The 288,358-nt window shown below is 41.6% G+C and overlaps 5 protein-coding genes across 9 annotated transcripts; 3 read left to right on the forward strand and 2 right to left on the reverse strand.

Annotated features, from left to right (window-relative positions):
- Nucleotides 1-2,072: 2,072 nt before the first annotated feature.
- Nucleotides 2,073-141,952, forward strand: PDE7A (phosphodiesterase 7A). Of its 2 annotated transcripts, XM_074944303.1 has the most exons (13): nucleotides 2,073-2,936; nucleotides 73,996-74,056; nucleotides 99,783-99,866; nucleotides 117,067-117,218; nucleotides 118,639-118,702; nucleotides 125,424-125,519; nucleotides 130,404-130,504; nucleotides 133,098-133,229; nucleotides 133,506-133,597; nucleotides 134,247-134,391; nucleotides 137,092-137,188; nucleotides 139,345-139,425; nucleotides 141,079-141,952. In XM_074944303.1, the coding sequence occupies exons 1-13, from the start codon at nucleotides 2,799-2,801 to the stop codon at nucleotides 141,288-141,290; spliced, it is 1,455 nt and encodes a 484-aa protein (XP_074800404.1). In that variant the 5' UTR covers nucleotides 2,073-2,798; the 3' UTR covers nucleotides 141,291-141,952. The 2 variants fall into 2 exon arrangements, with proteins under 2 accessions (XP_074800404.1, XP_074800405.1); XM_074944304.1 differs by lacking the exon at nucleotides 99,783-99,866.
- On the reverse strand, nucleotides 27,190-27,823 carry LOC141981390 (large ribosomal subunit protein uL13-like). Its single transcript, XM_074943067.1, has one exon. The coding sequence runs from the start codon at nucleotides 27,821-27,823 to the stop codon at nucleotides 27,209-27,211; it is 615 nt and encodes a 204-aa protein (XP_074799168.1). The 3' UTR covers nucleotides 27,190-27,208.
- Nucleotides 141,953-151,236: 9,284 nt separating the features above from the next.
- On the reverse strand, nucleotides 151,237-189,131 carry MTFR1 (mitochondrial fission regulator 1). 4 transcript variants are annotated; one of them, XM_074944306.1, is made up of 8 exons: nucleotides 175,496-175,621; nucleotides 174,066-174,121; nucleotides 172,000-172,098; nucleotides 163,681-163,799; nucleotides 158,470-158,711; nucleotides 155,083-155,320; nucleotides 154,729-154,897; nucleotides 151,237-153,272 (listed from the first exon to the last, which is right to left on the reverse strand). In XM_074944306.1, the coding sequence occupies exons 2-8, from the start codon at nucleotides 174,111-174,113 to the stop codon at nucleotides 153,213-153,215; spliced, it is 975 nt and encodes a 324-aa protein (XP_074800407.1). In that variant the 5' UTR covers nucleotides 174,114-174,121; nucleotides 175,496-175,621; the 3' UTR covers nucleotides 151,237-153,212. The 4 variants fall into 4 exon arrangements, with proteins under 4 accessions (XP_074800407.1, XP_074800406.1, XP_074800409.1 ...); XM_074944305.1 differs by lacking the exon at nucleotides 174,066-174,121 and adding an exon at nucleotides 189,010-189,131 and having other exon boundaries at nucleotides 151,238-153,272; nucleotides 175,496-175,639; XM_074944308.1 differs by lacking the exon at nucleotides 174,066-174,121 and adding an exon at nucleotides 169,890-169,929 and having other exon boundaries at nucleotides 151,239-153,272; nucleotides 175,496-175,536.
- A 5,018-nt stretch (nucleotides 189,132-194,149) lies between these two features.
- Nucleotides 194,150-243,119, forward strand: ARMC1 (armadillo repeat containing 1). The gene is made up of 7 exons (XM_074944309.1): nucleotides 194,150-194,276; nucleotides 199,927-200,116; nucleotides 206,028-206,119; nucleotides 235,623-235,812; nucleotides 240,067-240,183; nucleotides 240,288-240,362; nucleotides 240,929-243,119. Exons 2-7 carry the CDS (start codon nucleotides 199,943-199,945, stop codon nucleotides 241,118-241,120), a joined length of 840 nt encoding a protein of 279 aa, XP_074800410.1. The 5' UTR covers nucleotides 194,150-194,276; nucleotides 199,927-199,942; the 3' UTR covers nucleotides 241,121-243,119.
- On the forward strand, nucleotides 227,413-229,443 carry LOC141983470 (uncharacterized). Its single transcript, XM_074946680.1, has 2 exons — nucleotides 227,413-228,328; nucleotides 228,908-229,443. Exons 1-2 carry the CDS (start codon nucleotides 227,746-227,748, stop codon nucleotides 229,441-229,443), a joined length of 1,119 nt encoding a protein of 372 aa, XP_074802781.1. The 5' UTR covers nucleotides 227,413-227,745.
- Nucleotides 243,120-288,358: the final 45,239 nt, after the last annotated feature.

The following is a 288,358-nucleotide window of genomic DNA, read 5'->3' on the forward strand; positions in this document are numbered from 1 at the left end:
TTGTGCGACTGTATCCATGACGAGAGAGTTCGATTGTGGGTGAGAAATAGGAAGTCAGCATCCTTAGCAGTAACATAGTATTTACGTTCGGCCTTTCTGCAGGTAGGTAATAAAGAAGCTGGAGTTTGCCAGAGTGTCAGCTGGTTCCAGGAGTGCTTCATTTATAGGGAGCACGATCTTTGAAGGTGCAGAGGGTTGAAGGATTCTGAGAAGTTTGTGTTGTGTCTCCTGAAGCCCTTCTAGGGGGATGTCTTGACTGAGTGCCACGCTCTTGAAAAGCTCTTGAAATTGTTTACAGTTGTCCACGTTCTGTGGAGGTGTGGGGGAGAGGGCTCCATCTGGAGCAGATGGAGAATTAGGGGTCGGTGAGTCAGGATATGGTTCATAGCTCACGGTCTCAGGAGGTGGTTCAGGTACTCTAGAAGTGGACGGAGCTGCAGATCGAGGCACAGAAGCAGGTAGTGGTTTCATGGAAGAGGTCTGAGGATGAGTGGTAGGAGGATGGGGCCAAGGGTACCACTGGGGCCAAGGCATAGGGTAGGAGAACCCAGGTGCCGTCCACGGGAGGGCGAAGTTGGGAAACTGAGACTGGTGGCTGAGGACCATAGCCTGAGGTGGAAGAGGGTCCGGTGGAGGAGGAGAGGCAGATGGGGAGAACTCCACCTGCTGCTGTATATTGGGTTCGCTGTCAGTGAAGGTAGCCAGTTGAGGTGGTGAGAGCGGCTGTTCGAAGAGTGAGCCCTGTGTATCCAGGAATGGAGAGTTAAGCTCAGGTGGTACTGATAGGTCACATTTAGTGAGGAACTGTTGCTCCTGCTCCCTGGGCTGCGCTCCCCACTGGTTTGGATCTGGCCGGGGACCATGTAGGAGCGGCTGCAGGGATTTTTCCATCAGAGGCATTTTAAGCCGCAGGTTCCTGTCACGCCGAGCCCCTGACTTGAGGTTCGTACAGTGGGAATGTAGGTTTCCCCGAGGCACTTCACACAATGTGAGCGCCCATCGGACCGTGGCATGGAGTCCTGACAGGAAACACACTTTTTGAATCCTGAAGCCCCTGGCATTGTGAACTAGAAATGGCAGGGGAAAGTGTCTCAGAAGGAGGGAAGTTTTTTTTTTTTTAAACTAAGTAACTACACTAAAGGAAGGGAAACAACTGGGATGTAACTAATAACTATTTCTATATTCTTTGATACTTTTTTCCCCACAGAGACCAGGGAAGAGAAGCAGCACTGCCTCAAGTCCCATCTTCAGCCGAGGACGGTTGAGAAGGAACTGAGGGGGGTGCAGGCGCTCAGGAAGAGTCCAACGAGACGGGAGATACCAACTGAGTGTGTGCGTCCCGACCAGGCACTGCTACCGAAAATCTCCCATCAACAGCCCTGTGACGCACCGACACCTAGAGTGGAGCACCCACAGGGACAGGACTCGAAGAAGAAGAAAGGGTATTCACATCACAACAGTATTCGGGGATGAGTTTTGTGAACCGGGGACTCTTCTGGGGACATTGTTTGCCTAGGGATACAGTGCCTCAGACAGGGACTGTCCCCAGAAAACATGGACCTATGGTCACCTGCCAGAGCAGGACCCGCAGCTTCTGCTCCGAGCTCAGCAGGTTGCTGTTTCCCGCTGGAATCAGGCAGGCTTGAGACGCTGCTGAACACAGCTGTCCCCAGAGCTGCTGCCCAGTATCTGCCCGGCAGCCCTGATGCCCCCCTGGAAGAGGGACTAACGTGCGGCGCCGCTGCCCATGTTACCGTCACACCCCCGGACTCGGGCTGGGCCACACACAGCGAGCAGCCGCGTGGCTGGGCTGAGATTACGCGGGAAACGTTCTTAGTGTGCTTTTCTCTTTCCCCTCCCTCACCTCCCGTTCACCAATGGGGCAGCGGCCCAGACGCTGCGCTCGGGCGGGGCTAGGCGCGCGCTCCACTTGCAACCCTCTCTAACACGGCAGAAAGATTCCAAGCCGCGAAAATACCGCGCATGCGCAAAAGAGAGTCGAACTGGCCCGAACCGCACCTCGCCACTTGTCTCCAAAACATCCCCCCCTCGCCGTTACGTGATGACGATTTGCGTGGAGCCGGCCGGGCTCGCGCGTCGCGTACATACACACACGCACAGAGTCCGTTCGGCTCGTGCCTCTTCCTGGGCGATTGCGCTTGGGGCTGTTCTCAGTGCGGGCGGCCCGGGCGCAGCATCCCTCCTTCCCGCGGGCTCCCCCCGCCCACTGGCTCGCTCGGGACCGCAGCGCCCCGGCCCCTCCCGCCCGGAGCGCGCGCCGCCTCCTCCTCGTGCCGGACAATAGCAGTGCCGAGTGTGTCTCACCCAAAGCGGACCCCCGGGCACCAGCGCCCGCCTCCATGAGCGGCGCCCGGACGGCCCGGCTGCGGGGCTAACAGCGGCAGCGGCTCCCTCCAGCAGCAGCAGAGACAGCGGGAGGCAGCGGCCGCGCTGCGGGGCTCGGCCCGGGACTCGCCGCCTCCTTCCTTGACAGCGCTCAGCTGCCGGCCCCGCTTCCCGCCCCCCTGCGGCGGCTGCGGCTCAAAGACGCCTGCGGGCTCCGGGGAGGAACCAGCCCGCCCAGACGCGACTCTTGGGGCGGAGGAGGGAGGAGCCCGGTACCCGTCCAGACCCGGGGGCGGGGGTGAGGCGGAGCCGGGCCCGTCTGTGTTTTAATTGCTGGTTTTATCCCTTCTGGCACGTTTGCCGCCCCGCCCCCGTTGCGCTGCGGCGATTCCCGGTGCAGGCAGGTGCGGCGGCCGGTGCCCTGGCGCTGCTCGGAGCGCAGAGGCTCTTCAATGGAAGTATGTTACCAGCTGCCGGTGCTGCCCCTGGACAGGCCGGTCCCGCAGCATGTCCTCAGCCGCAGAGGGGCCATCAGTTTCAGCTCCAGCTCCGCGCTCTTCGGTTGCCCCAACCCCAGGCAGCTCTCTCAGGTAAGGCCCCCGCCGCCCTCCTAGAGCCGGCTCGGTGCCCACCCGCGTCAGCCAGTCACGGTTTACACCCTTAACGCCATTTCCTTCCCTTGCCCCCCCCCCCCCCCCCATCAGGCTCGGGCAGTCACTGGGCTGCGCGCTTCCCTCGCCCCCGGGCTGGCTCGGGAGGTCACTGGGCTGCACACAGTGTCACACACCCCTTTTCTCTCGCAAGACCTCCCACAACCGGTTTACTCAGTCGTGGGGCTACACTCCGTGCTCCACCACCAAGATATCTCAGTCACCTAGGCTCCTTCTCTCAATCCCTTCCTTTGCATGGAGACTTGTATATTTGTAGTTGAATATGTTGCTTCTTGCAACGATATCTGCTACCATTTAGAAAAAGTGATGCCTGCAAGTTGATAAAATTCACGTTTGTGCCCAGTTTTGGTTGACATTACAAATGTGCAGCCAAGCTTGGAAGCCTCCGTGCGCTTTTTAAGGTTTGATGGCAACAAACTACCTTACCCCATCAGTAGCATATTAATTTATCACTTCAAATTCCTCTGGTGGTGAAAAGAAAATACTACTGTACCTATATTTTGTCTTTCCTGTTGCTAGTTACCGCTGATATTATCTTTTCCTAATTTCAAAGTTTGCAGTAAATTCTTATCTAAGTGGCTTCCAGAGTCAGTAAGCCTTTTGCTTTCTTTAGTTATTTTCAAACTAGGTATGAAAGGATAACTTTTTCTTCCCTCAAAAAGCCAAAAGCTTTTGGTTACGCTTACGCTGCTCAATATAATATGGGAAAAACCATGTATGTTCAGAGTAAAACATTGCTGTAATAGTGAGCATTTCTCCTTTTTTTTTTTTTTTTTTTCTTTTTTTTCCCCCTGTAAGATTCAAGCCTTAGAGGTCTAGTTGCAGTAAGATGAGCTTTGGCTTTTTAATTCTCAGCATCTTCCCTCTGCATATTAAAGGGTTCACAAGATGAATAACAATCAGAGGTAAAAAACAATGTTGAAGAGGATTTGTTTATAAAAACATATTCAATACAGGTTATATGAGAAAACAGGTTTTCCTTTCTAGTGCTCTTTTTGTTTCTATCAATGTGCTGGTGAAGCTTTCCTGCAAATTGTGATAAACAGACCTTTGCATTTTCAAAAGAACTTCAGAGTGGAATTATAATAGAAAAGGTAAATATGTTTTAGTTGCTGACATCTTAGAGTTCTGTTTAACATTTTGATCAGGATGTTTAGGTAACTTACTGATTGTTTCTTTCCCTCCCCTCCCCCTCCCCCACTGAAAACACTGTCACTTGTTTGCATCTTCATGTATTAAAAGAAAACTGAAAGTTGCTTTCTTGTCCCATACCAAGACAGCACTAGTTTGTGCAAGTGCTTATGGAGAGTAGAGTTGCTGGTCTCATTTTGTGTAATAGCAATTACGGCTGTCAAGCCATTAAAAAAATTAAATTGTGATGAAACAATAATAGAATACCATTTATTTAAATATTTTTGGATTTTCAAATATATTTCAAATACATTTTCAAATATATTTATTTCAGTTACAACGCAAAATAAAAAGTGTACAGTGCTCACTTTATATTTTTTATTACAAATATTTACACTGTAAAAAACAAAAGAAATAGTATTTTTCAATTCACCTAGTATAAGTACTGTAGTGCAATCTCTTTATCATGAAAGTGCAACTTACAAATGTAGATTTATGTACAAAAACCCTCTTGCATTCAAAAATAAAACAGTGTAAAACTTTAGAGCCTACAAGTCCACTCAGTCCTACTTCTTGTTCAGCCAATTGCTTAAACAATCAAGTTTGTTTACATTTGCAGAAGATAATGCTGCCTGCTTCTTGTTTACAATGTCACCGGAAAGTGAGAACAGGCATTTGCATGGCACCGTTGTAGCCGGCATTGCAAGATATTTACATGCCAGATGCGCAAAAGATTCATATGTCCCTTAATGCTTCAACCACCATTCCAGAGGACATGTGTCCATGCTGATGACGGGGTTCTGCTTAATAACGATCCAAAGCAGTGTGGACTGACGCATGTTCATTTTCATCATCTGAGTCAGATGCCACCAGAAAAAGGTTGATTTTCTTTTTGGTGGTTTGGGTTCTGTGGTTTCCGGATTGAAGTGTTGGTCTTTTAAGACTTCTGAAAGCATGCTTCACACCTCATTCCTCTCAGATTTTGGAAGGCACTTCAGATTCTTAAACCTTGGGTCGAGTGCAGTAGCTATCTTTAGAAATATCACATTGATATCTTCTTTGCATTTTGTCATATTTGCAGGGAAAGTGTTCTTAAAATGAACAACATGTGCTGGATCATCATCCGAGACAGCTATAACATAAAATATATGGCAGAATGCATGTAAAAACAGAGCAGGAGACATGAAGTTCTTCCCCAAGGAGTTCAGTCACAAATTTAATTAACGCTTTTTTATTTTTTTTACAAGCGTCATCAGCATGGAAGCATGTCCTCTGGAACGATGGCTGAAGCATGAAGAGGCATATGAATCTTTAGCACATCTAGCACGTAAATATCTTGCAACGCCAGCTACAACAGTGCCATGCAAATGTCTGTTCTCACTTTCAGGTGACATTGTAATTAAGAAGTGGGTTGTCTGAGCGATTGGCTGAACAAGAAGTAGGACTGAGTGGACTTGTAGGCTCTAAAGTTTTACGTTGTTTTGTTTTTGAGTACAGTTGTGTAACAAAAATACATTTGTATGTTGCACTTTCATAATAAAGAGATTGCAATTGCAGTATTTGCATGAGGTGAATTGAAAAATACTATTTTTTTTACAGTGCAAATATTTGTAATAAAAAATATAAAGTGAGCACTGTACGCTTATTTTGTGTTTAATGGAAATAAATATATTTGAAAATGTAGAAAACATCCAAAATATTTAATAAATTTCAGTTTGTATTCTATTATTTAACAGTGTGATAATCGCGATTATTTTTTTTTGAGTTGATCGCGTGAGTTAACTGCGATTAATTGACAGCCCTAAAAGCAATGCATTATTTTTTTTTGTGTGTGGGAATGGTGGCGGTGGTGGGATGAAAGGAATACACAATTTAAGAATTATGGGGAATTAAACCGAAAGAGAATAGCTGTAAGGAAACAAAGTAGGTCATTGTTTGGTATAATGTTGATTGCATCCATTATGCATGCAGCTTAAAGAAATGCAAATTTCTTGTTTGTATGAAAAATTACTTTTTTCATTGTAATTCTTCCATCAACTGCTTTTTCCATAATCTCAGTAATAACTGTTTTGTCACTAATGGAGTTGGCACCTTCAAGGAGTAGAGACTGAGAATATTGTTAGATTTATTTGTATTGCAGTAACTGCCGAAGTCTTCAACTTCAGTGCCCTGTAATGCTATGTATGCCTTGTGCAAATATAGAATGAGTCTCTTGCCTGAACAGCAGGAGTGGTTTTAGCTGGGGTCAGTGAGTACAGTCACACCTACAGAAATCAAGCCTGGATCAGTCAATGCACATTTGCACAGGATCCCCTTTTCAGTTTGGTGAAGCCACCCCTCTGTTATGACTTGATGAGGGGGAATCCTTTCCAGTCAGTCCCCTCTAGAGCAGTAGTGGACAACCTGTGGTCAGGGTAATCCGCTGGCAGGCTGCGAGACAGTTGGTTTATATTGACCGTCTACAGGCACAGCCGCCTGCAGCTCCCACTGGTCGTGGTTCGTCGTTCCCAGCCAATGGGAGCTGCGGGAATGTAAACCAAGTGTCTTGCGGCCTGCCAGTGGATTACCCTGATGGGCCGCAGGTTGCCCAGCAGTGCTCTAGAGCAATTTGGGACCCTCGTACATCATGTTCATTGGGACCCCGCCCCCTCCTATTTCACTTTATTTATTCAGACATCAGAAATGTTGCCTGCCTCCCTGAGCATGGGGCCCTGGTGCTGTTGGCCCTTTTTCCCCCCAGCCCTGCCTCCAGGAATACAACTTCCCACTTAGGGTACTAAACACTGGTAAGCTCCATGTGGGCTGGGAAAGATAACCCCCAGAAGTGTTGTCAGTCTACAGAAGCACCACAGCTTGCCCAGTAAGCACCATTTGCAGAAGTAGGAAAAAGGGTGAGGCACATCCACATCCCAGTTTGCAGACTACCTTTTACGGTTTGAATTTTGGGCGTAATTATCTGTTGACTAGCTGCATGCTCCTGACTTCTCTCCTTCAACCTCCACTGTCATTTTTTGCTTTCCATCCTTCCCTCTTCCTCCCTTATGTTTATTAACTCCTCTTTTATTAATGCTATTCTTCTCACCCCTCATCTGTCCCCATATTTTTTTAAAAATTGAAATAATGAAGGATTTGGAATCAAGTTGTCCAAGTTTCTTATCTGTGGGATGACATCTTATTACTGCTACCCAGGTCTTTCCACACATCCTCTTCCTCCTCTTTGTTGCACCCACTTCTTAAATGTCAAATTAGTTACAGACTCATAGACTTTGAGGTCAGAAGGGACCATTATGATCATCTAGTCTGACCTCCTGCACAATGCGGGCCACAGAATCTCACCGACCCACTCCTGTAACAAACCCCTGACCTATGTCTGAGCTACTGAAGTCCTCAACTCGTGGTTTAAAGACTTCAGGGTGCAGAGAATCCTCCAGTTAAGTGCTTTGAGGCAGAGACTGTCTTCATAAGATTTTATACAGTGCCAAGCAAAATGGGGACCAATCCTGATTGAGGCCTTTGTGTGTTATGATAATAATAAAGTGGCTATATGACATTCTTCAAATTTCCTAATTTTAAGTCTAAATCATTTGTGCATATGTCTCAAAATTCTGGTATCAGGCAACACTTGAGATCTTGGTATTTGCTATTCTTTGTAAGGCTCATGATTACTTGTTTCATGGACCTAATTGTTCTCATTGCCTGCATAAAATCTGAGTGGCTAGACTAGTAGGTTAAAATCTTCATTAATTTCAGTGCAATTTGGCTACAGTCACCAAAAACCAATTCTGCTGTATGTCTTCATTACCTTTTTGTCATGGGTGTAGACAGTAATACCAGGTTTGGTGCCATGTTTCAAAGGAAACTCGTTTAAAAAAACAAAACCAAACTCTTAGTTTGTAAAGTAATCTGTTTCAACCCTAAAACAAGTCTGTAGTGAAACAAAATTTTAAGTCATTTCAATTTGATGTATTGGTCTTGAATAGTCAAAATTGCTCAAATTAACTGAAATTAGTGATATTTTATAATTGGGGTGAGTAAAAGATGATAAATTGAACAGTCTTCTTCCTTATGCCAGGTAGAATTCAGAAAAAAATTGTTACTCGGCATTTATGACTGTTTCAAAAACTTTTTTCGTTTTTCTTAAAACAAAACGACCTTCTCTATTAAGTAACAGAGTAGTCCTTTTCAGATGACATTTGAGAGAAAGGAAATGAAGACAAGTCGGCAAGTTGGGTAACAAATGTTCAAAAAGTCAGTACGGTAAAATGCTTAGTCTGCTAAAGAAATTAGGTGACTTTTTACAGTGTCTCAAACAGGCACCTTAGTTTGTTCTCCCATGGTGCCCATCAGGCACGGGAGGAGCTCCCAACAGACATCTGCAAAGTCACTTCATTGTTTTCCTTCAGATTTCTTCTTAAAACTCTCCTTTGCTGTGATGCCTTCCAAACATAAACAGACAAAAACCACCCCAGTTTGGCAGTGGTATAGTGATTTGGGGAACCTACATACAATTTATGAATTACGGTTGATACTATGAAAATTTCTGTATCACTGAATGCCCTTGTGTAAATGTGGAATGTCTTCCCCAGCCCAGGGCCAGTGGAGAGTTGTCAACTTTAATGGCTACACTCTGACAACACAATAGTTGCATTAAGGAGTGTGCCTGAGCTGGGAAATCAATTTGGCTAAATTGGTCTGCAGGAAGGAGGTTTGGAACAGTGAAAAGTTATCAAAGACAGAACAAAGAAGCCTGGTGTAGAAGAGGGGCATATAAACCCCGAGATACAGGAAGGTTGGGTAGGACAGGGAAGGGAATGTATTGGCCAAGGTTAGAGGAGGCCAACTGGAGAGAAGGCTCTGTGTTTCAGAGCCCAAGCCATGCACTACAACAGAAGGACTTTGCATGACCCCAGATGACACTGACCACAGCCCAAATAATGCCCAAAGAGCAGCGAGGAAACTGAAGCAGTGAAATGTGTATAGGGCTTATTATTTTTGTATAGATCTGTGTATTTCTCATGCTATTAAAGAACAGTGCTGTGTATGAGTCCTGTACAAAGTCTGTATGTGTTACGCTACACCGTATCGCATACCCCACTGAGCTAGTTAAACTGTAACCCAATTTCGGCACTGGTTCCAGAGTACTGGGCAGTGGGCCATGTGTCCTAAACTCTTAGGATGGAGTGTAGATAGAGGATCTGCACCCTGAATGTGTGTGTAGGGACCCCAAACCAGGGGCAAGTGATTCTGTTCAGACTCTGGGATCCAGCATATGGATCCCCTCATAGTGGTCTGGAAAGTGCCCAGCAGAGGGAGCTTATCAGGGCCTTGACATATGATTAGGAAGTTGGTATGCTGACACTGCTGTCCATCGTGCTGACCAGCATTCTTTCATTGTTTCCTTGTGCTCCCCCATCTGTCTGTATCTGAATACTCTCTTGTCCTATATTTAAAGTGTAAGCTTTGTTGGACTGGGACTCTTCTTGTGTGTGCAGTGCCTAGCTCAGTGGGATGCTGGCCCATGACTGGGCTTCCTGGGTAGTACTGCAATATATATAATGTCTTTTATGGCAAAAAGAAAAGGAGTACTTGTGGCACCTTAGAGACTAACCAGTTTATTTGAGCATGAGCTTTCGGGAGCTACAGCTCACTTCATCGGATGCATATCAATTTTATGGCAAATGCTCCTAACATCTTCTGGACTAGATGAAATCCATCGTAACTGTATAGTCTTCTCTCGTCCTTTCCCCGAAGTCATTACATGTGCAAATGTGGCAGCTAAAATTTGAAATGTCTCCAGCTCATAAATGAGCGACACTTATTTAATTCAGTTCTGTATTACACAAGCTCTTTGTAACTTCATAGCATCAGAATTCATTATCTGAAATGCTAGTAGAGGCCATCATAATATCTGAGCACCTCAGATGTTAATGAATGTATCTTCTCGACACCCTGTGAGGTAGGAGAGCATTATCCCTGGGATGGGTTCAGTCACAGAGACCCCCTTGAGGCTGTCGCCTGATGTACTGGAATTACCTCTGAGCCCATTTTCTACTGCCAGCTTGGGATTCCAGAACCCTGGCTTGTTGAGCCAGACATGCTAGTCTGCTGCAACACAGACCCAGGTCTGGTCCACGCCCACAAAGCTTCAGACTTTAACCAAAAACTGCTCAGCAAGTCAGTTGTCTCCAGCACCCAGACACCCAGCTCCCAATGGGATCCAAACCCCAAATAAATCCATTTTACTCTGTATAAAGCTTATACAGAGTAAACTCATAAATTGTCTGTCCTCTATAACACTGATACAGAGATATGCACAGCTATTTGCTCCGCCAGGTTTTAGTCACTTACTCTGGGTTTATTAATAAACAAAAGTGATTTTATTAAGTTTAAACAGTAGGATTGAAGTGGTGTCAAGTAATAACAGACAGAACAAAGTAAGTTACCAAGCAAAATAAAACACGCAAGTCTAAGCCTAATACATTTAAGAAACTGAATAAAGGTAAATCTCACCCTCAGAGATGTTCCAGTGAGCTGCTTTCACAGACTAGACTCCTTCTTAGTCTGGGCCCAATCTTTTCCCCTAGTATGTTCTTGTTAGTTCCAGCTCAGGTGGTAACTAAGGGTTTTCTCATGACTGCAGCCCCTTTGTTCTCTTCCACCCCCTTTTATAGCTTTGGCACAAGGCGGGAATCTTTTGTCTCTCTGGGTCCCCACCCCTCCTTCTAAATGGCAAAGCACCAGGTTTAAGATGGATTCCAGTACCAGGTGACATGGTCACATGTCCTGTGAGGCCCCAAGCCTCCATTTTTTCCGGCCTCACCTACATGAACACAGGTTTCAGAGTAGCAGCCGTGTTAGTCTGTATCCGCAAAAAGAAAAGGAGTACTTGTGGCACCTTAGAGACTAACAAATTTATTTGAGCATAAGCTTTTGTTAGCTACAGCTCACTTCATCGGATGCATGCAGTGGAAAATACAGTGGGGAGATTTATATACACAGAGAACATGAAACAATGGGTGTTACTATACACATTGTAACAAGAGTGAACAGGTAAGGTGAGCTATTACCAGCAAGAGAGGAAAAAAAACCTTTTGTAGTGATAATCAAGGTGGGCCATTTCCAGCAGTTGACAACGTGTGAGGAACAGTGGGGGTGGGAGGGGGGAATAAATATGGGGAAATAGTTTTACTTTGTGTAATGACACATGCACTCCCAGTCTTTATTCAAGTCTAAGTTAATTGTATCCAGTTTGCAAATTAATTCCAATTCAGCAGTCTCTTGTTCTTGAAGTTTTTTTGTTGAAGAATTGCAACTTTTAGGTCTGTAATGAAGTGACCAAAGAGATTGAAGTGTTCTCCGACTGGTTTTTGAATGTTATAATTCTTGATGTCTGATTTGTGTCCATTTATTTTTTTACTTAGAGACTGTCCAGTTTGGTCAATGTACATGGCAGAGGGCCATTGCTGGCACATATCACATTGGTAGATGTGCAGGTGAACGAGCCTCTGATAGTGTGGCTGATGTGATTAGGCCCTATGATGGTGTCCCCTGAATAGATATATGGACAGAGTTGGCAACGGGCTTTGTTGCAAGGATAGGTTCCTGGGTTAGTGTTTTTGTTGTGTGGTTGCTGGTGAGTATTTGCTTCAGGTTGGGGGGCTGTTTGTAAGCAAGGACTGGCCTGTCTCCCAAGATCTGTGAGAGTGATGGGTCGTCCTTCAGGATAGGTCGTAGATCCTTGATGATGCATTGGAGAGGTTTTAGTTGGGGGCTGACGGTGATGGCTAGTGGCTTTCTGTTATTTTCTTTGTTGGGCCTGTCCTGTAGTAGGTAACTTCTGGATACTCTTCTGGCTCTGTCAATCTGTTTCTTCACTTCTGCAGGTGGGTATTGTAGTTGTAAGAACGCTTGATAGAGATCTTGTAGGTGTTTGTCTCTGTCTGAGGGGTTGGAGCAAATGCGGTTGTATCGCAGAGCTTGGCTGTAGACGATGGATCCTGTGGTGCGGTCTGGATAAAAGCTGGAGGCATGTAGGTAGGAATAGCGGTCAGTAGGTTTCCGGTATAGGGTGGTGTTTATGTGACAATCGCTTATTAGCACCATAGTGTCCAGGAAGTGGATCTCTTGGGTGGACTGCTCTACGCTGAGGTTGATGTTGGGATGGAAATTGTTGCAATCATGGTAGAATTCCTCAAGGGCTTCTTTTCCATGGGTCCAGATGATGAAGTTGTCGTCAGTGTAGCACAAGTAGAGTAGGGGCATTCGGGGAAGAGAGCTGAGGAAGTGTTGTTCTAAGTCAGCCATAAAAATGCTGGCATACTGTGGGGCCATGCAGGTACCCATAGTAGTGCTGCTGATTTGAAGGTATACATTGTCCCCAAATGTGAAATAGTTCTGGGTAAGGACAAAGTCACAAAGTTCAGCCACCAGGTTTGCTGTGACATTATCAGGGATACTGGACAGTCTCTACATAAAAGAATGAATGGACACAAATCAGATGTCAAGAATTATAACATACAAAAACCAGTCAGAGAACACTTCAATCTCTTTGGTCACTCGATTACAGACCTGAAAGTTGCAGTAGCTCAGTGGTTTGAGCATTGGCCTGCTAAACCCAGGGTTGTGAGTTCAGTCCTTGAGGGGGCCATTTAGGGATCTGGGGCAAAAAAAAAAATTGGGAATCATGCCTGCTTTGAGCAGGGGGTTAGATTAGATGATCTCCTGAGGTCCCTTCCAACTCTGATATTCTATTATCTATGAATTCTTCAACAAAAAAACTTCAAAAACAGACTCCAGCAAGAGACTGCTGAATTAGAATTAATTTGCAAACTGGATATAGTTAACTTAGTTTTACTTTGTGTAATGACACATCCACCCCCAGTCTTTATTCAAGCCTATATCCCCATGCTTATTCCCCCCCACCCCCACTGTTCCTCACACGTTCTTGTCAACTGCTGGAAATGGCCCACCTTGATTATCAGTACTAAAGGTCCCCCCCGTGTGGCCCCCCCCCCCCAGCTCTCCTTCTGGTAATAGCTCACCTTACCTGATCATTCTTGTTACAGTGTGTATGGTAACACCCATTGTTTCATGTTCTCTGTGTATATTAAAATCTCCCCACTGTATTTTCCACTGCATGCATCCAATGAAGTGAGCTGTAGCTCATGAAAGCTTATGCTCAAATAAATTTGTTAGTCTCTAAGGTGCCACAAGTACTCCTTTTCTTTTTACATGAAGACAGAAAGGCTTACAAGTAAACAGAGCCATTTACAACCAACTGTCCTGGTCAATGGGAGCCATCAAGATTCTAAACCACCATTAATGGCCCATACTTTGCATAATTACAATAGGACTTCAGAGTAATACTTCATATTTCTTCAGCTATAGCTTCAGATACAAGAATGATACATTCATACAAATAGGATGAACACACTCGGTAGCTTATAAGCTTTGTAATGATACCTTACAAGAGATCTTTTGCACGAAGTGTATTCCAGTTACATCATATTCACACTTATAAACATATTTCCATAAAACATATGGAGTGCAACATCACAATCCCTATTTTACAGATGAGGCTTGAGTCACAGAGAGATTAAGGGCTTTAAGGGTTTAGCCTTTGTTTTTTGAAATGCTGAATACTGTTTGTCCTTGATCTGCACTTACAGTTAACCCATATTCAATAGCATTACATCTGCACTCATTGTTGAGAATGGGAAACTTGTAGTCTATGCAAGGCTTGAGTGAATTGTGCAAAATCATACAGGAAGCCTACGTCAGAGCCAGGAAATTGAACCCAAACTTCTCAAATTCCAATCCAGAATTATGCACAAAAATCCTTATAGCAGAATTTAGAAGTGTAGTTTATTAGACCAGGGGTCTCAAACACGAGGCCCGCGGAGTTATTTGCTGCGGCCTGCCAAGCTTCCCCCTCCCCCCGGAATTATTTCCTGCAGCCGTCAAGCTCCCTTCACCTGCCGCCGCCCTTCCTCCTCCCAGTGCGCCACGTCCCTGCTCCTCTGCCTACTTCCAGGTGCTTCCCGCTGACAAACAGCTGTTTGGCGGTGCTTAGCGCTTTCCAGGAGGGAAGGGGGAGGAGCGGGGAGCTGTATGCTCAGGGGAGGAGGTGGAGAATAGGTGGGGCAGGGGCAGGGATTTGGGGAAGGGGTTGGAATAGGGACAGGGAAGGGGTGGAATTGGGGTGGGGACTTTGGGGAAGGGGTTGGAATGAGGGAAGGGGCGGGGCCTTATGGAAGGGGTGGAGTGGAGGTGGGGCTGGGGGCAGAGGTGGGGGCTTTTGTATCTTTATATGAAAAGGTGTCAGTGATGCGGCCCTCGGGCCAGTGTACTAGTCCTCATGTGGCCCTCGTGGTGCTTTGAGTTTGAGATCCCTGCATTAGACTGAGAACGTGAAGTTTTCAGCGTTGTTCTGCTTATGACAGTAATAACAGCAATATAAGCAAGCACCGAAGGTAACTCAACAAACCTCCATGCCAAAGACAATGTTTGATATCAAAAAGTTAATTACAAAAGTATTGGAGTTATCATTTCAGATACATGATTCCTATCTGATACTTAATTGCATTATAAAATGTAGTAGATCTTAACTGCAGGAAACTTGCAGACCAACATTTTGGTTCATATCTGGTCCAAAAATTGCTTCTGTGGTTGCTGCCTCGTTTTTCAAGAGTATATTGATGTCTCTCCTGCAATCTTAGAATGACTCCAAAACTGACCCTCCCCCTCTTCTGAGAGTGAGACACACACACACATGCAACTACCATTGCACATATGGCAATCTAGCTTATGGGAATGAGATCAGGAAGAGGATGATATAATTAATCAGACTCAGGTCCCCTCTTTGTATTAATGAAGAGGAAGAGTCTTTTACCTGACTCTTTTTAGTTATCCAAAAAGGAAGTTTACAGGGGCCACAGCCTGAAATAGGTTCTCCCTGGCTAAGCTCCAGATAACTACCTGTTACAGTCAGAAAGATGGTCACGTAGTCCACAGAATTATATTTCTACTCCTTTTCCCACCAAAAATGATTTGTGGGGGGAGGGAGGAAACTTCCTCTCCACCAATAGAATTCCCCTTGTTGCAGACCAAGCTGGGGGAACTCCACTGCCAAAAGCTGAAACCTAATTGCAAAGAGTAAAAAATTCATACCCCACTTAAGATCAAGGAGGGAGAAGAACGCAAAGAAGCTGCTCCAACACTAAGAGGAAGGAAACAAGATTGTTTAGGGTAGACTCTTACAGATGAGAAGTTGGGTGGTGACTCTGTTCCTGTAGAAGAAGCTTGTGTATATGCAATCTCGTTCCCAAGAAGTTTTGGGAACAATTTATCCTTTCTTCAGAATAGAACACAATAAGAAGATAGCTAGATATAAACAAATTACTTCTCAAAGAATTCCCCTATATTTAATATGCAGAATAACTTTACTCATTTTGCAATTGTTAAATTACAAAGTTTTTTACTTAGTGTATACTTTACAGTGTTTGCAGTCTGGGCAAGGACCGTGATTTTCATGATGACAGTGGTACTGTTTCGAGTTGTTTCTGGCTTTAGGCATGCAGCTAGATAAATTCTAGATCGTATTGTTAGGCTTGAAGGCATGAGGGTAGAGATTTCAAGCTTGTCATGTGCAAACTATTGTTTCCTTTGTTTTTTAGGTCACTGTGCTGATGGATGAGGTTATCAACATTTGGGAGGGCATGATGTTAACATCTTTTAAAATTAGCCCCTGGTGCAGGAATCTTGTCAACTATTACCTTGTCTTAACTCCATTTTTGGGACGGATGAGAGGTTTGCAGCAGAGCAACTTTCGCAATATCAAGACACCTTAGATTTCCTGGAGCAACGTCACTAGAGTTCCATGTCTGAATATGGTATGAATAGTGCAGTGATCACACTAGTTTAGCTCTTTCTAGTGTGGACAAAAATCTAGTATCCATGCAGGCTGTTCTGCATTCCTAGTTTTTGAAAATGTGAACTATGGGGTATTGTTGACATCTACGAGCCCTTGTAATGACAGACAGTTTTCCTTAGGTGGTTTGGGTCTTGCTTGTCAGCACAGATCTAGAGGGTAGTTTTGATCAATTTCTCATTTATACCAAGAGTGCTCTCCTGTAGAATACTGCAAAGTTCTGTACTGGCACTCCTGTTCAACTTGTGTTACAGAGCCATTGGGGAGATAGTAGGACCTTGTGACTTAAGCTACACTACTTTCAGTGTGATGAATGACAGTATCATTTTTCACTGGGCCTAGACCAGTGGTGGGCAACCTGCGGCCCGCCAGGCCAATACGCTGGCAGGCCGTGAGACAGTTTGTTTACATTGACCGTCTGCAGGCACAGCCATCCGCAGCTCCCATTGGCTGGGAACGGTGAACCGTGGCCACTGGGAGCTGCGGGCAGCTGTGCCTGCGGATGGTCATTGTAAACAAACTGTCCTGCAGCCTGCCAGCGGATTAACCTGATGGGCTGCAGGTTGCCCACCACTGGCCTAGACAGTGCATTTAATCAATTTTCCTGAACAGAGACAGCAGTTTGGAGTGAAGCTCAGTCCAGATAAAACAGGTTATCAGTTGGATTGGAAGTGCAGGGAAAGCACCAGTAGAAGTAGTCAAATTTATATCTGTTTCCCGAACTGAAGGAGATACTAGCAAAGTTACTCTTGGGGGAATTCTGTCACCTGTGCATGTGCAGAATTCACATCCGCTGCAGATTTTTTTCTCTGCAGAAAATACATTCTGCCAGCAAGGCACTGCAGTTATGCCTTTTGCCCACCAGGGGCTGCTGTGGTGCCAGAGCAGAGGGCAGCTGGCTCATGGGTCATAGCAGTCAGCAGCTGATAGGGAGGAAGAGAAGAGAGGCTGCATTCCTCACAGTACCCTTCCCATGTGTCTGGCCAGGTGAGGAGGCACTGGATATGGTGGGGACAGATAGAGCGGGCTGCACTGGGTTACTGGGGAGTCACATAGACTGGGATTCAGAAAGGCTAGTTGGGGGGACTGACTGGGGTGGGGGCTGAATGGGTGTGCAGGGCCACATGGGGACAGGAGATGGCTGAGTGTGGGTGCAGGGACAATGGGGGTGGAGGTGCATGGGGGCTGGGGGTGACTGGGGGTACAGGGACACATGAGGATGGAGAAGGGTGGTGCATGGGGACAGAGGGAAGGTGGGGTACAGGGACACGGGGACAGGGGTAGATGTGCCTGACTGAATAGGAGAGTCTAGGTTTGCATGGGGGAGACTCTCCAAATCCCTAACAGTCAGGTGTCCTCTTCCACCCCCCACCTCCGCCCTCCCAAAAAAGCCCTGTTCCATACTTCTCACACAAACACCCAACGACCCTCCACGTTCACTACCAGGCTCCTTCCCAGCAATTACGTCCCTTTTCCTCAGCTCCTCTGTTACCTCTGACTCCCTCAAGCTTCTGTCCTGCTTCTGAGGGGTGTGGGAAATATGTTTCTGTATTGTAGTTTACATAAAAATGGCCCTACTGGGTCAGACCAAAGGTCCATCTAGCCCCATATCCTGTTTTCTGACAGTGGCCAGTGCCAGGTGCCCCAGAGGGAATGAATAGAACAGGTAATCATCAAGTGATCCATCCCCTGTTGTTCATTCCCAGCTTCTGGCAAACAGAGGCCAGGGACACCATTCCTGCCCATCCTGGCTAATAGCCATTGATGGACTTATCGTCCGTGAATTTATCTAGTTCTTTTTTGAACCCTGTTATCGTCTTGGTCTTCACAACATCCTCTGGCAAGGAGTTCCACAGGTTGTCTGTGCAGAGTGTGAAGAAATACTTCCTTTTATTTGTTTTAAACCTGCTGCCTATTAATTTCATTTGGTGACCCCTAGTTCTTGTGTTATGAGAAGTAGTAAACAACACTTCCTTATCTACTTGTAGTAGATAGTTTATATGTATTATTACTTAAAGTTCTGTATTAATATGCCTAGTAAGGAATGTATTTGTCTAAAAACATTTCCTGAATCTTTTTTGTTGTCTGTATTGTTACAGACATACTTGTTAACAGGTATTTTGAAATAAATTACCAAAATAATTGAAATTGGCATGATTATATAGTGTTATTGACAAAATATGTAGAATTTTGTAGAATTTTTAATTTTTTGGCACACAATTTCCCCAGGAGTACAAAGTGTACTTAGGTTTGTGTGTTGGGTCATCTTGGATATTGAGATGTACAGGCAGTCCACATAACAGGAGTGCCCAACAGCTTTACTCCTCATAAGAACGGCCACACTGGGTCAGACCAAAGGTCCACCAAGCCCAGTATCCTGTCCTCTGACAGTGGCTACTGTCAGGTGCCCCGAAGGGAATGAACAGACAGGTTATCATCAAAAAGAAAAGGAGTACTTGTGGCACCTTAGAGACTAACCAATTTATTTGAGCATAAGCTTTCGTGAGCTACAGCTCACTTCATCGGATGCATTCCATCAAGTGATCCATGCCCTGTCACCCAATCCCAGCTTCTGGCAAACAGAGGCTAGGGACACCATCCCTGCCCATTCTGGCTAATAGCCATCTGGCTATCTTCCATGAATCTGTTTAGCTCCCTTCTGAATCCTCATCTGTATTTAATGATAAGGTTATAACTTTCTCTCTAGATGAGAGGGAGGAAAAATGGTCCCGTGGTTAGGACACTAGCCTAGGGCTTGGATGATAGGGTTCAATTCCTTGCCCTGCCCCAGATTTCTGTGTAACCTTGGGCAAATCACTTAGGCTATGTCTACACTGCAGACCTTATAGCGGCACAGCTCTACTGCAGAAGCTGTGCCTCTGTAAGGTCTCCCATGTAGCCACTCTATGCTGGCAGAAGAGAGCTTTCTTGTTGGCATAATTAAACCACCCCAATGAACAGCAGTAGCTATATCGTTGGGAGAGCGTCTCCCGGTGACATAGTGCTGTCCACACCAGTGCTTTTGTTGGTTGGGGGTGTTTGGTTTTTTTCCACACCTCTGACCAACAAAAGTTGGGCCAACAAAAATGCCAGTGCAGACAAAGTCTTTGCCTCTCTGTGCCTTAGTTCCCCATCTGTAAAGTGAGGATAATACTTGCCTACCTCACAGGGGTGTTGTGAGCATAAATACATAAAAGATTGTGAAGTGCTTTGAGATTTACTGATGAAAAAGGGCTGTGAGAGCTGGTATTATATGATTTATTATGATCACTACTGTTGTTCACACCTCTGTCACATCAGAATAGATTATCGTAATGAATTCTGCTCTGTAAGATAACTGAAGACCAGAAATTCCAGTTAGCACAGAGTGCAGTTACCAGCTGCTTTAATAGTGTCTTGCAAGGATCACATTGCACCTGTGCTCATTGGTTTGAACTTGCTTTTCAGTTTTCCAGGTGCATTTGAAGTGTTGGTTTTAGCTTACAGAGGCTAAGATGTTTGGGCTCTAGCAGCCTTGATGCTCACTCTCTTCTTGCAGTACTATGACAATTTGAGATCACTAATGCTCTCAAGCTAAAAGCTTACACATGAAGGGAGCTTGTGTGGTTTTTTAATGATGTGGCCCTTGATTCAAATTTATTTTCATCTTATCAAAACTAGTTTGAGCCAAGAGGTCTTCATTTGTGTTCATTTGCCTATCCACTGAGTAAAGCAGAGGTCTTGTGAAAATAATATGTGATCATGTAATAAAAAACGGTCATAATGCCGAATTTCTTAGTTCTGACTTAAAATGTAAGCACACAAGGAAGCTGAATTAAGGTTGCATGACATTTCGCAATGTCTGAGTGTTTGTTTGAATTTATACCCATAACATTCTTTTAACATAGTCTTTGAATGTAATATGGCATGAAGAAGTGAAACGCCAACACAAACATTCTGTTTCTTGTCCTATCTTTGGTGCAAAATGTCACTGTGCTCGGATAATGTTTGTTGAGAGCTCCAGCTCTTTATTAATTTTCTCTAAATGATTTCAAAGGTTAAATAAATATCAGAATTCTGAAATGAGTGTATGTTACTGAAAAATCCCTCGGCTCCTTAAACTGAGGTAAAACTCACAATTCAGTATCATTTTGAGACCCCGTAACAACCAGGTTTTGTTCCTTCTCCACAGTGATGTTTTCCAGTGGAATGGTATGCTGCTTCTTCCACTACATAAATGATGTTCAGGCTATGATCGTCTCTTCTTGCTCTTCTTTCTCATTCTCTTGCTGTGGTTACCACTGCTTATCTTTCCAATCATTTATTTTTCCCCAAGAAGGAGCAGTAATATATGAGCTAACTTTTTTCTTTTGTTCTGAAAAACCAACTTATATTTCAGACCAGAGCAATCACATGTTCATATTCTGTTTCTACCTTATGTCTCTTTTCAGTTTTCTTAATTTTTTCTTCTTATGCTCCTTCCCACCCTTCCTTCTTGCTTGGTTGTCTGTTATGTAACTCCATTTTACTGATTTCTTTTATTCTTTGTATTCTGTGAGCTGCTAAATGTAACTTGTCAAAATCGTGAGCACAACTGAGCAATGTAGGAGTGAGGTGTGGAAAACTGCTTTGGGTGGGGGTGGGAATCAGCACAGGAGAGTTGGAACGTGTAGGGATGGAGGGGCATGCATGGACTATGATATGTAGGAAAGTCGGGGTAGCTGAGACAAAAAATATCAGCACAACTGAGTTTGTTACTCTGCAGGTCACAAACTAAAAAAAAAAAATTTAATAAAAAAATTATACTGTACAGGTACATCTGTTAATTTTGAGCCATAAACAGGGTGCCATATTAACTCAGAATTTTTTTAAAGATGATTTTTATTTTCTCTTGCAATGTTCCTTGACAATTTGTTTCCAGTTACAGCTTGTTTATAGTATAGGTTTCAGTGAGCTGATATTTAAGAATCTGTAACAGAACACTCCAATTTCTTTACTTCACGAGAGATTTTTTCCCCCACAAGAAACAAAGTGATGGCATTTTGATTAGAGCCCTAATTGATTGCCTTTTGCTACAGAAGTTATCCTGTTGTAGAGTTGCTGAATGTCTCCAAACACGTATGCTCTTTGCTATAAGGTTGTTACACTGTTGGACTTCCAGTGTTTACACTGAGGTGGAAGCTAAAAGATGTTTAAATTAGATTTTCTGTTGGGCATTCTTTGGAAGACCATAGAATAGATTAGGTATAGAAAGGAAAAAAATAGTGGTACTCTCCGTAGGTTGGACCACGATGTCATTTATAAGAACCGCCATACCGAGTCGGACCAGTGGTCCATCTAGCCCAGTATTTTGTCTTCCAACAGGTTTCAGAGTAAGAGCCGTGTTAGTCTGTATTTGCAAAAAGAAAAGGAGTACTTGTGGCACCTTAGAGACTAACCAATTTATTTGAGCATAAGCTTTCATGAGCTACAGCTCACTTCATCGGATGCATACTGTGGAAAGTACAGAAGACGTTTTTATACACACAAACCATGAAAAAATGGGTGATTATCACTACAAAAGGTTTTCTCTCCCCCCACCCCACTCTCCGGTTGGTAATAGCTTATCTAGAGTGATCACTCTCCTTACAATGTGTATGATGATCGAGGTGGGCCATTTCTAGCACAAATCCAGGGTTTAACAAGAACGTCTAGGAAGGGGGGGGGGCGGGATAGGAAAAAACAAGGGGCAATAGGTTACCTTGCATAATGACTTAGCCACTCCCAGTCTCTATTCAAGCCTAAGTTAATTGTATCCAATTTGCAAATGAATTCCAATTCAGCAGTCTCTCACTGGAGTCTGGATTTGAAGTTTTTCTGTTGTAATATCGCAACTTTCATGTCTGTAATCGCGTGACCAGAGAGATTGAAGTGTTCTCCAATTGGTTTATGAATGTTATAATTCTTGACATCGGATTTGTGTCCATTTATTCTTTTACGTAGAGACTGTCCAGTTTGACCAATGTACATGGCAGAGGGGCATTGCTGGCACATGATGGCATATATCACATTGGTAGATGTGCAGGTGAACGAGCCTCTGATAGTGTGGCTGATGTTATTAGGCCCTGTGATGGTGTCCCCTGAATAGATATGTGGGCACAGTTGGCAACGGGCTTTGTTGCAAGGATAGGTTCCGAGCAGCCTCTTGTTCATATTCCGACCTATTCATGATGACAACAGCACCTCCTTTGTCAGCCTTTTTGATTATGATGTCAGAGTTGTTACTGAGGCTGTGGATGGCATTGTGTTCTGCACGGCTGAGGTTGTGAGGCAAGTGATGCTGCTTTTCCACTATTTCAGCCCGTGCTGTTGTCATCATGAATAGGTCAGAATATGAACAAGAGGCTGCTCGGCAGCTCTCCAACACCACTTTCTACAAGCCATTACCCTCTGATCCCACTGAGCGTTATCAAAAGAAACTACAGCATTTGCTCAAGAAACTCCCTGAAAAAGCTTAAGATCAAATCCGCACAGACACACCCCTGGAACCCTGACCTGGGATATTCTATCTACTACCCAAGATCCATAAACCTGGAAATCCTGGGCGCCCCATCATCTCAGGCATTGGCACCCTGACAGCAGGATTGTCTGGCTATGTAGACTCCCTCCTCAGGCCCTACGCTACCAGCACTCCCAGCTACCTTCGAGACACCACTGACTTCCTCAGGAAACTACAGTCCATCGGTGATCTTCCTGATAACACCATCCTGGCCACTATGGATGTAGAAGCCCTCTATACCAACATTCCACACAAGGATGGATTACAAGCCATCAAGAACACTATCCCCGATAATGTCACGGCTAACCTGGTGGCTGAACTTTGTGACTTTGTCCTTACCCATAACTATTTTACATTTGGGGACAATGTATACCTTCAAATCAGCGGCACTGCTATGGATACCAGCATGGCCCCACAGTATGCCAACATTTTTATGGCTGACTTAGAACAACGCTTCCTCAGCTCTCGTCCCCGAATGCCCCTACTCTACTTGCGGTATATTGATGACATCTTCATCATCTGGACCCATGGAAAAGAAGCCCTTGAGGAATTCCACCATGATTTCAACAGTTTCCATCCCACCATCAACCTCAGCCTGGTCCAGTCCACACAAGAGATCCACTTCCTGGACACTACAGTGCTAATAAACGATGGTCACATAAACACCACCCTATACCGGAAACCTACTGACCGCTATTCCTACCTACATGCCTCCAGCGTTCACCCTGACCACACCACACGATCCATCGTCTACAGCCAAGCTCTGCGATACAACCACATTTGCTCCAACCCCTCAGACAGAGACAAACACCTACAAGATCTCTATCAAGCATTCTTACAACTACAATACCCACCTGCAGAAGTGAAGAAACAGATTGATAGAGCCAGAAGAGTTCCCAGAAGTCACCTACTACAGGACAGGCCTAACAAAGAAAATAACAGAACACCATTAGCCGTCACCTTCAGCCCCCAACTAAAACCCCTCCAACGCATTATTAGGGATCTACAACCTGTCCTGAAGGATGACCCAACACTCTCACAAATCTTGGGAGACAGGCCAGTCCTTGCCTACAGACAGCCCCCCAACCTGAAGCGAATACTCACCAGCAACCACATACCACACAACAGAACCACTAACCCAGGAACCTATCCTTGCAACAAAGCCCGTTGCCAACTGTGCCCACATATCTATTCAGGGGACACCATCACAGGGCCTAATCACATCAGCCACACTATCAGAGGCTCGTTCACCTGCACATCCACCAATGTGATATATGCCATCATGTGCCAGCAATGCCCCTCTGCCATGTACATTGGTCAAACTGGACAGTCTCTACGTAAAAGAATAAATGGACACAAATCCGATGTCAAGAATTATAACATTCATAAACCAATTGGAGAACACTTCAATCTCTCTGGTCACGCGATTACAGACATGAAAGTTGCGATATTACAACAGAAACACTTCAAATCCAGACTCCAGTGAGAGACTGCTGAACTGGAATTCATTTGCAAATTGGATACAATTAACTTAGGCTTGAATAGAGACTGGGAGTGGCTAAGTCATTATGCAAGGTAACCTCTTGCCCCTTGTTTTTTCCTACCTCCCCCCCTTCCTCAGACGTTCTTGTTAAACCCTGGATTTGTGCTGGAAATGGCCCACCTTGATTATCATGCACATTGTAAGGAGAGTGATCACTTTCGATAAGCTATTACCAACCGGAGAGTGGGGTGGGGGGAGAGAAAACCTTTTGTAGTGATAATCACCCATTTTTTCATGGTTTGTGTGTATAAAAACGTCTTCTGTACTTTCCACAGTATGCATCTGATGAAGTGAGCTGTAGCTCATGAAAGCTTATGCTCAAATAAATTGGTTAGTCTCTAAGGTGCCACAAGTACTCCTTTTCTTTTTGTCTTCCAACAGTGGCCAGTGCCAGGTGCCCCAGAGGGAATGAACAGAACAGGTAATCATCAAGTGATCCTTTCCCACTTCTGGCAAGCAGAGGCTAGGGACACTTCAGAGCATAGTTTTGCATCCCTAATAGCCATTGATGGACCTATCCTCCATGAACTTATCTAGTTCTTTTTTGAACCCTGTTATAGTCTTGGCCTTCACAACATCCTCTGGCAAAGAGTTCCACAGGTTAAATGTGAATTGTGTGAAGAAATACTTCTTCACGCATAGTTTTTGTGTTATGAGAGAGTAAATAACACTTCCTTATTTACTTTCTCCAAACCAGTCATGATTTTATAGACTTCTGTCATATCCCTCCATTAGTTGTATCTTTTCCAAGCTGAAAAGTCCTAGTCTTATTAATCTCTCTTCATATGGAAGCTGTTCCATACCCCTAATAATGTTTGTTAGCCTTTTCTGTACTTTTTCCAATTCTTCTTCTTCTTGCTTCTTTCCTTTATGCCACTTTTCCTGGTGAGGGTCTCAGCAGCAGCACGAAGAGTTGGGAGAACCAGATCTCCCTTTCCTCTGCAACAGATTCCAGCTCTTCCTGGGGGATTCTCAAACATTCCCAGGCCAGCCGGGAGATACCTCTACAGCTTCTCCTGGGTCAGCCTTGAGGCCTCTTCCCAGTGAGATATGCCTGGTAGAGTTTCAAAGGAAGCCTCCCGGGGGAATCTTTTATCAGGTGCTCAAACCACCTCAATTCCAGTACATCTGTTTTTTTTTTATGTGGGGCAACTACATCTGCACACAGTATTCAAGATGTGGGGTACCATGGATTTATATAGAAGCAATATGATATTTTCCATCTTACCACCTCTCCCTTTCCTAATAATTCCCAACATTCTGTTAGCTTTTTTGACTGCTGCTGCTACACATTGGGTGGATGTTTTTAGAGAGCTATCCACGATGATTCCAAGACCTCTTTCTTGAGTGGTAACAGCCAATTTAGACCCCATCATTTTATATGTATAGTTAGGATTATGTTTTCCAACTCTGCATTTATCAAATAAATAATTATATTTAAATAGGGTCAGGATCATGGTATTGAAAGGAATCCACAGGGTAAGATTGGTATTCTGTCTGGGTCTGTGGTAAACAGTGTATATTTAACTAATACATTGCTTCTTCTTTTCTGATAACAGTGCATTTGCTGTTTAGTTTTTTGAAGGCTTTTTTTGCTTTTCGTGTGCACAAAGTCTTTTGTGTGTCAGTATTTTTCTATAAGTCCTCCACCACATTGTAATTCCACCTTTATTTTTGCTTTAGTTTAGTGATATCCTAAGTTTTTCATACTTTCATATCTATTATATCATTTAACCTTTCTCTGCTTCTTTATTTGCTATTAACGTTGAATAACTTTACAGTAAACTCATCAACCCACTCCTTGTTTGTTTTGTTGTGTGTTTTGGTTGTTTTTTGTTTTGGCAGAAAACTTGTCAGAGATCTCATCCACTGTGTGTTGTGGATTGAAAATATAACACGTTCTCAGGCTGTGATATTTCTTACGTCTAGACCAGGGATTGGCAACCTTTGGCTTGCAGCCCACCAGGGTAAGCCCCTGCGGTAAGCTTTGCGGAGGCCCCTGTGGCATGGGGCCTCAGACAATTGCCCTGCTTGCTACTCCTTAATGCTGGCTCTGGCTTTTATATGCAGAAAACCAGTTGTTGTGGCACAGGTGGGCCATGGAGTTTTTATAGCATGGGGGCAGAGGGCTTGGAAAGAAAAAGGTTGAGAACCCCTGTTCTAGAGTGTAAGTCTCTGAGCATTTAGCCACTAATGCCATGAGGCAATGTGCCTCAATTTCCCCTTCCACACAGCACGTTAGATGTGTAATGTCTTTTCTCCTGTGTACTCCAAGGCTAGTTACAGGCACTAACTGAAAAACATTAGTATCACAAGGCCTTTTAACATGAAGTGTGTTGTCATGTAATGAAATAGTATAACCATAAAGGCTTTTAGCACATAATGAGTTCTTATGTATCACTCCCAACATGTTCAAGGGTTTTTCCAAAAGATCATGCATCTTGTACATTTTTACATTTAGCAACAAATTAGCAACAAACTAGTCACAAGAGTTAACATTAGCATTAATATTAACATAAAATCAATTACAAGTGTACCTTTACAATCATTTTTTGTCATGCCTTTGGCTCAATACCATTGGGGTTTTGGCATTTTTGGGGTTAACCTGTGGCTTCCATTTGTAGGGTAAAATTTCTCTCTTCCTTCCTGTTCTGTAGGGTCAAATTCTGAGCTCACTTGCTTAACAGAATCCATTGGCTAGTTAGGTGCGTCCTCCCTGCTGACAGCTACAGGCAAGTCGTTCTCTCCCCTGTCAGGTAATTTGCATCAACACAGACACTAGCTTGTTTACCAGTTTTCAGATTCTTAACCATTTCCAATTCCAAGGCTGGACTCTGTCTTAAAGAGATACCATTCATTTTTACTAGCATGTTAGACTCAAGGTTTTTTTGTCTTCCATTACCAACCTCTGCTTCCATATGGAATCAGATGTCAAGTGCACTAAGATTACAAGACATATCCAAAGTGTCTAGAGATGGAAATATGCCTGCCATCCCCTGTGTTCTCTAGAGATTAATTGCACAACTGTCCTTTTTTGAAGTGGAGGGGCTGGTTTTATTGAGGTTCAAGGCTCAGACAAAGATACCGTATTGCTTCAGCACGTCAGTGTATCTGGCGATCTTGCCTTCCACGTTCTTCTCCGCCTGCTTCTGCAGTTTCATCAGCTGCTTCTTCTTGTTGTAATGCAGCTTGGCTTTCTCCTTGTGTTTCTCCTCAAGGGTCGAGGTGATGGCTTGGTACTTCCAGCCAACGTCATGGGCCAGGCGCCCCAGGAAGGCGAACTTGCGCGTCAGCTTCAGGCATACGACTTTCAGAGCAGTGGGTACCACCATCCATTTCCTCTTGTCGTATGGGGGTGGAATCCCATCAGAGACCTTCAGTCTCTCCCGGGCGACCTGGCCTTGCTTGGTCTTGTGGGGCAGCATCCCTCGGACCGTGTGCCAGAAGATGTGGCTGAGGGCGCGGAAGTGGTAGGGCCCGCAGGACGGGTTGGTGTTCATGTGTTTGTGGAGAAAGGCCAGGTACTTCAGTTTGTTGCGGTAGAAGTTCCCGGAGATGTTGATGCCCTCGCATCTCACCACCACCACCACCTTGCGCCCCAGCAGGACCTGCTTGGCCACCATGGCTGCCAGGTGCCCCAAAAGGTGGCCGCGTCCATCGATGAGCAGAACCTTGAACTCTGCCATGCTCGTGGCAGATTCAGCTACCCAGCCTTCCCTCTGAACCTGAGACACAGACTGTTCACTTAGAGAATACATTTATGTTCCAATAACATTGTCTCCCCAACAAGCTGGTCAAGCTTATAGGGCTGTTCAAATTCCCTAACAATTTTCATTCCATCTAAAACCTTTTTAAAGCTATCCATACTGGGTCTTTCTAAAGCTGTGTCAGTGGATCCATTTTCAACAGAAAAATTCTGGCTGTTAGGAACTGAAACAAATCTCTCATAAAATAAACTGTTGCCTTCTACGGACAGAAAATCATCTTTATCTACCCCAATTCACTTTCACACCCTTCAGTTACAGCAAATTGCTTGCAAAAACTGCCATGAGGTTTCTTCTCTTAGGAGCTTCTTTAAGCAACAATTCACCTTTGTCTTGCTCCACAGAAGCATTGCTCTGCTGAGCCACTGCCAACTCCTGAGTTTCACTTACACCCAGAATCCTCTCTGGCCCATTAGGAGGATTTTTACACAACCTTCTTTCAGGTAAGCTGCTAGTGGTAATACCCACAAGGTATTTAGCCTGCACATCTTGGAGGGACTATTCAAGTTAAGTAGTCCATCAAAAGAACACTTACAATGGAAGGTGCCCATCTACACTGAATGGACTTTCCTGTGAAAGTTCCATCTGAAATATAGGTAATGGCCTCTGTTATGACTAAGCAAAATCATGCATGGACATGTGACTTACCCATGTGACTCCAAACACCATCTTGTTCCCTATAATTTTCGACTAGCTGTGCTGAGGGCTTTGTTTGAAACAATGGATTTCCCTTTGCGTGGCAGAAGCTATAAAAGGCCCTGGAAACATCTCCAGTTTGCCTCTTTCCTGCTCAAATATCTGGACAATGAACTTATACCATAGGGAGCATTCTAACAAAGGGACTGAAGACCTAGAAGCAACCAGAGACTTAACAAGCCAGCAGTTTATTCCATCACTACTACAAGTCTGAACCAAGAACTTTGCAATTGTTGTATGTATTTGATTTCTTTAACCAATTTTAACTCTCTCCTTTCTTTCTTTTTATAAATAAACCTTTTAGATTTTAGATACTAAAGGACTGGCAACAGCGTGATTATTGGGCAAGATCTGAGTTATATATTGACCTGGGTGTGTGGCTGGTCCTTTGGGATCAGAAGAACCTTTTTGTTTGATGAATTTGGTTTTAAAGAACCACCCGTCTGTAAGTCTAGTGTTTTTGGTGGTGATACAAGGCCTGGAATACCTAAGGAAACTGCTTACCTGATTTCTTGTTAGCAATTGTGGTGAAACCAATTTTTTTTTTTGTAGCTGGTTTGATTTATCTTATGGGAGAATAATGACTAGTTTTGGGGTGTGTCTGCCTTATTTCTTAGCAGTTTGTCCTGAATTTGGTATTCTCAGTTGTGACCCATGGAGGCATGGTGACAGACATGTTCACTCCAAAGCATGACACAAAATGCACAAATATCTGCTTCACGGGAGCATGAATCTGGGGTCACCACCAGTTTTTTCTGTTCGATTTTTTGTCTTTTTTTTGGTGGTCTTAAGGACTTCTATATGCCTTCCCACCAGTTCTTTTGATCCTTGGGATATCAAATATCAGACAGGACAAGGCTGTGGTCATCGTGATAGCCACTTCATGGCTGAGACACTTTTTTGGACCTATTGCAGATGTCCAATTAGCCTCCTGTACACCTCCCAATCTGCCTGGACATAAGATCTCAGAACTGTGGTCAGATACTGCACTCAGACCCCATAGTCATCACACTTGAAGGCCTGGATGTTGGCTAGTTGAGCATTACTGATGGAGTGCTCCTTACAGGTTCAGGAAGTTCTACACAGCAGAAAACCTTCCATCAGGATGACTTACTCCCTGAAATGGAAAAGATGGGGAGCCCAAAGCAATATGGACCCAGTAGTAGTCCCAATACCAAGGATCCTTGACACTATGTTGCTCCTGAATCAGGCAGGACTGGTATTTAATTCTCTCAAGGTCCACCTGGCAGCAATATTGGCATGTCATGCTCTGGTATTTTTTCTCTTATCTGATGGTATGGAAAATTCCTCAAAAAACCTCCTTCACAGTTATCTTCTGGTTAGGGGTCTGACCCACAAGTGGGATCTCAACATCCTCCTCCTAAAACTTGTGGAATCACTCCTTTTGAATCACTGTTGGAGTGCTCATTAGACCCCTTTTGTCATCAAGATAGTCTTCCTGGTTGCCATCACCTCAGCACGGAGAGTCAGTGTGTGCCAAGACTGCCTTACATATCCTACCTAAGGGATAAGATGGTGTTGAGACTACATCCCAAGTTCAGCCTGAAGATGGTCTTGGACTTTCATTTTAACTAATCATTTTCCCAGTCTTCTCGAAGTCATGCACTATGCTGGAAGAGCAAAAACTATACTTTGGACAAGCCTAGAGCTTTGCTCTAATACCTTACTAAGGCTAGGCCTTTCCAGCTGTCCCCTTGCTTCTTTGTGGCCATTTTCCTGCTCATCTAAAAGCCAAGCCATCTTGGCTTTTACAGCGAATCTCCAAGTGAATAACATGGTGCGTTTCCACTTGCTATCACCTGGCTGGTGAACGTCTTCCTCCAAACATCAAGAAATGCTCTATCAGGGTGTAGGCAGCATCTTCTACCTGCTTCAGGAACATTTCAATCTGAGATCTGCAATTTGGAGCAACCCACTGACATTTGTCAAACATGTCCTTGACATAATGGCAGCCAGGTCAGATGTCAATGTCAGGAAAAACAGCATTGCATTAATTTTTTTGACTGATACAGCTGAAACTCTACACTCCCACCATCCAGCCAAGGAGAATACTGTTTGCCAGTCCACTAGAGTGGGACCCAATTCTGACACACATTTGAAGAAAGGTCAGTTACCCTAAAGTAACTGTGTTTCTTCAAGATGTTGGTGCGGATCCCACATCCTGCCCTCCATCCCTGCTTTCTGGAGTTCTGGAGTCTCAGCCAGCCTGGCTTTGAATTGTTGCAAACAACCCATCATTTATACCCTTGTATTGGAACATGAAGAGGCACGGAGCACATGCATAGTCATAATGGACATGTGTTTATCCAAATAAACAAAAACCCTCCAGTCTCATATGCATAGGGTGCCTGTTTATCTATAGTGGGATCCACAAAGACTGCAGCATCTCAAAGAACCACACTTAAGTTAGGCTAAAGAACCTAAGCATTTTCATTACTGGACATATTTCAAACTCACCTTTCAGACTGAAATTTTCCAGATCTGGTCTCAGAGTGAATTTAAAAAAAAAATTAGCAAAAATGAGTCTGCAGTTTGGGTGTGGTGAATCCTAGGCAAGCACTCCATTGTGACCACTCAGACCTCTGTGAGAGGAATTAAAGCATCTGGATCAGCAGGTGTTTTTAAGATTCCCTGAATCTTCAACATTGCAGCCGTGTTTCCTCCCTTGGCCTCTCTGGCATGCTTCTTAGAGCACTGACTCTGTCTGCTAGCCCTTCACAGAAATGGAGTCCCTCAACTCACCTAATTTAGGCCCTAAGGACCAGTGCTGACTTCCCCAAGATACCTCAGTAATCTAAACATGCCCTATCCTAGAATCTCAGATGAGATCTTCTGGATTACAGTTAAACTTTTTCGGGAGACACATGACAGTTGTGAAGAACTAGTCCTGGGGGGAATTCACACATGCAGAATTCATGTGCCCCAAAGAGTCTCACCCCCCCCCGCCACCACAGAAAATGGATTCTGCTGGAGAGATGCTGCAGTTACACCTTTCAGCCACCCAAGGGCTGCTGTGGCATCAGAACAGAGAGCAATCGGCTTATGGGCCAGAGCAGTCAGCCACAGATAGGGAGTGGGCACCCTGCCCCTGAGTCCAGGTGCAGCCACATGGGATATGTGGGGGATGGACAGTGCAGAGTATGCGGGGCTGCTGGGGATCACATAGACTGGGGTTCAGAAAGGCTAGTGGTGGGAGTAGGGGCAGCCAGCCAGGAGCTAGTGGGGTGACAGTATTGAGCCAGGGGCTGAATGGGAGTGTGGGTTCAGGGCAACATGGGGATTGGGGGGGGGGGGTGGCTGAGTGGGGGTGCAGGGACACATGGGGATGGGACAGAAGTGCCTGACTGGGGGAGGCTAGGGGTTAGCAGGGTCTGCAGGGGGAGGCTCCCTAACTATCCCCTTCATCCACCCCCACCCCCTCTTCCATACTTCTGCCACCCACACCCAACAATCCTCCACGTTCACTTCCAGTCTCCTTCCCAGCATTTACTTCCTTCTCCCTCAGCTCCTCCATTACCCGACTCCCCCAAGCTTTTGCACTGCTTCTGAGGGGTGTGGGAAATACGTTTCTGTATTGTAGTTTAAATGCATTATTATTCAGAGCTCTGTTTTAATATGCCTGGTAAGGAATCTGTTTGTCAAAAAACATCTCCTGAATCTTTTTTTGTTGTCTGTATTGTTATAGACGTACTTGCTGACAGTATTTTTGAAATAAATTACCAAAATAATTGAAACTGGCTTGATTATATTGTTACCTTGGCAAATAAAATTTCTGCAAAATTTTACATACTCCCCCAGAAGTAAAGAATATAATACACAGAAGCATAGCACAGATTCCAACACCATTGTTCTTTTATGTTTAACAGATAGATAGAGCACAAACATACAGATCATCAAGAACACAAACATCCTTTCCCCCTCCCCAGCTCATACATACAAAGGTTTTCCATGATACTGTGAAGTTACCATGAAATTGCTGTATCAGCCAGAATTAATAATACAGATCCAGATTAATACAGATACTTCACAAATCGTCGTGGGGGGCGAGTGCTCTCTTGCCACCATAAAAACCTGGGACAAATCTTTCAGGGAAGATGTTTACCTTACTGAATATTATTTCTACAGCACTCCTAGATATATTATTATTTGAGGTAGTTTTCTTGGGCACTGCATTGCATTCAACAATCTGAAAGGATGGGAGTAAAGATCCCACTAATCTCCACACCATACTTTAACACCATATTGGCCAGGATCTCCATAATACCTATACTGATATGTTGGAGCAAATAAAGGTCTCGGGATGAATTCAGGTCATCTCAGTCTTCTTGGTCTTAAGACTGTCAGAAAGACTTCTCAAGTTCTTTATTTAAAAATGCAGAAACTCACATTTTATTGATCAGAGCACAGTTAATCTACTAATGCTTTGGATCCTTGTTTCTTTCTCAAATTAAACTGGAGCCCTGAAGGCTGGGTTGTTGTAAATCTGAATAACTAACTGAAATACATGATATTCCTATGAAGTGAAACATATTGCATACTAGGTGACTTACTTAAGCATATTTATTCTTCAAATACCAAAGAGCTCACCTCTCTAAAATCAATAGTTTACAGTTAAATAAGTAAAAAACAAGAACACAGAATTCCATGTTAACTAGTTAAATCTACAGTTCTTTTGTTTGTGCAGTATGCTTACCAATTTTGTTTTTGCCACACTTCAAAAAAACAGTTTGTGCTAAAAATTAGGGCTGTCAAGTGATTAAAAAAATTAATTGTGATTAATCGTGCTGTTAAACAATAACAGAATACCATTTATTTAAATATTTTTGTATATTTGCTACGTTTTCAAATATATTGATTTCAGTTACAACACAGTAAGAATACAAAGTACTAACTTTATATTTATTTTTTATTACAAATATTTGCACTGTAAAAAACAAATAGTAAGTTTTAATTCCCTAATACAGGTACTGTAGTGCAATCTCTTTATCATGAAAAGAAAAAAGAAAAGGAGTACTTGTGGCACCTTAGAGACTAACCAGTTTATTTGAGCATGAGCTTTCGTGAGCTACAGCTCACTTCATCGGATGCATAGCATATTGTGGAAACTGCAGAAGACATTATATACACACAGAGACCATGAAACAAAACTTCCTCCCACCCCACTGTCCTGCTCGTAACAGCTTATCTAAAGTGATCATCAAGGAGGGCCATTTCCAGCACAAATCCAGGTTTTCTCACTCTTCCCCCCCCCCCAACAGACACACATACAAACTCACTCTCCTGCTGGTAATAGCCCATCCCTCTTTGAAACCTCTCTTTATAATGCGCATGATAATCAAGGTGGGTCATTTCCAGCACTAATCCAGGTTTTTTCACCACCACCCCTCCCTCCCCCCCCCCACACACACCCCCCTCCAAAAACCACACACACAAACTCACTCTCCTGCTGGCAATAGCTCATCTTACAATGTGCACAGCAATAATCCAAGTTTAACCAGAACGTCTTGGGGGGGGGGGGGGGGTTTGTAGGAAAAAAAACAAGGGGAGATAGGCTACCTTGCATAATGACTTAGCCACTCCCAATCTCCCCTTGTTTTTTTTCCTACAACCCCCCCCCCCCCCCCAAGACGTTCTGGTTAAACTTGGATTATTGCTGTGCACATTGTAAGAAGAGCTATTGCCAGCAGGAGAGTGAGTTTGTGTGTGTGGTTTTTGGAGGGGGGTGTGTGTGTGTGGGGGGAGGGGGTGGTGGTGGTGAGAAAACCTGGATTAGTGCTGGAAATGACCCACCTTGATTATCATGCGCATTATAAAGAGAGGTTTCAAAGAGGGATGGGCTATTACCAGCAGGAGAGTGAGTTTGTATGTGTGTCTGTTGGGGGGGGGGGAGAGGGAAGGGTGAGAAAACCTGGATTTGTGCTGGAAATGGCCCTCCTTGATGATCACTTTAGATAAGCTGTTACGAGCAGGACAGTGGGGTGGGAGGAAGTTTTGTTTCATGGTCTCTGTGTGTATATAATGTCTTCTGCAGTTTCCACAATATGCTATGCATCCGATGAAGTGAGCTGTAGCTCACGAAAGCTCATGCTCAAATAAACTGGTTAGTCTCTAAGGTGCCACAAGTACTCCTTTTCTTTTTTCTTTTTACGAATACAGACTAACACGGCTGTTACTCTGAAATTTATCATGAAAGTTGAACTTACAAATGTAGAATTATAAACAAAAAAACTGCATTCAGAAATAAAACAATATAAAACTTTAGAGCCTACAAGTCCACGCAGTCCTCCTACTTGTTCAGCCAATCGCTCAGACAAACAAGTTTGTTTACATTTGCAGGAGATAATGCCGCCTCCTTCTTGTTCACAGTGTCACCTGAAAGTGAGAACAGGTATTCGCATGGCATTGTAGTAGCCTGTGTCGCAAGATGTTTATGTGCCAGATGCGCTAAAGATTCCTATGTCCTTTCATGCTTCAGCCACCATTCTGTAGGACGTGTCCATGCTGGGTTCTGCTCGATAATAATCCGAAGTAGTACAGCCTGATGCATGTTCGTTTTCGTCATCTGAGTCAGATGCCACCGCAGAAGGTTGAATTTCTTTTTTGTTGGTTTGGGTTCTATAGCTTCCACACTAAAGTGTTGCTCTTTTAAGACTTCTGAAAGCATGCTCCACACCTTGTCACTCTCAGATTTTGGAAGGCACTTCAGATTCTTAAACCTTGGGTTGAGTGCTGCAGGTATCTTTAGAAATCTCACATTGGTATCTTTTTTGTGTTTTATCAGATCTGCAGTGAAATTTTTCTTTAAATAAACAATATAGCAGGAAATATATGGCAGAATGTGGGTAAAACAGAGCAGGAGACATACAATTCTCCCCCCAAGTAGTTCAGTCACAAATTTAATTAATGCATTATTTTTTCAGCAAGAGTCATCAGCATGGAATCATGTCCTCTGGAATAGTGGCTGAAGCATGAAGGGGCATACAAATGTTTAGTATATCTGGCATATAAATACCTTGCAATGCCAGCTACAAAAGTGCCATGTGAATGCCTGTTCTCACTTTCAGGTGACGTAAATAAGAAGCATTATCTCCCGTAAATGTGAACAAACTTGTTTGTCTTAGTGATCGGCTGAAGAAGTAAGACTGAGTAGACTTGTAGGCTCTAAAGTTTTACATTGGTTTTTTTTTTTTTTTTTTTTTGAGTTGTGTTACAAAATAAAAATCTATATTTGTAAGTTGCACTTCCATGAGAGAGATTGTACTACAGTACTTGTATGAGGAGAACTGAAAAATTCTGTTTATTTTGTTTATCATTTTTACAGTGCAAATATTTGTAGTCAAGAATAATATAAAGTGAGTACTGTACACTTTGTATTCTGTTATAATTAAAATGAATATATTTGAAAATGTAGAAAAACATCCAAAATATTTAATACATTTCAATTGGTATTCTATTGTTTATCAGTGCATTTAAAACTGCAATTAATCATGATTAAGTTTTTTGAGTTAATCGCATGAGTTAACTGCGGTTAATCGACAGTCCTACTAAAAATATACTTTATTTGATGCTGTAATGGCTAGACAGGAGTTACATGTCTTAAAAATTAACAATTCTGAATTCACATGTCTGTCTTCCCTTATTCCACCCATTAATCATGCCTGTTCCTCCAGTCATCAGTGTGTGCACCTGTGTTCCCTGTAAGCTGCATGCTTGAGTGGCAGCACAGCAGAGAATTAAGTGCTGCCCAGCTGATTAGGATGGCAGCATGTGGTCAGGTGCCCCTCCCCCCACGTTGCTCCCTCCTGCTGCCTGTGCAGAGCAGGGGCGGGAGAGGAGGGTGCTGATGTCAAGGTGTCCCCCTCTCCCAGCCCCTGTATCCCATCTCCGCAGAGCAGGGCAGAGGGGACACAGCCTAACTCAGGACTCCGAGCTGCTGTGGGGAAGGGTGAGTGACGTTCTTAAAGAGACACTGCACTGTTTCTGAGATTTCCCTAGCTGTAGCGGTCTGTCTCTCTCCCCCCTCATCCCCCCATGTGCCCCATCTCCGCAGAGCAGGGGAGACGAGACAGAAGGGCTCAGGACAGAGCAGGAGAGCTTTCAGTGAGTGTCTTAAAGAGACAGCATAGGGCATCTTTCAGAAATGTTCCCAGCAGACAGCACACACTTTGTGTGTGTATGTGTGTCTGTCACACACACACACTGACTCTGTCACACACTCAGTGTCTCACACACACACACACACACACACACACACACACACACACACACACACAGCATGAGGAAGTTCTCTCATGTTTTTGTGTTAGAGAAGATGTAAGGTCTCTATCTCCTTCTGTCTTGAGCTTGTTCCTAAATTTGTTGAGGACTTAAGTTTCCCTAGCCTCCATAGTATTTCTGTATATATGAAATTTGATCTGTGGCTGTTTGCCTCAAATATCTCATTCCATAACAGCCACCAGCCCAACTCACAGGTGATAGTGTCTTCGTTTCTTCATCAGCGGATCATTCTCTGCACAAAATACTCACATGTGGCTCGTCTCCCAAAAGCCTATGATGACATTTTATTTCAGAAGACAAAGTACTCACATTCTCTTATCTCAAAGATTGGCTGATGAAGATTTAGATATCACAGAGCGTGCAATCTGTCTTGCAAAAACTTACACCCTATTTGAATCCTTAGACCAAAGGATAAACTAAGAGAAATTTACCTTTTTCATAATCAGAAGATAGTTTATTGATTCAACTACAGATTAAATGATAGGAAACGTGAAGTTGACTCCAGAAAGATTTCAAGAACTGTTCAGTCAACACAACACCCTTAAGACCTAGCTCAGATGTTCTTTATGGCTACTGGACATAGTGAATCCTCATAATCCCATTTGATTATCCCATTTTGTTCAATATCTTCATAAATAATCTGGAGGATGGTGTGGATTGCACCCTCAGCAAGTTTGCAGATGACACTAAACTGGGAGGAGAGGTAGATACGCTGGAGGGTAGGGATAGGATACAGCGGGACCTAGACAAATTGGAGGATTGGGCCAAAAGAAATCTGATGAGGTTCAACAACAACAAGTGCAGAGTCCTGCACTTAGGACGGAAGAATCCAATGCACCGCTACAGACTAGGGACCGAATGGCTCAGCAGCAGTTCTGCAGAAAAGGACCTAGGGGTTACAGTGGACAAGAAGTTGGATATGAGTCAACAGTGTGCCCTTGTTGCCAAGAAGGCCAGTGGCATTTTGGGCTGTATAAGTAGGGGCATTGCCAGCAGATCGAGGGACGTGATCGTTCCCCTCTATTCGACATTGGTGTGGCCTCATCTGGAGTACTGTGTCCAGTTTTGGGCCCCACACTACAAGAAGGATGTGGAAAAATTGGAAAGAGTCCAGCGGAGGGCAACAAAAATGATTAGGGGACTGGAACACATGACTTAGGAGGAGAGGCTGAGGGAACTGGGGATGTTTAGTCTTCAGAAGAGAAGAATGAGGGGGGATTTGATAGCTGCTTTCAACTACCTGAAAGGGGGTTCCAAAGGGGATGGCTCTAGACTGTTCTCAGTGGTAGCAAATGACAGAACAAGGAGTAATGGTCTCAAGTTGCAGGGGGGAGATTTAGGTTGGATATTAGGAAAAACTTTTTCACTATGAGGGTGGTGAAACACTGGAATGCGTTACCTAGGGAGGTGGTGGAATCTCCTTCCCTAGAAGTTTTTAAGGTCAGGCTTGACAAAGCCGTGGCTGGGATGATTTAGTCGGGGATGGGTCCTGCTTTGAGCAGGGGTTGGACTAGATGACCTCCTGAGGTCCCTTCCAACCCTGATATTCTATGATTCTATGATAGGTTGAGAATGAGGCATCATTTGTAACCAAAGACTTTCTGCCTTTCACAACTTAGACACTATGGTGTGTTTCTCAAGATGACCTGCAGAGCTTAATGTGGTGGACAAACACTGAGGGGGTCTACTTCAAATTGCTAGTCCTTTCTATAGTCTTTGTGATTATCTCCAAGAAAGGGTGGATGATATATTGAACTGGCTGACAGTTCAAAGCATTTGAACGATACAGAGACCAGATTACACAAGATGTGTTGGGTTTTGTCAATTCCTTCCACGCATTGAAGGGAAGGTATTGCTGTTGTACTGTAAATTGCCTGAGTGGGACTCTTGTCCAGTCTTCTGTGTTGATGCTTCTTTGAGATGGTGTTTGCCATCTTATCACATGTGTGATATTACACCCATCCAGGCAAGGGGAACATGGTTATGGACACTGTCACTCTTTGGAAGACAGGATACTTGGTATTCTGTAATGTGGAGAAAAAACACCTCTGCAGTCTTGCTTCAGAGGGTGACAGCTTCCTTCTCACTGAACAGAGACCTACATTATTTGCATGTGTATTCTCTGATATGAACGTCTAGGGTAATCAAGAAAATCAAGTATAAAGGTTCAAATTCTACTGATAGTTGTTACATGGAATTCATAAACAATGCGGTGCCTAGAACATCTCCTTACTAGAGCTCCAGAAAGTTTGACTCTGATGCAGTATGCAGACATGTCCCGAGAGACTGTATATACTGACAATATACTTAAAAAATTTCAGTTCGAAGAGAGAGACTTTTAATCTCATATTTCCCAAGTTTATATAAAGTATACACATTTTCTTCAAAAATTATTTAACCATTATATAATGCATAGCTGTGGTGAGGTGGACTAGGCCCAAAGGCCCCCTGCTGGAGGCAGGATGGTTCTGCCACACCCATCTCAGGAAAGGAGCAGTGGAGAGGTTCTCCAAGCAGCCTAGAGTGATTGTGAGGAAGCAACTAATCAGAGGGGCTGCCGTTATGGCCAATCAGGCCAGGAGGGCCTTATAAAAAGGAGCTACAGACCAGAGCAGTGGTTGGTTGCTGCTTAGAGCTGGAGAAGAAAGGACTGCGTGCCTGGGTGGAAGAGCAGCGGGACTATGGACAGCTAAGTCTGCTGGCAGGGACCAGGGGAGCCTGGCTGGCTGCTAGGACTGAGCCAAAGACAGTCTTCTTGCAGGGACCGGGGGAGCAAGAAGTGTTCCTGGCTGGCTGATATGACTAAGCCAAAGAGAGAGTTTGCTAGCAGGGATGCAGGGAGCAATGAAGGAGTTCCTGGATGGTTGTGGGGACTGAGTAGGGACGGAGCCTGGGGAAGGCCATAGGATGATAGTGCCTCCAGGGAAGAAGTCCTGGGGATACAGCCCCATACCAGAGCTGGATAGGTTTAAAGACTGCAGACGCACCCAATCAGAGGGGGAGCTCACGAGAGGTGGGTGCCAACCCTGTTACAATTGCATTAATTATAATTTGCATGATTTGAGTACAAAATACCTTGTGTGTCAATGCAAATTAAAAATTACTTTTGCATCCTTGTTCTTTTCTTTCAAATACAATAGGTGAAGCATCATAATTACAGCTGTTAGAATACATACATCTTTTGTTCTGTGGTTCTTAAACGTTACTGGAGGGTATTCAAATTAAGGAACACAAGAGGCCGTTCTCTTATTAATTTAGTGGTAACTAAGTGAAAATTTCAGGTTTATGTTTCTAGTAAGCCTAACTTATCTTAAAATCGAGTCTGCGGTATTTCTGGAGCAAATTAATTTGGTTGCCCCTTTTTCTAACTTAATCTATTAATAGAAAAAATGTGGGAAGGAAAACTCTTTAGTTACAAATTACTTTATAAATATAGGGTGATGCAGCACATACTTAAATTTCCTCCACAAAAATAGACATTGGAGGATAAAGTTTAAAAATAGTCGTATCTTAAATATTTGAGCTTCCTGGAATAGATTTTGAAATTAATTTGATTTATTTCCCAACATCTAACATCACAAAATCATAATAACTTCACTGGTTAATAATAAGCTTCATTGGTTGTGCACTGTATGTATTATCTTCATTCAGTTGCCTTGAAATATGGGACTGCTCTGATATAACTCATCTCTAATCTGTAAGGAAAAATTCTGAAAGTTTCTCAAGTTATGAGAAGCATGGAAAGAGTTACTGTTTAAAAATGTTGGAAAAACAACAATTCTCTCTTCCCAGGGTTGTGGATGGGGAAATTACATATGCTTGGATTTTACTGTATTCTGTGTCTGTAAAAGGTATATTACACTTTTTTGTGTGTGTATTTTCATTTTGTTGGGCTTGTACCCCATTTGGCATTCAGTCAGGTGAATTTCTCGACAGTAAAACAGATCTGTCTGGTGGAGCAATGACTCTTGTGTCATCAGAAGACCATTTTTTACTCCAGGTTCTTTGCTGTGATTAAAAAGTTCCGCAGGTGCTGATCTGACTCTGGACTTGTGCATTCTCATTCATACACAGAACTTATTTCAGGATAGAGTCTTGACTTCGTCGACGGATTAGAAGAGATGAAGTGCTTTTACGGTGAATCTGTCTATATAGGGGAATCTTGGAAAGGACTCAGAAAATTGACAATCCACTTAAAGAGGGTTTCTATAAGATCACAGGGCACTTAATCAAGATACTGAAGGCATAATTGTACGCTTTGCCAAGGATGAAGTTATTTTGTGGTTCGAGAGTGACAAGACCCCTTTTATGTTTTCCAGACGTCTGCTTGGAGGTCCACACACGTCTTTCATGAATAATTACAAAATTGATTTGCTCTTTTTCATAAAAAGCTGCTTTTGGATATAGCTGAACAGTTTATGCTGCATGCTCGTAAAGTCTCTTGCAACCTTCCATCTCTACTACTTGGTTTAATATTTTGTATCCACTTACACACATTATTCTGGAATGGACAGTGGGTTTTTTTAGTGCTTGCTACTTTTTAGTTGCTCATTTGTCTGAGGCTTGGGACTGTCACTTAGAATATAATTGAACACAAGGAGACATATTATTTTTGCATGTTTCACCAGAGCTACATGTGTGTGATCTGAGTGTACAAATGGCTTATCTTGCAAATCAGTTTTCAGTTAAGGGGACACTCAACGTGAAATTAGTTGGCTTGCCCCCCAACCCTTCTTGGAATTTGTTTTTAAATTTCAAACCAGGTTTGTCTTTCTCCCCAGTTGCTGTGTAAATTACCCACAAAAATAGGATGTCACATGCACAGGAGAGGTGTCAGGAGCTCAGATCCTTCTACTGGATATGCATGTTAAGGAGGAAGCTGGAGGAAAAGGATGGCCCTGCTGCTCTTGGCTCCTGCTTTCTGTGGAGGGAGACAAGAATAAGGGATCTTAGCTTGGCTACTTTTCTACTCCCTGCCCCTGTGAACTGAAATGGGGAAACCCCCGATGAATCTGTTTTGATTCAACTTCTTTTTCCAACTCCTGTCTAAAGAAAGCTAATTGGGTGTCTCTTCTATTCCTTCAATATCTCCACCTCTCTTGTGAGGATAGTGTTCCCCTAAGTGAAGACTCAGACCTGTGTGTGGGAGATGACCTCTCTCTAGAAGAGCAAGCTATCCTTGATCATTCTTGGATCTTTGGGATGGCTGGGGCTTCTCCATTCATTCCTTCCTAGGTTCACCTGGTTTTTCTAATCCCTACTTTGCTCTTAGGTCCTGAAGATGGCTGCGTGGGTTGTTTCTTCCAGCCTCTGCTAAAAGCTTTTGGGGCACCATTTCAAGGTCCAGCGATTGAAGGAGTCTCCCCCAGTCTCCTACTCAGGTTTCTTGTCCTGAGTAGGTGTCTGGGGAGTGAATAAGAATATCTAGCCTCCCAGTGCTCTTTAGTCAGTTGCAGGGGTCCAGACAAGAGGTGATTCTCCAGCATGAAACTACAAAGAGCAGGAGTAGCTCTGTTTGGCTTACCAAATAACATCACCTTGCAGAGTACAAAGAGCATGCATATGAGCACCTTCTACAGTCCTGCTTAAGGGTTATGTCTTTCTTGCTAATGCATAAGGCAGGAAGTGAAACAGTCAGTAAAACAGTGAAACTGACTGTACACAAAATGCTGTCAAATGCATATTATAAAACTGGAAAAAGAGAACTTTGATTTTAAGTTAACCATATTTACTACTTGTAAGAAGTATGCAAAAATCTTTAGAGAAAAAAATATAATTTCAGGCTGGTGTCCCTTTAAAAAAAAAAATTAGGTGGTAAGGAGAAATGCTTCTTTTGTTGAAACCTAATGTTATATTTTTAGTTTCAGCCAGGACGCACTAGAGGTGGTTTCAGTTTAATACCTGCAGGTTTTCCCCCATCTTTGCTTTTCATTTGCAAAAGCTAAATACTGTGTGTTCACCAAGCAACCACACCTTCTCTTACTTAAATCTCTATTTAAGCCTCTTCTGTGGTACTCACAAGAAGCTAATTTGACAGGGTTAAGATAAAACAAAACCAAATACCTGTGTTGCATCTCCCTGGCTTCCTAACATGTCCTGTGTTTACGCTGCAAAATGTACAGAAAATATTTGACCACGATCCTCTTGTCAAGTACAAAACACATCATTGGTGTTGAACAAAAATGTTAGAGGTACCTGTGTGTGTGGACAATTCAGATAGTGATTTATCTAAAAGCCTCTACTGCAGTTGGCCAGTAACTGAATTTGGAACATTAATTTAAACAAAGCTAAATGACTTCTGACATAGTCAGTCTTAAACTCTTCTAGTTTATGTACCTGTTGCTTTAAGTCTTACTAAGTTTAGAGAATCTTTCTGGTACTGGTGTAAAGACCGAAATAACACATCAGTCATTCTGTCCTCTGTGCAGGAAGAATAAATAGTGTATGAGGAAGAAGTAACCTAGATTGACGTTCATATTGCAGGATGAGGGCTGCCATTTTTCTTAAAATAAAAAAAATAAAATAAAAAAATCCTAACTTCTTTTTACGTGTAAATTAAACACAAAACTGGAATACAACACCATTTTAAATCACTTTTCAGACGACACCACATTTCAGCACGTTAAATGAAAAAACTTCCTGTAAGAGCACATTCAGTTAAATACAACTCTCTTGTACGTTAGTAGGTTAGTTCCTAGACCCTCCCAAAGAGCCAAATCTTAGTGTCTAATGTAAAGATGGCCCCATCTTTGAGCCTTGGAGAGCTGAGATACTTGACTTAATAGCTGTTTCACCAAGGCATAACAGGCAACCCCTGTCACTACTGAGAGCCAATAGCTTGGATCTTGCTCTCCTCTGAAGCAACCCTGCTCTGTCCTGCACACTGTGGCCTACAGCCTCTGTGTCTCATAGCATTTCTAAGCAGGCAGTAAATAAAGGCGTACCTGCCACCTTAGTGCCAGGCAAATATCTGACTTTTTCTGCTGGGGTAGGGAGGGCCACAGAGTTTGTGCGTGAGTGGCAGCAAAATGTGGCCAGGAAGATCCCTTGTACCCCACCAACAGGTGCCTCTTAATCATACCAGCTCGCTTAGTCAAAACAAGGGAAATATTCTGCCAAAAACACTTTTTAGCAAAGTTAATTCCAGAATGTCAAGTGGCACTATATTTAAACGTCTCAGAAGGATAAAATACAGTTGAGCTAAAACTAATGTAAACCTGTGAAAGCTGGGAAACGCATCATGACACACATCAGCCCTGCATTGCAACCTTAACTTTGCTCTCATTGAGCAACACTCCAACTTGCCCCTGACAGATGACACAGTACTCTTCCCTTTCAGATGATATGGAGCACTGCAGGGACAGAGTATGTGAAGAACAGTCCTGCAGCATGAATCACTGTCCGTTGTGCGTTGCCCAAGCATGATCCAGTTTTTAAAACGAACTTGAGTAGCTTAAACATTGTTTCTCTGAAGTGGCAGTAGGTGCTGGACTTTAGCAGAGTGCAGTCATGATGGATGTCATTTGGGGCAGATCAGTATGATAGCCTAGGTTGCTCCAGAAAAGTCGTAAGACCCAGGAAATATTAGTGTTCCTCTCAGAAAAAGGATCTGTCAATGTCTTGTAAAGCCTTGACCAGATGACTCCAAATCTGTACCACTAAACTTGCCCTCAGGTCCTGACAAACCGTAGCAGTTTTTCGAGACAATCTGAGTAAACGTGGATTTTAGAGCCCTTGAAAAAATTAGCTATTAAACAGGAAACTCATTCCAAACTTAACAATAGTGTTGCTACATTCCCACGATAATTACAGTTTCAGGTTTTAGCAAGTTCCCAGGCTTTCTGCTGGGCCTTTCTGGCTAGTGTGCTCAGATGTAACATGTTCCAGGGTTTTAGTAGTAAAGGCTCTTGAGAATTCACTGCACACTTGATTTACTTAGGACAGTCAACTGACTGCCCTATGTGGCGAGACTATTGGCTGAGGCCCTGGCCACACTTGGGCTCAAGTGGAGTGCTGAACTGTAACTGTTAAAACTTTCAGAGTAACAGCCGTGTTAGTCTGTATTCACAAAAAGAAGAGGAGTACTTGTGGCCCCTTAGAGACTAACCAATTTATTTGAGCATAAGCTTTCGTGAGCTACAGCTCACTTCATCGGATGCATACTGTGGAAAGTGTAGAAGATCTTTTTATATACACACAAAGCATGAAAAAATACCTCCTCCCACCCCACTCTCCTGCTGGTAATAGCTTATCTAAAGTGACCACTCTCCTTACAATGTGTATGATAATCAAGGTGGGCCATTTCCAGCACAAATCCAGGGTTTAACACGAACGTGTGGGGGGGGGGGTAGGAAAAAACAAGGGGAAATAGGTTACCTTGCATAATGACTTAGGCTTGAATAGAGACTGGGAGTGGCTAAGTTAATTGTATCCAATTTGCAAATGAATTCCAATTTAACAGTTTCTCGCTGGAGTCTGGATTTGAAGGTTTTTTGTTTTAATATTGCGACCTTTAGGTCTGAGATTGAGTGACCAGAGAGATTGAAGTGTTCTCCGACTGGTTTATGAATGTTATAATTCTTGACATTTGATTTGTGTCCATTTATTCTTTTACGTAGAGACTGTCCAGTTTGACCAATGTACATGGCAGAGGGGCATTGCTGGCACATGATGGCATATATCACATTGGTGGATGTGCAGCTGAACGAGCCTCTGATAGTGTGGCTGATGTTATTAGGCCCTGTGATGGTGTCCCCTGAATAGATATGTGGGCACAGTTGGCAACGGGCTTTGTTGCAAGGATAGGTTCCTGGGTTAGTGGTTCTGTTGTGTGGTATGTGGTTGCTGGTGAGTATTTGCTGCAGGTTGGGGGGCTGTCTGTAGGCAAGGACTGGCCTGTCTCCCAAGATCTGTGAGAGTGTTGGGTCATCCTTCAGGATAGGTTTTAGATCCCTAATAATGTGTTGGAGGGGTTTTAGTTGGGGGCTGAAGGTGACGCTAGTGGCGTTCTGTTATTTTCTTTGTTAGGCCTGTCCTGTAGTAGGTGACTTCTGGGAATTCTTCTGGCTCTATCAATCTGTTTGTTCACTTCTGCAGGTGGGTATTGTAGTTGTAAGAATGCTTGATAGAGATCTTGTAGGTGTTTGTCTCTGTCTGAGGGGTTGGAGCAAATGTGGTTGTATCGCAGAGCTTGGCTGTAGACAATGGATCGTGTGGTGTGGTCAGGGTGAACGCTGGAGGCATGTAGGTAGGAATAGCGGTCAGTAGGTTTCCGGTATAGGGTGGTGGTTATGTGACCATCGTTTATTAACACGGTAGTGTCCAGGAAGTGGATCTCTTGTGTGGACTGGACCAGGCTGAGGTTGATGGTGGGATGGAAATTGTTGAAATCATGGTGGAATTCCTCAAGGGCTTCTTTTCCATGGGTCCAGATGATGAAGATGTCATCAATATAGCGCAAGTAGAGTAGGGGCATTCGGGGACGAGAGCTGAGGAAGCGTTGTTCTAAGTCAGCCATAAAAATGTTGGCATACTGTGGGGCCATGCGGGTACCCATAGCAGTGCCGCTGATCTGAAGGTATACATTGTCCCCAAATGTAAAATAGTTCTGGGTAAGGACAAAGTCACAAAGTTCAGCCACCAGGTTAGCCATGACATTATCGGGGATAGTGTTCTTGACGGCTTGTAGTCCATCTTTGTGTGGAATGTTGGTGTAGAGGGCTTCTGCATCCATAGTGGCCAGGATGGTGTTATCAGGAAGATCACCGATGGATTGTAGTTTCCTGAGGAAGTCAGTGGTGTCTCGAAGGTAGCTGGGAGTGCTGGTAGCGTAGGGCCTGAGGAGGGAGTCTACATAGCCAGACAATCCTGCTGTCAGGGTGCCAATGCGTGAGATGATGGGGCGCCCAGGATTTCCAGGTTTATGGATCTTGGGTAGTAGATAGAATATCTCAGGTCGGGGTTCTAGGGGTGTGTCTGTGCGGATTTGATCTTGTGCTTTTTCAGGGAGTTTCTTGAGCAAATGCTGTAGTTTCTTTTGGTAACTCTCAATGGGATCAGGGCCAAATAACATCAGCCACACTATCAGAGGCTCGTTCACCTGCACATACACCAATGTGATATATGCCATCATGTGCCAGCAATGCCCCTCTGCCATGTACATTGGTCAAACTGGACAATCTCTACGTAAAAGAATAAATGGACACAAATCAAATGTCAAGAATTATAACATTCATAAACCAGTCGGAGAACACTTCAATCTCTCTGGTCACTCGATCTCAGACCTAAAGGTCGCAATATTAAAACAAAAAACCTTCAAATCCAGACTCCAGCGAGAAACTGTTAAATTGGAATTCATTTGCAAATTGGATACAATTAACTTAGCCACTCCCAGTCTCTATTCAAGCCTAAGTCATTATGCAAGGTAACCTATTTCCCCTTGTTTTTTCCTACCCCCCCCCCCCACACACATTCGTGTTAAACCCTGGATTTGTGCTGGAAATGGCCCACCTTGATTATCATACACATTGTAAGGAGAGTGGTCACTTTAGATAAGCTATTACCAGCAGGAGAGTGGGGTGGGAGGAGGTATTTTTTCATGCTTTGTGTGTATATAAAAAGATCTTCTACACTTTCCACAGTATGCATCCGATGAAGTGAGCTGTAGCTCACGAAAGCTTATGCTCAAATAAATTGGTTAGTCTCTAAGGTGCCACAAGTACTCCTTTTCTTTTTGTTAAAACTTTGGCATGTTACGTGGATAGGACCAAACTATTTAAACAGATTTAGAAAAAGCTAAGTGTTCTAAAGCCTTATTGGTCTGCTTGGGGTAGGGAGTTGAAGAAAGAAATAAGTCCAATTGGTTTGGTGAGGTAGGTGTAATGAAGAAAGATTTGGTCTGTTTGGAGAGAAGTACATGTAACTTAAGGCATGTCTGCACTGCCTCGCAGTCCATACTACTAGGGTCTGAATTTCATTGTGCACCAAGTGCTGTGCTGTATCTCCTCTGTGTGGATGCTGCAGGTGTGGACTAAAAAGTTCCTAGTTTGTATTAAAGTAGTCCTCTTCAAAAAGGACCATGTTAAGATGAAGTAGGAACCTTTTAGTTTGTACCCAGAGCATCCACAAAGGGAAGTTTAACAGCAGCATTTTAGTGTTCACTGCTATTTACACCCCCATAATTTGAACTGTGGGGAAGTGTAGGCAGGCCCTTAGGCTAGGGAGCAGGGAAGAGCCATGAAAGCTTGAAACTCTGAAAAAACATTATCTTCAGAAACAAATGGCCTCTGGAGTTCATTTTATGTATGCTTTCATCATTTCAAAGGCACATGTTTAATGGTTAGGCTCATTGTTACCACCTTGGTGAATATCCCACACTGGAAATTTTTAACTTTTGGAGTTTGTTTCTTTTCAAACTTTCACCGGTTATAGTAATTTTTTAAAAGGTATGAGTGCTGGAGAGGATATTGTATATAAACAGTCTGCTCTGAAGGAGAGACTTTCCAGATGTGTTGGAAACAAAACAGATTAAATTTGAGGCTTAAAATGTTCAACCATTGTTTCCTTTAATTAGTCAAGTATATTATTTGTATTGTGTGACTGAAATTAAATTAAATACATGTATTAGGGCTTTAGACTTCTGTAGCCAAAAATAAATGTAAAAGTGAAATACTCATCTGAAATAATACATTGTCATTTTTGTATTAATGCAGCATCTAATTTGGTTTTTTTAATGGTTCTTTAGTAACATAGCAGTTGATTGACGTTGGGGCCCTTCTCAGTTTGTTTCTAAATGACACTGGCATATGATTCAGTCTTTGAAATGTGAGGAATTTGTGTGCCAAAAATAATATATTATATTCAGCATAATTAGGAATGAAGATGTGTTGGGCCAGAAGTTTTTCCAAAACTGTAAGTTTTCTTGATGTCATGGTTGTTACGTCCAGGTTCTAGATGTCGCACTTCTGCCATGATATTCTTTTCCTAGTTATTTTTTGACCTTTAGGGTTAGTGACAGAAGGAATTGCACTATTTTCTCCTTTTTAGTATTATTCTGTGAAGAGGATAAAGGTGCTTGATGCCAAACATGCAAACATGTTTGAACCCTACTGCAGCAGATAACTTGTGCATCCATCTGTGGTCAGTGGTAACCATTGCTTGCTCTTGCAGCCACTGAAACAGCAGTGATATTTCTCTTACCATAGGCTACCGTGCTTCGCCTGAACCAAGCTTTGAAAGAATGTCAGCCCCAGATGTTGCTTTGGCCAGGATAAGGATAAGTTTAGATTAATACTTGGAGACAGAATCTTTTGCTCCTGTCCTAAGGCAAGCCGTACTTTTGTTACTGTTTCCTATTTGTGCTTCCCATAACACTTTTGTCATTTATCTGTACTGTGAAGTGTCTTAGCACAATTCAAGAACGGTAAAAATAATGAAGCTTTTAATTTCTTAATATTTCTTAAATGGAAGCAACAGTGACTTATAGTAATGAAAATATAATTGCATATAACAGACTCTGCTTGGGGTTAAATAGTCTGAAAGTCATGATCTTGTGCCTGTGAAGAGTTGTTATAAGGACCTGGTTTCAATTGGAGTTTATAAACAATTATATCCAAGTGGAAGAGAAACTATGGTGGTTGCATTTAGAGTAGTTTAAAAATATTGTAACTTGTTCTATAAAGGTTGATTAGAAAGTTGTCCTCTATGTAAGTTTTTGTGTGGACTCTTTTTGAATAGGAAGTTTTAAAAACAAGTAACTACTTACATATCTGGAAATTAAAGGAAACATCAAGGTTTGGTCAATATTATAGGCAGGGCGGTAGTGTGGCCTATTAAGGTTGCCCAACACTTCCCATTATAAGACATTCTATTCAATATCTTATACCTTTGTCAAAATCTAACTGTGTTGGCAGAAATTTTCCATGCAGGGTTTCTGCCTCAGGCTGAACTTTCGGGAAGATTTCAGCCAAAATGGTTCAGCCATTTCTGAGAACAAGGCTAAAGAAAAACACCTCAGCAAAACCAATGTTAAATTCTTGAGTCCTTATTTTAGTGCCCCCATGCTTTGGAGTAGCCACTTGAAATTTGGCAGGGAGGTGGCCTTTGGGCCAGGAATGTGCCTTGTACCATCCCCCTGAAAATCTACCCAAATTTGGCCAAGTTATAAGCCTTTGAAAAATCAAACTGTGCATGCTTAGTCAATAAGTTGCTAAAACTGAAGATAAAATCTCAGAAGATTCTTCCCTTGCTGAGTGTGCTCAACTGTCTCACAGCTCCTAGTGCAGATCAGACTGTGTATACAGCATCCCCTGAGCACAGGGGTGGCAGGTTTGTAGAAATTTTGGTGGTGCCCAGAACCCGCCCACCCAAACTCCGTCCACCACCTGCCTAAGGCTCTGGGAGGGAGTTTGGGTGGGGGGAGGAGGTCTGGGATGCAGGCCCTGGGCTGGGGCAGGGGATTGGGGTGCAGGAAGGGTGCAGGCTCTGGAAGGGAGTTTGGGTGCAAAAGGGGTGAGAGGTTGGGCTCTGGGAGGAAGTTTGGGTGGGGGAGGGGGTCTGGGGTGCAGGCTCTGGGATGGAGTTTGAGTGCTGGGTGCAGGTTCTGGGCTGGGGCAGGGGGTGGGAGTGCAGGAGGGGGTGAGGGGTGCAGGCTCTGGGACGGAGTTTGGGGATGGGGGAGTACGGCGGGAGGGGGTGCAGGGATGAGGGCTGTAGGGTGGGGCTGAGGATGAGGGGTTTGGGAGGGGACACAGGGCTAGGGCAGAGGGTTGGGGTGAGGGCTGTGGGGTGGGGTTCATGATGCAGGAGGGGGCTCAAGGCTGGGGCAGAGGGTTAGGGTGCCAGGGGGTGAGGGCTCTTTCTGGGGCTGGGGATGAAGGGTTTGGGGTGTTGGAGAGGCTCTGGATTAGGGCAGAGGGTTGGGGTGCAGGAGGGGGTGAGGTGTGCAGGCCCTGGGACAGAGTTTGGGTGCAGGCTCTGGGAGGGAGTGCGGAGGGCTTGGTGCAGGCTCTGGGAGGGAGTTTGGGTGCAGGAGGGGGTGTGTGGGAAGGGGGTGGGGGTACAGGCTCTGGGATGGAGTTTGGGTGCTGGGTGCGGGCTCCGGGCTGGGGCACAGGGTGGGGGTCTAGGATGGGTGGAGGGGTGCAGTCTCTGGGAGGGAGTTTGGGGGCAGGAGAGGGTGTGTGGTAAGAGGTGGGGGTGCTGGGATAAAAAGAAGCTACAATGTGCCAGCGCTACAAGATTACAAGGGTCAATTAAAAGTGGAAAGTCAGAAGCAGCACTTGCCTGCTTCAGTATATTATATTTTGTTGTACCTGTTGTGACGAAGTGGGAATGTTCTTAATGTTTTCTCTGAATACTGTGTGGGTGCCTCAGTTTCCCCTATGCATTTCTTAAGGATCTAGGTGGTAGGATAAGGGTGTGTGATTGTTGTAGAGCCCTAGAGGGTCAAGAGAAGAAGAAGTGCATCTGAAGAAGTAAGGTTTTTACCCACGAAAGCTTATGCTCAAATAAATCTGTTAGTAGTTAAGGTGCCAGCAGACTCCTTGTTGTTTTTGTGGGTACAGACTAACACAGCTACCCCCTGATACTAGAGGGTCAGTGTGATGCTGTCTGCCGCACCGTGCGCTTCCCGCAGCAAGTCTGCCCGGGCGGGGCTCCTGGGGAAGCTAGAGGGCCTTGCACCCCAACTCTGCAGTCAGATGTGACTCTCAGCCAGCCGGTAAAACAGAAGGAACACAGTCTAAAACAGAGCTTGTAGGTACAGAAAACAGGACCCCTCAGTCAGGTCCATCTTGCGGGGTGGGGAGCCCAGACCCAAGTTCTGGGCCTCTCCTGTTTCATAAGAACATAAGAATGGCCATACTGGGTCAGACCAAAGGTCCATCCAGCCCAGTATCCTGTCTACCGACAGTGGCCAATGCCAGTGCCCCAGAGTGAGTGAACTTAACAGGTAATGATTAAGTGATCCTCCTGCCATTCATCCCCACCCTCTGACAAACAGAGGCTAGGGACACCATTCCTTATCCATCCTGGCTAGTAGCCATTAATGGACTTAATCTCCATGAATTTATCCAGTTCTCTTTTAAACCCTGTTATAGTCCTAGCCTTCACAACCTCCTCAGGCAAGGCGTTCCACAGGTTGGCTGTGCGCTGTGTGAAGAATTTCCTTTTATTTGTTTTAAACCTGCTGTCCATTAATTTCATTTGGTGGCCCCTAGTTCTTATATTATGGGAACAAGTAAATAACTTTTCCTTATTCACTTTCTCCACACCACTCATGATTTTATATACCTCTATCCTATCCCCCCTTAGTCTCCTCTTTTCCGATCTGAAAAATCCTAGCCTCTTTAATCTCTCCTCATATGGGACCTGATCCAAACCCCTAATCATTTTAGTTGTCCCTTTTCTGGACCTTTTCTAATGCCAGTATATCTTTTTTTGAGATGAGGAGACCACATCTGTACGAAGTATTCAGGATGTGAGCATACCATGGATTTATATAAAGGCAATAAGATATTCTCCATCTTATTCTCTATCCCTTTTTTAATGATTCCTAACATCCCGTTTTCTTTTTTGACTGCCGCTGCACACTGCGTGGATGTCTTCAGAGAACCACCCACGATGACTATTATTATTAGGGAGGTGGTGGAATCTCCTTCCTTAGATATTTTTAAGGTCAGGCTTGGCAAAGCCCTGGCTGGTATGATTTAGTTGGGGATTGGTCCTGCTTTGAGCAGGGGGTTGGACTAGATGACCTCCTGAGGTCCCTTCCAGCCCTGATATTCTATGATTCTATGACTCCAAGATCTTTTTCCTCATTAGTTGTAGCTAAATTAGCCCCCATCATATTGTATGTATAGTTGGGGTTATTTTTTCCAATGTGCATTACTTTACATTTATCCACATTACATTTTATTTGCCATTTTGTTGCCCAATCACTTAGTTTTATGAGATCTTTTTGAAGTTCTTCTGCTTTGGTCTTAATTATCTTGAGCAGTTTAGTATCCCCAGCCAGCTCTAAACTGACACTCCCTCCAGCCCCTCTTCTGGCCTTTGTCTCTTTTCTGGACAAGGAGGCCACCTGATCTCTTTGTTCTCCAACACCTTCAGTTGGCATCTTGCAGGGGAGGGGCCCAGGCCATCAGTTGCCAGGAGACAGGGTATCAGCCATTCTCTATGCAGACAGCATCACACTGGCCCTCTAGGGCTCTACAACAATCACACACCCTTGTCCCACCACCTAGATCCTTAAGAAATGCATAGGGGAAACTGAGGCACTCAGACAGTATTCAGAGAAAACATTAAGAACATTCCGACTTCATAACACCTGTATACAACTAATTATGTACTTTGAAGCATGTAAAATAATCAAGTATTGTGCTAAACACGATCATACCCCAAACTGACCGCCACATTTAAGTTGCATGTTTTTCCCCTCAGGTGAGGGCTCTGGGGTGGGGCTGGGGATGAGCGGTTCACAGTGCAGGAGGGGGCTCAGGGCTGGGGCTCAGGGTTGGGGGGCTGGGGGTGCAGGCTCTGGGGTGGGGTGGGGTAGGGCCGGGGATGAGGAGCTTGGGGTGCAGACAGGCTGCCCCAGGACTAGGGTCAGAGAGGACTCCTCCCCCTCTCCCTGCTGGCAGCAGCGAGCTCTGGGTGAGGGACCCCTCTTCTCCCTTGCTGCCCCTCACTGTAGTCTCACTGGGGGTGGGGGATGGGCCTGCCCCTTGCCCAGCGTGGGGCAGGAGTGGTGGCTGCGGGATGTGGGGGGGAGGGCAGGGTGTCACAAAATTCACCCAAGCCCCAGCTGCTCAGGTCCAGGAAGCCCCCCCACCCCGTCTTCCCTGCAGTGGGTGAGTGGGTGCTGGGGTGGGGAGGGGACTGCCGTCACTTGTGGCTTCCTTCCTCCCCTACTGCCCCTCACCATAGCCTCACTGGGGGTGGGGGATAGGGCTGCCCCTTGCCCAGCGTGGGGCAGGAGTGGTGGCTGCAGGGGGGAGGATCATGGGGTCAAACACTCACCGAAGCCCCAGCAGCTGCTCAGGTGAGTGAGGTCCCCTCAGGATGATCATGTCTCCCGGAAGCCCCCTCTGCATCTCCTCCTGGTGGGTGCTAGGGGAGGGGAGGGGAGGGCTGGCAAGCACATGTGTGCCTCCCCCCCCTCCCCCTCCTGAGGTGCAGCAGCCTGCTGCCTCAGTGCATCTCTTGTGCTGTTGCCATAGGCACCAACAGCAGCAGCACCCGGAAGTGCAGGCAGACAAGGGAGAGAGCCCTGCGGTGCTTTCATTCAGGCAGGGATGGTCCGGGGCAGGGAGGGGCGCAGGGTGCTCTGGGGCTGAGGGGAGTGGCAGGGGGACCGGGGCCTGCTCCAGGCAGGGCCCGGGGAGAGCCCTAGCTATAAATATTGGTGGAGCAGGGCCCCCAGCCCTGAATATTCCTGAAGCCCGGGCACCAGGAGAGAATATAACTCGCTCCACACGCCTGAGCATGCTCCATCCCTTCATTGCTCCTTCTTGGGACTGAAAAGGGGCAATAAGACAGGCCTGACAAGGACCTAAGAAATTACACAAAGCACTAAGATTAAAAGTAGTGAGATTGCAAAGTCAAGCATTCAAAAGTTGGAAAATGCCAGGATTAAGTTGGCTGTGTGCAACCTTAATTTGGCACCCACGTGTGTGTGCATTATGATATACGTTTTAAGTAAATGAGCACATACTACTTTTTCCACAGGACCCTTATTCTTTGCAAAGGAAGGACACGCTCTGGGGATGAATTGGGGTTGTATAATGATATCCATAGGACCCTTACTTAATTTTGTTACAGAAATTGGAAGGTATGTAGTGAACGAGGCAGGGATTGTAGGCACAGAGGGGACTGTCTGGTGGTTAAGGTAGACGAATGCTTCCATGGAGAACTGAATTCTGTTCCTGCCTGTGCCACAGCTTTCCTCTGTGGTAAGCAAGTCACTTAAATTGAACTTTTCTCAGGAAGGTACTAATTGTATGTGTTTTATTTTCTGGGTGCCCAGCTTGAGACTCTGGGGTCTGGTTTTCAGAAGTGCTGAGCACTCATGGCTGCATTGAAGTCATTGGGAGTTGTGCTTTGAACATATAAAGTCCTCCCCTGTAAAATAGGGGTAATACCACTCCCTTACCTCCCAGAGGATCTATAAAGGTAAATTAATGTTTGTGAAGTACTCAAATTCAATGATGAATGTCATAGAAAAGCTCAGGCAGAAATTAATAATTTGTCTTCAGAGCAGGGCTTGAATTGTATATAGTAATAAAGCCTAAGGCCATATGCAGAGCCGTCCCTTGGGTAGGGCAAATGGGGCGACCGCACCTGGCTCCGCGTTCTGGGGGGCCCTGCGATTCGATAAAATCGTGACGGTCATGATATTTAGCTCTTTGTCCTGTGTCCCGACCAATGTACGATTGGGACACCATTTGTCCCGATATTCGGTTGAGGACGTGGGTGGATAGGTGAGGAGGTGAATGGAGAGGCAAGTAGCAGGAGGGAGGAGGGTGAGGAGATGGGTGGATGGCGAGGAGGACAGCGGCGGGCGGGCGGTTGGGGGGCGTGCCAGATGGATGGCAAGGAGACTTGCAGGGAGGCGGGTGAGGAGGCGAGGGGCAGGCGGGAGGCGGTGAGGAGGCGGGCGGGTGGCGAGGAGAGCAGTGGTCAGGCGGACGCGGGGTGGTGGCTCGCCAGATGGACAGCGAGGAGACTAGTGGGGTTGCAGGCGCCAGGCAGATGACGAGGAGATTAGCGGGGAGGCTGATTTGTCCCAGGCCCTGCACCCCCCTAGGGACAGCTCTGTCCATATGTTGAACAATGAGGATAAAACAGGATATTGAATAGCTGCTCACTAACTGAACACCATCTATCACAGGGGTTGGCAACCTTTGAGAAGTGGTGTGCCAAGTCTTCATTACTTTAAGGTTTTGCGTGCCAGTAATAAATTTTACATTTACAGGTGCCCCCGACAGAACCCCAGACTGGCAGTGGGCTGAGTGGGGCCAGTGGCCAGGACCCTGACTGGCAAGGGGCCAGCAGCCGGAACCCCAGACCGTCAGCGGGCTGATCATGGTGGTGGACAGAACCCAGACCGGCAGCAGCTCACCCGCTGCCAGTCTGGGGTTCCACTGGCTCCTGCCAGCCTGCGTCCCAGCCGCCAGCCCCGCTGAGCCCACTGCTGGCTGGGGATTCTGTTCACCCAGGCAGGCAGCAGGCTGAGTTGGGCCAGCGGCCGAGACCCCGGCTGGCAAGGGGCTGGCGGCTGGAACTCTAGACTGTCAGAGGGCTTAGCGGGCCGGCAGACAGAACCCCAGACCAGCAGCCTGGCGCCAGTCTGGGGTTCCGTCTGCCGGCTCCTGCCAGCCGGAGTCCCGGCCACTGTCCCCACTCAGCCTGCTGCCAGCCAGGGATTCTGTTCACCGAGGCCAGCAGCGGGCTGAGCGGGGCCGGCGGCTGGGACCCCGGCTGGCTGCAGTGTGCCAGTAAAAATCGGCTCGCTTGCCGCCTTTGGCACACATGCTGCAGGTTGCCGACCCGTGATCTATCATGTGCATTGAATGAGGGAGGGGTTCTGTGGAAAAAAAATTAGTGTGTGACCATGTAGCTAAAGCCTCTATCATAATGCATATGCACAAGAGAGCCAAATTAAGGTTGCACAGGCAACCTTATTTCTGACATTTCCTAAATTTTGAATAGCTGACTTTGCAAACTTTATGTTCTTTTAATGTAGTTTCTCATGTGAATTTAGAACATGAGGAGTAAAAAAGGATGTAAAATCTTACAATATTACCCAGGATGACTTCCTGTCAGGGATATTGTCAGGAATAATTTCCACTATAGAAGGGAGTGGGTAATACTTAAGAAAACATTTTTGGGAGGGAAGGCTTAAACAAAATTACTGCCCAACACTTCTGTGGTTAAGGATGTTGGAAACTTCATTAAAGAAATATATCAGTAAGTGAGACAATATCCAATTGATTTTTAAAACTTGATGGACCAAATGAGGGTGGTTTGACAAACTTACCAGTCACCTTCCTATCCATGGAAAGATACAAAACACAAGGAGGAGTTATTTCATTAGTGAATTCCGGAAGTAATGCCCTGGTGAGAAACCCAGGTGCATCACTAACCTACAAGTCCTGGGACTTTCCTGGACCCTGCTTAGGGCTCCATCAGACTCGGACTAGTAGATATTTGAAAAATTAAAAGTTTAACTATGTTGACTAAAGAATCTTTATTTCTTCCTCCCCCTCTTCTAAACCCTGATTGCTGCATGTGGTGGGAGCAGGGATATGTCTACTCCCCAGAGCTCCTTGGCTGCTGGAGGAGGAGGAAGGTCTGTTCCCTTCTCTAAACCAATTTTGGGGTGAATAAATCCAGTGCCTGATCACAGCTGTTGCTAATAGTATTCACAAATAGCTGTGGAAGGCTAATGCAGTACAAGCTACTATTTGGAAACTATGAACAGTAGAGGCATGAGAGCTTCTTATTCAGAAAAACAATGCATCTGTTTGCATTTTTTTCACATTTTTATAACAGTAGGGCTATAATTTATTTTTCAAAAGAGAGCTTAAACCACCATTCTTACCAGAATTTAGGTCCCTGCACTTTCAAAGCTTGCTAAACAACCAGTGGGGCCACTGAATGATCGAGGTGCTAAAGGTGCACTCAAGGATGACAAGGCCATTGCGGAGAAACTAAATGAATTCTTTGCATCAGTCTTCACGGTTGAGGGAGATTCCCAAACCTGAGCCATTCCTTTTAGGTGACAAATCTGAGGAACTGTCCCAGATTGAGGTGTCATTAGAAGAGGTTTTGGAACAAATTGATAAACTAAACAGTAATAGGTCATCAGGACCAGATGGTATTCATCCAAAAGTTCTGAAGGAACTCAAATGTGAAATTGCAGAACTACTAACTGTTCCCACGGGCCGGGAGACACGACAGGGCTGAGGACCGAGGGAGCTTGCTGGCAGCAACTGCTGTGTCAACTTGCTGATCTACTTAAAAAGGCAGTGTACTTAAAGGGGCATTGTGCGTCTCTCGCTCTCTCTCTCACACACTGTGTGTGTGTGTGTCTCTGTCTCTCTCTGCCATGCTGTGTCTCCTCCCTCCATTCGTGCTGCCTTGTAGAGTGTGAGGCTCCATTAACAGCAATGTGTTAACTTTTGAGCGCTCAGCAGAGTGCTAGTTCATCATTTTGCAGTAAGGCATTCCCTGGGAAATATCCCACCCTCTTCCATCCTCTGACTCCACCACCTCAACCAAGCTTCACAATCATCATTGCTGTGTACAGTATTAAATTGTTTGTTTAAAATTTATAGTGTGTGAGTATGTATGTATGTGTGTGTGTATATATGTGTGTATAATATATATAGTCTTTTGTCTGGTGGAAAAAATTTCCCTGGAACCTAAACCCCACCCCGCCCTTACATTAATACTTATGGAGAAATTGGATTTGCTTAACATTGTTTGTTTCACTTAAAATAGAATTTTTCAGGAACATAAGTACAACGTTAAGCGAGGAGTTACTGTACTGGGATTGGAAAAGGTTCAGAAAAGGCAACAAAAATTATTAGGGATATGGAACAGCTGCCATATGAGAAGAGATTAATTAGACTGGGAGTTTTCAGTCTGGAAAAGAGACAACTAAGGGGGGATATAATTGAGATCTAAAATCATGACTGGCATGGAGAAAGTAAATAAGGAAGTGTTATTTACTCCTCATAATACAAGAACTAGAGGTCACCAAATGAAATTAATAGGCAGCAGATTTAAAACAAATAAAAATATTTTTTCACACAACACAGTCAGCCTGTGGCATGCCTTTCCAGAGGATGTTGTGAAGGCCAAGACTATAACAGGGTTAAAAAAAGAACTAGATAAGTTCATGGAGGATAGGTCCATCAATGGCTATTAGCCAGGATGGATAGGGATGGTGTCCCTAGTCTCTGTTTGCCAGAAGCTGGGAATGAGCGACAGGGGTTGAGCAGTGAGCACCCTCCGGCACATTTGAAAGTTGGCACCTGTAGCTCCAGCTCCGGAGTTGGTGCCTATACAAGGAGCCACATATTAACTTCTGAAGAGCCACATGTGGCTCCGGAGCCACAGGTTGGCAACCGCTGCTCTACATGCTTGCCTATTTTTCCCTATTCCTGGGAGCCAGGGAAGGCCACAGTTCTTTTCAAACACTGCTGCAGGACTTTCTTTATCTCAGTCTGTTCTCACTTGGAACAGTAAGGGCTTTTTGGCTGTTTATAACCCCTTTGATCTCTAGGCTCCCATCCTGGCAAAACCTCTGTCACTTTGGTCCTGGAGCCTGGGAGTATGCATTGCCCTGTAATTGCACATCAGGTGTTTGCTTTATCTAGATCCATCATGTTGTTTTCCTGCTTGTCTTTCCAACAGCCTCCCTTATTAAGACAGAACAATATATTCACAGTAGAAAGTCTTAACTCAATATATAATTTTCTCTCACTGACCAGGTCACATATGGTATTAGAATAGTTTTGCTATCTCAATATTCTTAGATTATTATCTCGCCCTGCATCAGTCACAGTAGGTTCAATACATTGAATAATGAGTATAGTAATTTTAAATTGCTTATGGAATCCTTGAATATGATTAAAGTGATAGCTGAATATGGAGCCCTACTCTTGAAAGCTGTAATGAAAACATATATTGTTTATTATATGGCCGTGGTGTTTAATACTTTAATATGTAGTGAGAAATTGAATTTGTTCATTCTCAATCCAGAGAAGCTGGTCATAAGTACAGATACCAGACCCCCATGCAGGGGTGGGGGAACATATCTGGACTTTTGTATGATTCAAGGGGACAGGGCTGGGGGTGGTAATGTAGCTCAAGGACACATGGAGTATAACCTATGTGCTATGGACCACCAAGCTCACCTCTCCATTTCCAGCCCATGATTCTTCAGAACCATGTTAACTGCTAAGAAGGCAGAAAACCTTCAGCATTACTTACGGAAGTAGCTTTGTTCATGTACTGGATGGAAGCTTTTGCTTTATTCCTCAGAGTTCTATCCCAAGAAGGAAAGTAATGGTCAGCTGGCTTATCAAGACACCCTAAAAATCAAGAGAATGCAGTCTAGACCATCTAACTTTTCAGAGCATCACAGTGTGATGGTGCCGCCTGGACCTGGGGTACCACTGAGCCCGCCTGACCCACCAGCCTGGGTTCCCTTTACACTGTACTGCTGTGCACTGTGCCAAGCCCTATCCCAGGCTTCAGACTGAACTTTACCAGCACACATACAGGACACACTCAACTGCAGAAACACACATGCTGAAATCAGCTCTGCATGGGAAGGCTCAGCTAAGGAATTGCCCAGTACTCAAGTGCACACCCCTGTCTAGAGAGTAAATCCAACATTATACCGTCTTGTGCAGCACGAAGATCTGTACAGCGTAAGCTCATGAAATTCGCCTCCTCCCTCAATGTGGAGGAAGATATACAACTGCTCCCTCCCCCTCCTCCCCCGTAATGTTTTCCACACACTGGTCTCAGACAAAACAAAACAAGTTTATTAACTACAAAAGGTATGTTTTAAGTGAGTGTAAGGGAAAGAAACAGATCAAAGCAGATTACCTAGCAAATAAAACAAACACGCAATCTAAGCTTAATATACTAAAGAAATTGGATATATGTTGTTTTAGGCAGATTGTAGTGATTCTTGAAGGTAAGCTGCACTTGCTTGCAGCTTAAAACTCCAGTTATTCCTTTCACAAACTAAACAACCCTCTAGCCTGGGTTCAGCCATTCTCCCCTAGTTCAGTCTTTTTTTTCTTAGGTGTTTCCAGCAGTCTTCTTTCTTGGGGGCGGGGGAAAGAGAGGAGTCAGTGAAGAATGAATGACAATGATGTCACTCCCCTGCTTTAAATAGCTTTAATATATAGTGGGAACCCTTTGTCTCCCAGTTTAATTCCCAGACCCGGTTAGTGGAAAAACACTAGTATTATCATGGAGTTCAGTACTAGGTGACTTGATCACATGTCCCAATAGGGCCACTGCAGCCATGACTCAGAGGCTGTTTCCAGCATCCCCAGGAAGGCTCCCCAGTGGGAGATTAGCATCTTCTGAGACCTATTATTCTCCCTAATGGCCCTTCCCAACCAGCCATCTAGACTTACTGCATTCTGCCTGGTGGGCGTTCGCCAGATGTAAACACATTTGTAATAGATGCGTAGACAATATTCCTAACTCAAAATACAAAAATGATACATCCATACAAATAGGATAATCATATTCAGTAAATCATAACCTTTTCAACAATATGTCACGTGACCTATCTTGTATAAAATACATCACAGTTATGCCATAATCACATCATAACAATATCTCTATGAAGATTATGGAGTGTTATGCCACACTCAAGCCAAATTGGAAGCATTTGAACCTATTTTATCCAAGATTACTTGGAAAATCAAAAAAGGTACCATGTGAGGAAGAGATACTCAAAAGTGGAGGCCATGGGCCCCTTATCTCTGAAGTGAGCTGAAAGGCCTCCTTTGCGCCTTTCCTCTCCTCAGCCACTAAGAGTAAATATAATAAAGATTGTGTAGGAACAGGCCAGTGATTATAATCACCTTCTCATTAACCGTCATATCTTGGTTCTCAGAGTAGATTTAAATATAACTGGAACTTCCTTTCACACTCCCAACACACACACACACACACACACACCACCACCACCACCACCCCCCCGCCCCCAGTGGAACATGGATCTGTCTTTTAGCCAAAATTCAGTGCTGGCCAGCCCAACAGGTGCAAAGCTGAAAGGAAGGACTACAGTCATTTAATCAAAGGTAGTGAACACCTTCCTAGTATCTCAGGAGAAATTCTTAAATGTTATCCAGGTATCACTTGTGGTTTAGATATTGGTATTACAGGGGATACGCATCTGGACAAAGGGAAATGACATTCTAACATTTTTACAAGATGCTATGTACATTGGGCATAAGGCCAACACTTTTTGGAAAGAGAAGTCAACAACTGCAAGTATATTGCACTGTAAGAAACCGATGAGACTCTTGTTAGTCGCTTAACAGATACATGAGGGACCATCAGTCTTTTAATCCTCTGCCAATCTGCATATTCCTGTCATGTTCTTGCTCTTTGTATTATAAGTCCTATTAAAACCACCTTTCAGCTTCACAGTTAGTAGGTGTATTCCTCTTCTCATTGAAAGCATCTTGCCGACTCACCATCTGTTTGTCTGATTAAATTTCAGAGGTTGCCATGCTGTCAGTGAAACCTCAGTTACATGATCTGTCAATCTTCCCCACAGTCTTCATATAATAGGAAGTGGTGGTATTGTCCTGGATTAATCCAAATATCTGAAGGGAGGAAATGCATAAGTTAGATGTGAACAGAGGTTTCAGAGAATAAAGGTATATATATAATAGTTTCAGGTGTAATTCCTCTCATGACCATATGCTCTGTGAAAAGAGCAGTGACTTTGTGGGTGTAAAGATAACATGTCTTCTGAGGTCTGCAATATTACTATGGGGCCTTCTGTTCATGCTCTCAAGCACTATAGAGTCACCATCCTTACCCTTGCTGGTAGAAGCCCAGTAACTCTTAAATTCCTTTTAAATCTTACATGCTTAAACTGAATTCTCCATCCCTCTTTATGGATGACTTACTGCTCTTTTACATCCCACTGTGAAGCCTGCTTGATGTGGAGGGGGTTGAGAGGGAAAATTCTGTCTTACCTGTTAGTTTTCATTCTAGAACTCATCATGTCAGACAGTATGACCCCTCCCTCAGAGGACTGCATTATGTCCAGGTTTTTTTCTGGCTAATGCTCACTTGTTTAAGTAGCTTGAAAAAGAACATAGATCCCTCAGGAGATCCCTAAACTTCATCTCAAGGCTTTACTGCAAATAGTTTGAGTTGAATAATACTCTTAAACTTTTACATAGTTAATATTTTTCTGTGTTGTAAGATATTGTTCTGGGGAGTTCTTCCAGAGTGGTGTCCTAACTCGATTTCAGAGTAAAGATCTGGTTGTGATGGGTTTGGTCACAGAGACCTTCTTGGGACTGTCACCTGATGTACTGAGACTCCAAGCCACCATTAATGGCCCACACTTGGCATAGTTATAGTAGGAGTTCAGAGTAACACTTCATATTTCTAGCTTCAGATACTAGAATGATACATTCATACAAATAGGATCAATACACTCAGTAGATTATAAGCTTTGTAGTGATACCTTACAAGAGACCTTTTGCATAAAGCATATTCCAGTTTTGCTTATGAATGTAAATATAATGTATTTCCATAAACATATGGAGTTCAATGTCACACTGGTCTGCCCCAAGTTGCCAGGGCATGACCCACTGTGAAGACTGTCTGACAAGGTGAGTTTTAGACCAGGTCTACACTTCAGACCTATATCGACATAACTACATCGCTCAGGGGTGTGAAAAATCCAAATCCCTGAACAAGTAGTTTTACTAACTTAACCCCCTAGTTGAGCTTCTCCTGTTGACATAGCTAGTGCTTCTTGCGGAGGTGGATTAACTATGCTGACAGGACAAGGTCTCCCGTTGGCAGAGGAGTGTCTTCAACTAAAACACCAGCGTTTTAAGAGTAGATATTTCCTTTAAATGAAAAGTGACAAGTAAGACAGAATTTTCCCTTTTGAAATCCTGCAGCAAGCTACATATTCCCTACTCTATTGGCCTGTTTGAAGCTGTGCACTTAACCACTTTTGCTCTTGTCTTTCTCTGTCTCCTGTATTTAAACGACAGTAGCTGTAAACTTTATCCCCCAGCTGATTCACAGCATTAATTTCCCAGACCTGCAGCCTTAAAGAACAAAAACTTCACAACAAATCTAAAGCAGTTACTCTTGCTCTGCACCATTTTACATCTCAGCCAAAGGTCTTCACTGAGCTGCCAATTTGTTTAGGATTTCTGAAACTATCACAGCTCCAATTGCGATGTTCGTCCAGAAGATACTAGGACTATCAAAAAACCTGCACCTTTCCTTGGAATCTGGATCTAAAAGCAGAAACTTGCTGTATTACTTCCATAACCCTTTTTCTCCTACAAATTTTCTTTCTACCATTTACAAAGTTTGAAAGTTTTGTCCCACCTTGTTTCATTGCTATGAATATTCCATTATGAGGCTTGGTGGATGATGTTATGTAAACTTTGTGGTGCTCTGTGCTATAGTGATTGGTGCATTGGACATGTTATCAGTAATATAATGTTTTGAAAATACTTTCCCACAATTAATTTTTATTATGTATGTCTGACACATACTACGATTTGTGTTTTACCTGCAGCTGCCTGCCATTGTAGAATGTAATAAGATAGTTATATGTGAATGAAGGCACTGACTAAAACATCCAAGGTTGAGCTTTTGTAACTTTTAAATCTAAGATGAATTCTGGATAGATCACTATTGCTGGTTAGCATCACTTGCTTGCAATTACATTTATTTTCTTTTGATAGATGTGGTATTAATCTGACCAATTTCCATTAATATTTGACTTTAAAAGTTAGTTATTGAACTAGTTAATAGCAAATACTAGGACTGTTTTGCAGTGGCTTGTTACATTTTATAGATGATACATAAATCATTACATATTTAAACTCCTTGTGTGTGCTTTATAGTAACCTTTTCTAGTACTTCCATTAAAACTAAATTGATCACAAATTAAAATATTTTGGGACCTCTCATGCATTCGTAGGATTTTAAATTTTATCTTTATTAAGTCATTTTTGCTAGATTTCAATTGCCATACCAGTGTAAATCTGGAATAACTATTGACTTCATTGGAGTTAATTGTAGATTAATCATAATATGATCTGTTACACTAAAGTAAGTCAATATATTTTCAACAGAAAATAATTTCTGCTTTTTCTTTGAGGAAAGTGAATACAACCTCTGTTCTGAACAATTAACCTCACTAAAATATACTTGCTTTCTATACCAAATATTTAGTTAAAATACTGTTCCATTTTATTTTTAATTATTATTTCAATCATTAGTTTTTCTTGTTAGCTAATAAAATATCTAATATGTTGAAGTCCGGTCACTAAATCGTATTTAATTTCTCTTCCCAGGAATAATAAACATTATAATAATAATTATAAGCATTTCTTAGACAAGATATTTTAGGTTGTTGATTGGTTCTTGTTCTGTTTCAAACTTGTAACCTTGAAAATCTCCATAGTATTGTAATGCCTCTAAATTTAAGCTCATTTGTCTTTAGTTGACCTATGCTAGCATAGTTATAAGTGGAGCCTAGTATGGCCATGTTGGAAAGTCATGAGAGGCAACATCTCAACAGTATCCATTCACTGGAGCAGGTGAGAATGTTGTCAAGGATTGATTTTTTTCATTTTTGTTACGAAGGGTGCAATTATTACTGTAATACAGTGTGCAGTGTTGTAAAGATTTGGACCCAGATCCTCTGGTATGATATTGCTGCCCTAAACTGCACTATCAGTGGATCATGGCCCTAAACCTGGGGCAACTACCTGGTGTAGCCTGTAGGCTGTTCTAAATTATGTGGAGGGACTAGCCTGGAACAAAGCAAGTTCATAAATGAATGAGCACCAAGGCTGTTCTTGCATCTGACTGTCCTCACCTGCACTTAGTGCACTCCAGTGCAAATATAGTTGTCTGATTCATATATAAATGTAATGCTGCCTAGGGATATCTTAGCCAGCAAGTGGCAGTATTTCAGAACTAAAATTCAAACCTTAGAGCTTCAGGATGAATTAGAAAAACTCAATTCTCTGAAGTTGTTTAAAAAATAGTCTTAAAGCTAATTATAGAAATCTCAAAATTTGAGGAAAAATTGTTTTCATTAACCTGTTCAAGAAAAAATTACAGATTGGTCTTCATGACTGAGTAGTAGTCACTTGATCCTGAAAGTAAATTCTGTTACAATCATAGCTAAAATAAATTCTAATTAAGGTTACTTTATATTGAATTATATTTAATTGATCCTGAAATGTCACTTGATCCTGAAAGTAAATTCTGTTACAATCATAGCTAAAATAAGTTCTAATTAAGGTTACTTTATATTGAATTACATTTAAATTTTTAACGATAATTCTTGAAATGAAACATTGGAATCTATGGATTTCAAATGTCAGCAAATTTAACATTAAACTTTTTAACAAGTTATTTTCTTTCTTAGAAATCACTTTCATCTGGGCATGGTATCGCTGTTTGTGTGTGTTGTTGGGGTTTGCATTGTAGAAGTGTTCAAAGCTCTAATCAGGATTGGATCCTCATTGTGCTAAGTGCTGTATAAACCCATATTGGGGAATATGTCTCTACCTGAGTTTATAGTTTTCCAAGGAAAAACAAAATTAAAGTTAAGCTAGACACCCAGCACGTAAGGACTGCATGGCATATTTTCCTTCTAGGCATTCTTTAAAATATTTAGCGTTATTGGAACCTAACCATGATTTGGGGGTCTCTGGGCACTACTATAATAAAGATAAAATGTGCTTCTGGGGAAATCCTTTTCTGACCTGAAAATGAAAGGAATAAGTTTGTTTTTCACTTGAAAAAGAAGGCAAGTTAAATTCAATAAATATAAACTCTGGCCTTGGAGTCTAACAATTCAATGATGCAAGTGGAGAAAGTAAACAAACTTGATCCTACTGGTAAACATAATTATATTATTAGACTTTTGGTCTTCCCATATTTGCAATAAATAAGACTGTTAGTTAGAACAGAGGTAATTTTTTCCCTTTTCCAATTTAACAGATTATTCCTTTGATTTTTTTTTAAGGTTCCTATTATGGTAGTTAAATACAGATTTACACATACACCACCCACACACAGTAAGAACTGCTGATATTGCCTCCAGAAATGTTGGTTTGATATATGTTTGCATAGTGCCAGCAATGTTGGCATTGAGGCAGGTGAGAAGACAAAGACCCTGCCTGAAGAGTTTGTCTCATTGGATTGTAATGTACAAATGTTTGATGGGATGTAGAGAAAAGCATTGATTGAATAGCACAACTAATGCATGGGTCTTGCTTTAGGACGGTCTTCAGTCTACATCGTTAACATATCTGTAGGGGGAGGGGCTAGTGTTTTATATTCCTTTTGGCAGAAGTACTGGTAAAGGAATGACTTGGCGGACTGGGTATTGTCAACCCTAAATATTACAAGTGGTTTGAAAAAGTCAAGATTTGTTTTAAAGTGTTTTGCATGCTTTCTGGTATCTTTATACTTCCAGGGGAAGAACTACCTACCTCCAGTTTGTGTAATCTGTCAAAATTGAACCTTAAATGTATGGGTGTATAGGTGTAGGCTTCACTGTTCCAAGTTTGGAGGAAACTTGTCTTACTGCCTGCAGTCCCCTAGGGTACGGGAAGCTGCCATCCTGTTCCTTTTTTTACACCTCCCTAAGAAGATAGATTAGCAGTATTGGAAACCTGAAGAGATCAAGAATTGTGAGTCAGAGCCCCTCAATAGAGCAAAAAACCGTACGTCAAACCCTCAAAAATTAAGATTGGCCCCTAAAGTCATGAGTTAAAAAGAAAAAATTAAATCACGGGTTTAGTCTATCTTTTGACTTTTTAACTCCCCTTCATTCCTTTGGCAATGTGTATGTGATAATTTCAGGTTGAAAAGTCAACCCCTAAATGAACAGCTCTCTCTGGCTATTCAGATGGAGACTCCACTTACCCTCTTCTCTCTGCTGAGATAGGGGAACTCCCATATATTTCCTTTTACTGTTTTGACTCAGCAGCTATACTTTTGGAGCAGTGGGAGGCAGATGTCTTCTCTACCTGGGGCACAGCAGTACCAGTTCCCAGTTTTCCCCCTTCCTTGCCTCCTGCTGCCCCAGTACCCTCCCTCTCTCTGATAAAGGGCCATACACAAAGACAGATCAAGTCTATATCCTCAGCCCCATGCCTCTGTCTGCTGCACCTCAGTTTCCTAACCCATTTCCTAGCACTATGCTGCCTTGGTTGTGCTGCTTGTCATCTCATCCTAGTCATATCCCCGTCTTATGGTTGCTGCTGGCCCTCATATGGTAAGGAGACACCATCTTCCCTGAGGACAGTCAGACTTCAGTGAATGATGGTATCCATCTATGCTGGGGCAGCCTCACTCTCATCTGCAAAAGGTAAAGGGAGAGGACAGCCTGAGGCTTCGGTTTCATTGATAGTAAAGGAAGATTCTAAGCATTGTGGACAAGGGAAAACATATTCTTGAATGAAGAAATCAGAAATTCATGAGAACTCTTTAAATACCAAAAATTGTAAGAGCTGGCAGTACTAGGAACACATAACAAAAAAGGCCCAGGAATGAGAATTGGCAAAACACCTGAAAGGCACAGAGGGAGGAGCAAAAAGAGTAGAGAAGTAGGCAGGAGCTAGATTCTGAAGAACATTGAAATCTACAACATTTAAATTTGATGTTGAAGGTAAGGGGAAGAGTGAAGGGATTTGAATAAGGGCTAGAATTGTTTACAATGCCCACGAGGTAAGTGGTTCTTAGGGCTGCGTCTTGTACAGATTGAAAGGTGTGAGGGTGATAGAGGAGGAGGCTGCAGTAATGGAGATGAAAAAATAATCAGACACCCTCTTTTTCCTTTAAAAGTTTTGAGACAGCAAAGTATTGATTACTTCATTGTATTTCCATTGCAAGAGTTTCTTTCTGCATAATACCAAATATTTCTAAGTATCATTCAGCTTTTGAGATGCCTCATGCCTAAAAAGGCTAGTCTGCACTGTTATGAATGAGTCTGGTTTGTAACTAACGTTTCAGTTTAAGAAAAACATTGTGTAGTAATCTTGACCCTTATGATACTGGATAGATTTTTCCCATACAGTATGCTGTAGATTTTCTTAAACCTTTGTTGCCTAGTTTTGGCAAAAAAATTCAATTTATTGTTAGTATCAGTCTGCATCTGGCAGATAAGTACTGCATACAGGATGGTCCATAGTGCTTAGTGTGGCAACATTTCCTGCTGCTTTGGTTGTATGATTGCAAAAATACTATCTTAATATTTGGTTATTATGGGACAAGTCCAGTATAACTGCAGGAAGATTCCTTAGGGCTGGCCTCCACTATGGGGAGATCACTGCTGCTGCAATCGATGCAGCAGGGATCGATTTAGTGGGTCTAGTGAAGACCTGCTAAATCTATGGTAGAGCGCTCTCCAGTCAACTCTGGCACTCCAACTTTCTGAGAAGAGAAAGGGAAGTCGACCAGAGAGCGTCTCCTGTCAACTCAGCACCGTGAAAACACCAGAGTATGTGAATAATGTAGCTGGAGTAGCGTAACTTAGGTTGACTTATCCCCATAGTGAAGACAAGCCCTGAGTATCAAGGCATGCAGTATGAAATAAGTTTATGGGGTAAGAAGTACAGCCTGCTCTGAGTCTTTGAATGTCCTGAGGAAGTAATCATTTTGATAGCTCATAAATGACAGTTCATATGTGGTGGTGCAGGTCTCGTTCCTGTGATTTAAAATATCTTTATGCAATATTTTTTTGTTTCACTGGTCTCTATGAGCAAATAAAGAAAAATGTGGTATGAAGGGTGCAGGTGATCCATAGTGCCCTGTACTTCTTATATCCTTTCAGAATGTGAATTTAATCCTCTGGACTTTGGCATTACAAACCCAGGAAATATGTAATTAAAAATATCCTCCTTAGAAATTTCTGGAACAAATAGAGCTGGGCAGAATTTTTCAGGCAAGACATTTTTGATAAAAAAAAAAAATTGCAGATTCAGCCATGTATAAACATTTTGTGAATTGTGTTAGCTTTGCAGAATTGTTCATTTGGGGACAAAACACAATATTCTAAAAAATTGAAACTTTTTTGACATTTTCTAAATAAAACATTTTGATTTTTTGTTTTGTTTTTTGGTATAAAATGACTTTTCATTTTGAAATTACCTTTAATTTTGCATTTAAAAAATCAGGAAATTGAAATGAAATGTTTAGTGTTGGGTTGAACAGAATATTTTGTTTGACCCATAATGATGTTTTTCTTTGATTTGCTGAAAATTTCACACTTTAATTTTCTGCCTGGCCCAAAATGATTTTTTTTAAACTTTTCAGAATTGCAGTGAACTTAAAAATCTGTTATTTGCCTCTAGTTACAAGAAAAATAGAAAAGCAGGAAGTGCAAATGTTTGTTCTGTGAACTAAGCTTTAACATTCTAGATGAGTATGAGGAGCACAGGCCACTGCTGAGGTATCTGCAGCCTGTAACTCCACATAACCAAAGTTTTGCATGTGTCAATTTTTCCTTATTTTTGTTGTACTAGTGGGGAGGGAGGGCATAGATTCATAGATATTAAGGTCAGAAGGGACCATTATGATCATCTAGTCTGACCTCTGCACAACGCAGGCCACAGAATCTCACCGACCCATTCCTGCGAAAAACCTCTCACCTATGTCTAAGCTTTTGAAGTCCTCCAATTGTGGTTTAAAGACTTCAAGGAGCAGAGAATCCTCCAGCAAGTGACCCGTGCCCCATGCTACAGAGGAAGGCGAAAAACCTCCAGGGCCGCTTCCAATTTGCCTTGGAGGAAAATTCCTTCCCGGCCCCAAATATGGCCATCAGCTAAACCCTGAGCATATGGACAAGATTCACCAGCCAGATACCCAGGAAAGAATTCTCTGTAGTAACTCAGATCCCACCCCATCTAACCTCACATCACAGGCCATTGGGCCTATTTACCATTAATATTTAAAGATTAATTAATTGCCAAAATCATGTTATCCCATCATACCATCTCCTCCATAAACTTAAACTCCATAAACCGAGTTTAATCTTAAAGTCAGATAGGTCTTTTGCCCCCACTGCTTCCCTTGGAAGGCTATTCCAAAACTTCACTCCTCTGATGGTTAGAAACCTTCGTCTAATTTCAAGTCTAAACTTCCCAATGACCAGTTTATATCCGTTTGTTCTTGTGTCCACACTGGTAGTGAGCTTAAATAATTCCTCTCCCTCTCCGGTATTTATCCCCCTGATATATTTATAGAGAGCAATCATATCTCCCCTCAACCTTCTTTTAGTTGGGCTAAACAAGCCAAGCTCCTTGAGTCTCCTTTCATAAGACAGGTTTTCCATTCCTTGGATCATCCTAGTAGCCCTTCTCTGTACCTGTTCCAGTTTGAATTCATCCTCTTAAACATGGGAGACCAGAACTGCACACAGTATTCCAGGTGAGGTCTCACCAGTGCCTTGTATAACGGTACTAAAACCTCCTTATCTCTACTGGAAATACCTCGCCTGATGCATCCCAAGACCGCATTAGCTTTTTTCACAGCCATATCACATTGGCAGCTCATAGTCATCCTCTGATCAACCGATACTCCAAGTTTCAGAGTAGCAGCCGTGTTAGTCTGTATTCTCAAAAAGAAAAGGAGTACTTGTGGCACCTTAGAGACTAACAAATAGAAATGCTCAAATAAATTTGTTAGTTTCTAAGGTGCCACAATACTCCAAGGTCCTTCTCCTCCTCCGTTACTTCTAATTGATGCGTCCCCAGCTTATAACTAAAATTCTTGTTATTAATCCCTAAATGCATAACCTTACACTTCTCACTATTAAATTTCATCCTATTACTATTACTCCAGTTTACAAGGTCATCCAAATCTTCCTGTATGATATCTCGGTCTCTCTCTAAATTGGCAATACCTCCCAGCTTTGTATCATCCGCAGACTTTATTAGCACACTCCCACTTTTTGTGCCGAGATCAGTAATGAAAAGATTAAATAAAATTGGTCCCAAAACTGATCCCTGAGGAACTCCACTGGTAACCTCCCTCCAGCTTGACAGTTCACCTTTCAGTAGGACTCATTGTAGTCTCCCTGTTAACCATTTCCTTATCCACCTTTCAATTTTCATATTGATCCCCATCTTTTCCAATTTAACTAATAATTCCCCATGTGGCACGGTATCAAACGCCTTACTGAAATCTAGGTAAATTAGATCCACTGCGTTTCCTTTGTCTAAAAAATCGGTTACTTTCTCAAAGAAGGAGATCAGGTTGGTTTGGCACGATCTACCTTTTGTAAAACCATGTTGTATTTTGTCCCATTTACCATTAACCTCAATGTCCTTAACTACTTTCTCCTTCAAAATTTTTTCCAAGACCTTGCATACTACAGATGTCAAACTAACAGGCCTGTAGTTACCCGGATCACTTTTTTTTCCTTTCTTAAAAATAGGAACTATGTTAGGAATTCTCCAATCATACGGTACAACCCCTGAGTTTACAGATTCATTAAAAATTCTTGCTAATGGGCTTGCAATTTCTTGTGCCAATTCCTTTAATATTCTTGGATGAAGATTATCTGGGCCCCCCGATTTAGTCCCATTAAGCTGTTCGAGTTTCGCTTCTGCCTCAGATATGGTAATATCTACCTCCATATCCTCATTCTCATTTGTCATGCTACCATTATCCCTCAGATCCTCTTTAGCCTTATTAAAGACTGAGGCAAAGTATTTGTTTAGATATTCGGCCATGCCTAGATTATCCTTGACCTCCACTCCATCCTCAGTGTTTAGCAGTCCCACTTCTTCTTTCTTTGTTTTCTTCTTATTTATATGACTATAGAACTTTTTACTATTGGTTTTAATTCCCTTTGCAAGGTCCAACTCTATTTGACTTTTAGCCTGTCTCACTTTATCCCTGCATGTTCTGACCTCAGTAAGGTAGCTTTCCTTGCTGATCCCTCCCATCTTCCACTCCCTGTATGCTTTCTGCTTTTTCTTAATCACCTCTCCGAGATGCTTGCTCATCCAGCTTGGTCTACAACTCCTGCCTATTCATTTTTTCCCCTTTCTTGGGATGCAGGCTTCCGATAGCTTCTGCAGCTTTGATTTAAAGTAATCCCAGGCCTCCTCTGCCTATAGATCCATAAGTTCTTCAGTCCAATCCACTTCCCTAACTAATTTCATTAATTTTTGAAAGTCAGCCCTTTTGAAATCAAAAACCCTACGTGCAGATTTATTTTTGTTAATCCTTCCGTTCAGTTTGAACTGAATTAGCTCATGATCACTTGAACCAAGATTGTCTCCTACAACCATTTCTTCTATGGAGGTCCTCACTACTCACCAAAACCAAATCTAAAATGGCATCCCCGCTAGTCGGTTCAGCAACTACTTGATGAAGGAATCCATCAGCTATTGAATCTAGGTAAATCTGAGCCCTATTATTATTACTAGCACTCGTCTTCCAGTCTATATCTGGGAAGTTAAAGTCTCCCATGGTCACGCAGTTTCCATTAGTATTTACTTTATTAAAAACATTAAAGAGGGCTCTATCCATATCCAAATTAGATCCCGGCGGTCTATAGCACACCCCAAGCACTGTCCCAGGGGAGGCTCTAGTATTTTCTTCCCCGGTGTAATTTTTGCCCAGACGGACTCTGTCTTATCCATTCCATCGCTTCTTATTTCTTTACATTCTACCTCATCACTGATATACAATGCTACATGATTTTGTGAGGCAGCTGGAGAAGGAGTGGGGGGGGGGGCGGAAATTGAGCACCCCTCATAGACCAATGCTTCGCAAACTGTGGGGTGCATCCCCTTAAGGAGGGATGTGGAGGAAGGTTCGGGCAGTTCAGTGGGGCCCAGGCCAGTCTCCATAGGGGCTGGTGGGAAGGGAGCGTCACCTAGCCCCTCCCCATTCCAAGCTCTGCTCCATCCCTACATATGGCCATGTCTCTGCACGCAGCCATGGCCCTGGCTGCCAGCTTGAGCGTGACTCTGTTTGTGACTTCCAACAGTGGCTCACGGGAGGGGCAGGGCGGAGGTGCAGATGGGGGGTGTGACGTGAAAAGTTTGGGGACCACTGTATAAGACCCTTTGCTAGCAGTTCTCCTTTCCTGGCTTCTCTGTTACTAGTTCTCTCCTTCTCTTGGCACTTCTCTGCTCTTGCCAGGATAAAATTAGGATGCACTGTCAAAAACTGAATTTTTTTTTAAATTAGTCAATTTTAAAAGATTAAGTTGACCATGGCTCTTCAAAAGAGATGCAACTTAAGGGTCAGACTAATTAATATCCATAAAATAGATTGATGTTTGTCTTTATTTTTTACAGAGACGTGGAGCAATTTCCTATGACAGCTCTGATCAAACTGCATTGTACATTCGTATGCTAGGTAAGCATGGCAACTTCTGTAAAGCAGCACTGATCTATTTTTGTGAGTGTTTGCTTTAAAATGGTTGTGGTGAACTGTAGCATAATTTATAAATATTTTAAAACTTTTCAGTTACTCCTTTTTTCCGCTGTCACTATTTTAGTCAATTTATTTTGCCATTTACTAACTACTGCAAAAAGATTATTCCATCCAAATATTGTATTTGGGATTGAGGCCCCATTGTGCAAAATGCTGTAAAGATATATATATATATAGATATATATATAAGGAAACCATGGTTACTGTCACAAAATGTATTAAGATACCAAAGGCAGTGATTCCTCATTAGTTTTGGATTTAAGGAAAAATATTGAACAGGAGAGGAATCTTACAGGTTTGCATGGGTGTATGTTCTTCTTCGAGTGATTGCTCATGTGTATTCCACAGTAGGTGTGTGTGCTCGCCATGTGCACCAGTGTCGGAAGTTTTTCCCCCAGCAGTACCCGTAGAGGAGCGCCCCAGCAACCCCTGGAGTGACGCCTCCATGGCGCAGCATAAGGGGCACTGCGTGCTTCCCCCAACCCTCAGTTCCTTCTTGTCGCGAGTGAAGGTGCTTCGGAACTGCTCTGCTCCAGCTTTGCTGCAGCTTGTCCCCAGAACTCTTGTTCGTTCAGTGTATGGTACGTGTAGTTAGTAGTTTGATTAGTTTTAGTTTAGTTTAGTTCAGGGGTCTCAAACTTAAATGACCACAAGGGCCGCATGAGGACTAGTACATTGGCCTGAGGGCCACACCGCTGACCCCCCCCCCATGCTGCCCCAGCCCCGTCCCCACTCCATGCCTTCCAGGAGGCCCCACCTCTTCCCACCCCTTCCCTGCCCCCATTCCAACCTCTTCCCCGAGAGAGACATTAGGCTCCGGGCCATCCTGCTGGAGTCGGCGTTGACCCCGACTCCAGTGCGCCGCTCCGAGTTGCCATCGGGTATCACGGTGTCAGCGCACGGCAACTCCCCACCTCCCTGTCCGTGGGGCACGCCAAGAAGGCTAAGAAGAGGCCTTCGCCGCCGCGGCACCAGAGCAAGACTGGCGGAGAGGCTAGACAAATGTTGGGCAGTCCTCAGTCCCCATCGGCTTCTAGGCCTTCAACTCAGGTCAAGCGGAGTAGCCCGGCCCATTAGGAGCAGGCTTCCCTGGATGTCCGGATGCCCTCCACGCCAGAGGCCCTGCAAGCTGCCCGGGATGTTATGTCCCATGCCGGTACTAGGAGCACCGCCAATGTTGGCCCCGCGGTCCAGAGGCAAGCCGCCACTGGGATCTCCGCAGTCGCCCCCGACTTGGTACCGCTCTCGGTCGAGGGAATGTTCCCATCGCCGTTCAGAGACCATCCTGCGCGTAGTCCACCCAGGTCGCCATCGACCCCCACCAGGTTTTCTGGCTGGGTTCCGTCTGACACAGACTCCAGACCCCGCTCCACCTCCAGGAGCAGATAATGATGGGACCCAGGCAGACGTCACTGAAGGTCCTCGTCTCAGAAGGGCTATCGTAGCCAGTTGCGACGTGAACTTCGATGCCGTTCTTGTTCGTTGTCTCGCTCCAGGACCCCACCACGGCACCGCTCCTGCAGCCCTGGGCGTTGATCGCTGGCCCCTCGCCGGCGCGGATCTGCCTGCTGGAGCCGATCACGGAGCAGCTGCGACCGGTGGTACCATTCCTCCACGTCGGGGTCGCGATCTCGTGGTCGGCACTGCTCGGGGCGCTGCCACTCCTCCCGGTCCAGGGACAGCGGCAGGTCGGACGTCAGCCCGGCCTCCCTTCATAGTTGTCCATAGATGGGTTGGGTCAGGCCAGCCAGGCTGAACAGCCTGCTCTGCCGGTGCCACAGCAGGTGCAATGGCACCGGGCCCCGTGGCCAGCACAGTGGTACCAGTGGGCACCGTGGCCCCGGATGCAGCCCCCGGTGGGGGCTCGCTCCATGGCCGGAGCTTCGGAATGGCTGTCGGCCTCCCTCTCCCGACCTCCGAGGAAGGAGTCGGTGGCACATGCATCTTCGGCGCCGTGCCCGGAGAGCAACCAGGGGATGGATCCTCCGGTGCTGGTGAATGCGCAGAGTACTGCGCCTGCCTCCTCGCCCTTCCCTGATAAGGCGATTATGGCCCCTCTGTCCCGCAGGAGGACTCAAAAGCCCACCAGGAGCTATTGAAAAGGGTGGCATCAAATATCAAGCTTCAGGCAGAGGAGGTGGAGGAGTCTTCGGACTCCCTTTTTAACGTCCCGTCTGCCTCAGAACTGGGCAGGGTGGCCTTGCCACTCCATGAAGGGGTGGCGAAAATTTCAAATGCCTTGTGGCAAACCCTGGCCTCATTGGCCCCCATCTCTAAGAGAGCAGAACGCAAGTATTTTATGCCCACCAAAGGACATGAATACCTTTACACCCATCCTGCTCCTAACTCCCTGGTGGTTGAGTCGGTCAACCACAGGGAACGGCAGGGCCAACCAGCCCCTACTGTGAAAAATAAAGATTCAGGGAGGCTGGATTCATTTGGGAGAAAAATGTATTCGTCCTCGAGCTTCCAGTTACAGGTGGCGAACCATCAGGCTCTCCTGGGCCGGTATGAGTTCAATCTATGGGGCTCTCTGCCCAAGTTCGACGACTTCCTCCAGGAGCACGACAGGAAGGAGTTCAAAGCTCTGGTGGAGGAGGGTACAGCAGCTGCCAGGGCAACCTTGCATGCAGCGTTGAATGTAGCAGACACGCCGGCGCAGTCCATGGTCTCTGTGGTGTCCACGAGAAGGGCGTCGTGGCTCCTGCTGTCCGGGCTGTCCAGTGAGGCACAGAGCTCCTTGCAGGACCTCCTGTTTGATGGCAAGGCTCTGTTTGAGGAACAGAGGGACATAAAACTGCATGGCCTGAAGGACTCCCGCACTACGCTTAAGACTCTTGGCCTCTTTGTTCTGGCTCCGGCAAGACCTAAGTGTAAGTTGCAGCAGGCTCCCACCCAGGCCACCCACTCTAAAAATGAGCCCCATTATAAAAAGTCGCAGGACTATAAGAAACGGCCGCAGAGACAGTCTCGGTCTGCCCCCCAGCCTGGGTCCTCCAAGGGCAAACAGGCAGGGAAACAGCAGTTTTGATGGGACGCCTGGGGGCAACCTACCAGTTCTCATCAGGGATCCACCCTCAATAAAGCTTCCCTTCTCCAACCGGTTGTGTGCTTTTCTCCCGGAATGGTCGCGGCTGACCTCGGACTGTTGGGTCCTCAGCACCATCTCTCAGGACTACACTCTCCAGTTTACCTCTACCCTGCCCAACCACCCTCCATCCCCGTCCCTCCTGGAAGACCCCTCTCACGAGGCCCTGCTTGAGCAGGAGGTGGGGCAGCTCCTTGGCCTAGGAGCGATGGAAGTGGTGCCAGCGGAGTTCAAACGCAAGGGGTACTACTTCCGCTATTTCCTTATCCCGAAGGCCAAAGGCAGGCTCCTGGACCTGGACCTGCGAGGTCTGAACCAGTACATGTTAAAACTCAAGTTTCACATGGTCTTTCTGGCTTCCATCATCCCCTCCCTAGATCCCGGGACTGGTACGCCGCTCTTGATCTGGAGAATGCGTACTTCCACATCCACATGTTCGAGGGGCACAGGCGCTTTCTCCATTTCACAGTTGGGCAGGAGCACTACCAATTTATGGTCCTCCCATTTGGCCTGTCCACTGCTCTGAGAGTATTCACAAAATGCATGTCTGTGGTGGTGGCCTACTTCAGATGTCGTGGCGTCCAGATCTTCCCCTATCTGGATGACTGGCTGGTCAAGGGCAGCTCCTGGTCGCAGGTGCGGGACCATGTAGTGCTCCTTTTGTCCACGTGCACCACTCTGGGCCTGTTGGTAAATGACACCAAGTCCACATTAGTCCTGGTACAATGCATAGTTTATCGGGGCGGTCCTGGAATCCATGTCGGCCATAGACTCCCTCCCACCAGACAGGTTTGAGACCCTGAAAGGGCTAATTGTCACAATCACAAGGTTTCCAGTGACAACAGCGAGAGCGTGTCTCCAGCTCTTAGGTCACATGTTGGTGTGTATATACGTGGTTCATCACGCCAGATTCAGGATGAGGCCCCTCCAACTCTGGTTGGCCTCGGTGTTCTCCCAGGCCAGAGACAGGATAGACAAGGTCCTCACTGTGCCCGAACCGGTGATCGTCTCCCTTCGATGGTGGTACTCTCCGGGGAACATACTCCACGGGGTCCCCATCGCTGGAACTGGTGTCCGACTCATCGGACCTAGGGTGGAGAGCACATGTGGGAGATGTTCAGACCCAAGGTCTGTGGTCTGTACAGGACCTGGCCCTCCACATAAACATCAAAGAGCTCAGGGCGGTCTGACTGGCGTGCATAGCCTTCTGCTTGCACCTGGAGGGCAGAGTGGTCAGGGTTCTCACGGACAACATGGCCTCGATGTTTTACATCAACAGGCAAGGAAGGGCCCGATCCTCTGCCCGGAAGCCCTCAGGCTGTGGGACTTCTGTATAGCCCACGACATTTGCCTACAGGCCTACTGCCTACCACCTACCGGGTGTCCGGAACTTGTGGGCGGACCGCTTGAGCAGGGACTTCTCCTCTCAACATGAGTGGTCTCTTCACCCAGAGGTGGTGCTCAGACTTTTCCAAGAGTGGGGAACTCCCCAGGTGACCCTGTTCACGACTCTGCAGAACTGTCGCTGTCCCCGGTTCTGCTCCGGGGGGCGGGGGGGAGAGCTGGGACAGAGCGCTATCTCCGATGCCTTCCTCCTGTCCTGGTCAGGCCAGTTTCTCTATGCCTTCCCCACGTTCCCGCTGATCGGCAGGGTCCTGGAAAAGATAAAGATGGACATGGTCTGGGTCCTCCTGATTACCCCAGCATGGCCCAGGCAGCATTGGTAGGGGATCCTCACGAGCCTGGCGGTCGCCCTGCTGTGGTCGTTACCATTCCACCTGGACCTGCTCTCCCAGGACCAGAGCCACCTCCTCTTCCCCAACCTAGCGGCACTCCACCTCACAGCGTGGCTGCTCAATGGTTAGGCCGGGAGGAAAGGACGTGCTTGGAAGGGGTTCAGCACATCCTCTTGGAAAGCAGACAACCCTCCACATGCCGAGCCTACTTGGCAAAGTGATCTTGGTTTTCCCGATGGGCAGCTGAGTGGGGTGTTCCCCCATGACTGCCTCGATTCAGATCATTTTGGACTACCTCCTTCACCTTAGAGCCCAGGGCCTGGAGCCCTCGTCTGTCAAGGTGCACTTAGCAGCCATATTGGCCTTCCACCCTCCGGTGCAGGAGCATACGGTGTTCTCCCATGCCATGACTGGCCGATTTCTTAAGGGATTGGATTGTCTCTTCCCATAAATTAGGCCCCCTGTCCCACAGTGGGATCTGAACTTGGTGCTGGCCCTGCTGATGGGCCCCCTATTTGAGTCGCTAGCTACGTGCTCCTGGTCATGCCTCTCGTGGAAAGTAGCCTTCCTGGTAGTGAACACGTGGGCTGGGTGGGTCTCGGAACTCAGGCCCTGACCTCCGAGCCCCGGTACACGGTGTTCCATAAGGATAAGGTCCAGCTCAACCCACATTCTTCGTTCCTCCTGAAGGTGGCCTCCGCCTACCACATGGGTCAGGACATTTTCCTGCCAGTCCTCTGCCCCAAGCCCCATGTGTCCAATGAGGAGCACCGCCTCCACACGCTGGATGTGAGACGGGCTCTGGCCTTTTACCTGGAGTGGTCTAAGCCTTTCAGGAAATCCTCGCAGCTATTCATTGCCTCGGCTGAACGCATGGTGGCTTGGCCGATCTCCACTCAGCGGCTCTCCAACTGGATCACCTTGTGTATCCATACCTGTTATGACCTGGTGGAAATCCCTCCGCCATCAATTGTGAGGCGCACTCGACTAGGGCACAAGTCTCGTTGGCTGCGTTTTTGGCCCATGTCCCCATTCAGGACATTTGCAGGTCTGTCATATGGTCTTCAGTTCACACATTCACCTCGCATTATGTGATGGTCTCCCAGACCAGGGAAGACGCTGGGTTCGGCAGGGCTGTGCTCCGTCCCATGAGTTTGTGAACTCCTACCCACCTCCAATAGATATAGCTTGGAATCACCTATTGTGGAATACACATGAGCAATCACTCGAAGAAGAAAGGACAGTTACCTTTTCCGTAACTAGTGTTCTTTGAGTTGTGCTGCTCATGTCTATTCCACATCCTGCCCTCCTTCCCCTCTGTTAGAGTTCTCTGGCAAGAAGGAACTGAGGGTGGGGGGAGCGTACAGCGCTCCATATGCCGTGCCGTGGAGGCACCACTCCCGGGGTCGCTATGGGCGCTCCTCTACGGGTACTGCTGGGGGGAAAACTTCCGACACCAGTGCACGTGGTGAGCACACACACCTATTGTGAAATAGACATGAGCAACACATCTCGAAGAACACCAGTTATGGAAAAGGTAACTGTCTTTTTTGTGTACCTCAGTTAAATCTGTAGAAAAAATAGATTTAATGGGTGGCAATTACCTGTGTATGTTCATTTTTAAACAATATTATGTAAAGTCTATTTGCATTGCATACTTTTTATTGTCCCTGATTCAGTATGCATATAGCAGAACATTTTAGCACCTGTCATTTTTTGTTCTAATTAAAATTGAGTGGTTTATTACAGAGTAAATATTTGCATATAAGAATAGTTTTGTCTTACACTTGTAAAATTCATTATAGAAACTGTCTTAAATCTCAATCTTGAAATAATGATGTGAATTAAAATGGAGTAACTGAAGCAGGACTTCTCTGCTCTTCTGCATGTGCTCCCTGGGCTTAGGATGGGAAGAGCACCCCATGGAGCTGGGAAAGTGCTGAGGGTGCTAGCTTGATGGGTAACTCTTTCCCATCCTGTTCCTCTGTTCAGCCCTAAGGAGGTGAAGGGGTGGGGTGGTGAAAGTATCCCGGGATTGTCTTCCTCTTATTCAACCTTCTGGGAGTCAGCCCCAGCTTGACTTCACTCTCCTAGAACTTGACAGGGGCAGCATCCAGGGAAATGGCAGGGCCAGCAGCCAGTTAGGGGGGCCGGAGACTGTATAAACAGGTGGGAGCTGGATGGGGCAGTGCCTATAGAAAGTACAGTAAGATTGGTGTTAGTACCTACTAGAGAGGGCTACAGGGTGTAGGGCACAGGATGAAGAGGGAGCTGAGATCGGTGCCTGGGGAAGGGATGATACTGAAGTGTCCTACGTATCAACCAGGAGTAAAAGGAAGAGGACGTTTCCCAGATTGTGCATTTCAGGACTTTTTTCTGAAATGCTCATACACAAAGGGGAAATTTCCCCCTAAGAATTCAAAAGTGAGGTACCAGACCAAAAAAGTAATATAACTCGCTTAAAAATCGTGAGGATTTTCTTTTTTTTGGTATCATGATTCTTCTTTGAGTGATGATCCCTATGTGTATCCATATGTGGGATATGCATGTGCATCATGCGCCTGTGTCCAGAATTTCTTGCAGGCATTGTCCATTGGCTTGCACACATGCAGTAGCTCTCCTTATGTTCCCAACCAAGGTCATAAAGGGCGATGTGGGCCAAAGCCTTTCCAGTTTCTTCCTACCACCACATGGTTTGCATCAGAATTTTTGGTGTTCTCAGCTCCTTATTATTGCGTCACTCCTATAAGAATGCTATATAGTTAGTTTTTTAGTTTTAATAGTATAGTGCAGCATAGAAAGATAGCATTTTTTCCCCCCTGAGAAGCCGGGGATTATGCCCAGGGTTCAAAAACTGTTTCCTTCTCTAGCTCCTTTTCTGTGAACAATAAACATCAACACTCCCTCTACGGCCTGGGTGAGGGTCACATTTCTGCCAAGTCCAGCATCTCATTCCTTTCCCTCCAGAACTCATGAGGGTCGAGACTCAGAAAACACCTCATGGAGAAGGCATTGAAGCCTCGGTCAGATTTTGGCTGGGGCCCCACCATGTACATCAGCCTCAAAAAGCAAGTAGCACCCCTCCGAGCACAAGGTCGGGAATGGAGGCTAGGTCTGTTAAGCCTAAAGAGAACGCTTCACACTAGAGTAAGGGGCACTCTCTTAGATGGAAAGGCAAGTCATCTATGTCTAAAACTATCCTGAAAAGAAGGGATCACTTCCTGACCCCATCAAAGTTCAGAGAGCCAGCATGCATGGGCACTAAAGTCTTAGGCCTGACTAAATCTTCTCAACAAGAGAAAGAGGCATGTGAGGACATGGATCTGATGGTGGTGAAGATGGAGGATAGACAGTTCCTGGTGCCTCCATCCACTGCGGGAACCCAGAGGGTACCAATAACGATAATAGCCCCAGAGTGAGCCGATAGCCATGGTAACCAGAGAGGCTCCAGCTCTACCCATGGACTCTCCTCATTCTTCAGGATGGATGGAGACATGTTTCCCCAGAAGACGTCTTTGCTCTCTCCGTCTGAGTTCACCAGTCTATCGGGTCCATCTATATTCTGGGATGTTGTTACAACGGAGGAGGAGTCTGTCACAAGGAGATGGAGTTGTTCTCCCATTCTCCCTGACAGTCTTGAAGCACAACCATCATTACTGTTGGTGCCACTGTTGATCAGGAATCTGGCCTTCTCTTCCAATGAGTCTGTAGGAAACTTTGTGGCACTGAGGACAGGCAGCCCCAGACAGAACCCCTAGAAGTTCAGGGTTCTGATCTTCCACAAGACCTGATTGGCAAGGGACAGGTGGTACCCTCTTCCATGGGGTTCCTTTCCACTGATGGATCCATCTATTGGCGATACTGGGATCGTAGGAGCCCTATCCCAGATACTTCGGATCTGTCCATGAGTCCTCCTTGCTATCACCCAGCTATATGCAATTGGCCCTGACAGGGTATTCGGAGGAGTAAGGTGAACTAGATCTGATGGCTCCAAGAGCAATCTCATCATTGTCATTGGGTGAGGTGGTCACCCCATCTTCTCCTTCTCCCCTGGATGACTTTAAACAATACCAAGAGCTCATGCACAGGATAGTGGCAGAGCTACAAATCCAGCTGAAGGAAATTCAGGAGCCTCAGCACAGCCTACTAGACATTCTTCAGCCCTCTGGACACAGCAGAGTGGCCCTTCCCATCAACTAGGTCATCATGGAACCAGCAAATATGGTTTGGCACACCCTTACTACTTGTGTTCCCACCTCCAAGAATGCTGAGAAGCACTACTTTGTCCCATCCAAGGGGTGAGAGTTCTTTTTCTCTTACTATCCGCCAAACAATCTGTAGAGCAGGCAGCCACAGAGTGGTCCAGGCATCAGCACCCAAAGGCGCCTTCCTGTGAAAAGGGACATAAGAGGCTCGACCTTTTCGGAAGAAAGGTATTCTCTTCCATCTCTCTCCAGTTCAGGATCTCTAATTATTAGGCCTCCTTGGCCAAACATGATTTTATCAATTATGCTAGATTTCTAGAGTTAAGGACAAGCTCTCTGAGGAGAATAGAGCCTGCTTTTAGGCCTTAGTGGATGAGGGCAAATTGGTGGCCAAAATTTCACTCTAAGCTGTGGTGGACGTGGCAGATACCACATCCAGGGGGATGCCTATGGCCACTGTCATGAGGACAGAACCGTGGTTACCATCCATGAGGCTTGTGAGGAATCCATTAGCCTTGCTACCTACCACCATCAGAACTGGTTTGATGACAACAACGTTGTGGTCACAGCCCTCTGAACCTGAAGAGAAAAGCTTTCTGTGACTCGCAAAACTATGCATCTTCCTGTCAGAAGCAGAGCTCTTTCCATCAGCTCAAAGCAGAAGTTCAAAGGAGGATCCAAGAAATCAAAAACAGATGGTGGGAGGATAAAGTAAAAGAAATCCAAGCATTTGCTGACAGACATGATATGTGGAGCTTCTTTTGTGAGACAATGACCCTGTATGAACCAGCCTCATATGGCCTCACACTGTTGAGATCCGAAAATGGTAGTATCCTTCTTAAAGATAACTAATCTATCAAAGAGCGCTGGAAGGAACATTACCAAAAGTTTCTAAATTGAGGCTCGACTGTGATTGATGACACCATTGACTCCATCTCTCAGCACCCAATCTGGAACCCAACCCACCAACACCTGAGGAAGTCCTCAAAGCAATTAAGCAAATAAAGAACAATAAAGCACCAGGTCCTGATGGCATACCAGCTGAAGTACTAAAAGTGTGGGGAGAAACACTGACTAACAAGCTTCATTTGCTGCTCCTCAAAATCTGGTGCACTAAAGAAATCCCCGCTGAATTACATAACGCTAACATTGTTAACATTTTCAAAAAGGGAGATAGGGCCGACTGTGGCAACTATCGAGGCATTTCCCTTCTCTACATCGCAGGGAAAATTCTTGCTAGAATTTTACTGAATCACCTGCTCCCTCTTGCAGAGGAAGTACTTCCAGAGTATCAGTGTGGCTTCAGACCATCACAAGGCACCATCCACATGATTTTCTCAGCCAGGCAGATCCAGGAAAGATGTCAAGAACAACACCAGGAGCTGATTATGGCCTTTATTGATCTGACCAAAGCCTTTAACTCTGTCAACCGTTAGGCTATGTGGAAAATCATGTCAAAGCTTAGCTGCCCAAGCAAATTTATCACCATTGTAAGACTCCTCCATGACCAGATGACTGTGTCCATCCTGTGCAGTGATTCTACCTGTGAGCCCTTTCTCATCTGAACTGGGGTAAAACAAGGTTGTGTACTGGCCCCCCGCCCCTTTTCTCCATTTTCTTAGCAGCTACGAAAACATTAACCCAAGACTGTCTACCACATGGCATTGGCATCCAATATCGGACTGACGGCAACCTCTTCAACCTTTATCGTCTCCATGCCAGAACTAAAGTGATATCAGCAACAGTCACCAAACTCCAGTACGAAGATGATTGTGTTGTACTTGCACACTCAAAGGAGGATCTACAAACAGTCCATAATTGCTTCTCTGAAACTTACAAAAGCCTAGGGCTGACTCTGAACATCGTCAAAACAAAAGTTCTCCACCAGCCAGTTCCTGGTCAATTATCAGACGCAGCAAGGAAGATCTATACTGACAGAGAAGAAGTGGAAAATGTAGAATACTTTGCCTATCTTGGCAGCCATTTCTCACAGAACCCAGACATAGACCTTGAGATTCAGCACAGAATCCACTGTGCCAGCCTTGCCTTTGGCAGACTGTCTCACCAGGTGTTCAACAATCACGACATCAGAACACACACTAGACTTTTAGTTTATAAAGCGATGGTAATCCCAACTCTCCTCTATGGCTGTGAGACTTGGATGACCTATAGAAAACACCTGAAAAACCTAGAACATCAGCACCAGCACTTTCTTAGGAAGATCCTCAACATAAAGTGGGAGGATCACCACACTAATGTCAGTGTCCTCACAGAGGCCAACATCTTTTGTGTTGAGGCCCTGATTATCAAGCACCAGCTGAGGTGGAGCAGGTACTGTGTGTGCATGCCTGATGTACACTAACCAAAACAATTGCTGTACGCCTAAGGAGAAAGGAAAGGGGGAAGCCAAAAGAAACACTTTAAAGACATCCTCAAGATAAACATCAAGAGATGTGGCAACAATACCGCACACTGGGAGACAGTAGTCCAGGATAGGGATAGCTGGCGAAGACTTGTCAGAGAAGGAACCTCCACTTTTGAGGAAAATCGTCTTGCCCTGGTAGCAGAAAAATGCCAGAAAATAAAGGACAGACAGCTGTCACGCAATGATCATAGCCCAACCCTGACTTCCAACACCACCTGCAACGTCTACCAATGGGTCTGCGGCTCAAGGATTGGACTCCTCAGTCACCAAAGGACCCATAAAAAATAAAACCTGTGAAAGAGATCATCCTCGACTTCGAGGGATCAACGATGACAACAATCCTCAGGTTTCCCTAGAGAGAGGCAGAGTTCCATCCAAGATCTGCCCTTTGACACTGTTAACCTGCTCCATGAGAAAATGGATGAAGTTGCTCCACTCTCTCAAAGATGCAAGAACAATTCTTCACCAGCTAGGCATTTATACCCCTGTCCCCAAGAGGAAGCATCATAAATAGGGATATAGGGCAAGACCCACCTCTTCAGCCCTTTTATCATCAGTGTTCTCAGGAGCCACAATGTGAGAGAGTGAGCAGGAACCCACCCTCTGCAACGTCCACCACCATGTCATATTCTAACCTCTGGCAAAGAGTTTGTTTCATCCACATCCCTTTATTGCTGCTTCTTCATTCCCCTATTCATATGTTTGAAGGCTGCTTTACCCAATTTGTCAAAAACTGGAGTGCCCTAGCTACAGACAAATGGGTATTAAAGAGTACCGATGGGGGCTTTCTAAATGAGTTTCTGACTACTCCTTCAAACACCCTCCCCGATTGCTCTTCAGGAACCTCTCCTCTTATGAGGTGATTTTATGAAAAGAGGTGTGAACTCCCTGCTCCTCAGGGGAACCATAGAAAAGGTTCCACCTCAACACCCTGGAAAGGGAGTCTCTATTCTCCTTACTTCTTGATCTATGTCAGTTAAACCAGCTTATCAAAAAACTAAAATTCCACAATATCCTTGGCATCAGTAATTCTCGTGTTAGAGAATGGCACATGGTTCATGGCTCTCAAAATGAAAGATGCATATTTTTATACAGATATCCATTCAGCCCACAGGCGACGCCTTAGGTTCCTCTTTGACCAAAACCATTACCAACTCAGAGTCCTCCCCTTTAGTTTGTCCACAGCACCCATGGTTTTTTCAGTGGTGGCTGCTTGGACAAGAAGAGGATTTACAGTTTTCCCATACCTCAGTGACTGGCTTCTCACAGGAAACTCTTATAAGGAGGTCCACATCATGACCCATATTCTGCTAAACCTTTTACCTTTCCCCTTTCCAAAATATCTATGTCAATCATGAAAAATCCACATTTTCACGACTTCTGGGGGAATTCTGTGCATGCACAGAATTTATGTCCACCACAGATTTCTTTGTTTCCCCGCAGAGAAATGACTTTCTGATGGGGAAGCACAGGGAAGTCACAAGAGCAGTCATGCAGCCCTCCCCCGCAGTATGTTTCGGGTGCCAGGGCAGCTGGCAGAGACATAAATTACTGTGGGGAGGAGGTGGGACTGGGGAAGACCCGGCTGGTGGCTTCTACCCTGTGCTATGCTCAGCTCCTAGTCCTGACTGGGCTGGGGAGGACGGGACTTCCTCTTCCCCGCTTGGCATCCGGGGCTGGGTCAGACCCACCCTGATTTCTCCCCCAGCTGCAGGAAGCTCTGCAAACTCCCCCTTGCCCCCCACTTCCTGCACCCATCACTCCTGAACTGCACGGGGAGGGATCCCTTAACAGGGAGCTGCATCCGCATCTGCCCAACCCCCGTACATCCAGACTCCCTCGTACCCAGACCCTCCTGCTGAGCCTCACCCCCCGCACTCAGAACTCCTCCCTGATGAGCCCCACTCACAGGTGAGCAGGAAGCTTCCCTGGTACTTCTTTAGAGCAAGGGTTCTCAAACTTCATTGCACCACAACCCCCTTCTGACCACAAAAATTACTTCATGACCCCAGGAGGGACCGAAGCCTGAGCCCGCCCAAACCCCACTTTCCTGGGTGGGGGGGCCAAAGCTGAAGCTCAAGGGCCTCCATTCCCTCTGCTGTGGATTCATTACACTGTGATAAGAATGGGAATCTGGAGAGGCATTGGCCTGCACCACCCTTTATGCACTTGGTTGGGAGCTCTTGGAGAGAGAGCTACGGTGCCTGTGTGAGCCAATGGACACTGCTTGCAACTAATTCCAGACTCAGGTGCATGGTGAGCATGCATATCCCACTTGTGGAATACAGATAGGGACCCTGCATCTTGAAGAACTTCCAGTTATAGGTAAGTAACCTCTATCTTTTGGACTTACGAATTTGTAATATACTGTGATACTGGTGTCTGCTTCCAAAGGCTCAGGTTTCTAAGACTGGGAAAGCACAGAGCAAATACTTCAGAGAGCTCTTGAGTGGAAAAAAAGATGCTTATTTTTAAAAGCTTTTTGAAAATGACTGATTTGTTTTCTAGTTCTGTTACTCATATGTTGGAATGTTTTTCCTTATTTTGTTTTTAGGACTAAAACTCTATACTCATACTTTTTTGCAGCAGGCATTGCAGGGTTCTCCAAAGTGCCAGTTATCTTACTGTATATAGTTTGTGTTCCTCTACTTAGGTACAAGAAAGTAAATTCAGGTCTGAGTTTCTGTAATATGAATTTTCTCACTTTGGGGATTTTTGTCCCTTAACATTAATTTTACTTAATTTTTGTGATTTAATTGTGATGTGTCACTTAGTGCCTCTTCTTTTCAATTAGCAAAGTGAAATTTACTGTTTCAAAAACATAAAAATGAATAGCTTATTCCCTAAAATGGGAATGATAATATGTATCCAGCTTTTTAAAGTGCTCTGAGATGCAAGAAGATTGAGGTACCATAGATTCTATTCTAATGGGGATAAGGATTTGGTTTCTGGTTTTCTTACTGGTTTCTGGAATTTTATGGAAAAATATGGAATTGTATCAAGAGGATAGAAGTGGTGTGGTGATGCACCATAATGCAGTTTTGGAACACAAAAGATGACTCATTACTGCCATTTGAATACTGTACAATCAACTTGAAGGCAATATCTAACTTCCTATGATATGTTTATTATTTTTCTTTTGAAAGGGCAAAACTGAAATAGAATTAGAGCTATAAAAACATTCAATATTGTATTCTTAATTTTAATTTTGTACATATTTTGAATTAATTTGCATGTTGTGGAACACCTGAAACAGACTTGCTATGATGAGCATAACTCCCTTGCCTGTAATTTATTGTATTTGATTGCTAACTTGTCAAATGAACTAAGTCCTTAAAAGAGGAGTTGCCCTGTTTTACTCTTAGTGTACTCTGAATCTTGCTGCCTGGATACTTGTATCACTATTATAATACACATTGCTACTTTCTCATTGGTTGGTGGTCATTCTGTATTCCCAAATGTTAAGCTCACTTTATTTGTACAAATTAGTAACTATTTTTTTCATTAGTGTTGTCTTATGAACAGACCTGGGAGAAACCAATTAAGGTTGCATTAAACTTTCTATAGAATAGTTGTAGATTCTAGCTGTGATTCAGATAAAACTCAAATTTTGATTTAATTTTAAATTGGGAATGGGTAAGAAAAAGATAATATAGTGGCTTCCTTTCAGGAATACAAATATTGTTAGGCAGTCTTCTGCACACCTTTGCATTGTACATCATACAAATAAGTCTACAATCACAGAACTGCTTGGCTTAAGTGTAATTCCTTAGCAACAGAGGTAAAAAACATAGTAATATGGTTTACCTTTAATTTGATTAATAAGTTGATACTCCAAATGAACCATATATAACAATTGAATGTAACTAAATAACATAATTTTGGGGGATGTTAAAATAGTAGGGCTGTCAAGCGATTAAAAAAATTAATTGTGATTAATCGCAGAATTAAAAAAATTAATCGCGATTAATCGCACTGTTAATAATAGAATACCATTTATTTAAATATTTGTGGGTGTTCTCTACATTTTCAAATGTATTGATTTCAATTACAACACAGGATATCAAGTGCATAGTGCTCACTTTATATTTATTTTTGATTACAAGTATTTGCACTATAAAAAAACAAAAGAAGTAGTATTTTTCAGTTCACCTAACACAAGTACTGTAGTGCAATCTCTTTATCATGAAAGTCGAACTTACAAATGTAGAATTATATATAAAAACACTGCATTCAAAAATAAAACAACATGAAATTTTAGAGCCTGCAAGTCCACTCAGTCCTACTTCTTATTCAGCCAATCGCGCAGACCAACAAGTTTGTTTACATTTGTGGGAGATAATGCTGCCCGCTCCTTGTTTACAATGTCACCTGAAAGTGAGAACAGGCATTCTCATGGCACTGTTGTAGCCAGTGTTGCAAGATATTTACTTGCCAGATGCACTACAGATTCATATGTCCCTTCATGCTTCAACCACCATTCCAGAGGATATGCGTCCATGCTGATGACTGGTTCTGCTTGATAACAATCCAAAGCAGTGCAGACCAACACATGTTCATTTTCATTATCTGAGTCAGATGCCACCAGCAGAAGTGTGATTTTCTTTTTTGTGTGGTTCGGGTTCTATAGTTTCCACGTTGGAGTGTTGCTCTTTTAAGACTTCTGAAAGCATGCTCCACACAGCGTCCCTCTCGGTTTGGAAGGCACTTCAGATTCTTAAACCTTGGGTTGAGTGTTGTAGCTATCTTTAGAAATCTCACATTGGTATCTTCTTTACGTTTTGTGCAATCTGCAGGGAAAGTGTTCTTAAAATGGACAACATGTGCTGGGTCATCATCCAGACTGCTATAACATGAAATATGTGGCAGAATGTGGGTAAAACAGAGCTGGGGACATACAATTCTCCCCCAAGGAGTTCAGTCACAAATTTAATTAACACATTATATTATTAATGAGCATCATCAGCATGGAAACATGACCTCTGGAATGGTGGCGAAGCATGAAGGCGCATACGAATGTTTAGCGTGTCTGGCACATAAATACTTTGCAATGCCGGCTTCAGTAGTGTCCTGCAAATGCTTGTTCTCACTTTCTGGTGACATTGTAAATAAGAAGAGGGCAGCATTATCTCCTGTAAATGTAAACAAACTTGTTTGTCTTAACGATTGGCTGAACAAAAAGTAGGACTGAGTAAACTTGTAGGATCTGAAGTATTACATTGTTTTGTGTTTGAGTGCAGTTATGTAACAAAAAGAAATCTACATTTGTAAGTTGCACTTTCATGACAGAGATTGTACTACAGTACTTGTATGAAGTGAATTGAAAAATAGTATTTCTTTTGTTTATCATTTTTACAGTTTTCAGAGTAACAGCCGTGTTAGTCTGTATTCGCAAAAAGAAAAGGAGTACTTGTGGCACCTTAGAGACTAACCAATTTATTTGAGCATAAGCTTTCGTGAGCTACAGCTCACTTCATCGGATGCATACTGTGGAAAGTGTAGAAGATCTTTTATACAAACAAAGCATGAAAAAATACCTCCCCCCACCCCACTCTCCTGCTGGCAATAGCTTATCTAAAGTGATCACTCTCCTTACAATGTGTATGATAATCAAGTTGGGCCATTTCCAGCACAAATCCAGGTTTTCTCACCCCCCCCCCCCACACACAAACCCACTCTCCTGCTGGTAATAGCTTATCTAAAGTGACCACTCTCCTTACAATGTGTATGATAATCAAGGTGGGCCATTTCCAGCACAAATCCAGGGTTTAACAAGAATGTCTGGGGGGGCGGGGGGGAATTAGGAAAAAACAAGGGGAAATAGGTTACCTTGCATAATGACTTAGCCACTCCCAGTCTCTATTCAAGCCTAAGTTAATTGTATCCAATTTGCAAATGAATTCCAATTCAACAGTTTCTCGCTGGAGTCTGGATTTGAAGTTTTTTTGTTGAAGAATTGCAACTTTCATGTCTGTAATCGCGTGACCAGAGAGATTGAAGTGTTCTCCGACTGGTTTATGAACGTTATAATTCTTGACATCTGATTTGTGTCCATTTATTCTTTTACGTAGAGACTGTCCAGTTTGACCAATGTACATGGCAGAGGGGCATTGCTGGCACATGATGGCATATATCACATCGGTAGATGTGCAGGTGAACGAGCCTCTGATAGTGTGGCTGATGTTATTAGGCCCTGTGATGGTGTCCTCTGAATAGGTATGTGGGCACAGTTGGCAACGGGCTTTGTTGCAAGGATAGGTTCCTGGGTTAGTGGTTCTGTTATGTGGTATGTGGTTGCTGGTGAGTATTTGCTTCAGGTTGGGGGGCTGTCTGTAGGCAAGGACTGGCCTGTCTCCCAAGATCTGTGAGAGTGTTGGGTCATCCTTCAGGATAGGTTGTAGATCCTTAATAATGCGTTGGAGGGGTTTTAGTTGGGGGCTGAAGGTGACGGCTAGTGGCGTTCTGTTATTTTCTTTGTTAGGCCTGTCCTGTAGTAGGTGACTTCTGGGAACTCTTCTGGCTCTATCAATCTGTTTCTTCACTTCGGCAGGTGGGTATTGTAGTTGTAAGAATGCTTGATAGAGATCTTGTAGGTGTTTGTCTCTGTCTGAGGGGTTGGAGCAAATGCGGTTGTATCGCAGAGCTTGGCTGTAGATGATGGATCGTGTGGTGTGGTCAGGGTGAAAGCTGGAGGCATATAGGTAGGAATAGCGGTCAGTAGGTTTCCGGTATAGGGTGGTGTTTATGTGACCATCGTTTATTAGCACTGTAGTGTCCGGGAAGTGGATCTCTTGTGTGGACTGGACCAGGCTGAGGTTGATGGTGGGATGGAAATTGTTGAAATCATGGTGGAATTCCTCAAGGGCTTCTTTTCCATGGGTCCAGATGATGAAGATGTCATCAATATAGCGCAAGTAGAGTAGGGGCATTCGGGGACGAGAGCTGAGGAAGCGTTGTTCTAAGTCAGCCATAAAAATGTTGGCATACTGTGGGGCCATGCGGGTACCCATAGCAGTGCCGCTGATTTGAAGGTATACATTGTCCCCAAATGTAAAATAGTTCTGGGTAAGGACAAAGTCACAAAGTTCAGCCACCAGGTTAGCCGTGACATTATCGGGGATAGTGTTCTTGACGGCTTGTAGTCCATCTTTGTGTGGAATGTTGGTGTAGAGGGCTTCTGCATCCATAGTGGCCAGGATGGTGTTATCAGGAAGATCACCGATGGATTGTAGTTTCCTGAGGAAGTCAGTGGTGTCTCGAAGGTAGCTGGGAGTGCTGGTAGCGTAGGGCCTGAGGAGGGAGTCTACATAGCCAGACAGTCCTGCTGTCAGGGTGCCAATGCGTGAGATGATGGGGCGCCCAGGATTTCCAGGTTTATGGATCTTGGGTAGTAGATAGAATATCCCAGGTCGGGGTTCCAGGGGTGTGTCTGTGTGGATTTGATCTTGTGCTTTTTCAGGGAGTTTCTTGAGCAAATGCTGTAGTTTCTTTTGGTAACTCTCAGTGGGATCAGAGGGTAATGGTTTGTAGAAAGTGGTGTTGGAGAGCTGCCGAGCAGCCTCTTGTTCATATTCCGACCTATTCATGATGACAACAGCACCTCCTTTGTCAGCCTTTTCAATTCTTCAACAAAAAAACTTCAAATCCAGACTCCAGCGAGAAACTGTTGAATTGGAATTCATTTGCAAATTGGATACAATTAACTTAGGCTTGAATAGAGACTGGGAGTGGCTAAGTCATTATGCAAGGTAACCTATTTCCTCTTGTTTTTTCCTAACCCCCCCCCCCCCCCCCCCAGACGTTCTTGTTAAACCCTGGATTTGTGCTGGAAATGGCCCACCTTGATTATCATACACATTGTAAGGAGAGTGGTCACTTTAGATAAGCTATTACCAGCAGGAGAGTGGGTTTGTGTGTGTGTGAGGGGGGGTGGGGGTGAGAAAACCTGGATTTGTGCTGGAAATGGCCCAACTTGATTATCATACACATTGTAAGGTGATCACTTTAGATAAGCTATTGCCAGCAGGAGAGTGGAGTGGGGGGAGGTGTTTTTTCATGCTTTGTGTGTATATAAAAAGATCTTCTACACTTCCCACAGTATGCATCCGATGAAGTGAGCTGTAGCTCACAAAAGCTTATGCTCATTTTTACAGTGAAAATATTTGTAATAAAAATAATATACAGCTTGATTTCAGTTACAACACAGTACAGTATATATGAAAATGTAGAAAAACATCCAAAATATTTATTAAATTTCAATTCGTATTCTATTGCTTAACAATGCAATTAAAACGGCAATTAATCCCAATTTTTTAATCACAATTAATTTTTTGGAGTTAAACACGTGACTTAACTATGATTAATTGACAACCCTATAAAATTAACAGAAAGACTACTTAGAACTTATCCTATTGGCTTTGTTTGGCTGTAATGACTGTGAAATTGCTTTCCCTAAAGTTTGCAGGCTGTTGGAATCCAAGTCTTGAAGAGAGGTTCAAGTGATCCCAATTGGAGTGATGTTACTGTGGTACAGCAGTATTTCCAAATCCTACCTAAAACATAACCTTATGGATACCTAAATCAGCAATTCTCAACCAGGGGCCTGGGACCCCCTGGGGGGGGCCGCAAGCAGCTTTCAGAGGGTCCGCCAAAATAAACCAGACAGAAGGGCCAGTGTTAGGCTCACTCTCGGTAGGGTCCAGGGCAGAAAATCGAAGCCAGAGCCTGGCCGCCCAGGACTCAAGCCAAAGCCCAAGCAACTTAGCTTTGTGGGGCCCTGGGCAATCGCCCTGCTTGCTACCCTCGAACATCAACCCTGGCTTTTAATCTACTGGATATGCAGAAAACCAGTTGTGGCCAAGGTGGGCTCTGGAATTTTTATTGTATGTTGGGTGGGACCTCAGAAAGAAAAAGATTAAAAATCCCTGAAAATAACGGGAAAACCTTAACTGACTCAATCAGTGGCAGTACAACTGAACGTTGTCAGCTTGAGATGGCTACTCTCTCCTTCTCCACTCCAAAAAATATATTCAGCCACTCTGGCATTCTCCAAAAGCATTTTTCAGTCCAGATTCAGACCTTGGATAATGGTTCATCTTCTAAAAATAGAAATACAGCACTGTAGAACTCTTCAGCTGTTTGCGCTGGTATCTTGTAAGCGTGATCCAGCTATATTGGCCCCAGTCAGCTGTTTTTGTCTATAGCTACAGGGTAGCTTTCCTCAATGTTCTTCCTCAGGCTCCTGTAGATTTTCTGGATTTCCTTCTGTTCTTACTGTGTTTTGGCTTTTCTGCTCTTCTCTGCTGCCTCCAAGATCCATTATGGGGAGCCCTGGCCAATATAGGGTTTGGAAGTTATGGGGCATTGAGTGGCCTACTCTAAACTGTCTGCTTTGGTGATAAGGCACCTCTCTCAGCTGGATCTGGACTACTTACCCTATACAATCCCCACTTGCATAGTGTAACCCACACACCTCCTGGGTGTGGTGCTCTGTCCCCTCTAGTGGCACCGAGACCACTTAGATATTAACGAGTCTGCCTCAGCCTTAGCTAAGGGCCATGTGGCTTTTGACTCATGCAGTAGAGGCTCATGCATTTAGCTCGAGGTGCCAGGTTCGATCCTGTTTGCTGTGACCGGGGTCTGTCGGTGTTACAATAGCTCATCATCACTATGGGGGAAGAAAAAGCCAAAAAGCCAACAAAGGTAGAAAATTAGCAACCTCCGCTCAGCAACAGTTATCCCCTGATTCCTTTTGTCTTACTTCTAATATATGCAGGCTATTCTCTCTTTTCCATTTAAACTCTGAGCCTGATCCTCTTCCCCTAAACTGGGGCATTCCTCTGGCTATCCTGCCCTGTGCAATTTCAACTAGTTAGCCAAGGGAGCACTCTCTTCCTTCCCTTCCTGTTCTTTCACCATCATCTTTTTCAAGCTAGTTTCTCCCTTTGCTGGTACCTTGATGTCTTTTGTCACAGACTGCAAATCATCCAAGTTCTCCAACTATGCTAGAAATGAAACGGAGTTTAGTACCCTGAGCCAACAAAAATAGCTAAGAATGTGCATACATGCACACTAAATCGGAGACTTCAACGAAGAAGATTTTTCCTTCTTTCTCCTTTGAAGAGGTTGAAGTTTCTTCTTTATCTTTTTGGTCCTCTTTGAATTGGTGGATTTTTAAAAAATCACTTTTAAATGAGTGCAGTGGTGATTAGGGACTACCATTCAGCAGTCACTAGAGATGTGTGTTGACTTACTCTGAAAAGAGTAGTTTCATTAGGGTTTGTCATGAATTTCAGAAAGAAGCATGGGAAGACAGAGAAGATGTTTAAGCTAATCCCCCTGAAGAGGATGATTGCATTTCTCAGTTAATAAAGACTCTTGTTCTTGTAGTCTGGGCAGCTGCTTCCAAAAATCTAGCCAATAAGCAAATAGAACATTACTGGAAAAAAGATTATGAAGCTTTTGTAACAGACTTAAAGGATTTTGTAGTGATTGTTACCATAGTTCAGATATCCCCTTGATGAAACTTTTTAAAAGGCTAAAGCCAATCTTTAACAGAATGAAATAAAAGGATGAAAGAATTTCATTTGCAGTACTCTTTGTAATATCATTCGTTTCTCTTACTGGAGGTGTGACTTTGCTTTAGTTCCCAGAAGAATTATTTGTCTTTGATACTGGACATTTTTCAGGGTCTTAAAGATTCATGGAGGCTCCCTTTGTTCTGAAGAAAGCTGCTCTGAAAAAATCAATGAAGATGTTTCAGTTTTAAAGAAAGTGTGAATTGCACAAGATGCTAAACTCATTCCATTCGTAAATATCTGGGTGACTCCCAGTTGTAATGGAAACAGCCTATTTGTCCCACCAGGGCCAAAAGATATTTATCATTTCTGGTTTTCTGTGTATTGGGAGCAGTCTTCCCCTAAAATGAGGTCCAAGAAGTGACAGTGAAGGCTTGTCATCCCAAGAGGACTGCTTGTAAAAGGCAAGCATTGCTGTTTCTTCTAAGAATGGGACTGAACTATTACGGACAGATGGTCTCTATAGATTATACAGTCTGCTGGCTTCCAGGGTTCCTCTATACTCCCCTCCATTCTAAATAAAGTCCTCCCTTCCTTCCAATTCAGCCAGGAGATGGTCTTTTTGTTTTGAGCTACCGTTCAGAACCTTTAGGCGCCTTGCAGCACTCCACTTTTTCCAATATTTCTGAGGCAAATGCTTTAGGTATTTTAATGTATTAAAAAAAAAAACAGGAGGTTTTTGATGGGTACTAGATCTTTACCTTTCAACTGCTCAGTGAAAATATCTCTTTTCCACAGACTCTTTTCAGCTTTTTTGGTAAATTTCTTCTCTGTACTGTAAATATAAAAGCATTCCTTCCTACCCCTGTACTATCTCAATACAGTTACCTCTGTTTCATTATTGTCCATATGCATCACTAGTATGTTGCTCTTTCTTTTCCGCTACCCACCCCATCATGTGTGTTTCATTCTTTCAGTCAGAAACAGTGCCTTTTTTTGTAAACCTATTGCTGTGTTTCACTTGGTGAACTTGCAAAACAAAATTGCTCTCAAGCAAATAACTTGAAGAGCCCTTTGTCATCAACATCTTTGCCACTGTGGGATTTTCTTTGCCACTGTGGGATTTTGTGGCTGGTGAAATATGTTGCATAGATTCAGTGAAGGGAAATGGTCATCAGGCAAGTATCCTTTGCTATAATCCTTTAACCTTGATGATCAGTTTAATAGTTAAACTATTCCTTCCTCTATATCTAGCCCATTTTGGTAGAATACAACAATGGAACCTGTAGGTTACTGAAATCTTCAAAGGAAAATTAAAAGTGACCTCCCCGGTATGAAGTCTTCAAAATTTTCTACCATTCAAAGGCCATGGCTTCATAATGTTTGGGAGAAATATGGGCAATTGAATAGACTGGCTCAGCTGTCAAACTCCAGACCCTGGCAAGTGGGAACTCAAAACACAGTAGAAAATATTTTTTTAGGTTTCGCTGAGGCATGATACCCATTAGTTTCTGTTATTAACAGGAAACTCCCAAGGAAGTCTTCAGGTGGTGTTTCTCTTGGAGCTCCTCCTACTATTTTCCTTTGCTTTCCCTTTTATTCTTGACGTGTTTTTTGGTACATGATGATGTGACTCAAGTTTGGCAGCTGTACTCTGCCTGAGAATGGGGGACAGCACTGTCCTATTTGCCAGTTTCATATGAAAATATCAATGTACAATCTGAGTTCCCTCCCTCTTCTCCATCTTTTGACTTTTTCTCTCTAAAGTTTTTCTTTTACTAGACTTTTTTTAGAAGTATTTCCTAAGGTCACATTACTTATCCAACGAATCACCAGTTCATGTGCCTCGCAGAAGAGTTTTGCAGTGCTGCCTCTGTATCTTCTAGAGAGTGGAATGAACCACTCTTTTAGCTGAACATCTTGGAGAGTCTTATAATTTGACATTGTCTTTGTTAGCCTGAGAGGTGAATATTGCTGCATGGGTGGTGGTGAGGTGAGCTTTCCTTTTGCTGAAACCTTCTACTAGCAGTTTCACAAAGGATTTTCAGACCTTTAAAAACATATACAAGGAAAGAATAACTGAAAACATTCCATACCCCTCAAGACTGTGTGAATATATAAATACTTCATTATAATACACAACTTGGATCCTCCTCATCTTTGTGGTACTCACACATTGTACCTCTCAAGATACTACTTATATAAAGTGCATTATTATATGTATTGCCAAACAGTAGTGTTTAAATATATAAAATTTCTGCAAAACTATCCATCATACATACTGTTGTATTACTATTCACAATGTTTTTGTATCTTCAGCTATAATGCTAATCTTAGTAAAGTGGTTTGCTACTTGGTTTAATAATGTGTTTAATTTAGTTCTGTGAATAAATTAGTTGGAGAAGCAGAGAGGGAGAGATGAAACAATTTCAACACAGTGGAATGGTGGCAGTTACTGGAATTTAAGTTCCTACAGATTTTTCTTTAGTGCTCACAATTTTTTAAAATATAGTCTTTGTCGTCCCCATTAAATCCCTAATTATGACTTATATGAAAACTGCTTTCTTTGGAGAGAGGACTGTTATATACATTCAGGATTTCATTAATAGAAATAGAGCAATTTTGAGAATGTTCTAATGTTTTAACATTGAGTTAGACTTGAGACAAACATAATATTAAATTGATCTCATTTTTAAGAGCTAAAGGGATTTTTTAATTCAGGTGAATTCTCTTGTCTCAATGAATGAATTAATTACTTACACTGATCAGCTTTCAATTGGTAAAACACAAATGCAGAAATCAACTAATATGTTAAGAAGTACAGTATAGTGTATTAAGTATAAACTTAATTGTTTAAGTTGCAGTAGCAAATATCTAGAAACATACTGATGCTTTAAAATTTTAATACTGCGTTTTGGTATTTGAATAGGCTCTTTTGTAATGTTCAAACAGCTGAGCACAAGTAAGTAAATGCTAGCGGGAAAATGTTCTGTTATTTAATATGAGAACAGAGGGTAACTAGTTTATTTGCTAAAAGCTACAATTTCTCGAAGTTGAATCTTTTGAACTATACAAATATTCCTGCTTCATGTGTTAACTGAGGGACAAATCAACTTTTAACATTCTTGTTTCCTGTCACATTAAGACGCATTTTTTTATCATAATGGTGTAGCCAAATGTTTTTAATTTCATCTGAATGCTTTTGGCCACATATGTTTAGGCAGGAAAGAAGTTGAGAAAAAGCATGCAGTTGCATGTTTAACAAATCTTCACACTTTGTTTTACTTGTGGCACCTTAGAGACTAACCAGTTTATTTGAGCATGAGCTTTCGTGAGCTACAGCTCACTTCATCGGATGCATATGCATCCGATGAAGTGAGCTGTAGCTCACGAAAGCTCATGCTCAAATAAACTGGTTAGTCTCTAAGGTGCCACAAGTACTCCTTTTCTTTTTTCTTTTTACGAATACAGACTAACACGGCTGTTACTCTGAAACCTGACACTTTGTTTTGAAACTTCACCTCTAAAACAAAAAGCTTTGAGTAGGTTTATTGTATAAATAACCCTACACCATTAAGTACATGACTTTTTATCCCTTGTTCAATTGCAGCTATGTTCAATTGCATTTTATCTCTGCTGCTCTTCCACTCTTATTTCACTCTTGACCCTATTTCTAGGAGATGTGCGAGTAAGAAGTCGGGCAGGATTTGAAACAGAAAGAAGAGGTTCTCATCCATACATTGATTTCCGTATTTTTCACTGTAAGTATTTGAAAGCAGATAAATGACAAATACCTGAAGGCTTCCATTAATTCTAACTTCTGGGCCTCTAAAAATTAATGCTATAAGCTGCTTATGTAACAAGAAACTATTCTTGAACTTTTCAGAAAAATCTTTCCACCACTTCATCCTTGTTATCCCAAAAATAGCACAGAAGAATCCCAATGCTCAATATTACTTTATATTCTGAAAAGTATAGTTTAAATTACGAACACATCGAGACTAGACATAGATTTTTGAATGAAGTGAGGTATCATCTTGTATCCAGCAATGGATGCACTTATTATTTGCTTGGAAGAAACAAGAAGAGTACTTTTCCAGCTTTTACAAAGAGTTAGATGGTTCTGGAAGCGGAGACCTTACACGTTGGATTAAAATGGAAAAGATCTGCAGTAGGTTTCGGTGTCCCTGAAGAGATCTTAATCTTCTGAAAGGCTCCATTAATTTAGCACATGCAGATAATGCTGAAAATGTGGATGGGAGGGAATCAAACCTAAAGTGAAACTTAAAGCAGCATAAGAAAATAATGAGCTTAAACAATTTGTTTAATTGGACATGTGTTAGGAAACATAATTAATCTTTTAAAAAAAAGTACTGTAAACTTCAGTCAGAATTTGACTTTTTTTTTTTCATTTTTCTTATGACTAAACATGCCAGCACTATGGTACAAAAGGTGCAGTATCCACAAGATAGTCCAATGGTTAGAGCAGTGACCTAGGATGTGGGAGACCTAGGTTCAATTTGCTGCTCTGCCATAGACTTCCTGTATGACCTTGGGCAAGCCATTTAGCTTCTCTGTGTCTCAGTTCTCTTTGTGTAAAATAGGGATGATAATGATTCCCTATCTCATAGGGGTATTGTGAGGGTAATATGTTGAAAGATTATGAAGCATTTTGGGATCTACTGATAAAAACAGCTGTATAAGAAATAGTCATTATTATTTATTTTTATTCACTATGACATGAACATTCAGTGAATATGCAGGTAATTTAAATTTTAATTCTTTAAAAATCACTAATAAATTAAATGTACAAATATGAAAGGTATTTTAAATGTCTTGTTACAAGGTATCCATGTACATTAGTGTGACAGATATCAGTACAGCTCTGTGAATATATTTAAGTGCAATGGGAGAAGGTGGAAAAAATCTTCTGTTGGCTCTAATTAAAATGTGGCTGTTATAATGACTTAAATGAGAGTGGCAGAAAAGAAAACCCCAAACCTGTTCCAGTTATTCCCTCCATTCCACTAACTTATTTTTAAAGTAGGTCTAATTGGTGGTCTAAAACCCTTAAAACTAGTTATTAAAGTTACACAAAACAAGTGAGAAAACAAAGTCTGAAGAGTATGAGGTACTGAATTCTCCAGTGAAGGGGAATTTAGACTTTGTCACAAAAGCATTTCTTTTAAAAATTGGTAATCCTCCCGATGTTCAGCAAAATAAGACATTGCAGAAATAATATGCAATTTATTAATGTTAAATTTTAAAATACATTTTATGAATGCAAGTCATTGACATTCTTCACATTCTTATTGACAAATTGATACAAGGGGGGTACAGTTAAAAAAAACAACACTTCTGTCTGGCATTGCTATCTAGATTTATGTACGGTGCTTATCACTGTGTCATCAGTCTAATATTTGTCCATCAGACAAGTCATGCCTCTGTTCACGCAGGCTGAGAACCCAACTTTTAGTAGCATTAAACTTGGTACCAAGAAATGTCTTGGCTACAACTTTTTCTTGAGCCAACTGTTGTGAGGTTTGTGTGTGCACAATTCCCCAGCCCTTCCTAGGAATGCAGGTGTGAGGCCAAAATGGGAAGGTGTACCTTGTTTCAGGCCCTGATCCCATGGAACAATTTTTTTTCCCTATAATTCCCCTGCAAATGGGTGGATTCCAGCCCAGTTTTTCTTCACTTGTAATTCTGCCATGTATCAATTGAAAGTAAATCCTTCCTTCTTTCCTCTCTGCAGTTCTGTTCAGGGTTTTTTCCCCACTCAGCCTCTTCAAGCAAAGGTGCACTGTACCTTACTACCAATTCAGTCTCTGGGGGAGACTAACTTTGACCTCTTCTTCTTAGCCCCTTCATTTTCTTTCTCTGGTGATTCCAGGAGGATTTTGTAGGAAGAATATCTGTATTTAGTGTCACATGACAAAAACCCTGAAAAATTTCCCCAATTGAATATAAACTACCATTCAAGAGGAGAAGGCAAGCTTGCCATCTTTTTGCCTTGGGCAAATTTGAAGAGAATCCTTCCAGTCCATTCTTCTGTAATAAAGATGTTTGAAAACAGGCTGTATTCTCTCTCCATCTGTTGCCATTAGGTGCCTTTATCACCCTCCTGAGAAGTTTCCTTCCATCCCCCCAAATCTGCATGTTTGATTTGACCTTTCATGGCCGAAGATGGACTTGGGTTCACATCCCGCTCAAAAACAGCCAATCTTTCCTTTAAAGAGACTATCCTGTTTTTAGCATCAATCTTCTGAGTCTGCTTAAACTGCAAGAATAAGTAGTGAGAAGAGCTTTTGACTTGGAAAGTACTCACATATATGGAATATAAGAGTTGCCAGACCTTTTCTAAAAGAGGATTTAGCAGAAGTAGAATTGAAGATTTCAGGTTAGGGCATAACATAGATTTCTGTATAGGCATCATAACAGTTCACAATTATTTTCCTTGTCATTCTTTATCCATCCAAATGTTTTTAGTTTCCTTTTTTCACAACTTCTGAATGTTGAGCTATCCACAATCACATTCAGGTCTTTTTCCTGAATAGTTAATCAGTTTAGAACGCAGCAATGTGTATGACCGAATTATTCTTTCAAGGTTGTATTTGTCAACATTGAATTTGAACTGTCAGTTTGAGTTGCTGATTCAACTAGCTGCATTAGGCCTCTCTGAAGTTCCTCATCTTCTCTTGCATTAACTAACCTACATTTTGTCATCTGCAAATTTTGCCATTATCATTACTTACTTATTTTTTCCATATCATATTAAATAATTACACTGGTCCTAGTCCAGAATTTTGGATCATCCCACTCTTAATCCTTTGCCATAAAGGCCTTTTATTGCTGCTTTGTTTTTTCTCTTAACCAGTTTGTTCTGTGACAGTACTTCCTGTGATAACTTATGTTCCTTTGGTAGTCTTTTGTGAAAAATTTTATTTGAACTTCAAAACAAGCCTTTTAACAAATTGTCAACTTGTTCTTTTACCTGTTCTTTTCTTGACAGGTTCAAAGAATTCAAACAGTTTTAGAGGCACAATTTTCCTGTAGCAAATTTGCTGCGGTTTACCCCATCAGAACATAATCATGTTTTATAATTCAACAGTTTATAATTGTTAGCATTTCAACAAGTTTGACCTGGTACTAAGGTAAAATTTATTGGCTGTAATTCTTGGGATCGCCTCTAGTTCCTCTTAAGAACAAGGAATAATAATAATAATAAAAAAAAGTACCACACTTGCTACTGATTGCACATTTTTCTTAGGAACTTAAAGAATGAAGTGGTGGAGATGCTAATTGATACACATGCCTATTACACCTGTACCTCTGCTGACATAAGAAACCCAGTCAGAAAAAGCCATCTGCAAGAACGTGTCAAAGTGCTTGGTGGAAGTTAATTTGTATGACATGTTCCAGGATTTTATTTCCTTAAGGCCAGTTTATTAAGATCCTGCATTCTGACACACACTACCCTATGGATTTTGCTTTGGTGTCCTGGTGACATTTTTTGAAGATCACTCATATGTTACCTTTTCGGGTCCCGAATTCCTAGAAAAGATCCTTGTTTAGGACACCAGGTCTTGGGAAAGAGAACATCTCACTCTACCTTAGCTGCTGCTTCTTCATCTAGGCAAGAAGCCAGCTTTCTATCATGACCCTCTGGAATCTGAGTTGAATGAGGTGAAACTAGCTTGATGTGACTATCCATCCCTAAAATGGATTTTCAGTGTCTGATAGATCTAATAGTTCCTGCATTGATTGCCCTTTGTCCATAACCATTAAGAGGCTTTCTGGGCACCCAGACAACCTTAATTCTGTCCTTTAGCGACACCCTCCAGTAACAGTATATATATATTTTTTTACTTTAGTCTGTGTGCTCCTAGGTTAGATTAAACTTGCTTTTAAAGATACATTAGATTTTACCTTCTTTTTCCTCATGTTGTCACTGTAGGACCAAGTTAAGTTTGTTTGGATGCCCTAACTGTGCATTTCCATACCTTAATGTGTTGGGATTTCTTTTACACTTCACTCTTAAATTTCTGGTTTTATAATGACGATATTTACACTATCCCAGTAATGTATTTTACGCTGTCAGCATTAACTCATCAGTTAAGCTGGGCTCTAGATCATGTGTGGCTGGAAGCGTAGGCACAGGCACAACCACCCGTTAAAAGCTGGAAGTTGCGGGGAGGAGAAGAGAACAGCAAAAGGACTGCCTATCTTTCTGGAAAGTAGTCTTTTCCTTTAGTGTGCCTCATACGCTAAACCAGGGGCTCCCAAATTTTTTATTAAGGTAACCACCAACTGAATTTTGTTGTTGTGTAGTGCCCTTATGTATATGCACACTCTGTCCCTGCACTGCAAACCTAATATTTGCCCGGTGTGGAAGAGTAGATCCTGGGGTGGGAGCGGAGAATAGGAGGCTTGGAGAGCGAGTTCCCCCTGCATTGGAAGCTACTATCCCACAGGACTGGGCCCATCTTCCCACTCCATGTGTTGCCACCTGGTGCTTCGGGCCGCAGTGCCACTCAATTTGGCCTGGCTGCCCCACTGTCATGACTTTGCTTGACAGTCTTACAGAGCTACTAACTCTCTTTTTTGGTAAGAAGAAAGTCAGTTAAGATGGTCTTCAGAGGTTGTTATTGAAGTATTACTCTCTTCCCTTTAAGTAAAAACAAGACACTAAAACATGAAGGGAGGAAGAAAATAGTATTCTCTCTTGCTTTCTTGCTTGCAAAATAGCTGCTGAAAAATTGCAAGGCATAGCATGTGGCTGTATCAGGCACTCAGACATCTGGCGAACTCTGTTTAAGGCATTGTTTTTAGTTTTCCTTTCTGGTCATAGGTTCATAGCAGAGTTGCAAAAGGCAGATTTGTCTTGGACAGCTAAAACAGATTTCTTCAGAGTCAGAAGGCATAAAAAGAAGATGGGAAAGAGGAGAAACAAGGTGGTAAAGGAAAATGGAGCATGAGGGAGGAGGTGACAACAGTAACACAAGGTTCACATCTTTGGTATTTGATCAGGATTTAGTCAAACCTGATGGAGGTGACGGTGTAATCTGGCTCATTCTCTTTGCCCTGGTCTGATGAAGGCATCTTTCAGGATCAGGATGATGAAGGCCCAATGGTTTGATGGCAGATTCTGACGATGCAGCAGATACAGGACGTGTCTCCAGCCATGATGGTGAAGCCGAACTCCTTTCGGTCCACCTGCTGAGCTGTACCCCCAGATAAGCAATGCCCAGAAAGGGGTGGCAACATCATTCTATTAAAAATTAAGCAATCTAAACTCACCTTTAGTGTTTTCAATTATAAACATCACCTGTCTTTTCTAAACTCTTAGTTTATGTCAATCTGTGTTGTTACTAGGAGCCTTGAAGACTTTTTAAACTTTATAAAAGTAAGCAAATGGGAAGAAAAACTGGTACAAACAGATAGGCCTTTGCACAACATGCCCCAATTAATCTCTCCTATCCTCAAAGATGAGATAAGGTGCATCAAACACAGATAAGAGAACCTTGGAACCCCTCTTTATTGGAGAAAATGGAAGAGTGAATGAGCCAGACCTTTTAGGAATAGGTCAACTTGCATGTAGGTGCCCCATTAAGAAGTTAGGGTAAAATTCACAGTGTGGTCACACAGGAAGATCTCTGAGTGATCAAAGGTTATGCTAACGTTTTATTTTCCCAATAAAAGTACTGAAAGGGTGCAGAAGAGTAAAAATCTTGCATTCAAGAGACTTTGTAGGTAACTGTCTTTTGTTGAAAGAGCCAGTCGGGTTGTGTCCCATACAGTAATCCAGAACTGGATTATGAAGATTTGAAATAAATAAGGTAAAGTTCACGTTCCCTCTTCTAAGGGAAGATTTCTTGACTCTTGCTCCATGGAGCTTGAGGATGGAGTGATACATGTCATAAAACCTAATTAATCTTCTAAGTTTTGAACACCACCTCTGCACAGTCCTATCCTAAAGAAGCCAGCAAAAATAGTTAGAACTAATATAATATCCCTGACGTAGTTAATTGGCAGCTTCTACCCTGAGATCTTTTTTAGAACATAAAACTTTTTTGAGATTCTTCTAATGTCAGATATTCTGCTCCTTTTGCTGGGTATCTTCCTAGGAACCTGTTTTGGAATGCAAAAAGAAAAGGAGTACTTGTGGCACCTTAGAGACTAACCAATTTATTTGAGCATAAGCTTTCGTGAGCTACAGCTCACTTCATCGGATGCATTTTGGAATGGGTCTCCTTCTTTCCACGTGTTCCCCCCCCCCCCCCAAAAAAAAAAAAGTGAGCATATATGCTCTTCAGCAGAGCCTATACTTTGTTAGACTTTTTATTATAAGACCTAGAGTTAGTTCTGTGGGCCTATCATTGAAGTTAATTAAACTGGCTCTTCTAGTAGAGGATATGCCCACAATCTAACTTCATTTTCTTTCCTTTGAACCTTTGAGATCTCTTCCTCATTGCTGATTTACTCTGAAAGCCATTTTCCTGATGGCCTTCACTGTGGCTGTAAGCATGGTTTTTCTCACCTCCTACTCCTTAGTTGGTGTTTCATAATGAGAAGTTTATGCAGTTATTAAGACCATGTCCTCCTTCCCTGTCAACTATGATATGGACCTTAGTTCTGTTGCCATCTGCAAAAAACAACAACAACAAAAGGCAAAATAAAGGACTTGTGTTATCTTCAGGGCTCTATAGTTCTACTTTTATAGGACTAAAAAGTTCCAGGACACTCAGGAACTTTTCTCTGAACTTTTGCCAAGAAAAAGCCTTCCAGACCATTGTCCAGTGCATCGGGAAAAGAAGCTTGCCTGGCCAGAGGGCTTGCCCAACCTGTGTGTTTGTCTTTTGTTTGACTAAAGCAGCTGTATCCTCTGGGTATAGTGGGGAGAGGCTCCAGCTGCTGACATTTAGGACAGCCCCCTTGGTTGGTCTTATGCTTTCTGGTTGTATTAATCCAAAATTAACGTTTCAGCTGCAGTTGCTTCCATGTATCTAGTTCTCAGAATGCTATATTGGTCTAGACTTTTGCCTTGTTTAGTGGATGGAGGTATGTCTGGGAAGATACACTGTTATAGGATTGCTAGTTAGATCTTATGTTGTGAATTGTTGCACTGAAGGTTGATTCTAACTTTCATTTCTTCAGTTTTATATCTGTCTTGGTCTCTTTGGCATAAATAAACAGGTGGAGCAGTCAGAGTTTAGAAGATATCACTATGGTAAGGATAGGGTCATCTAGAGAACTTTTTATTCAGTTACTGTTTCAACCAACTTTGTTAATGTATTACGTGTCTAGCACACTTTGGGTTGGTATACAATCAATTCCCGTTGGAGAGTTGGCATTTAATTTACAGTGAAGAGGTACAGTCCCTATGTTGTGAATCAGTTACCTTGTGCAACCCTTACTTGTTTTATCCTCCTGTTACCTCTTATCGTATACTTAGCTTGTATGCTCTTTGGGGTAGAGGGCCATCCTTTTGTGTTGCTGGTACTTAACAGTGATCCTTGAATTGGGACCTCTCAGCACTACCTCTGTATAAACAGTTATACCGAGATGTAGGAAATCAACGTTGGTAAATATTTATTTTTTCTTTTTGATCCAGGTCAAACCGCACAAACCCATGTTAGTCATATTAGTACTTCATCTGTGACAGAACAATTTTCCGCATTGTTCACTTTTTAAAAAAAGAACATTTCTATCCTTTCAGTTTCTGTGCTGTAAACAAAAGTGAACATCAAAAGTGGGATGGCAGGTGAAGGTCTTTTTATAGTCATATCAGTACAGCTAAAAATATTAAAGATAGTGGTAATCCTTTATCTTTTAATCTTTTAGCAATAATGTTAAAAATGTTATTTGTTCTTTAAGTAATGTGAAAAAATTCCAATGTGACATTTACATATTGAACATATATAAAAATATATTTAAAAGTGCTCTGTGCGCCAGTATAATCAAAAAGGCAATTTTGGGTTTCCAGGAATTGCTAAATAACAAAGCATATTTTAATCCTTTACTATGTTTGGTTTTGAGATGGTAATGATGAATTTCCTAATGTCTTTGATCAGACTGGATTGGTGATCGGGATATGTTGATAACAGAAATCTGTCTAGTCGACTATAGTAAAATGGTAAACTCTTATATTTAAATTCTGGTAATAGAATTGTAAAGTTACCTTTATTCCAAAACACTTTCTAAAGAAGTTTGAAATTCGCCTATGAAACAGTGTGCTCTTTTCAAATATGATATCTGTGTATTAATCAGAAAGTTTGTGGTGTTCTCCTGAGTTTTATAATAGTGGTGGAGGGGTGTGTGTGTGAGAGAGAGAGAGAGAGAATTCATTCTTTCAAAAAATGAGTGGGGAGAGCACAGGTGTAGTTAAGGGCAGTGTTTGCTGTTCACTATAAACCCTACATTTAAGAAATTAATACTTCTACCCCCAAAAAATCTTTCCAGTCTCCTTGATAGGATTTCCTTTGCAGATCCCGACTGTAGAAGCTGCAAGGTATTCTTTATAGGTCTTGGAATAACTTAAAGATAACTCTCGATGGCTACATGCTCTGATCCACGAATATGAACATTCCAGCTGTTCCTCTGTCTGTTGGTGACAACAGTCTCTGTAAGTTTTCAAGTTAAGCATTTAATTTTAGGATTTTATTTTATAGTCTGGGAGCAACATGTACAAGCTAGTGATAGAAAGGTCAGGGAGGTGTCATTTGATTTGTGAAAATCTACAGAATCATAATTGAAATGATGTCACCCGCTGTGGCGTGACAGTGAGGACTCGCTTCTCCCTTGCTGCTCCAGTTCCAGGTCCTCCGATTGGTGGAAATCTTGACTGTACAGTGTCATCGGAACAGTTTAGTTTGGTATCTGTCGAAAGTCCTTTCTCTTGTGAACACAACGGTATCAAACATGACAAAGCTAGGATCATTATGTAGGTACATATTCAAGAAAATGTTTAAAAATCAATGTTTTTAAATTCTACTTTAACACAGGGGTGCACTGCTTACATAAAAGACATCGATCTTTGGTAATCTTAAGGAATTGAGCCTTGACATGTGGGACTGAAAACATTTATTAATCAATGTCATCATCAGTATCCTCTCCATCTAGGGCACCAATACTAAGACACATTGTCATACTGATCCTCATCCACATCGTACTCTCATATATCCATCCAAGGCTGGCTGCTGTTCAAATGTTTGCAGGGTGGTGAGCATCTGGTCTTTGCATATGAGCATTTAATTAGCTGAAGGATTGATTCGAGAGCACGTGGTATTTCACACATAACTGGTGTGATCAGTCCATCCTCCAAGATCTGTTCATACTTGATAGGGGAGGGTAGTTTTGGATTTGCTAAATCATCTAGAGCCATTCCATTGCTTGATAATTTGCCCTCTTGATAGCCGGTATATATACACCCTTTGTTACTGGCAATTTTTCTCTTTTTTTATCTGCTTCTTGGAAAACCCCTACCAATGTAACTCTGCAAGTGCCATAATGTTGGTCTTCAGATGGTAAACTCTTTATGTGAATGCCTCCAGGGCATTTATGATCTCATCAGTGATGGTGTCAGACATTCGGAGCACCTTCAGAGTGAGAGAGTCTTTGGAGGCTGAATCAAATACCTTCCAGTAAGATAATTTGGTCTTTCCAGCCAACCTTTCAGTAGGGTCACGCTCTGAGAGAGCTTGGAAACCTGGCAATGTGGTGACTAATGGTCCCAGTGACAGGAACACATTCCTGAGAGATAAACAGCTATTCTATTCCCAGCAGCAGGCACAAAACCAGAATTTTGCAGATGTCTTTGGTAGTGTCTCACAGAGGGCATTGGAACATCTGTGTCTTGTGCAAAAATCTGGAGTTTAGTAGCATCTCTGTGCCATTGATGGCATGCAAGATAATTTTAGGGCTTGTCTATACTTGCAGCTAAATTGGCACTGCTGCTATCTGTGCAGTGGTATAGATTTAGCGGGTCTGGTGAAGACCTGCTAAGTTGATGGGAGAGCGCACTCTCTTCGATGTCTGTATTCCACCTTCCCGAGAGGCGGAAGGTAAGTCGGCAGGAGAGCATCTCCTATCGACACAGTGTGGTGTTGACACTGCTTTAAGTCGACCTAAAGTATGTCGACTTCAGTTACGTAATTTACATAACTGAAGTAGAGTAGCTTAGGTTGATATGAAGCTTTAGTGTAGACCAGCCCTTAGTGTCAGCCTTATCTTGGGAACTACAAAGAAACTCTGCCAAACAGTGTGAAGCAGCAACTTCATTGTGCCACGTGATGAAATTCTTAAAGCAATTCTCCACATACTGGAGCATTTTTTCCAGAAGGTATGTGATTAACTTGTCCTTTGTGCGAGTATGAGACAGTAGCTTCTTCACTGGGACATCAACACGTTCTTCCGCTTTTTAGAACACCTTGTCTTTTTCAGCTTTTAAGGTATGCTCTGTTATTCATTTTTGTGGATAAATTGCTAAAAACAGTGTCCATATTTCATTTCGTCTTCCATAAGTGCTCTGAGCCTTTCTGCTAAGCATTTGTTCCTTTTCAATTCCATTTAAAGCACATATCTCTCTGTACTTAGCCTCTGCATCAGTCATTGCCGTCACTTTCCTATCCATTAGCACCTCTGAAAGGCAATTTATGAACTCCAGCTGAGTTGCAGTAGTAAAATCAGTATTAGTTTCTGTTGCTTTTTCCTTTTGATGCAACTCATCACATACATTCTTGGTGCATCTCTCAATGTGATATGTGGTGTTGTATGCATAGGTGTCTTTTGGGTCAATGCACCCACTTTACTTTCCATACAGTTCTCTCTAAGAGTGACTGCGTCATGCAGTTTTTCACTTGTCTGATGTGTTGAAACTGCACTTTATGGATGCCTTCAGGCTTCCGGCTTACCACAGAAGAAGCAGATGTTCTCTAAATGCATGCCATGGGACCTACTGTAAGGCGAGTCTCTACCCCGGCTGGCCCTTGTCCCAGCATCTTCAGCTTTTTCCTGATGCTCATGTATTTCCTCTCCAATCTTGCCAAATTCAGTTTATGGGTGCACTTCTTATAGCATGTAAGGTGCCACTAGGCATTGTGTTTAACCAACTCCTCCATGGTGGTATTCTGAAAAGATTCAACTGCTAGCTGGTACTTTTTGTCTCCCCATTGATGCCTAAAAATTGTCAAGACAAAAGTAAAAATAAGGATTTTGTAATAATTACAAGTCCAAAGTATTTTATGTATGTTTTATATAACTATGTGCACACCATTTGCAGATGGATTCCAGTAATTTCTGCTGACATCTTAACCAGTGCCTCATTACAACTCTTGGCATAATAAACAAAGCTGATAATCAGTCCCACTGAACTGCTTCTTTTTTGCTGATGATGACAAATCAACTTGAAGCGCTCCTTCCATTCATATTAATCTGTAACGCTTAAAAAAAAATTAATTGGGTATCATGTTCTGAGCATTAACTGATAGCACAGTACTGTCAGTCGAGGGCCACAATTTAACCTTGTGAAGGCTACATTGTTGACATGCCTGTGTTAAAGTATAATTTGAAAAGTTGATTTTTAAACATTTTCTCTAATACATATTTATATAATTGGTCTAGGTTTGTTGTGTTTAGTACCATTGTGTTCATGGGAGAAAAGGCTTTTGAATTATACCCAACTCGACCCATTTCTGACAACATTGTATTATCAAAATTTCTACCAACTGGAGGACCTGGAGCTGTGAGCTTGGGCAGCAAATCTCTGCTGGCATGCCACAGAAGGTGATACCACTGAAATTATAGTTTGGTAGATTTTTATGAATCAACTGACACCTCCCTTACCTATCATTAACTTGCCCACAGAATTACACAAGTTCCCAGGTTGTTAATACTTTATTTTGATATTACCACTAAGTAACTTTTGATATAGCATTAACTTCTTCCCTCCTACGGTCCATAAATGCATCTCTTATTTTGTTATGGTAGTTGGTGGCGGTATAGGAGCCTGGATAAATAAATAGGTCCCAAAAGCACCTGGGTTTGATGGAGCAGCACAATGTGAGTAACAAACTAGAATGTAAAGTTATTTTAAAATATCTCGAAAACTTAAAGGTGTTCAGTTCCTGTGGTTTTGGTTCCCTGAGCAAGAGGTCAACAGGACACAAAAATTAAGGTAATCTTGGTTTCCTTGTCTGGTCAGTGTTTGACATCTGAGGGCTCTGAAACAATACATCCGACAGTAGGACCCACTTCTTTCTTTAAAGACAACCAGGTTCAATATTTGTAAAAAATTATTTCCTCATGTAAAACACTGTTTAATACATTTTTAATGCAGTCATAAGGGAGCTTAAAGCAATGCACCCCTAAAGATACTGATATTCAAAAATGCTGAAACTGAAGACATGGGTATTGTGGATTGGATATATTAAATTGTGATTGTGCAGATGCTTTGATCTGAACATCTTGTCTAATGTATCCCTTCATGTTCAGTACCTGAAATTTTAACAAGAGGAAAAGAATAATATTTCGATGTCCCAACAAAGACAAATTTGTGGACATATGTCCAGAATACCAAAATGCTGACTTTCTTCTAGCTCTTTGCATCATCTAATGTAGATACTTCTGTTTAACAAAAGGGTGTGTGTACGTACATACTAAAATTTAATTGAGCAGAGCAGTATTTTTTTGAAAGAAGTCTTTCTCCCTTCCCTGTTGATATTGCTCCCATTAAGATGTTTATGAAACAAAAGTAAGTGAAGTATTGAATATCTCAAAGAAAACAGTGAACAGGGAACAATCTTGAAATATGATCAACCTTGGATATAAGACTTCTTTAATAAAAGTAACTGTGAGGGGAAGACCTAAGTAGACAGGAAGAAACGTGGCATACTGACAAATTCACCAGTACATGGAACAAAGGCCCACAACCTGGGAGTCATTTCTGACACTTTCCTCTCCCTTGCTCCGCACATCCAGGCCATTTCCAATCCTGTAGCCTTTTTCTTTCCACATCTCCAAGACCCATTCTTTTCCTTCCATTCAGACATCTAAATCTCTCATTCAGTGCCTCATACCTGCCTTGATTAATGCTCTATCCTCCTCTGTGGCCTCCGTGGCATATGCAGTGCTCTCATTTAGTGCATACAAAATTTTGCTTTTTAAACTCCTGTTCCTTGTCTACTGGTTTGATCATGTAACTCCCTTCCTTGAATTTCTCCTTTTGGCAGCACATCCAATATTGTATTAAGTTTAAGCTTCTTGTCACCCCCTTCAAACCTGCTATTCTGTCCCTCCCTTCTTATCCATCTTTGCCAAGCATTGTATTGCCCCAGTCACCTCCAGCATTGCTACCAAGCTCACCTACCACTTTGCCAGACTTTTCACACAATCATCTCCTGGCTTTCCTCAAAGCCCTCTGTGTATTGTACAACCTCTTTGAGTTCATCCTGAAGGCCCCTAGTTTGCCCTCATTTAAGTCCTTTTTGGGGTATGTCAGTAAGCCTGGGCTTTGACTCAGGTTTGAGTCCAGGTCCCCGTTCTAGCTACAAACAAATCAATTCAACCCGGGTCAGCAAACACTCAGGACTCTGGTCCTAGGAACCTGTTAGGGGGCGGTGTGTAAGATCCTGAGTCCTGCTGTGACTTGCGTCCAAACCCTGTCATTTTGCAGTGTGGATGGAGGTCAGGCCGCAGATCTGCATCAGTGTCTGTAGCACAGCATGGATACGTTAGTACAGGTGTGAGACTCAGGTCCAGCAATTGTAAACATGGGCATACAGTGCACTGTGGTTTCTTAAGCCCAGGCTTGCAAACAGAATCCATGGGCCAGGGTCCAACAGACCTGGATTTACAATGCAGTGTACAATACCCCCAAAGACCCATTTCTGCTGTGCTATCTTTAAATGAATCAAGTTATATGGAATTTAAAGGGTAGTACCTCATTTCCCTTACAGATAGCCAAATTGGCTTATGGTATGACAAGTATCTTTGTTAACTGTAAATTCTGTAGCCAGAACTATGTATGTTGATTAGGAATAATGTTTGAATTACTATACGTGATCTGAATTCTCAGATTTTTGATGCATAGTTTATGTTCTTTTACCAAGGACTATCCTGAAATTCCTGGATTTCGTATTTGAATTTGAGTACTTTTAAGATGGTTATTCTGTGTATATTGCATTCAAGTAAAAGTTGGAGAATTGGTGTTATGATAGGAGGAGGACGAAGAAGGAGGGGAAAATTTCCCTTATCTGGAAGCTACCTTCCAATAATGGTAAAGGAGGTTTATTCCTCATGCACTAGCATTGCTTCAAGAGATGGGTTACAGGTCTGAGACACAAAATGTGGTGACAGGAAATTTGATTATTAGAAATATTGATAGGTTTATATGTGGTGACAAAGCCAACTGATGACTTACCTACTGGATATGAAGATATTGGACATCTCTGCAAGCTTCTAGTGAATCCTGGGCAGCAAGTTGAGTAGTTGCAATATGTAGTGACTTAGGGGGATGTAGAAGGGAGGACCTGGAGTCTAAATTTACATTACTAGAAAAAAAAGTTTAGGTTCAAGGTTCTGCGGTAGCTATCTGAAATATTTCCAGTTCCATGTGCAGAAGTAGCTTTGAGGAATTCAAGTGTCTTGGTCGTAGTCTGGACTACAAAATTTTACCATGTCTGAAGAAGTTTTCCGACTTTGGAAGTTTAATCACAGTTACTTGATGCAATGATGAATGTCCTTAAACCTTCAGTTTTGTGTGTTATCATGATTGTTAGCAACTGTTCAAATGTAATATTTTAGTGTAAAGCAGGCCTAAGTGCATTGATAAGATGATGTAAAGAGGAAAGACATTGTGAAACTTATTGGAGAAGGGAGATCTGATACAAAAGCAATGGGCTCCCCCTTTTCCAAGACGGAACCAAACTGCTGAAACATAAAATTAATGAGGTTTAAAACTTAGATGGGAAGGAAGAAACTTCCCCATGCACAATTACGGAATAATCTATCTATTTGGAGGTTTCTTGTGCTTTCCTCTGAAACATCTAGTACAGTAAGACATGGTACTGTACTTGATAGATGACTAGTCTAAATCAGTATGGTACCTCCTATATTCTTAAACAGCATAATTTTAAAAAAATAAAAGTAAAACAAGAAAAAGCTGTATTTTAAAAACCCCAAATGTATCATCTTTAAGGCCTTCATAATCAGAAGAAACAACACAGCTCAGTTGTGTTTTTTCCCTGCATGTCTTTAAAATCTCTGTTCTAGAATGTAAGGTGAAAAGAATGTTAGGTTCTGAATATCTGTTGGTCTGCTCACTCTCCTCTGCATCATGACAACTTTAAGAGGTGAAAAGATTTGATTCTCAGACAAATGTGTCTAAAGAGACAAATTACTTTTTAAAAAAGAGGAGCCAAAGATAGAGGATTGAAAGACATGTTTCACTGAGATCATATTTTTGTTTGGGAAAATATGTAGCTTTTTTGTAATTTAAAATTCTTTATACTGTTTTGATTCTTAAAAAGTATTTACAAGGATCTGGCATTGGGTTTCAAAGCCACCATAACATATTTGATAAATCAAACTAAACAAGGGTGTATATGATCTTGTAACTTTCTTGGGCTTTAGTAGATTAATAAAATTGACTTTTTAAAGGGCCAGCTTCTACCTTCATTTACAAAATATTGTTAGAATGTTTGATTTTTTAAGAACAAATATTAATCTGCATTGTATCAGTGGTTTCTGAAATTAATCTGTCCACCCTTTGGCAAAGACAAAGGTATAGATTGTAAATTTTGGTTCTTGCTGCTTTGAGGCCTATGTATTTTGGGAATAGGAGTATTAACCCTGAGCTTCTTAAACATGTAATCATTTTATTGATCACTTCTCTGAGAAAAATGACAGTTTCAGTATAAGAATAGTCAACTTTTTCTTAATAGATGAAGCTGCCTGTAGAGGTTTTGTACAAAAGAAACTGAAGGCAGAATTTGACCTTTAAGGTTTAAGGATGAAAATATATAAATCATTTTAGAGAACTTAAGCCATACTTTGATCTTGAAGTTCCTGAAATAAACCACCTGATATCCCTTTTTGGTACATTACACAGTGTAACTGCGGTTGAGGATGAGCAAAAATCAGTTGCTTTACTAAAAGTTATGTTCTAAAAAAGGTGGAGTAGAATTCTTGGGCAGTATTTTGGATTGTTCTCTGAAAACAGGCTAAGAATGGTCTCTCTATAGGTTTCATTGTGTTCTGATATGGTACTTTGTTCATATTTTCACTGAGAACATCCCAGGAATAAGTAGAAATTTGGGTGCTTGTTTGGAAAAATTATTTGTTCTGGGTAACATTTCTCAAAAGCACCTAAGTCGCAGAGGCTTTTGAAAAATTAACACAATTTCTAATTATAGGGTCAGAAAGTCTCAAGGTTTTAGTTCTTGTTGTATGTTATTTTTGGACACTCATGGCTTCTTCATATAATGTCATTGAAATCATATCCCACTACATGGCTGTTTACATAGTTCAGTTCCTAGTGTGCAAGTATCTTATAAATGGTTGGTGGCAGTCATTACGTATTTGCACTTGTTGTTTTTGGAAAACATTGTCATTTGCAACACTGTTTTGTGATGGTCCATTTTCAATAGGTCTGCTGTCTAACCTGTCAGTGCTGGTGCAACATGTGGTTATTCTTCAGTGTTCCTTAGAATACATTGTATTTTTAGTTAAAAGACATATGACCAGCATAGAGATTATAGATCTATTTCTCTTTACAGTAAGCTTAAATAGGAAACATTTGGTCTGAAACATAGCTCGGGGACTACTTAGTTAATGAGGATGTAGCTATTCTAGATGCAACTGTACTTCATGTAATACCAATCACTGGTAAAATATAGTTATAATATTTTTTACACAGATTTTTCTCTTATTTTAAGAAAGACTTTATTTTCTTGTATTTTCTAGCAAATTCTGAAATTGAAGTGTCTGTGTCTGCAAGGAATATCCGAAGATTACTTAGTTTCCAGCGGTACTTGAGGTCGTCTCGTTTCTTCCGTGGTATTACTGTTCCAAATTCCTCAAACATTTTAGATGATGATTATAATGGACAAGCAAAGGTGTGTTTTTAAAAATTGTTCCTAATTTTTTATAAGGAAAATTTGAATGCTTTATAACAATACAAATATCTTCCATACTGTAACAGTATATAAACAGATATGTGCAAGTAAATGTGAGCTTATACTGTGTACTGTGTCCAAAAAAACCACAACCCAAATAATTTTGCTTCAGGATTATGCAATTTAGCCTGTAAGACCAAAACCAAACCAACCAACCAAAAGAAAGAACGAAAAAAAACAACAGCATGGTAGATGAATCATAGGCAGTGAGGAAGAACAACCTCTGTGCTGGGAGATGCTAGTTTTTGAATATCCACATCTTATGAGGCATTTAATTTTTTGAGAACGACATCTGTTAATTCTCTGTTTATAAAAGCAGCAGATCATATCAAATGTGATTGAAATAACAATGGAGGTGGCTAAACTTTAATAGTGTCTTTTGTCAGATACGGTGTTCCAGACAAATACTTTTATGAAACAAACTAGATGCACGTCTGCATACAATGCATATTTATTATATACACAGCCTCTTAATCTATTGAGGTGAATGGAAACCCTTTTTATGTATTCTTTTATCATTAATGCAGTTTTTTTCATATTGACCTTTTTTCTGAAGTTAAGAACAAAAATGTTACTTGCGATGAAATGACTATTTTAACAAAATATCTTAGATTTCTGTTTTCTCTGTGCTACTTTAATGGGGGCTTTTTGCCTCTGAGAGTAATCATTTGGAGAGCTTTGTGTGGCTAATAATTTCTGCAGTGCAACTTTGTTGTCCCAAATCTGGATATATTGGAACCAATTCTGTCAGATTGCTCCTTTTGTCAAGCCCTTTTAAACATCAATAGTATTTATTTAATGTTGTCATCTTAAAAAAATAGAGCAGTAATTCTGATTCAGTGTGAAACTGGACTGCTCATTGGTTACCAAATAAAAGCTTATTATTCACATGTTGTAAATGAAATGAGCATAAGTTCTCTGTGTTAGGATTCATTTTAGAATTCACTCCAGTTTTGTTTGGGGAGGGACAGGAAAACTCTTGGATTATGCATTTTGGCTCAGATATGTACTGAAGTATCAATCTTGTGACCACTCTTCTTTTAAAACATTTTTCTCTCCCTTGTTTGACCGAAAGGGGAAAGAGCAAAGGTGACTGCCCAGTTCTGTCAAAAAGATATCTAATATTTGAGTTACAGTGATTTTATTTGTAACATTGACAAGTGTTAAACAGTTTGAAACAATATTAGCTAGAAAAACATTCAGACCAAAATGTGGTTTACAAGTGGTAAACCTTTAATCTGTTTTCAATAATAGATGTTAAAATCCACAGCTGGCTTAGAAAGCAATAGCTTTTTTTGTGGGCTATAATTTGATGCTAATCACGTACTGAATGCAAATGTTTGTTTTTATTTGCTTTCAGTGTATGCTGGAGAAAGTTGGAAAATGGAATTTTGATATGTTTCTTTTTGATAGGCTAACAAATGGTAAGTTCACTTTTACTGCAGATATTCTTTTAAGCATGCTGTGCTGTTCTTAGGTAGGTTTCTTTTTACCATAAACTATCCATTAACATTTCACTTCATTTTCTGTGGGGAGGAATCGTACTTCTTGATTATACTTTAAAAAGTACAAATTTATTATCCTAGTGTTGTGACTAATAAAAGGCTTTTGGATAGTTGGCACTTTTAGTTTGAAAGCCTAGACTATGTGACCTGAAATCTAGTCTTAGTTACATTGCAGTAGTATTACTACTTACATCACCATATCCTTGAGTTGGTGTAATAGACCCCCTCAAGTATTTGCTTCATAGCGTAATTATTCTTTTTCTTTATCAAAGATCTTTTAAAACGTTTGAAACTCAACACCTAAAATCTGTGCTGCTTAGTTATAGAAAGCCATTAGTGTATATGGATTATGTCCAATAGGTGAATTATGCCAAATATGTCTTTTCCCCTGAGGAATTTAGTGTAAAGTCAGAATAGTTACAGTATAATAGAATACAGTATAAAAAGCAGAACTGTGCATTATAGTCAGGAAACTTTATAGAAGAGATGGGGCTTTGGAAGGTTTTGAAGGAGAGTAGGATTTAGGCATCCATAAAGTGGGAGGCTGCTCTAGGTATAGGGGCACCATAGAAGAAAGAAATAAATCAACAGTGGGCAAAGGAAATGGTTGGAATAGGTGAGTATACAGACTTCAGAGAGCAGAGAGGGTTGGTGGGGGACTGTAGAAAGAGTTGATGGCAGAGAAGAGGTATATTGAAGTTATGGATAGCTTGGTAATTGGAGAGTAGACATGGAGCTTGATGCAAAAGTAGTAAAGCCAATGTAAGGAATCAGGTGGAGATAGGGTAGAGGTAGGGTAAGTTGTCAGTAGATTGGAGGAAAGCGAGATGGGCATGTGAGAAACCAGCAAGTAGGAGATTATGGTAGACAATCAAATGAAATTGTTAGAGCATGGCTTAACATCTTGTTATACAAATGGAGAGAAAGGGATGAATTTTTAAAATATTGGAAAGGAATTGGTGGTGAGGGAATAGTTGGGGGAAAGAAGGATTGAAGATGACACAAGCTTTCATGTCTGGGAAATAGAAGGAAGGATAGTTGTGATGGTAACAATGATGAAGTAAAGGAGAAGAGGAGAAAGTTTTGGGGGAAAGATGAGCTCTTTCTTAATAATATTTTGTTGTGCTGGGACACCCTAGAGAAATGTGGAACTGTGTTGAAGAGGAATGGCTGGTAGTATATGGAACCACCAAAGAGAAATAGAAGAAAAAAAAGGCCATGGGCAGCAATCTAAGGGACCTTGTCAGAGGGGTAGACCTTGAAAAGAAACATTAAAGAATCAACCCAGCAAGGTCAGGGGCAACCCCCAAAGAATAGGATTCTGTCTTTCTTTTGTTGAAGGAAAGGTCTCGGCATCATATTTTATATTTGCATCTTGTGGAAGAAAATCAGTTTACTTTTTATCCATTCTTGTTATGGTTTCATTTGTCTCAAAAGTGAGTCTCATTAAGATAAGGAGCATGAGAGCTTTTTTACATGAGAAAGTTGCATGGGTGTAATTTAAGATGTGAATTTAAATAGATACAGTAACTCCTCACTTAACATTGTAGTTATGTTCCTGAAAAATGCTACTTTAAGCGAAACGATGTTAAGCAAATCTAATTTCCCCATGAGAATTAATGTAAATGGGGGGGGTCAGGTTCCATGGAATTTTTTTTTGCCAGACAAAAGACTATATTTTAAATATATATATATATATATACACACACACACATATATACACAGTGTAAGTTTTAATTAAACAATTTAATACACAGCAATGATGATTGTGAAGCTTGGCTGAGGTGGTGAAGTTGGAGGGTGGAAGAGGGTGGGATATTTCCCAGGCAATGCCTTGCTGCTAAATGATGAACTCACACTTGGCTGAGCCCTCAGTGTGGCTCATTGTTGTTGTTAATGTAGCCTCACACTCTACAAGGCAGCATGAATGGAGAGAGGGAGAGACACACACTGTGTGTGTGTGTGTGTGTGTGTGTGTGTGTGTGTGTGTCTGAGAGAGAGAGAGAGAGAGACATGCATTGCCCCTTTAAGTACGCTGAACCCACTCTAAGTACATTGCCTTTTTAAGTACATCGGCAAGTTGAGACTCCCTCCGTCCTGAGCCCTGTGGTGTCCCGTCCCCCCCAGCTCTGTGGAGATGGGGGTACAGGAGTGGAGGGAGGGGGACACCTGACATTAGCAACCCTCTTTCCCCCTCCTCCCTCCTTGCACAGCAAGCAGGAGGCTCCCAGGAGCAGCTCCAAGGCAGAGGGCAGGAGCAGCACATGGTAGTGGGGGGAGGGACAGATGAACTGCCGGCAATTGATAGCCTGCTGGGCGGCTTCTGCACAGGGAACTTAGGGGAGTGGGGAGCTGACGGGGGGCTGCTGGTCCACGCTGGTTCCAAGCCCCCACCAGCTAGCTCCAGCGGGCTGCTTTTTCTGTAAGAAGTGGACAAAGCAGGTGGCTGCCAAACAACGTTATAAGGGAACATTGTGCAACTTTAAACGAGCATGTTCTCTAATTGATCAGCAACATAACAACGAAACATTAACTGGGACGACTTTAAGTGAGGAGTTACTGTATGGTTAATGTGGTGCAAAAAGCTGTGGCTGAGTCTGCACTTGAGTTAGGTCAACATGGCTATATTGGTCAGAGGTGTGAAAAAACCACGTCCCTGACTGACATAGCTATGTCAACCTAACCCCCAATGTAGATGCAGCTGTATTGAGAGAAGAATGCTTCCATCAACATAGCTAACTTTGGGGACGTGCTATTCTTACACTGATGGAAAAAACACTTCCTTTGATATAGGCCAGGTATACATGCAAAAGTTAAATCAGCCCAGCTATATCACTCAGGGGTGTGAAAAATCCACATCCCTGAGTGATGTAGTTAAGCCAACCTAACCCCCAGTGAGGACAGTGATAGTGGACAAAAGAATTCTTATATCAACCTAGCTACTCCCTCTTGGGGAGGTGGATTAATTACAGCAATGGGAGAATCCCTCCCATCGCTGTAGTGTCTACAATGAAGCACTACAGCAGCCCAGCTGCAGCTGTGCCAGTGTTAGTTTGAGGTGTAGACTAGTCAATAGACTATGGGGTTCTGTCAGCGTAGCTACACAGACATAGCTATGCTGATATGTAGATGCACACTATGTGATACTCTTACTTTGCTATAAGAATGGCTTACAGCATCTTAGCTCAGAGGTGGGCAAACTACGGTGGCCCATGGGACCGTCCTGCCCAGCCCCTGAGCTCCTAGCCCGGGAGGCTCGCCCCCGGCCCCTCCCGTGCTGTTCCCTCCCCCGCAGCCTCAACTTACTGTGCCCCGGTGCAATGCTCTGGGTGGCGGGGCTGCGAGCTCCTGGGGAAGCACAGCTGCAGAGCCCGGCCTGACCTGGTGTTCTGTGCTGAGCGGTGGCTTGGCTGATTTAAATAACTGATTTTTAGTTTTCACTTAAATTAGCAAACAGGAAACCTTGATTTAAATAGTCAGTTTTAACCTATTTTTTGCATTTGTACTTGTTAGTTATTTTTCTAAATTGGTATAATTTGTTACTACTTTTTGCTAACCATTAGGATGGTTATATCTACATATATTTGTCTAAGCAATTAGGGAGCTTAACATACAGTTATTCAGTCTTAATTTTTACATTTTATTACATTAGAAAATGGTGAATGATGTTATTTAATAGAAGTTTCATTTTTCACTTGTGATTTTGTGTCAAGCTGCATTTGGGTGGAAATTGGAAATCAATTAAAAATGCACAAAATAGCATTTTAGAATTGTTTTATTGAACTAATACAAACAATCAAATGGGCTGGATAAATTAGGAAAAAAGTAAGCTTATCAAAACATGTTTTTGTATTTAAAACTGATTAATTAAACAAAGGAAATGTTATCTGCAGTTAGTGAATTTAAATTATTGTTTCTGATGACCATGTCCTTAAGGGTTTTAGATCTAGTATATCTTACCTACTCACACCTAGTTCTTATTCATAGATTAGAAGAGGAAACCAAGCTTTTGTGGTTTTTCAACTCCCAATTAGTTTCTCAGCTTCAAATGAACTAGTTATTGAACTGAGTTGAATAACCTGAAATGAAGGAAATATTCTCTTTGCGCCTGCAAAAGAGGCTACTGCTATGAAAAGCTGGTTTAACACATCAATAAACTCTGGTTCTTCTTCTAGTGCTCGTTCATGTCCATGCCATTGTAGATGTGTGTACTTGCTACATGCTCTGGTGCTGGAAGTTTTTCCCTCGGGGGTATCCATAGGGGACCGGCTCTGGCGCCCTCTGGAATGGCACCAGCATAAGGGGCGCCACAGGCTCCCCTCTCCCTAGTTCTTTCTTACTGCCAGTGATGATGCTGAAACATCTCCTTGCCTCGGCAAGCATTCCTTCTCAACTGTGTCTAGTTGTGATTCTCTGTATATAGTTCTTAGGAAGTTTGTATAGTTTATTAGTACCCTTAGTGCATAAGTTAGAAATAGTTAGTTAGTCCCCTATGAGACTTAGCCTAGGGATGGGGCATGCCCCGATCCCCAGACTTCAAGCCTTACTTTGGAGCCCCCATACACGATATTCTACAACAACAATGACCAGCTGCGGCCCTATCCAGCTGTCCTGCCAAAGATGGTGTTGCACTTCCTTGTTAACCAGGATATCTTCCTCCTGGTGTTCTGTCTAGGGCTTAGGGGTCTTCAGCTGCCTTCCTGGTGCATGTTTCTATTCAGGACATCTGCAGGGCTGCAATGTGGTCTTCGGTACACACGTTCACGATGCCATCACCCAGCAAGTCAGAGATGACGCTGGATTTGGCAGAGCTATGCTGCAATCGACACGTCCATAAATTCCTACCCACCTCGTGGTGCTGCTTGGGAGTCACCTACAATGGAATGAACATAAGCAAGCACTTGAAGAAGAAAAGACAATTATCTTTCGTAACTGTTGTTCTTCGAGATGTGTTGCTCATGTCCATTCCATGATCCACCCTCCTTCCCCTCTGTCGCAGTTCCGGGAATAAGAAACTTGGGAGAGCAGGGGGGAAGCCGGCGGCACCCCTTATACCAGTGCATACGTGCATCTCTCCAGACGATGCCAGAGCTGGTCCCCTACGATACCACTAAGGGAAAAATTTCCGGCACCAGTCCATGTGGTGAGCACACATACCTACTATGGAATGGTCATGAGCAACACATTTCAAAGAACTCCCTTTACGAAATGTAACCGTCTTTTCCATGTGCTTTCACCATTTTATTGTTGTTACTTTCTTTAAACTTTTGGCAGCAAACATTTACTGCTTGAATATATTACTTATTAAATTTTTGTAGACTCTATTAAAATCATTTAAGTTTAGGCCTTAACATAGGTCGTCAAATTTCAAATTGAGTATTAAATAGGTTTATTTTTAAAATGAAAAGTATATCTAATAAATAAAAATCTGATTTAAAAAAAATAATTGATTTTTATCCACCCTGGATATGGTGCATTCCCATTCTGTCATCCTGGAAGTCATTTTAGATTAGCTGTCCAGTTCTTTGAAGCTGTATGGGGAGAGTGTTGCACATACATCTTTCGGTGATTTTTCCCATACAAACTGAATACAGCAGAGTACTTCTAGATAATGCCTCTTAAAGGAATAGACTTCAAAAGAACATCTTGTCCTAGTGTTGGGAATAACAGCTTTTTGGGGAAGTGGTACCAAAATGACATGCACACATGTGGTGAAGCATGACAATAAGTTATACGGGGTAGGGAACTTTGTGCTTCTGAGTAGAGCACCTAGCACACTGAGTGGCTGTGTAACTGGTTGTTAAAATGACACTGTCAAAGTAATGACAGGTTTCAGAGTAACAGCTGTGTTAGTCTGTATTCGCAAAAAGAAAAGGAGTACTTGTGGCACCTTAGAGACTAACCAATTTATTTGAGCATAAGCTTTCGTGAGCTTGTAGCTCACGAAAGCTTATGCTCAAATAAATTGGTTAGTCTCTAAGGTGTCAAAGTAAATATGCCAAAAACTGATCTCGTTGTCAGTGTTATGTGTGTTTAATTTGCAAGCCTTCCTTACTGACTCTGAAATTTAAAAAAAAAAGAAATCAAATGTATGATAAGGAATATTTCAGCTCCTAGTAAACAAATGATCATAGCAGTTGCTTTGTAGTATTACAAATTTCATAGCAAATGGCACATTTGTATTTTCTTTGATTTCTGGTTTCAGCGCGGATTACTTTTGCAAAAAAACACGTTGGAATAACTAAATGTAAGGTGTTCAACTTGGGGCAGTTGCCAACACTGATTATTTTTTTGCCTTAATTACCTCTGTGTTCCTTTTCTAAGCAATAAACCTACTTCGGTGGATTGCAGTTTAATTGTTTTTAAAGGTACAGTGCTACTGAAAATGGACTTTTTAATTTTTTTTTAATATTAAGTGAGACTCCTCATTGCACAGTTTATTGCTGATAGTGGATATATTGAGAATCACTAGGGGAAATTGTTAATGGACTAGACCAATTACTGCTTACAGAATTCTTATACTTTTCAATCTGTTTGCATAACTTTTGAATACAAAAACTTTTAAATAATTTTTCCCTTGTGATGGAAGCGCTAGTTTCATCTTTTTTTAAATGAATTAATATTTGTATTTTATTTTTAGGAAACAGTCTAGTCAGCTTAACCTTCCACCTGTTTAATCTTCATGGACTGATAGAACACTTCCACTTAGATATGATGAAACTTCGTAGATTTTTAGGTAAATATATTATAGTCTTTTGTTAAAGTGAACATTACTCCTTAACTCCATTTTAAAAGATACCATTTGAAGTACTGCTTACAGTTTAGCAAGAAAGTTTGAACAGTGCTGATTTGAAGCTGGTTCCTATAATGGTAGTATTGTCATACTGTGTGCACTTACAAATTTTGGAAATAGCTTAATTTTAATAATAGAATTAGGGAGGTGAAGGAAAAAAATTTCTGCAAAAATCAGTTACATTAATTTTGGCAGAAAAAATTGATTTTGCCCAAGAATGTGTGAATTTCATGATGCGTCACAGTTGTATGCAACGGATTAGGAAGGCTGAATTTCACATCACAAATGAGGGAAGAGGAGATAGTGAGAATATTATTGAAATATAATGTTGGTTTTGACCTTGGTTTCTGAAAAGAAACATAGTTTGTCTTTATCTAACCTGTAGTCATCGCCAGTTCAGAAGTACCAGTTGCTGAACCCATTTCTGCTCAGGTCTTTTTAGTAGTATAGAAAAGGATCCCGTCTTGCTCCACTGATGTAGGAATTAATGCTACTTTCTTAAAGTTGTACAGGGATGTTTGGGACCTTCATGAGGTGATGCTGTATTGTGTATCCTTGGAGAAAGGTGTAAATTAATGTTACTTTTATTTGACAATGGGAGAGCAGATCTGTTTAATTGTTTATGGACTTGTATTTCTGTATCCTAATGTCCTTGGCACAGACCCTGGAATGAGATGGTTCCTTCTTGTTTTCGCACAAGAGTCACCGTGTGGTGCAACATCTCACTTGTCAGTGATGTCCTGGGATGCCTTTACCACGACTTGTTGCACCAAGACCAAAGACCCTCACATTGGCTGTTTTCCCCTATATCCTCCAACTCAGTCTGAAGGGAAGTCTAATTCTTGATTGAGCCAGGAGAAGCAGCTCTCTGTTCCCTTTGGGAGGTTTTCTCAGGAGGCTCGATCTGTTTGATACAAAGCATGTTTTTGTGGTTATGAAGTTTGAAAAAGCAAGGATAAATGGGACTCAGAGGATTTCTCCCCTCCCCCAGACAGAAAGGACAGGAAGGAGTCCAGTCTGTTCATCAGTCTGTTCAAATTAAATCTCTGCTTTACAAGTTCCCTAGCAGTTTCTCCTAATAAATGACTGATTTCTCCTTAAGTGGATTCAGGGTCTGTGGTCGAAACAAACACATCACCTGTCCTCAAAAACCTGTAGACTGGAAAGTGAAGAGAGTGTCTAGGCGAACGTCTGATTTTAGGCTGTCCAGTTCGTCACTGTGACAAACTGTTTGTCTTGTCTCCTTGGTCATCCCCTGGTTATCTGAGGTTCAGCTAGGGAGGGGGCTTTATTTCATTTTTAAAATCAGTTTGGAATAACCTATCTAAATGTCTTCAGGTAATCAGTAACCTCAGCCACATAGTCCAAGATTCTCTTGGGTCATCTGCCAACATATTCAACAGCTCCATAGTTGTCAGGAGGGCTGTCTGAGTTAGGCTGTTTTTGGGGAGAAAGACAAGTTTTCATTCTAGCATGGAATGGCTCCCCTCCCTTCCAAGGATATTCCCACTTTTCAGAGTCTTCCTTAATTCTATCCTAGCATATCTGGATAGTAAGAAAATATTCTAATTATAGCTGCTGACATGATGAACCAAATCCAGTCTTGGATGCAGCTTCCAGGAAGAAGCCTTCCTCTTCTGGCTGTTCCCTAGGCCAATTTCCAGAATGTTGCAATTTTTTTAGAAACCAAAAGACCGTTCAGATTGTTTCAGTCCTCTCCCAAGATCATTTCTGATTACTTGAGGTCACTCCAAGGTTTTACCTCCAGTGTCCATTTTTTCAGTCCCACTGGGCTCTCAGCATTTCAGGCATATGGGTGCTCTCTGTGGTACCTAGAAACTACTTTGAGATCTTCTGTCTCCCCCATTCTCCTGTTTGCAAATTCATCTCCAGACTCTAGCTTCATCAGTCAGAGAAGACTCATATCAAATGTGTTGTCAGACCACTGTTTCTCCGGAAATGGAACCATGACCCTGGTTTTTTCAAATAACAAGTGTGTTACCCTAGGATCGTTGCAATAATCAGTAAGTTGAGGTGAGTGGGGGAGGATTTGAGACTTCAAGTGGCTGAACCAGTTTATGAAGCAGCAGAAATTCTGGATGGAGACATTCTGAACTGCCCTCTCATCCATGGAGATGGGGTATAGGTGGCCATCTAAATGGGAGCATTGTGTTGTCTTGCTAGATAAGAGTAACAGAAATAAACATTTTTGTCTCCTATGTGAGGTGTTAGTTTGTGCAAAACAGTCATAACCTGTATTTGCGTCCAATCTTTTGACATTACATAAGCCCTGAGGACTTCACCAGTCGTGGTACTAGTTACAACTGCATTCAGGCAACAGGACTTGATGATAGGACACTGGATGATCCTGGCAGGTACCAGGGAAAGGCAGTGGGATTTCTGCATCAACAAGTCAATCCACTTCAAAGCCTCTCACCTCCCGTGTGTTCAGAATGCTCTGAGAAACCGCTTAAGTAGATTGTTCAGCAGTCGCCTTGAGTGGTCTCTTTGTCCAGATATGGCCAGGTTCATTTTCCAGTGGTGGAATAGACCACTGATAGACCAGTTTGCTACAAAAATCAATAGGAAGTGTCACCAGTTTTGTTTTCAAGCAGGTCACAGCCCTAGGTCTCTGATGGATGTTTCTCTCTGCCTTAGTCAGACAGACTCCTGTATGCATTTCCTCCAGGTCCACTCAACTTAAGCTGACAGCTCTGCCGTGTCTGTGGCAACATTGGTTTTCCACTCTGCTAACTCTTTCACACAGAGCTCATCTGACACTGCCTGATCTCCAAGAACATGATTGCCTCCTCCACCCCAATCTGCAGGGCCTTACACCCGAGAACCTTGAAGCTCCATGGTGAACTCGAAGAAATTTGTTTAAAGGAGGTCCACGATGTGCTTTTAAGTAATGGAAAACCTTCTATGAGGTATAGTTACTAGCAAAGTGGAAGAGATTCTCCATCTGGTTACAGCAGAAAGGCATTTCCTTGGTCCAGGCTCTGATCCATCATGTGTTGGACATCTGTTTTACCTGAAGCAACAAGGTCTTGCCATTAGTTCTGTCAAAGTCCATTTGGCAGATGTCTTGGAGTTCTACCCACCAGTTGACAACCACCCTAATGGATCCTCGTTTGAATCATTGGCAACTTGTTCATTACTTCATCTCTCCATGAAGGTGGCATTTTTGGTCTCAGTCTCCTCATCCAGGAGAGCTCTGGTTTCTGAACCTCCATATACGGTCTTCTACAAGGACAAGGTTTATCTGTGTCCTCATCTGAAGTGAGTCACCAATGTGGTGTCTCACTTTCATATGAATCAGGCTCTATATTTACCAACTTTCTTCCCTAAACCTCATAATCATAGTGATGAGGAGACACTGCACACACTGTACTTCAGAAGAGCATTAAGCTTTTTACCTGGCCAAAACTAAACAATTTAGGTCGTTGTCACAGCTGTGGCAATTGTGGACAGAATGAAGAGCTTTCCAGTCTATTGTCAGAGGATTTTGTTGTGGCTTTCCACTTGCATTTGTTTGTGTTCTGACTTGGCTAGTATAACTCCACAGAGTAGGATGTTAACACATGCAACAAGATCTCGTGCAGCCTTTGGGGCCCAGGTGACTATTCTGGACATTTGCAAAGTAGTGATTTGGTCTTCAGTACACACCTTTGCTTCACATCATGTCATCTTTCAGTGTTCTAGAGATTATGCCACTTTTGGGCATGTGGTCCTGCAATCCTTATCCTGGTAGACTCTGATCCCACTGCCAGATCAAACAGCTTCTGAATGAAATGGAATGGACATGTTGCAATCACTTGAAGAGAAAACGGTTACTAGCCTATTCTGTAATGGTTGTTCCTTGAGATGTGTTACATATGTCCATTCTACAACCCACTCTCCTTTCTATTTCTATCAGACTCTGTCTGGTGAGAGGGACTGAGGAGGTGGCTCTTTATACCTTCATGTGATGGCACGAGGTAACAGAGGGCTGGTGCTGCCCCAGTGGGTTACCGTTAAGGGGAAAATCTCCAACAGGTGCGTGCGCACCCAGTGCACAGTTGAAGTGAAATTATAGAATAGATTACTAACCATTTTTTTTTGTTTGTTTGTTTGTTTGCTAAAAACTAGTTCCCTTGTACTGATTCCACTCAAGTAACCTTCCACATATTGTAATTGCAGTGCTTAAGGAAAGCAAGAAGGACTTGGAAAGGCAAGCGAAGACAACAGTCTGGTTCTTATGGGGCTAGTGGCTGGACGGTGGTCAGGAAGGAAAGACTTCGTCACATGTACTGAAACTAAAAGCAGTACAGCTAGCTCTTCTGTCCCTGATGGGTTGCTGTAGGGTACCATTTTCTGATCAAGGCCCACCAGTGTGATGCGTGGATTGCCTAAATTATCTATGAGGGACACAAAAGATTAGCAGAGGTGTCAGCCCTGCTGTTCTGATTAATAGAGTCACCTTCCATCTGTGTGTTCCAAGTTGCCTCAACGTTCAAGCAGACTGGCTTAGCAGAGAGAGAGACTCCTGCTAAGGAGGTGGTTGCTCAGTAAGATCATAATATTCCAGATCATAACATTGTGATCAGAGTTGAATAACTTGATCTCCAGGATGACTTTATACTAAATCTTGTGTTAGCTTAAAAAATATTGTGTGACCACATAAAACCTTTGTGTGAGAGTACTGGAGATGGTTCTACTTAAAACAAATTTGATATGTGAACTTTATATGTGTCTTATCAAAAATGTCAATTTGTGATATTTATATTGTTTTCTTTTTTAAATTGCCATTTTAATTAAACCCAGATGTTTGTTTTCTTTATATAGTTATGGTTCAAGAAGATTATCATAGTCAAAACCCTTATCATAATGCAGTTCATGCTGCTGATGTGACTCAGGCCATGCACTGTTATTTAAAAGAACCTAAGGTAGGATATAAAAATTTGTTTTACATAACGTGTAAAGGTACAAATATAATGTTTGTATTTTCTTAATGTTCCTTAAAACCATAAAGATTTTAAGCTACTGGGAAAAAAAACCTCTGCTCCAAGAATTATGCACGTCATTGAGTCAGAAGCTGGCAGTAGAGACCCAAATAACTCAGTTTTTCAAAAGCTGATATATCACTTATGCTTAGTTCACCTTGGATACTAATGAACAAAGCTCCTCTGCCAGATGCAGGTTGTAGCAGTGTACAAGAGTTGTCTGTCCTTTCTTCTTTTGGAAATGGCCATTGTGAAAGGGAAATACCTAGCAGAGAGAGTTCTACATAAGGAGCTGAGCAAAGCTAACAATTGTCAGAGGTAACTTTAATTGCTGGTACTCTGGTATAGGCTACACACTAGACAGGAAACTTCAGGGAAAAATGCTACTTTCTGATTAGATTAGAGAAGACCCATGGTGTACTGTAGCCAGTTGGAAACCAGCTATCTAGTTCAACACTGATTTTTTTTTTATCGGTTTGGTTTATTCTTGTAGAGTGGTAGTGGTCTACACTACTCTTGCATAGTGTCTCGTCTAAGATCTCAAAGAACTTACAAATATTAATTAAATAAAGTTTGTAATGTTCTGGGAGGTAGGTAAGTATTTTATTTCTATTTTTGTCATGCCTAGAGATCTCAATTAAGAGTGGGGCCCTGTTGTACTAGGGTGCTATATGATCACATAGTAGGAAACAGTACCTACCCTGATTAGCTAAACTGTCTGAAGCTTCAAGGTGGCAATCATTTGCCTGCATGCTATCTATAGCATTGCATTAAGGTTGGTGGGGCTCCGTACAAGATTGGGGACGCATATGAGACAAGATGCAACACATGACTTGACAACCAAAAGGAGGGAGGAAGATGAGGGTCATGAAAATAAGATCATGCAGTTATATATTTAGCCATTCACAGCTAGGTGCTTTATGGAGGTAACAAATTTTATTTTACAAAGGATTCAGGTGTTATCCCCTTCTGTAGGTGACCATATTTTCAAAATAAAAAAGTGAAATCCTTTTGTGGTGACACTTTCTATGGTTGTGAAATATTCATACAACACTGCACTTTTGTGGGATGGTGGGGAGGGCAGGGAAGAGGGTGTTCTTGAGTCATTACTCCCAACTTCTGATTCAACAATGACGTGCATATTTCTTGAAGTGGAGGATTTTTCCAGCAGGTCAGTGTTCTAAAATACCTCATCATGAAACACTGGACAAGCGTCATAAGCACTGAGCAAAAGAAAAGCTTTGATAATGTCCACATTATGACTTTTCACTCCTCCAAATGCTATTTATCACCCCAAACACTTATTCCCCTGAACTATTTGTTAGTGGTAAAAAGAGAAAATTCTATTTGGTTCAGAAATATATCTCTGTCATTTAGCAAAATGAAAAAAAAAATCAGCTATCCCAGAAATTTCCAGGGACACCCCGGGCAGCGTAAAAAAAAATTTAATTGCCATGGCCACAGAAATCTTTCCTTACTCAAACTGCCAACCCCAGTTAACAGTCACTGATGGTATCACAGATTCCTGGGCTGGTCAATAAACTAGCATCTGAATTTTTTGTTGGTCTTCCAGCAGTTAGGTGGCTTGGCACAGGTTTTTCTTTTTGGTATAGTGGTAAATAAGTATTATTAATGCATGGTTATCAAGTGATGCATTACCACTATTGATGATTTGAGTTCAAACAGCTTTATTCCAGGGTACATTGGTAGCTTATCATTGGTCTGCCCATATATGCACTTTGTCATCTCTTTTCTACCCTGTTCCTTCTTTTTTGTTTTCCCTGTGAAAAGCTCTTTGTTGCGGGACTCTGAAATTTGAGAGCTTACTGGGTGCCGTCCTCTATTTCCCTACCCTTCTCCCCTTTTTTTCCCAATAGGGGTAGGAAATGGGATTGTGATACAAGATGGAAACTACCCAGTGAACAGTTCTGACAATATCTGAGGCATATAGAGCCTTAACTTGCTTAAATAAAAAACATCTTATGTTGAAATGATATTATCTGCATTAAAACTAGAGGAGAAATAGCAGGACCTTTTGCTGACCGTGTACACATTAAGATCGGCTCGGAAGATGAGTTGGACAACTAACTTGAAGATATAACCTCTTTCAAGGATTTTTAATTTAAACAGGGATTTTGAAATACTCTCTGGTTGATAATGGAGTAGCTAACAATTTGAGCGACAGTTCTAGCTATCATAAATATTTAAATAGTTATTGCGTCTTTCTAGATATTATCGACGAGGTCGGATGAAATTGATTTGAGCCTTTAACTCCTGTAGGGTAATTACTCCTGGATTGCCTTGTACAATGGCTGCTATTAAACTTTTTTTAAATGTTCTACTAGTACCCTCACCTGCTTCTCTGCATTCACCTTTCTCGTATGGTGCTCTTCCTTCAAAGCACTATGTGAAAGATGAAATTGAATGGTCATTTTTGGGACCTTTTTCCAGGGACTGAATGCTAGCTATGAAAAGCCAATCAGAATTTTTTCACCTGTGAATGTTCCCATGAATAATACTGTTACATTTATTACAGCTTTCCAAATCTCTCACTCCATGGGATGTTCTGCTCAGTTTAATTGCAGCTGCCACACATGATTTGGATCATCCAGGTGTTAATCAGCCTTTCCTTATTAAAACAAACCATTACTTAGCAACTTTATATAAGGTAAGTGAAAATATCATACTTATCAGAACCAGGTTTGAGTATCTTTTCAGTATAGAATTATATTAACAGTGAAATTGCTAATGTACTCACTTAATAGTAGACTTGAACCTGGGATTTTTGTTCCATTGAGTGAAAACAATAAATACAAGCTATTAATGTAATAGAAGTATTAAAAAGTTTGAAAATCATGAACCTTTTTAAGAGGCATATAGACTGTAGTGTAAAACTAATAAAATCTTTTAAAGTGACACCAGTAATTTTGTTTCTGTTTTGCAGAATATCTCAGTATTAGAAAACCACCACTGGAGATCAGCAGTAGGGTTGTTGAGAGAGTCTGGTTTATTTGCACATATGTCATTAGAAAACAGGTATGTATTTTTTATACAGAGAGTGTACACTATATATGAAGTTACACACAATGTATTATCCATGGCATCAGACAACTTTGTAAACAAGTGTTCTGTTAAAATATTACATAGCAATTCATAATCCTAGCTGAATATTCAGATCAATTTGAAGATTTAAGGGTGGTATGAGCCTTGCAGGAACAGTTGTTTATTCAGTATACAACTTGGAAACTAGTATTTATTGTGAACACTGTGTGATGGAAGTGTATTCATTATACAAACATTTGATTAGATTGAAAGAAAATATTGACTGACTAGTAAGAGATAATTGTATTCTGTGACCTAAACGGTAACTCATGATCTGTATTTTTAAATTGCAGCTCTTTTCATCTTCTTTAACAATAGCTAGAATTTAGCTTAAAAATATATGCAGTAAGTTTCTCTCTTCCTGAGAGCTACCTGTGAAATGTCAGAGTATTTTTATAAATATTGTAGTTTTTAAAAATTTTATATAAACATTTGAAAGTGCTGCACTTACAGCCATCGTGGCTTACAGTTTATGTATACATTCATATACAGTTGCTGCATTCAACTTAAACGTGTAAATATGATGCTTTAATTTTTTTCCTCGTATTTTGTGCCTTTGGGTGTTTTATATCACTAATTTCAGGCAGCTGATGGAAAGCCAGATAGGTGCTCTCATTCTTGCTACAGACATAAGTCGGCAAAATGAATACCTGTCCCTGTTTAGAACCCATTTGGACAGAGGAGACCTATGTTTAGAGGAGGCAAGCCATCGCCACTTCATTTTACAGGTGACTGTTTTGAAAGTTCCATACTATTCAGAAGTAAATTGCTTCAAATATACTTTTTTTTCCTCCCAGGAAAATGGTCTTCAGCTGCCGTGGGTGACCAGTGAAGAGGGGATGTTTTTTTCTTTAGTTGTTTAGATCTTGTAAAATGTCAGGTTGACAGCACTGGAAATTAAGCTCTTATGTTTGTTTACAGAAGAGGTGCAGCACAAGTGACCAATATTTTCCTTATTCTGTTCTGCCAGTGCATATCACCTTCTTCTGGAGGGACCATCTTCAGGGTCAAGAGGGTATTTCTGTCTTGATGCATCATCTTCAATTCTTTCTCTCTGCAGAGAGACTGCCAAGAAGGGCACCGACTGAGATGTTAACTTTCAAAGTAGAAAATGTTGCTGTGCTAGAACAGAAAGTTACTGACCTCACTCTTTCGACCTATTTGAAGCACCTTATTTTCACGGATAATTTAAAAAACCTCGGTAGGCAGTAACACACCATAGGTGGTTCCTCCTTCGCTGCCATACAGTCTGGATGACAACCGATCAAAATTCAGGATTTCTGCCTCTAAACAAGAAGGCAGCAGGAAGGCGACCTCTGCAACTGCTTTCTGGTTGCCATTTTGATGAGTTTTTACTACAGGCTTACAGAGGATCCATGAACCACTGAGAATGTTAAAGACAAAACTTTAGGAAAAAATACCACTTCTTTGTTAGCAGTCAGTTGACATAATTTATGCTTAGTGTGTGCAAGGCCTGCTTACACAATGAAATGGAGTACCAGCAAGTCCTGCTGAGGCACCCCAAGATCCTAACTCTGTAGAGGGCAAAACCAGCCCTTTCTGCCTGCACGTTAGAGAGGAGCTTGCTCAATGAGCAGAGGGAGGCGCAGATGAATCAGAAACAGAGGAGGGGGAATTAGAAATGGAGGTAAAGGTTTTCAGTCTGTCACTGATCCCAGCAGTCAGAAACTGGGTTAACAAATCTTTCAATGAGGTTCAAGTTTTTTGCTCCTCCCTCTAAAGAAAATCCCTAAGAGACTGGTTAAGACTGTTTTATAGTTAGCTTTGGGTCCCTTAGGCAATACTCTAAAGTATATTGTGGGGTTTTGCTGTGCTGTTATGAACCCTTGGTTTGTGCTGTCAGATGCTTCTCGATAGGGAGGTGTACAGAAGGCTAAAACACTTCCTTTGAGAAAGAGGGACATTAAACTGGAGGGAGGACCCTCTTAAAGAATGCAGAAATCCTGTAATTTCAGATTGGTCATCCTGTCTACAAAAGTACGAACCCAGGGTTTGAACTGTCCCAACCAAGTCATAAACAATACATTTTCTGTTAAGTGGGGATTTATATTTTGTTTTTCAAAAATAAGTAATGCAAGGAAGTAAACTGAACTATACTAACTCAATCCTGCTAGGATCTCTGGCATTGAAACTATGCTATCAGTTAATTCTTTAAAATGTCTTATTGCAGTTATAAAATGGGGAGCAGGGATGTTAACTGCCTTTGAAATAGTGTTTTCCTAACAGCTAACTTAATTTTTGGTTAGAGTTAATTAAAATAAATACCGTTTTGTCATTTTATTTCGTATATCAATGTCTTTGTATTGAATGCTCTGTATACAGTGCCTTTGAGAGGTACTTTGTATTTAACTCTCATTCACTTTGTCCAGGATAGAAGTCTGTTTGCCTTCAGTTTTACTTCGCTCTGTTCATGACCTCTTATAAGTCTCAAAGTAGCATTCTGTTAGCTAAGGCTAAGATTTTGTCACTGATCTTATTAGCAAAAGTCACGGACAGGTCACGGGCCAAACAGAAAAAGTCACAGAAGCCGTAACCTGTCCCTAACTTTTACTAAAAATATCTCTGACAAAACGTGGATCTGCGGATCCTCACACTACTTCAAGTGGGGAAGCTGCAGGGACTAGGAGCTGCCTGTAGCAGCTAGGATTCCCTGCCACCCATGGGGGCCAGGAGCTTGGGCTCCTCCTTAGCAGCCCGGAGCTGTCCGGCACCCCCAGGAGCTCAGGGGTTTCCCCACTGCTGCCCACTGGGAGCTCGGGGTTCCCCTACAGTGCCACCCTGGGCGTGAGGGAGCTGGAGGTTCCCCCGCCGCCACCTACTGGGAGCTGGGGGTTCCCCGCCACCACCCACCATGAGTTGGGGGTGGGTGCCCCACCACCCCCAGTGGCAGAGAGCTCAGGGGTTTCCCCGGCAGCGGCAGGGAGCTCGGGGGGTCCCCCGCCACTGCCCTCCTGGGGCTCGGGGGGGTTCCCCGCTGCCCCTGGCGGCAGGGAGCTGCAGGGAATTCCCCCACCGCCCCCGGCAGCAGGGAGCTGTGGGGGTTTCCCCGCTGGCAGGGAGCTGCAGGGGCCACCAGAGGCGGCAGGGGTACCCCACAGCTTCCTGCCCCAGCAGGCAGCGGGGGACCCTGCAGCTCCGGACCACCGCAGGCTGAAGTCACGGAAGTCGCTGGAATTCATGGATTCTGTGACTCCGGTGACTTCTGTGACTAAATTGCAGCCTTAACTATGGTATATAATTTTAGAGTGAAATGCAAGTGGTTGGGTTTGTTACGCTGATTATAAAAATGCATGAGACGTTATGGAATACAGTAGTTACTCTAGAAATTATGCTGCTTTTTTGTATTCATGTTTTTGCATGTAGAAAAAAATTAAAAGTAGTGTAACACAGTATATGTAATTCACTAGATGGCTTTGAAGTGTGCTGATATTTGTAATCCATGCCGGACCTGGGAACTGAGCAAGCAGTGGAGTGAAAAAGTAACAGAGGAATTCTTCCATCAAGGCAAGTAAAAGAATAGAAATATTCTAATCTCATACCAATGAATGTGTAAATGTATCATAAGATGAATATCTGAGAGTCATAGTGACTTTGTGAGATGAAGGGCTATATAAGTTTAGGACTAAAGGAGGGTTAAAATACTTTTTTTTTTTTTGTGTGGCTACATTCTTGAAACAGGCTTCTTCTGCTACTAACAGCTGATGAAGAATCTGCTTTAACTCAATACACCCCAAAGTTTCAGATTCTAGCTGAAATGTATTCCTCACTAGAAAAGATACTTCAAATGAAGGATTGTCTTATAGGGCTGTCAAGCAATTAAAAAAATTAATCACGATTTATCACATGATTAATCATGCTGTTAAACAATAATGAAATACCATTTATATAAATATTTTTTGATGTTTTCCGCATTTTCAAATATATTGATTTCAATTACAACACAGAATATAAAAGTGTATAGTGCTCACTTTATATTTATTTTTAAATATAAATATTTGCCCTGTAAAAATAAAAGAAATAGTATTTTTAATTCACTTAATACAAGTACCATTGTGTAATCTCTTTATCATGAAAGTTTAACTTACAAATATAGAATTATGTACAAAAAATAACTTCATTCAAAAATAAAACAATGTAAAACTTCAGAGTCTAGAAGTCCACTCAGTCCTACTTCTTGTTCAGCCAATGGCTCAGAGAAACAAGTTCGTTTATATTTGCAGGAGATAATGCTGCCCGCTCCTTGTTTACAATGTCACCTGAAAGTGCGAACAGGCGTTCTCATGGCATTGTTGTAGCTGGCGTTGCAAGATATTTACATGCCAGATGCGCTAAAGATTTGTATGTCCCTTCATGCTTTAACCACCATTCCAGAGGACATGCATCCATGCTGATGACTGGTTCTGTTCAATAACAATCCAAAGCAGAGCGGAGTGATACATGTTCATTTTCATCTGAGTCAGACGGCACCATCAGAAGGTTGATTTTATTCTTTGGTGGTTCGGGTTCTGTAGTTTCCGCATCGGAGTGTTGCTTTTTTAAGACTTCTGAAAGCATGCTCCACACCTTGTCCCTCTCAGATTTTGGAAGGCACTTCAGATTCTTAAACCTTGGTCAAGTGCTGTAGCTATCTTTAGAAATCTCACATTGACTCCTTCTTTATGTTTTGTCAAATCTGCAGTGAAAGTGTTCTTAAAATGAACAACATGTTCTGGGTCATCATCCGAGACACCTATAACATGAAATATATGGCAGAATGCAGGTAAAACATAGAGCAGTAGACATACAATTCTCCCCCAAGGAGTTCAGTCACAAATTTAATTAACGCATTATTTTTTTAACAAGTGTCATCAGCATGGAAACATGTCCTCTGGAATGGTGGCTAAAGCATGAAGGGGCATAAGAATGTTTAGCATATCTGGCACATAAATACCTTGGAATGCCAGCTACAAAAGTGCCATGCGAACGTCTGTTCTCACTTTCAGGTGACGCTGTAAACAAAAAGCAGGCAGCATTATCTCCCATAAATGTAAACAAATTTGTTTGTCTTGGTGATTGGCTGAATAAGAAGTAGGACTGAGTGGACTGTATGCTCTAAAGTTTTGATTTGTTTTGTTTTTGAGTGCAGTAATGTAACAGAAAAAATCTACATTTGTAAGCTGTGCTTTCACGATAAAGAGATTGCATTTATGGTACTTGTATGAAGTGAATTGAAAAATACTGTTTCTTTTGTTAATCATTTTTACAGTGCAAATATTTGTAATAAAAATAAAATAAAGTGAGCACTGTACACTTTGTATGCTGTATTGTAACTGAAATCAATCTATTTGAAAATGTAGAAAAACATCCAAAATATTTAATTGTTTAACAGTGCAATTAAAACTGCGATTAATCACGATTAATTTTTTTGAGTTAATCGCGTGAGTTAACTGTGATTAATCAACAGCCCTAATATTTATCTGCTCTTATATTGGGTTATATTTTTGCAGAATGCATTTTAAAAGTAAGGATACAGCTGTAATACATAGAAACTGTTCTCTCAAGGTGACTTGCCTTCCTTGAATGGTTGCCTAAAACAAATTTGGTTATGTATATTATGAATTAACAATTCCAGAATGCTTACGGTTAAAAATTACTTTTCTAAGTAATTGTTCTCTCTTTAGGAGATGTTGAAAAAAAATATCACTTGGGTGTGAGTCCGCTGTGTGATCGACAGTCAGAAACCATTGCCAACATCCAGATTGGTAACTACAAATATATGTCTTTGAACAGTTTAAAATCTTTCAGTGGTTCCCTTTAATGACAATTTTTAGAGGAAGGAAAGCTATCTTTGCCTATAAATCTTAGAATTTGCCCTTTGTCTTTTTTTTGTGTTAATTTGGCAATGCTCCTTCACCACAAGCAATTTTTTCTTTGCTTTAAAATTTCTCCTTTGAATTTAGTAATCGTGAAAGGTGCTCGATTGATAGTCCTGGAGACTGAAGTCCTGTATCCATAGAACAGGTATAGCATGGGCAGTAGCAATGTAGCCTTTCCCATATTACTACTCCAATGTGCCTTAATCCTAACCTGGAATGACAAGCTCCAGAGTTAGAGGACATTTCATTCACCTACCCATTCAGTCCTTGGTGCCTCTAGTGAAGCTGCCAGTTGACTTAGCCTTTTGGAATGTGGACACCTATTCACTGGGAACTGGTTTAAAGATAGTCTTAAAGCATAGAAATTTCATGTAGGCCAATGGATAGCTGGTAGATGATTTTTGATCACTGCCAACCTGGGCTAGATTTATACCAGGGACAGAAGTGAAAGGATTTTCCCATTAATAAACATTGACTTTTTTTTTTAAGTATATTTTCATATAGATTGAATGGGATTGAATGAAAAAATATGTTCTACTATATTAAGCAGATTAATAAATTTTAACCCTAGACATAATTTGAATTTTTTTTCTCATATAAAATTGGAAATGTAAAAAAAATTGTGACTTTGGTTCTCACAAATTATACTAAATTACATCAATTATAACCAGTAGATTGTTGAATAGCTGACCATAATTTTGATTTTTTTTAAAATAAACTTTTTTTTTAAATAAGGCAAAAGTACATTTCTGGCAACCTTATCTTTAAATTTTTGTTTGCATATATATAGCCAGATTTTTAAAGCTATTCAGGCATTTCACAGCCATTGAAATCAGTGAGAGTTAGGCACCTGAATACTTTTAAAAATCTTAGACATAGACAAAATACTTTTGTGTGTGTGTGTGTGTGTATGTGTGTATGTATGTATGTGTATAGAGGGCAGTCAGCTATTTCAAGATGTCTCATTTGCTGCACAACACTGGGAGCCCTTTAATTTGTGCAGGCCATTAGTCATCTTTGCCTTGAATGAGACACAAGTTTGCCTGGTCATACTTCAATACACTTAACTGGTCTAGTGATGCCGAGGGAACTTGAATGTATATTTCCTTTGTAACACAATTCAGCTTGTTTGTGGGATGATTTATTATATATGAGCTTGTTTCTGCTAGACTTTTAGGCTTTTTAGTCTAGTTTGTGTAGTTTAATTCAAATCTGATGATTGGTGTCCTCCTTTCTCCTCTCCAGTAGTTTTTTTCCCTTTATTTCTCCACTGCCCCAAAAGGGAACAAATGAGATTCATCAGTTCCTTCTTAATACAATATAATGCTATTTCTTTTGACTGTCAAACCTGTAATATTTCTATAGATTACACTTCTATATTTTAATAAAGTGCCACAGTGTTAGAAATATTGAAAGATGACCATTTTAAGTTGGAGATGAGTTGCTAATGCATTGTTAATCTTTTATATCACTTCCTAAATGCTTTAAAACCTTTACCTATTCTTTCCTGTTTTTAATCTAAAGCTTTCTTCTTTAAAGGTTTTATGACCTACTTAGTGGAGCCATTATTTACAGAGTGGGCCCGGTTTTCAAATACCAGGTTATCACAGACGATGCTTGGTCATCTGGGACTGAATAAAGCTAGTTGGAAGGGACTGCAAAGAGAACAGTCAAGCAGTGGTGATGATACTGATCCTGCATTTGAGGAAATGGACTCAGACGTATTACCTCAGGAAACTCGATTGTCCTGACTCCAGAATCCGTATGACAAAATTGCCTCTGCAATTGTATCTGCACAATGGGGTTTGAGGAGAAACTTGTTATAACTGCTCAAGGTTCAGTGTAAACGATGCCAGCATTATTTATTTCCAAGTTTTCCTTTACAGATCACTTGAACCCAATTTTTAATTACAAGATTGGAACATAGAGCAATATGCATATGCCTCAGTTTGCTTTTGTTTGGAACCTTGAATATGCAAAGCACAGCAGTGACTGAATCTTGAAGGAACAATACAAGAAGTTTCATCATGGTGCCACGTGGGTTTTTTAAAAAAAGTTTGAAATAAGGTCTTCAAAACTAAGACTTGATATGAACTATTCCATTTTCTTGGGATTTAGCAAGTCTTGCATAAACATGTTCAAAGCATACCTTCCACTCAGTCCTTGTTTAAAATATGGAAATGTGAAGTGCCCGTCCTCTGCTGCCTCTGGCAAGACTTGATGTTTACAAATGTACTCTGAAACTATTGGTTCTAGACTTATCTTTACGCATGGCTGTGAAAGAACCACTAACTTTGGTTTTCTTTTAGAAAAAAAGAAAAAGAAAAAAGGTCAAATCTGAGACTAAAGCTCTTTTTCCTTTGGATGCCAGAAAAGACTCCATTTGTCATTATTTTGTTTGTGCACTGGGAACTGAGCGTTCACCATAGAGCACAGCCAAGCTTTTCTCCAGTGCTGTATGGGAATGCAATTTTTGAAAATGCTTCTGAATTTGCAGAGTGGGGGGTGGGTGGGTGAGGGGGGGGAACATGGTCCCTAACCGTGTTGCAGTTCTGCATTGAAAACGTTGCATGTTGTTTTCACTATTGTACATTTGAACTTGCATATGCAAGACAAAGGCAGAATGTCTATAAACACCACATTCAACTCAGGGTATTTGCCAATCTGAAATAAAGTGGGATGGGAACTGTGTCCTTCCGACCAAGGGTACAAATGCCCCTTTCGCTGCAGTGTGTATGTATGTGTGGGTGCGAGAGTGTTCGGGGTTATGTGGGGGAGGGAGTGGGAAGGGTTTCAACTGCAACATTTTTATTTATTCTTTTAGAATGTGACAGTGTAATGAACAGCCACATTGGGGGGAAACTGTAACAGATTGCTACAGATGCCTTAAACTATGCACAAAGCTAAGTGACCAAATTCGTTTTTGATTGAAAAAAGTGCATTGTTTACTTATTCCTCCCTCTCCTGAAACATTACCCATTTACGGGTTTTTGATGTGAAACGGAGAAATGTTTTTAAGGACAAAATTTAAGGACTAATTTTAAACTTCAAACATTCCATTTTTGTAATTTGTTTTACACTGTTTTAAGTACAGTAAGCACAACTGTTACAGAATTTAAGAGAAACCGGTGCTTTCTTTTAGTTCATTTGTATTTCCCGTGTTATTTCTGTAAAAGACTGTTTATTAATTCTGTTTACAGTTCGTTGCAACAGCCATTTTTGGGAGAGAGATTCAGTGTAAAGCCATTTGTAAAGGCTTTACCATACTCATTTTAATATGTGCTTGTTGCTCTTAACTTTTGATGAATAAAAAATACCTTTTCACAATTATGCTCTTGTATGTTTAAGTTACATAACTGAGTCTATTATTAGCGAAGTAGTTAAGCTTGCAATTAACTTCTATTATAAAACCTTATTTTAACCCCATTATATGGGGTTTAAATGTTTGTCCTGCAAATTGTCAAACTTCCTCACTTCTGCAACTTTTGCCTGCAGTTAGAATTAGAGCTCACTTAAAAATGATCCTGACTTATGTGTTTGTTTCCCTCTAGGTTAAAAGTGGCTTGTTATCCCTTCAAATTCTCCACATTGTTACATTTTCCTAAACTCACTGTCCATTTGTATGCTCCCTTGGTCTGGAGAAGAACATGCACAGGTCTTGAATTCTAGAACCACCATTTCTAATGTAAAGCCTTAACAAATCTTCCTGCCAGATCCCACACCACCACTCTTACAGGAGTTGATTACAGTATCATCCACTAAGGTATGTGGGACATGCTACTGATAGCATTTAACTAAATTGTTAACGACTGCTTTCCTTTTGTCTAAGTAACAAACCCACTATAGACACCACCACCCCATCTCTCTCTCACACACACACAAACACAAACTTCTTGTTAGTGGCACTTTTTCCATTTTCCCCAGTTGCTACTCAAAATGTTGTTGATTTAAATCAGTGGTCACTAACCAGATGATTGCGATCGACTGGTCAATCCTAAAGGAGCTCCCAGTCGATCGTGATCTCCAGAGGCGCAAAGACAGGCTCTCTGCCTGCCCAGGCCCCACGCTGCTTCTCGAAGCAGCCAGCGTGCCCTGAGCCGGGGGTCTCCCTCCGCGCGCTGCTCCTGCCTGCAAGCACCGCCTGCATAGCTCCCATTGGCCAGGAACAGGAGCTGTGGTCAATGGGAGCTGTGGGGGCGGTGCTTGCAGAGAGGGGCAGCGCGTGGAGCTATGTGCTGCCTGCCCCACCCCAGGGGCCGCAGGGGCGCATTGGCCCCTTCCAGGAGCAGCGTGGGGCCTGGGTAGGCAGGGAGCCTGCTTTAGCCTTGCGGAGCTGCCGGAGGTAAGCGCTGCCCAGCAGGAGGCTGCACCCTAGCCCTGAGTCCCCACCCCCTCCTGCACCCCAATCCCCTGCCCCAGCCTGGAACCCCCTCCTGAACCCAAACTCCCGCCCAGAGCTTGCACCCCTCACCTCCTCCTGGACCCCAACCCCTGTCCAAGGCTCAACCCAGAGCCCCCTCCCACACTGCAAATCCCTCGGCCCCAGCCAAGAGCCCGCACCCACTTCCCAACCCCATACCTCAGCCCGCTGAAAGTGAGTGAGGGTGGGGGAGAGCAAGTGACAGAGAGAGGGGGGGATGGAGCGAGTGGAGCAGGGCTTTGGGGAAGGGACAGGGCAACATTTGGGTTGCCCTTACATTCAAAAAGTGATCTTGGGCATAAAAAGGTTGGAGACCACTGATTTAAATTTTGTAAACGGGAAGCAAAATGAACTGTGGCTTGTGTTCAGCAACAATCCAGATAAGAATTACCAGGAACTTCAGATGTACTTCAGATAGGTTAAAGTTGGGCCATGGAATTTAGTTCAGTGGCACATACCAAAATATATTACCACATCATTTACGACATATTCAATCGTTTCTTGTAATTTGAGTAATGTGAAAGACATAATGGCTGATTCATCATGTTCGTTTGTGATGTGCTGTCTAAAAACCAGAGATGTTTAGAAAGGACGTTATAATTAGAGCTGGTCAGGAACTTTTTGAAATGTTTTTAGTTGGAAAATGATGACTTGTCTAAATGAACATTTCCACAAAATTCACTTTAAATGAACCTTCCATTGGGAAGGTTTCTTGGGTTCACAGTGGAATTTCTGATCAATACCAGAATGAGTATATTCCTGCCCCAGCATATCCAATAACCCAGTGGTTAGGGTGCTTACCAGGGATATGTGGGAGGCTCAGGTTTAAGTTCCTGCTCTGCCTGATTTAGATTAGGGACTTGAATGTGGGTCGCCCACATCTCCGCTGAGTGCTCTAACCACTAGGCTATGGTTATTAGTGGATGGGGGAAGGGGGTCTCTGTTTTTCAGTGAAAAACCTCAAAGGGCCTTAGTTTTATTCTGCATCTGACTGAAGAAAAATGTCAAAACCAAGTCTTTTGCAAAATGGATTTTTGTTTTCTGGCCACCCTTAGTTGTAATTGAACATTTTAGGTTTCCTTAGGCATTTATTTTACTATAGATTCCAGAAATACTTCAGTTAAGCCTATTAGGCTTGAAGTAAATGTGCACTAAGAGAAATTTGCATGTGTTACTTCAAATACCAATTTTTAAGCAGGTGGTATATGAACCAATAAAGTTTGGGAACCACTGATTTTCAACATTAAGTGACCTGAAAAGAATTTTTTTATGGCATTGCTGTTACTTCATGATTAAAAAAGGGAATGGAGAGAGTATATTTTTTAACCTAAGGAAGGTCTTTTTTTCCTGGAGATCTCTGAAAATGTGAACTGAAATCTTGCCTTCATATTGTTTCTGCCCACTGTTGATTTAGTCATTAGAGTTAAAAGGTGCTTGCAAAAAAGCTATTTGAAAGTGAGACATAACACTGAGCAATCCAAAGGAAGAAAAGGTTACTGACCTTACAGTAACTTGATTTCTTCAAGATGTTTTGTCCTTATGGATGCTCCACCATAGCATGCATGCACACCCATGTACTCTCTACCGGAGAATGCAGAGCAGTTTCTGCGGGCCTGCAGACACAACAGCACCTTGTGCCTTCAATGAGGGCATGTAAGGAGGCACATGGACCCACCACCACTCAGTTCCTTTTTGACCACAAAGTAGAGCCTCCACAGAAAGGGGAAAGAGGGCAGGGAGGTGGAACACCCATAGGGACAAAACACCTCAAAGAACTCAAATTACTGTAAGGCAAGTAACCTCTCTGAGTATATGTTCCTATGGGTGCTCCACTGTAGGAGACTCCCAGGCAGTAACTCAATGAGGAGGTTCGACTGTTCAAAGGACTGCCAGAAGTAGTATCATCCCTGGAAACAGGTAAGATGGCGTAATGCTTGGCAAAGGTATGGATGAAAGACCACGTTGCAGTCCTACAGATTTCTGTTATGGGATTGTATTTCAGTAGAGCTATGGATATGGACAGGGCTCTAATGGAGTGCACTATGAGGGCTATATCCCAGCAGATTTGTAGCAGGGTAAAATGCAACCCAAAACCCACTTTAACAGTCTTTGAGTGGAAGTGGGTTGTCCCTTCATCCTCTTCAAATGATACAGATAATCTAGGAGAGGCCTGGAAGGTCTTAGTTCTGTCAAGGTACATAGTGAGAGTCCTTCTGATATCTAGTGTATGTAGGCTGGCCTCCTCTCTGGAGGCGTGAGGCTTTGAGTAAAGCACTTGTAGATGGATCTCTTGATTTAATATGGAATTATAAAGAGACCTTAGGGAGGAAGTGAGGATGGGGACACAGTGTAATCTTGTCTTTATAGAAGGTAGTTAATGGCAGATCTTCCATAAGAGCAGAGTCTGTCACTTTTCAAGCTGAAGTGATAGCCGTATGGAACCAAGTCTAAGGGAGAAGTGGAGGAGAAAACAGGCAGTCATCGGTTCAAATGGAGGTTTCCTCAGGCCATTGAAAATCAAATTAAGGTCCCACTGGGTGGCCAAGGGCTATACAGGGGAAACAAGTTGTGTAAGCCCTCAAGGAATCTGGTGCTAGTGGGATGTGCAAAAACTGAGATGCTTCGATAGGCGAGTGGAAGACTGTGATAGCAGCCAAATGTACTCTGAATGAGCTCATTGATAGACCTAGTCTTCAATTCAACAGGCAAGTCTAGGGTTCTGGAGAGCAGAATGTCTGATGCTTGAGAATAGTGAAGAGAACACCAGAAATTGAAGAGTTTCCGCTTTTGAAGGTAAGTTTTGCAAGTACTAAGTTTCCTGATAGAACTGACTAGACCTTATCCAAACAGGTTAGCACCATCCTCGAGAATCATCTAGGAACTGTGCTCTCAGTTTCAGGAAAAAGGGGTTGGAATGGATCAGGGTCTCAGAGTTCTGTGACAGGAGATCCTTCCTGAGATGAACTCAAGAGAGGCACTGCCAGAGGGAGGTGAAGGAGGTTTGAGTGTACACTTGTCTTGGCCAGGATGGTGCTATGAGGATAATCATTGTTCTTACTTGTCACAGTTTGAGTAAGATTTTGAGAATCAGAGGTAGAGGTGGGTAAGCATATAGCAGGATACGGGGCTATGGTGTTATCAGGGCATCTCTCAATGAATTGTGACTGTTTCCTCCCTTGGAGCAGAAAAAACAACATTTTGCATTGGATGGAGTAGCAAAGAGGAGGTGGTGCACTCTGCCTTAACTTTTATCACAGTGGTTAATATGCTAAGAGGCTGGAGCCTGAGATTCAAATTCTCACTGTCTGCTGTGGCATAAGGGCAGTCTCCTGGAAGGTCGGAGACCCAACTACTGGGATCTGGGGTATTCTGGGGCTGGTTTCTGTGTCTCCTGTTGGAGGTGTCCCTCTGCATATACTTTGGTCTCTGGCCCAATGAATATTCAGAGTAACTAGTGGTTAGGGCGCTCAGCTGAGACACCCCTCCCCCCGGGTTCAATGAATAGTTATTTATATACAGTGGAATGGTTTCATTGACCAATGTGATCCCAGAATACCTTATTGTCCAGTGGGTAGGGTACTTGGCAGGGAAGCGGGAGACCTAAGTTCTAATCCGTTCTCTATGGTGCACGGGGGGGGGGGGGGGGACTTCAACCTGGGTCTCCCACATGGTGAGTGAGTGAAGGATGGGGACAGTTTATATACTTAACTCCCATAGAGAGTTCATGGCTCTGAATACCAACTGGAGGGAGGTGGCTCCCTATGGCCAAGACTTATGCTCCTAAATCTCTTTGAGTGATGGGTCTTAGGGTATGTCTACACTATGAAATTAGGTCAAATTTATAGAAGTCGGTTTTTTAGAAATCGGTTTTATATATTCGAGTGTGTGTGTCCCCACAGAAAATGCTCTAAGTGCATTAACTCGGTGGAGTGCTTCCACAGTACCAAGGCTAGCATCGACTTCTGGAGTGTTGCACTGTGGGTAGCTATCCCCCAGTTCCCGCAGTCTCCGCTGCCCATTGGAATTCTGGGTTGAGATCCCAATGCCTGATGGGGCTAAAACATTGTCGCGGATGGTTCTGGATACATGTCCCTCCCTCCCTCTGTGAAAGCAAGGGCAGACAATCGTTTTGCGCCTTTTTTCCTGGGTTACCCGTGCAGACGCCATACCACGGCAAGCATGGAGCCCGTTCAGCTCACCGTCACTGTATGTCTCCTGGGTGCTGGCAGACGTGGTACTGCATTGCTACACAGCAGCAGCAACCCATTGCCTTATGGCAGCAGACGGTACAGTAGGACTGGCAGCCGTCATCATCATGTCCGAGGTGCTCCTGGTCGCCTCTGTGAGGTTGATCAGGAGCGCCTGGGCAGACATGGGCACAGGGACTAAATTTGGAGTAACTTGATCAGGTCATTCTCTTTAGTCCTGCAGTCAGTCCTATTGAACCATCTTATGGTGAGCAGGCAGGCAATACGGATTGCTAGCAGTCCTCTTGTACCATCTTCTGCCGGGCAGGCAAGAGATGAGGATGGCTAGCAGTCCTCTTGTACCATCTTCTGCTGAGCAGCCATGAGATGTGGATGGCATGCAGTCCTTCTGCACCGTCTGCTGCCAGCCAAAGATGTAAAAGATAGATGGAGTGGATCAAAACAAGAAATAGACCAGATTTGTTTTGTACTCATTTGCATCCCAGCCCCCCGTCTAGGGGACTCATTCCTCTAGGTCACACTGCAGTCACTCACAGAGAAGGTGCAGCGAGGTAAATCTAGCCATGTATCAATCAGAGTCCAGACCAACCTGCTTGTTCCAATAAGAACAATAACTTAGGTGCACCATTTCTTATTGGAACCCTCCGTGAAGTCCTGCCTGAAATACTCCTTGATGTAAAGCCACCCCCTTTGTTGATTTTAACTCCCTGTAAGCCATGTCATCAGTCACCCCTCCCTGCGTCAGAGCAATGGCAGACAATCATGCATCTGAGTTGAGAGTGCTGTCCAGAGCAGTCACAATGGAGCACTCTGGGATAGCTCCCGGAGGCCAATACCATCGAATTGTGTCCACAGTTCCCCAAATTCGACCCGGCAAGGCTGATTTAAGCGCTAATCCACTTGTCAGGGGTGGAGTAAGGAAATTGATTTTAAGAGCCCTTTAAGTCGAAATAAAGGGCTTCATCGTGTGGACGGGTGCAGGTTTACATCGATTTAACGCTGCTAAATTCAACCTAAAGTCCTAGTGTAGACCAGGGCTTAGGCTACACCCATCTCCTTGGCATTTCCTAGTATTTGGCTTAGGCAGCTCCTTGCTCAGCAGACTGGTTTTTGTGAACCCCATTCTTAGCAGAATTTTAGGCTGGGATTTTCAGTTATAGCCCTCAGTTAACTAATCTAAACAAACAAGTTAGCTGACTTGTTTGGTGGAAGGGAAGGTTCAGAGTTCAGTTTTGACTCCTAAGCCATGTCTCTGTGCATTATGAGTGCAAAACATTTAAATGCCCTTTTGTAAACTACTCATTGTGTTACTAAGTTACATGTGCTACAGGTCTGATAAATTAGGATTACAACTGAAATATCTCATTTGACAATTTGACTCATGGGCTATGAAATTAGTAAGGTGGGGACCATGTTACAAACCTTAAGATACTGTTTCTATAGGCAGTGTAATATGAAGGTAAATATTAACCTGATTTTGGAGGGTGTGAGGAAGCAAAATGCAAGGTTAACAATATGGACTAGCTTCATAATGAGATATAGGCATTACAGTGCCTAACTTGTAGGCACCTAGAAAAACACTGGGATTTCTAAAGTCTAGGTAAGCCACCACAATAGGCAGCTGCCTGCCTAAACTAATCAATGGGAGATGCTGACTAGAGCCATGTTTCCTAAGCCCTGCCCCTCTCCTGGAGTCAGGCACTTTTTTTTTTTTTTTTTTTTTTTTGGAGGGGGGCAGAAATGAGGATTGCTGTCCACCTTAATTTAACCTAGTTGTCAAAGCACTGCCTCTGTATGTGCAAGACCTGGGTTGATTTCTGCCTGCAGGGGGAGAAAAAATTTGAGCAGGTGTCTTTCACCTCTCAGTGCTCTAACCATTTGAGAATGACCTATTCTGCAGTGGGTCTTCCTCTAATCTCTGGTTGAAGCTGTTCCACTGTATATAAATACATACTCACTGGAACAGGGGAACTGGCTCCTGGGTCTCCCACCTGGGAGTGTCCTAACCACCAGCATTACTCATTCTCTTCTCTCTCTGGCCCTATGACTTTATACACCCTGGATAGTTTCAACAGGAGAGCATGAGAAAGACCTATATCAGAATAGCCCAATCATTTGCACACTTTCTGGAGCTGGAGTTGGAGATGACTGTTCAAATCTTTCTTTTCACCATAGTCCCCACCAATCAGGCAGAGGGGGAAATTAAACCTGGAGCTATATAATCCTGCAGGAGTGATCAAACTACTGGGCTAATAAGCACCTCCTTACAGAGTTTGAATGGGCCCTGAACTGCTAGGTGGCCTCAGCTCCTGCCTACTGGATTGGGCCCTGCAGATGAATGCTTATCTTCCCCTGCTTTGTGTATCATGCCAGGGCATAAGTGTCTGGCTGCCTAGAATGAGGCACCAGTGTACATGCCCAGAGACAAAAACTTAAGCACTTAAGAACTTTTTCAGCAAAAATTTAGGTACTGATTTTAGGTGCCTACAGAGGTAGGAGGAAACAACACAGGTGTTTTGTGAGTGCCAAGGGCACTTAAAGTGCTGGATGAAAGTGGAGATAGAATGATCCACTGAAAAGGTTCCTTGGATTGTGTAGCATTGGGTGGAACCTGCTGATTTGCAAACCTCTACATGTGTCAAGCCAAGAAAACAGGCTAACCCACCTGAAAGCATGCTTACTGAGGAGTCTGGGAGAAAAAAAAGTCTTGTGGAGGAGGGGAAGGAAATGCTAATCAGTGTTATTGAGGAATGGATCTCTGAACTCCTCTACATGACTAAGAGGAAGGAAGTCTGGAAGAATCCATACTTAGGCAGCAAAAGTAAAAAGGAAGTGGCCTTTGCTCACTTGCCTCCATAGAACAAGCAGCTGCAATTTAAATTCAAATACCCACACTGCTTTTCCCAGCCTGTTTCCACCATGCTGCTGTGCAGGAGTAGCAGGTTTTCATAGCATACACTCTAATCCGGTGACATAGGAGTAAAGTGCCATACTGGAGCTGGATACTTTTAATATCTTAGGAGGATGCAACTAGACTCCCTTCAGAGCTCTACCACTTCTGAATTTGTTTTCAGACTGACCATTTCTCCCCGCAAAGCCAGCCAACTAATGCACATATGATCAAGACAGAGAGTGCCTAAGTCAAGTCAGCATTTTATTTTTTCTATTTTGTACATCTCAGTGTAGCACTAAATACAAAACACTCTTTGGAGACCAAGTAATGGGACTTTGCTCTTCTAAATGCTTTGAACAATATTTTTTCCAAAGTAAGAGGAATTTTTAGTTAAAACTTTTTTTTTTTTCACTTTTAAACAGCTTTGTAAATACAACACTTTCAAGTATTATATCAGAAATAAAGCCCTTGTTGATCATACTATTTAAATCTCAATTTGTTAATACTGACTAGCATGTAGGTGGATGGAAAATGCTGCACTTTTCTAGTAGTTGGAGGGAGATGAGGGGGGGAGGAAGTTTCAAGAACAAGCACTCACATCACAACTCCAGTAGCCAGCTGTTCCTTTAAAATGAGATTGCTGACTCACCTTCTCTACCTGTATTTATCCACATTCAAAAGAAACTTGCTGTCAGTTTACTTGATATATATAGCCAAGCTAGATCTGTTGTGTTCCTGCTTGTTAGTCCTGTGAATGCCAGAATGTTTTCTACCCAATTTTTCAATACTTGAGAAAACTGGATTGCATTTGTGTACAGAAAGCCTCAGATTGTTTTCCCCTGATGATCCAAGCTCGGTGCTGATCAGGAGAACAAAGCTGCCATACAGCAGGTGCCTAGAGGATTTCCCCAGGTGGGCCTCAGGTGACCCACACCAATGCTTTCCTGGAACTAGTGCAGGGATCATAGTCAAGATATCCCTGACTGCTGAAATATTATCTTGGGGCCATGGGCAGTTATCACAAATAAGGGTAGCCTTCAGTCTCTTCTGCTTTATGCTAAGGGACTAACCCAGCACAAGACCTCCCCATTAACTGTGTAGAGGGTAAAAACATCTCTCCTGTGTGTCAAGCACTCCCCAGCTGCAACAGAGATCAGGGCCTCTGAAAGCAGTAAGATTTTACTGACAAACACCCTATAGTTCATTTTATAAGCACTCCATTTCTTCTCATCTCTACTACTTTGTGACTTCCACATTTGCTCACTCAGACACATACCCTGACATTCTGTCTGAAGTATTTTAATCTACACTGCTATTCTACCCTATTTCACACACATTGGTCTACCTTTTGACAGAGGACTGAACCTGAAGCTAGCTGTGGCCAGTTGCTCAAGATCAAATTCACCTTTAAGGCACTATATGTATTGGAGGGAAAAAACAGAACATTCTGCATTGAGAGAAGGGCAGTCTCATTTGAGAAATCTTGCTATTTTTGAAATGCTCTATTCCATACCACTCAGCTTTGTAACAAGTAAAATCAATGAAGCTTATCAGAGATTATCTGTTTCTCCTTCATTATTAACTGAACAGTTTGATACCCTTGCATGAGCTGTTTATGCTTTTTAGGCTAAAAACAGCAAAAGCTGTCTTAAACTAATGAGATCTCATTTGGAACTGAAGTTGCTAGTCTCAAACTAAATTCTGCAGTGCAAGAAACTTGTTACATCAGCTATTACATGAGAGATAAAATGACTGACAGTACTTCATTCCCATTATTATCATTTACACAAACTGTCTGAAGACTGTCACGTATATAAAAACATTTGTACAGATAAATTAGTGTTAAAATAAAACCACCACAGAAAAGTCTTAGTATTTTAGGTATTGAAAGCTAGATTTTAAAGTTTACTTTATAGGTTTAAAAAAAAACTTGTACTGTCTCTCAACTCAACCCTCTTGTTAAAAAAGTCACATAAGGACAAGTACCTCTAGACTTCAAAATGTAAGACAAAGGCACTATGTTTTTATAATTTTATATCAGTATTTTTTTTGGTTTGTTTTGTAGGAGGGCACTAAATACCAAGAGACACTTACTACATAACACTGATTTCTAATAAAAGCAGCTGAATAGTCTCTTGTGATATAAAAGTAGTTAAGATTTTTCAATTAAAGTCTTCATTTTTCCTGTAGGCTTCAGCATGTGTGGTCCAAACTGAAAAGGGAAAAACAAGTACATTACAATATGTACAGATCCTGGAAATTGTAGCATCATTTTATAATCCAAATTCATAAGTGACCCTAGAATTCAAGCAGAGGCCACCCATCATTTGTCCACTTTGCCTTGCTGCCATAGATGCAAATGGGATTTGATTTAGATGCATTTTACCCACAAAGTTAACTAGAAATTGTCTCACAGGGGAAATGCATATCAGGAACCAAGTGAAGTTACTCAGATCAACCAGATGACTCTGCTCCCAGAACAAGTCTGCTGACAGATTTTTTCCTGCACCTGTTGCAAGTCCTCTGTAAATCACGTATAATGAAATGTGAGGACCAGACTGGGGGGGGGGCGGGGGGCGAGAAGAAGGCTGCCTAAGGGCCACTCCCAGTAACTGATAAGGTTAAAAATGTTACTAGACCACAATTAGTGTTGGTCACCACCACAATATTCTCTGTCAAAGGCTTCCAGCCGGTTCCATTAGCCTCTGATGTTTACCATCCAATCCCTTGCCCCAACAAAAGATGGATCACAATCTCAGAGTGGAAATAGTAATGAACATTCCATGCCACAAGTCAAATATTAATTGCATGTTCTCTCAAGTCTTGTGACATTTGTGCTCTTAAAATTCCCAGCTCCTGGAGGCAAGTAATCAAGTAATAATAGCCCTTGTTACAAAAAATTATAGCCCTCATGGTTGTAGAGAAGAAATGTGACCTGAATGTACACCAGATTATCCAACCTTTATTATTTTAAGTCTCCTGATTTTTGAGTGCTTATGGTTGGTAATCTAGTTCTTCCTCAATCAGGCCCAGAACACAACCAGCTGTATGAGTAAGGTTATTAGGCTTTCTACCTCTTTTGTTGTTTGCTTTCACTTTTGTTTTCCAAGCTGAGTGAAGGGCAAGAGATTAATCTGATCATTTATTTGTTCTCCCTTTCTAGCCCCCAATGCTCAATGACTGCTTACCAGACTGCAAGCAAAGTTTACTGCCCAGCAAAACTGGATTTCACTAGAAATGCGGAGAGATGCATTGCAGGCACTACTTGAAAGAATTTCTGAACACTTACCATTGGAGTTTCACTTCAATTTCAGTCTTTTTAAAACACAATTTAATGAGTTTTCCCAGCACCATGATTAATGTATTTATTTTTAAAAAATGGAACCCAGTTGTCTTTTAAGGTCTTAGTGATGCAATAAAACCTCTCTACCTGCTCATGGTTTACCTGGTCAGCACAAGCCCGAGATAAAGTTGCCCCCTGCAGTGCTTTGAATGGCCGTCTCTCCACTCCCCAGCACTGCTGATGCACAAGCCAAGCTTTCTGGATTTTCACTGGGGTTCTGTGGAGCTGGTCTGAGAGCCAGCTAAGGTTTTTGAAGAGAGATTTACCTCAGCTTTAATGTATGTAGGACCGAATCCCAGGATGTGTCCAGAATCTCAATACTCACCAGCATCATTTCAGGCTTTGCCTTTGTTTCAGACTCTGGAATCTGTTTTTCCGTTTCACTTTGGTTATCACTTCTGTATCGATAAGCAAATTTCTTTTTGAGAGCTTCAGCTATTAGTGCTACAGGATCAGTCGGGTCAGGTGATTTGCATGTTGTGCCTTCTGCTGGTCTTCAAAGGGAAAGGGAAATTAACAATCACAGCAAGTCTTTAGAATGTAGTTAGAGCATCTTTGCATTTCCGTGCTGCCTTTCAAATGTTAGATCAGCAACAGTCCAAAATTCAAATGTTTCTCCATGAAAACTACTGAGTAAGACTTTGCATTAATAAAATTACACAACTTATTGTGTACTCACCTTTTCACTGCACGCAGTTTGACACTGTTCATGTCTTTGAGGATCTCTAGCATATTTGGTATTTCAGGCTTCTTTGGACCATTATCTATCAAAGTCTGTCCCGCGTTTATTTTCTTGCCTTTCCGCTCTTTAATGAGATCAATAGCAGACATACTCCGATGTACCCCAGAAGGTGGAGGAGGCGGTGGTGGAGGAGGAGGTGGTGGTGCAGGAGCTGATGCAGTAGGACTTAATCCAGCTAAAACACACCAAGACATTCATTCCCCGTAAGAACTAAATGCCCTTTTAAAGAAAGCTTGATACATCAAGTATTTTGAAAAGGAACAGATTTGCTGCATATCAATGTTGTCCTCAAAGGGTTGTCTTGTCACAAGACTACTGGCCCGGTTTAAGTCCTAAACCGCCTAAAAATGACAGCATTAAAACAATCACCTCAGCTAATTACTGTTCCAAAAGGATGTTCAGTTCCCAGCTCAGAAACTAACAGTAGATGCACATCCATGTCAGACCTGCAAAACTTGTTCAACACCAGGACCTGTTTCCACCAACTCTGCCCCCTGTTGGGGTCTATCAGTATTTAATGATGCTTGAAGAGAGTTTGAAAGGCAATGCAAAGTTATATTCTTAAGGCAGCCACTGTGCCTGGAAGAAATCACTGTTTAGAAATAATTTTACACATTAATAACAGTTTGGCCGGACAACAGCAATGAATGCATCCCAAGTAAAAATTCCAGTTATACTTGTCATTTGCCAAGACAAGATTCTAAATGAAACTGTTTATTGACTGTAATCACAATCCCTAGATAAGCAGTAGTTATTCGTGCTAACTATTTTCAGAAAGGAAGGACATCTCATGTGAGATTCTTAAACCTGAATGGCAGAGGTCAGAAACTTGTGTGAAGCCCAGTTAAAAAGTCTTCACCTTGTTTCTGTTACCGCCCATGTTTTTCTTTAAGTTTTTTGAATGTCTTCCTAAGATTCAAGAGGAGAGATCTGGCAACTGACTGAACCAATTAGGTTGTAACAAAAATCTAAAATTAAAGCTTCTTGCACCACTTTAGGTGAATATTAAGTCAGTGTTACAGGAGTCACCAAAGATATTACACAGGTCTTGGCAGAGAGAGAGAACTTCCCAAGTGTTTTATTTCTAAAAGACGTCTATGGAATTTAAGTCACTGACTCTGCTCATGCAAATTGGGACCTTATTTTTATTTAACAAAAATCTTCACCCCACCCACCCTTAATTAATCTTAAAAGTGAACCAAACCAACTATCTGGGACAGACAGATCTATAATGTTAACATATTTAAAGCAGTTGCCATATTCTACCAGAAGAGGGAGGTAAAGGAAAATGTTATTTAAATTGAAATCTAGATTGAAAGCCTTCTACTGAACAGAAGGAAAAAAAAAAATCACACCTAGAAAAAGTATTAACCAAGGGCATGTGTCATTTAGGTGATTATTAGCATTTTAGCAATTTGGTATGTTTAGAAGTGTGTTAATTTCAAGCTACTGTTGCTTTCAAAAGGAGGAATGGAACTGAATTATCTTTCAAACTATTTCAGTGCAATGAGTTAATTGCACATATAGTGGTCACATTATTTCCCTATTCGCTCCCAGATTTGGATACTGAACTCTAATATCTTGTCAGGAGAGCCAGCATTCATGATCTAATGGCTAAAGCCCAGGAAAGAATCAGTATACCTATTCCCAGCTTTCCCACACACCTGCTAGGTGACTGTGGCCAAGCCACTTAAGGGTGAGAAACTGCGTCAGAGGTTCATTCCTATCTGTAATGGGTACAGAATAGGCCCTACTATCCTTGTGAGCTGCAACAATTCAAGTTTGTAAAGCATGCCAAGTATCTCAGTGGAAGGTGCTATATAATACAAAGTATTGTTGGGGTTCGGAGGGATGCTGACTATGGGACTGAGGTTAGGACATTCATATCAGGGGCCCTGTATGATTTTTAGCTTCCATCTGAACAGAAATTGGCACTCAAGAGCCCTCAGACCAACATCTGATCCCAAGAATGGCTCCTGTAGCAATTCAACCCTTTCCTCCTGCCCCAAAGCCCTTGTGTGTTATTGCACTGACTTATATGAGCCCATTTTCATGGGGAGGATTTAACTTGTGAACTTCTGCCCCAGAGACAAGTGAGTCAATGATATTAGAAACCAATACTAAGGAATAAGCAGCCATTGTAACAAGTTACAATTCTCTGAAGAGTACTAGGTCTGTTATAAGCTGTGAGAAGATATCACAAGTACTGTGCTTACTTATTCTTAGTCATGTAATAAGCACTGAAGTTCGTTAGAGATTTCTGCTGTCCTTGAACATTTCTAGCAACATGTCACTGTTTCGTAAGCCATTTGAAATATGTATTATATTCCAAAAGCATAGTATCTCAGTGACACTAGACCTCATGACATTACTGATACTCTGTGGGACTTAAGTATCCTAATGATACTTAGCAGCTATATTATGCCTTTGGTTTCATTCATATTTGCGCCAAGCTTTGTTCTAGAAATCCTATTAAATGCTAATTATCTGCAGAATTCAGAACTCAAGACACTCTGCACAAATATTTGAAGAAATGATTTTTAAAAGTACGAAATATAAGAATCTGGAGGTGTTGGTCCCCCTCTACCACTGGAGAAACATCTGTGTGGTCCTGTTAGTATACTGTACCCACTCTCTTGAATGTGTTAAGTGAAAATAACGTGAAGTCCAGGCAGAAGGAGGAGTTAATACTAAACCTGATCTGCAGAAGGTTAGGATAGTGAATATCTGAAGTCTCATGTATTTGATATTTAATAGATAAATTTTGACCACCAGTCAGGCAGGTTTTTGGGAGTTGCCATCACACCACTACACGCATGTCTATCAGCTACGACTCGGTGGTGAAAAACACCATTTGCTCTTTACAATGGAAGTCAGATAACATGACTACGGCTCACGGTCAATCAAGTTTTAGGTTTCCACGGCAGTTCACTACTGCATATGAATAAACCCATTCATGTACAACTGGGCTAGTAAAGGGCACACACTGTTTTCCTCTCACAGGTTTCAATTTCCATCCCACAACTCCAGATGGAATTTTAAAAAAAAGAGCCTTTTACCCATCACCTGCAAGTTTACTTTGTACTGTAGTTTCACAGTAAGACAGCACAGATATCCTGGAATCGAGCCTCAGTGAGGCTCTGTACAACCACTATAAATGAAATTTGGTGCTAGCACTTCTTACAACCCTACAAACTTCACTATCAATCCTGCAATATCTCACAAAAATGACTTCATTATACTTACATGTATCGGTCAATCAGTTTTAAAGGAGCAGATTCCTTTTTAGCTAATTTGATATGAAAGTGAGACAGAGTTTAATACCTGCTGGCAGATTCTGCTGTTCTTGCAAGATTACAATTTTGGCTATTTGTGCCCTTAAACTGGCAAGTTCATTTTCTAGAGCACTAATCTTCTGCAGAGCTTCATCATTCTTGGTCACCACACCCTTGGGGGCTGGCTCTTCTTGTAATAGGTTTGGTAAGGATACATGTCTACTTGGTGGTCTTCCAGAGCAATATGGTTCATGTGGAAGAGGTGGAGCCGATTTTGACCAGACTTCTGATCTGTAACAAAGCAACAATTGTCACACGGGGCTGGTCTGTAGTAAGTGCTTCTACCAAACTGCTAAGAGGAGAGAGCAAAACAGTTAAGTGTAAGCACTGAGCCAAACATTAAGATTGGACCTTCAAACCAAACTACTTACTTTTGGCCTTTTAAGGAGGAATCAAAAAACCCTCAGGTAAACATCTTCTCACCTGCTTTCAGAAGTTTTTATATCCCTCTTTCTACAATGAAATACTTGCAAGTAACGTCTGGCAGAATCTGACTCATAGATCCCTAAAAACTAAAGTTGAAGTGGCATTGGTTTTAAGTTTTTGTTGTTTGTTTGTGTGTGTTTTTTTGGAGGGCGGAGCGGATGGAATGCTGCCTCAGAAACACTGAGAGCCTAGTAGTGCTACAGACATTTACTAGTAATTATGATATACAAGTTATATAAGCAACAAAGATCTTGATATGAACACATTCCACCTTTGTTCTAATAGTGTGAATAAGAGAACACAAATTTAAGCTAAGGCAAGATTCAGGCTAGATATCAGGAAGGGCTTATAATCAAAGTAATTAGTATGTGAATCGGCCTAACAAAATAGTAAATACTACTACTAAAAGGGACACTATCAAGTTAAGTTAGGCCCAAAATTAAGGTTTGGTAAAAGTAAACTTTTATTACTAAACGAAGAGAGACCTGTTTATAAAAGCTTTTTGTGATTAAAAAGCTTTCCAATGGAATTTACACGTTCCCCTGCAGTGTTCACAACCTGATATTGCAGCACTAATGTACTGCACAATAACTTAAGTGTCATTTCATTGCCCAAGATGAAAAAGCATACTTGGAATACTTTCAGTTAAATTTGAAGTGTTAAATTACAAGCAAGACAATAAATTTTAGCAGCCCCATGGGTTACACTAAAAAGTTAGAGATAATAGGGTTTTTGACATTCAGTGAATAAAATAGTCTCATCTAGTCTATTACTCAGCTCTTGGCAGGGCAATCTGAAACTCTAAGTATAAATACTAATTTTTCTAGCTCCAATCTGTTTTTCCTCTGAATGCCTTGTGTGAACAGTTACTTCTAAGTTTTCACAGTTGTTTGCTTTGCTGTTGGAATGAAGCTTCTTTAAAAACTTGCCCTAAAAATCACTGACAATTTTAGATTTTTTCTACCTGAGAATTTTTTTGTATGCAATTTGTTCCTTTTGAGATGGAATAGCTTTCCATGTTCTACAAAGTCCACTTTCCACCTATACTGTCCCGCTGCACAGACAACCCTAGTTTGATAGGATTCCTCAGATTCTTGTTCTCAGAATTGTCAAGGGGCATGAAGCTTTGTGGCAAGGTTTAATGTTACAAAAGCTGTTTAGTAGGAGAATAATGCATCGTAAGAAGAACAGGGGAGAAGAGAAGCCTCATGCACTAAAAAATTCTTTTTATGAGTCCCTCCCTTCATGGTATGTAACCAGTAAAGGAATGAAAACATAGGCTGTGTTTGCTGCTTCCCTTCTTATACCTGTCAAAGAAACCCAGAATATTTTAACACTCTGATATTAAAATATAGGAAGTTTCCTGCTTATTTGATAACTTCAGATCTTGAAAGCTAGATACCAAGGTACCAGAAATATTGTTCAAGGCAATAGTACAACTAATGCTCATTACTAAGATAGAGGATTACAAGAATGAACTAAGATACTGTAGCTGCAGAAGAAAAGCCCATATATTTAATTAACTCCCACTTGAATTCTTACAATTCCTCAAGCATATCAGGATCTTGGGTTTCTGTGGCACTGCTTGGTCAAACACTGGGGAAAGAATTCTGAATAGAAATAGGACTTTTTGAAATACCTCATCTGCAGATTTCAGAGTAGCAGCCGTGTTAGTCTGTATTCGCAATAAGAAAAGGAGGACTTATGGCACCTTAGAGACTAACACATTTATTTGAGCATAAGCTTTTGTGAGCTACAGCTCACTTCATCGGATGCATCCAATGAAGTGAAAGCTTATGCTCAAATAAATGTGTTAGTCTCTAAGGTGCCACAAGTGCTCATCTGCAGAATGTGCTTTAAGTTACACAGTTCATGGCCCTGGTTTAATCAGAGTTTCAGTTGTACTCTTATAGTAGTATTGGCTGCCCGGCCAATATATTTGTAGCGCTTGCTCCTGTTTAAATGGAGACAGCCCATACAGGAGATTTTAGGGTCTTTTAAGGCTAAAAGGGACACATTAGGATCTTACTTCCTGCCTAACACGGGCCATAGAACTTAACCCAGGGATAACAGACAAACAAGTAAGGTGGACGTTGCAGGCTTTGCAGCTAGTCCATCCTTCATAGAAAAGTAAATTAACTGCAGACAAAAGAATCCCCAATTGCTGTTTATTGCGGTATCTGTAATTCATACTCTATTGGTATGTTTATCACTGTTGAGAAGTGCTGAATTGACAGCAATGGAAACAATATCCACAGAATACATACTGCCTAGACAGGAGCAGGTACAGTTTTTTTGTATTCTTGGATGTCTGTCCACCCAGAGCTGTACTAAGACAAAACACTCCTCCTTTCACTCAACATCTGAACTGGTGACCTAGAGGTGGGAGGTTTCAAATCCTATTAGCAGCTATCTGCAACACCCAGGTCCTGCCTATTTAATATTATTACTTTGACTTTTGAACTGGGGACCACTACTTTACAGATTGCACATTTATCTCTAATAGTTTTAGGACTGTTCTTATTCTTAAGGTAATGCAAAATTAAAATAAAGAAATAAATAAAATAAAATAAAAAGTTGTATCCTCCCAGGACAGAATGCAGGATTTTCATAGGGTTCCTGGAACCATAAATCCTGGGTAGCATCTTGGATTTACTCCAGAGGACCTTGTCCCCTTGGTTCCCCCGACAGCTTTTAAAGCTTCATTTTGTATTGAAAAAGAAGAGCTGAACACTAGCTATGTACAACTGGAATGTGAAGTATTTATTCAACATAATTAATCCATACCGATAAAATATCTGCTTAAGAGTCAACATTTCAGTGTGCGTAGGTGATGAATTTCATTGTCTGGCCTGGGGCTATTATTGCCAAGTTATTTTTACTTCCTTCAGTGCTGACTTAAATCATGCCACTGAATTTTTGAATTAACAGCACTTTATTCACACAGATTAAATGAAAGACATTCAATAATACTTCAAATTGATTTGATTTTTTAAAAACCTTATTTAAATACTGTAGTAAAGGGACTTTATATAATAAGGTACTTTGATGCACAGTAAGTTTATTGAAATATATTTGTTTCAGTAGAACATTTGGAATTTACCACTTGAAAAATATATGTCTGAAATGTGACTATAGCATTCAGTGTACAGGGGGACAAAATGATGTGCAGTTTAGTTCTGCAAGGCTGTTAATAGATCTGTTTTTGACAGTGTAGAGAAAGTGGATCTCATCCTCTGTAAGCCGGTATATATATTGACATAGGGACATAAGCCTTCATAGTGAACTACTTGTTAAGCATTTTATGGGAAGTAGATATTGCAAATACATATCTTTATATTTATGTGGGCTTCTTGGACCAGGGATTGCCCTTCTAGAGAGTGTTTGAAAGCACCTACTGAACATTACTGTAATTAATGTTAAATATTTCACATGTACAAGTAACAAGCCAAATTTAAGACCCCGCCTAACGAAGTAATTTTTAGAGCTACCCCGTAAACTCACCGTTTGCTGTCCAACTGTCAACTTTTGAGTTCAAGGATAAGATCACTTTACACAATGTTCCTTAGCGAGTTCTCCCCAAATAGCAATTTCAATTAACAATACCCAAGTTCCACAACAATCTGTAGGTGCTTCCTTGAAGCAAAGAGCTGCTCTTCCCATTGATACTATAAAGCTGAATGACTGTACAAGTCAGCTCTTACACAAGAGCCCAGGAGTTGAACAGCCATTCCTTGTGCTGAAATGTACCTATCAAAGGGATTTATCTCTGAAAAGTCAAGTTGATGGATTTCTGCTACTCCCTTTGGAGTTATTGACATCAACAGTGGCTTGCAGCCATATTCCTATTATGCAATATTTCACTATAGCAAGTTGTGTTGGAGGGCACTGAAGTCATCACTAAATGCATGCTTTTAAAACAGGTGTCCTTTGGAGGAAGCTACTACATCTGTGAATACCAAAGCCATCAATCAGGGCCCTCAGATGCTCCTTATTTAAAGTAAACAGAAACCTGGTCTACTCTAGAAAGCCTATGCCACTGAAGCCTGCACCAGCATGACTGAACCAGTGAAACCTGTAATAATACAGTGTCCACAATAGCCATCTCATTCCAGGTGTATACAGAGCACTATACCCATAAAAACACTCCCTGCCCACTGCAGTAGTACCTGTCCTACAGCTATGGGCGAGGCTCCCTAGTCACTGCCTGTCCATTTTCATGCTTATAAAAATTAAGTACAAAATGCAAGTGTGTGTGTGTTTTTACAAGCACAAGTGTCTCTGCTCTGCAGTGCAGAGCCTTAACCAGAGAGGTCAGTAGAGGCAGGTCAGATATTGTGCAATTGGTCTTTCTGGTGGTGTCCCACAAGTGTAGCTGAATCCCCATTGCTTGTTTAGCACTGCAATCCCACAGAAGCAAGATTCAGGACCAGCAGCAATAACCCCTGCTCAAAACAAGTGCAGCAACAACAAAAACGAGAGAGCGTTGACAATGGTCCCATATCATAGAGAGCATGTGTGTGGGGACAACACAGTGATATGGGTGCCTGCAATGCTAGAATTATCTAGTGCATAGCCTGTCTTTCCTGGATCAAAGCCCCATGTCTGCTCAAGTTGTGGTCCTTCCATTCATAAACCTGACTTCAGTTTCTTCCCTCCTTGCTCCCCACAATACTGAAATGCTTGCACACCTATAGTGTTAAGTATACTAGATAGCAAGTGCTACGATTTGAGGGGAACCTATGATGAAATCGAGGAGATTTAACAAACATACCTGAGCCTTGTAGAGACTTCACCTTCTTCTTGCGCAACCCATCCCACATCTGCAAAAGAGGCTACCGTGTCTTCTCTGAGCTGTTTAGAGTGGTTTCTTTCTGTAGAGTGAGAGGTAACCTAGAATTTTCAAGACAAAAGTTCATTTTTTAAAGTTAATAAGGGATTGTTCCTTTTGAAAGCATTCTCCAACCCATTTTACAGTTGCATTTGAAGGAGTACAAGAGCTTGATACTGTATGTAGCTATCAAGAATACACACAAGACACCAGGGATCTTAGCATACTTGGCACTAAGATAGTATCCAAAGCCCTAAGATAGTATCCAAAGCCCACTGCAGTTAAGGACTTCCACAAGCATTGGATCAGGCCCCTTGTTTTTACTGAGATTATTTTTGCTATTTAAAAGGTCATGGCAAGTTTCCTAGGCTATACCAGCTTATTTAGCACTATAAAGCCAATGCAAGTTATTTGTTATATAGGAGATAAGCAACAAAGTACTTCACTGGCACAGGCAGGCAAAGTATTCCAAGTCTACAAACAGTCACCACTCAATTATATTATATTAAATCATACGTTTTAATAGTCAATTTAATAGGGTCACTAGAACTTCCTATTTTGATCAGATTTATTTAATGTCATTTATTTTGAAAGTGAAATATTTTAGGTGGTACTCGACCCTTCCCTCCTTCAAAACTGATGTTCTCTCTGCAAATGTCAGGGCTTGAAAGAAGTTAGTATTTACATGACCACTGCAGAAATCAGAAAACTGAAAAAAACTGACACAAGTGAGCAAGTTATTGAAACTTCCCAGTCCAACCATTACAAGTCTTTTCATGTGCAAGAAGGAGGGAAGAGATGGGAGGGAATGGGGACACGACACTAAGGTTTTAACGAATTGTCTGTCCCTGTGAGCCCCGTACCAAACAAACTCAAACTGCTTTTAAAATGGGATCTGTTGTATTTGTTTAAAAACTTTGCAGTCATGGGGCAGACAAAGCTCCAGAGACTGGAACTGTTTGTACAACTGATTTAAACCTGCTTTCACAGGGTTTAACTAATAGATGAGAATTATTTTGGCCACCAAAACAGTCTACAGCAGCAGCTCAGACTGGCTTTAAGACCAGTTTGAAAGGCTGGAAGAGTTTCCGCAGTGAAGGCAAAGCCACGTAGTTTGAACCTGTATACCCACCCCAGATGATCACTATTACCCTCAGTACACTAGCAAACTGAAATAAAGTTGAAAGTGGTTTTCAGCAACAGTTCATCCCGACCGAACCAACAATGAAAAATGGTTTCAGTGTTATATAGGCCAGGTAAAACCTGTTCATATTTCAGAAAGCGGGCTGGCTGCGTCTATACTTCTGAACTTCATGCCTGTAACTCACCCCTGTGCAGCTCTACCATTGCTAACACCAGGAGAAGCTGCAGCATAGATGGGGTGCTTTTACTACCTGCCGAACTAGCATACCATATCAGCTGTGGGTGAACACTTTTCACAAAGCAATCACTCTGTATCTGACTTCAGTCCTCATCCTCAAAGGAAACCTGCACAAACACTTTCAAGACATGAGCCTGGGAGCTCATAAGTTTGCTATATACTAAAACTCATGGACTCAATAGAGACACGAGATTTATGGCTTATTACAACAATCTACACTACACTAACCACCGCAGCTGCCTTCCCCCTCCTTCCTTACTTCTCGGAGACTTCTGTGCCACTGCTCAATGCAGAATTTGCGCTGAATTAATGTTCCGCACAAATTTCATTTTTCCCCCCACAGAATTGGTGCTGCAGAGCTGCTGGCCCCCACTTGAGACCACTGGGCCCAGTAAATAAAATACAGGACACTGCTGGAGGGGCAGAGGAGGGGGAGCTGGAGGGTTCTGGGCAGCTGTGGTTACCAACATATCCTGAAGGAAGGAGGTAGAGTTCAGGAAACTATACAAGCCCAGGATCCAGCATAAGACTGTTTTTTCCTCTGGAGCCCTGGGCTCTGGGACAAGGGAGTGTGGGTGTCTGGGCTTGAGGGGGGGCACCCTGTGGCTGGGCTCTGGGACGAGGGTGTGCGGGTGTCTGAGACCAGAAGGGTAGAGTTTTCCCCCCCCCAAGATGTGCCAAGCTGACACGTATGACAAACCCAGACTGAGGTGCCCAAACAAAAGCATAACAGAGAAACAGGAACTGGGTTGTTGTAGAGGTTTCTTTAACTCTTTGCTACTGGGGGAATCTTTTTTGTGATCTGTATTGTTACAGACACACTTACGAACAGGTATTTTGACAAATAAAATCTGCAGAATTTTGCAGTTTTTGAAATTTTTTGGTGCAGAATTCCCCCAGGGGTACATCCCTTTCCTCCCTATGACTGGAGGAGTGTTAACCGGCCACTTACCTTGAATGTTTAGCATAAGTAAACATCTCAAGGGATCAATCTGTCTCATCTTGTACTTAGCTGTGACACTGGGTTCCCAGACCTGAAGAGCAGCTCTATATATTCTGGAAAGCTTGTCTCCCTCGCTAACAGAAGTTGGTCCAATAAAAGACATCACCTCACCCACCTTGTCTCTCTAGCGGCATGGCTACACTTGCAGATGTAGAGCGCTTCACAGAGCACAGTATGGAAAGTGCTGCAGTCTGTCCACACCAACAGCTGATAACGCACTGGCGTGGCTACATTTGCAGCGGCATTGGGAGTGGTGCATTATGGGCAGCTATCCCAGCATGCAAGTGACTGCAACATGCTTTTCAAATCGGGGGTGGGGTGGGATGGAGTGTGACAGGGAGTGTGTTGTGTGTATGTGGGGGAAGAGAGAGTGGGTTTTGGGGGTGCTGAGTGTGTGTCAGCATGCTGTCTTGTAAGTTCAGACTCCCCTGCCTCTCTCTCACTCACTCAAGCAAACAGTAAATGTTTGCTTTTTCTCCGAGCTGTAAGCAGCCGGCTTCTCTGAAACGGAGCTTTGAAAGGGCATTTCTGCATTCCTACAGCCGATTTTACAACAATGACAAGAGTGGCCACTTGACTTAAGGGGATTATGGGATGTTTCCAGAGGCTGATCAGAGCGCAGTAATGCAACACCTCGTTCACACTAGCACCGCGGCGAGGGCGCAGCAACCGTTATTCCACTCGCTGAGGTGGAGTTCCGGCAGCGCCATAGCCGCAGAGTCAGTGTGCTCTACATGCCTTGCCAGTGTGGACGTGGAGTGAGCTAGGGTGCCCGGGGCTCCATTACTGCGCTGTAACTCGCAAGTGTAGACAAGCCCTAATATCCTGGGACCAACACAGCTACAACTCTGCATACAAACTAGCACTTACGTTATCAGTAGTACTGGAGACGCTGCACCTGTAGCCGATGATGATTGAGTTCAGTAGACAAGGCTAGTAATCCTACTTACAACTCTATTAACATTGCTTCGTCTGCTTTGTAGGTAGCAGACGGGGTGGTCAGCCCAAATTTGAATACGTGTTGTCGCAACCGTATGTACCAGGTTGCAATGGGTGGAGCAGGGACCTGGACCCAGGCCCAGGCCCAGCCCCATGGCACAAGAACCACCGCTGAGGGGTAAGCGTGGGGAGAACTCGCTCTCCAACCCCTCCCCTGGGGCTTCTTTTCTGCACCCGGCCAGGAGCAGTGTGCTTGCCTAGGGCCCCACAACCCATCAGAGGGTCGGGATTTACCGATTGGGAAACACTAGCATAGAGTACTGCATTACAACTCTCACTGCTCCATTGGAGGTGTCTTTTGGTTAAAAGAACCAAAAGAAGTTATGACCAGATATGACACCTGTATTCACATTAAGGGTGATAAATAGAATATCACAATTAAAATACTTCTAGCCATTTAATCCGTGTTGTCAACACAGATTTTTCTTGTGATATTGGACACACCAGAGCTATCACCATGACAGGATTAATAGTTAAGATTCAAATAACAGAGACAATTTGCTCTTACCTCAGGAACTGTGCTTTAGAAAAGAGATTAAATTCTATAAATCACATTTACGAAGTCAAGTTACCTAAACATCAGTGGTGATTGAAAGCTGAATCCCACATATTTAGAAACAAGTTTTGCTGGTATATTGAGAGTTTTTTGTACTTGCCCCCCTCCCCCCTTTATTTTTTTTAAACTCTAAGGAGGTTTGTACGAAAATAGAATCTTTGCTGCTTGTGTGCTCTCTCTCGTTCATATATATCTTATTTCTGACCACCTTAAGATCTCCATAATAGCTAACTGCAACATCATAGATGATTTGGATGTCTAGAAAAGAAAAAAATTGCAACATGAGCTTGCTCTCTATAATTGAAGTTTTCCAAAAAGCTTTGTATGAAGCGTGAGCAAGTCTTTAAATGAAAGATTTAAAATAATGCATAATCCACCTCCAAGAATCTTTATTTTATCCTCTATTACATCAGATTTCAATACATTTTCAAGTCATATACTACTTCACCAGCCCCCTCTGTGGCTTCCTGACCAAAGATAGAGTCTGGATCACTGCTTTAACATCATGAGCAGTGGGGAACCAGGGAGCTGACAGGCATCTCCCTGCAGGTGCTATGATGTATGATCCAGCTAGGAGAGACAGCAAGAGGCCCATGCCAACTGATCTCTTCTACAGGACACACTAGGTAGCAGGAGTTGAGCCAGGGAGGGCAGCATGCTGCTAGTGCCAGAGAGAAAGGACCCAGCTTTGACCAGTGGTCTCAGGTTTTTCTCCCCAGCTCTCAGCCCATCCAAGGCTAGATCTACACTTGGAGTTAGGGTGTGATTCCCAGCTTGCGTACACATACTCACATGAGTTCTCCTCAACCTAGTGAGCTAAATGTAGTCGTGTAGCTGCAGTACCACAGGCCGTGGCAGCACAGGCTAGCTGCCCAGAGTACAGACTCTCCTGGACCCCGGGTATGTACTTGGGGATGGCTAGCCCATGTCACTGCTGCCCATGCTACTACTTGGAGTGGCTAGCCCATGTTACACTGCTATTTTTTTAGCACACTAGCTCAACGAGAGCTAGCATGAGTATGTCTACGCAAGCTGGGAATCATACCCCTTGTGCCAAGTGTAGACATAGCCTAAGTGCATAATATGTGAACATATCTACTGGAATTACTTGAGTTCTCACCCCCCTGCTCACAGACACCTCTCAAAGCTACCTCCCCTCCCTCCCCATAGAAATTAAGTACAACTGTTCTGCTCTGGGTGTTGTCACAGCACGCTCCCAACCACTTTTTGCCTTCACTCAAGGTATGGCTGAAGGCACTGGAGAAATACCATCTAAAGTTTCTGAAGCTTAGAAAGTTCTGAATAAAGACTTACTAGTCTGGAATCAACACCTTGGGATATTTTAAACAAACACTGGGAATAACTTCTCTTTGAGCAAGTTAACTACATTCCCGGCCATGTTTGTTGGGTTAGTGCATTAGCCTTTCACTTGGAAAGCCTCAGATGAATACTAAGGTCAAAAAAGTTTGACAAATTCAACTTATTTCCCTAGCAGATGCTTGTCTGACAAAGGCAGACAATACAATACAACTGGGTATCGTTAGTGCACAGAAAAGAGACATAGGACTAGAATGCTACAATTGAACAATAGTGGATTTAAGGGCATTGGCTGAGCTGGATGAGGAAGCTTGCGCAGCTCCTCTGTATTAAGCCTGGCCCTAACTTGTACTAGTTCCTCAACTACACTCATGAATAAGGATAGACTGAGTGAGCCAGACACACTCACTTTTACTCTTCCATACCTCCCCTTACAGCAAGTGATTTACAGTGTCAGGTGTAGTTTATATAGTACATGCATTAAGCTGCTATATTATAGGTTACTGAATACTAAGAGCCTCGCATACAATATGGAAAGTCAACTGCATCTGCCATTACATGTTTGTTTGGTTTTTTTTTTAATTCCAATGAAATCCTCAGAGACCAATAGAAAGGAAAGCAATAGTTTTCCCTAAGACATTAAACCCTCAAATAAAACTTTAGGCTATGTCAGTGTCTATTGTTTTAAGATTGGTGGAATGAAGGCTTGCCATGTTGTAAAGCACATATGAACATGGTAGTAACAGATACATATCTCCAACCTGTTTATCAGAAGTTCATGGTGAAATGAAGACTTGTAGAGAATATGGGTTATGGTTCTTAGCTGGAGTTAAGACACACTGATTATAGGCATGCACTAATGGCTGAAACAAGTAATTTAAAAAAAATTAACTTACAGCAGGTTCAGTGCATGGTCCTTTCATACTATAGCTAAAGCTAGCAGGAAAGAAAAAAGGAAAAGAGATATCTATAGGAAAGTTTCAGCATAGCAACAGTCTAAAAGGAAAACAGTCAAGACAGGTGCTGAAAAGAACACTCAGAATTCCATCTTCTGAGTCAAACACACAGAGATACATAATCCTGGTTTCTAACATGTTGGACAAGACCAAAAGACTTGTATACAGTGCTTTAAACAAACAACTTTAATGGGATTTGAAGGTTTAATTTGTTGACTAAAGCTCAGATATTTACAAGATTTCAAAGTCAGTTCACTAGAACAGCTGTGCTTCTACTTCTTCAGATCATCATCTTTCATCCACTGTATTATCACAATCAGATTTATATACTAAAGGTAAATACAAATTTTAAACTTAAGTGACTTTATTCCTGAAGTAGTTTATTCTTCAAAATGTCTGTGAAATGCCAAATACTTCATTAATAATAATGCAAAGTTTAGATTGAAATATTAATATTTGATTCATATAAGAAGCAGAAAAGTCAAGTTAGGGCTCCTACAGGCACAGAGTTCTTCTAAGAAGACAATACAAGACACAGGGTTTCCTCTCATCCTACAAGAAATGAAGTTATCTGGCTAATAAAATGGTAAGGAACTTAATTTCTCTTTAATAGCAGAGGGAGGTCTTCCTATCAACATCACCCATGATATTAACTCCTATGCTATTAAAGAAAATTAGAGAAGCAAATATATTTTAAGCAGTGAAAAGCCTACATCTGTTTGAATTACTAAGCCTTAAAATGGACATTTCCCAACCACAAAACTTTCTACACAAAGCCGCCTTCTCCTCTCCCCACATCTCAAAAAGACTGATGCGGTTTCTTCCTCAGCTCAAGAATTTCAGCCCCTCCAAATTATCCTATTTGGAAACTTTTCTTTGCTATCCAAAACAGAGTTTTAGAAAGCACGTGTTGCAGTTTCTGTATTTTCCATCTGTTCCAGAAAGACTTCTTGTTGCAACACAAGGAGGACAAAATAACCACCTCTTGTTTATATCATTACCATCCCCCCCCACCCAACTTCCTAGTCTGTTCACATTAGAAGTGCACAATTCAGAGTGCAGCACAGAATTTGACATTCTTTCACCTACACAGTTCAAGTCTACATTTAAAGACTGAACAAATAGTGAGCTCACACTATCTTGTTTACCATGTTCACCTTCAGAGAATTTGTATCATGTGCATAAGCAACATGTATTTACTTTCCACTCATTCTTAAGTAACATTGTTTGCCTTTCCATTACCCAGGTTTATAAACCCAATTTATCAGTTAAATACAGCTTTGGAAGTGATGTCTGATGATACTTATTTTTTGGCCACAGCGGAGATTGCTTTTTTACTTTTGTAGCCAAAAAAGTCTCTTGCCTTGGAAGAAAGCAGTCAAGAACGGCAAGCTGCTAAGTTTTCCTGAAGAGGTTTTTTTGTTTTGTTTTTTTTTAAAAAGAGAAACATACAATAAATTCTGTGGTGAATGCCCCCAGACAATAAAGGCATTCAGGAGATTATGAACTTGCCTCTTACATCCTTAGAAGTCAACCCAGAGGACTCTCACTTTTGTGAGGAGCTAGCATACGCTGCAGTAGCAATGTTTACCACAGCTCCACTACAGATTGGAGCAGGCCAATTGAAGTAGACCTCTTTGAAATACTGCTTATTTTTAAAAGCAGGGACTATTTTACAGACAAAGCTCTACAAGAGCCACACAGTGCTATTTTACAAATTAACATTCTTAGAGGTTCAATGAAGCATGTTGGAAGTGTCATGGTATAAATACCAATGTCACATTTGCTGGGGTATCAGAGTAGAAACTGAAGAGACTAGACTTTGGCAAGACATGGTGGTGGACAGTGAGGAGGAGGGAGGAAAACTAATTTGGTATGAACAAGGGGCCTCTTCTACTCTGCTTATTTGAAGCATCCAAGACATAACCTACACATTTTGTTTTAAATGCACCTGCAGATCAACTTTAAAGTCCTCTAACACAAAACAAACGCCATAGAGAAAAATGGAAAAGTATTTTAAGAAGGTTTTTAAACTGTGGAGAATTCCTACCTGAAAATGAACTCTTGGGCACTGGATAAGAGAGAGATTAGTACCAATTTTCCTTACAATACTTCGAGATGAACCATAAGGTTTTCCTGACCAGAGCACCTGAGGGAAAAAATTCGGTGAACTGTTATAGTACTTGTTAGATCATTTACCCAATATACAATTAAGATACAATAAAGTTATTTGCTCCATCCAGCAATATTTGTACTGTATAATGTTTAAATGTACACATACCAAAATTACATATTCCCCTGCAGCATGGAAGACATGCTATGGACTCAAATTCCTACTGGTGACCCACACTATTTTGACAGTCATACTTTAACTTGCTTGCATCAGCACAAATAATTTTAAGTATTTGCAGCATGTTCAATGCTATTCAAATACAGTCTTCTGCCCTAAGGAATTCACATTCTATGTGACAGACCTCAAGTCACAACACATTGAGACACTCAGAACAGAGCTAACTTTTTTTTTCTTTAAATAGATGAAGCATGATAAGTTGGGGGAGGAAAAGGAATTTGAAGTAGGTCGAATACCTCCTTCCAAGACATGGACAAAAGCAGAGTTTAATAATTATAAAAAACCCTAATAAGTTATCCCTAGCTCTGTTTCCCAGCACATTCTCTTTCTCACCTTAGAATGAAAGCTCTTTGGGTCAGGGACTGCCTTTACTTATGTATCATACAGCACAAGGCACACTGATGCTGCTAGGATCGCTACCAACTAGCACAGGCTGGCCAAGCAGTTATGGGATTCCTTGATAGTTTATTGTGAAAGTTTGCATGTTCTATTAAACATACTGTAATGTATGCTATGCATCTTAACACTTGAACTGTGCCCCTGCAAACACTACATACTCTTATGGACTCAATAATTACACTGTCTACCTGCTTAAGATGAAACGTTAATATTATCTTAGAATTGATATGCAGACCTGTACAGTCTTTGTTAAATTTAGGCCAGGGATCATCGAGGTAACATAGTATATCTATTCTTATGTCAATACCACACTAATAATGACTAAGGGTATCTACTCAAAGCAGAAAGGTCTCTAGCACACTGAGACTGGGGTCTGGCAAATAGCATATCAGCACAAATTCAGGATTCTGAAAATAAGAAATCTGACCTCAGTATCAGAGAGAGGAATTGTTTAGGCAGTACAGTACTGAATAATGAGAGGAAGTTTATCATTTTTTCCCCTAACAGTGAAATCTAGACTACAGGCTACATAACCAGTGGAAGTCACTCAAAATTGGATTTGAGAATGTACCTGAACATAGTGTATAGTGGGGAGAGGAGGAGAATCAGCAGCTGATAAGAGGAAGCAAGTAGGCTAGGTGACTTAACTGCCTCAACCCCACAAATGAGAAATGTTATAAAAATCTACACCACTTGGTGTTTGGAAATTTAATTGTTACCACAAGCCTGCTATGGAAGAGAAAGGGCAGGAGGAAGAGAGAAAGAGAAAGAGAAAGAAAGAGAAAGAGAAACTGGAGCTGTTCTTTCCCATATTAAGAATATTTTTTAAAAACTGGACCCAAAGATATAGGACAATGACTATGTCAATACAGATTGTTTTGATGCTATGAATTGGTTGTGAAGAGGATCCAGCGAGGTTGCTCAGGATTTCTACGGCTGTACATCTCAGTTTTGTGTTCAAAGAACTGGTGTCTGGTATGAATGTGTTCCTATTCTCTAACCTCTATTTTAGATCATCATAAGGCACTAATTAGGTCATATGTAAACTGAGTTTTATAATTTCAGCTTGCCAGCTCTCCTGACAAAAAGGTCATCAATCTACACTAATCTGGCAAAATAAAAATTTAAATATAACAATTGCAAATCTTCCTTTCCCACCCTCCCTGTGCATTTAAGAGGAAGAATATGTAGGAGGTCTCACAGCGGAGGACTGCACCTAAGCTACTGCTTCTGTTCAGAGTGGCTCCCGACCGTGTCAATAGGAAAATGGTTGCTGTGCAACTGTTTTAGTTTTGATCTGCTGCTTCTGCTGAGCAGCAAAAGGGCTACAGTGCTGCATGAGGCAGGGAGTCGAGAAGTGTACATACTCCTTTCTGCTTCCCTTCAGAGAATGCAGCTCTTCTGCTCTTGCACATAGCACAGCCTTCAAAGAGAGAAGCACAGACAACACAATTAGGATCACAATTAGTTTTGTGGTGCTTTGCTGGGGGCTTGGAAATTATGGCAGGAATAAGAATATGTTATGGGCTCCTGGGAAGGAGGGAAAGAATAGAAAGATTACAGTGAAACAGGAAATTTTATGGGGTGTGGAGAAGAGGCAAAGGGGAAAAGAACATGGTGTGGTTGGCTGGCTGATCGACAACATGTGCAAAACAAGGTCAAGAATGGTCTCTATCACCATTGCCCCTCCCTTGAGGTGGGGAAAGGTTTTGGGATAGGTGAAGCCAGAAGAGTACCACTTCTGCAGCTCTCAGACCTACTAGAATGGGAGAAAGGGGTGTTACTGAACAGACTACAGGGTATGTCTACACAGCAATAGTGAGTCTGAGCTCAGGTATACAGACTCAGGCTCATGCTACAGCACTAAAACAAAACAACAACAACAATCATGCAGACATTCTGGCTCAGGCTTGCACTCTGAAACGCACCCCACTTTCCTGGGCTTCAGAGCCTGAACATCTACATGGCTATTTTTAGCTTCTTAGGGCTTGTCTACACTGGCACGTTACAGCGCTTCAACTTTCCTGCTCAGGGGTGTGAAAAACATCCTCCTGAGCACTGAAAGTTTCAGTGCTGTAAAGTGCCCGTGTAGACAGTGCACCAGCTATTCCCCTCATGGGGGTGGTTTTTTTTTTAAGAGCGCTGAGAGCTCTCCCAGCAGTATGCTGCGACTACACAAGCCACGTTAAAGCGCTGCCACGGCAGCACTTTAACGTTGCCAGTGAAGACATGACCTTAGTAAGAGCCCGAGTTTGTGGTCCAGAGCTCAGACTCATCGCTGCAGGTATTTTTTTTGCCATGTAGACATACCCGCAAAGACTTGCTAAGTACCATTGTGTTTTACAAGCATTTCAGGAACCTGAACTGGTACTAGAATAGCCAAGAGACTGTATGGGAGGTGAACCTATTGCATCATACTAGTTTATATGGAAATTAATTCCCCCTTTGAGAAAAAACAAGTAAGTGTCCTTTCAATTTCAAAGTGTTTAGAAAACCCCTTCTTTGTGCACCCTGAATGGCAGTGTTCCACTGTAAGTTATATGTTTTGTCATTAAAGCCAGCAGGAACACAACAGCCTGTTTTAACTTTTAACATAGCAACTATGCTCATATACCGAAGCATTAGGTTTCATAACCTTATGTCAATCAAGTTAAATTAATTAATGTAAGAATTATACCAACACTGCATAAAATTTAAAGTGCAGTCCCATGTGCTCTTACTGTGAACTATATATTTAAGTGGATTACATTTGAAATATTTGCACTTAATAGAATTTCAATGAAACTGGAACACTCACTGATTCCATGTTTAGTCCAACTTGTGCAAAAACCATCCTAATTACACGTTTAATCCAGCAGATCATCTGGAGTGGCAAAAAGTCTTCACAAACTGGTATTTAAACCTTCCAAATCTACAGGGCTGCTGAGGTTCCATAGTCCCTCTGAAATAAAAGGCAAACATTGTAAAGGCTTTCTTGAAGTCTGACAAAATTACACACATTCCAACAATGATCAGTAGAAACTGACTCTGAATGCAGAATTTTTCAGCAACAGCTCTTCCCAGTACTTTCACAATAGCCACGTATTCTAAATAGGCTTTAGATTTTAATACAAAAATATGTCACATTTAAGGCACTAAAACTGCTGTTGCAGAATGCAGTAACGGTTTCCATGGCATAATGGCTTTACTTCAGCAATAAGCAGGAAAAGGTCCTAAACATAATCATCTGATAGTAAGTGAGCAAGGGTCACTTGGAACATCTGTAAACAGCGAATGGCATTTTGGACACCATCAGCTTACAAGTAGCTTCTGTCAAATCCCTTCCCTAGTAATTGTTACAACTAAGATTACTGTATATAGATTAGAGAAACAAGGAGTTCTCCTCACAATCTTGTTTACTGTGTTACTCTGTGTTGTTTTAAGTTGGCTTCAAAGACCAGAGCAGAAGATGAATAAAAGTCCAACCCAAGCCTCATTCTTTTATCACAAAAGTATTTGTGCTGCCACTCGATAACAATTAGTTACCACTGTAGATTCTGGATCATTTTTGGCTTCATCCGACAGTTTATATGCAAAGTCTAAGTCACTGAATCATTCTGAACAACAGGAATATTGTAGTATGAACTATATATATTGATTTGTTGGAAGCTAATAAAATTCCTTAGCCCTGGTCTACACTGCGGGGTTAGGTCGAATTTAGCCTCGTTAGGTCGATTTTAAAATGAATGCGTCTACACAACCAACCCCGTTCCGTCGACCTAAGGGGCTCTTAAATTTGACTTCTGTACTCCTCCCCAGTGAGGGGAGTAGTGCTAAGATCAACCTTGCTGGATTGAAGTTGGGGTAGTGCAGACAATTCGACGGTATTGGCCTCTGAGAGCTATCCCAGAGTGCTCCAATGTGACTGCTCTGGACAGCACTTTGAACTCCGATGCATTAGCCAGGTACACAGGAAGAATCCCGGAAAATTTTGAATTTCATTTCGTGTTTGGTCAGCGTGGCAATCTCCGCAGCACAGGTGACCATGCAGTCCCCCCAGAATTGCAAATGAGCTCCAGCATGGACCGAAAGGGAGACACTGGATCTGATTGCTGTGTGGGGAGAAGAATCTGTGCAGGCCGAACTCCGATCAAAAAGAAGAAATGCTAATATATATGCCAAAATCGCACAGGGCATGGTGGAGAGAGGCTACAATAGGGACACACAGCAGTGCCGCGTGAAAGTTAAGGAGCTCAGGCAAGCCTACCAAAAGACAAAGGAGGTAAATGGTTGCTTTGGGTCAGAGCCCCATACATGCCGCTTCTATGATCAGCTGCATGGCATTCTGGGGGGGACCCTACCACTACCCCACCACTGTCCGTGGACACCTGCAAGGGGGGAGTCTCACACAACAGGGAGGAGGATTTTGTGGATGAGGAGGAGGAGGAGAATGCGCAGCAGGCAAGCGGTGAATCCATTCTCCCCGGAAGCCAGGACCTTTTCATCACCCTGGAGCCAATACCCTCTCAAGGCGGGATCCCTGATCCTGAAGCCAGAGAAGGCAGCTCTGGTGAGTGGACATTTGTAACTACAGTACAGGATTTAAAAGCAATAGTGTTTAATGTTTGATTTGCCCTGAAGAATTGGGATGATTCGTGGCCAGTACAGCTACTGGAAAAGTCTGTTAACATGTCTGGGGATGGAGCGGGAATCCTCCAGGGACATCTCCATGAAGCTCTCCTGGAGGTACTCTGAAAGCCTTTGCAGAAGGTTTCTGGGGAGGGCTGCCTTATTTCGTCCTCCATGCCAGGACACTTTACCATGCCAAGCCAGTAGCAAGTAGTCTGGAATCATTGCAGCACAAAGCATGGCAGCGAATGGTCCTGGGTTTTGGTCACATTCAAGCAACATTTGGTCTGTATCTTTCTGTGTTAGCCTCAGGAGAGTGATATCATTCAAGGTCACCTGGTTGAAATAGGGGAATTTTTGTAAGGGAACAGTAAAAGGACCCCGTTCATGCTGGGTTGTTTGCACTCGGCTAAAAGGCATCATCCCAGGGAATAGCCACGCAGTGGGGTGGGGGGAGGTGTGTGCTGCACATCCACCTGAAAACCTCAGCCTCTCCTTTTAAAATGTGAAACCCAACCGGCTTTGCTTGCTATGGGAAAGGAGGGTGCTGCAGTTTGAAACATTTCCCACATGTTATGAAGGCGTAAGAAGCCAACCCCACATACCAAAAGGCTTACCATGGCTGCCCGGAAACCAAATTCTGTTGCCCAGCCGTTTGTGATGTGTCACCATACCGGCAGGTGCTCAATATAAAAGGCAAAATGCGACCTTGTACCTAAAGCACATTTGCTGTCTACTGTGAATTGCTTGATTCACTGTGAAAGAGTCTCCCTTTTGTTCTCAGAAATGTAACATCTTAATTTTACTCTCCCTTTTTATCTTCCCCCAGGTGTAAATGTTTCTACGCTCCCCCTATCATCTCCATCCCTGAGGTTATCACAGATTAGAAGGCGAAAAAAAACGTACTCGCGATGACATGTTTTCCGAGCTCATGCAGTCCTCCCGCACTGATAGGGCACAACTTAACATACAGAGGCATTCAGTTGCAGAGGCCAGGAAAGCATTAAGTGAGCGTGAAGAGCAGAGGCAGGAGGCGATGCTAAGGCTAATGGGGGAGCAAATAGACACAATGAAGCATCTGTTGGAGCTGCAGGAAAGCCCACAAGAGCACAGACCCCCCCCCCCCCAGCATCCATTGTATAACCGCCTGACCTCCTCCCCAAGTTCCATATCCTCCTCAGCCAGGCGTCCAGGAACGCGGGCTGGGGAGGCTCCGGGCACCCAGCCACTCCAGAGGATGGCCCAAGCAACAGAAGCCTGTCATTCGAACAGTTTTGATTTGTAGTGTGGCTACAATAAACAATGTGGCCTTGTCCTTCCCTCCTCCCCCACCCCACCCCACCCGGGCTACCTTGTCAGTTATCTCACTTTTTTTTTTTTTTAATTAAGAAAGAATGCATGGTTTGAAAACAATAGTGACTTTATTTCCTTTGCCAGCTGTGACTGAAGGGGGGAGGGTGGTTGGCTTACAGGAAATTAAAAATCAACAAAGGGGGTGGGTTTGCATCAAGGAAAAACACACAACTGTCACACTGCCAGTCATGAAACTGGTTTTCAAAGCCTCTCTGATGCGCAGCGCACCTAGCTGTGCTCTTCTAATCGCCCTGGTGTCTGGCTGCTCAAAATTGGCCACCAGGCGATTTGCCTCAACCTCCCACCCCGCCATAAACGTCTCCCCCTTACTCTCACAGATATTATGGAGCACACAGCAAGCAGCAATAACAATGGGAATGTTGGTTGTGCTGAGGTCTAACTTGGTCAGCAAACAGCGCCAGCAAGCTTTTAAATGTCCAAAGGCACATTCTACCACCATTCTGTACTTGCTCAGCCTATAGCTGAACTGCTCCTTACTACTGTCCAGGCTGCCTGTGTACAGATTCATGAGCCATGGGAGCAAGGGGGAGGCTGGGTCCTCAAGGATAACTATTGGCATTTCAACATCCCCAACAGTAATTTTCTGGTCTGGGAAGTAAGTCCCTGCTTGCAACTGCTCAAACAGCCCTGAGTTCCTAAAGATTTGAGCGTCATGCACCTTTCCCGGCCATCCCACGTTGATGTCGGTGAAACGTCCCTTGTGATCCACCAGTGCTTGCAGCACCATTGAGAAGTACCCCTTGTGGTTTATGTACTGGTTGGAAAGGTGGTCCTGTACCAAGATAGGGATGTGTGTTCCATCTATTGCCCCACCCACAGTTAGGGAACCCCATTGCAGCAAAGCCATCCAGTATGACCTGCACATTTCCCAGAGTCACTACCCTTGATAACAGAATGTCAATGATTGCATTGCCTGCTTGGATCACAGCGGTTCCCACAATAGATTTGCCCACTCCAAATTGATTCCCAACTGACCTGTAGCAGTCAGGCGTTGAAAGCTTCCACAGGGCTATCGCCAATCACTTCTCAACTGTCAGGGCAGCGCTCATCTTGGTATTCCTGCCCTTCAGGGCAGGGGAAAGCAACTCAAAAAGTTCAAGGAAAGTGGCCTTACGCATGCAAAAGTTTCGCAGCCACTGTGAATCATCCCATACCTGCAACGCTATGCAGTCCCACCAGTCTGTGCTTGCTCTCCGGGCCCAGAATCGGCATTCCACTGTATCAACCAGCCCCATTGCCACCATGTCGTCCCAATTGCCACAGCCTGTGCTTTCAGGAATGTCTGTGTCCATGTCCTCCTCACAATCATCCTCGTGCTGGTGTCTCTTAGCCAGGTTCTGCACATACTACAGGATAACGTGCAAGGTGTTTACAATGCTCACAAAAGCACCGGTGAGCTGGTGAGCACCGGGCTCCATGCTTGCCATAGTATGGCGTCTGCACAGGTAGCCCAGGAAAAAAGGCGCAAAGCGATTGTCTGCCGTGGCTTTCACAGAGGGAGGGAGGGGCAACTGACGACATGTACCCAAAACCACCCGCAACAATGTTTTTGCCCCATCAGGTATTGGGAGCTTAACACAGAATTCCAATGGGCAGCAGAGACTGCGGGAACTGTGGGATAGCTACCTACAGTGCACCACTCCGTAAATCGATCCTAGACACGGTATTGAGGACACACTCCGACTTAATGCGCTTAGTGGGGACATACACAATTGACTGTATAAAGTCCATTTCTAAAAATCGACTTCTATAAAGTCGACTTAATTTCGTAGTGTAGACATACCCTTAGTCACCATTAAAAAAAAATGCTAAAGTACTGGGAAAGAAATGACATGCAGGAAATATTCTCAAGCCAGAGGATTAGAAGAGACATGAGAATGCCTGCAAGCGTAATAGTTAGGACTGCCAGTGTTTCCATTACAAACATGTTTTTTCCCCCAACAGTTTACAACTCCTATGCCAAGTTTCCATATGCAGTTATTACCAAGAACTCAGCTCTAAAGCTTTTTTTTTTTTTTTTTTTTAAGGTGAGGTTAAAAAAGCTGGTTTGACTGAGTTCCTCACCACTACCACAAGTAGTGTAGATGTTTAAGATTTTTTTGCACTTGGCAAGAGATTAAGTTTGACAGAACAACTATTCTACAACAGAGTTATTTAGAGAAGTTGACTATTTATAATTCAGTGTGTAAACCACTTCAGTTTTAAGCAATGTTTAGACCAGTGATACTCAAACCTCAGTGGTTCAGGAACCAAATTAGCACTCAATGTTACTCAAAAGAACCACAGTAGTGTGAATTCATTGTTTTATTTACTATTTTAACATTCATAATTCTCACAGCAAAATGACTGATCAAGTTTTATTTTATCAACTGCAATTGGTTAATAACATAGTAAAAGCATGCTGATTAATAATTAAAATCACACAATGTTTTAATATGACATGTTACAAAGAACCACAGGAGACACATTAAAGAGCCACTTGCAGCTCTCAAGCCTCAGTCTGAGTATCACTGGTTTAGATACTTAAGGCATTCTAGGGTTCAGGGCACCAATTTTACATCATTTAGTTCCTTGCTGAAGGTGGTCTTGATCTGGCTCTCACAGAAGTTAATGCAAGTTGTACCATTTACATCAATAGAATCAGAACCATTAAAGCATGAAAATCTGTTTCAGATCTACTGCATGCTAGCACTGAGTATCCCTCTAGAATGCTACATTAACCCAGAACAAATAGTCTTAATGTTTTTATAATCTCCAATTAAGATGTCATCTAAAAGAAAACAAAATACTCAAACAATATTTCACCTTGATGTTTTTATGAGATCCATTCATTTTCTAGAGTTATCACAACCACCCTAGACATTTGTTTTACCTATATTCTACTGCACTCTACCCTTCTTCATAAATTACAACTCTTCCACAATCTACTTATTTCCCAAGAATGCAAAGATTTCATCCTCAATGAAATTGCTAGACAGCAATAACAGAAATTTCTAGAACGTGTCTCGCCTGTACTTTATGTAGCTGCCAAATTTGAGAAGGAGAAATTCAACATTTGTTCATTTTACCATCCCTAGCAAAAACCTTCATTTGAACTACTTTAAGTAGCAGCAAGATGTTATCCTGAAGAACAAAAGTTACTTGGCACAGTTTTCTATCTTTTCTCTTGAAACTACAGACATGGATAATATTTAATGTTGGCATACTCATCAGCATGACCAAGTGACGGTTGCCTCCTAAATGTAGGTTATAGTTTGGAAATTCCTGCTGCCAAGTGCCTAAGAAATAAAAAGAACGAGGAGTACTTGTAGCACCTTAGAGACTAAAACTTATTTGAGCATAAGCTTTCGTGGCCAATGCATGAATCCGACGAAGTAGGTTTTAGCCCACGAAAGCTTATGCTCAAATAAGTTCGTTAGTCTCTAAGGTGCCACAAGTACTCCTCATTCTTTTTGCCGATACAGACTAACACGGCTACCACTCTGAAACTTAAGAAATAAAAGTAATGCACTGAAATAGTCTATTCAACTTACCCTTCCTGAGAGGAGAAACTCAAATGACCCGTTTTTGCAGACTTTGGGTGTTCATTTAAAAAGTTTCTAGCTTTTATGTTTGCAAAATAACCCTCTAAGTATTAAGTTAACAAACAAAATGATTCAGTAATTGCTGCTGCTCATAGCTTTCTCAAACAAGTGAAGAGAGACTGGTCAGTCTGACAAAGGGCATTGGCAACCTTGGGGACTGCAGATAAACTGACAAGAGTCATGTCAATTTCTCCTTTATATTTACAAAAAGAACAGGAGTACTTGTGACACCTTAGAGACTAACAAATTTATTAGAGCATAAGCTTTCGTGAGCTACAGCTCACTTCATCTATATCTATACCTTACTATATGTTCCATTCTATACATCCAATGAAGTGAGCTGTAGCTCACGAAAGCTTATGCTCTAATAAATTTGTTAGTCTCTAAGGTGCCACAAGTACTCCTTTTCTTTTTGTGCATACAGACTAACACGGCTACTACTCTGAAACCTGTCTTTATATTTACAGTAATTCAGAATACTGCAATACTCCTGCTGTAAGATGCAGCACTTCATTGGTAGTTATTAATTCAGGTTGTGAAGGCTATAAGCAGCTTGTCTCAGAGAAGGAAGACTCCCAACAGAATCTGGGAGAAAAGCAGTAAAGATTAATATCCCACTCCAACTAGGTAAATTTGGAAGGAAAGAGAGGGAAACTCTCCCCCTCTTCCCCCCAATATCAAGAAGTCCTCCTTTATAGACACCTGCTTACCCAAAAACTGACACAATGTTCAGTGACCCTAATCTGGAAGGAATTCCAGACACACTTCTACTCCCCAGGGAGTGCTGTATTTCTAACATTAGCCTTGCTATGCTCTGCTTCCCCCATTTTTCACATTTGCCTCTGTCTTGTATACATTACCCAACATTTTTATATCAGACATTGATTTATAAATTAAGGAAATAATACTGATTATTTAATAACGAGTTAGCAGAGTAAATCTAAAAGCACTTTTCAGATTCAAACAGAAAACAATGTACTGTGGAGAAAAGTTATAATGAAACACTCAACCAAGGCTTATAGCGCTACACAGAAATGGAGAGAAAAAAAACAATTAAAACAAACAGAATGTGTCTCGACGTAGACACATTTATGAAAAAAGTAGCTTCAGGTCTTTTATCTGTCTGAATCTCTGTCCACAGTTGTCATTTTCCACCTTTTAAAGTGAAATAGTCACATTTTCCTTCCTAAAAATCTCCCCTTCCCACCCATTTATGTGAAACCTATGCAGGCAAAAGAAGAAACTGACTGCATATAATCAATTTACTGTATTTGTATAAAGTGTTGTAAAATGCACAAACTAAACAAAAAGAAAAAAAAATATAAAGGAAAACCTCTCTAATCCCTTACAGAGAACGGAGGTGTTACTTGCAGGTACAAGATTAAGAGAAATATAATCTTGAAGTAGGCAGTTTCCCTCTAAAGCAGACACCTTAAAATCAGGTTTACCCACTTTATCAGGGATGCATGTTTGCAGTTGTTAATGCTGGCACATGCCCCAACATCATCTGATGAAATGGCACCTATAAAAGCGAGTATACCGAGGTCATGTCTACCTCGGGAACTATAGCAGCTTACCTAAGCTCTGTAGCTATGCCACCATAACCCCATAGTGTAGACACTGACTACAGCACCAGATGGTGTTTTTCTGCTGCTGTAGAAACATCACCTCCGTGAGAGACAATAGCTAGGTCAACAGAAGAATGCTTCCACGCACTTAGCTGTGTCTACACTAGGAGTTAGGTCTACATAGCTACGGCACTCAGGGGGTATGGATTTTTCCACACTCATAGCACCATAGCTACGTTTACCTAAATTTTAAGCATAAACCAGGCCTGAGTGTCAAAGAAAGAACGAGATTTCAGACAAATAACCACTGCAGCAGTATACTGAAGAGCCATCAAGAATCTTTTAATGTAGGACCAGCTTGAAGACTATCCATTTCCCAAACTAGTGCAGACTAGATATTTATAAAGGGTGACATGACTAGTAAGCAAAGATTGCACAGTCACTACTAGGAGCTACTTATTTCTGAGCACCAGAGTAACAATCTCAGTGCTTGTCTATGCTCCAGTTTCCAGAGAGATTCCAACAAATAAAAACAAGTGCTACAATATATTCTAAACAGTAAGATTTATATTTAAGTTTTATAAAACAGAAGCATAACAAAGTCATAGTATAGAAGAATGACAGTGTCATATCTTGCCAGCTACAAAAGAGTAATTTAAAGAAAAACCCACATGAATTTAGAGGTTTGACTACTTGTCTTCAGAAGTATCTGTTCATCACAGATCTAAACTTCACTATCTTGATGTTCATAAACAGAGGCTCCTCCTCTTGCTTTTGCACTCAAGTGCATCTGTTTTTTCAGAGACAACAGAACTACAATTCAATTTCTGCAGTTAACTAACAATTTATAAATTACCATCACACCATGTTGCGAGATCATAAAAAACATTTCACGATCATTTTCCACTTGGAATGACTTTAGTAATTACTTTGACGTCAAAATGAACTGGACTGGAATCAAGCTACTGTAAGCCGTCATATCCTGTTACGAATCTCAAGTCACCTAGCTTCCATATCTGAATTGTGCTAGATGCAGTCACATGTAGTGCCTACATATGGCAAACTGAAATAAAACACTGCTATCTCCATACAAGGTACCAGATGTCCTCAGACAGGAAAAATGACTGAGCCTGCAACCTCCCACTTTGAAATGCTCTTATAACATAAGAACGGCCCTAATGGGTCAAACCAAAGGTCCATCTACCCCAGTATCCTGTCTTCCGACAGTGGCCAGTGCCAGGTGCCCCTGAGGGAATGAACAGAACAGATAATCATCAAGTGATCCATCCCGTCGCTCGTTCCCAGCTTCTGGCAAACAGGGACAGGAATGATGTCCCTAGCCTAACCTAGCTAATAGCCACTGATGGACCTATCCTCCATGAATTTACCTAGTTCTTTTTTGAAATCTGTTATGGTATTAGCCTTCACAACATCCTCTGGCAAGGAGTTCCACAAGGAGTTGACTGTGTGTTGTGTGAAGAAATACATCCTCTTATTTGTTTTAAACCTGCTGTCTACCAATTTCATTTGGTAACCCCTAGTTCTTGTGTTATGAGAAGAAGTAAACAACGCTTCCTTATTTACTTTCTCTACACCAGTCATGATTTTATAGACCTCAATCCTATCTCCCCTTAACCATCTCTTTTCCAAGCTGAAAAGTCCCAGTTTTATTAATCTCTCCTCATACAGAAGCCACTCCATACCCCTAATCATTTCTGTTGCCCTTTTCTGAACCCTGTCCAATTCCAACATATCTTTTTTGCGATGGGGCAACCACATCTGCACACCGTATTCAAGATGTGGGCGTACCATGGATTTATAGAGGCAACATATTTTCTGTCCTATTATCTGTTTGCTTTTTTGACTGCCGCTGCATACTGAGTGGATGTTTTCAGAGAACTATCCACAATTATTCCAAGATCTTTTTGAGTGGTAACAGCTAATTTAGACCCTATCATTTTATATGTATAGGTGGGATTATGCCTTCCAATGTGTATCACTTTGCACTTATCAACATGAAATTTCATCTGCCATTTTGTTGCCCAGTCACCCAGTTTTGAGAGATCCTTTTGAGGCTCTTTGCAGTCTGCCTGGGTCTTAATTATCTTCAGTGAGGTGGCAAATTTTGCATATGATACAAAATTACTATTTACCCCTTTTTCCAGATCATTTATGAATAAGTTGAATAGGACTGGTCCCAGAACAGACCCCTAGGGGACACCACTATTTACCTCTCTCTGTTCTGAAAACTGACAATTTATACCTCCCCTTTGTTTTTTATCTTTTACCAATCCATGAGAGCACCTTCCCGCTTACCCCATGGCAGTTTACTCTGCATAAGAGCCTTTGGTGACGGACCTTGTCAAAGGCTTTCTGAAAATTTAAGTACACTATATCCACTGGATCCCCTTGGTCCACTTGCTTGTTGACCCCCTCAAAGAATTCTAGTAGTGAGGCATCATTTCCCTTTACAAAAACCATGTTGACTCTTCCTCAACAAATTATGTTCATCTATCTGTCTGACAATATTGTTCTTTATTATAGTTTCAGTCAGTTTGCCTGATACTGAAGTCAGGTTTACAGGCCTGTAATTGCAGGGATCACCTCTGGAGCCATTTTTAAAAATTGGCGTCCCATTAGCTATTGTCCAGTCATCTGGTACAGAAGCTGACTTAAATGATAGATTACAGGCTACAGTTAGTAGTTTTGCAATTTCACATTTGAGTTCTTTCAGAACTCTTGGGTGAATACCATCTGGTCCTGGTGACTTATTGCTGTTTAATTTATCAATTTGTTCCAAAACCTCCTCTAATGATACCTCAATCTGGAACAGTTCCTCAGATCTGTCACCTAAAAAGAATGACTCAGGTTTGGGAATCTCCCTCACATCCTCAGCCCGTGAAGACCAATGCAAAGAATTCATTTAGTTTCTCCGCAATGGCCTTATTGTCCTTGAGTGATCCTTTAGCACCTCAACTGTCCAGTGGGGTCAATGGACGTTTAGCAGGCTTCCTGCCTCTGATGAACTTACTTTCTGAATCTTTGGCTAACTGTTCCTCAAAATTCTTTTTTGGCCTTCCTAACTGCATTTTTACACTTCATTTGCCAGTGTTTATGCTCCTTTCTAGTTTCCTCACTAGGATTTAGCTTCACTTTTTAAGGATGCCTTTTTGCCTCTCACTGCTTCTTTTACTTTATTGTTTAGCCACGGTGGCTCTTTTTTGGTTCTCTTACTATGTTTTTTAATTTGGGGTATACATTTAAGTTAATCCTCTATTATGGTGTCTTTAAAAAGTTTCCATGCAGCTTGCAGAGATTTCACTTTTGGCACTGTACCCTTTAATTTCTGTTTAACTAGTGTAGTTCTCCTTTCTGAAATTAAATGCTACAGTGTTGGGCCACTGTGGTGTTTTTCCTGTCACAAGGATATAATATATAACTTAATATTATGGTCACTATTACCAAGTGGTCCAGCTATATTCACCTCTTGGACCAGCTCCTGTGCTCCACTTAGGACTAAATCAAGAATTGCCTCTCCTCTGGTGGGTTCCAGGACCAGCTGCTCCAAGAAACAGTCATTTAAGGTGTCAAGAAACTTTATCTCTGCATCCCGTCCTGAGGTGACATGTATCCAGTCACCATGGGGATAACTGAAATCCCACATTATTATTATTATTATTATTGAGTTTTTTATTTTTAATAGCCTCTCTAATCTCCCTGAGCATTTCGCAGTCACTATCATCATCCCTACTGCTATATTCTTATTATTAGAGCATGGAATGTCTATCCCTAGAGATTCTATGGTACAGTTTGATTCATTTACGATTTTTAGTTCATTTGATTCTATGCTTTCTTTCACGTATAATGCCTTTTACATATCTCCCTTCCTCCCTTCAAAGCCCTCCTTAGAACTTGTGGATGTTAACTCAAGGTTTGTTTGATTTTTTTTAATATTAACAGTTACCTACAATCTTGTACTTGTATCTGATTTAGATTGCAAAATCTCTGGCAGTGACCACAGCACCCCGCTCTGCCTACACAGTGACACAGATCTCTCTGTCAACACTCACGAGATTAGCAAAGTGGGAAGGAAAAGATCCGTAACGCTAGTAAGTGAAGAAGCAATAGGAATTTAGTAAGCCAATTGGTGTGTATGTCTGTACTAAACACTGTTCATTCAGGATCACCTTTAGGTCCCATTCATCCTAAGGTTGGAGCTGTAATAGCAACAGCCATGCTTGAAGCAGGGGCTCCCTGGAGCTGCATATAAAGTTGGTTTCTACTGTGCCGTCGCGACCAGCTGATCAGAAAGGCCATCAGAAAGCTGTTCAGAAAGGCATTCCACTGAATACATCCAATGAAGTGAGCTGTAGCTCAAGAAAGCTCATGCTCAAATAAATTGGTTAGTCTCTAAGGTGCCACAAGTACTCCTTTTCTTTTTGCGAATACAGACTGACACGGCTGCTACTCTGAAACCAATCATCAGGCAGGCTCCCTCCAGTGAGCTGACGGAGGCTACACGTGGCTGTTACTAGCACCGACGGCCCTGCTACGGCTCACAGGTTCGCACTATGGGAGGGCGGAAACCACAGACGCTCCCAGAGCTAATAATCACCGGTAAGGGCGGGGTCCCCTGTAAGTGCCGTCACCCAGGGAGCGCGCCTCGGCCAACGGAAGTGGGGGACCCCCGCGCACATCCTCCGAGGGCCCCTCCGACTCGCAGTTTACCCTTCCCGTGTTTCGCCCGCTCTGAAGGATCCGCCCGCCCGGGGGCAGGGAGAGGGGCTTGGGGCGGAGGGCCTGCTCGGACCCAGGCAGGCCAAGGAGCGTGTGGTAGGGGAGCGGGGCAGGAGGTAGGGACCCCGGCTCCCCCCCGCTGCCCAGCAGGAAGGAGAGTCTGTGGGGAGGGGATCGGCACGTTAGACTGAGCTCTGAACCGAGCTGCCCGCCCTCGCCCCAGGACGCGGCTCTACCGCGCCCCCACCACCTCCGTGGCTCCGGGCCCTGATGCCCCGCGGCGGTTTCCAGCGAAGGCGCCGCGCCCCCCCAGGACCATCAGGCTCCCGGCCCCGACAGCGTGCGCGGACTCACGGGAGAGGGAGCCCCACACGGGCCCCGAGAGGTCCCGGCACTGCCGGCCGCCTGGCAGCGCCCAACGCAACCCCGCCCAGACTCACCCGCTGCCCCGCCAGGGCCTCCGCGCTCACTCGCCGGTCACCGGCTCTTCGGTTCCGGAGGCTCCGCTTGGAGCTCAGCCCTCTCCGCACAGCCAATCGCGAGCGGCACGGGACTGACCAATCGCCGCCGCGCCTGCGAGAGGCGGGACCTAACCTACACCTCATTCGCGGGCCAGACCGCAGCGGCAGCCGTCGGGCTCGGGTCTGGGAGTGACAAGTTGCCGCCTTCCCCGCCCAGGGGCCGGGCCACCCGCCCACGCCCGTGATTGAAGGGCGCCTGCCAAGAGTCAATCCCGTGACGTCGCCTCCTGGGCGGCCCAGCAAGCCCTGATTGGCCGTTCAGCGTGCGCGCGCGGGCCCGGGATCCTGCGCGCAGTGGTGACATGCTGCTGGCCCCGGTGGAAGACTCAAGGACAAAACCCGATAGGGGGGTGGCACCACCCCCCAGGTCCCTGCGGGCACCCGGACCTTGTTCCCTGCGTGATCCTGTCTCCGCCTGTCCGATCAGCTGCGCTCTGGGACTGGTTCTCCCCCTTCCCTGGATGGTGCTGCGGTTTGGTCTCCTCCAGCGCTGGGTGCTGTTGTGTTTGGGTTTCCAGCACGGCACAAGAATTATTATTTTTTAAAAAGTTAGTGAATGGTTTATTTTAAACCCATAAAATATTTCTCTTGGTGTTACTGTTATTTTAACAAAAGACTAATCTGGGGCTAAAATTAATCCCTCGCTTTTACTATTCATGGTTTTGGTGCACAGAAAAGCAAAGCACTTTGTCCGCTCTGCACTTGTATGGCTCATTGGCATGGTGTGACACTGGGTTTGTACCACAGGAAGCCTGGCTGAGCTCATCCTTTTTTCTGAATACTATTGAATACATCCCTGCTGGGGATGATTTATATATCCATTAAAGCATTCCTGAAGAATGAAGTTCTTACTTTTAGTTGGTGAAAAAGGGCATGCATGTTTGTTATAAATTAAAGGCGACTGATAGCGTCTATATGTGTATAAAAAAAAAATCTATTCTTGACCCTTCTAAAAGCTCTTCTGACAGATATTTAACTGCATGTAATATCTTTAGGGACCATGTTTTTTATGTATGTATCACTGTGGACATTATATGCAACTGCAGGGCAGGAGGGTGACCACAGCTCCTCTAAGAAATAAAAACAGCGGGGAGCGATTAAATCGAGTCATAGAATCATAGAATATTAGGAGTTGGAAGAGACCTCAGGAGGTCATCTAGTTCAAGCCCCTCCTCAAAGCAGGACCAATACCAACAAAATCATCCCAGCCAGGGCTCTGTCAAGCCGGGCCTTAAAAACCTCTAAGGATGGAGACTCCACCAGCTCCCTAGGTAACTCATTCCAGTGCTTCACCACCCTCCTAGAGAAATAGTTTTCAGAGTAGCAGCTGTGTTAGTCTGTATCCACAAAAAGAACAGGAGTACTTATGGCACCTTAGAGACTAACAAATTTATTTGAGCATAAGCTTTCATGAGCATCCGATGAAGTGAGGTGTAGCTCACGAAAGCTTATGCTCAAATAAATTTGTTAGTCTCTAAGGTGCCACAAGTACTCCTGTTCTTTCTAGAGAAATAGTATTTCCTAATATCCAACCTAGACCTCCCCCACCGCAACTTGAGACCATTGCTTCTTGTTCTGTCATCTGCCATCACTGAGAACAGCCCAGCTCCACCCTCTTTGGAACCCCCCATCAGGTAGTTGAAGGCTGCTATCAAATCCCCTCTCACTCTTTTCTTCTGCAGACTAAATAACCCCAGTTCCCTCAGCCTCTCCTCATAAATCATGTGCCCCAGCCCCCTAATCATTTTCATTTCCCTCCACTGGACTCTCTCCAATTTGTCCACATCCCTTCTGTAGTGGGGGGGACCAAAACTGGACACAGTACTCCAGGTGTGGCCTCACCAGTGCCGAATAGAGGGGAGTAATTACTTCCCTCTATCTGCTGGCAATGCTCCTACTAATACTAGCCCAGTATGCCATTGGCCTTCTTGACAACAAGGGCACACTGCTGACTCATATCCAGCTTCTCGTCCACTGTAATCCTCAGGTCCTTTTCTGCAGAATTGCCGCTTAGCCAGTCAGTCTCCAGCCTGTAGCGGTGCCTGTGATTCTTCCTTCCTAAGTGCAGGACTCTACACTTGTTGAACCTCATCAGTTTTCTTTTGGCCCAATCCTCCAATTTGTCTAGGTCACTCTGGACCCTATCCCTACCCTCCAGCGTATCTACCTCTCCCCCAGCTTAGTGTCATCTGCAAACTTGCTGAGGGTGCAATTCATCCCATCATCCAGATCATTAATAAAGATGTTGAACAGAACTGGCCCCTGGACTGACCCCGGGGCACTCTGTTTGATACTGGCTGCCAACTAACATCAAGCCGTTGATCACTACCCATTGAGCCCGACAATCTAGCCAGCTTTCTATCCACTTTATAGTCCATTCATCCAATCCATACTTCTTTAACTTGCTGGCAAGAATACTGTGGGAGACTGTATAAAAAGCTTTGCTAAAGTCAAGATATATCACATCTACCACTTACCCCATATCCACAGAGCCAGTTATGTCATCATAGAAGGCAATCAGGTTGGTCAGATATGACTTGCCCTTGGTAAATCTATGTTGACTGTTCCTGATCACCTTCCTCTCCTCCAAGTGCTTCACTCAAGTGCTTGAGTCACTCAGGTTGTAAATGCCTCCAGAGAGGTACCACCATATAGTGTTTCAGACTGGGTTTTCCAGCAGACAAAGGGCTTTTTTGGCACGAAAAGGTGAGCTTGACCCAGCACAGACAGAATGTTCTTTCCAAGGGAGGGGAGCAACTCTAGGGGAACAGGAGAAGGATTGGAAAGACTGTGGTCTACTGAGTCCCATAAGACTGGTTGATAACTCCTGGTACATTTAGTGTGTTTAAATCAGTTTACTGGTTTTTTTGTATGTTTTCTCTGTAATGATTTGACCATAAGAATAAATGTATTGTGCTTTGTGAAGGTTGGCTGGTAATGGTGTACATACACTGTTGTAGGCCCTGAAGAAAGGTTAACTACAGGTGCTGGGACTTGGTCAGAACTGCTGGGGAAATCAAAGTGAGGTGCAGAGGCACTGCAAGCCTAAAGCCCTGGTCCAAGGGAGAGAGATGTGGGTCTCTGCCTGAGAGAGGTGATGGCTGGAGCCTGAAACCTTAAGTAGGCGCCCTGGAGAGGGGCAGGGGTAGGAATCAAAGTTGCAGTTCACCGTGAAACTGTGACAGCTTTCTTGGTCTGCTTTATTTTAATTGAATTGAAAAATGCATCCCTATTTGTCTCTTCAAATTGGCCTTTTCATAGATTATTGTGTATGTTACTCTGTTCAGACACCACTCATACGACAAAAGAAATGTAATTTAATAGTATTGCTGGAATTCTTAAACCCAACACACTGAGCTGTAAGTAAAGCAATGTTTTTCAAAGTGTAAGACTTACCACTAGAGAGAGGGAGAGAGGACTAGTAGGTGCAGGAGGTGCACACACAGATCCCTTACTTGTTCAGAGTCTCAACTTTCATTAAAAAGAATGGTCGGTTTGGAAGGAAAATTTTCAAAATTTTAAGTGGATATCCATATAATCTTGCGGAGAGTCTTAAGGTGTGGACTGCTCCATTCTTTTCAATAGGTGCTAACTGAAATGCCAGTGATACTTTATATGTCAATATTGCTAACAATTTCACTGCTCAAGAAAGCACGTAAGAAAGGAGAGAAGTATAATATTATGAAAATCTACATAAGTTTTTCCATGAAGGACTAGCTAGCTGTGAGGGTGCAGAAGATGTATACATTAAGATGGGTAGGCCTCTATCATCGCAAACCAAGGTTGCAAGAGGGGCATAATTGGTTTCATTTTCCGAAAAGAGTAGAGAGGTTCAGCTTTCCAAATTTTGGAACACAGTAACATTGGATTAAACAGTCAATTTAAATTTAGCTTCAAATTTAAATGCTGATAAAAAAAGCTTTTATAAAACCTAAAAAAATTACAAATGTTTCCACAAATAAAAAAAAATCAAACAAAAATGAAAACTTTTGTTTAAAAAAATTAACATTCACCTGCAATGGTTATAGCAGAAAAAGGGCCTGACTGTTTCTTGTCAGTTTCAAATTTGAAACTTTTCATTGTACAAGCTGAGAGAAGTGCAGAAGTAAACAAAAAGCATAAATAGTGTAAACGGGATTTGTAATATTATTTAACTTTAAAATCTAATCTAAATTGATAATAGAAACACAGCTAAAGATATTCGTCTGCAAAGTTTTGTTTGTTTAGTTGACAGTGGTCTTTAAAGAGGCATTTCAATCAAATTATTTTGCCTTAGATCCGTAAAGTGACAGGATTCTAGATTACCGGATCTGTTCTAGTTTTGCAGTGCACTCTTTGTGTCAGGACTGGTTCTATGAAACGAGGGATTTTGTTTCACCTTCTGTAGAACTGAATAAGGGACATTGAATACTTTCCCCTACTTGGAAGCTGTGCTGTGATCACAATTAAGTCACTTTAATGGGAGAATATCCCCTGCCATATATGGAAAGGTTGACTGTATTGAAGCCTTTTGTACCACAGATTGCCTTGCATTACATTTTCAGTAAAAGTAGTAACCTCCCGGGCATATCAGGGTTATCCACAGTAGCCCACTACTGCCTAGATTAAATCAATTTATACAACGCTGCCAAACTTCAGGGGTTTGAGCATGCGGAGACTACAGGTACCAGCATGCAATGTTCCTGAGGGTTCACAGAGACTGCGGATCCCAGCATGCAATGTTCCAGCGGCACGTCAGTAGACAAGAGGTAGCAAAACGCAAGGCATCACTGGACCAGAATGGCCAACAAACTACACTGTGGAGCATGCAGTGCTCCTGGTAGAGCCATAGCCCCACCGAGAGTACATATCCCATCATGCATTTCTCCAGCGGGAGCTTGGGCGCCAGGCACAGGCACTGGAACGTGTAGTTTCCCTGGGCTGACCCTAGTGTACCCACAATGCCCTAGGAGCGGCCAATCAGACTGTGGTGTAACAACGTTTGCTGTGAATGGCGGAGGGGCGCTGTTCGCTTCAGCCAATCGGGGTGCCGTAGGTGGTCCCGGTGGGTGCCGTGTGTGTAGAGGATCTGAATTCCCTTCCCCCCCATTGTCCCCCACTGACGCCCGTTACCAGGCCTCAGCGACGCAAAGCCCGGCCCGGGCACGATGCTGAGGCGCCCGGGCCTGTGAAACTTTCCTGCAGCGGTAAGTGGGCTGGGGAAGGCGCCTTGTCCCGGCGGAGCAAGGCAGGAACTTGGGTCGGGTCCTGAGAAGAGGGTGAAGCAGCTGGAGGGGACAGGGGGCAGGAGTAAGGGGAAGTGGACTTGCCCAAGGAGCGGGTCGGCTGAGGAGGCAGCTGGAGACGGTGAGGCGGGAGCAGTGGGGTTTAAAGGCTGCGACCCCGGGCACACACTTTTCAGGTTGGAAGGGGTGTGAGGAGAGTGATGGCCGCAGGGGTTGGGTTGGCCTTTGTGCAGCGTGGTACGGCCGGGGGCGCAGAATCTGTAGTTGCTGAGGGTTGGGTGCGGGCAGCTGAGTTAGCGGACTAGGTCCAGTGGCAAGATCTAAACAAGTCCTAGCGGTTTTTTGCTCCTTCGAGCAACAGTTTCTCCCACTAGCGAAGAGGGAAGAAAGTAACTGGGTTATTCTGGACTCAGTCATCTGTTGCTGCTTTTGCAAATTGAGTGCTTATATGCAACAACCTTACTAGTTTCCACATTACTGCAGTTAGGAGGGTTTGGATTATTTTTTAAAAAGTGTAGGGGATGGGTTCCTGAAACTGATGTTTTTCCATGAGTATGAGTAATAACGCTACATTCTGCGATGCCCTAACCAAGGATTTCAAAGAAAAGGAGTACTTGTGGCACCTTAGAGACTAACCAGTTTATTTGAGCATGAGCTTTCGAGAGCTACAGCTCACTTCATCGGATGCATAGCATATTGTGGAAACGTCTTCTGCAGTTTCCACAATATGCTATGCATCCGATGAAGTGAGCTGTAGCTCACGAAAGCTCATGCTCAAATAAACTGGTTAGTCTCTAAGGTGCCACAAGTACTCCTTTTCTTTTTTCTTTTTACGAATACAGACTAACACGGCTGTTACTCTGAAACCAAGGATTTCAAAGCACTTACAAATACTAATGTGTTCTCACAAAACCCATGTGAGGTCAGTAAATATCTACAGTGTACAGATGATTGTTATTTTCTGAGATCACATAGAAAATCCATGTAAAAGATGTGAAAATAATTTAGGAGTTATGATGTCCAGACAGGTTTCAGAGTAACAGCCGTGTTAGGCTGTATTCGCAAAAAGAAAAGGAGTACTTGTTGCACCTTAGAGACTAACAAATTTATTTGAGCATAAGCTTTCATGAGCTACAGCTCACTTCATTGGATGCATACTGTACTTAATCCACAGATTCTTGCTATTTTTTTGGTGGGGGGGGGAGGGTTAGAAACATGGCTTTGCCTTTTTTAAATTAAAAACATTGTATAAAAATAACAGAATTATTTGTATGCAGTGTTGTTGTAGCCTTGTTGGTCCCAGTAAGTTAGAAAGACGAGGTGGGTGAGGTAATGTCTTTTATTGGACTAGCTTCTGTTGGTGAGAGAAACAAACTTTCCAGCTTACACAAAGCTCTTCTTCAGGCCTGAGTTAATTTCTTAGACCTGAAAGAAGAGCTCTGTGTAAGCTCAAAACCTTGTCTCTCTCATCAACTGAAGTTGGTCCAATAAAATAATTATTTGTAGTATATAATAAAAGGGTATGAATGATCTGATGCATTGAGCATGGGACTGGAAATAAAGCACTCTGGTTACAATCTTAGCTCTGTAATTGACTTGATGTCTGGTTTTAGGTAAATTACTTAAAGTATCTGTTCCTGTTTTGCCATCTATAAAGTGGGAATGATAATAGTTACCTGGCTTACAGGGATTTTGTGAAAATTGTGTGCAGAATGCTTTGCAAATGTAAAATGCTAATTATTATGTGAAATGGTAGCTTCTTATTTGATCTGTATAGATCTTATGGTGTTAATGGAAAAATTAACCTTGAAGCTGGTCATTTGCACCAGTTCTTCACTTTAACACTCTGTGTGAAGGAAATATTAGTAACATAAACGGACACCATCACACCTGAACCTCACATTGGTCTGAAAACTTTAGTACCGGGCAAACTGGTTGAAACTATAGGAAAGAACAGAATTATCATACACATAGGTGAACATGATTTGTTGGGAAAGAGTCAACATGCTTTTTGTAAAGGGAAATCATGCTTCACCAATCTACTAGAATTCTTTGAGGGGGTCAACAAGTATGTGGACAAGGGGGATCCAGTGGACATAGTGTACGTAGATTTTCAGAAAGCCTTTGACAAGGTCCCTCACCAAAGGTTCTCAACCTTTTTCTTTCTGAGGCCTCCCCAACATTCTACAAAAACTCCACGGCCCATCTGTGCCACAACAACGGCTTTTCTGCATATAAAAGCCAGGGCCAGCGTTAGGGGGTAGCAAGCACAGCAGTTGCCTGGGGCCCCATGAAGCTATGTTTCCCAGGCGGCGGGGCTTCGGCTTTCTGCCCTGAGCTCCAGCAAGTCTAATTCCGGCCCTGTTTGGCGGGCCCCGCGAAACCGGCTTGCAACCCCTCGGGGGCCCTGGAGCCCTGGTTGAGAAACACTGTCTTAAGCAAAGTAAGCAGTCATGGGATAAAAGGGAAGGTTAAAACATATAAAAGGAAGTACTGCTTCACACAACACACAGTCAACCTGTGGAACTCTTTGGCAGAGGATGTTGTGAAGGCCAAGTCTATAACGGGGTTCAAAAAAGAACTAGGTAAATTCATGGAGGATAGGTCCATCAATGGTTATTAGCTAGGAAGGGCTGGGATGGTGTACCTAGCCCAGGAGTTGCCACATGCGGCTCTTCAGAAGTTAATATGCGGATCCTTGTATAGGCACAGACTCCGGGGTTGGAGCTACAGGCGTCAACTTTTCAATGTGTGTGTGGGGGGTGGTGCTCACTGCTCTGCCACAGGCCCTGCCCCCACTCCACCCATTCCCACCCCTTCCCATGAGCCTGGAATGCCCTCGCTCCCCCCGAGCCTCCTGCACGCCACAAAACAGTTGATTAGGAGGTGTGAGAAGGGGGGGAGGGGCTGCTGGTGGGCGGGAGGCACGGGGAGCTGGTGGGGGGGCTGCTGACGTATGGCTGTGGCTCTTTGGCAATGTACATTGGTAAATTCTGGTTCCTTCTCAGGCTCAGGTTGGCCACCCCTGCCCTAGCCTGTGTTTGCCTGAAGCTGGGAATGAGTGACAGGGGATGGATTACTTGATGATTATGTGTTCTGTTCATTCCCTCTGGGGCACCTGGCATTGGCCACTGTCAGAAGACAGGATATTGGGCTAGATGGACCTTTGCTCTGACCCAGTATGACTGTTCTTATGTTCTTAACTTTTGAACCTACTATAGTTACAAGTAAAACCTAAGATTTTTTTCTTTCTTTTTGTGTGTGTGTTTATTTTGAGTATTTAATGACTTTCAGGGTGGATAAAAATCAATGATTTAAAAAAAAATCTGATTTTTTTTATTTAAATAGGATTTTTTTTTTGGATAAAATGCTTTTTGAGGAAAAAACCTATCTAAAGATAGATACATTATAGCTCAAAGATATCTCATCGTGGAATAGGGATTATAAATTCTAATTCTACAGTATGAGACAATATATTCATGTAATATTTAAGAAAGTTTTGTATTGAATTCCAATAGTTCATGGATTAGGGACTCAATCTTATGGGGCTCCAGGGGCTTCTGTATAGATTATTTAGGTTAATCTTTCCATCTACCCAATGGGACTCAGTGCTCAGTCTAGAGGATACCATCAGAGATGCTTAGTTTTGCTGTTCTCAAACTGTGGATTTGTGTCTCCAGAGATAACATGCTTGTTAACAGCAAAAAATGTTTTTAAATAAATAAATAATGTATAGAGGTAAGAAATAACAGACCTCAACCCTATTGCCCCTCTGCAAATTTGTGTACACAGAGTCAATCCCTTACCTTTCTCTAAAAGTGCAAAGTTTCAAAAAGTTCAATGAATAGAAGATTGTTGGGATGGAATAGATCTAAAATATTTCATTTAAGTATTTTAGTTAAAAACAATTTTAACAAAAACAAACCTGATTTTAAAAAGCTTGAATGTTTAACTAAATTCAAAAATCTAGAATACATAATGTTGTTTTAATTAAAACCATTTAAATGTCTGTCTGGTGATGTTCTCCTCCTAATACAGCATGGCAAGAAAATCCTCCAAATATTAATGATTATCTGGTTGAACTGGAGATAGTTCACCTCCCAGTGACTTCATAAATATCTGCTTCAATTACCTTTGGTAAATGAAATAACCAAACAATCATTCATTTTCTGATATAGTTATAAAACTAATCTGAAAAGTTTTCAAAATAAATTGCTTTAAAAATGTATAGTATGTACCTTCCAAAAATGAAACCTACATCTGTCTCTGAGTTGTGAAGAATATGTATTAAGGTTATAACAACCCACAAGAATGCACTTTTATGTAGAAATCCATGATTAAATTGAGTCGTCTTGACTTGTGATTTAAATCATGATTTAAATCCACCCTGATATGATGAGTTTCACTGGTTCCTCCACAGAGTGTTTCTTTTTTTCTGAAAAGGTCTTTATAAACTTCAAGATGAGAGCAGAAGAAACTGTATACAATTTTTCTTCAACATTTTTTTTAAAAAAACAGGGCATACTGTTTAAAGAGTGATCTGTTAGAAACTTGGATTTTTTTTTTTATAAAAAATCAATCCATTTAAAAAGAAAAGTCAAGCTGACAATGCTGCTTTAATCATACTCATGAGTATTAAAGTTAAGTACTTGAGTTAGTGCTGTCAAGAACAGGTCCGTAGTCTGTACTCTACTTGTCAGTCTCAGAACAACTGAGGATCCGTCCTTTGATCTTAACTAACTTTTCACCTCAAGATATGGTTCCTCCACTACTGAGGGGCATCCCATAGGAAAATTTGTGCTGTTGCTATCCAGGATGTAACTGTTCTCTCTTTAGGCAGCTTTAGAGTCCAGTGCTGTCCACCCAACATCTCCTTCATTCAAAATCAAACTGGTTCCCCTTGTCTTTGGTAGGAGCAAGATGAAGCCCATGCCTTATTTATTTATTTTAAGACAGAGAATACCAAAAGTATTCAGTAGAGAGAGATTACCAAAGGTCCTTTGTAAGGGGCTTGAATTTGTGCTGGGTTATACGTATTTGATATGTAATTCCAGAATGAAGTAAAATGTTAGAAGTGCCTGATGACATGGATACAAATTTTGATTTGCTTTTTTGGTACACGTTTGTTGTGTGTAAGAGATTAATATGAAAGCTGAAACTTGCAGTTTAAAACATTTATTATGGAAACATGGATTGTATGTTTCTTTACAGATTTACTTTAGATATAATACAGAATTGGGATATACGTTTTAGGTTTCCATAGACAGTGTCATCGTTAATAAACTGTTGGTTCTTCATCTATGACCATAATTGGTCTAAGCAGTATTTGACAATACTTTTATCAATTATTGCCTATGTATCTTCTGTAAAGGTTGTCAGGCCTAAAAATTATACATGACGATTGAACTAGTAGACAATTAACAAAAATTGTCGTTCTCTGTATATGGACTCTTAAATTTCCAGTTTCAGTGGTATAGAGTCCACATATTGTGAGTTCCATTTGTCTGTATGCCCCTAAGAACAAGACAGAGTGTTGCATTCTATATTGACTACAGTTTAATCAGAGATTCATTAATAATGAACTGTTACTAATACAGAATTTATTCAACAGGTGTTGGCATAGGAAAATGAACTCCACTATGAGTGAGGAGCCTGATGCGCTAGCAGTAGTTAACCAGCTGCGAGACCTAGCAGCTGACCCTTTAAATAGACGAGCCATCGTTCAGGATCAGGGATGTCTGCCAGGCCTTATTTTGTTTTTGGATCACCCTAGCCCTCCAGTTGTTCACTCAGCGTTACTAGTAAGTAATCAAATTTTTTTTTTTTTTTTAGATCAGTGGGCTTTTTATTTGCTTTGTTTGCTGCTTGTACCTTATGTCAAATTTTGTCACTGTCGTGCTTAATTTTCTGCCACCCCCATTTCAACAATTAATGAGTGACAAAATCATTCTGAAATTGGAGAACAAGTTGTTATAGATTAATTTACTCTGTGTGTGTGTGTGTGTGTTTTAGAAGGTAACCTTCTAACTTTGGGTATGCAGAGGGAAAAGCTATAATGTAGCTTGTCACATGTAACTGTATGCATGCTTCTCTTCAGACTTTGCTTGTACCTGATGAATGTGAATAATGTGACTCTTAAAATCTAAGAACTACACTGACATAATGCCTTTTCTCTTGATTGGAAGTGGGTGAATAAAAATCAATTTTTTTAAAAAAAATCATAATTTTTTTATTTAAATAGATTTTTAAATTTTACTTCATGTTGTATTATGTATATAGTGCTAGCTTTTTCCTGTCTTCCCATTTCATAGTTTTAAATTCCTAAATTCCTGGATGGGTTTGTTTTACTTGTTTCTTTAGTTTTCCTAATTGCTAGTAGAGTTTCAGATTTTACATAGATTTCTTTTCCTACTAAGAAGTTCCACACTTTAAAAGCTCATCTGTTCTGATAAGGAGAAGTCCATGGCCTCATTAACATCCTTATTGTAAAAACAACACAAACTTAAACACAAAATTGATAAACAGATAAATATAGCCTGTGCTATATTTGCAACAAACTTCACCCTCAAATACAGTGAATTTCCACAAATCAAGAAACCTGAAATGCTTCCACCTGCTATGCTTCTCCATCAAGGTTTGCAATTTGAAGTCAGGTGACTTAGGACCACAAGTCCCATTGAGTGCTTTTGAAAATTCCACCTGCAGGTGCCATAATATTGTCTTTGGAGAATAAGTTTGGGTTCCTGTTTCGTCAAAAATTTGACCTGCATGTATTTAAAAAAATCACTCTAACTGTATGTATTAACAATGAGAAGTTCTTTAGACTTTTAACACTGAAGCAATTTCTATTTGAAGTTACAAAGATTTTATGCCACTAAGTTTTTAATACAAATACCATCTTAGTGCCTGATATTGCAAACACTGCCAAAAGGAGAGGATTATAGTTACTTCATAGGAGTATTGTGCCTATTAATGTGTTAATATCTGTAAAGTGACTTGATATCCTCAGATGGAAGAAGCTGTATAAATGTGGATGTCATTGAAATCCAGCAACCCAAGAGTGAAGAGCTTAAAATGAGCGATTATCTTGAGTCCCTACTTGATTCTACATTAAAAAAATCAGAAACTTTATGGTTAACTAGGTGTATCTAATCCTTTTTTTAAAACTTGAACTAAGATTTTCAAAAAATTAAATCCACATTGAGGTGACTAAGCAAAGTCCTAAATCAGGAAGGTTACTTAAACCTATGCTTATCATCAATGAGGCTACTGATGTGCTTAATGTTTGTCACATCCTTAAGTATGCTGAATTGGGCCTGATCTGTGAAATTCAGCCTGAGTCTTTCATCTGACTTGAGGAGGCTTTGGATCAGGCCCTAAACGACCTCATTTTTGAAAATGCTGACTGAGCATCCAGCAGCTCCCATTTGTGTCAAATCATGTAGTGTTACAGAAGGTGTGATTTGAGCTAAAAATCTTTGATATTGAATAGTGAGCCAAAGGAGAAGTTAATATAAGCAAAACAATTAATCTATTGCTTTGCGAATAGGCAGCTGTTTGTTTCAACATGGAAATACTGTGCTCAGGTCTTTAATTCCAATGACTGTTTAGACAGACTTCTAGAAGTGTTTGAATAGCGGTGCAGGGAAACTCAGGCTATAAGTGGAAATGATTAGTAGAGTTTGATAGAAGTATATGAGTCTCCACATCTTGGCAGGATAGCAAAGGTTGTAATTAAACTGTCATAAATGTAGAACCAGAGACTTTAAAGGACTTTAGATTACTCAGATGGAAATAAAATGGCCTTGCATTCTAACTATAAAACATGCCAAAAATAAAGGTAGGATTTGAGAATAAATGTTAGAAATACATCTTTGGAAAGAACAATATATAGCTACCATAAAAATAAGTAAGGGACTAGGCACACTGTTGTGAGGTGTTCATTGAGCAACAGACCTGCTATATGATTCCATTTAGAGAATGAGTCAACTTTCACAATTTATTATCACAAAAGCAGTTATGTAACACACTGAGTACTTGTGCAAAGTCCTCAGCTATCTGGGTATATCTCAGGTATGAGTCTGTCATGTGTGGTCCTGGAATGCAGGTAGATAAGCTAGTGCTTCGAGGAAACCCTTCAAGCACAATACTATATTGACCTTGGGAGCCACCTCCCTTTCCCCCCACAAAAAGGTAACACTGGAAATACAATACATCTCATCAGCTGAGAAATTTGAGATTTTAACCAAGAAAGTGGTGTTGCAAACAAAGCAGTGCCAGTAATCAATTGCTGGAAACCTCTAGTCAGCAGTATCAAATTTTGCAGAAAAGTTCATCTGTAAAGACAAGAAAACAAAACCTTGGGCAGCAAATAAGTCCATATCGCAGGCTTGGGGAACAGCAATCAAAGCTCTACCTGGATACGAAATAGATTAAAGCTATCAAATCATTAGCTGTAAGGTGCCTCTGAAGCTTTGCCACAGTCGTCATCTTAAAAACCTTTTTCAGATTTTTCTTTTTTTCTTGTCATAGGAGAGTAATTAGCAGTCTGCCCTTGAGGTAGTTTAATAAAATGAAATTTCTGTTAAAGTTATGGCATCGTGAACAATGATTCCAAACACATCCGATGAACATTACACATAATATCCAGGAATCCCATGAACGAGATACATTTTTCAGTTTCTAGCTGTTGATCAAAAAAATGGAGAAACTATGTAATACAAATAAATTGAGACTTGGAGGCTGAAAAATTTTTGAGTTCTTTCGCCTGGTATTTCCGTCCCACTTCAGTACTCCTCTTTTTGTTTCAACAGCTTTTTGATAAAAGAGCAGTATCTATTCTGTACATTGTGGCACATTCTACTGCTCTTCTTTTTATTTATTTCTTCGGTTTGAGGCTACAACATCCTCTTTGTGGCATGCCCAAAATCTTAAAAAATCACTCTTTATTAGAAGTGGAGCCCTAGCAATAGCAATGATTAAGGCTACTCAAGGGTTTCCTTTATAAATCTATGTTTAGAGTCAGACTATTATCTGAAATGTTGGTTCTTTTTTTGAAGTATGAGTATAAACAGTAGAGCTGCTGTTGAGTATTCAGAAAGTAGATACATAAACTACTTTCTCTCATTAAGAATTTTTTATTAAATATGGCTTTTTTTATGGCTGTAATGGTGAAGTGACTGAGGGCAGTAGTGTCTTAGAAGAAGCCTCTTTGAGTGTTCTGGTGAAAGTTGTTTTTGTTTTCATTGAGTTTTGAGCCTTTAAAAATTGCACATTGCACTTGGGCAGTAAATTAACATGCTAGTAATATTTCTTACAGCAGTTCTCCAGTGTGGAAGATAGGATGCCTTGTGCATATATTGTTAGTTTGGTTATCTACTAAAAGTTCAAATTTAGTTGAAGCTTTCACGTCGAATAAGGCAGAGATCCTGTGGTGCCCTGACTTGTTCAGTGTTTTGGCTTGCACAGCTGAAAACTGGGGGTGGTGTATCTCATCCATATTTCTACAACACTGAAAATTTTGCTTTTTACGTAACATTTGCAATGGCACGAGATGTAGGTTCCCAAGAAGGGTTCCACAGGCACCTTTATCTTGCTGTTCAAGGGACACATTAAACAAGGTGGGGATCCCCCTTGCCAAACAATTCCAGATTATCCTTTTTTTTTTTTTAAAGAGAAGATAACAGATCTAAGGAATGCCATAAATACTGTAGCATATCCTTAACAGATTTTAATCAAAATACGGTTCTGTGGGTAAGTTTGCCTGCGTTAAGAAGGTGTTGCACATGCAGTCTTACAACAAGCTGTTCAGCACCCATGTGAAATACTTAAGCTGTGTTGTCATTTATAAAATGGAAATAAGGACAGAGAAAGCAAGTGACTTTACCAGTGTTTCTTCCATAGAACCTGGGAGCCTTGATTCCTAGTCCCCTGCATCAACAGGCACATTTTTCCAATAGATCTACTAGGAGGGTCACACACTTCTTGAGCGGGGAGCTTATAGCATACACCAGGGGCTCATTGTATTCCTCCATGCCCCCATAAGCTCCTTGTGTGCCATCCTTCCATCCCCCTTCATTTCAGGGGTCCCCTGAAACTTCTCCATATCTCTCTAGTAGTAGGGGTTCTGTGTGCCCCCATTCTTCCCTTCCACCTGTACCAAGGTCCTCCAATTTCCTCCCACTAGGGAGTCTGTGTCCATCATTTCACCACTCTGCCGTTATTACAGTTATTTATCATTTGTATTATCACAGCAGCCAGGAGTCCCAGGCATGGACTAGGACCCCATAATACCGACGCTATACAAATACAGAACAAAAAGACAATCTCTACCCCAGAGAGCTTAAAAAGAGATAACAGCTGGGTACAGCCAGATTGGAGAATCCAACAAAGCAATGAGACAGTATTGGTCAGTGTGATCACTGGTGGTCAAAGTTTATGTAGGCCTCTGAGCAAACTGGAGTTTATAGGAGGGTTTTGAAGGAGAATAATGAGTTAATTTTGAAAATGTATATGGGGAGCTTTTCCAAAGCATGAGGAGCACCCTGGGTCTCCCATTTTCCCTGTCAAACCAGGGTTTCTATGTGCATCCCTTCCCCCGCTTCCTCTCTCCTTCCATATTATGGTTTTCCATTCTGCCCCAATGGGAGGGTCTCTGTGCCCCCCATTCATACTTCTCTCTACATGGCAGGATCTCTGTGCGCCCCCCATTTCCCTATTCACCTGTATGCTAGGGACTCTGTATTCCTCCCTGCCCCCCATTTCCCTATTCACCTGTATGCTAGGGACTCTGTGTGCCACCCTCCCCACATACCAGGGTACCCTAACTTCTCCTCCCACTGCCAGGGGTTCTGTGTGCCCCCCCTCCATTCTTCCTCTCCCCCATGCTAGAGTCTGTGCACACATTCACATTCCCCTTCCTCTCCCTGCCATTATTATTTGTCTGAGAGAGAAATCATTCAGGACATCAGCGTGTTAAACTCTATTGGGGGTAGGCAGAAATGAGATGGGGTATTGTTATACCTGAAGGTTTTAATGGCTGCTGTCAACTAGTTGATAGATCTGTAGACAATTTCAGAGGTGCTTTAAAGCTGTAGCTGTGCTAAACAGATAATCATGTTTGGAATTGATTGGATCTGGTGTTCAAAAATACATACAAACAGAGAGCTGCCATTGAGTTATGCGTAAAGTTTTCATGAGTTCAGCCAGCTGTTTCTGTATTCCATGAAAGAGCAGACCCATGGGAATAATCAGTATAAGAACTCTTAAATGCAAACTTTGAGTGTATCAGAAAGATTTTCTTTTCTTGGGACCCCGCCTCCAGAATGTGTATTGTATTGCATTTGTGAATCTCAGAAAGGGTACATTTCAACTATTTCTTTGTATCTATTAACAATGTTCAGACTTTCCCTAATACTCACAAAAGAGGGTGGTAGCGGTGGCAGTGTTCTGTTCCAGATTCTGTCTGAATATTCTAAAGAGGCATCTTGTGCCTGTAATTGCTGCTTCTTTTTTGCACCTAGCACGATGTGGCAAATGTCTCTGAGGTGGAGCTGGTGCACTGAAATTGCATATTCTAACTACCCAACACCTTTTTTTATTTTAGAAACTATGAATTGTTAAATAGTTAATTATTTGAAATATCAGAAATAGAAAATAATGATGAAATAACAGAAGCAGCTTCTGATGGCTATTATCCTTCTTTTCTTTTAGGCTCTCCGGTATTTGGCAGAATGCCGGGCCAACAGAGAAAAGATGAAAAGTGAACTGGGTATGATGCTGAGCTTACAAACTGTAATACAAAGGTAAGTCTGTAGGGGCTGCCAGATCTGAAAACAGACAGGCCACATTGTTTTGTGTAATAACAAGTTAGTTTCAAATAAAACTCTACCACCTGAATTTATGTAATGAATTTCATGACCGTGTAGCATGCATTTGTTCCTCTTTGGATCTTATGGTTTAAAGCTATTACTAGTTTGAATTTTATTCAGTATAACAGATCAATTAAATGTTATTACACTACAGGTGCCCAGTTGAAAGGAGCTTGCCCACTGAGGGAGGTTTCAACTGCTCAGAGTTCAGTTCTATATACTATAGGTTCTTATATCGCTTTCATCACTGTAGTATCCAAGTGCCTTCCAGTAATGAATTAAGTGACTTGACTAACATGTCACTTGTGGTTCATTCTTTCGCTCGTAGTCTCCCCAGAGGGAGACTAGTGTGTGCAGTATCGTGTTTTGTTTGAGTGGGTTTTTGTGTACCTGCTGCTATGTCCTTGAGAAAGCAAGGTTGATATGTGCCTTGCACTTGAAGCGGAAGATGGTGAGATTTGTGATTGTCCTTAATTTCTGTGGGAGTTAGTTTGTGGTCTTGGATCAACCTGTGGGATTGCTGTGTCTCGTGCACAGATTAAGCTTTACCTTTATGGCAGAAAGTTCCATTGTGCCTCAGGAGAAGAGTTGTTGACCACACTATTCATCCTGGAACTTTAGAGAATCTGTTAGATATGCTGGACCCATGGAAAGTTAATATGTGCTGCAGAATTTGAACAGTCCTTATTTAAAAAGAAAAGAAATCAGAATAACCTTTAAATTGTACCAGGTGTCAAATCTCTTTTTTTGGGGGGGAGGGAGGATTCTTTTATTACTAACAAGAATACTGCTATCTAGTTACTAAATCTCATAGTAGTCATCCGCCTATTTCAGGACTACATTAGTGATCAGTGTAGTAAGCGAGAGTGTAGTCCCTCATATTGACACATACCATTTTTATTTGCCTCGGAAAACATGGTGCTGTCTTAGTTGGTCAGAATGACATAGTTGAGCAGGACACCTTAATGTGATACTTTTGTGTCATATCAAAGCTAGAAATATTAATATAAATGCTGAAGTTGTCAACAGTGATCATTCCGAAAGAGCTAGTGAAACATTTCCAGAAACTCTTGGAGAAGAATATTTGAGCCAACTGGGTGCATTTGTTTGAGAATATTCTAAATCTAAATTTCAGTAAAATGACCGACTCACAAGGTTGGATAATGGTTAGCTGAAACCACCCAGTTTCTTTCATATAAATCATTAGAAGTCTGTCATTAATACTCAACTGGTAAAATAGTGAAAGGAATTATTTAGGGTTTAAACCAGACTTGAGCTGTTAGGGATTAGGATGAGATAGACCTTTTTGCAGGGCAGGTTATGTCACATCTGCCTACGGTGGGGTATTTGCACCTTCCTCTGAAGTATCTGGCGCTGGACACAGGATACTGGACTGGATGAATTACAGGTCTGATCCATTATGACAATTTCCATGTTCTTGTAGTGGTAGTGTTCTTGGTTTTTGGTAGTTTCACAGCATGGGGTAGATGCTGTATAAGGCTCATACCATTTCCAAAATTGGATGATCTTCAGCTCTAGAATTATATTATATATATATATATATATATGTATGAATTTCAAGAAGGACTTTTCTGTAAAGGATGGAAAAATCAGCTAACGAGTTAAGCTTTCAAAGTCCTGTCCTCAGACTTTTGTATCTTGCAATACAATTTTGACAGAATTCATGTCATGTTACAGCAACTGAGAACAATAATGGTGCTATCCCAACTATTCTGGAATTCCTGCAGGTAGGACTGAATGAAAGCTTTGATATCAGTATCCTTCAGGTTCAGGCATTTGTGGGCAGTGCCCCTCTGGCTTCTCACCACTGACATAAGGTTAGGCCCTCAGTCTTGGAAGCCTGAACCTAATTCTTTTTTCATCTAAAAAAAGATTTGTAATTTCTCACCTACTGCCTTTGTACTTTCTCCTTTCCCCTAAATAAACTCCCAACCCTCCACTTTCAATTTCCCTTTCTACCAGATTGCATCATTGGCAGAGCAAGGGAGCCAGGTTTGTGTTTTCTTTTGTTTTGTTGTTTATTTAAAAGCAGGCAGGAGGCTGCACACTCATTCTACAGTTATAAATTATATCCAGGTCTTGTTGGATGTGATGTTTGTTCAGGGACCTGTGTCCAGTCTATTACTCTGACCAATACAAGGATATAATCAGACTTGCAGCTCTCTTCTGCGTTCAGATGAATTGACACTCAGGTGCATATGGGTTTTTTGGTTGTCTGAGTGACTACTACTCTGAAATTAGCATCAGAGACATCCAGACCACAGAAACACATTTCCTCATCACCTTCCGTTCCGCGATCCCTCCACAACTCAGCAAATTAGTGTGGTCTGCAAACTTCTAAATCATTAATTTCAATGGTTAAACATTTCTGAGTTGGTGGTTGATTATTTATTTGTATAGTCGTAGCGCCTAGGAACCCCCTTGTGCTAGGTGCAAACATGGAACGAAAAGATGGTCACTTGTCCTAAAGAATTGACAATCTAAATAATGATTCATTTGAAGCTAGAGAAGTGCTCATATGAAGAGAAACAGGAAATCTAACTCCTAGGAACCCCCAGACGGCAAGAGAAATCTTAATTAGGATTGTACAGTCTACATTGGTATCAGCGGATCACAGACAATGGGTAGAAAATATTTTTGCATGTGTGCACCCATGTGTGCTTGTGACACATCCAAGTTTGCTTACTGTCATTCTCTGCTTATAGGTCTGTTTTATGCCTCACTTCACAAATTACTGGGCCTGTAGAATTCTCTGTTCAGATTTTGAAGGTTTTGTGTTTTTTTTTAATTGGCGTTATATCTCAATTGTTGAGGTTATTCCACTACTTAAACTGGCTAGTGTACTGATTCACCATTAATATTACATCACAATTAAGGAACCGAAAAGGAGTTTTAGGTTCACTATTATTTTGTTTTGCCCTGTACATAATTGCTAGTCTCTTGCTAGCATAGAAATAATAGTAAATATTGGGGGCCAGAGTCATTCAGCTCTCGAGTCCTGTGTCAGGAGAAACACAAAATGTCAACTCAGTGGAATAGTAAAGTTGAGTTTAAAGACATGTTTTGGGGTTTTCTAGGTTCTTTCAGACTTACTTTGATTTGGAATATGTTTTATAAAGCTTTGTGGATATTTCATAAGAAGGTTGTTATAAAATGCTGCTTGTTGCAATAGCATATGGGAAATCCAGGTTAAAACTGCATGTTTTCATAGAAAACTTTGAAGAGCCATTTTATTTAGAAACACTTCTATCTACATGTCCCATATTTTCTACATTCTTCTGTATTAGTAAGATTTGTATGAAAACAATATTTTAGCTTCTCAGTAGTTCTTCTATTCCTGCTGATTGTCCTTCACTGTGGCTTGATTTTCCTCTCCCTTATGCTTACTAAATCAAGAGTAACTTCATTTTAATGGACTTAAATTATCATAGTGAGATGAGAGTCCAGCCCTTGTAGCCCTAATTCTTTGTAATGTTGTTCTTTCCTCAGCAACCAGTTGTGTTATAATTGGAAATTGAGGTATTTTCAGGTGATGAATAAGCAGCTGAAGTAAACACTTTTTTAAATGAAAATCTTGTTTCCATTCAGTTTATTCTTTGTTGTGGTAGTGTCCTCATGAGGACCAGGGCCCCCTTGTGTAGTGCATTAGGAAGACATGATTCCTGTCCTAATAAACTTTACCAATGAGAGAGAGAGAGAGAGTGAGTGTGTGTGTATGTGTTTGTGTTTAAAATAATAATCATTAAAAAGGGAAGGAATGGAGAATTTTCTCAAAACTAAGTGTTTCAGAGTTTTCCAGGAGGCATCAGCAGCTCTTTAATGTTACATACTGATGTAGTCATTGGTTTCCTGGTGTGGGGAACTTAATGTGTCTGCTTGGACTTTATAAAATATTATTAGCAACTTCTAGAATTAATTAGGATTTATAGCCTACAAGAAAATACTCATGTTGTGTTCAGAATGAAAGTGACTCTTGATGGACAGTAAAGATTAAAGTTCACAATTATTTCATAATCTTTGAGCATCATAATGGTACTCTTTCAATATAACTGACGTATTAAAAAAAAATACTGATGAGTAATCAATATACCAAATAGCTCTTATTGCAGAATGGCAAATTGCTGAGAGTAAAATTCCAATTACTTAGCTAAAAGAGCTTTTCAAGATACCCTGATAAAGGAAGACTGTCATGTTTAACAAGCTGAACTAAAGCCAGCGTATTAATCAGCTCTTCCAATTTATTACTTGCCTAAGAAGATTAGGGCAATTAATATGTGTTTAATTATACAGAGTCCCTTGCAGATATGGTGAAATGCATGCACTTCTGTAATTCCTGACTTCTTATTCAATTTTAATTTTGGGTAGTCTTAATTACCTATAGTTTTTGGAAATTTAATTACTCCCTGGAACTGGCAAAGCTCAGATGTATTATGTTTAGCTTAAAAAAAATCAAAGTAATTCAGGTAATATTTGCTGAAACTGGTACAGTAAGAGATGCAGAATCACATTGGTTTTATTTATGTTCATTGTATAATGTCTTCCTTTTGATTTTGGGGGAAGGGGAGAACGCTTGGGGGGAAAAACGAGTAAAGTCCAAATAAAGCAAATCTGAATATTAGAGGGGTAATAGGAGGGGAAAATGTTGGTTGGAGAATTGTCCTTTTAATTTTATGCAAATCAGTGTACAAATATTTCATGTACTTGTCACATATCTGCTGTATACTTTAAATATGTTAGTTTAAATATTTAAACTTGCATGTCTAAAGGAAGGTCAATAGGGTCCTTAAAAGTTGCAACAATTTGTTCTCTGTGTTATGTATACCCTCAAGAAAAGGAGGGTGGAAGTGATGAAAAACCTTATGCTTTTGTGTGATATCTTCTGTGAGGGGAGGATCAACTGTGCAGTGGTTGTGGGCATATACTAACAATTGTTGCATTTTCTGTGTGGGAGCTTGCATGTTTGTAAATCTCTATCTTCAGTATTCTTGTTAACATAGAAACTGATGGAACAACTGCTCTCTGAAACGCTTGAAGCTGAAGTTTGGTAATTATAACATATCATCTTGTACAAGCATAATGTAGATGTGCAAACCCTATTTGTATTACTCTGACTTTCTTGGCCCACACCCTAAGCTGTTTGTTTGTCTCATCCACGGTTTTGTTTTCTAGATGGTAAACTCTCTGGACCAGAGATTATCATTTTCCACAATGGGAGACCCTGTCTAGTAGGCCTTTAGGTACTGTTGCAACATAACTGTTAATAATAGATGGTCACAGCAAGGAGCTGGAAAGACACTCTGTATACTCGTTTGGTCTCTATTTGGAACCAGCTCTAGTAAGTCAAATTTTAGGTCTACTGGTTACAGCAGGTATTAGATTAAAAAGAGTATTTTTCAAGACTTAAAATTTAGTGGCGTTCCAAGCTAGTTGGCTCTCAGGCTTTCTGGACAGCGTAGAGGACAGCAAACATGTTATGCATTTCTATGATGATCTGTCTTATAAACTGGGTCATTACGAGATTGTACTTATAGATTGTTTGCAGGGAACAGGTATGTGGTGATGTCATCCAACCATCAGGTTTTAGGTCTTCCGGCATGTCTTTTCCATCATGCTTTCATTGGGTCAAATTCAAAGATGATTCTTGCAGGGAAGTTGGTAGACTTTCCGAGCAAATGACCTTACCACGTTAGAGAGCCTTGGGCAACTGAGAGCTGGACCTGTTTAGTTAGAAGATAGATCTGTTCATGTGGCTTAAATTTGAATCACTGAATATTTTAAATCACTCAGAGATGCTTCAACTGAATAGTGTCCAACTTCTTTTCAATCTTGACCACCAAAGCCTTGTATTATCCTCAGTTTTGTGCTCTGCTTATCAAGATCTTTAGTTTTCAAAGATGCTGTTGATGAAGTGTCCTATTAACAAGGCTTCTGCAGTGCAGGTTTCAATTTTCTCAGTGCCACCCAGATTATCCGAGCTGAGGTAGGTGAAATTACCGGCACTCTTAACTGTGTGATCACATGTTCAGAATTGCTGACCAAAAGAATTGTGGTTTTGCCCTAATTAATTTTCAGGCTGACTTTTGCCCATGGATTTTTCACATGGCAAAGTGCCACAACCAGCTTGTCCATTGATTCAACAACTAGCGCTACATCATTGGCAAAATCAATGTGGGTAAGGCTCTTGTCATCCAGGGGTATGCCTAAGATGCATTTACTTAATGTCTGGTCAAGTATTCCTAGGCTGCTCCTATTACTAGTCTGAGTCTGACCATAAGCAGAGCAACCTCGTAAGACTTGAAGTGGACAACTATTTTGAAGAGTGAATCAAATACTTTTGTTTTTGTCAGCATTGTAGAGTAGATTTTATAGCTGGGCTGGTAAATAATAACAGTTTTGCAAAGCTAAAGTTCATTTGCAAAATCACACGTTCTCTGTGATCAAAGCTCAGTGAAATATCATGCAATATATGTGGCATCAGTTTGTTTAGCATCTCTCCTTGGAGATATAGGGAGTGGTGTTTGCATAGTATTTCTTGTCAGTGTGCTATGTCTGTGCGTTCAGTGCTCCTGCAGAACATACAAAAAATCACTCTCTGCCCTAGGACATTTACAATTCAAGCAGACACATGCCAGAACTAAAATTATATATGTAAAGCACTAAATAGCCAAGCAGTGGAGATTCCTGGTAGTGCAACAGGTGTTATGTTAATCCTAACTGTTCAGAAACAACAAGGAATCCTTGTGGCACCTTAGAGACTAACAAAGTATTCCTCGTTGTTTTTGCTGATGCAGACTAACATGGCTACAACTCTGAAACCTAACAGTTCAGGGTTTGATAGCCAACTCTAGTAGGTTTCATGACAGGAGTGTGGTTTTTGAGGAGGGATTTGAAAAAGAAAAAGATGGATGCATAAAAGGTAGACTGCAAGAGCAATCCCATTAAAATGATAGACTTGAAATTTCATACCAGACTTTATAAAGATTAAAATAAGGTTTATTTGTATTTGCAAGGATTATTATAACAGATATGAGTTGCCTTCATTATTGTCCATATGCATCTCAAAATAAACGAAAAATTAGCAAGGTTTGAAAATGAGAGGTGATCACTGGGCAAAATCTGAAAATGGAACAGTTTGTAAGAATCCGCTGCCTATGTTCAAAACAGGTGTTGCTCAGCCATTTTATCAAGCTGTATGATGCTAAATGGATAAAGACTTTTTCTGTGCTGGTTACTGAAGAAAGTGGACGTTATTCTTGTATTAGCTTATTGGCAGAGAAAGGCTCATAATCATTGTTTAGTTTGAGCTCTGTGCCTTCATGGTTAAATGCGAAGAGGACTATAAAATTGCAAAATGCACTAGCAATTTAAACATAATCCTTGGTCACAACCGAGGAATTTTGTGAAGCGGTTAAATGTAATCTCAAAATAGAAAAGTGAGATTTGAAATTTATTGCGAGAACATACTAAGTCTGAACTGGTATAATAGAAATAAACTTGTTAGTCTCTAAGGTGCCACAAGTACTCCTTTTCTTTTTGAGAAATAAACTTGTTTGGCAAGCACATTGAATACAGATGTTTTCAATCTGCTGTTTTAGAAACTCTGATGACAAGGGTCAACCAATAGCATTAGTTTAGGGGATCTCCATGTAATTTGGAATTTTCAATGTGTTCTTCAGCATTTAATGTTTCATTTTACATCACAACAAGTGTCTGCCCCTTCTATCTGTGAAGTTTTCTTTCTACATATAATCAGTGCAGTACTGTTTCCCCTGGTCTTCAGGGACAGACTGAAGCAATAGTTTTGATGTATATGAACAATCCATTCATCTCTATAGTGTAAAAGCTGATACCGAACAATTTAAATATCAACTGTTTTAATTGCTGATCATATAAAAAACATCTTGCTAATTTGCTGAATTTAATGTGTCAAGATTAACTTTAAAAGACATTCCAGGGGAAAGACCTATTTGCATCTCTAAAACCTGCATCCATTCTGTCTGTCTGTATGGGGGAAGGAAGGGTTGCACACTCAAGATTGGAATGTGGAAAAGAAAGGAGGACTCATGTAAATTAGCAGAGAGGAAGGTTTAATAACAGGAACACAGAGTGTCTTTAACACTAATTAAACCTTGCAGTCAGCCAATGTCAAATACATTCTAGAAATACGGTGTCCTTCCTTGGTAGCTGTTCAGTTTACAAGACAAAGTGCTGAGGCAGGTTCTTCTGCAGAATTGCCAACCCCAAATGTTCACAAAATCTAATATTTTTACATAATCTCATGATTTTTTTGTTCTTTTTATTTGCCTTCAGCTTTTTGAGCCTTTAGGGTGCAATAGGGTCACATTTTGAAGCTTTTTTTCACAGTCGCAAGGGATAGAAACTTACTTTTTCTTTAAGAACGAAGGCTGAAATCATCACATATCCACTTGACTCAAGGAGCTAGGGCTTTAAGAAAAACAATAATTATCATCAAAAACAACGAGGAGTCCTTGTGGCACCTTAGAGACTAACATATTTATTTGGGCATGATCTTTCATGGGCTAAAACCACTTCATTAAATGCATGGAGTGAAAAATACAGTAAGCAGAATATATAGATGTGTGTGTGCCAGCAATGGCCCTCTGCCATGTACACTGGCCAAACAGTCTCTATGCAAAAGAATAAATGGACACAAATCAGACATCAAGAACTGTAACATTTAAAAACCATTAGGAGAACACTTCAGTCTCCCTGGACACTCAATAACAGACTTAAAAGTGGCAATTCTTCAACAAAAAAGCTTCAAAAACAGATTAACGAGAAACTGCAGAACTGGAATTAATTTGTAAACTCGACACCATCAAATTAGGCCTTAATCAAGACTGAGAGTGGATGGGTCACTACAAAAAGTAATTTTCCCTCTGCTGATACTCACACCTTCTTGGCAACTGTTGGAAATGGACCACCTTGATTACATTGGCCTTGTTAGCACTACAAAAGTAATTTTCCTTCCCTTAGTATTTACCCCTTCCTGTCAACTGTTGAGAATAGGCCACTTCCACCTTAATTGAATTGGCTCATTAGAACTGACCCCCCAGTTGGTAAGGCAACTCCCATCTTTTCATGTGCTATAATATATATTCTGCTTACTGTATTTTTCACTCCATGCATCTGATAAAGTGGGTTTTAGCCCACGAAAGCTTGTGCCCGGATAAATTTGTTAGTCTCTAAGGTGCCACAAGGACTCCTCATTGTTTTTGCTGATACAGACTAACACAGCTACCACTCTGAAATAATTATCATGAGACTCATGACAGAATCATGAGTGGACGACACTGCTTCTGTGATATGCTGACTCTGACAGCTCTCTGGAATAAAGAGCAAAAATTGCCAAAATATTTTTTTTAAAAGGGGCTGCAGATTCTTTTTTAGTGAATTTAGTACCCGTAAAGGTGCCAGATTGATAGTGTTGGAGACTAAAGTCACTTATCTGTGAAAAAGGAACAACACAGGCAGTTGGCAGTACAAATTTCCCCACCCTTCCTTGCCAGTATTGGGCCTCCAACCCGAGCTTGTGGGGAGCATCTCCACATGTGATGCCAGTCTACATGCCCCATTAGACCTTGGCCCCTTTTGTTGAGTGTCAACAAAAATGCCAGTTGTCATGTTGGTTTTTATGAAGCAGGTGCGGGTCTATTAGGAAGTGGACTGAGATCACTAATTTATTGTACACAACCCAGCAAATGATAGAAATGTTGTGTAAGGGCTTGTCTACATGGGGAAACAGACTAGCATAGCTCTTGGTTATTCTCGAATAGCTCCCCATGTGGACACTCAAATTATTCCAGAATAAAGTGATTTTTATGCTGGAATAGAGAGTTTATAGTGAAGTAATTATTCCAGAAAGAACACACTTTTATTCCTGAATGAGTACTCACAGTGAAGTATTCTGCAATACTTATTCCAATCAATTTCCCCATGTAGAGAAGTCCTAAGTAACAACTTTGGACAAATTACAATGGTGACCTATTTTCATGCGTTAGGGCCAAGAGGGAACATTCTGATCTAGTCTAACCTCCTGTATAGCACAGGCCATGGAACTTCCTGAAAATAATTCCTACAGCGTAGCTTTTAGAAAAACATCCAATCTGAAGTTTAAAATTGCCAGTGATGGAGATTCCTCCATAACTTTTGGTAAATTGTTCCATTACCATTCATTCCAGTCCACCGAGGGGTACAGAAGGTTTTTGAAGTTTTGACACATGTTCCATTCTCTATATCACTGGTTCTCAACCCACGGGCCACATGCAGCTTATTTAGCTCACAGCTGTGTGCTTAAAAAAATTCAAAATTTGCCTTTCTGGTCTGGCAGGGAGCGGTGCTAGCTTAGGGGGGAAGACACCATCTTGCAGCCTGCACCAGCGCTCCTGCCATCAGGAGGCTGGTGAGCGCCATAGGGAGTGGGAGAGTGGGTCTGTGGGAAGGTTTGAGGGGGTGCTGGGACCCAAGGGTTTTCTGGGGTGCTGCAGCACCCCCAGATTTTCAGTGGGGCTCTGCTCCTAGCCCCCCTTCTTGGGTCCTGGCTGCTGGCCTGTGCCGGGTACTTCGCTCCTGGCCTCAGTAATGTGAGGTTTCTCATAAAAGTACACATTGTGATATCAACATGGAAGTAGTTTTAGGAGCACTGAAACAGGAAATATTATTATTACCTAAACAGTCTTCATTTTCAAGTACATTCTCTATATTGCATTGATTAACATTAGCAGTGTTAATCATCTACCCCTTTGAAAATTTTCTAGATTGTAAAGCTATTTGTCTCTCTTGCCTTACCACAAGTTTCTTCTTCTGGTAATTTTAAATTCTATGAGAACAAGACTTTATTTTATGGGAACTGAGCTCCAATTCAGCGTTCCAGGAGCATGAAAACTTTAATGCGGAATCTGTTTCTGCATTTAACTCTTTCCAGAGTTTTCTACATTGAAAGTCTTTTGAATAAATCCTAGCTACAGTATTTAGCCTCATAGCTCCCAACATAAGCAAAAGTTACAACATACATGTGTGAAATGAAGTAATTAAATTCAGTGTTGTTTTTTTTAAAATATATTTCTGCAGATAACAAGCCCTTTCTTTTCAGTGACAGCTAGCCAACTGGACACTTTCATCATGAATGAATAGAAATAGTTCATCATACTGATGCTTGGTAGTAGTACCACAACTTGACTCTTCAGGATTTTGAAAGCCCACAGCTCTTTGCTATTATGACTGCATGTTGGTATCAGGCTTTTCCTGTTCATTCATGTTATGACTGGGGTTAGGTTAATTCTTAACCTTTTCAAGGCATGGTTTTGCTTTTTATTGGTAGGTTTCAGAAAAATAAAACCATCTGAAATTTACCATTGAAAACCAAGATTAAGTAATCCCGTAAATATTTTCCTGGAAAGGTACTTATTTTTTCATTAAAAAATGTTAACCAGACGTAGAGTTTTCCCTCAATGCTATCAGCACTACTGTTAATCTTGCTCTTTCAGGATGGTCACTGACGAAGGGCAGGAATGACTTTATATACATCATTAATGTCATACAGTGGGGAGGGATAGGTAGAGGAGGTGCTCCTCATGTTACCATTAAATCATTATAGCAGAAGTACCATGAAAATGATTCTTGCCATAAACATATATTACATTAAGTGATCACTGTTCACTACTGGGACAAGCTGTTTCAACTAAATACTGTGAAACTCAGCATGAAGCTCTATTAGAGAAACAAGGTAGGTGAAGTAATATTTTTTGAAAGCTTGTCTCTCTCACCAACAGAAGTTGGTCCAATAAAAGATATTACCTCACCCACCTTGTCCCTTCAATATCCTGGGACTGACATAGCTACAACACTGAAGTTCTATGTCTATTAGGCCCAATTTTATCTAGCAAATGCTAAAAGTCTGAAATTTCATTGAGTAATAGGGCCTGATTTTGATGGAATGTGTCCATCTGGTAGATACCAAGCTGTGGAAGTTTAAATACTGACCTCCTTTTTAGTGTGTGTGTGTGTGTGTGTGTGTGTGTGTGTGGCAAGAGTTAAATGAAATTGGACAAATAGCTGAGATAAGCATATGACATCTGTTTAAATCTATTGTTACACTATGGTTTAAAGTTTGTATTCTTTTCTGGTGATAAACGGATAATAGGCTGAACTAGTGAACACTCGATGCCTAGTTAGCATTGTGTATTTTTATTAAATAGTAAAATAATTACATTGCAATAACAAGAGATTAGTGGTTTTGCACTATTAACGCTATACACGAAGGGGAATTAATTTATTGCTTTCAAGAGCATTTGTGAGACTATAGATATAGCATGCAAAAACCTACATTTGGTTCCTCGAGAGTACAGGTTCATCCCACAATTTAATATTCAGGTCATAACAGAATGGGAACAGATGATCAAGGAAACTGGAGAAATTTAGAGTGATTATGTAAATGTCATAAAATATTTCTTGAGCACGCTGTCTTTGTCTTGCATAAAATGGACAGTCTAAACGCAGAGCTCGCTCTTATTGAAACTTTCCCTAGTTTAGTATATCACAGGTAATTTGTAAAGTTAGTATGCTAAGGAGATAACAGATCTGCTGCTTGTAATTCATCTTGCAGGTCTGTCATACCTTTCCTTCATGACCAGTAAAATTTTCTCTTTCAATACCCTGTAGCCTTGGGGAAGGCACATTAATCCTAGCTCTTCTACTGACTGCTTTTAATATTTCTTTATACTTTGCAACCCTTACTAGCCAAGACTTCATCCCTCTAACTTAGGGGAGGTATAACTACCAGTCACACATTGTACAGCTAATGTAACAGATGTTTGGCAAGGTTATTTTTTTTTAAGATATATTTAAGACAGAACGTCATTATGTACAATTAAGAACCGTACAAAGTGTTACACTCTCCTTTTAATGTGTAAAATAGATCCATATAGATTGTCCAAAAATATTTAACAAACCTGCACACACGGATTTATTGCTTTAACTGGCAATTGTATTGATTGGCATTTATAGTAAGAAATGCTATAGCCAAGAGTTGTTCTTGAAAGCTCTACTACTGCTCACCCCAAAAGGCTTGGCAACACATGTTGCACTCAGGCCCTGGTAGCCCTCAATGCTGTCCCCATCCCTGGCGAGGACTGCCTACAGGTAGGTTGTGCTGGGACCTTGTTGTAACTCTTATGTTCTGGAGCTACTGGAAAGACAAATCTTCCAAATTTGCAGTGCAAATTCTCTCAATACCATGAGCACAGCATGGCTGGATAAGAAGAAGGATCCATGGGTCTTAAAAGACCCCGAGATATGTTTAGGATTTACTTTAAAACTGCCAGTTTAAGCAGCAGTAGCACACCTGCTAGACTGACCAATACAAGTTTGGCTTATCTTTGCATAAGATCTATAACATGTCCACCACCAGATTACCCAAGTTTTTCACCTAAGCAGACAGAGCAGCGATAATTTTGGTGTGAGGCCAGCTCGAACGTCACACTGCCATACACAGATGAGGGTCCCAGGTTCAAATCTAAAATTTCACACTAGCAAGCTTTTAATTTCAAAAGACCACCCCCACATCCCATGCACAAACAAATTATTTAGCATCAGCTTAAAGCTATACATTCAGCGCCAACACAAAATGAGTGTGGTGTGTGAAGAGGCAGAGGAAAACTGGTTAGGGCTTAAACTGATTTAAGATTGCAAGGCTGAAGTTCTTCAGACCATATGTGTTTAAGCTGCAGGTTAATTGTCAGGCAGAGCTGGGAATAGAACTCAGATCTCTGTGACAGACCCAATTCTCATTCATGTTGCCATGCTTCCTTTTAGGTGAAATAGGCTAAATTAGGCTAGGTTCCTCAAGGAAATAACAGAATGTGGCTCTCTTCCCTCTCTAGTAGCCCTTAAAATTAGAGATGTTTGAGTCTGTTACTGCCCCCATGCTAGTGAAAATGGTCCTTTTGCTGAAGTGATAGAAGTACATGTTTTAGTTGTAGAGATCCCAGGTTCAGCAGCTGACTGCACTTGTCTGTGTTTAAACCACTGGCCCATACTCTGCCCCCAGAGTCAGGAATAGAAACCTGGAATACTTATAGCCAGCATTCTAGTGCTAATTCACAAATAGTTGTCATCGTCTTTGGGATGCTCCTCATAGAGAATAACAGCATGCCTCCACTACCACTTACTCCTATAACTGAAGTGAAGAGCTCTGAGCTGTGCATCTGAAGGTTGTAGGTTCAAATTTGGATGATGAATCATGTGGGGAAAAATATATATGTTAGTATTAGGATTTTGGTATAGTTTTTGAGAGGATTTTGCATTGCAGAACATATTTGAATGTCGAATTAATAGTTGTTTAGTGTATTTTGGTTAATGAGTGCAGTGCTTTTAAAAACAGGGTGGGGGGCACGTATTAGGGTATGTTTGAAGAAGACTGAGAGCAGTGTATGTGAGATGGTGGTTGTGTGTGCAGAAAGTGGGAAGACCCTGCCCGTGTAAGCTCTGGAAAGGTCAGATCTTGATTTAATAAATATTCTTTCCAGAAAACTTCACTCTTGAAGGTGTAATAGTAGCACTTATTAGGGCACTGGATGCCTCTGGGCATTGCAAATGAGCTTCAGAGACTTTTGCCTGTAGGTCACCAATATGAAACCAGACACTGGAATTAATGTTATCAATACCGTCAAACAATCAATATCATCAAACACTAGTTCAACCATAAATTGCTTTATTAAATCCAAAGGCTAAATGATATCTGTACAATTGCTCTAAACATGTCTAAAAATCCTACACAATAAGCAATTCCTACCTCCATTCAGTAACAATCATTCATAAGCATTTGATCAAGATACTCACGAAAGGGCTAGACCTGGGTGCTTAAACCCTTCAAGAGTTCACTCTTTAACAAACAAGTGATGTCATTGCAATTGCTGACCTTAGCTAAGAAACAGATTTGGGCACTCTGGGGTTGGACTCTTTTCTTAGGCCTGGACTAGACAAGAATTATAACTGGGTTGCTTTCTTCAAGATAATATTGATATGTTAAAGGACACTACCAGTACATTACTGAACACTTTTAATCAGTTCATGACCATCTTCTATAATTTAGAGTGTTTTTCAAGGACTTTTCCTCCTATCTTATCAGTTACCTTTTAATGTCCGCATTCTTCCCAAAACTTGTCTTTTAAACGTATTATTTTCAAGGCCTTGTTACATTCACCTCCAACCCCTCTGTTTTCAAAGCATTTTCATGGCTGCTAAAAACTCCTTTGTTTTAGTCAAACTACAAAATATATTTTTTCCTTCCTTCCTTACACCAGCCCAATTCAGTTAGGGATTAACAGTTGTTCTTTTCTAATGGATGCTTGGTAGCCCTCTTTATGACATGAGTTTGGGTCTCAGTTCCAGCTCCCATATGGTCACAAAGTAACTACCACACTTTGCTTTGATTGGCAGACTCAGCAGAGAGGCCAAGAATTTCATGGGCCATGGAATAAGTCCCACCTGTTACTTCTAAAGGTAATTCCTCCAGCTAAAGGTTGAGGTGTGATGGCTGGGCAGTGTGTTGCTCTGCTGTTGCCCAATAGATAAGCAGAGGGCTTTTTTTAGTAGGGCTGTATGGGCACTCATATTGTTAAAGCTGGAGTTTTTGGTTATGTGCAGATATCTCATTTTGTTAAAGCTATCTAACGAGCATATGGAGCTGAACAAACCTAGGCAGCTGTGCAGTTACTGACAGACGGATGAAGGTGAAGAGGAAAACAAATGCTCTTCTCTTGCTGAAGCAATGCAATCTGGGCCCTCCAGATCTCTCTGCCTAATGTGTCAAACCTCTCTAGATCATCTGCTGCTAGTCATGGCTTTGGGAGAGGCTGGAGCTTTCACATCAGTAACAGCATGTTCAAAAGGCCAAGGGCCAACCTAGCACGTAATGTGAGATACAAAGGGGGTCTGGTTACCATATGGGATATTATCTTCCATTTCCATCCTTTAATTCAGACCTCTCTTCTTCCCAGTACTATGTGGAGGATCCTTTACCCACTGTGGTGAAAATCCAGAGAGCCACCTGGGAAATAAGCTATTGAAAAATCTCCCTCTGACATGCTAGTCAATTTCAAGTTAGTTAATACTCAAATTCCTACTGATACATATCTTCTAAGAAGTTACTTACCTTTTGAGGAACTGGGTTCAGAAGGGTACCAGAGCATTAGATTCAACTGTCCGCTACTCCAGATTTGTCTCCAGGCCCTGGCTGGATTTGAATGACCAGATTTCTCAAGTGATAACTGTCTCACGGCAGCGGTTCCAGACAAATCACAATTTTATTTTCTTGGTCAAGCCTACTGATTCTGTGCAAGAATAATATTGTCTCCTATAGGGAATCTCAAACATTAGTAACTTTTGAGTTATGTAATTTGTCTTCAACAAGTGGTCCAGAAATAAATAAATTCTGTGCAACCCAGCATACCTATTCCACTTGCTAATTCTCTATACAGGCTTCCTGATGAAAAGGATGACCAATTCTTTACCCACTGAAATCTTAGTCTTAGGACAAGAATTGGATAAGCTTTTTTTATTTTCATTTTCCCCTCATAATTTACTACTTTTGATTTACTCCCTCTACACTTCTTAGACTCTAATTGATAACATTGCTGAGATCAACCCTCTTGAAGAGCTGCTCTTTACAGTCCTAAGAGGCTCTTTCCCTTTGTAGAGGACCCTGATGGCTTGCAGGATTGCATCCATTTATCCACCTAATTTATTGCTGGGCACATGATAGCCCACCATCGTTACTGAAGTCATAACGGGATCATTCATCAGTTGTGCTAAATTTGACGACATGGCCCTGCCATATAGTGACAGCCAGATGTTCAGGGAACCTTTAGACTAGGACTCGAAGAAAATAAAAAGGTGAATAATGTGCCTATCACACAGGAAAAGTTGGAAGTTTTCATTTCCAGTTCTAATTTTTATGCCCAGCTAGACTTCAGGTATACCTCTTCATTTGATATACCAGAAAGAATAAGAAGCTCCTGTTCTTGTCAGGTCTGTGGTACTGCTTGTGGTGGCAGTGTCCATCCCCAGTTCTATCAAAAGTCATAAGAACATGAAAACAGCCCTACTGGGTCAGACCAAAGGTCCATTTAGCCCAGTATCCGGTCTTCCGACAATGGCCAATGCCAGGTGCCCCAGAGGGAATGAACAGAACAGATAATCATCAAGTAATCCATTCTCTGTTGCCCATTGCGAGCTTCTGCCAAACAGAGGCTAGGGACACCATCCCTGCCCATCCTGGCTAATAACCATTGATGGACCTATCCTCCATGAATTTATTTAGTTCTTTTTGAACCCTGTTATAGTCTTGGCCATCACAACATCCTTTTGACTAGAAGGGCTTCTTTGCTTTCAACACTTAAAACAGAAGAGTTGGATCATTTGTCAAAAGCAGTTACTTCTTGCTTCTTTCCTTGCTGTCCTGCTTCCTTGTAGTCTGGAGAAGAAATCTAGGGTATTAAAGAGATTATTCAATACCTGTTCAGCAATAGAGGCAATGTTGAGCAACTCTCAGAATCCTGATCAATTTTGTTGATCGAAAAGAGATCTCAAAACGATTATCCTATCTTAGAGAACCAACTCAATGTCCTTAGCAATTATACCAAATAATATTTTAGCCTCCAAAATGCTTGCCTACTTTTTACATAATCCCCAAGCAGAAGTAATCCCTATGGTTTTGTCTTGCAAGTCTTCTTCAATATTGTGCTCTGCCTTTTGGATTTTCATCTGTGCTGTAAATTTTCAGCAAGCTAGTGTTAGTGACAGATCCATTTCTGGAAACAAGTGTTGGCAACTTTTCCCTATTTAGCTGATTGCCATCAACATGCCGTGGAGTATTCAATCTTGTGCACCGTAGTGCCGATCAAAACTATCCCAACTGACTGAAACTATCTTGAACATAAGAATAGTGAAGCTTATGAGAAATTGGCCATCTGAAAATGAATAGATTGAGGGACAGTTGGGTATATTTGATAAAAGCATATAGTTAAAGTGTATATAGAAAGATTTGTTATCCTATTATAATTTTAATAAAACAAAATTATAACCCTTATTTGAAGTGTTAGTTTATACATTTAACTCTTGAAAAATTCTTAACACCTGCTCACAGTGTGTTGAATTTGTAATGGATAACTTAGAGCTTCCTTCCATGTACTTTCAATATTGTGTAGGATAAAGTCTCTCTGACATTTAATTGGTGCTATGGTGATTGGAAATGAAATAATTTATCAGTTATGGCAAACTGGCTAACTATGGTGATTGGAAATGAAATAATTTATCAGTTATGGCAAAAATCAGCTGATTTTTCGTGAACCTATATTTAACTGGAGAGTGCCTCTGTCAAGCATATTTATACAGTAGAACCTCAGAGTTATGAGCACTAGAGTTACGAACTGACCAACCACACACCTCATTTGGAACCAGAAGTACGCAGTCAGGCAGCTGCAGAAACCCCCTCCCCCCAAAGGAAGCAAATACAGTACTGTGTTAAAATGTACGCTATTAAAAAAAAAAAAAAAGAAAAGAAAAGCAGCAGCATTCTTCTGCCTAGTAAAGTTTCAAAGCTGTATTATGTCAATATTCAGTTGTAAACTTCTGAAAGAACCATAACTTTTTTTCTGAATTATGAACAACCTCCATTCCTGAGGTCTCTAATTACTGTATTTCAGTATTAAAAATATGCATTGTGGCCCTCTGGAAGTGCTGACTTCTAACAAAACATACACTTTCCCAAACGTTGTTTGGAAAGACAATTGAGGTTCATTGTAAGAATGGGTTTCTCCAAATAGATGTCTTTAGAGAGAATACTTTACTGAGTCCTTTCATATTATATATTTCTTTACTGATTTCAGTTGAAGCATTCGATGATAAAAGGGTAGTTTAAATGTGAGGTTTTTATATCAGTGCTTCAGACTTTTCAGTAAGATTCCTCAGACCATATGTAACACGGAATGTAAATCGACCTGTGCAGAAACCACACTGGTTAGCTCTCATTTTAGGGTTGAGACAGAAATTCACTCGGTTCAGTACTATGAACATAAACAGCTTCCCTGGGACTCATAACAGGTGCTGTTTTCCATGAATATGTAAACTCATAGAATAGCAAAGGAAGGATTACATTAAATGAGACTTAACTTTAAAATGTTAGGATCCGATTCTCCAGACACTTTCCATTTGGAATAGCTTTGATTACCATAAGTTATCCCATTGACAACAGTGTTAGTAGGATCAGTTACTTGCTCTTTATAAAATTTACTCACTATTTTTGACCTCTTAAATATTTGTGTGTCATGGGGTAGATACACCCCAACACGAGGTGTCAGGTCGCATGCGACAAATAATGGGTTACAGCTCAAGTGGCTAGAACAGATACTAATGTCCTAGCCTATAAAGTAGGGCACCGTGGCCGGAGCCCCACAGGGCAGGAGCCCTTGAGCAGTGCCTGCACCCTGAGGTAGGTATGGGGCAGGGCAGGGGGACCCTGGCCCACCCTTCTCCACCAGGTCCTGACCCAGGCCCCTGTAAAATCAGGAGTCTGCAGTTTGGCTCAGTTTCCTATTTTGACAGTTGTGTTCCCTGGGTTGCTTCCTACCATTGGTTCCTGCTCTGTGAGTTTTCCTGGGGGCGTCAGCGTTCCGATTCACTCTTCCTCCAAGGTCTGGGGGTTCTGCCGTTGATCCCAGCAGGTTGACCTCCATGGTCTGTAGCCCCTGCAGCTCCCTGGCAGGAGCCTCCAGTATGCATCTGCTCTCCTCCTCAGCCAGCCCAGACTGAGCTTGACCACTCCCTTTTATATCCTGTCTCCTGGTTGAGCATGCCCGGCAGAGGCAAGGGGGGTGGCCTCTTTGGCCCACAGTGTGCGGTTAACCTGAGCAGGGTCAGTGCAGGGTAGGTACACCCTGCCACACACTCTATCCCTCAAGCAAGGACCTAGCGAGGGTCCTTCTCCTTCGTCCTCCCCTCCCATTCAGGAAAAGAAGTCCGCATTAGCATGATCCCTACCTATATGGTGTAGCACACTGAACTTGTAGTCTTGGAGGGAGAGGTACCACCACATAATCTGGGCATTCGAGTCCTTCATGGTGTTGATCCAACGGAAAGGTGCATGGTCCGTCATGAGGCGGAAGGGGCCCCCTCATAGGTAATACCTTCAGGCCTCAATCGCCCACTTCACTGCTGAGCCCTCCTTCTTGATGGTGGAATATTTAGTCTCCCTGGGGTGTAGCTTCCGGCTCAGGTAGAGCATGGGGCGTTCCTCCCCATCCAGCTCCCGTGACAGTACGGCCCCAAACCCCACTTCTGAGGCATCCGTCTGTAGGATGAATGGCTTTGAAAAATCTGGGTGAAATAGATACACCCCATCACAATGTGAAAGATAAGAACCCTGTGATGAACTGTACAAATTTAGTTGAGCGCACACACCATTGCTTCAGAGTTTACTGTATTTGCAATTAAGTTATTTTATTTTTTTTAAACAGGATCTATCTCACACATCCTCTCCTGACATATCACATACTACTTTGATCCAGTGTTGACAGTACTGCTAGAGCTTTGATTTAACTTCATTGTATTTTAGTCTTTGCTAGACTGTCTTGCCTGTTTACATTTGACTGTATTTATACTGTGTATTAGTGGTTTACATTTTTATGTTTTTTATTTTTATTTTTCCAGTAGCACCCATAGTGTTCTAGGTGCCATACAAACACAAAAGAACATAGAAGTTTTAAATATGGTATTGGTTTTACAATATATAGAGTGTATTTCCCTGGTCATGATCAACTTATTTTTCTGCCAAAAAGTGTTTAATTTTGTAATGATTGTATTAGTTTTTCATGCTTTTATCCTTAATTAATTATGTGGTGATGTTATATTGTTAGTCCCTTTAACTGAAACAGGAACAGGTTGGTGCAAGACTTAGATTTTACTCTATTTTACCAGCACATTAGAAACTGTAATGTATTTGGTATAATGCTATTTTTTGTTTGTAACTTAGTTATTGTAAGTATTGGCAGTATTGCATTATGTAGATGGATGCTTCATGTAACTTTACTTTGACTGATATTCCTATTTCTGGTTTGTGTCTCTGATTTTATACTGTGGTGGTATCACTTCAGCTTGCCTCTCTTTGCCGTGGTCTACACTAGGACTTTAGGTCGAATTTAGCAGCATTAAATCGATGTAAACCTGCACCCGTCCACACGATGAAGCCCTTTATTTCGACTTAAAGGGCTCTTAAAATCGATTTCCTTACTCCACCCCTGACAAGTGGATTAGCGCTTAAATCGGCCTTGCCGGGTCGAATTTGGGGTACTGTGGACACAATTCGACGGTATTGGCCTCCGGGAGCTATCCCAGAGTGCTCCATTTTGACCGCTCTGGACAGCACTCTCAACTCAGATGCACTGGCCAGGTAGACAGGAAAAGAACCGCGAACTTTTGAATCTCATTTCCTGTTTGGCCAGCGTGGCAAGCTGCAGGTGACCATGCAGAGCTCATCAGCAGAGGTGACCATGATGGAGTCTCAGAATCGCAAAAGAGCTCCAGCATGGACCGAACGGGAGGTACGGGATCTGATCGCTGTATGGGGAGAGGAATCCGTGCTATCAGAACTCCGTTCCAGTTTTCGAAATGCCAAAACCTTTGTCAAAATCTCCCAGGGCATGAAGGACAGAGGCCATAACAGGGACCCGAAGCAGTGCCGCGTGAAACTGAAGGAGCTGAGGCAAGCCTACCAGAAAACCAGAGAGGCGAACGGCCGCTCCGGGTCAGAGCCCCAAACATGCCGCTTCTATGATGAGCTGCATGCCATTTTAGGGGGTTCAGCCACCACTACCCCAGCCGTGTTGTTTGACTCCTTCAATGGAGATGGAGGCAATACGGAAGCAGGTTTTGGGGACGAAGAAGATGATGATGATGACGAGGTTGTAGATAGCTCACAGCAAGCAAGCGGAGAAACCGGTTTTCCCGACAGCCAGGAACTGTTTCTCACCCTGGACCTGGAGCCAGTACCCCCTGAACCCACCCAAGGCTGCCTCCTGGACCCAGCAGGCGGAGAAGGGACCTCCGGTGAGTGTACCTTTTAAAATACTATACATGGTTTAAAAGCAAGCATGTGAAAGGATTACTTTGCCCTGGCATTCGCGGCTCTCCTGGATATACTCCCAAAGCCTTTGCAAAAGGTTTCTGGGGAGGGCAGACTTATTGCGTCCTTCATGGTAGGACACTTTACCACTCCAGGCCAGTAACACGTACTCGGGAATCATTGTACAACAAAGCATTGCAGTGTATGTTTGCTGGCGTTCAAGCAACATCCGTTCGTGTGTTATCCTCAGGAGAGTGAGATATAATCCATGGTCACCTGGTTGAAATAGGGTGCTTTTCTTCAGGGGACACTCAGAGGAGCCCATTCCTGCTGGGCTGTTTGCCTGCGGCTGAACAGAAATGTTCCCCGCTGTTAGCCACAGGGAGGGGGGAGGGTTGAGGGGGTAGCCACGCGGTGGGGGGAGGCAAAATGCGACCTTGTAACGAAAGCACATGTGCTATGTATCTAATGTTAACAGCAAGGTTTACCCTGAAAGAGTGTAGCCAGTGTTTTATAAAATGTGTCTTTTTAAATACCGCTGTCCCTTTTCTTTTCTCCACCAGCTGCATGTGTTTCAATGATCACAGGATCTTCTCCTTCCCAGAGGCTAGTGAAGATGAGAAAGGAAAAAAAACGCACTCGAGATGAAATGTTCTCCGAGCTCATGCTGTCCTCCCACACTGACAGAGCACAGACGAATGCGTGGAGGCAAATAATGTCAGACTGCAGGAAAGCACAAAATGACCAGGAGGAGAGGTGGCGGGCTGAAGAGAGTAAGTGGCGGGCTGAAGAGAGGGCTGAAGCTCGAATGTGGCGGCAGCGTGATGAGAGGAGGCAGGATTCAATGCTGAGGCTGCTGGAGGACCAAACCAGTATGCTCCAGTGTATGGTTGAGCTGCAGCAACGGCAGCTGGAGCACAGACTGCCACTACAGCCCCTGTGTAACCAACCGCCCTCCTCCCCAAGTTCCATAGCCTCCACACCCAGACGCCCAAGAACGCGGTGGGGTGGCCACCGGCCAACCAGCCACTCCACCACAGAGGAGTGCCCAAAAAAAGAAGGCTGTCATTCAATAAATTTTAAAGTTGTAAACTTTTAAAGTGCTGTGTGGCATTTTCCTTCCCTCCTCCACCACCCCTCCTGGGCTACCTTGGTAGTCATCCCCCTATTTGTGTGATGAATGAATAAAGAATGCATGAATGTGAAGCAACAATGACTTTATTGCCTCTGCAAGCGGTGATCGAAGGGAGGAGGAGAGGGTGGTTAGCTTACAGGGAAGTAGAGTGAACCAAGGGGCGTGGGGGTTTCATCAAGGAGAAACAAACAGAACTTTCACACCGTAGCCTGGCCAGTCATGAAACTGGTTTTCAAAGCCTCTCTGATGCGTACCGCGCCCTCCTGTGCTCTTCTAACCGCCCTGGTGTCTGGCTGCGCGTAACCAGCAGCCAGGCGATTTGCCTCAACCTCCCACCCCGCCATAAACGTCTCCCCCTTACTCTCACAGATATTGTGGAGCACACAGCAAGCAGTAATAACAGTGGGAATATTGGTTTCGCTGAGGTCTAATCGAGTCAGTAAACTGCGCTAGCGTGCCTTTAAACGTCCAAATGCACATTCTACCACCATTCTGCACTTGCTCAGCCTGTAGTTGAACAGCTCCTGACTGCTGTCCAGGCTGCCTGTGTACGGCTTCATGAGCCATGGCATTAAGGGGTAGGCTGGGTCCCCAAGGATACATATAGGCATTTCAACATCACCAACAGTTATTTTCTGGTCTGGGAATAAAGTCCCTTCTTGAAGCTTTTGAAACAGACCAGAGTTCCTGAAGATGCGAGCGTCATGTACCTTTCCCGGCCATCCCACGTTGATGTTGGTGAAACGTCCCTTGTGATCCACCAGAGCTTGCAGCACTATTGAAAAGTACCCCTTGCGGTTTATGTACTCACCGGCTTGGTGCTCCGGTGCCAAGATAGGGATATGGGTTCCGTCTATGGCCCCACCACAGTTAGGGAATCCCATTGCAGCAAAGCCATCCACTATGACCTGCACATTTCCCAGGGTCACTACCCTTGATATCAGCAGATCTTTGATTGCGTGGGCTACTTGCATCACAGCAGCCCCCACAGTAGATTTGCCCACTCCAAATTGATTCCCAACTGACCGGTAGCTGTCTGGCGTTGCAAGCTTCCACAGGGCTATCGCCACTCGCTTCTCAACTGTGAGGGCTGCTCTCATCTTGGTATTCATGCGCTTCAGGGCAGGGGAAAGCAAGTCACAAAGTTCCATGAAAGTGCCCTTACGCATGCGAAAGTTTCGCAGCCACTGGGAATCGTCCCAGACCTGCAACACTATGCGGTCCCACCAGTCTGTGCTTGTTTTCCGAGCCCAGAATCGGCGTTCCACAGCATGAACCTGCCCCATTAGCACCATGATGCATGCATTGGCAGGGCCCATGCTTTCAGAGAAATCTGTGACCCTGTCCTGATCACTCACGTGACCGCGCTGACGTCGCCTCCTCGCCCGGTAGCGCTTTGCCAGGTTCTGGTGCTGCATATACTGCTGGATAATGCGTGTGGTGTTTAATGTGCTCCTAATTGCCACAGTGAGCTGAGCGGACTCCATGCTTGCCTTGGTATGGCGTCCGCACAGAAAAAAGGCGCGGAATGATTGTCTGCCGTTGCTCTGACGGAGGGAGGGGCGACTGACGACACGGCTTACAGGGTTGGCTTCAGGGGGCTAAAATCCACAAAGGAGGTGGCTTTACATCAAGGAGTAGTTCAGGCAGGACTTCACGGAGGGTTCCAATAAGAAATGGTGCACCTAAGTTATTATTCTTATTGGAACAAGGAGGTTAGCCTGGCCTCTGATGGATACATGGCTAGATCTACCTCGCTGCACCTTCTCTGTGAGTGACTGCAGTGTGACCTAGAGGAATGAGTCCCCTAGACAGGGGAGAAGGCAAATGAGTACAAAACAAATCTGGTCTATTTCTTGTTTTGATCCACTCCATCTATCTTTTACATCTTTGGCTGGCAGCAGACGGTGCAGAAGGACATATTGCCTGCCTGCTCACCATAAGACGGTTCAATAGGACTGACTGCCAGACTTAAGAGAATGACCTGGTCAAGTCACTAAAAATTTAGTCCCTGCGCCCATGTCTGCCCAGGCGCTCCTGATCGACCTCACACAGGCGACCAGGAGTACCTCGGACATGACGAGGACGGCTACCAGTCGTATTGTACCGTCTGCTGCCAGAAGGCAATGGGTTGCTGCTACTGTGTAGCAATGCCGTACCGCGTCTGCCAGCACCCAGGAGACATACGGTGACGGTTACCTGAGCGGGCTCCATGCTTGCAATGATATGGCGTCCGCACAGGTAACTCAGGAAAAAAGGCGCGAAACGATTGTCTGCCCTTGCTTTCACGGAGGGAGGGAGGGAGGGAAGGGGGGACTGACGATATGTACCCAGAACCACCCGCGACAATGTTTCAGCCCCATCAGGCATTGGGATCTCAACCCAGAATTCCAATGGGCAGCGGAGACTGCGGGAACTGTGGGATAGCTACCCACAGTGCAACGCTCTGGAAGTCGACTCTAGCCTCGGTACTGTGGAAGCACTCCGCCGAGTTAATGCACTTAATGCACTTCTGTGGGGACACACACACTCGAATATATAAAACCGATTTCTAAAAAACCGACTTCTATAAATTCGACCTTATTCCGTAGTGTAGACATACCCTTTGACTGTTCATTTATTTAGTTTCATTTTACTGCTATTGTTATAGTACGTATGTGATGTGAGCTGAATCTTGTTGAGTAACTCGCTCCGTCAAGTAATACTTATGTTTGCGGGCAACGTGCTACAAACCCTTTACATTTTTAGAAAATTAGTTATCTACAATTTATACTGTTAAGCTTTCTTAATGCATTGATTTACAGTTCAGTATTCAAATAGTGTCTAAACCTTTTCTGAAAAATAGTAACTCTTACGTTTTATCATCTTTGTGTGAACAGAGATTCTGGTACCCAATCCCAACTCCCGTTAACTTGAATGGGAAGATAGTTTGTGTTCCCCTGCAGACTGATGAGTAGAAGTTGTTAATGATAATACATTTGTTCAATGTTTTTCCATAGCAGTTTTATTACTTTTAAAAAAAAAAAAAAGGATTGTTTTGGGGACAACCTAGAGAATACTTTTTTAATGTGTCTGTAAAAAATAGCAGATTTTGCTTTTTGTGCTGTCAAATTAGCAGGTTATTTTAATAATTAAGTTATATGAAGATAGCTGGAATTATATAAGAATTCCTGCCAGCTGTGATATTGAGAGCACTAAATATATGCAGCTTACTGTTACATTATACATTAAGTCCCATTTCATTATTAGATAGCATACCATTCAACTTTGAATTTTAAGTTTCTGTGCCTTTTTATGGCTAATGTTTTTAGTGGGATTTTTTTTTTAAGGAACTTTTATTATTGTAGTCTCTGTCTTTTCTGAACTGATTATTTTGTGTTCCATGATGTACTCTAAGGCTAAGATAAGAAACTTATACAGTAACTCCTCGCTTAACATTGTAGTTATGTTCTTGAAAAATGCAATTTTAAGCGAAACGATGTTAAGCTAATCCAATTTCCCCATAAGAATTAATGTAAATTGTGAGGGTAAGGTTCCAGGGAAATTTTTTCAGCCAGACAAAAGACATTATATACATATACAGGATACATTTTAAACAGTTTTAAACAAACAATGTAATATAGGTATACATTTTAAACAAACAATTTAATACTGTACTCAGCAACGATGATAGTGAAGCTTGGTTGAGGTGGTGGAGTCAGAGGTTGAAAGAGGGTGGATCATCCAGCTGCTCCTCTTGCTGTTCCTTCCAAAGTGCTGGGGGGTGCTCAACCCCTGGCTCTTCCAGCCCTCGCTGCACTCCCGCCCTGCCTTTTCCTACCCCTGCTCCACCTCCTCCTCCCAAGTTCCCCATGTCCTCACTCCTCCCTGTGCCTCCCGCCTGCAGCTATCAGCTGTTTCAGGGTGTTCAGGAGGCTCTAGGGGGGAGGAGGAAGGCTGCGCACCGCGTCACCCCCAGAGCCTCCTAAATGCTGCGAAACATCTGATTGCTGCAGGCGGGAGGTGCAGGGAGAGAGGGGGGAGTTGCTGATCTATGGGGCCACCAGCAGGCAGGAGGCACTGGGAGGGTGGAGGGGAGCTGTCAGCCCATCCTGGGTCCAAGCCCCCACAGCCAAACAATGTTATAAGCAAACATTGCGCAACATTAAATGAGTATGTTCTCTAATAGATCAATGACGTAACAACAAAACAACGTTAACTAGGATGACGTTAAGTGAGGAGTTACTGTATTTAGGAAAAAGCTTTTGGGAAAAAGTTATACTGATTGTGAACTGGCCAGTTAAGTTTAATGGAAAAACAAATTATATTTGAAAGGGAATAGGTATTACAGAAGACTTTGCTTCTGTGTCTTTTAATTTTGTTGGACACAATTTAACATAACAAACGGCTGTTTAGTGTTATGGTGCCCTGTTAAGCTGTCATTTTCTTGAAAGTTAACTTATCGTTCCTTGAGGCATCAGCTCACATGGCACTGCTGTCAAATTTTAGCACCTAAATATAGACGCCATCCTTCAACTTCAAGCTGTGGACGACATGTACGCATTTTGTCCAATGAATCTGAGTATCATGAAAAAAAAGTATGCATTTTTTATATGACCTGGATTTACTTAAGTATGTGTTTCCTTGTAGAGGGATGAACTTAAGCATGTGCCTAATTTTAAGTGACGGTTTAAATGCTGTACTGGTTCAGGCCCCAGTGTCTTGTTTTTTATCATCTTTAGGACAAACCTCACAGTATCACTTTAATTTAAGTGCAGGCGTGGTGAACATTGTACAGATACTCAAATAAGATAGTTCTTCCCTAAAGAGTTTACAATCTAAAAGACAGTCACAGGGAAGAGAAGACAAGACTCAGTAGGAGACCCAGAGGGGGGGAATTGACTAAGATTTTGCTACAACATTATTCTTCTGTGATATGAAATTGGGATGGAGGTAATGTTTGACCCGGGCTAGTTATTGGGATGAAATAGTAAGGAAGAAAGCTTCAAAGGAAAAACTTAGCTATTTACTACAATATATTTATGCCTATGATTGGCCACAGTAAGATGCATTGTACGATGTTGCTGTAGTGTTGTTTTTATTCATTCAAAATATTATAGTTTATTAATGATGGGTCAAATCCTGCCCTCCATTGAAGTCAGTGAAATTAATTCAGTGATGAATTTGGCCCATTAAATTCAGTTGTGATTAAGCATAAGAAAATAATGAAAGATGTCCAGTCTAATATCTAAATTCATTTCCTTTAAAGCTTCCCATATAGCTTATGCCACCAATTTTAACCTACTTTTAACTTATTTAATAGGGAATATCTCCACAATGCTATTTTTAAAGATCCACAGTCGAGAAGGGTGTGGAATGGTGGTTAGAGCAGGGACCTGGGAGTCTGAACTTGAGGGTTTTAGTCCCTGCTCTGCTGTTGACTTTCTGCAGAACTTTTGACTTGTTACTTAATCTCTGTGACTCTATTTAAAATGTAAAACTCCAGGTAAAATGGGAATGGTACCCCACAAGGTAGGTAAGAGATGGAATACTTATCTCTAAGGCAGTTTGATATCCTCTCGTACAGGGGCAACTATTTATGTTATATCTACAGCTGCATTTGCTTTCTTTTTGTAGCACCAGCTATGTCAACATAGTTCTGGGAACTGAGATTAATCAAAGATGCTATTAAGCAAATAGAACACAACATGGTTGCATTGTGTATCCTAATCAACATGTTGTGGGGAGGGGGGGGTTATCAAAGTTTGTCAATCAGTTTAATTATTGTGTTTGCAAGTTTCTAAATAGATATGACACATAGCAGAGAGAGAAATAAAAACTAAAAGAGTTCTTGATATATCATTTAAAAATAATGGTGCAAAAGAAGCTCACAGGTATAAAATTAACATAAACATTCTGGCTTCAGTTTCAGGCTGGTAATAGCACTGGCATATGGATGATGGAAGTGGGTTGGGTAGACCCTCTCTTTTATTTTATTTTTTTTAAATTAAGGAATCTTTTCTTCTAACTGCATATTAGCTATATAAAATGCTTCCGTAGTGTGTTGATCATTCAAGATACTGAGTCATAAATGGGGCAGCTATTTGAAATAAAACTGTGAAAATAGATCCTTATAAATCTCAATGTATTATTTTTTCTTTAAGGACTACTACACCAGGAGAGACTAAACTTTTAGCCTCTGAAGTCTATGACATCCTTCAGGCTTCCAACATGTCAGACATGGATGGTGTGAATGAAATGAATTCTTGCCGGCGGAAAGCTCAGTTTTTCCTGGGCAGTACAAATAAACGTGCTAAAACAGTGGTTTTACATATAGATGGCCTTGATGATTCAGTAAGTAAATCCTAAGTACTTATCATTAGGAATCAGACTGGAAATGATAGGGAAATACTGTGATAATGTACATGCATGTTATATTCAAACATACTTCGCACCAAAAAAGAAGGGCATTCAAAGAATGCTTTTATTACTTTCATGTATGCCAGCGACTCCTGTGAGTCATATTTTGAAATACTGATATATAATTTAAAGACATTTAATGCAAGAAATATTTATGGCTAGTTGCTTTGTAACTTTGTATTTTTAAATAATTCCATTTCCATCTTTGCCAATTTTGTTTCCTGTTTCAGTCACCTTTAGAATAAATGAGGTACTGCCTTTTATCAATCTCGATTCATGATATTTCTCTGTGGTCAGAGCACTGGAATCAAAACCATTCCTTATTTTTCACAATTGCCTGTACAGCATGAGAGATTCTAGCCACTGACTAATCTTCTATTATAACTCTAATGTAAGGAACGTTGAATTTTGTTAGCGTCCTTTTGCTACATCTTCTTGTAGTCTGTGAGATGTTTTCTACTATAGTGACCAGACTGGCACTTGAGATAGTGAGATCTCACTGAGTCTTTATGTAATGTCAAAATAACTTCTACAGATTTATCCACCATGCCCTGTGTACAACACCCCAGGGCTATGTTTGCTTTTTTACGGCTGCCAAATAGCATGTAGATTTTTTTAAGCATGTTCTTCACAAATGCCCTCAGGTCTCTGTATCTTCAGCTTTGTACCCATTTTAAATGATCAGACCTGATCCTTTGTTTTGTTACTTTATGTTTTTCCAAGTAAGCATGTCTGGGAACCCAGTTTATCAATAGCATTCCCTTCCTCATATTTTCTTGTGAGTACATTTAGCTCCTTTTGAAATTAGATTGTACTCCAAGTCATTTGTATGCATAGTAAAGAAATAAATACTTATCTTGGAACCCTTCACTTGTTCGTTTATCAGCATCACTTGCTTTTGTATCTTCAAACCAGTTTTTAATACATTCCAATAGTATGCTCCTGTTATGTTTACTAACATTGTAGATCATTTGTGCATCAGAGTCTCTAAAGCTTCTCTAAAACACAGATAAACTCTATCCACTTCTCCTTTGTCTGCCAATTCAAGTACATATAATCCTGTAAATGGACTGAGGCCAGCAGGTCTGAAGACCTCTTATTTGTGTTCCCTGACAAATGGAGCTAATGCAGCTCTTTGCAATTTCACTTTTTAAGCGTTATGGCAAAGATATTCATTGCTATCCTAGTAAAAAGTGTATAACAAGGTATTTAGATGTTTGGATCCAGAGAGCAGAACTTCAGGCTTCTCCGGTTGACTGGAATACACCAGCATGTTTTCTCAGCTCATTATTAAAGGAAAAGAAGAATCTGGCTGTGTGCTGGCTGGATTAGCAAATGTACATAGTTCTGAGTTTCGTGAGACTATCAAAGAAACCCTACTGATATTCGAGGTGCCTGGAATAACACAGCAGGAGTAAAACATCCCTACAAAGCAGTTTTAAGTGTTAGAATAAGTTGGGAACTATACAATGGTAGAGGATGTGAACAATAACAATAATTTAGCTTTATATAGCACTTGACAAAGAAGATTCGGTCTGAGGTATGTGTGTAACTTCATCTATGTGTATGCATGTGCATGGCTGGCCTTAGCATTTTTTGCCAGGTCTGTGAAACATTCTTACTGTCAAATAACTAACTTCATCCCTGCCAAAATTAAAGCAAAAAAACCAGCTTCTGTCTGCAGTGCTTCTTCCCTGCCCCCATAATTGACTCTTGTCTCCAGCGATGACCCATTACCTACCTCTGTGTATTCATGTGAATAAATAGCAGAGTCTGTTTTTATTAAATTATTTTTCTTTTTAAACTTAAGAACTATCAAATAAATATCAAATAAATCTGCAGGAATTCAAAGTTTTGAATAGACTGGTCTGATTTTTTGGGCCTGCAAATTCATATGTCAGAGTTGACCTACTTAAGGCTTTTTACCAGTTCATGTTCTGTAAGAGTGATTGGAAATCCTGTAAATCTTTCTTGACTTGTTGTAGACCTCACATAGTTCTTGATCAGTTCATTCAAAATAAAGCTACATTCTGTAGAGTTTGATAATGATCTCAGTCAAAAAACAAAAAATGTAGTACAACAGAAGTCTGTTGATTGATCTACTGCCGTCTAATCTTCCCAATAAGACTTCATAGTGGTAACAAATGGGTAGTCTGTATAATTTTAGCCGGAGTTGGCAGGATTTTTTGTCAGCCCCAAATAATCAGAATCTTTTATTAATTTTTAAGAACACTACGCGAGAGGCAGCCTTAGCACTTTTGGGCCCACTTTTTGTTATCCCTCCCACTCCCCCACCAACTGTAAATGACTTGTCTACCATAATTACTGGTAGGGGGGGAGGGATAGCTCAGTGGTTTGAGCTTTGGCCTGCTAAACCCAGAGTTGTGAGTTCAATCCTTGAGGGGGCCTTTAGGGATATGGGGCAAAAATTGGGGATTGGTCCGGCTTTGAGCAGGGGGTTGGACTAGATGACTTCCTGAGGTCCCTTCCAACCTTGATATTCTATGATACTTCACGGTACACAGAGTTGGCCTGATGGTTTTGGGAACAGTTGGCAAGATGAGTCTTTGATATGCATCTCGGACTTAACTGACTCATTATATAAAACATGGATACCTGAGTTACCTTTAGGTTTTGTTTTCCCCAACCCTAAGTTCCATGCTGTGGTAGAAGGATTGCCTAGCTGGGATTTGTTCATAGTTATCAATGGAAAGGTCAGTTGTCCAAATAGCTGGAGGTTGCCAAGTCTCCAGCTAGTGAAGGGATTTGTACACACTCTGGTGAGGCTTAGCATTCATGTAGTGTTTTACAACTTAAAGTAGTAAACTATCTGTGGAATAGGTATTACTCCATTTAGGGAAACAGAGGCACAGATTATATGATTTGACCAAGCTCTCAGAAGGAGAGACTGTGTCAGTTAATATATGTATCCATGCAATCACCCCTTGTTTAATCTACTAAACCATGTTGCCTCTCACCCTTTTGTGCCTTCCCTCCTCGTGGCCAGAGGTGGTTTTATTTGTTTTTCACTTGTACAATGCAGTTTGTCCCCCCCCCCCCCCCCCCGCACACACACACACTTTTGTGTAAAGATATTTAGCCCAGGCCTACTATATTGCCACAATTCTAATTATTAATGTTCTTTAATACAGTCCAAAATGACATTCATATGTGCATGGAAGTAAGCTGAGTTTTGCCTCTGTATAGTTTAGCTGAACCAGTTAGTTAGCAGATTGATGAAATTAGTATGCTTCTTCCTGTATTGAAACCACTGTTGTCTAAGTACTGAGCAGTAATTACTGTATAATAATATATAGTGCTTTTCTTTCAAAGATCTCACAGCACTTTTCAATTAAAATTAAATACTAAGGTATATAGAAATCTGATTTTGAACCTAACACTTGAGTCTATAAGACAGTCAAGGTGTGTATATATGTATCTATCTCTGGTAACCCACTACAATGTAGCTTTTTCGTTTGTGGTAGCAGTCTCCCAAATAGATATTTTACTCTCTTTGTAGTAACCATCTTGTTTTCTAAATACTGAAAAAGTAAGAAAACATGTTAAGGTAATGTAGACTAGATGCAACCAGTATAGGTCAATGTAATGTTATTGCACAGTAGGCATTGTCACTTGCTTTAAACATAGCAAGCAGTTGGTTTTTTAACCAAACATTTTTTCCCTTGAAATCAGAGTTAAGATTATGCTGTGCTTTGATGTCCATGAGCTGCCACAGATGAGGTAGCTGAAGGATACAACAGCTGCTTTGATGCATTCAGTCAGTATGGATACAAGGTGTCTGATAAATAGCAACTTAAACACTAACTACACATCAATGAGCGCTCCACTCAATCCGGACTTAACCTCAGGGGACTGTTTAGCTGATCATACGGAGAAAAACATTCTTTGCTTTTCAGCACTTTTTCCTGATTATTTACAGTTGATTCCATCCTTGTTTGACTTTTAAAATATAAGCAAAAATGTTCTAAATTTTGTTATGACAAGATTTGTAGCAATATGAAATGTCAGTATATGTGTATTAAAAATAATTGTAACCGGCACTATTTATTTTCTTTTGCAAAATTACCTTATTTACCAACTGTCTTAAAAGATGCAGGAGTTTGTTATAACATCCACGGTTAATACTTTTGTATGGCCTTTGCATGTTAATACTTTATTTTTTTCTAGTCTCGAAGGAATCTTTGTGAAGAAGCCTTGTTGAAAATTAAAGGAGTTATTAGCTTTACATTTCAAATGGCGGTTCAAAGATGCGTGGTCCGAATTCGCTCAGACTTAAAAGCAGAAGTAAGTACTTACAACTGTGCTTGCTTTAAGGCCTGTGCATCTGTTGCAGTTCTATAACACTAAAAGTCTTCCTTTATTTTCCTTGTATTTTCTCCCTCTTGTAGGCTTTGGCAACAGCAATAGCATCAACCAAAGTTATGAAAGCACAGCAAGTTGTGAAAAGTGAAAGTGGAGAGGAGGTGAGATACAGTTCATTCTAACTAGAGGTGGATCTGGCTTGGATCTTTGGTACCTGTACTACAATGCCCATCTCTTCTATTCTTAAGGAACTGTACATTGTTGTACTTGTCAGAGATTCATACACAACATAAAGAGGTTAAAGTGTATACTGCCCAAAGATGTGAATCCATATAATAGTATTCCTAGAAATTACTGTTGAACTGTTAGCAAGAGGTGTAACCGTACAGGACAGCCATCTCCTGCTGACACTAGACTCTCCTGACCTGGAGAGATGAGTCTGGAAACTGAGATTTGGTTTCTGTCAAGAAGGCAAATCTCAATGATGTGGTTTTATTTCACAGCTGTAGAGAAAGATAGTCTGACTTTTTGGTGGTATGTTTTTACCTTAAACCTGTACTTTTCTTGCATATGGTCTAAATAAAATGGATTGACAATGCCTAATATCTACCATGGCAGTTATTTAGGGACCTCCCTAAATTGCCTCTCAGGATGAGGCCCTTATTTTTTTTTGTATTCATTTTGATTCACAGCATTTAACATTTTCTTGAACTCTTCTATTCATCAGGTGCTGGTTCCATTCCAAGATACTCCTGTAGAAGTAGAGCAAAATACAGATCTACCTGACTATTTGCCAGAGGATGAAAGCCCTACAAAGGAACAAGACAAAGCAGTATCCCGGGTTGGGTCACACCCAGAAGGTGCAGCCAGCTGGCTCAGCACAGCGGCAAACTTTCTGTCCAGGTCTTTCTACTGGTGACTTGCGTTGTGGTTAAAGGACTGCATGAACAACCAACAGGGTGGCCGGTTTTCCATTGGTGTGGTGAACTGCCAAGTGCAATTTGCAATAAATTATCACGAAAAGATTTTAGATTACACAAATGTATGCTGCATTTTACATTTTATTGGCCATTTAGCCTGTTAGGCAGGTCAAAGGACAGAGGCCTCAGATCAAGTCGCTTTTGTTTGTTTTCATGTACATTTTATTGTCTCCTTTTTTAAATGGGTCCATTATTAAAAACCAAACATTTATGCTTATGGAGCTTTAAGTTTGACTTCACACGAAGCAAGCGATAGGGAGAACCCATTCAACTCAAGTCTCAGGACCTCTGTGAAAGGAAATTCTTATTAATTCTAGTTGTGCATGAATCAAAATGCCTTTTGTTTTGCCTTATTTCAAATTTATTTCTTTTGGTTTTCTAGACATTGACTCCAGATGAAAATATACCCTGCCTTTGTTTTGCCTTTTATTTTTGCCAACCATGTTCAGAACCAGCATTTCATATTAATTTTCTGTATGAAAATAAAATTGCTACACACTTGAACTTTATAACCCCTTATGTTTGTTGAAATATTTTTCAGCCCTTAAACCACTGGTGAGCTATGAGATTAACATATAAGGGATTAAATGAGCAGAAAGAAGTATGTATGTATGTATATGTTATACAGTAAATAAACTGCTGTAGGAAAATCATTTCAATGATGGGTGTGAGTGACTTTGTGTATATAGTACCAGATACTACTGACTGCCATTTAGGCTGGTTAAGAAGATCATACTCCAACAGCTGTGATCTGCTCAACTGCTTATTGCAGTTTCTTCTGAGAGAGAAGGTGGGTTGTTGGCCTTACTCAGTTATCAGATAGTGTCCACTATAAGTGACTATAATGGTAACTGAAACTTTATAAACTTGAAAAATAAAACAAATTGAATGCCTGTTCCGCCACAGTGCCACTCTCATAAATTTTGACTTTAAACTTTTATTGCTTGGCAGAAATCTGATCGGTAGTACTGTAGTTGTTTCCTCTTATTGCCTTCATTATTTTCCCATGAAAGCACATCAACTTGGATAAGACAAAAACCATACCTGAACAATTGGTTTTGTCTTGTTGTTTGCAGACAGTGTAAGTTTAAAGATGTCTTGGTCATTAACATCTTCTCTCTGTTTTGTGACCAGAAAAGATAACAAAAGTAGGTAGAATCTATGAAATTAGATATTGAAATATTAGTAAGCATTTTCAGTGTTCTGAAAACTACAGTACTGCTTTGTTGCTTCACAGGAATACAGCTAAAAAACTGTAATGCTATTATAAAACTGACACAAAAAAAAAAGTGTTTTTTGTGATGACATCCATGCTATAACATTGGCTACATTTTCAATTTGGAGACTGAGACAAATGTTTGCTCCATAAAAGTTACTCCCCAGTGTTATGGGCAGGGAGTAAAATCATTCACAGGCTGTCATATTAATGCAACAGTGTACAGGAAAGAATAGTGTAAAATAACAACAGTAACAAAAGTCAGAGTTGACCCACTCAAATTCAGTGTCATTCGGGGACGAAAAAGGTTACTTGCAGACTAGATGTCTCTGTTTTTTAATGTAGCTAGCTCATTTTGATTCAGGTTTACACGCACAGATTGAAAATACAAGCTTTCCAGGGCATGTATTGCTTTAAATATGTAATATTACTCATTTTGCTGTCTAGAATGTTACAGTACCAAATGTGTTTGAAAAGCCCTCTGTTCTATAGCCATGAATGCAAAGTTTACTTTTCTCTGTTAACATTTGTTTGCATTTTGTATTACTGCACATCTACTTACTAAATTACTATACCCCTTTGGATATTAATGGTTCAATACAAGTAGGTATTACAGTTTGTGCATTCAGTCTTTAGGTATGCTATTTTTTGACAGTATTGCAGGTCTTGTAAAACAGTTAAGGCATCTGTACAAGTTTTTGAGATATATTGTAAAATAATAAAGGGTAATATAACTAAACTAAACATACTCCTGCATCCTGTGGTTTTTGGGGTATAGTAATGACAATTGACTTCTGTTATGTTCTTGGGTTTTCTACTTCTAAAAGCTCATGCTCTTTATTTTTGGATTTCAAGAGAGAGAAACACAAATACCTCATCATAATATCAAATGACCCATGCTCAACCATTTCTTTAGTGTGTTATGTCCTGCATGCTGCAAATATTTTTAGAATGTGCTTTTATTTAAACAGTATTCTTTGAGTGACTGTGCATATTAACATAGGTTTTGTGCTATCTGGTGCAGCCAAATGGTAGGACCTTCTCCCAGCAGTGCCCATTAGAGTGCGCGTGCAGCTCAGCAATAGTGCCTGATTCTCTTCCTGAAGAGGAGGATGAGGAGATACTGTTCAACAAGAGGAGCTATCAGATGGATAGAGACTTTGATCCTGATTTGGCACCTGATGAACATATGGGTATTGCTTCTGTGTCATCTCCTTTTGAGAACGTTTTGCAATTCTGTGACCTAGTGGATTCTATGGCATCCACTTTGAACTTACCTTCATTGTTGTGTGAAGACATTACATCTGGTATTCAATGTTTTGGGTGCTATTTTCAGGTGATTAGTGTTAACCATCTGTGCTGGATGGTCTCTTGCAGCCTGCTGAGACTATTTGGGCTACCCATGCTTCTTGTCAGCCTGTATCTAAGAAAGCTGAAAAGTTGTATCAGACACCTTATAAGGGTTATTGTATTTTCACTCTCGCCCTGTGCCGGACTCTCTAGTGGTTGCTGCTGCCAATAATAGGTTTCAGTCTGGTGAGGCCCATTCAACTGTGGACACAGAAGGGAAGAAAAGAATATCGATGCCCTGGGGCGGAGAGAGAGATTTTTGTTCTTCCTCATCTCCTCGAATTAGTGTGCCTTATTACCAGAAGGGTGATAGCCCATTACCAAGTCCATCTGTGGGAGAAGTTAGCTCTATTTGCACAGGAACTCTCAGATGATAAGAGGAGCTTGGCAAATGCATTATTGATGGAGGGACAACATCTACACACAACATCTTCATCACAGTCTCAGCATAAAAAGAAATAAATCCAATCCAGACCTAAATCAAAACAATCTGTTCCTTCCTCTTCATCTTTACTGAATACAAGGCCTCAAATTTGATGTGAGAATCAACAGTTGTTGACCAATTGGTGAGAATGCATCCCTTTCTTCATTTGGAGACATGGCAGCTCATTTTATTGATACATGCTTACTGCATCAGACACAAGGATCCTAGAAGTTATAGAAAAGGGCAATGCAATACAATTTGAAAAGTTACCCCCTTTCAATTTCCCCTATCCTTCCCTTTTCAGGGAACCTTCTCATGAGGTTATTCTTCTATCAGAATTTCAGAAATTGCTCCTGATAGGTGCTGTTGAGAGGTACTCAAACATCTGTTGAGTCAACGGTTTTAGTCAGCTGCCTGGTAGAGAAGAAAGATGGGGTGGGTTCCATCCAATTTTAGATTTAAAAAAATTGAACAGGTTTGTTCAGAAGTTTTGGTTTTGAATGCTAACTCTAGCCTCCATAATTCCCTCGCTGTCCAGTTATGGATTGGTTTACAACTCTCAATTTAAAGGATGCATATTTCTGTCCAACCAAATTGTCAGAAGTACTTTGTGTTTTGTAATGACACAAAGATATTTTCAGTATAAAGACCTACTGTTTTACCTTTCTACAGCACTGAGTCTTTACAGAGTGCCTTTCTGTAGCAGCAGCAGCACATTTAAGAAAACAGAGTATCTTTGTTTACCCATATTTGGATGATTGGCTGCTAACGTCATCTTCACAGGAGGATCTCCTATTTCACATCAAATCTACAACATCCCTTCTTATGGCTTTGGAACTGTTTCTGAATGTCAAAAGTCAAATCTCTACTTGACTGAGAGAATTCAGTGAAAAGGCTGTATGCTGGACTCACTAGCTGGAAGAGTTTTCCTTTGGGAACAAAGATTTTTTTGAAGATAAAACAGCCTGTTTCAAAGATTCAGTGTGTTGCACCCAGAAGATTATTTTCTTTTTAGGTCTAATAGATCTTATGCCAGTGACCACTTACATTACTCCATTTGCATGCCTCAGAATGAGATTAATGCAGCATTTGGATGTCACACTTTTCCAGACCCCATATGAACAGGCTTCGGATGTTTATCGCCCATGTCTCAGATGTTCTAAATTTGTTGATATGGTGGACAGACAGATCAAATGTTCTCAGAAGTGTCTTTTCAATCCCTCTTTGCCATCTGTCACAATAACTTCCAATGTATCCAGCAAGGGATGGGGGAACTCAGCCACATCATTTTACAGTTCGAGGCTACTGGATGTCTCAAGGAAGGTACTTACATATAATTATTTTTTTTAATTAGGAGCCATTTATTTGGCTCTCAGATCTTTTCTTCCTCATTTAAATGGGGAAGGTTGTTCAGATAGCAATGAACAATACAACTGCTATGTATTATGTAAACAAGTTCATTCTTTCCTGTTATGTGCAGAGGTAATCAATTTATGGCACTGGTGCATTCTTCACAGTGTCTTTATCTGGTAGCCCGGCATTTAGCAGAGGAGAGCAATGTGTTAGCCGTCATTTCAGCAGGGACAGTTCTCAGATGCATGAGTGGTTCCTGAAGGATTAAGTTTTTTCCAGCTGGGATCAACCCAATGAAAACTTAGTTGCAACCATGTTCAATACAAAGTGTCATCTGTGCTGTTCAAGAGCAGAAAGGGACAATCAATCCATCTCAGGTGCTTTCTTGCTGCATTGGGGAAGGGACCTTCTGCATGCTTTTCCCTCCTTTTCCATTAATTCAGAAAGCAATGAAGAAGATGAGTCATGACAGAGAAGGGATTATCCTGATTGCTCCGGGTTGTCTGACAGTAGGAGTATGTGGACCTGCTTCAGATGTCAGACAGAGTGTGCAAGTGTCTCCCTTTGTCTCCACACCTGATATTCCAGCAGTGAGCAGGATCCTTCATCCAGATCCATAGTCTTTCCATCTGACAGCTTGATCTATCAGACTTTGCCTGATCTTGAACAAGCCTGTTCCTTGCTGGTTCAAAATTTATTGCTCAGTTCTAGAAAATAGTCTGTAAGGATGTATTATTTGAAATGGACTAAATTTGTTTCTTGGATGCGAGGAAAATCTGATTAACCAGTTACAGCTTCTGTTCCTGTGTTTTATAGTATTTAATGTTTTTAAAGTCTGAAGGATGATCTAATTCTTCTTAAGAGTTCATTGGGCTGCTCTTTTAGTTTTTCATGTTTTAATCTTTGTTTATGCGATACAGTTCAAAGGTTAATGAAGGGGTTGTCTAACATGATCCCCTTTAAGGGATCCGGTTCCACGTGGAATCTTAATTTGGTTTTATCTATACTTATGAAACCACTTTTTGAACCCTAGGCAGCGTTCTTTATTAAACTTACCTATTAAAACTGTTATTGCTATAACATCAGCCAGAAGGGTGAGCAAATTGCATTCTTTGATGGTCAATTTACCATTTACTACTTTCCATACAAACAAAGGGGTTCTTAGACCTGATCCCAGGTTTTTTACCACAAATAGTGCGAGTTTCATATCAGACTATTAATTTACTGGTATTTTTCCCAAAGTTGCATACTAATAAATGGGAATCTTTTTTACTTTAGATGCTAGAAAGATTCTAGCATGTTGTCTAAATAAAGCTCGAATTCTAAGGAATCATCTAAGTTGTTTCTTATGCTAAGAATTATATGCATCATAGTATATCCAGGTGCAGTGTTGTTGTAACTGTGTTGGTCCCAGGATATTAGAGACACAAGGTGGGTGAGGTAATATCTTTTATGGGACCAACTTCAGTTGGTGAAAGAGACATGCTTTTGAGCTACAAAGAGCTCTTCTTCAGGTCTGAGAAGGGTACTCACTGTCACAGCCAAGCAAAAGTTAGAATAGATTGTTTAGTATAAGTAGTTAACATATATTTTAAGAGACCATTCAAGGTGAAGTGGCCCTCTGCAGTTAACACCTCTGGAGCGTTATTGAGTTAGATGGTTATAATAAGCCATAAATCCAGTGTCTTTATTAAGACCATGATTTTTAATGTCTAGCAAAGTTATGAATTTAAACTCCCAGGCTTGTCTTTTGAAGAGGGTCTTACACATGCCTGTCACAACATGTGATGTACCTCATCCAGTGCACTAAATGCCCCCATAACAACAATGTGGATGAAACTAGACAATCACTATGCTCTTGAATGAACTCACACAGAAAAGTGATCACTCCATATCCAGCCTCTCAGTTGTCTTCCTCAAAGGAAACCTGCACAACACCATCAAAAGACAAGCCTGGAAGCTTAAATTAATAATTTTGCTAGACACTAAACATCATGATCTTAACAAAGACAATGGATTTATAGTTTATTGCAACAATCTGTAATCCACTAACCCTTTTCTTTCTTTTTTTTTTTGTCCTATGACTGGAGAGGAGTTAACTGCAGAGGGCCACTTCACTTTGAATGGTCTCTTAGAATATGTATTAACTAATTATGCTAACCAATTTGTTCCACCTGATATTTAGCTGTGACACTGCGTACTTTTCCCTGACCTGAAGAAGAGCTCAAAAGCTTCTCTTTCACCAATAGAAATTCGTCCAATAAAAGATATTGCCTCCCTCACTTTGTCTCTATACTGTATCTGGTCAGATTATTTCCAGATGGGTTAAACAATGTCATTGAATATAACCACTTAGTAGCTGTCCCTGTGCCTACTCTTGTACGGTCTCAGCAAATAGCAGCATGTTCCTACTGGAGAAATCTGTAAGGCTGCTACCATGGAAGTCAATACATATCTTTACTAAACATTATGCTTTGGATTTAGCTTCAAGAGCGGTTGCTAGATTTGGTCAACTGGGGCATCAGTCATTTAATTAGGACTCTCCCTCCTCCTGAGTTTTCAGCACTGCTTGCTGGACTACCCATAAGTGTGACTGTGCAGAGCCACTCAAAGAAGAAATGACCATTACTAGTACCAAGAGTTCTCCGAGATGACTGCATATTCACACTTCCCACCAACCTTCCCCTCTTTCTCAAAGTCCTATTGTGTTTTTTCTCGGTTGGTAGTGGAAGGAGCTGAGGTAGTAGAGTATGCAGTGCCCACAATGTAGCTATGCCCTCAGAACATTTGGAGACATGAGGGGACAGGAGTAGGTGCACATGTGCTCTAACGGGCACTACTTGAAGTAGGTTCATTCTGTGAGCTGCACCAGGTGGCGCAAAATGCATAAGTGTGAATATGTAGAGTCATCTTGAAGGACTCCAGTAACAAGTAACCTTCATTTTTGTAAAAAGTAATCAGGCACATGCTAGTGTAAGGACATGGGCTCAAGGAACTCATTTTTGGTTTTAAACCAGGATTTTGATAATGAGGGGAAGCTCAGGAGTACACAGGAATTCAGAAAAGAACACATTTAATTCATAAAAGGTTTGGATAGTCTTCACCAATCCCTAGTTTTGGTAAAATGCAAGAAATTAGTAAAGGTTGCCAATTTTAGAAGTCATGAGTTGCTGTCTGTACTGCCTGGGACCGAAATCAGGGATAAGAAAGTCCTTCAAAGCTGGTTTAAGGAGTTAAAATAAAAATAAAAAGCTTGCAAAATCAGGGGCCTCAGAAAAAAAATTCAACTTGGGAAAGAAGTATTAAGGAAAACAGGTGTCATGTACTCCCCTTGGAAAGCACTGCTTACCAAGCAGGCTGCTACCTTCTGTACTAGTTAAAGAGCCTGGGTTGTCTTAAGGTGTAGCACCATGTAGAGTGTAGTGTCTTTATCACTACCATATTTTTTCATAATGAGAATAAGTGCTGATAGGGTAGGTAGAGGCAAAATCAAGACCCCTAAATGTGACTCCATGTAAATAGCTGTCAAATACTGTAGAATGTTTACAGCACAACGAAGTACAATATAGGCTGTTCCTTCCCCACTCTCCAAACACCTATGGTTTGTTTCATACGAAAATAGCTGATGTTGCTTAGTTTTGCCATAGGGTATGTAAGCTGAGGAGGAGAGTAGAGTGGGGGGCTAACTCGAAAGTGAACATTGAATACCTGGGCAGATATAAACTGGCAGGTGTGAAGTATTCCTATAACTGTGTACACAGGAAAATAAAATGTGGGTTCTCCTTTTTGCCTCTGAACAACTCTCCAGCTGTCAACTAGTGGAGTTTACAAATACATCTAATAAAAATTAGCAGCAGCAGCAGCCTTTGCTGTATTCCCCTTGTTTAGGCCTGAATCGTGCACCCTCCCCTATTTCTAACTACCTTTCAGTGCCCAAAAATGCAAATGCAACAATTTATTAAAACTAAGCATTGAAAACAAATGAGGGAGAAGAAAATACACCCAACCCCTTTCACATAGATGAAGACTGTGGCTCTCCAGGAATAGTTAAGTACACATTATTTAGTTGGAGGGTCACTGTCTCAGTGAGGTTCAGCATCTGACTAGGATGAGAGGTGAAACTTGCTGTTTAAATCTATGTTCTAAAACTTAGTGCAATAGCCTTCCATTAAGTTAAAACAAGAATCAAATATATCTGTCCTTATTTCTTACAGTTTACATAGCGCAAACACCATTGATATTGTTACGTCTAATTTAAACATAAACTTGCAGCAATCTAATTAAAAGAGTGATTTTAAACAAGTATAACTTCGTGTGCTGACACTTGTATCAGTTTATATCTGCCTTATATCCATTTAAGGTGCAAGTTATACCTATAAAAGCCACGTTTAAACTGATATAGGTGTCCACACAAGGGTTTGTGTTTCATAAACTAAATTCATTTTTAAACAGATTTAAGTTAACAAGTGCAATTCTCTGTGTGTAGACAAGCCCTTAGTGAGCAGAAGTGGGGCTGAGCCTCTCCGCCAAATAAATCTGAGATCAGCTGAATTAGTCAGTGGGGATGGTTGAAGATATACCTTGAAAACAGCTGTGAATGGATATCCAACTTGTACCACATTTCTTTTTGTAAAATGCAATGGTACAGGTTGTTTTATTGGGGTAGTTCCCAAACATACAATTTGGAGCAGAGCAGTGTACGAACAGAAGGAGGGACATGGTCCCTGCCCAGAATAGTTTTCAAATTGTTAGAGAGTTATAAATGCCTCCACATCTAAATAATTTACAACATTATCCTAATTTTAATAGTGGGCTAAGGCTCATGGCTCTAGCCAATTCTCAGTGCTTGTGCTAGTATGACATACAATACTTATGGATTTCCAGGAAGTGATAGTGAAAACCAATTTTAATATGTAGAAAGCATTTTTAATGTGAGCAATAAATGGTGAAAATGTGCACGTGCTACCCAAAAGGCTCTTTTAAATGCATGACATGAAACAAAGCAGAAGTCAATACCGCAAAAACCTTCCATAATACTTCTATGGGGTCACTGCCTTCTTCAGCTGTCACCTTCATCTTGACTGATCTTGTAACCAGGTGCTCAGATAGCATAGTCATAAACATACCATAATTATCTGGGATAGGGAAGTGGTCCACCCACGATCACACAGGAATCTTAAATATTATCAAAGATTAAGCCAGTCTGACTCCCAATTCTGTGCTTTAATTACTAGACTGGGCAGTCTCCCATGTAAAGGGCCTAGGTTTCTTCACTTTCCCCAGAAGACTCAAGCCAAGGGTGGAAAAATTCATTTCCTAGTATGCCTGACTACATGTTTCCTACTGAATTACTGCATGCTGCATTTCAAAACAGACATGCTGGAAAGCTAGTTTTCTTCTCAAATTAGACACTTGTGCTGTTAAAGTTCTATGGAGGGAAGAATCTGTGGCAACAGCCACTCCACTCTCCATGATTTCCCCTAAATGGTGATTCTGATCCCTCAGTACCTTTCTGTATACTCTAATTAGGGTATTTCTGACACTTTTGACACCAGCATTTACCTTACCAGCAGTAAATGTAGGTATAAATTTCAAAGGGCTTTTGTTCTCTTCTATTAAGGTTTTTATTCTGTGCCCATCACCATGGTATCTAAACACTTTCCAGTGATACATTAGGCAGTGTGACTAGCATATGTAATGTGGTTCTTTCTTCATTCTTCCTAGGGGGAAAATGGTATGTGAATTTTTATTTATTAAGGTCAGCTTGAAATCTTGGAATGAAAAGCGCCAGCGTTTGTGACGGTCCTTGGCTTTTGCAGGAGCAAGTTGTATACTCTTGGCCCAGCATTTAAGAGTACGCTCCATTGCCTGTACACATGAGCTTTACCCTTTTAGCAGACTTTGTGCCACAGGAGCAGAGTTAGTTTAATCTCACATACGAATGGAATAAAGACTATGTGTAATTGGTATTATTACAAGATTCATTTTTGCTAATAAAATATGAACTACCTCAAAACACTGGCTTATAAAAGCCTACATGAACCGTAGCGATTACGAAATTATACTGCAAATGTGAAAATGCCATGATTAATAGTGGTATAGTAATCCCTTTAAAATTCTCTACAATGCTTATAAAATAAAAAAATTATCCATTTTCATGGTGTTATCTCTTTTATTTCAATAAATATATGCTATTATGTTTTAGCAAATAACCATTATTGTTTATATACTGGAATTCAGTGAGACGTAGTAAAATGACTTTTTTTAAAAGTCTATTTCTTGGTGTATAAAGTAACTGTAAAGCTTACTGATAGTGAATAGGGGCTACTACTTAACTCTCAATTGTTGGCTACATTACTGAAACAATGAAGACATATCACTGACTATAAGAGGGAAAAATAGCAGTCATTTAACATAGCTGAGCATTTACTATCATTTATGCTACAGAAGCAATCTCATTATTAAAGTGAATGTAACCAGTTTTGTTTCTGCATATGTTTAGATGTATTGGTACATAATATGCATTGCTGTTTGTAACAGTAAATTACATGAGCTGCAGGGCTATTTTGGCTGATTGAAATGAAGGTTTATCCAAACCCTTCAATTTAATAAACAAAGATAAAGTTAATAAAGACTATATATTTGAAACCGCTTTTATTAGTAGCCTTTCAATAATGAAGGCTCATGCCTTCCTGCAAAATTTTGTTCTAAGAAAAAACAATAGATTAAATGGTGCTTGTACATAGAAATCTTCAGTGAGATAACAGGTTATTTTCAAATAACTTCTTTCTTAAGATGAGACCTTGCATTATTTATTACAAAATACAGAATGGTACATTTTATCCGTTCTGGTGTGCATGCATTGTAGCTTAAACCTGGCACAGGCTGTTCACCAATCTGGATTTCCTGGAAACATACTGACCTTAGTCGATTGTTTGTGGCTTAGATTGGTGTGTCCAATGTCAGTCAAACAAGATTCTAGTATATTGTGCTATTCTAATCTTTTTCAACTTATCGTGTGTGTGCGCGAGGGGTGGGATGGGGATCTGAGTGCTTCTTTTATTGCAGTTTTGCATTTCATCAACACATACAGTTGATAAAATGAGTAGTTAATAATGCTACCCTCAACCTATAGAGTAAAATGAATTTTGAATCTGATATCAGTGCTGCAGTACTGTAATTTCATAGGCAATAAGGAATTGAGCAACAATTCCTATATATAATCGAATGATGAAAATCAGACAGCCATTATCATATATATAATTTGACATTCATAAACTATGAAAAGTGAGCTGTGGTTCTCAGAGAGAACACCGAGTAGCTTAAGATTTTTTAAAATAGTAAATGTGACTATAAATATGTTAAAATATGTTTTATTGAGCTATTTCGACAAACCTACACTGGGGAAATCATACATTCTAATGATAGGGACTTTTGTGAAGCACTTTGAGGTCTACTGATGAAAAGTGTTATATAAGAACTAGGTAGTATTATCATTGGAGAGGAAAAGATATCTTATGTGCAAAGCAATGTTAACTGCATTATTTAAGTAAATCAAATTAGCAAAGAAAAAAATTCAGCAGGAACTGCCTTAGGTCTGTATGATTGATGTAACTACATCAGATCCTGCTCTTCTAGGGACCCCATCTCTCATACACAACCTCCTGATGCAAGCTGGAGTGGCTGTCTCAATTTTCTGACCGAAGTCCTATCTAAGCCTGATATCAGATGAGCATGGTATAGAATGAGGCCCTAACTGCATTTCTTTTTTGGAAAGCAGTACTTTAGTTCTACTCCTAATTTCCTGGCCCATGCAGGTGCGTTGCCAGAAGCTGCAGAGTCATATATACAAAGGGATAGAGAATTGTCACAGGGTGACTGGAGAGGAGAAAACATAAACAGGAGGGGATAGGCCTAATCCTGTAGACTTTACTCACATGCAACTCCCATTGAATGAAGAAGAATGCATTGGTGGAAGCTAGACGGATCATTGCAGATGTTACTTCCACTAGGAATGCAACTATTTGTACTTTAATATTCTAGCTGTCAACATGGTGGTATATACAGTCCATAGTCCAGAAAATAGTCATTTACGAGTCACCATATGGGCAATCAATATCAAAGCACCAATAACTGTATTTCTAGTGAAAGAACAATATCATACCATGGCCAGTCAGACTGAGTCAAAGTCTCTTGTCAATGGCTGATGTAAAAATATATATGCTGCCAGGTGAAGTATGAGAGGTGTGTCTCAGCCAAAATCCTACAGATGAACAGCCCAAAGCTTTGGGAAAATGAAGATCTGGTTTTGAACTTCATGGTTTGAGCCCATTTCTACAAAGGGTCAAACTAAAACCCTGGGTTTAAACATCAGTGAACTTTATTTAGTTTGTATCTGAATCCAGGCATTGTGACTGGAGTCCATTGCTAGTACCTACCTACTTCTAGATAGAAGTGGTAGCGAGCATCAGTTTGGATATCAACTACTGACCCAGTCCACTTTTCCTTTACATCATTATTACAAAATAAGTCCTCCATCTATATAGAATGCATGTCCTTATTAAACACTAACACTTGCACGGTGTAAAAATTGTCAGTGCTGATGAAAATGTCCACATATAATGCTGTTGTAATAGCAGTGTTGTCCCTTAGCATAATTGTTGAAATAGAAGTATGCTAATTTATCAGTCTGCTCCACTGTAATATAAACAAAAGGCCATTGCCACTGAAACACTTTCTGCTGTAGAAATAAATGATGTTCCACTAGTAAAAATGATGTATGTATTTGGTTAATAGATCATGCGAATTATGTTGTGGTATTTAGACCTGTACGCTAATTTATGAAGTAGGTTTCAAATACAGCACATTAGTCGCTGTGATCCTTTGGTAGCTTACATATATTCAAGTGTCAAAGTCTCAACTGAGATATTTAAGTAATTTTATATTTTTTCATATTTGGTTTTAATGACCATTGCTTTATTCAGAATGGGCTCGGTTTGACTCCTATTTAAATACATGAGACTGTAACTAGGCATATGATATAATACAAATACTTATGAAAGAAATAAAAACAGTGATGGGAAAACAGACAAAATTAGCTTGCACTGCTGGAAACGTGAAACATCATCTTACAAATTGATAAAAATCAGAAAGCAAAACGGACTGGTCTAGTTCCACCATCTGATATGAGTAAAATGCTCAAACAAATGCAATATACATGATGAATATCAAGTTATGTTTTAAAAATGCTTTTCATGTTAATGATGTAAAATTGAACAGTAACACAGATAAGGAAATATAAACACGATCATCTTGATAAACGTTCCTTTTCACTTTTTAGAGTTTACTCCAATAATCTATTCTTATGTTAATTGTTAATAAAATAGCACCTTGCAATGCAGTAGTAATATGTAGTAGTATATAAAAGCAACCACTCCTTCTGTAATCAACCCTCCCTAGCACAGAAGTGCCCTTTGGTAGGAACTTCTTCCCAACATACCTTTCTGGGACTAGCCTTTTAAATCCTGCAGAGGAAAGCAGCTGTAGCCCTTCAGTCGCCATTTTGTAATTAGTGGCTGCTTGGTGCATTGCCTTTTCATGGAGTCCTAGACTGCAAGACCAGAAGGAACCATTGTGATCATCTAATCTGATCTCCTGTATAATACAACCCATAGAACTTCCCCAAAATAATTACTAGACCATATTCTTCCAAGACAGTAAATATTTTAACTCCTCTTATGTTTTTCTCTAGTTTTGTCTTTTCTTTTACCATGGCACATCCCTCAACGCCTAGTATAGAAAATATGTGTACCAGAATAACTGGTGTTGAAATAACTATAGTGGGTCCTGTTATCCCCTTAGTAACAAGTTACTGAAGTCTGAGCTCTGTACTTTTAGTTTAACAGACAAGTTTTTCTCCTGGTTAACCTCTCCTGTCTCTCTAACTTTCTCCTTTCCTCTAGTCTTTACCCTTATCTCCTACCTGCACTTATCTAATAATACTACAGAATCCTACATTAAAGGTTCTAACTACTGTAGGATTCCTATAGTACTATATAATATTGTAGGGTTAAAATGAATTCTTCAGGGTCTCTTTTCTTATTCCATTTCCATCTCCTGCTTTTTGTTTACTCTTTGTTCCCACCCCCTGCATTTCCCTCTTGCTCTGTCCTCTCCTTTTTGCCTCTTTTTTCCCCCTCTCCCTGTTTTTCCTGGTATCACCTTCTCCTCCTTTCTGTCTCCCTCTAATTTTGCCTTTCTGTCGCTGTAGTTCTTGGAATCTTTCTCCATGGGGATTCTGTGTGTGGTATGTATGCTTGTGAGATCGACTCTCTTGACCATCTGTGTTTCTAGGGCTGCACCTGTGCCTTTCATGCCTTCATCTCCCCACCTGAGAACATCTAGGACAGAGAAGCCTTGGCTCAGTGCTGTCTTCCTGCCCATGGTGCAGAGAGAGAACTCCGCAGCGTCTACTGCTACCTCAAAACAACTTGTCTTTGTAGCTTCTGAAAGAATTTTTTTCCTTCCTCTCAGCAGCTTCTTATTTGGTTTTGTTTTAAATGTAAACAGTCTGGTTCACTTTAGCACTGAGCTGCCATTCCACCAACTGGTTGAGCTCAAATCTTTGGGCATCAAGCCCTGCCCATCCTGCAATGGTATTGTTCCTTCACTGGATGGTCATAATTGTTGCCTTTTGTGTATGGGTGAGGGACATGTTCCAGATCATTGTTCCCTGTGCCAGTCTTCCTTCAACAGAACCCCTCACTCCAGAGATACCTGGCTAAAATGTTTTTCTGTTGGAGCAGTTCCTGAGGGGCGATTCAGAAAGATGTCCCTCTGATTCCCCAAAGGGACTATCCTCTCAAAAATCCCATTCCTTCAGGACCCCAGTAAGTAGGGACTCTATCCCTAAAACTCCTTTGGTCAGTGCTGAGAAGGGACTCTCTAACCCTTCAACAAGCTGCCTTTGTTTTCCCAAATCAAGCTCTATGCTAGTTGGGATCTCAGCTCTGAAGCTTGGTATCACCTCCACTTCACTGAGACTGAGCCGATCAGAAGGTTGTATCATGGGTGACTGTCAGTATTGATCCTCTTTCCCAGAGCATGAGAAACCAAAGAGGAGGAATAAAGTCATGAATCTTCTGACTGTTTTAAATCTCAGCCCCAAAAACCTGATCAATCCACATTGGTTAGTGAGCCAGGCCCTTTGCATCCTTCAGCACTGACTGAAGCAAAGGCAACTCCAGTGCTCTCTTGTGCCAAGGCTTGCCAGGGCTGAGCCCTGGGACCTCAAGGCTTGGTAGTTCATAGCCCCAGCACCTCTGGGTTTGCCATGTCAGTTATGAAAGTAAAAAATTGCTTAATCCCCAGCACCTCTTTCATTACAAATTAGCACTGCCTCTTGGCTCTCTCAGAGCAGCTCCATGGAGCTCAGCTCATACTTTTCAAACCATTATATCCTGGATCTGGCCAAATTTAGCCTTGCAGTTCTGCAATCCTTATTTAGTTAACCACAGAGAGGTCTCCTCCACTTCTATTGCTAGGGACACTGACAGCTAGCCACCACATATGGGATCTTCAAAGATGTGAAGAAGAAGAGAACAGTTTCTTTCCTTGAGGTAACTGTGCTTCTTTGAGATGTTTAGCCTATGTGGATCCTATGCCCAGTCAACCATCCCTGCTACTTCACAGTCCACCTCTGCTGGGATTCTGCTGGGAACAGAGAGTCCATCAGGCCCATTCTGCCCTATGTATTCTGGAGTGGGGACATATGAGGAGAGACACAGTGCAGGTGCAGCCCCAACAGGCTGTGCTGGTCAGAGATTTCAGTCTTGTGTGAGGTGCACACACATTACAAATGGGATCCACCCAGACAAAACATTCAGAAAAATCAGTTACTGTAAAGTAAATACTTGCTTCTTCCAAGGCATACTCTGTCTTTAGCTTTTTGTACTCCTCCCTCTTGCTCTCTCTTCTACTTTCCTCTTTCCCAGTACTCAGTATTTCCAACCTCAAATATTAAAAATCATGAGTCAAGCCTGGCCCCCCCTTCAAAAGAATGGTTTAAAATTCTGGGATCATTAATAAATAAATGTGGGTTCTTTTTATTTGCCATTTTTTTGTTGGATTTTGTGTTATTTTTTAACCATTGAGATGCACTTGGCATGTTTTCAAGCTTTTCTCTGCAATGGTGAGGGTTAGAAATTCTAATGAAAGTTGAGTTTCCCACAGAATTACTTCTTAAGAGGGGGACTGTAAGAAAAACAAGCAAATAGCACAAAAGCAGTGATAAAATAGTGAGAGTTGCCAACACCATTTTGTTCACCTCCTACCCTCCACTGTTTAGTTTTCTGCTCCATGCTTTGATCTTAGCTCTCCTTTCTGCTTCCCTGCTCAGTGGTGCTCTTCCTTGCCCAGTTGGGCATATAAGGGCCAGAGAGGGAAGTTCTTTACTATGTGGCACTCTCCTTTCCTTTATATGGCCCTGTGTGTCTTTTGCTCCAAGCAGAGCAGGGTACCAATTAGAGAAAGTCTTCCCTGCTCTCTCCAATTTGTGTATGTTCACATCTGGGTGCCTGTATCAAATCAGAGATGCTGAATGAGCAGGCCAACTCTGTAGGACCTGCATGAGCGGGAGTCCACCAATGGCTATTAGCCGGGATGGGCAGGGATGGTGTCCCTAGCCTCTGTTTGCCAGAAGCTGGGAATGAGCGACAAGGGAAGGATCACTTGATGATTACCTGTTCTGTTCATTCCCTCTGGGGCACCCAGCACTGGACACTGTTGGAAGACAGGACACTGGGCTACATAGACCTTTCACCTGACCCAGTAGGGCCATTCTTATGTTCTTTTGGGTCCAGTGTAGAGTCCTGCACTACACAGCCTTACAAAACTGGAAGGATATTTCTGAAATGTGGATATTAGAGAGTGGGCATAGGTGTTTATTGGGCAACTAAATTGTGGAGGTCTCTAGAGTTTCAGGAGATACTTTTTTTTTTTTTCATCCCAGCACTATGAGCTCCCAGCCCCAAAATTAGCTGTAGTACACAAACTTTTGATTACTTTGAGACCATTAGAAAAAGGACCGGGATCATGGGTGGCAGGCACATCAGTGGGAGTTCTGCATGCCCAACAAGAGTGGAATGTGGCCCTTATAGAGGGTTTGTAAGACTGAAAATTTTATGTTACTTTGTGTGGAGGTTGCAGTTCTTTACTAGGCATCCTGATTGAGTCAGGACTCTTTGAAGGCGAGAACTTGGAGAGTCTAATATGAGAGAACAACTGACTTGCTTTGTTTCTTTCAACTATATTTGGAAGGAAGTATTAGCACCCTGTCCTTTCAGAAAGATATTACTGTTAGTTTTGATGGGAAGAGCTGTGACTGGTATTACTGTTGATGTAGCTATATTCTTTTGGTTATTGAAAAATCCTGTGGAATTTGCCTAGTTCCCTAAACTCTTAGAGGTTACTTAAATGTTTCCACTTCTATATAAAAACAGGCTAATTCTGGGGTTCTACCAAAGGATGAGACTATTTTCAGATTGTACGTTGGAGAAGGGTCATTTCCTCTTATGTTGTGCCTCTGGATATTGTGGCATTGAGTGAACATGAGACCACATCTGTGTGTCTCAGCTACTTCCCATGCCTTAGTGCTGCAGCCTATGTGAAAGGATGCAGGTGAATTGGAGCTAGGTGTGCTGATATAGCTTCAGATTCCTCAAGTTATATTACACGCATCCATTCCTTCTGATATTTTTGTTCTTTGTTTCCCAATTAGCAAAGCTTAAATGTATTTTGACTGTAGTGTTGTACTTTCACTCAGTGATAATGAGACCTCTGTGCTCTGAACTGTTTAATATTTATTTCAAGGTGACTTTTTATTGACTGACTGATTATGCTGATCTCCTATGGGGTATAAACACACTCTAATTTCTAATTGGGCCTACCATGTTTCAGGTTTTTCCACTTCTCCAGATTTGTATTTCTCTACGCATTGGCTCAATCCTATAGCTCTTTCTTGTTTGCATAGTTCTGTTGAACTCAGTAGGGGATGCAGGACTGGACCTTCACAATATCATTACATATAGTCACTTCCTCGTATTAATCAGTTAATAATCATGCATGCTTACAGAAAAGAATTTCAGCATCTTTTAAATTGTTTTGCAAACTGGGCATGAAGAAATCCTAATGAATGTTGTATCAAAATATGGGCTTCAATATAACTATTGGCCAGATGAAATGTATTCATAATAATTGCTATACCAGGGAACTTGTAAAGTTGTGTTGTTTGGTGGGCACTGAAAATAAGTCATTTATATGTGGAAAAGGGGGTAGAGAGAGCTTTTCTCCCTATTAGTTTTAGCCACTGAGACAAGAAGCCTGTATTCTTTGAGCAGTGCACTAGATGGCAGCATAGAAATATTATTGCAAGCCCTGTCACAATACTAGAGGATATGGAATTTGACTCTAGAACGGTATAATTTTCCCTTGCATTTTGCTATGCCAAAAAAGTGTGGGTGGCGAAGGGGTTGTTTTTATGAACTGTTAGACCATTTTTCTCATCTTTAACATAAGGTAGTGGATTACTTTCCATCTTTAACTCCCTTTGATAGATGCATTTGCTTGGCTACTAAATTTTGGTGCGATTGTGATTGAATATTCAATTCCTTTGTTTTTCACTGTTAGATCTCAGTCTTATTTTTTACATGGATAACTTGCATGGGCCAGAGGCAAACCTCATCTAACTTGAGTGTCTGTTTTTCATTACAGAGGTAGTATTTGTAGTTATAAGCAAACTAACTTTCTTTAACCTGAGTTTTGAATCATCTTGTAAATGTAAGAAGCTTGTGTGTGTGTGTGTGTGTGTGTATATATATATATATATATATATATATATATATATATATATAATATGTGTGTGTGTGTTTTTTCCCCCCATGCTTCTACTTTTAGTGGCAGAAGGTCTGATCTGATCTTATTTACACCAAACTTAATGTAGAGTAACTCAGCTGATATTATGGAGTGCCTCTGGATTCACACAGGTGTAACTGAGAGCAGAATTTAGCCCAGGATCTTTGTAAATAAACACTGAAGTTCTGGATTATCTTGATATTATGATGACAATGGTACCTTATCCTTTGAGCCCTAGAGTGATGCTTTGTGTTGAGATCACAATTTTGATTGGTGAAGCCCAGTAAGATTGCAAGGGTATTTCTGTTCATATAAATAAGTATCCACAAGTCTGGTTGTCCTATCTATATCTCTTGGGTGTGCAAAATTGAGCTGTAAGTCTTTCGTAATAGCCCATCTCATGTTATTTCTGGAATTTCCTGCTTCTGGTTGACTGGAAACATTATACCATGAGAAGAATCTCTCTCTCTCTTTTTCTCTCTCTTCGTGCGGTACAGATAGGAACCTGGAGATGAAGCCATGTGAAAATACACAACAAACCGAGGTCTTGCCTATATACTGGTTTGTATCCTGGCTATATATAAGTATCCTACTGTGGATGCAGTTATACCACTATAATCGTGCTTCTACTAGTATTCCTTACTCCCCTCCCTGCAGCAATACAAGCACCTTTTATACCAGTGTAACTGCATCCACACTCGGAAGAATCTTACTGCGTTAGCTACACCAGTATAATTTAAAGTGATACAACGTTTTTGTATAGACAAGCCCTAAGATCGAAATTGCACTTCTGTGTATGTGGTGTTAAAAGATTACTTCTCTCTGACCACTTTTGCGTCAGCACTCAAGAAAAGTGGGTTCCTCAATTATGAAATCCGAACAAACCAAATTCTTCTTTTTCTTTGGCAGTGCATGTTGCAGCAGTCAGTAAGGTATTTTAATTAGCTTTGGCAGTGCATCAGCTAGACCCAGAGTAGATTAACTGATTTCTGCTTGTCAATATTTTGACGCTGGCAGGCCAGATGCCAGCTCTTAACGAGGCTGCAGACACTAGCTAAGAACTGACAACCTCATAGCTGGAGACCAGACCAGGTCACCTGTTATGTTAGTTTTGCTCAAAATTGGTATAATTCTTGAAAGAATTATATTTAATGTTTAGATTCTGTGAAATGTTTCTGTGTTGCTGTGTGTATTAATCTCACTTGTAATATCTATATTCCATGTCATAAGGTAAAATTTAAGTGTTTGCTCTGAAACTATAAACCCCACAGTCAGGAGAGAAACATTACCAAGTGTGAAATACTAGTTTGCAACAGGAGGTGTTCTCGCCTGCCCAACAAAAAGAAGGCCCAATTGACACCAGACATACCATTTTGGAACATCAGAGGACAAAAGACGTTGTTGATTGCTCCCCACCACTTGTGAAGAGGAGATGTGCATGTGAACTTGTCCCATCATCTTGAATTCTGGGGGAAGGGAATAAAAATCCCTGACAAGAAGAAACTGCATCTTTTTGGCTGTTTGAACTCTGAAGGACCAGAGACACTAGACTGTAGCCAGAGATCCCCAGGGACTGCCTCCTGGATCTGCCCTGAAAGACAATTTGAATGTACAGATCACTACAGCTTTGTAGATGGTAACTCATTGGTGTGCATATGTTTGCTTGCTTTAACCTGTATATAACTCTGATTCCCTTTTCCTAGTTAATAAACCTTTAGATAGTTTATTACAGGATTGGCTGCAGGTGTTGTCTCTGTCGTAAGATCTAGGGCACCAATTGAGCTTAGGTAAGTGACCAGTCTCTTGGGACTGGAAGCAACCTGAATGTGGTGTGATTTATTTATTTATTTTTTTAGTGTAAATGACCATTTATCACTAAGTCCAGTTTGTCCGGGTGGCAAGATAGACTGGAGAGTCTAAGTGGACTGTCTGTGAATGGTAAGACTGTTATAGTGATCCAGGAGTTCACATTTGTTACTGGTTTGGTGAAATCTAAGAGTAAAACATACCCCACCAACTTGTCCTGTTTTTGACAGTCTGCCCTGAGATAGGAACTCAGTCATGAGCCATTCCAGACAGCATGACAAATATAATATACAAATTCTATGCCAAACAATGAATTCTCCAGCACAGAGAAATTAACCCACCTTATTTATATGCATTTACCTATTAGGGCTGTAGGTCCCGTTTACAATGGGCTTCAGAGAGATCAGTTCTGCAACTTTTACTCAGGGTGCATGTGCAGACGTGTGTGAGAGAGATTTCAGAGAGCTCTTCGTGACTGGCAAAGTACTGTGTACCTGTTTTGTCTCCAAAATATTAAATCCAACATTCTACTCCAGTCTTATGTGATATTTTAGGGTTCTTGTATGTCATCAGATTGCCACACTTGCAAAGGCTTTAATATTCAATATTAGAACCCACAGTGTCTTTGTATTATGATCTATCTTTTCCCACTCTGTACCGATGTCATACCTATTGACTCTGTTCGAGATTACAACAGGTACACGTGCAGGTACACGTGCTGCTGCTGTTGCTTTCACTGGGATCCAGTGCTCTTCATGGTCCTCCAAAGCACTTCTCTGGAAAAGAAACATAAGAGAAAGAAGATTCCCTTACTCAGAAATAGCATTTCCACCATTAAAATGAGAAAGATGTACCTGTTTCCTAGAAGAAAATAAGCCAAAACCACAAAAAAGTGTCTGAAGACACCATCATTCTATACTGACAGAAGCAATAAATGAAAGTTGTGGCTGTTATTGACTGTGCTACCAAATATTTTGATACCAATTACAGTGTAGTGCAGCTAAAGATGTTTTCATCACCATATGAGACAGAAGTACAAATACTGAGTCAGAGAATGAAAGTCAGGATAAGAGCTTGTGTCACAACAGATGCAGAACAGAAAAGCAGCATGTATAGCAGAACATGATTCAGGAAGGCTGGGTACAGCATTATATATTATGTAGAAATTGGAAGTTCAGGTCTCACCTTTTGGGTTGAGGGATCACCGAAAAGAGATAATCATCTTCTCCCGAGAGGCGGAGTGAAAAGAGAATTAAACCATAACTTCAAAAAATGCCCCAAACGGCAAGAAGTGGTTACCAAAAGGTCGAGAAGTCTCTGATCCAGAGACTTAAGTGAAGTTATACAGCCCAAGGTTTATGCTTTTGTTCAATTTTCTTTATTTAACTAGAACAGGAATATATTAGTAAAGTGAAAATCTCCTTATTGCCTTGTTCCCAACAGTCCTTTCAGAAATATATGGGTCAAATACACTCTGGTGGAGATTTTCCAAGGCACAAGTGGCAATTAGGCTACTAAATCCCACTGAAAGTCAATGCCGTGTATGACTTGGAAAATCTCCCCCCATATGTTCCACTGGATTTTGTGTGTATGACTTCACATATACAGAATTGGAGGGAAAGAAGTGGTACGCACACCAGCTATAACAGTCCCTCTCCCAACACTAGACAGCAATCAAAACACAATATATAAGGTTGGCAAGTCCTGAGTGTCTATGTAAAACATACCCTTTCTGTGTTAATATAGCAAGATCAAGAAGAAGCAATGAGAACTGAGTGCAAGCACAATCCACTTTGTCTCCAGAAACACAGGCATTCACTACATCCAGAAACAAAGGAAGAGATGATAGAAGCAGCTCATACAGTGTGACTTCAGGCAAGTCAATGGGAGTTAGGTACCTAAATACGTTTGAGGATCTGGGCTGAAGTCCCTCTGTGCCTCAGTTGTCCATCTGTAAAAGGGGAATAACCATACGTTGCTCTGTCGCAGAGGTTGGGGCGGGGGTAAATACATTTAAAGAAGTTCAGATACTACAGTAATAGTGGCGTATAAGTACCTTAGCTAGCTAGTTTAGAGTTAGGTAGCCTTTCCTTTCTCCTAAAGTCCTTATAATTGGATCAGGCCCAGCTTAATCTACTTTTCCATTTTTTAGAATTTGAGGATCATTCTATATCAGACACTATTTCATTTATTTTTTTGAGCACCCAAAAATGTTTAATATCTCAGAAGAGCAAATAAAAATGCAATTCCTGCAGCAGACAGACTCAATTGACAGGACACAACAGAGGAGAGTAATGAATAGGCAAAAAGAGGGGAGATCAGGATGACACCAGTAAGATCACATAATCACTCAGTTCAGTGAGGCATGTGCACATCATTGCATTACTTGTTTTTTCATCCCCGTGCTTCAAGATGCAATGACATAAGTGAGTTTATAGGAGGGATTTTGATGAGTTCAGCGTAAGTGAGCCTGGGAGAAGGTATATAGATGCTTGACAGATGATAAATAGGGTATTAAGACTGACATAATTAGTGGAACAGAAAAGGCCAGGGAATGCCAAAGAAGACCAGATCAGAGATGTTGACGGGGCTGCGTGATGTAGGGCCTTGAATATAATAATATTGGGATTTGCCAGATTGTCCTAACAAATTTTTGCTTAAACTTGTTTTTGAATGTGTTACCCAGGGTTTTCAGAACCCACAGCAGTGGTAACTTACCTGTTTCACTCCAGGCGGTGTCAGGAATAAATCAATGGGAACACAGCAATTCTGTCTGATAAAGGATTAATGCAAGTAAGCGTGCTCTATCTAAAACTGCAATTTGTTAGATTTAAGCACACACAGACATAAGCAATAGGTTTAAAACATCCCAAATATTTACCAAAAATCTGGAATGGTATTGAGTAATTAACAGGTTTGCAGTGGCCAGTTGCTCACCCGCCAGGGAGAAAAGGTGTCAGGAAAAACATCTCCCAAGATGGCTTCAGAGGACTGCTTCAAAGTACAGTATATTAGCTAGTCTTTTATAACTTCTACAAAACACATAGGTCATAGTGACCCCTGCTAAATCATCACTTTTTCTAATGTTCAATAAACTATTTATCAACAAACATTCCTAACAATCTTCTGTAGCATATGTGCTTAAATCCAAGGTTTGAAAACCTTGGTGGATGAAATCTCAATTGTTGACTTTTCTTTCCCCTCCTCCCATTCTGATTAGCAGAAATTCCCAGCTAGTTTTGACCTAACTTTCAAAAGCCTGCTTTCAAATTACCCATGTACTATGTGGTATTCTATTTTTATTCATTCATGGTGGCTGAAGCACATAATATGGTTGCAATTAGCCTGGGGGCACACACACCCCTCATATCCAGGGTAACAAATAAAGAGGCATTTAGATCTTCAAGAAATTTGTTTTGTTGATGCAGTTCTGTTTAGAAGCTGATAATATCACCAGTAGCACTGATTCTTTGCCTCAAATCTCTCTCTGCCTGAAATGACTTCTTAGGTAAAAAGCTATTGCCTATAGGTTCTTCAAGCAAACCAACCTGACAGTGTGTCAAAATGTTACCAAAGCCAAGGACAAGAAGTTTAAACTTGATGTGTAGTACAATAGGGCTATGTTAACAAAATCTGTGCTGGTCGCTCCATGCACAATTACCTTATCACCTCTTTCACCCAACAAAACACAAAGAAAACCTTTAGAAACTAGTTGAGAACCAAAGAAATGTGCCTCACTTTGACCCTTACCAATTTATGTTACTTTCTCAAAGTTTCTCTTTCAAGATTGGGCTTGAAATCTCTTCCTTTCAGTTCTTTCTCCTTTGTGAGTCCAAATAAAGCTACTGATCACATTGGGTGTGTCTATAACCCTTAGGATGTAATCTCCTCAGGTCTTCTGAAGTAAGAAGTGCTGGATTTGGACAGTATGTGGGTGGGAAAACTTCAAGGAAAACTGGAGATGGTGAAGGAAATCGTGTGGGACACTTAGTAGGTGGTACCCCAGCATGAAGTTAGGTATGGGGTACTGTGTAGGTATAGATGAAGATGTTTAGGTATGGTATAAAACTGAAGTTCTGACTACCTGCAACCAAGGAAATTTCCATAGTATCTTTTGCAAGAGCAGAAATAGTGGAGTTAATGTCCTGGTTGACAATGCAGCTTGTGTAATTACATTGTGTATATCTTAAAACTTCACCTTTAGTTTCAAATGAATATAGTGTTCCTCTCCTGCCCTGAATCATTGTGTATTGTTATATTGTTGTCATGTTCTTCAAAGTGATATATGCATATGGTGTAGTTTGTGGAGCACTTTGGGCTCCGTGGTTGGAGGGTCTCATATACATGTCATTATCACATGAGTTGAATCCAGCCTGCTGCTTGGAGAGCAGGCAATATGAATATCCTCAAAATTAAACTTTCACAGTTTCCATCTGAAACCTGCATGAAGACAAAAACGGTTTCCCATCGCCAGTACTGCATATTTAAAGACTAAAATAGTAGATATGTAGAAAACTTCTAAACCTACATATCAGCCCTACTTATGGCTGAGAGGATTTTTTTTTTTGTGAACATCCATATAACAAAATGGATCTTTATTATGGAAACTGTTTAGTTCTGAGGTCTAGTATTGTCCTTCTTAGCTGGAATATTACACTAGTCTCCTGGCCATTCGTAGGGCTAAATCCTGATGTCTTTATTCAATTTTTATTCAGGCAAAAATCCTATTGACCTCAATGGCAGTTGTCTGACTAAATACTGTGGTCTTTGGGATTTGACCTATTGATAATATGCTTGGTCAGACATTTAATTCAAGCTGCTTTGGACCTTACAGAAGCTTTTAGTCACTGACTTTGTCCTGGTCATCCTTGGGAATGAGGTTGAAAGAGCTCCAAAAAATAAAATCATAACAAATGACTTGATCTGGCAAATGGAAACATTTGTTTTATACTTTAAAAACAAGATGATTTTTTCCTGTCTTTAGTTTCTGTTCACATAGTTTTATAGTTTGCAATCTTCAGTAAGAAGATTTTTCTTTCAGTATCTGTGGAATAATAAACTTGAGTTCTGTCCAGTATGGCCCTGTTGTCATATTTAGCCCCATAAAGCTTGTATGTATTCTCTCCAGAACACTCATCTATTTCCATAGATAGCAGAGGGCAGGCTGTTCACCCTATGCAAGGTAGAGAACTGAGATTGGAAGAGTGCTAGCAATGTGTAATTATTTTATTGCTTAACTTTTTACTTGGCTCACAAAAAAGTCCAAGATGTAATGCAGGCACAGGAGGGGACTACATGTTTGTATAAGTGGATTTGGTTACCACCCCGCAGTGGCCACTGGATTCATAGATTCTGATTTTTATGTTCAAAACTAAATTTCTGTGATACGCTCATCCCAGTGGGGCGGGGGGGGGGGGGAAGAGGGGGAAATGAAGTGCGGTATCCTGCTCCATTGCAGCCTCCTTCAATCCCTCCCAGAAAACTGCCCTTAAATGTTGTCCTGTAACCCTGGGATATGCTGCTGGAAGCTATAGCAGGGCTGAATCAAGCACAGTGATTCTTGACGTTTGTGTGTTCTTGCATGGCTGCAATGCTCTCTGTTCTGTGGATACATAAAGACTCTAGCCTTCAAAACTGCCAGTCCTGCACCTTTCATATCTCTCCCCTTCTCATGTGGGTGGCCAATGTCATCTCTGTGGGTGGACCCTGTCCAGGGCCTTTCCCCAACTTTGATAGTCAAATAGACCTGCACATTTCACAAGCTTCTAAATATTACACAATCAAAGAGCGAGTACAAACCCATACCTAGTATAAGAGGCTTTTGTATGTTACCATTCCTGATGTCTGATTTGTGTCCATTTATTCTTTTACGTAGAGACTGTCCAGTTTGGCCAACATACATGGCAGAGGGGCATTGCTGGCACATGATGGCATATATCGCATTAGTAGATGTGCAGGTGAATGAGCCTCTGATGGTGTGGCTGGTGTGTTTGGGTCCTATGCTGGTGTCACTAGATATGGGGACAGAGAAGGCAATGCAGTTTGTTACAGGGATTGGTTCCTGGGTTAGTGTTTCTGTAGTGTGGTGTGTAGTTCCTGGTGAATATTTGCATCAGGTTGGGGAGCTGTCTGTAAGTGAGGATTGGCCTGCCTCCCAAGGCCTGTGAGAATGGGGGATCGTTGATGATGCGCTGGAGAGGTTTTAGCTGGGGGCTGTACGTGATGGCCGATGGTGTTCTGTTATTTTCCTTGTTGGCCCTGTCCTGTAGTAGGTGACTACATGTAGATATTCATGTAGATAATGTCTGGTCCACAACTGAAAACATTAGTCTGAATTCTCAGTGGCTTTTTGGTTCCTCTGAATTCTCAATGGATTTTTGGTTCAACAGTATTTGTGGCCTGTAAATTGAGACCAACTCACTTTAGTTTGCATGAAAATTTGGGGAATGGCTATTGTTGTCATATCAATACCTGTATTTACATGTGAAAAAGGCTTTCAGATGCTATGGTGATGCGAGCAATACAAGTACCAAGGTGGATATTTGTGCACAAAGAAGAGTATTTATTAGTCACTGCTCATTGTCTGTCATTATTCTCCTGTTTAAAAGGATTGTCATCCAATCAGAAAGCAGAAGCAATCTCATGTGATTTAGATGACCAATCACACACCACAGATAGTAAATAGCTGGTGGAAACAACTGATAGGCTAAAATATGTTTGCTTAAACTATGCAGTGAATACTTGGAAATAACACATTCATAGAAATCAGACTCAATTGGTGAATGATTTAACAATTTAGAAAAGGGACTATATTTGTTTTATTTTAATGAAAAATTAGACTAGTTCTATTACAATGTATAAGGACAGAGTAAACTCACAACTACCGGTATAAAGGCAACATCTGCTATAAATCTTTGGTCTTTATTTTCAGGATCAGCCTTAGATGTATTTAATACAAATAATGATCCCTAAATTGAAATATCTGAACCTACCTTCTGACAAGTGATTGTTGTAGGACTTGAATTTTTTCATCTGCAGCACATTCAGAAAATGGAAATGAAGATATTCTGAGACATATGTGTTTGTAAAACAAAATAGTTTAGCTTTTCACAGAATGCATAGGAATGAAGTCTAATTCTTCTCATTCCCATATTGCCTCTAGGATTCTTAGTGGAGATCTCATAGAGCACTATATTCCATCTATTTTCTCCAGTGGGATATTTCACCTGGGTTATTATCACCACTATTTTGCTATGTACAATGAAATTAACAATGATTCCATTTGCTGAAATCATATGGAGACTGCAACTGCACTCTGCCTTAGTACCAAATGAGTACAGTGTGCCCTTCAATAATTCTCTAAACTCTCAAATGCCTTGGAAATAATATGCTGGAATATTACTGAACTGTGACTGAAGCACCATTTGTGCTAAATGTGACAGTACACGAATGATATTCCTCAATAAAAGTTCAAACTACATTAATCTTTCACAGAGGTTCATTGACTGGGAAGATGCCTTAGATACAAAATAAAGATACTGTGGCCACATTTCAGATTATTTCTAAGCATTTTCCCGGGGTCTCTCTCCTTCAGAAACATGTACATTAATCTCTCTCTTATATATTTAAACCTAACTGATGGGAAGAATGCAATAAATTATAATATCCCTACAACCATATTAGTAAAAACTTTACATCTACATTTGCTGTAGAGAAATCCCCTCTTGGCCATGGTATCATTAAATATAATATGTAATGGTAGGCAATGTAATATACTTCTTATTTTCATTCCATAGGGATGACCATGCATAACTCATTTGTCGCTTTGCTTTCCTCTGCTATACTGAGTTACAGCCATTCCTGACGTGAAAAAGGGTTTTACTCTGGCAACAGTCAAACATTCTCTCTCATATTCTCCTTTCAACACCCCAATATAATAAAGAGAAAACACAAATGGAGAATCAAATTTTCTGAAATGCCCAGTCATTTAGGTTCCTGAACACCCAATTTTAGATACCTAGGGACTCATTCTGAAAGGCAGTGTGGTTTGGAACATTGGGGAACAATTAAACAACTAGGGCCTAATAACTGGTATCTGAATAAGCACTTTTAGAAATGCAGGCAAAATTGCTGGCCAAGCTTTCTTGGGGTAACTGAAGAATGATTTAGTAATATATGTAAATTTTGAGCAAAAAGTTCCCTGAAAACCCAAGTCTGGAAAAGATAAGACAATCAAATCCAAAGGTGTGGTACCAAGTCAAAAGCCTTACACAAGTCTAAGCACATTATATCAGCACTATTACCTTGTATCAACTAAATTTTTAATCTCATTTAAGAAATGAGATATCAGATTACTTTGTCAGGCTCTATTTTGCATAAACCCATGTTGATTGGCATTAATTATATCATCCTTCTTTAATTCTCTATTAATCAAGTCCTGTATCAGCCACTCCACCCACTCCCGCCGGATCAAAGACAGACTGACAGGTCTATAATTACTCAGGTGATCCCATTTACCCTTTTAAAATATTGACACATTAGCTTTCTTGCAGTCTTCTGGAATGTCCCAGTGTATTAAGACTTATTAAAAATAATCATTAATGGTCCAGCGTGTTTCTCAGCCAGTTCTTTTAAAACTCTTGGATGTAAGTTATCCAGACCTGCTGATTTTAGTAATGCCTAACTTTAGTAACTGCTGTTTAACATCCTCCTGATATAATAACAAAATGTGAAGAGTGTTATCTATGATAGGACCACATCATCTGTTTTCCCAAATACTGAACAGAAATATTTATTGAACACTTCTGCCTTTTCTGCATTATTACTGATAATTCTACGATATCCATGTAGTGATGGGCCAATACCATTGTTATTCTTTTCGTTCCTAATGTACTTAAAAACTCCTCCTTATAGTCCATAACTTTGCTGGCTATAGATTTCTCTTTGTGTCCCTTTGCTTCCCTTACTAGTGTTCTGCAATTCCTAGCTTCTGATTTAGATTCATTACTATCCACCACCTCTTTCTTACATTTGTTAATATTTTTTATAGTTGCCTTCACTTTTCCTCTAAACCAGGTTGGGTGTTTTTAACCAATATAGCCTTCTTTCTCGATTGTGGGATTATGGCTTCTAATAAAGTGTTCATAAACAATTCCTAATTATCATTCACATTTTTCTGATTAAATTCTTCCTAGATGATTTGGCTTATAATTGTTTTCAGCTTTGTGAAAGTAGCCTTTTAAAAGCACCAAGTGGATATATTACAGGTCTGGACTTCCTTCTGATTGCTCATTATAAATGTGATCAAGTCATGATCACTTGTACCTAAGCTACCATTAATTTTTACTTCTGTGATCAGTTCCTCTTTATTTGTCAAGGCAAGGTATAAAATAGAATTCTCCCATGTTGGATGCAAGTTAAGAAATTGTCATCTATAACATTTAGAACTTCCAAGATGTTTCAGTACTGGCAGCATGAGACCTCTAGCATATGTCGCTCATATTGAAGTTCCCCATGATCATAGAGCTTTTTTCCCTACACATTATAGATAGGTGTCAAGGTTCCTCCCCCACTCTGAACTCTAGGGTACAGATGTGGGGACCTGCATGAAAACCTCCTAAGCTTACTTTCACCAGCTTAGGTTAAAACTTCCCCAAGGTACAAATTAATTTTATCCTTTGACCCTGGATCTCCACTGCCATCACTAAACTCTAACTGGGTTTACTGGGAAACGTAGTTTGGACACATCTTTCCCCCCAAAATCCTCCCAACCCTTGCACCCCACTTCCTGGGGAAGGTTTGGTAAAAATCCTCACCAATTTGCATAGGTGACCACAGACCCAAACCCTTGGATCTGAGAACAATGAAAAAGCATTCAGTTTTCTTACAAGAAGACTTAATAGAAGTAAAGGAATCACCTCTGTAAAATCAGGATGGTAGATACCTTACAGGGTAATTAGATTCAAAACATAGAAAATCCCTCTAGGCAAAACCTTAAGTTACAAAAAAGACACACAGACAGGAATAGTCATTCTATTCAGCACAGTTCTTTTCTCAGCCATTTAAAGAAATCATAATCTAACACATACCTAGCTAGATTACTTACTAAAAGTTCTAAGACTCCATTCCTGTTCTATCCCCGGCAAAAGCAGCATACAGACAGACACAGACCCTTTGTTTCTCTCCCTCCTCCCAGCTTTTGAAAGTATCTTGTCTCCTCATTGGTCATTTTGGTCAGGTGCCAGCGAGGTTAGCTTTAGTTTCTTAACCCTTTACAGGTGAGAGGATTTTCCTCTGGCCAGGAGGGATTTTAAAGGGGTTTACCCTTCCCTTTATATTTATGACAATAGGTATGTAAGGAGCCAGTCATTCTGTTTCCCTAGTGTGATTTGGCGGTCTGTTGCAGACACCAACTAATACCCCATATTGTGTTTTATCTGTTAGGATGTTGATTTATAAGCATTCAAGATCACTTTTTTCTGAGTTTTCAGTGACTTGGAAACAGGTAATGCCATTTTTGACATAGAGTGCCACTCTCCCACCCCTTTTGTCAACTTTTTTCCTAAATAGGTTATAACCATCGATTTCAATATAACCATTGGTTTCAGTAATACCAACTAGATTAAATTTTCCTCCTGTTTGTTACCCAGACTCCTAGGAGGTCCTGGGTTCTAACCCTGGTTCTTTCCTGATTCATTCTGTGGTCTTGAGCACGTCCCTTCACCTTTTGTCTCATTTCCCTTCTATAAAATAGGAATACAGATATTTCCAGCCCATCTCACAAAGGTGTGTGAGCATCACTTAGCTATTATCTGAACAGTGCTTTGAACATATAAAAGTGTTATGAAAATGTGAAGCAAGATTTTTCACAAGTCCAGTTGACCTCACTGGGAGCTGCGAGTACTCACCCTTTCCAACAAACACGCCCTAGATGCCTCAAGTTTAGGCATCCAAAAACTGAGGCACCCAAAATTGGGTCTAAATTTTCCCACCCAAGTGACTTGCCCAGAGTCATGCAGGAAGGTTGCGTTTCAGCCAATGAGTAACAGATTCAGTTCTTCTGACTTGCTGTCTTGTGCTATAAATACAAAACTCTTTTTCCTCCCTATATATGTATCATTTGTTTTGCCATATATTATCCAGACTTCTGTATTTTTAATGAAGTTTTGACATGCAAACTTGTCTCGGTAACTTCAGAGGTCAGAATCCATCCTGATGCTGCTTGATGATCTGGCTGTGGGCAGCAGCAGTGCACACCGGACTTGACATAAGCACCTGCCCTTCCAAAGTGGAATATCTGGGTGCAGCAATTGGGGAACTGCCCCTTAGATAGTCTGTAGAAATCCACACTTAGTGGTGAATAAAAGTTAATGCATTTTTTTTCTACTATCAATCTGGAAAGTGCCTGCTTGAGCTCTGATCACCTGACGGTCTGCTGTCACTTAGTTCATGTTGGAGCAAGAACTTAGTGCATTGCAAGAGCTAGCACAGTGTTGGTGCTATATAAATACAAATTCTGGGATGTTTCAGCATCATTCAGTACAAGGCAACACTGGGAACCGGATGAAGGAAATTAACAAAAAGGCAAGAGAATATAAGTATTTTCTGGAATGCCAGCCCATGTTTGGGTATTTGACTGCTTGTAATACAGCTGAGTCACTTTTTCTTACAGCATTTGTCACCTATGAGGCTCACTCCTGACATTTTACTAGTAAAGAATATCCCTTCCCACACTATATTGTCAGCTGTATTTGGTGCAACAATGTTTAATAAGCTAGTAGGTGATAAGTAAATATTTAACAATATTGTTCTTCAATTTGCCTTGAATGTAAAAGAGATACATTCGCAGAATATTCATCTTCCTTAGGTTTGCCATCTCCCTTTGTGTCTTTTCATTTTTGACTTACGGGAGATATACCCATATGCTCTATATAATAGGGTGATTAGTGAGTCTTTATCATTCACTTATTGCACATTGGTTTTGCATCAGCTTGAGCTATAAAACCCTCCTAATGTTTACCCTAAGCTTGTCTCTCATCAATTTCCAATTACGGCCACGTGTATGCCAAAATTTTCAAGTGCTTTCTAATTTTGGCTGCCCGTTTTTAGACAGCTTGGGAATGATTTTCAAAGATGCTGAGTGATCACATTCACCACTGAGGCACCCAAAATTAGAAAGCAATTTTTAAAATGTTGCTCATGACATCTCTTCCTGATGAGTCAAATGCGGCATCCCTTAGATGCTTTGACCTCCTTTTGGTTTTGAAATACTGTAATGATGCACTGCACACACTTCGATACCTTATCTCAGAACCAAACCTATTCCACTGCTGAAATCCTTGCTCTCTAAATGAGCCTCATTGCCCTTTGATATACTTGCTTTTAAACCTGAACCTCTGTCTTCGGATTCAGTGCTCTGAACAAATTACTTCACGTGTGGCCTTGTTAAAGGGACTTGTAATTTCCTTAGATTTTCAAGTAATTCCTTGGAACTGTATTTGTTGTCTTTTTTTTTTCTCTTGCCATTGAAAACTGGGCACCTGTTTTCTGTTACCTCTACGATCTTTTACAGGTTTGCATTTACTGAAATTAAAGCTCATAAACTGTATTTTACATCATTACCCTTCTCTGATTAAATTGTCTTCACAATTCGTCATGTTTTTCTTGGTACAGTATTAGTAAATTTTTCTACTTCTCTGCTATTGGGAAACTCGGAATCAGCTGAAAAAGCTTTAAAAATTCTGCATGAATGGATGGCCCAATAAAGTAGAGCCCACTGTTGATGACTTGTATACCACATGCCTATAAATATTCAAAGTTCTATTTAATGGCTCACTTTAGAGCATGCAACCCAGAGTACTGTGGTGGCAGGAACACAATTCCTTTCTCTTTAAGACTCAGTCATGAGAGGCCAGTGTGTAAAAACAGTTTGAGTTACAATCTTGTGGTACTGTTAAGAGCGCAGAACTTGAGAACTGGATACTTTGCTCCCAATAATAAAGTGGAGATCACATGGGCAGGATACAACACTGGCATTATTTCAGACACACATACTGAAACTAGAGCCACATACTCTTTAGTGATTTAATAAAAGATTTCTTTAATTTCAATCACTTTGAAGGAGCTAGTGGTGAGATATGTCAGACCTTGAACAGGAAACTGCTGACACCATGGACTTTCCTGAGGCCCTGCTTGTGAAAAACATAATTTATATTTTTATTTCTTGACAGGAGGCAAACTGCAAAATTCTATTAGGTCAATTTTGGATTAGTGGTGGTTAGTTGGTATTCCTCTTCCCCCAAATGTGAGAGATCTGAATTTATATCTGCACATGTAAAAGGTATTGATGGGATTGAGAATTTACAAACCCATTCATGAAGTATGTATATAGAATCTGTTAACCACTCTTCTCACCTTTTTCCCCCCAAGAAGTAATTTGAAAAATGTAACAATATGCACACGACAAATAGGATACCAATGAATCATAGTAAGTGCATGATCTATACTAATAACATGTTTATCTGCGGAATGCAGCCTGTCTTTCACTTTTCCTGAGGGAACACACTCACCGTCTGCTGTGGCTAGACTGCTCATTTGCTTGTGGAATTAAGAACCTATTGCCCCTTCTTTTATTGTTTTCATGTGCTGCCTCCGCACCTCCCATGTCCATTGATCCAGCCTAGGAGGCTTTCACATTTCCAAAGTGGCATTTATAGAGCTTACACCACATTCTGTGTAGGTTGGTAGGATATCTGCTGGATAATTCACTCTAGGTTACCAGTTTTGCTTGCTATGGTCCCCAACCTTCCTTACCTATGTCAACAGTGGCTTAAAGGGTTCATTATGCTCTGTAGTTTAATACTATGGTGTAACTGGCCAATAGGTTACAAGCAATGCAAGCTTCCATTGTATGATGGGTTCATCCTGTAAAGCTCTGTCTGAATTTTAACAGCACTTATATCTGTATATTCTGTTTCTTAAAACCTTCAGTTGCCAACTGTCAGGGTTCCCTTCCCATTCTGAACTCTAGGGTACAGATGTGGGGACCCGCATGAAAGACCCCCTAAGCTTATTTTTGCTAGCTTAGGTTAAAAACTTTCCCAAGGCACAAATTTCACCTTGTCCTTGAAAAAGTATGCTGCCACCACCAAGTGATTTAGACAAAGAACAGGGAAAGGACCATTTGGAGTTCCTATTTCCCCAAAATATCCCCCCCAAGCCCTTACACCCCCTTTCCTGGGGAGGCTTGAGAATAAACAAGATGAGCACAAACCAGCCTTGGATTTTTAAGACCCAAAAAACCCAATTAGGTTCTTAAAAAAAGAGAGCTTTATTAGAAGAACCAAAAAAAAAAAAAATAGATAAGAGAACAACTCTGTAAGATCAGAATGGAAGATAACCATACAGGAAGTCAGATTCAAAACATAGAGAATCCCTCTAGGCAAAACCTGAAGTTACAAAAAGACACACAAACAGGAATACACATTTCCTCCAGCACAGTGAATTTCACAAGCCAAAACAAAGAAAACCTAACGCATTTTCTAGCTAGATTACTTACTAACTTTACAGGAGTTGGAGGGCTTGCATCCTTGATCTGTTTCTGGCAAATTCCAGTTTCTGTTGGACATTGCTTTCTGTCATCCTAGCCCCTTTGTTTTTAACCTAGTTATACCCAAGAGTTAGAAAGAAAGAAAGAAAGAAAGAAAGAAAGAAAGAAAGAAAGAAAGAAAGAAAGAAAGAAAGAACCTGCTTGTGAATTCCCAGTTTGCTGTGCTGTAACCTGATACCTTTGCCTCTGATAGCTGTTCTCAGCCTACAGAAAAATCCTTTTGTTAAAAAACTGACACCTCTGCCTCCAGACAAAGAGACAGAAAACCCTCTAGCTGCTCTCAGCTTAAAAAAAAACCACACCTCTTCAGGTCTGTACTTTTGGTTCAAAATGATCTCTGGTTCAAAATGATCCCACTGCTCTGCCACCATGTCAGGGTTTCCTCCCCACTCTGAACTCTAGGGTACAGATGTGGGGACCCTCATGAAAGACCCCCAAGCTTATTTTTACCAGCTTAGGTTAAAACTTTCCCAAGGTACAAATTTCGCCTTGTCCTTGAACAGTATGCTGCCACCACCAAGTGATTTAGACGAAGAACAGGGAAAGGGCCACTTGGAGTTCCTTCTGTCTTTCCTCAGCTTCCAATCTGGACAGGAGGAATCCTCAGTGAGGACTGCATGAGTATAAGGTTAGGAAAAGTTAAGGCCAGAACTTGAATTAGTGTGCATACTTTCTGAGTGTTCCAGATTTTGCTTTAAGTTGCACCTTTTGTGTTGTTTAGCCTTCCTTTTCCACAATACTGCCAGGTGAGGCGATCTAAAGGGAACAGTGCAGTGTAATGGGAACCAGTAGGCCATGGGTCCCTAGCTCACCTCTTCCACATTGACTGCTTTTCATATTTCTGTGCATTTCACACCCCTTACTATTGACCATGGCTTCAGGTAGTTGCACATGATGGAATTTTCGCTTTTTCCAGTTTTCCTTTTAAACAACTGGTTTATTTGATCTATAGAGTGAGAAAACAAACCATTAAAAACAGTTTTTAATAGTTAAAAGCCATTATGTGTGTTACGGTGTGATGTGCAACAAAACACAGGTGCTCCATTGTGATGCTTTCCAGGGGTCCCCAGGGTTATGAGGCACATCACTGCCACCTGCCCTTAGCATGAGGAAGCCCTGTCTGTGCCTGATAGGCCGGGGGGTAGGGGGAGGCCCCCAACTCCACCAGCCATGGGCAACACAAGCACTGCCCTCTAGGCCTACAGATGCCCTGCTGTTTTTCTACAGATTAACAATAGGTAGATTCTAACCTCTGGGCCCTCCAAGCATCTCCCTCAAGTGTCCAAACTCACAAATCCACTGGACACTCACAGTATTCACAGATTTGGTGCATCCAAAAGAAAAAGTACACCCCAGCTTACCAGTTTCATCTTAGATTGCTGCTTTTCTTATCACATGACACTTATACTGATTTCACTATAAATATATCTAAGTTTATTTAACAAAGCATAGAGATTCAAGTAATAGCAAGTAGAAGCATTGGAAACAAATGATTTAAATGTAAAACAAAATCAGAACATGCTTTCTAGAGCCCAGACTTAATTAAGATACTCTCATGTCTTGTAGAATGTTGCTCATCCTTGCAGCATTTTACAGCCAGGCTGGCTGTGACCCTCCTTTGGTAAGACAAACATGCTGTTACCTTGCCTCCTCGGGGAAGGATCCAGTGTGTTCCTTTGCCTCCCAAGATACACAAGTCCCATCCTTTGTCTTCATTCATAAAAAGGACGTACCCCTTCTGTTTTGTTTCTTTATGGAGATTTTCTCCTGTGTAGATTTTGCACTGGTACCTGGCTCAGCCAGCAAATAGGCCTCCATTGTGAGGCAGACAAACACATACCTGATCAGACAGGGAGATAAGCGTTTGTTAACTCCTGCCTGAAAGGAACCTGTCAGAGGCATGTCACCTCCTGGTGACCTGCTTTAACTCCAAGACCTTAAGAATGCAATTTTCAGTAGAGATACTTAACTTCTTCAGTATTATCCATACACGCATTTCACAAGGATTCTGATGACCAGTGGGCTCCTAGTTCTCAGTAGAGACCTCACATGCCACCCTCTTGTGAACTATTAGGTGTATATCCAATACAGAGGATCTAAAACCCTGTGCCCTCTGCTATTGGCACCAAGAGGTCTGTGGGTCACATCCATATTTTGGTCATTTGTCACATATTTCAGTTGTTTTATTCAGACAGTGGCAACTTTGAAGGTTCAGAATAATGTTAGTGAGTGGAGCCTTGTTTTATTTTAAGTTGACCTACTCCTTTTGTTAATAAATTATCCTGGGCAAACAAGAGTGGCTTTCCTAAGGGGAACAAAGCATAATGCTTGGTGCTTCCTGTTTCTTAAAAAGAGAGAGAAATATCACAGAGAAATTCTTTATACCAAAAAGTCTAGAGAACAAAGCTTTTGAACAAAAGACTTGCGTTCCATCTGTCATTTTCACCCACCACTAAATCTACCAAAGACCGAACATTTATCCTACTGAGTGCAATACTCTAATATCTAACCATGGGGCTATTGATCACTGTAGAGCATAGGCCTGGCTGCTTAGCTTTTGGAAACAGTTAACATAGATTTAAGTGCGACAGAGGAGGCATGAAGCCATTATTGTTTTATTGGAATGCTCTAGATTGTCTCTCAGCAGGTGAGTTCAGTTCCTTCACTTAAAAGAATAACCTCCTAACCCTAGAACACTAATTAAAGCAGGAGCAGCCTTATTAGTTAAAACACACAACATAAATTAGAACTCTAACTCTATCGATAACTCCATTCAGTAGGGCTGACTTCGTGGTTCCCAGGCTATATGGGAAAATCTTTAGCCCTTTTCATCCTTTAATGCATAGGAAGCAGCAGGCTAATGAAGAATTAGTGAGAGCATCCATATGACTTACTTAAAGAACACTCTAAGAATGTGTCAGTTTTACGAAGGCATAACGTTTCCATATGCCCTGCAATCTTCAGGATTTCATTTCAACGGTCAGTCTCAACAAGAAGTAGCATGTGTCTTGCCTATGTTTCTTCATCTAGGAAGAACTTGTTATATAAAAATACCTCTGTAGCAGCTTCATCTGAGGACCTTAACATAATTGCAGAGATTAATGAGTTCAGCCTCATAACACCTCTCTGAGGTAGACAGCGATTACCTTAATTTTAAAGATGAGGAAATTGAGTGTATGTCTACACTACAGACCTTACAGCGTCACAGTTGTACCGCTGCAGCTGTGCTGCTGTAAATTCTCCCATGTAGCCGCCCTATGCCGATGGGAGAGAGCTCTCCCACTGGCATAATTAAAGCACCCCACAACGAGTGGCAGTAGCAATGTTGGCGGGAGAGTGTCTCCCACCAACATAGCGCTGTCCATACTTGTGCTTTTGTTGGTAAAAGTTATGTCGGTCAGGGGTGTGGTTTTTTCAAGTAACAAAGAGGTTAAGGTCCAAATCTTCAAAAGTAGTCACTGATTTTGTGTGCCTCCATTTCTGTGCGATCAACTTGAGACACTGAGGGCCTGGTTTTCAGATGATCTGAGCACCTGCACATTCAGTTGAAATCAAAGAGTGTGGCAAGCACAGGTGGGAGAAGGGAACAAAAAGAGAACAAAAACCATGAGGCTTGGGAATAAAATAGACAGTGAAAATGAGAGCAGAAATTTAGGGAGGGTTGAAGTGGTGCCAAGACTCCAAGTGTTTTTCCTTCATGTGACTGATCAGTCCTTACTTAAGTACCATGTGAATATGTGTCAGTCTGAAAAGGTTGTGGCATCAGCAAAAAGGAGTAGACCAATTAGTTCTGCCTCAGGTGTGTACGCTTCTAAGGACTTATCTGCACCCAGGTTTTGTACCAGTTTTGTTTTCTCAAGTTTAGAAACAGATCTAGTTAAACTAATGTGATCCTCTAGTGTGGATGCAATTATACCAGTATAAAGGTGCTTTATAGTAGTAGAGCTGATTCCTTTAAATCTAGAAGAAATTTTCAATCTCCTTAATCCTTAAAGTGCATGATTCAGCTCATAATCATTGCAGTCGTCTGACTCTAGTCTTGGGACTTTCTCAAATTGTGGCATTTGGTTATTAGTCTCTTCATTCACTTTTTACCACTTTACTCTTGAACATATTAGGTGCATGTTACGACAGATATTCCTGTATAGGGTTTTAGACAGCCCCCATCACTGTTGTATCTAAGTGCCTCACAATCATTCTGCATTTTTCAGTGTCACATCACCCTGTAAGATAGAGAAGTAGAAACATCCCCATTTTACAGTTGGGTTGCTGAGACACAGAGACATTTAGTGAATTGCTCAAGGTCACACACAAAGTTTGTTGCAGAGCTGGGAATTGAACCCCAGCGCTTTGAGGTAGGTGTGTGTGTGTTTGTGTGTGTGCGTGTGTGTACAATAATACTGTCCACTTATAGTACTGTTTAGCTCAGGTTTTTAAAGTGTAATGATTTCCAGTTGTGTAAATATCTGCATAGGGATGTAATGAATCTAACACAAATGTTCCTTGTCTGGAGAAACGTGAGGATGGGCTCTGGTTTATGACTTGTGGATGTTCCTCTGATCTCTGCTGGTTAGGGGCTAGTATAAATGACTTTTATAGAGCAGTGAACTGAAAAACTAGATATACTACAAGTTATAGACTAGGGGTGGCCAACCTGCGGCTCCGGAGCCACATGTGGCTCTTCAGAAGTTAATATGCGGTTCCTGGTATAGGCACAGACTCTGGGTCTGGAGCTACAGGCGCCAACTTTCCAGTTTGCCAGGGGGCGCTCACTGCTCAACCCCTGTCTCTGCAACAGGCCCTGCCCCCACTCCACTCCTTCCAGCCCCCTCCCCTGAGCCTGCCGTGCCTTCACTCCTCCCCACTCCCCCCTCTCCCTCCGCGAGCCTCCTGCACACCATGAAACAGCTGATCGGGAGGTGCGGGGAGGGAGTGGGAGGTGCTGATTGGTGGGGCTGCTGGTGGGTGGGCGGTGCTGGGAGCGGGGTAGGGGAGCTGATGGTGGGCTGCTGACATATTACTGTGGCTCTTTTGCAATGTACATTGGTAAATTCTGACTTCTTCTTAGGCTCAGGTTGGCCACACCTGTAGTAGACCAATCAAGCAATAGGCTTCTCCCTGTAATTAATTTGTGACATGTGAGAATTGCTGTTTGTGTAGGGATAGCCTCCATGTACCATGCACCTACTCAAACCTGTCCATGCTTGGTTTATCTGGCCATCTGAAAGTTTTTTCTTGGTATGCAATCTTCTTGCAGGAATGTATCTCTCTGCCTCATTGACTCTCTTTTCAAATCTCATCTTAAAACATATCTTTTTTTCCCCTTGCCTATGTCTCTTAATTTCTCTCTCCCTTGGTTGTTGGCCTTATGACTGAATGGCTTAATTTATTCACCACACAGTCTTTATGACATTGCTTTCTGTAATTAATGTCATATACTGTCCACTCTCTGTGTCGTTTAATTCCATAAAACGTTTTAGGGTACAATTTGTTTGAAAGGCACTGTATGAAATAAAGACACCAGTCTGAAAACGCTTACTCATACAAGTAGCCTCATTAAAATCAATGAGACCACTCATGTGAGGAAGGGATTGCAGGCCTGGAACTTAATATGGTGTGTGTGTGCCACTGACTTGCTGGTTACAACGCTTTTTTAAAAAACATTGTGTTTTAGAAAATAATTCTAAAAAGCCTAGCTGAATTAATTACCACTTCAAGCCCATACCATAGCCAGAAATGAGACCTACTGCTTTGGAGAACTGGGCTTTTCAACACAAGGAGAAGGGGGCAATCCAACACTGTGCTGGGAGTAGTTAAGTGTTTCATGTTCTACCCTACCTTCAAACTTTGGATGCCATCACATTTGTTTATTTTGTTCCTGGACTTGTTAGCCCTGGAAGATGTATCTCTGCATTTGAAATTTCCCTGCTGGAAATGCTAGTTGGCTTATAATATAATGTCATTCCATGAAGGCCCTGCCTTATGGACATGTTGCATCTCAGGCATGCCACAGAAATACAGCCCATGAATAGGTAGGCATTTTTCAGACATTCGCTGCTGCTAACTGGCAGGTAGCTCTAGCTTTAGCAGTACTCTATGGTGGTTTATGGCCTTCTTCCTGATGCTATTCATCAAATCACCAAACTGCAACATGCCAATTTATGGATCTTACTTTTAATTTTTTGTAAATACGTTCTGCAGGATGGTGTTGCCATTGTTAGTGCTATTATGGGCACTAAGCACCTGCTAAAAATGGAAAGGGAGAGAAGTAACTCGGGATAAAAATTGAAGTTAAAAAGAAAAAAAAAAGAAACTCCAAGAATCCTTTTCATGTAAGACTAATCTCAGCTGTGTTAAAATATACCCTGCTGGCATGTCTCCTCTCCAGAGTATCTTCAGTTCAGTAGTCTCAAATTATGACATGTATTCCTGAGTATGAAGGCTTTTGGCTGAGGTTGAATAAGCTCTCTGGTAAGACAGATGTTCACTCTTTAGATATGTAATAGAAAATCCATCCAATGTCTCATCAGCACAAAACTGATGATGTGATTCAAGTTCAGGTGCTTTGTCTCCTATGTAAACTTTTATATCTATTACTTGGAAAATGGAATGATGATTTCAAATTGGATTCTAGACGCTGATGGAAACCAGGTCCTAATTCATTGATATAACTAAGTCTTTATATTTATTATGTCCTGAAAAAATAGAAAACCCATAAATGGAGTTTCTCACTTTCTTTTTTTTAACCTTTCTTTTTGCTAAGTTTCCCTAGAATAGCCATTTGACTGTTTCCGCTGTTCAACATGATGGCTGAGCTGTTCCTGCTAAACCCAGTGACGGTTCTTTCTATTGGCCTGACCCTTTTCCATCTCCTCTAGCAGCTCAGGAATGACTTCAATCATGTCAGGAAATCTTCCTGACAGTAATCCAGGCTTGTTTACACTACAGGTTATTTTGGTATATTTTATGTCACTCTCGGGTGTGAATAAGCCCACCGCCTCAAGCAGCGTAAGTTACACTGACCTAAGCTCCAGTGTGGACAGTGCTATGTCGGCGGGAGAGCTTCTCCGGCTGACATAGCTGCCACCTCTTGTGGAGGTGGTTTTGTTATGCTGACGGAAGAGCTCTCTCCCGTCGGCACAGAGTGTCTTCAGCAGATATGCTACAGTGGCTCAGTTGCACTGCTATAGCACTTCTAGTGTAGACTAGCTCTTTATTGTGCCAGCCCAAATTCATCTGTGTACTTCTTGGACTCTGCAGCTGAAAAGTTCTGAAGGGTAATGAAATAGCCCAGAAAAACATATCAGACATTCTGCAGTCTCCCCATTTCCAGGGCCAACCAGCCCGATTTCTATAAATTAGCTCTTTGGAATGGTGTTAAGGGATCCACTTAGCAATTTTCTGACTATCTGAATATGAGAGAATGCTTTTGACCCAAGTTCCTTTTTCTGTTCTTTTAAAAAAAATTATCCAGGGAGATTAAAAATGACGCTTTGCAGTCTGAAAACTCCTTTTTCCCCCACCCCCATGTTATACCAATAAAATAAAAATCAGCAGGATCTTATTAAAGGGGAAAAGGCAAAATACCACATTTATTGTGAATACAGAAAGAATCATAGTAAGCAGTTAGTTATAGCTATAACATTCCATTCAATCTCATATTTATTCACGCATTCATTCATACAAACACACACAGACAGGTTCTGCAAGGTTGTTATCATAGTTACCAGCCTTAGAGTTGCTCATGCCAAGCCACTGGCCAGGTGGCCTGGACATGAGGAGGGAGCAGGGCCTCGTCAGATGCATATCTGATGCTCCTGGAAGTTGGTTTGCAGAATCAGACCCCCCAAAGTTCTCACTTTCTAGAGTCCATTTTTATAGGAATTTCTTCCTATGCCAGTCTATGGGAATTGCTTCATCATGCTGTTGCTGAATCAATCAGCAGATGGCACATTCCTGACGGCTCCGTGCTGCTAGATGTTATCTTGTTCTTTGGTTCTCCCATTCTTGAGGCTGTTGGGTGGATTCCAGTCTGCCCTCCGGGGGTCCTCTGGTTATTTCCACTTGATGCCTTCTTCAGCCGACGGACACTGGATTCTTAGGCTGGCACCTCCCTGATCATTCAGTTATTATCCACACCAAGCATCCATCCACATATCCTCTATCTCTATTTTAATCACAATTGTTAACAAAGCAAGATGAATACAACAAAAGGGCGGGGTGCTGTTTCTGTTGTTACAGAGTATTGCTTTGAGTCTCTCTCTGTGTGAGCAGTTGTTATTACAAAGAATTGCTTTGAGAACAGACTCTGTCTTAGAATGTACTAACACAATTAGCAGCTTGCAAGTTTCACACATAGAGGGAGAGAAACAGTACCAAAAACCAAGAGACCTCTTAATTAGTAATACCCTGGAATTTAAACTACGGGGAATCAAACTCATTTGTGATTTTAATACAGAACTTCTTTAATATGATCCAACACCCAAAAGAGAATATCATATGCCGGGGAACAGCAGCAATGAAGCTGTGGACTTCTTTGAAGCACTCCTTACGATGGGGGCATATGAGCGCCATATATAAGTATGGAGTATGTTGTAGAGACTGGTAATATCCTTTCTTCTACACCGGGCCATGCATAAGAATTAAGTCCAATGCACCCCCATGTTGTGTGTCAGTTTGGGTGTTTATTATCATGAACTCTCCTTACCTTTCCCCCACAGTCAGCTTTGCAACTTGGATCTCTAAAATTTTCTTTTCTTGCTGGGGTGGGGAGGACTGAATTGACCAGTCTGGCCCACAGTTTCAGTTTACTTTCAGAGTTTGTACTACTCTGAAACCTATGAACAATGAGACCTGCTCTAAAGCCTATTGGAGACTCGAGTTGACTTCAGTGGGCTTTGGATCAAATCCATAGTAATGTGTATAGTTGTATTTAGTAGCTCAAAATAGAGCCGTGGGTGAAGTTCTGGTTGATTCTGTTCAAAAAGTGAAAATGGACTTTTTTTTTCATAATTTTTATCTCTTGAGGTTATATTAACAACAGTAATGTAGAGACTTGTTTTTTTTAGTAGGAGCCATGTTATGATTAGTACTGTTGGAGCTTTAGTGGAAAATCTGCAACAGAGCATTCATGACATAGGATATGGAAGTTGAGGAAAAATTAATTTTCAAACTAACCAGATGATGTTAAAGGTGATTAAATGATCATTCTAGACCCTTTTTGAAATTAGAATGTTTACCTTAATGAAAAAAAAATATTTTCAGCAAATTTGTGGTATCTTTCCTTATAATCAAGTATCACTTAAAGTGGCTCACTGAGGCAAGAAAAATGAGACAAAGTATTTCAATTAGGAGACAAGAATATGACAGTGGTAGAAGAGAGTCATATTTATGGTAAATGTTGTGTTTTTAATTTACATTTAAACTTGGTTTCAGAGTATAAACAGAATGTTTAAATCAGTTACACCCTTGTATTCCAGCCAGTGAGAAATCCAAATGTAGAAACCAGGCCAAAGGCAGCAATTTCTTCTCTTGGAATAAAATAACAGGGCCTGATTTTCATTTTTATTATATAGGTAGCACATGGTTTACAAGTTTTGTTGGAACCCATTTTTGATGGTCTACAGCAGCGTTTCTCAACCAGGGGTCTGGGGCCCCCTAGGGGGCCGCAAGCAGCAGGGCCAGCTCTACAGTTTTTGCCACCCCAAGCAGTGGAAAAAACTGCTGCCGTGGACGGCAAAAGGAAGAAGCTGCCGCCGAACTGCCGCTGCGGCCGGAGGAACTGCCGCCCCTTTCTAACTGCCGCCCATTTCTAACTGCCGCCCCAAGCACCTGCTTGGAACGCTGGTGCCTGGAGCCGGCCCTGGCAAGCAGGTTTCAGGGGGTCCGCCAAGCAGGGCCAATGTTAGACTCTCTGGGACCTGGGACAGAAAGCTGAAGCCCCACCGCATGGGGTTGAAGCCTGGGACCCTGAGCCCTGCTGCCCGGGGCTGAAGCCAAAGCCTGAGCAATGTAGCTTCATAGGGACCCCACGCAATTGCCCTGCTTGCTCACCCCTAACACTGGCCCTGGCTTTTATATTCAGAAAACCAGTTATAGTATGTTATGGGGGTGGGTGTTGGATTTCAGACAAAAAAGGGTTGACAACCCTTAGTCTACAGTACTGCACCTTTCCCAAGGTTTGACCAGGTGTAGTTCTGCAGACCATCACAAATGGGTGCTAATAAAACTTGTATACCGCGTGCTATCCTGGACTGTTGTTTGTCACCAGTTTACCTCAGTCAATCCTACCACTGCAGAAAGAAGCTATCAGAGAGCAGAACAGGGAAAAGAGGAGTGGAAGCAGGAAATGGAGTTAGCTCTCTAATCACCATTTAACAAGCTGTGAATTTTCACAGGTCCCAGTTAGTTCAGGCTGTCATTTTGTCCAACCGATATCTGAGCAAAATAGTGACAGTTGCTGACTGAACCATTATTGAATAGCTGAATTCTGATACACGTTGAGAACAGGTTTATTGTAGGGTTTGCTTCAACCAATATAATCACATCCGAGTCATACAGCTGCTTGTTCTTAATGATACATTTTGCTTTATGAATAAACTGGTTTATCACTTGGTACCCAGCTGTCTGATTAGCGGACATTGATACTGTTTCATATAACTGCCCAGCTCAAGCATAACTGCTGCTTTTATAATATTGTCAATATCTGTTGTGTCCATCTGACTGCCACCCATGCTCGCTATATTCACACGTCAATATTCCTTTGGATATTTTTGAAGAAAAATATTGGCATTTCTGAAAGAAATCAGTAGTAACATTTATTTTCTGTAAATATCCAGAGTCCTGCTATGGTTCAGTAATGGCCTCCTAAATTTCAGCACAAAACTTGGCAGGTTTTGAAATATAGCAATATATTACATTTCTCTCCTGCTTTCTATTCAAATATCTAACCTAACAAATCAAAAGATATATTTTCTGTAGGGTTGGGGGCCTGCCTGTCTGCCTGTGGTGGGTGCAATTTGAAAATTTGGACTTTGTTTGCAAAATGAACAGTGGGAACAAATCTGGATACTTATACTTCTAGCTAGCTGATTTGGGGCTGCAATCCATTTTGCGGATGCAAATTTTGTGGGTACAGATTATGCCTGTAAAGGAGAGACCAGCTACCTGAAAATTTACCTGAACTCTCACAGCATTGTGAGGTAAGGAAGGCATATTTCCATTTTATAAATGGAGAAACTGTAAAATAGATGTTTACCGTGCAATAGAAATGAGAGCACAATATCATGTTATGTTATGGTGACATTACCTTTCTATATTTGCAGTTCTGTCATAGCTGGACTAAATTACAATGGACTGAAATACATATTGTAATATGGCTATTGAGTTTCTACAGTCCTGCTTGCTAAAGGCAAATCTATTGTTTACTACATTGGAGTGAATAAATAGAAGAATGAACAATGCATATTCACTAGCTCATATGGTTGTCTGTTGCCTGGATATTTGCTGTC

This window comes from Natator depressus, chromosome 2 (assembly GCF_965152275.1).
Source record: "Natator depressus isolate rNatDep1 chromosome 2, rNatDep2.hap1, whole genome shotgun sequence".
Classification (NCBI taxonomy): Eukaryota; Metazoa; Chordata; order Testudines; family Cheloniidae; genus Natator; species Natator depressus.

Excerpts from the sequence above, each read along its gene's own strand:
- PDE7A (XM_074944303.1), top strand. The coding sequence starts at position 2,799 with ATGGAAGTATGTTACCAGCTGCCGGTGCTGCCCCTGGACAGGCCGGTC. Across the intron at positions 125,520-130,403 it reads GAAACTTCGTAGATTTTTAG|TTATGGTTCAAGAAGATTAT; the intron begins GTAAATATATTA and ends TTCTTTATATAG. Across the intron at positions 133,230-133,505 it reads ACTTAGCAACTTTATATAAG|AATATCTCAGTATTAGAAAA; the intron begins GTAAGTGAAAAT and ends TCTGTTTTGCAG.
- LOC141981390 (XM_074943067.1), bottom strand. The coding sequence starts at position 27,823 with ATGGCAGAGTTCAAGGTTCTGCTCATCGATGGACGCGGCCACCTTTTG.
- MTFR1 (XM_074944305.1), bottom strand. The coding sequence starts at position 175,561 with ATGATCTGCTGGATTAAACGTGTAATTAGGATGGTTTTTGCACAAGTT. Across the intron at positions 172,099-175,495 it reads TTGGACTAAACATGGAATCA|GTGCTCTGGTCAGGAAAACC; the intron begins GTGAGTGTTCCA and ends TTTTTCCCTCAG. Across the intron at positions 153,273-154,728 it reads CAAAGCCTGAAATGATGCTG|TTTGGACCACACATGCTGAA; the intron begins GTGAGTATTGAG and ends TTCCCTTTTCAG.
- ARMC1 (XM_074944309.1), top strand. The coding sequence starts at position 199,943 with ATGAACTCCACTATGAGTGAGGAGCCTGATGCGCTAGCAGTAGTTAAC. Across the intron at positions 235,813-240,066 it reads TAGATGGCCTTGATGATTCA|TCTCGAAGGAATCTTTGTGA; the intron begins GTAAGTAAATCC and ends ATTTTTTTCTAG. Across the intron at positions 240,184-240,287 it reads GCTCAGACTTAAAAGCAGAA|GCTTTGGCAACAGCAATAGC; the intron begins GTAAGTACTTAC and ends TCCCTCTTGTAG.
- LOC141983470 (XM_074946680.1), top strand. The coding sequence starts at position 227,746 with ATGCAGAGCTCATCAGCAGAGGTGACCATGATGGAGTCTCAGAATCGC. Across the intron at positions 228,329-228,907 it reads AGGCGGAGAAGGGACCTCCG|CTGCATGTGTTTCAATGATC; the intron begins GTGAGTGTACCT and ends TTTCTCCACCAG.